At 41.0% G+C, this 207,658-nt stretch overlaps 1 protein-coding gene across 2 annotated transcripts; it reads right to left on the bottom strand.

The window, feature by feature from the left end:
* Positions 1–15,902: 15,902 nt before the first annotated feature.
* On the bottom strand, positions 15,903–193,584 carry TSPAN5 (tetraspanin 5). Of its 2 annotated transcripts, XM_081303200.1 has the most exons (8): positions 192,676–193,566; positions 51,558–51,608; positions 33,622–33,768; positions 29,255–29,425; positions 26,854–26,979; positions 24,809–24,856; positions 24,584–24,700; positions 15,903–18,140 (listed from the first exon to the last, which is right to left on the bottom strand). In XM_081303200.1, the coding sequence occupies exons 1-8, from the start codon at positions 192,754–192,756 to the stop codon at positions 18,075–18,077; spliced, it is 807 nt and encodes a 268-aa protein (XP_081159326.1). In that variant the 5' UTR covers positions 192,757–193,566; the 3' UTR covers positions 15,903–18,074. The 2 variants fall into 2 exon arrangements, with proteins under 2 accessions (XP_081159326.1, XP_081159325.1); XM_081303199.1 differs by having other exon boundaries at positions 24,584–24,856; positions 192,676–193,584.
* Between the last annotated feature and the right edge of the window lie 14,074 nt (positions 193,585–207,658).

Below are 207,658 nucleotides of genomic sequence, written 5' to 3'. Positions count from 1 at the left end.
CACAACAAAGCTTGTCCTGTCATCTTGTGACAGGTCTAGAGCACAGATGAAAAGCAGAACAGCCAAGAATCCCAGCATAGAAGATGCCTGAATGCAATGCACTAGAATGGTCCACCTTTCCCTCTGCCCCAATAGCAATTTGGAATCTTGCTAATCATCTACCCAGATTGTAATTAGCTCAACAGTTGATCAAACGCTAGTTCAGAGTCCAGCGGTTCCCTTGATAAAACAATTTGAGCATGCTATAAGAATGGAGATGTGAAACAAAAGTTTTTCAGTTCTAAAGTAGTTTCCTCTCAAATGGAACAGACTGTAATTCTGGATGCAAACATTAGTGTGGAGTGGTCTGAGAAATACTGCATGTGAAGAATTCAGAAAGATGCTCCTCGGTGCCATTAGAAGGCTCATCTAATTCCATTGAACATACAAAGTGAAGATGTCTGAATGTTAAGACATTTACTTAGGGTGAGCATTACCCTTTTGTGTCCAGCTGTTAACAGAATCAGTAAGTTTAAAAGCCCCTCAGCTCCACACAAATTCTAATATAAAAACACTTGGAAGAATGCACACTACCTGTCCCACTTCCTAAGCAAACCAGAGGATCAGGCTGGTGTTATGAGCAGTGCCATCTCCTCACAGGTAGCTCAGATAGTTACTCTGCTCCCCAGTATTACCAGTGCAGCTTTTAAGGAGTAAAAATGGAACAAGTTGGATACTAAGTCATTAAAGTTAGGGCTTAGGTAGAATTGAAGTTTATACCCATGACCACCCCAAAGCCAAATTTGCTTTTTCTTTTATGTCTAACCTCTCATCACATACTTGGAACTTAACTATGACCCAGAAATACATGGTTTTCCTGGTAAACGTGTGTACAATCTTTCTTTAACATGCTTAGCCACACAGTTAAAACCTCATTCAGTATGTGCAAGAACTTCATGGTATTTGTCACAAAGGGCATACATATAGAGAGAGAAAGAGGCAAATTTTTTTCTGTTTTGGGATTCAGTTAAAATAGCTAGTAGTAGTTGTTTTATTTATTTTAAGGAAGTATAAAGCCTAATTCTATCATTATTTGAAGTCCTTTCGTTTCAAGTTTGGGATTTTTAAATGCTATAATTTTGAAGGTTTTATTGTTCTTTGTTTTAGTTTTGCTTTTCATCACTGTGATCAAAATACCCAATAAAAACACCTTAGAGGAGGAGAAATTTATTGGGGGCTCATAGTTTCAGAGGTCTCAAGCCACAGGCAGCTAGTTCCACTGCTCTGTATCCAAGGTGAGGCAGAACATCATAGGGGAAGGGCCCAGTGGAGGTAAGCTTAAACTGCTCAGCTCATGGTAGGGTCAGGAAGCAGAGAGAACTCCACTTACCAGGGACAAAATACAAACCCCAGTGACCTACTTCCTCTAGCCACACCCTACCAGCCTACAGTTACCCCCCAGTTAATTCATATTGGGGGATTAATATGCTGATGAGCTTAACCATTTTATCACTGAACGTTCTTGCATCATCTCACATGTGAGCCTTTGGGGGGACATCTCATATCTAAACCATAATATCTTAAAGTAGAAACTTTTAAAGCCTTATCCAGGCTTCCAGTATATATACTTTAACAGTATATCTTTTTTTAAAAAACATAATTTATTTTCAAGTATAATTGTGAGACATTACTATTAGTCCACTAGTTACTGTGTCATTTACTGATTTCCAGGAAGGAATCCTTATGAAGAAAAGAGAATCTAGTTTACCATCAGCTTACTGACAAAAATTAACTCCTACATGTGTGTTTATTTTGCATTTATAACCACATCCACTTTAACATGGACCTCACTTCTGGCCAGATGTCTTTATTTTTCCCTTTGGAAAGGGAGTGCCCTATAAAGAATAGAGCCAAGCCTAGTGGGAATGGAAAGAGGCCAAAACTGTCTACTGGTGAGTGGGTACACCCCTCCCTGCAGGGTGTCCATGTATTCACATGAAAAACCTCCTTAAGGGACTTTCACAGTATTTGTCCTGTTACCATCCTCCCATCACCAGAGGTCAGGGCCTCTGTCCTTGACTTCTTCAGGGAGATTCAGATTCTCTGCTTTCCTCTGTGTCAAGTATAGGAACATCAGACAAACACTAAACTCACTTAGAATAACTGAATGAGGAAGGTTAAACAGTATTCTAAGATAATAGAAAGGCTTGGAGATCACAACCCAAAACAGAAAAAAGATGCAATATCAGGTGAAGAATGAGAAAGAAATATTTGAACCAGAGTAACCCTAACTTCAGGCTCATCTTTACAGGAACCCAAAATAACTAATTTGAACTGCAGCCAACCATCAGACAACTCCCTTTACCCCACCCCCCCCCTTTTTTTTTTTTAAGTTTCCAGAACGCAATCCAGGCTACCACACCTCTCCTATAGTGACGTGTAGGGGAGGAGTCCTGAGTGAATCATGTTCTATTCTTTTACCCTCACAATCTCATCTTCTAGTGCCCACCAAAGTTAGAGAAAGGGACACAGCAGAGTGACCACTTCATAATATATTAAGGTAATCACTATTAAATCTCTGCTTCCCCCTCTCCCACCTCTTGCCCTCTTATTTCCCTTTCAGATAACAGAAATACAGGGACTTCCTCTGAAGCACAGGAAGTGAGAGCAAGATATGCACTGACCTAAGAAGAGCATCTGATGAAAATTCATTTTCTTTCTATACAAGGAGGGACTAACCATGTGTTTGGATATTTTATAATCAAATTGGAGAGTCAGTCTATGAAAAGCATGCTTTGTCATACCTGTGGCTACCATCAGACACAAAGTTCCAGAATGATATTCTGGCATTCTTCACCACAGCAACTGCCCAGTGGGAGAATTTTAAGAGCATTTTCTGAACTAAAAACTACTTTCTGCCCCCTATCCTAAATCAATAATAGCACCATTTCTTTCTTCCTCAAGGATCCTTATCCATTTCTCAATGTGGAAGAGTTTCCTCAGCCTCTTGTCATCCTTCCTGGATACTCTGCTCCTTTTGTGGACCTCCAGGCACTTTTGTCACCTCCTGGACACTGTTCTGGCCAAGCCCTCCCACTCTCCTGAGGGTCCAAGACAGTGCCATCCTCTGGGGCAGCCAGGCGTTGTATCACTTATACCCCGTCATTTATCGCCACCTCCACTCCTCCCAAATATCACATGGGTCCCCAAAAAGAGAGGGGCAACACCTCACATCTCTAAACACCCTTGCAGCTGGTGTTCAGCTGCCTAATTGGAGTCTGCCTCTCAGCACTGTCATCAATAGCTCCCAGCACTTTTGCACCTCGTACCAAGCCTGTGAACCAACTGCTCTGATTTGTTCCAAGCAGATAAACACTCTGCAGGCACTGCTCACATGGAGAGGGGCCAGAAGAGGGTGGAGAGCCTCTTCTTCATAAGAATCAGCAGGTATCAAACACTCCATGATTCTCTGCCCTGGCCAAACTGTTTCTTTCCCTATAAACGGAGATAGCATGTGTTTTATATGGTCTGTATCTTTTTTTTTTTTTTCCGAAAAAGGAAAAGGAAAGGGTGAAATGGGTAGCATTAAACATTTAAAATATAAATCATTTTGCATAAAAGTCTAGCTTCTGATTTGTCTTTAAAAATAGGAAGATCTAGGAGCTGAATCTCAGTGGAAAAGCCCGTGCTTAGGCATATAGCTCAGTGTAGAGCATGTGCTTAGTGTTTGTGAAGCCCTGGGTTCAGTTCTCTGCAACATCAACAACTAGTAAAGTCTAGCAATCAGGGACTCAATGTTGCCTGAAGGAACATTTGGCTGTGGCCCATGCTGGACAAGGCATACCTCTCCAGTCCCCACCTGGTCCACATCCTGCGTTCACCTTAACTCCATAGCCCTGGAAACCCATGCAAATGTAACTCTGTGAAGACCTCAGGTGCAAGGTCATCTGCTCCCAGAGCAGGAGCAAGGTGAACAGACTTTTTTGATGGTGGGGGGGAGTTCTTGAGCAAAATAAAAAATCCACCATTCTGGGGAAAATCCATGTGTAAAAGAGGTCCAAATATTTGACCCAAGGGCATTTCTATGACCTATGCAAAAATGCATTTTTTTAATCCTCTCAGAGAGAAGACTTGACATTCTGAAGGCCAGTGACAGCTGCAGTCTGACTGGCAAGTGGCAGGAACATGGGAACAGACAGCTGCAAGCTGTGCCCAACCCTGTGCCCACCCTATCCTGCTAAAAGGAGAGAGCCAGTGTTGACCTTGCCATCCCATAGCAGGGATGGCAGCATCCTATGGTGACTGCAGGAATTTAGAAAGTCCCTTCTTAGCCCAGTTAGGAATGCAGCCCTTCTTCTGAGGCCAAAGACTTCCAGATGATCGTCTTTATCCCATGAGCCAGGACTCCTTAAGCAATGCAACACCCTGCTAACCCATGCTCACTGGCCTCTGTGAGGCCTTTTTTTTTTTTTGGAGAATTCAAAGACTGCACCTGCCAACCTCCCAGGATAACCCAAACAACCACAATTGCCTCTTCATAGCCAACACCACAGAAATAAGTCTCCGCATTTAAAAAAGCTCACACAAATGGAAGTGTGGCTCCATTCCCAGCCAAGACCCCAGTGAAGAGGCACAAGCTGGTGCTAAATTTTTCAGTGACATCATGTACCAGAGGATGCTCAGGGAAAGCCAGGTAATTTTCCATGCCTTGGGCCACCAAGGATTGCCTCAAGAGGGAATGAAAATAAAGCCGTAGCACAAGAGCAGTTCCCAACCTTGCTTCCTCTAAAGATGGTCAACACAGGACCCCCAAAATGCCAGAACTCATCTCCCTGCCATATATGAAAAGGAATTCAGTGTCGATAAGAGAACTGAAACTGGTTTTGTGGCAGATATTGAAAGTTACTTTTTCAATATCCTGTCCCTCTATCTTCCTTATTAACTAAACCCCAATGTGACAAGCTTCAAAGATCTAATTTCCCAAATTTCCAAGCTTGTGCCACAGCTTCATAGAAATCTCTAGAAGGTCTTCACGGGTGCAAAGAACTTAGATCCTCAGTAGCATTAATGATCTGGGGCCCAGCTCAGCACTGAGGACCCTCCCACTGACGAGGTGAGACACACTGCTGCCTGTGGAAACCCTGAGAGCTGCATTTTCTGTTATTTAGCAGATTGAAATCTTGACCCACAAGGCTAGTCATCAAAGCATCAAGATCTACCCAGGACAACATGTTCTGCTCAGAGGCCATGGCCACAGAACTCATGAGAACAAAGCCCAAAGGATTAAAACAACTAGAGCTGCCAGTTTTAACTCCAAGTTAAAAAAAAAAACCCTAACAGCCTGACCTTCTGACCCAATAGCTTTTCTTCCTCACAACACGGAAATTAACTGGACATTTACTGAATACATCAGGTACTATGTTGGGGGAAGATGAGAAATTTATGACTATTAAGCAAATAAGGGCTTTAACTTAGATGTAAACAGAGTTCTAGGGTTCTGTAGAGAGATGATTTGGGGCTCTCTGGGCATCCCAGGCCAGAGAGTGCACATGAAAGAAGGGTAGAAGTGAAAGATATGGTTGGAAAAAACAGTGGATTAGATGGGGAGAGGAGCTTAGATATTTTAGTATTTTGTTATATAACAGAAGCAACACAGATTTTAAAGCAGCAGATTGGTATATTTGCTTTATGTTTGGTTCTAGGACAAAAACTATTACCAATGGCAGTGTATGTGGGGGTACAGTAGACCAAGAGAGAAAGACACGCACATCCTATCAGCAGGGAGACAAATAGGTAATTGGGATTAATAGGCATACCTAACAATTCTCTCTGGGTATCTCCTGTTTCTTCACATCTGTGAAAACACAGCTTTTATCTGAAACACTTAAAATATTTATACAACCAACAGCCTGTGTGAGAGACAGGGTGTCCCTCTGGGGAAGAGAGGTGATTTTTGTTTTGTTTGTGTGTTTTTACTGCACAGGAGAATAAGGATAATGTCTCCCATGGGGAAAAAGCTTGGCCAGGATTGATTGCTGATGTCTTCATAATATTGGGTTTCTGAAGCTCGTAGTTCCTCAGGGCACAAACCCATTGTGTGTGTAGTATTCATCAGGGCCACTGTTCCCCATGGAACTTGGGGGTCAAGAAAAACTGCTACAAACGTGAAACTCATGCTACTTGCAATGCTTTGAGCAACAGAGTCCTTTGTTTTTAATCCAAGAGTCTCATGCCTTCTCTCTGAATCTCTGAAACTGTGGTAGTCCAACTACCAAAGTTAGCTGCAAATAGGGTAAAACTCTCAGATGCTTCACAATTTTTTAATTAATTAATTAAATTTAATTTTTAAACATATTTTTAGTTGTATATGGACACAGTATCTTTATTTTTATTTATTTATTTTTATGTGGTGCTAAGAATCGAACCCAGGGCTTCATGTGTATGAGGCAAGCACTCTACCACTGAAAGGTACTGGGGTTTGAACCCAGGGGCCACTGAACTACATCCCCAGTCTTTATTTATTTAGGTAGGATCTCACTAAGTTTCTGAGGCTGGCCTTGAACTTGTCATCCTCCTGCTTTGGCCTTCTGTGGACTGGGATTACAGGCATGCGCCACCACACCCAGCTACTTATTAATTAATTTATTTTGCAATGCTGGGGATTGAACCTAGGGCCTTAAAGCTTAAGCTAGGACTGGTAAAGTTCTGGGATACACTTATAAAGTAACGACTGGAACCAAAGATGACTATGAGGTTTCTGAGTTGGATGACTGGGCAGAAGAGAGTAATACCACCCAGGAGGAGGAACACAGGAAGGAAAGAGGTTCCTGAGGAAAGATGGTAGCTGGTTTTAAACACTTGAGCTGTGCAGAGAGTCTTGAAGAGGAGCTGTCCAGCAGAACCCTGACTACAGGGGATGCTCTATAAACAAATTGAACCTCTCAGCAGCTCCTTATACTTCCTAAATTCACACACCTCTGTGCTACATTACAGTCCTCTAGAAGATGTCAACAACAGCTGCCCCTTAGGGGGGAAAAAAGTAGCTGGGCATGGGAGGCTGAGGCAGGAGGCTCTCAAGTTCAAAGCCAGCCTCAGCAACTTAGTGAGGCCCTAAACAACTCAGTGAGACCCTGTTTCTAAATAAAATATTTTTAAAGGCTGAAAATGTGGCTCAGTGGTTAAGTACCCCTGGGTTCAATCCCCAGTACCCCCCCAAATTTTTAAAAACAACAACAACAACAACAAGGTGTGCTTTGTCTAACACTCAGGGAGTCAAATCCCTGAAGGTGAGCCTAGGTGTCTGAATTTTTCTTTTAAAGCTCTGAAGGTGATTTCAATCTACAGGGAGTGGAAAAGTAGTAGCCTATTAGAACCAAAGGCAATCACACTTTCCTTGAGAGCCTAAGAGCCTGACCTGGCAGCAAAAGGGCCATCTTATTTGGACAGGCAGGTGACCTCTTACTACATCAGTACATCAGGACTATTATCCAACCTCTTTCCTTTTTAGGGTCCCCAAGTTTTCACTTAAGGACCAATAATCATTTACCAAGGAAACCACTGCACATAAGAATGAGCAGACTTATGAACCTCCAGCTCCAGATGTTGGACTAAGTAGATGTTATCTCTCAGAATAGTTCAGAGATCTTTTTGCCCCCATAAACTACCTTCCAGTGAAATCATCTGGACACCTTATTCTAATCTTACCAGGCACAGTCCAGACACAACCATCATCCTCATGCAAAGCCAACTTCACTCAGACATCAGAAGCCCTGGAGGATCATGTGGGGTATGTCCCTTAACTCAGTGTTCCTCTATTAGCTTTCCATGTGGGCCTCACAGCCTTTCCAAGGGTCTTGAAAAGTTCAGTCTCCCCTTACCCTTGGGACACCTACAGGGTAGCTGTGTAGTATAGCACATATATTTTTACTATTGTTTGAGCCTCAGTTCTATCTGATGATGCCACAAGAAATTTCTCAGCTTAGCCCCAAATTCATCTCCTTAAACAAAATTTTCTAAAAAGTGGTTTACTGAGAAATCCTTCAAGACTAGGAGGAACTCACAATTTATTAGCAAAGTAATTTCTTTAAAGGCTGAATCCCATCCATATTAACCTTTCCTGTTGGATGCTTAAACAGGATTAGTCGGGTGGAGGAATACAGAGGCACCCTGGGATGGTTAGAGACTTGAGGTACTCAAGACAAAGGCCTGGGCTCATCCAGGGTTGACTAACATTTCCAAGATCAGTTCATCTTTGGGAAAAAAAAAAAAAAAACAAAGCAAAAGTAAAACCCAACACTTCCAGGAAGTATAGGTAGCTCTGTTTTTCAGAATGAAAGTCCATGCTTTAGGAGAGAATGTGCTGTCCATCCACAAACAAGTCACTCTTATCCACTGCACCATGCTCAAAGAAATAGTCTAACTGCAGTTATTAGAGCAAATTACCATAGACTGGTGACTTTATAAGTAACAGATTTCTTTTTCATCATTCTCTTCAAGAGGCCCCTGATCCTGGTTATGTCCTTCCTTGGTGGGTTCATGGAGAGAGAGACAGAGAAGAAGAACGGACATCTTAACTCTCTTTTTTTATAAGGGCATTATTGCTATCATGGGGGCTTCAACCTCATGACTCATTTAAACCTAGTTACCTAAATGTCCCATCTCCAAATACCACAGCATTTGAGATTCAGGTTTCCATGTGTAAACTGGGGATGGGGGCACAAATACTAACTTTGTCATACTAGAGCACATCTTATGCTAGAAACATCAAGATTAGCAACACAGGCCAATTCTATTAAGCATGTATGCCTTTAGAAAAGACACGATTCACACCTGTTCAAGTAAGATAAATCCTTCAAAAGAGGAAGCTGCAGAATTCCATCTTGGTGTGTGTAAAGGGGCTAACTCACTGAGACAGGTCTTCTTTGGGAAATCCATTTCACATGAGGTCTGAGGCATGGATAAGATTAAGGAGGAAAGAGCATTTGAACTCTTCATCCCATAAGGTACTATAGGTACAGCTTATTAAGGAAGAGCACTGAGAAGGGGTGAGAGAAAATAATAGATCTAAGACTACAAGCTATAGCCTGTGTGGCACATGGATAGTCAGAGACACCACGCATAAGTTTCCTTTTTTCTTCAAAGTAAACCAAAGAGTTTTCTCACTGTGTCAAGGTTATACAATATACTGCAGGGGTGGTGAGTGAATGCACTCTAAGAATCGTTCTGGAGCCTCACTATAGCACACCTTCAAATGTAATTCATTGGTTCTCTTTCCATGACAGATTTGATAATGGAATCAACATCTTTAAGACTTTTCTCTGTCCCATAGGAGTAAGCCCCATCTTATTCTTGTTTTAATGCTTTCCTGACCCTACATTCCTCCCTAGAACTTAGCAGAATGTCTTATATACCTGAGGCTCAAAACACTATGTTGAGACTCAAAATTTCAAAATATTCAATCAAGGAAGCAGAGTAATGAAAACATTAACAGAAATTAATTGAGAAGGCTAAGGTTGTAGCTCAGTGGTAGAGCACTTGCCTAGCATGTGTGAGGCACTGGGTTCAACTTTCAGCATCACATATAAAAAAATGAATAAAATAAAGGTTCGTCAACAACTCAAAATATATACATTTTAAAAAAGAAATTAATTGAGGACTAAATAGGTGTGAAATACTCTTGAGAGTCATTTTCTTATACTCTAACCAAGGGACTAGGGAGGGGAGCATTGAGGGGGCACTTCTCTGCACTCTTATCTCTCAGTGGTGATTAAATCCAGCTAGCCTTCCATATCTAGGGATTCCTCATCTTTGGATTTCACTAATTATAGATTGGAAATTGCATATCAATAGATAGTCTGTAGTGATCATTACAGACTTTTTTCTTGTCATTATTCCCTAAGCAGTGAAGTATAACTATTTACATTGTATTAGTTATGATAAGTTTTCTAGAGATGGTATTTAAATATATAGGAGGATGTATGTAAGATATACGCAAAAACTGTACTACTTCATATAAGAGACTTGCTTATTGATTTTGGCATCTACAGTGGTACCAGAGTTAATCCCTTATGGATACTGAAGGGCAACCATACCTCTCTCATAATAGATTTCAGTTTCTTGTATAGCTGGTATCCTAATATTTTATTAGTTAACAGAAATGCTATTCTAGGGCTGGGTGGGCTGTAGCTAAGTAATAGAGCATTTGTTTTACGTGCACAAGACCCTGGGTTCCAATCCCAACTCTGGAGGAAAAAAAAAAAGTAAAAGCAAATAAAGGAGGAGCCGAGAAATGGTATGATATTAGTAAGGCTCCCTCCTCCCTAGCGATTTGCTTTTTGCACATAACTCTAGTTATAATGTAAAGTGTAAGAAACATAAGAAACCCCACTACAACTGCATTTAATTGGGAAAGGCCTATAATTCTAGTAGAGATGGATTGGCTAGTTGAACTATGGTTTATCTGTACTAGTAGTTCTCAAACTTTTTGGATTCAAGACCCCTTTATGTTTTTAAAAATGGCTGCAGGCCCTGAGGAGCTTCTGCTTATGTGATTTATTTTGATGTCTATTTACCATATAAGAATTAAAAGAGAAATACATAAGTACAGATTGCTTTTGCCACATCATGTAGTTTGAGGAACCCCAGGACACCCATAATGAGGACCAAATGTCTAAGCATTATGAAATAGTTTCGGCCTGTGAGCCTTTGGCCTCTGAGGAACTGCAAGAAGTCCATGGACCAAATTTGAGGACCCTTGATCTCTATAATAGAATACCATGTGACAAAAGTATTTTTATTGTATAAAATATTCACTGACATTGAAAGTATTTTAAAGAAAACCAACCACAAAATAGTATGGACATTATTGTACAATTTGAAGCATATAAAAAGTTAATATTCTAATATATTGCAAGTATAGATCTTTAGATGATGAAAATACAAGTTTTTCTTTTTTTTTTGTTTTGTTTTCTGCATTGAGTTTTTAAAATGTAACCAGATGTACACACATTTAGCAAACATATACATATTGATTATTGGTAGTCACCTATATTGGTCCTTCCCAGACCACAAAATTTCAGCTTAGCATTTTTAGGAAAGATATCACCAAAACAAATTACCAATGATAAAGTATTAGTATTTTTCTTTATTTCTTGGTGGTGGGGATGGAACCCAGGGATTTTGCCCACTGCATTCTACCATTGAGCTACTCTCCCAGCCACAATAAGGTACTGGTTCTGCACAGCTTTAAGCGTCCTTGCCTCCCAGAGACAATAGAAGTACCCCTAGGGAGCTTGCTAGAACCATGGACTCCCCAGTCCCACTCAAGACCTCCTTAATCAGAGCCTGCCTTGAGACCAGGTGATTTGTGTGCATAGCAGGTTTGAGAAACCCTGGCAGCACATTAGAATGACCTGGGAATTTTTTTAAAAAATGTGGGAGGGGAGGAGGCATTGAGAAGGCTGCATTTTCTTTTATTACTTTCAGGTGATTCTTATCTGCATTTAGGACTGAGAAATGCTGCTCTAACACCAGGGCCTGGCTTCAACCTTGAAAAAAGAGCAAGGCTGTCACCTCCAAACTCTACCCTGCTTTGATGCAGTGCCCCCACCCTCCACCTCTGCAACATGTGGGGACCTCCTACCCAAGTTCCAGATCCCAGAAATTTCACAGGGACAGATGAACTGAATGGAGGAAAACAGCTGCCATCTTAGTCCATTCAAACAAAATAGCACAGACCACGTAATTTATAAACCGAAATACATGGCTCACGATTCTGAAGTCTGGGAAGTCCATGATCAAGGCACCTGCAGTTTGGGTGTCTGGTGAGGGCCTGTTCTTCAGGAAGAGAGCCTTCCATGAGACTTCCTCCTCCCTTGGTGGAAGGGGCAAACAAAGTCTCTTATACCCATACTTATCCCACCCTCAAGAAGGCTCCGCCCTTATGACCTCATCACTGCCCCAGAAGCCCCGCCTCTTAATACTATCACATTGAGGATTCAACCTATGTCAAATTCTAAAAAAGCAAGTCTCCAGTGCCTTCAAAATCAAGTTTGCAAATTCTTAGCTCAAAGGAAACTCTTATTGACCAACATTGGTGTTTTTAGAGGAATATGTTACGTTCCATTTGGTGTTTGAGGAGAGGCTTATGCTGAGGACTGAGATACGAATCAGGACTCCGGGGTCTTGGTTAACAGACCCTTTCTTTCCAGTGGAGCAGGTGTGACCCAGGAGGGGTGTGCAAACTGCTGTGCTAACACACTGACAGGTGACTTGAGGACACAGTGCCCCCTGTCTGGCAGATGAGCAGCTTTAGGCCATCACCACTGACTTCTAGAAACTGCATTTGAGTCTTGGGTCTTGGGGGGGGGGGGGTAAGGCCCAGCTTCCACCTGAACTGCATACACTTGCTGTGATGCCCCTGATGAAATTCCAGCAGCAAGATTAGAATGTCATTATTAATGAGAGCAAACTGCTCTGTCCCTTAATGTTCCAAACCAAGCCATGCTGTTTTCGGGAATGTGAAAAGTGGCAAAACACCCACCTGTCCTAAGCTACAGACTCTTAAATTTCTCCAAAGTGCACACACCTCTGGAGACTTGCTGTCCTGTTTTCTTTTTTTTTTAATTTCTTTCATATTCTTTTTTTTTATTGGTTGTTCACAACATTACAAAGCTCTTGACATATCATATTTCATACATTAGATTGAAGTGGGTTATGAACTCCCAATTTTACTCCAAATGCAGATTGCAGAATCACGTCGGTTACACATCCACAATTTTACATAATGCCCTATTAGTAATTGTTGTATTCTGCTACCTTTCCTATCCCCTACTATCCCCCCTCCCCTCCCCTCCCATCTTCTCTCTCTACCCCATCTACTGTAATTCATTTCTCTCCTTGTTTATTTTCCCATTCCCCTCACAACCTCTTATATGTAATTTTGTATAGCAATGAGGGTCTCCCTTCATTTCCATGCAAATAGGCTGGGGATGTAGCTCAGTTGGTAAAGTGCTTGCGTTGCATGCACAAGGCCCTGGGTTTGATTCCCAGCAAAAAGAAAAAAAAAGTTGTCTGCTGTCCTGTTTTCATCCCTAAGCAATCTCTCTTCCAACTCCAGCCAGGTGCAGTTTTACATGGTCGACACTAGAGGGCGAGCCACCAAAACATTTCTGTTCCAATCCGTTGCTCTGCCAAAACAAAAAAGTTCACTCTAGATTTAAAAGACAGCTTTCTCCCTGGCTTTGCCCAAGTCTAATGCCAGCAGCATTCATTGAAAAGCAACAGCGAAGCACTTTTTTTTTCCTTTTTGGCATCTTGGGGATTGAACCCACACCACTTGCAAGCTAGGCAAGTGCTCTGCCACTGAGCTAGGTCCCTGGCCATTTAGTTGCCATCTTGTTTACACACTACCATTTCTTTTCCAAATCCATTTAACACAGTGTAAAGCCATGAGCTAGCCTGCTCCTCCTTTAGATCTATGTTAGTTGGTGTCTTAGATGTGGGGGAATAAATTGCACTGACCCCTGTCAATCATAAGGGGTATACTAAGAGGGGCCTAATCAGGTGTCCTCTCATTGGTAGCAAGTTTACAAGAGATTCACTCAACTTGAACACTGCGGAGAAAACTGGAGTTAGTTCCTCAAACCAAAAACACCCTAAAAACTGTAGTTTTTATAAACTCCACCCTTGTAGCAAACTGTTCCAAGAAAAGAGAAAACCTGGGGAGTGTAAAGATGTTCAGAGTTTGGCTTCTCTCTTCCCTACTGCCCAACACAGGAACATCTGACTGCCTGATCCGTTGTCATACATTTTCCATAGTTTTACTGTGTCATCCTGATAAAGCCAATACTGGTTATTTCCTGGCAAATGTTGCGTCTCCTCCCTGCTCAAACATTGGGCTCCCCCTTGCTGAGAGGTGGCACCTAGAAACAGCCCCATGGCCACAGTAGAGTGTGCTGGCCACCAAATTCTGTTGGCCAGGGTTTATGGAGAGCTTCCAGCTCTTCCTTGGAGGTCTGAACAGTATTTCCCTAGAGAAGGAGGGCTTCGCAGAATAAATGACAAAGATTGCCCGGGAGGGCCTGCCAGGTCACTGGGCTCCAGTTCCTCATTGTTCAGCCCACCGGCTTCCCAGGGCTCTTGTCCAAGTGAGCCGGAAACAGACACAAGAAGCCCCACAAAACTGCAAAATTATTCCATTCCTGCCCACACAAACACGGGGGCACCAGTGAGTATACATTCTGCATAATAAGAAAATGCCAAGAGACACTTTTAAGAACCCCCTTGAGTGAAGAATGCCTGGGACCTTTGGCAGGACAAAGTTGAAAGTTGAGGTCTCTTCCCTCGGAGAAGAGTTTTTCAAGTACTTTGTGATGCAAAGTTCTAGTTTTAAATTCCTCAATCTCTTTTTTCAAAACCTAATCTTTTTATTTTACAGAAGCAGTAATGTTTGTCATAACCCAAAAATAGCAAAGAGAAATTTAGTAATCTTCCTGAAGTCTACCATCTACACACTGAAGAAATTTCCTACCAGTTTTTGATTTTTGTAGACAAAGCATCCTTTGACTTCTGAGCCATAATCCTTCTCTTTTGTTGGCCAGTTTGCAAGGAGCGAGGGCCATGGCCTCACATAGATGATCAGCAATGTCAAGGAACAGGGAGGGTCTTCTCCAGTCACCACTGAGAAGTTTCATTAAAATCAAAACACTTGTTTCAAATGTCTGGGGAAGTGAGACAAAATGTTTCTCGAACAAGTCTTGGAACCTACCGTCAGGATCTGAGAGTAAGATAAGAACCTTACAATTTTATTCCCATTTGATTTTTGAAAGTCAGCAGGGGAAAACAGTATTTCAATGTTATACCTGCCCTTTTTTTTTTTTTTTTTTTTTTGTTTAACAAGAAATTTCTTGAATTGGAAAGCATCTTATACTTCCATTTAAAAATAAAAAGTAATTACAATGACTTGGCCATTATACATTTTCATATGTAGACTGATGGCAACAATAGTTTAAAATCAAGCACTTAGTTTAACAAAAAAAAATGTACAACAGTTTTAAAAACAAGTTTTGCCAATGTTACTGGCAGACATGAAGAATGTATTTTTTTTCTTATTATGATAAAGTACTGCAGAGTAAACTTTGTTTTGTAACAACAACAAGAACGTCTTTCAAGGGTCTTAAAAACCCAGTGTTCTCTTGCCGTGATAATTTATAATGAAAAGAGAAGTTGATGTTTCTCAAATGGGTCAAGATTCCTGTTTCAAGGGGCTGTGAGCAATTATTTTCTTACAAAAAGATTAAAAATTTATCAGGTCCCTAAATGCTAAGTTCTACTGTGCATTAAATGTTCACGGGAACTTTTAAAAACACACACACATATTCCAGAACCGCTAAGGGCAAGGCCTGGGGATCTGTGTTTTACATGGTCCCCAGGAGACAACCTCAGGGACGGGAGAGCTCTCCTATTTACTGGGCTCTGCATCTGTCTCACATCAGATTGCATTTAGCAGCATGAAGGGACAGTTCCCTCCACAACCACAAAATTATTCCTCTCCCCTTCCCATCTAGAGACTGGCTCTGAGCAGAGCTTCTCAAAATCAAAGTGTGGTTCCCAGATAATAGCATCACTTGGGAAATTGTCAGAAATGCAAATACTAGAGTCCCATCCTGGGCCTACTATAAAAGAAAATTTGGGGAAGAGGTGAACACAGTCCTCTGTAGGTTTTTTGGTTTGGGGGGGGGGGGATGGACCCCGGGCCTTATGCCTGTGAGCTGCACCCTGAGCTCCACCCACAGCCCAGTCCTCTGTTTTGGTGAACCCTTCTGTTATTTTTGCTGCAAAGCAGAATCTGTGAACCCCTGGATTAGAGAATTTCACAGTTTTAAGAAAGAAATAATGAAGACATAATTCTACGTCAGGTAGAACCAAGTTTATTAATGACAGCCTTTATTACAATCACTCTCAAGTGTAAAAAATAAAGGGTGATTAATTAAAATTTAAAACTCACTTGGACTTGCTGTTTGGCCTTTCACTGGCTGTGCCAAAAGGGTGGGGATCTTGCCTGATTCTGAATAACTGGTCAGATGGAGTTCACTGGAGAATGAGGTAATAAAAAAGACAAAAGTGCCAATTGGAGAGCTCAAGTCTTCTCCATGTTGGAAGGACATTACAAAATGACAACCGTGGGATGGGCGAGAATGAAATAAGATACTCTTACATCCAGAATACGGACTGAACATCTCTACCTATACAGAGACACAGACACACACACATGCAGAGTCATACACACATCCAAATTGTGGAGACAAGATTTTAGAAGAATCTGTCCTTTCTCTAAGCAGACTGACACATTCATCAGCCACCACAATGCCACATGGGGCTCAAGTGGAAAACTGTGCTAAATTTCCACAAAGTATGCTAGCTGGCAGCCCATCTATGAGCTGACAAATGTGTCGCCATGGTAAAATAGGCTTGTGGTTTTCCCAGTGCTCCAACAGACCAAAGAACAACATCCGGGGGACACCAGCTGGATTAAAATCTGGGGGAGCAAAACTTGCCCTCCCATCTGAAGTGGAGGGTAGGGGTGGCAGCACCTGGAAGTGGTTTTCCTCTTTGTATCAAAGAACACTTGCCCTCTTCAATGCACTCCCCCTCCAAAGTATTTTTGTGCTTTTGTTACCATTTTGATGGTGAGAAAGCAAAAAGGACAGAGGAGCTCTGGCCATGCACTAACTTTTTAATCAAACTAAACTGCAAGGAGGAAGAAGGAAAAAAAAACCATTAGAAGCTTTTTGATTGTGACAACACTGTTTTGGAATTGGGTTTAATTCCACTCAGAGAGAAAGAAGCAGAAAGGTGCAGAGGATGGGGCACCAAAATTGGCAATGGAAGAGATGGTGGAGTCCATGAGCTTTGTGATGGCACAGCCCATCTCTTCCCAGTCGGGCTGGGACAACATGCCATGATCTCCCAACGCAGGGAACCTATGGCCTATTCTGAAATAAATGTGACCAATATTTTAAAAGGTCAGTAGGAAAGATGGCAGGAACAGGAGATGGATTTAGAATCACAGGTCATGCAGGTTAAGATCATACAAACAAAATTAATATTTGAGCCAAGTTAAAAAAAAACCACTTTAAAATTTAAGAGGGACTATATCATAGCCTTCACCTTTGGGAGACCAAGAAAAAAAAAAACAAGAATAATAACAAAAATCAAAACAAAACAACATAACCCAGAATATTCCAGAGTTTCCAAAGAATCCAACCACTAATTTGGTAGGGTGGGGTGAGGGAGTGTTTAATTAACACCTCTCATTAACCTCATTTTCTCCTTGGATGTCACTGATAAATAAAGCTCAGGCCTACTTAGAAAAAAGAGTGGTCCTGCTAAAATACGGCATTATGAAGTCTCCAAGGCTTGCTCGGTGCACACGGAATATACAACTTTCTTTATAAGAGATGCTCCAGGACGGACCACGAGTACCACCCACATTACCTGCTCAACTCGATCACAAACCCTCAACCCAAAGGCAAGCTGTCTTCCTCTTCAGACGACAGTGGCAACAGTTCCCTGAAATGTACACGGAGGGATGCCAAAACACCACTGCCCTCCAGGTAAGAAAGAGGCTGAGTTTGAGCAAAGATGTACTTCATTAGGCCATGGAACACAAGGCAGTCTCTCCAAGGTGGGACGAAAAGCAAGACTCTCTCTCTCAGTCCTCCAGTGACTGAAGTGGAGGACAGGGCTGTGTTCTCCACCGATTCATGTACCTCTGGGTACCCCACCCTGCCTTGATTTCCTTTTTGGTAAGCATCCATCCATCCATAAATTCATGGCTACAGTAGAGATTCACGGCGCAATGACTTTCGTTCTGGCTATCTTATAAAAAAAAAAAAATTTTTTTTTCTGTCAGTGAGCAGCATTATCCAGTTTTACACCCCCAACAAAAGAAACAAGTTCTTGGCAGCTCCATTAGGTGGGATTGCAGGATGCCTGTGTGACGAAGTGCACACAGCTTGCATATCAGTTCGGCACGCGGGAGGGTGATGAAGGCTGGGTCAGTCCAGTGTCTTGCAGCAGCTGTTGCAGGGGCTCTACCAGCTAGCCCTGACAGCTTCAATATCACTAACCAAATTCTGGGCCAGGCATATCCCAAAAATCTGAGGGAAAAAAAAAAAGCAAGTCAAACAGTGAAATTCTTAAATTCATTAAGCATTTCCTTGGCCCTGTGTTCATTTTTTCTTTTCTTTTTTCTTTTTTTTTTTTTTTTTTTTTTGTAATCTGATTGTTAAAAATTGATGCAAGGATGGTTCAATATACAGAAATCAATAAATGTTATCCACCACATCAACAGACTTAAAGATAAGAACCATATGATCATCTCAATAGACGCAGAAAAAGCATTCGACAAAGTACAGCATCCCTTTATGTTCAAAACATTAGAAAAACTAGGGATAACAGGAACTTACCTCAACATTGTAAAAGCTATCTATGCTAAGCCTCAGGCTAGCATCATTCTGAATGGAGAAAAATTGAAGGCATTCCCTCTAAAATCTGGAACAAGACAGGGATGCCCCCTATCACCACTTCTATTCAATATAGTTCTCGAAACACTGGCCAGAGCAATTAGACAGACGAAAGAAATTAAAGGCATAAAAATTGGAAAAGAAGAACTTAAATTATCACTATTTGCGGATGATATGATAATATATCTAACAGACTACAAAGGTCTAACAGGTATATCTAACAGGTCTACAAAGAAACTACTAGAACTAATAAATGAATTCAGCAAAGTGGCAGGATATAAAATCAACATGCATAAATCAAAGGCATTTCTGTATATCAGCGACAAAACTTCTGAAATGGAAATGAGGAAAAACACTCCATTCACAATATCCTCAAAAAAAAAAAAATAAAATACTTGGGAATCAACCTAACAAAAGAGGTGAAAGATTTATACAATGAAAACTACAGAACCCTAAAGAGAGAAGTAGAAGAAGATCTTAGAAGATGGAAAAATATACCTTGTTCATGGATAGGCAGAACTAACATCATCAAAATGGCGATATTACCAAAAGTTCTCTATAGGTTTAATGCAATGCCAATCAAAATCCCAATGGCACTTCTTGTAGAAATAGATAAAGCAATTATGAAATTCATATGGAAAAATAAAAGACCCAGAATAGCAAAAGCAATTCTAAGCAGGAAGTGTGAATCAGGCGGTATTGCGATACCAGACTTCAAACTATATTACAGAGCAATAGTAACAAAAACAGCATGGTACTGGTACCAAAACAGGCGGGTGGACCAATGGTATAGAATAGAGGACACAGAGACTAATCCACAAAGTTACAACTATCTTATATTTGATAAAGGGGCTAAAAGCATGCAATGGAGGAAGGATAGCATCTTCAACAAATGGTGCTGGGAAAACTGGAAATCCATATGCAATAAAACGAAACTAAATCCTCTCCTCTCACCATGCACAAAAGTTAACTCAAAATGGATCAAAGACCTTGATATCAAATCAGAGACTCTGCGTCTGATAGAAGAAAAAGTTGGCCCCGATCTACATATTGTAGGGTCGGGCTCCAAATTCCTTAATAGGACACCCATAGCTCAAGAGTTAATAACAAGAATCAACAATTGGGACTTACTTAAACTAAAAAGTTTTTTCACAGCAAGAGGAACAATAAGAGAGGTAAATAGGGAGCCTACATCCTGGGAACAAATTTTTACTCCTCACACTTCAGATAGAGCCCTAATATCCAGAATGTACAAAGAACTCAAAAAATTAGACAACAAGATAACAAATAACCCAATCAACAAATGGGCCAAGGACCTAAACAGACACTTCTCAGAGGAGGACATACAATCAATCAACAAGTACATGAAAAAATGCTCACCATCTCTAGCAGTCAGAGAAATGCAAATCAAAACCACCCTAAGATACCATCTCACTCCAGTAAGATTGGCAGCCATTATGAAGTCAAACAACAACAAATGCTGGAGAGGATGTGGGGAAAAGGGTACTCTTGTACATTGCTGGTGGGACTGCAAATTGGTTCGGCCACTTTGGAAAGCAGTATGGAGATTCCTGGGAAAGCTGGGAATGGATCCACAATTTGACCTAGCTATTGCCCTTCTCGGACTATTCCCTGAAGACCTTAAAAGAGCGTACTACAGGGATACTGCCACATCGATGTTCACAGCAGCACAATTCACAATAGCTAGACTGTGGAACCAACCCAGATGCCCTTCAATGGATGAATGGATTAAAAAAATGTGGCATCTATACACCATGGAGTATTACACAGCACTAAAAAATGACAAAATCATGGAATTCGCAGGGAAATGGATGGCACTAGAGCAGATTATGCTTAGTGAAGCTAGCCAATCCCTAAAAAACAAATACCAAATGTCTTCTTTGATATAATGAGAGCAACTAAGAATAGAGCAGGGAGGAAGAGCAGGAAGAAAAGATTAACATTAAACAGAGACATGAAGGGGGAGGGAAAGGGAGAGAAAAGGGGAATTGCATGGAAATGGAGGGAGACCCTCATTGTTATACAAAATTACATATAAGAGGCTGTGAGGGGAATGGGAAAATAAACAAGGAGAGAAATGAATTACAGTAGATGGGGTAGAGAGAGAAGATGGGAGGGGAGGGGAGGGGGATAGTATAGGATAGGAAAGGTAGCAGAATACAAGAGTTACTAGTATGGCATTATGTAAAAATGTGGATGTGTAACTGATATGATTTTGCAATCTGTGTTTGGGGCAAAAATGGGAGTTCATAACTCACTTGAAGCTTATGTATGAAATATGATATGTCAAGAGCTTTGTAATGTTTTGAACAACCAATAAAAAAATAAAAGAAAGAGGAAATCCAGGTACAATAAAAAAAAGAAATTCAATTAATGTACTGTAAAATGCATCCATTTAATGATAATAATTCAGTAGGTTTTAGTTTATTCACTAAGTTATGCAACTGTCACCACTATCTAATTATAGACATTCTTATTACCCCTTGAATAAGCCTTCTTTGCCTAAGCAGTCATTTCTATTCCTCTTCCCATATAGCCCTGGCTGTATTTCTATGTATTAATGAATTTCTATAGATTAGATATTCTGGACATTTCACATACATGGAATCATATAATATGTAGTGTGTCTTTTTACATGTAGCAAAATATTCTCAAGTTTTATCCTCATGTACCAATAGTTCATTGTTTTGTTTTTGTTTTTTGGAGGGGGTGTACTGTTTGGGGGGAAAGGTAATAAATTTATTTGAAGAAATGGTACAATGGTACAAATTAAAAAACTTAAGTTTTGGGTTGTTTTTTTTTTTTTTTTTTTGGTACTGGGGATTGAACTCAGGGGCACTTTACCATTTAGCTCTATCCTCAGCCCTTTTTGTTTTTTACTTTGAGACAAAGCCTTGCTAAGTTACTAGGGTAGGCCTTGAATTTGTGATCCTCCTACCTGAGCCTTCTGAGTCACTGGGATTATAAGGGTGTGCCACCATTCCTGGTTTTAAGGGAATGTTTTGGTACAACTGACAGAGAAGGTAACTCTCTTGCATTACCTTTGAGACCAGGGAAGTCACCCCATGGCCATGGGAAAGTCAGCCTAAGGCTTATCACTTATCACTGTGTGCTGGTCAAAGAGGTCTTCTGCCATGACAGATTCAGGGGCTCCTATCCTGCAGAAGTTGATTACATGGTCACCCAGTTCTCTAAGGAATTTTGCCTGGTCATTCAGGTAATGAGTCTCAATATTAAAGTTACACAGATAGGGTCATTTTGTCAGTAGCCAGTTGCATGTGGCCTGCTCCCCTGTCAAGGTCTGGTTTCTTGATATCCTGCAGGAAGACAGAGCTACCTCATTAGTTCTGGAGTTTCATCAGTTTCCAAGCATGTTCCCTGTCCTTGTGAGATTGGTGAGATTTGGCAAAGTACTTCAAAGTCACATCATCCTGGTCAAAGCAGTAGAAAGATGGGCAGGCAGACAGGGGGAGGTAGAGCTCCAGTTTGACCTGGCTGAGAGGCAGAGGTGGGGACGGCAAAGATCCTGGGGTACCTGAGGGCATGGTGGAGAGGTGGAGAAGGACTGGCTCTGGGGGCCAGTACAGGTGGTGGACAAATGACAGGTTCTTTCCAAATACTGTTGAAGCAGGAAATCACACTGACTCTTACAAAGAATTCTTGGCCAAGCATTCTGGTTGCTGAATGATATTCTATCATATGTCTATACCACATTTTGTTTATCCACTCATCAATTAATGAATATCTGAATTGTTCTTTTATTTGGTAATTATGAATAAAGCTGCTATGAACATTTATGCACAATTTTTTTGGTGAATATATTTTTCAATCCTTTTGGGTACATTCCTAGGACTGAAATTACTGGGCCATATGATACCTTTATTTTTAATTTTCTGAGAGCTGCCAAGTTGTTCTCCAAATAGGCTGCACCCTTTCATGCCTTCCAGCAGCATGTGAGGGTTCCAGTTTCTCCATATCCTCACCAACACTTATTATTGTCTTGTCTTTTTTTATTCCGCCATCCCGCTAAGTGTGAAATGGTATCTCATACCAGTTTTTATTTGCACTTTCTAAAGACTAATGACGTTGGCATCTTTTCCTGTGCATATCAGCCATTTTTTATCTTCTTTGGAGAAATGTCTACTGAGATCCTTTGCTCATCTTAAAACTGGGTCTTTTTATTGTTGGACTGTAAACATTTTTTTCTATATTCTTGATAGACTTTTTTAAAGTCATAAAGTCATTCTTTTTTTTTGTTCTTATTTTTTATAAGTTTATTTTATTTGTTTGTTTTTTATGTGGTGCTGAGGATTGAACCCAGTGCCTCACACATGCTAGGCAAGTGCTCCATCACTGAGCCACAACTCCAGCCCTTGAAAGACCTTTTTAAGACAATTATTTGAAAATATTTTCTCCAACTTTGTGGGTTAACTTTTTATTTTTTCAACAATACCATTTTCAGCATAGAATTTTTAAAATTTTTATGGAGTTCATTTATTTACATTTTCTTGGGTTGCTTGTTGCTGTCATATCTAAGGCAACATTGCTTAATCCAGAAATCACAAATATTTGCATCTGTATTCTTCTAGAGTGTCACAGTTTAGCTCTTATTTGGCTCTCTTTCTTATTTTCCTTTTCATTCTTTTCTTTTTCATTTCTTGGGTCTCTCTACGTTGCCCAAGTTGGTCTCAAACTTCTGCACTTGAGCAATCCTCCTACCTCAGCCCCTTTAGTAGCTGAGACTGCAGGCATGCACCACCATGCCTGGATATATTTAGGTCTTTGATCTATTTTAAGTTAATATTTACATATTATACGAAATAATGGTCTAATATCACTTTTTGGTACACAGATATCCAATATTCCCAGCACTCCTTGTTGAAAAGAGGGTTTATCCCCATTGAATGGTTTTGTTCCCTTGTCAAAAATAAACTGACCATAGACATATGAGGTTATTTCTAGACTTCCAATTCTATTCCTCTGCTCTACAATGGCTAGCCTTATTTGAGTACACACTATCTTGATTAATGATGTGGCTTTGTAGTTGGTTTTGTATTGATAAGTGTGAATTCTGCAAATTTGTTCTTTTTCTAGTTCATTTAGACTATTCTGTATTCCTTACATTCATTTAGACTATTCTGTGTTCCGTATGAATTTTGGGATCAGCTTTTTCATTATGGACACAAAGGCAGTTGGAATTGTGATAAGGACTGCAATGAAGTTGTAAGTCAATTTGAGGAGCAACGACACTTGAAAATATGAAGTCTTGCAATCTGTGAACACAGGATGTCTTTCCATTTATTTGGGTCTTCTCTAACTTCTTTCAACCATGTGCCCTGTTTGTGAATCTCCAAAGAAAATATCATATCAACAACATAAAGAGTCTAGCTCTTGAGACCATTTAGGAGGAAAAGCGGGTGCTCCTTCCCTCACTGTCACTGTGGCAAGCTGGTCCAGACAGCAAAAAGGGACACAGCATCTCTGAAGCTCCCCAACACTCTAATCTCGTAACTGAGATCTATTCTGACTATTCAAGTCTGCCCCAGCTATCGCAATGCAGTATGACTGAGCTCATGGAAACAAGAGAACACTATCAGGCAACTAGTGATCTACTTAATTTCTCCATCTTGAAAATGAAAATATAAATAAGATTTCCTACAGTATTTCAGGATCTAAAATCAGATCTTAAAAAAAAAATTCAAATGGAATAGTTCAGTCTGTTTGCAGCCCTCCAATGTGTTTTTTTTTTTTAAAGAGAGAGTGAGAGAGGAGAGAGAGTGAGAGAGAGAGAGAGAGAGAGAGAGAGAGAGAGAATTTTTTAATATTTATTTTTTAGTTCTCGGCGGACACAACATCTTTGTTGGTATGTGGTGCTGAGGATCGAACCCGGGCCGCACGCATGCCAGGCGAGCGCGCTACCGCTTGAGCCACATCCCCAGCCCATCCAGTGTGTTTTAACAACAATGACACTCAGGTGATTGTGCAAAGCTTCTGTCCTGGTGAGGGCTCTCCTGGGCACTATTTCCCTGTGTTATCCATAAAGGACCTTGTCTTACCTGCAGTAATGCAATGCCTATGAAAATACCAGCCACGATGGTTAAATTGTCCTGCAGCCACTTCTCAAACTGGGGTACACAGCCTTTTGTGTAGATTACAATCTGCTGGTCAACTTCCTTCACAAGGGAAGAGGAGAGCAGAATGTCACAGATACAGCACTGTGCATATGCAAAAGCGCCTCCAAACACCCTGCGTGCTAAGCAGCAAGATGAGATTCCACTTACTGGTTTTTGCCTGGCATCGTAGCCACACTGAGTATTGATGACATCTTCCTGGTAAAGAAAGAAAAAGAAAAGTGAAATTCACTCTTATTAAACAGAAAATCCATCTAGAAATGGGCAGAAGCCCCCCATCAAGTGTCAGTAATAAATGTCTACAGGGGTATACAGATGGTAGAACTATGTTAAACACTTTAGCTATGCTATCCCGTGTAATCATGATAACAATTTTCAGAAATAGGTATGAAAATATGCCCTATTTTATACACGAGGAAAACGGAGGCTAGGGGAGTCTCGAACAGGACAAATCCATTATGTAGGAAGCTCAAGATTCAAAGTGCTGCCGACCCTAAGGAGCTTAAGGGGTGCAGAGAATGGAGGAAGTAGATTAAAACAAAACCTAAAGGACACAGTAAGTACCTTAATTTTTTTTGGTGAGGAGGGAGGTCTCTTATATTTTTGTGTGTGTATATGGGGAGGGGTGCATGTTAAGCACAAACCCAGGGCCTGTGTGTGCCAAGCACATACTCATACATTTTTATCTACAAACTTCTGTATTGTTTAGATGGGTTTTCAACAAGAATGCATTACTTTAATAATTAAAAACAAAACACAATCCTGACTACCTATTACACGGGCAGCCTGACATCTCCCGGGACCTGATCAGAAACTTGGGTTCCACTTTTTTGAGTTAGTTTATTCTTCCCCTCTGTGGAGTATTAGGTAGATTTTCTTAGCTTAGATCTCATAGAATAAAACAGTTTTACTGAAAATCTCTGTAGTTGAAAGGAGAAGCCTAGTGACTCCCAAGAATCTTCTGAATTCTTACGATGGACTATTAATGTTAGACGGGACCTGGAGACAGGGAGCACACAATTCAGGATCTGCTGGCCAGTGGCAAGGCCACCAGAGTGGGCACTTCAAGCCCAGAGATGGGCATTCTCTGCCATAGGAGAGGGATAAACGAGCCAGCAGGAAAGGAATCAGGACCAGAATTGGACAGTTGTTAGTAATTCTCAGTCTCCTTCAGACCAAGAGACACAGCCCAGGCTGAACCCCGAGCTGGTGGAGAAGGCCTGCCCACTGCAACACCAAGACCACAGCCTCTCTTAAAGAGGCCCGTGGCCTCTACCTTACAGGTGAGCAACCCTTGGAACTCATCTATGCTCGACTGGCTCCACTCACTGGGGGCAAGAACAGGCCAGGGGGAGGACACCTGGGGACTGAAGGACTAAGAGAGACACTGGAGTCCAGGAAGGCATGTAGCTTAGGAGCATGCAGGGATGAATGTGGGACAACCTCTCATTTCTAACACCCAATTCTGGCTTTTCATGTATAACAAGGAATTGCATTTTCAGTCATTCTGTTTACCAGGCTGAATCCTTTGACCCCAAGATATAATCAAACCTGTGATATAAGGGAATGGCTTATAAATAGGGTTTTTTAATGGTTTCTTTTTAAAAATTATATGCAAACAGCAATTACTGTAGTTATTATGATACCCAAGAGCCTGGGAGGCTATGGTCTTGCTAAGAAGTAGTGTTTCAAACTGTACCTCTGCTCCTAATACCTTCCTTAGGAACTTGGCTGGGAAGAAGAGGGTTATGAGCCCCCAACTAATGGAGAGCTCTCGTGTGAGCCCAACCTTCTCATAAAGAAGGAATGACAAGCGATATGGGCAGGCTGCTTGTGCCTGGTGCTTGGTTCCATCACTGGCAGAAGAGTGAGCCTGAGAAAGTGACTGACACTCCATGTGCCTTGGTTTCTTCACCTGAAAAGGCAGGGTAATGGTGGCATCTGCTGGTAGAAATGTTCTGAACTTAAATGAGCCAATGCGCATTAACACCTTGGCCTGGGAACCAGCATAGACTGCTACATTAATGCCAGGGATGATTGCTCCTACCAGAATATCACAGCACTCTACCCCCTACAGGAGTTCCAATTAGACAAAGGCAGGTAAGAAGAGGTTTCATGACAAAATCGCTCTACCATCCCTCACACCCTCGCTGTGGCGCACAGAGCAGGCCAACAGTTTGCTGGCAGTCACTCACCGCCGGGTCTTTAGTACAGCAGGAGAACGGCACGCCGCAGCGCTCTCGACTTGCATTGGAATCTGTGCAATTGAAGTAAATATTTAGGTTCCAATCATCAGCTCCAAAAGCCCCACAGCACTGCCACTAGAGCAAACAGGAGACAATTAGAACATCTTGACTTGGAGGCGATCAGGCGCCTACACTCACACCCGCCAGAATGACACCCAGCCTCTGCCAGCTCTAACCTCTTTAAATTTTCCAGCCAAACAGAACCTAAATGGCCCCTGTAAAAGCTTCCAGAGTAATTAAGGCTGAAGGTTTACAAAGATGTGTTGGCATGTGATTTAAATGATCAATGAAACCCATGGTGTTGGTAGATATGAGTGTTGTACAGCAAGAGCTCACTAAGAACAGGATCAGTTTGGCTTCGAAATCTTCTAGAAGGATCTGTAAGAATATTCTAGAAGGATCATTAATAAGATGGCAGCATCTGAAGGAGGCAACTGGCCTGTAGGTGGGCTTAAAGTTTTGATCTCCATATTTTAATGGTTTTTACTGACATACAGTAAACTGCACATTTTGTAATAATATACCAACTATATAATTTGGTGTGACATAGCATTGTGAAACTATCACCATAATCAAAATAGTGAACATCAGGGGACATAACTTAGTGGTAGAGTGCTTGTCTAGCATGCCCAAGGCCCTATAAGTCCAGAAAAAAAAATGTTAGTGAACATATTCATATCCTAAAAGTCATACAGGGTTGCTTTCATTACACTTGTTTCTGTTCTGAATTTTTAAAAACAAGAATATACATTTACATTTTCAACTTTAAAAAGTCCGTTACCTAATTAAAATATAATATACTGAATATGTCTTAAGTGGAGCTATATTCAAGGGCTATTCCATAAGACCCCTACTAACCCTCTGTGCTAGACTATCTCTACTTCTTTGAATTAAATTAATACAAAGTTTTGACCACTGTAAGGCTTTCAGGACCAACAGCTACTTCAAAATACTAAACTACATGATATAAAAATAAAATCACATGAAACAATAGTATTTCCAAACAAAGCAGACAGCACTTCAGGACACTGTGTGCACACATGTTCTTCAAGCTCAGCTGGGCCTCCGAGGGCTTGGGCTGTGCATCTCAAGGTCTGTCCCAAAGCTTCATCAGGTTTGTCATGCAAACTAGTCATGAAAAGTACTGGGGGAGTGTGAGCTCACATCCACTATGACCTAACAGAACATGAAGTCTGCCGAGGAGATGAAATGGGGCTCGGTTACACACCCCACCTATAGCTTGCTCTGGACAACTGCTGGTGCGCCATTAGAAACACACAGCTCACAGCCTAGGGCTGATGCCCAGTGAGGAAGGGTGGTTTCTCTCACAACCAGTGCCCGTGCAGTCGTGTCCTCTCTTTATCCACAATGACCCTGGCTTGTTCTGGAAAATGTTCCAACCTGCATCAGGCCACTGGCCCACTGGGCTTCCGTCTGCCCTCCAGTCCTGCCATATTCATTAATGCCAGGGATGCTGCTGTCTGAGCTTACCCAATCTTTCACTGCAGGCATATAAAGACCTGCTAGTCTGTAGGATACAAACACCTCAGGCTGAATATAAAACCATGTATATCTCATTAGAATCATAATGGCACTGTAAGTTAGATAGTAGTTATTAATATTTATATTTTTTTCTATTAAGGAAATAGGGCAAGATTTTGTTAGTCCAGGTCCCTGAGACCTTGTGTTTCTGGGCCCTTCTTTTGCACCATTTTGATTGAAAAGAGGCTTCTTTACATGCATTGAGTTAGCTGTCACACAGTCAAGTTCACACACCTGAGGGATGGGTGGGACTCTTGTGTACAGATTCCCCACTGGCTGGAAGGCTATGGAGCAGGAGAACTCCTAGGGTTAGGAGCTTCTAAATTTTTAGTTTTAACTGCTGCACATGCTATAATAATATACGAATAGGCATATTTTAGGAACTTTGCTGACAATATTCTATGAAGTACATCATGACAAATTGGAAAGTAGGGAGGGTTACCAAAAAGGGGGTCAAGGAACAAGAAAGAATCCATATTTAATAACCAAATAAAACTTTAAACCCATAGGAGAACAATGTTCTTCAAAGGCTGATAGGGAAGGACCACTATGATTATAACCTTTTTGCTCAAGTTTTCTTCTTTATTCCTCTGAAATTGACACAAGTGAAAATAGAACATTTCCATTTTAGACTTAAATCCTATAAGTCATAGAGTGAAAAAATAATATACAAGCGGACAAAGAAAAAAATATGCAGAAAAGTCAGAGACGTTTCTGGCTGGCAGAGATGCAGAAACTAGAAGAGTATTGTGGGGGTCATCCTTTTGAGAAGACTTTCAACTTTAAAATAAACCAAATTTGAACTTACATATTCCTGGGTGAAGTCTATAAGGTTTTGCAAATCAATGTCATCCCTGTACGCTCTGATGTTGTTGTTTATAAAGAAATACAGCTGGTCTTTGATCCAGTCTTTGAAAACAAATGCCAAAACCCCAGCAGTGAGCTCCAGGAAGAAAATAATTCCCAGGAACACAGAAAACTAGACGAAAGACACATACACAGAACACAGTTAAAAGGGCTGTCTTGATCTGATGTAGTTAAATAGTTACTCTCTGAAAAGGTTTGTAATTACAGTTGATTGTTACACATCTCCAAACCACATAATCTTCAGTTTCTTAAGATTTAGTAATAGAATATTACACTCCAAGAAAGAATTTTTAAAAATTAAAAATCAATTCCTAATCACATTTTAGAGTCTCTGGAGTTCCACTTGATAATTAACCAACAAAGCCCATAAGCAAACATGAGTCACAGGAATTTCTCATTAGACCCACATTAATGCCTAATGAATTTCTCGTGATTAATGTACTGCCAGACATCTGAACAATGACCCGCCTCTACCTCTAGTCAGCTTTTTTCTAACTTTAAAGATAGATGATCCCAATATTTTACAATCATCTGTCATTCGTACGGTGGCCTTGATTCTTTATGCAATATATCCTTTTTATGGATTCGGACACAGTTTTAATTCCTCTTTGCACCTGCTGTACAGCATGAAATAACAGATTGGTTCATCTTGGACAAAGAAGTCAAAGAGGAAGTGGGGGGAGGTGTGAATGTGACATGAAAATAATTTCCAATTGTCAAAACAGAATGAGCCCCTGGGTTAAGGGCTTTCTGGAGAATGCTAGCTGTACTTGGCTTCCTCTGGGAAGCACCAAGCTCAGGAAACGTTTTAAATAACATCAAAATGCAGCCAAAGGGAGACTTGTGGCTCATGTAGATAAGAAGAGTTTAGGGCTAGAGACCATAAAGCAATGTGGAAATTGCTCTTAACTCTGGAGAAATCTCCCTTCCTTCTAGAATCCTCAGAAGAGCCTTCACTTATTCATTTACTGACTCTTGTTCACACCCACCGTTCTTTCCACCTCAATCACTCCCACATCCTTACCCTTCTCAATTTTTTTTAAACTAAAATAGATTATGAGAAATGGGGCTATGAAGGAGCAGAGGGCACATTATAGACAAACTCTTGGGTGAGAACAGCAGAGGGTGACACTGGGACCACACCTGCTGGGCAGATGTCCTCCAGGCTGCAGAACAGTGAGTAGCTAAGGAGGCACTGGAGACTCAGTGGTCTGTGGTTTCTATCTTCAACAAGCAGACACCAAGCTGCCAGCCAAGAGAGAATGTGTAGAGGGAGGAGTTCAAAAACATTTATTCACTCAGCAACCGTCAACTGAATGACCATAATGCCCCTGTGGTAAGGCATGATCTGCAGAAGCAAAGGATGAGTAAGACCATAAACCTGTCTTCAAAGTAATCTGGGGGTAGAGAATGGGGTGGGAAAGGGCAGTGGGAAGGAGTCTCACATCACTATAGCTGAGTGCTTATCTAGAGTGCCAGGTGTGGCTCTGTGAGGAAGGATGTGGCCGGAGGGCTAGAAGGAGGAAATCAAGTATCTGCCAAAATCTAGGACCCCAAGGTTTAGACCCCAATTCTAGACCCTCCAACTCAGTTCTTCAGGTTCCCAGAGAATTCCTGGTTATCGTTCCTTGATGACTTCACTGGAAATAAAATTTAAACAGTTCTTAAATTATCATCAATGATTTCAAATTAAGCTCCCTTAATCTGGAAAAAAGAAAAAAAATCATACCACTTTTGCTCAGTGCCTACCTCCTTTCCTTAACTGAGTACCACCTCAAACATGTAAATGCGATAGTTCTATGCTACAGAGATGATAAAATCATAACTAGCATGCCCGTTGTGCACACACACAAAACAGCAAGACAGAAGTCACGCAAAGATTTTAATGAGATTTTTGGTTCTCATCTCTGTAAAGGTTAGGGAGGCTCATTTTCCAGTTCCCCTGATACATTTTCTCAGGTTACATAATATACATATCAAATATCAAGTCCAAGTTTAATTGATTTCAAATATTTGGAAACCTACATGCCCCAGGCCTTGTGAGCTAACTTCTCCTATTTCCAGAAGGGCAGAAACGAACTCACAGGCTTCATCCTAGGGCCTCAGTCAACCAGGAAGCTCCACATTTACTTCACAATCCCTTCACTGTAGGATTTTCCCTCAGCAACGGTCCTGGTCTTAAGACATCTAAGTCTGTGTAAAGGCATGCTGACATTTATTTCCTACTTATCTTGTAGCTCCTTCCTGATAAACATTCTCAGCCAATTTTCATAGTTTGGACTGAAGAGAGAGGCCCTTAAAAATATTCTCCAAGAATTAAAAAAAAAAGCCAAAAATTAACACAATATTTTTTATTTTCTACATGGGGTTTTATAAACTGACTACTATTTTTAATGAAACTATATTTAAGTAAATCACATTAATGGGGATCTTGTATTTGGGGACATGGAGGCTTAAATGGATAAAACAGTGACAACAGGTAAGAATGATAGGGTCTAAACAGACTATGGAAAGGTTGAGCAAGCTGAGCATTCAGAGTGCCTTGTGCCCAGAAGGCTGGTGGACTGGCAGGTCAGGGTCGGGGCAAACCTCTCCTGGAGGCTCCACAGGTCTGGCAAGGCAAGAATGAACCCTATGTGTGTGCAAAGTTGAATCTGTAAGATAAAGCAGTTAGAGTCTTGGGAAACTAGCTACTCCTACTATAGCCCCATATATAGAGAACCAGCTGCTCATTAAACTGTACCTGCAACCAAATACTTCTGAGTTTTCTGATAGCATAAGTCACATGAACTTTCAGGATAACAGCCTCCTTCTCACAGTCAGAGCTGCCTAAATTCAAAATGGATCAGGCTGGGTGGGGTGCAGTAAATGCCTTCTTAGTCATGTTGGAGAAAAGTTGTCAGAAATGTTGGGGAAGAGAACCGCAGGCCACACGGCTGTTGGGACGGGTTCTAGGATAAGCTCTAGTTTTAAATGAAAATGATCCTACATGATGTCATGTCAACAAAGATTGGAAAGGATTTTAGTTATGCAAACATGGTTCTCTGAAGCTGGGCATGGTGGCGCATGCTTATAATCCCAGCTACTCGGGAAGTTGAGGCAAGAGGATGGTGAGTTCAAGGCCAGCCTTAGCACCTTAGCAAAGCTTAAGATTAAAAAAAAAAAGAGCTGGGGATGTGATTAGTGGTTAAGCATCCCTAGGTTCAGCACCCCTAGGTTCAGTCCCCAGTAACAAAGAAAAAAAAAAAAAAGGTTCTTTGGAAATCCCTACCATCTTCCCCTGCCATAAAAGGGATCATCATTTAATCACTTCCCTGTTCCTGGAGAGGGGAATAGATGCTTTGTAACAGGACCCACCAGAATGCCAAGTTCCACATCCACAGGCACACTGGCTACCTTTACCAATTCTATTTCAGATACAAATATACAGCATATGCCATTTGTACTTCTTTACATACAATCTCCAAAGAGAAGGCTTCACTTTTCATTCTTTACTTTTCCTTTTAATCCTGGTAAAAGCTCTCCTCTGCAAATATTCATGCTAATAGCAATCACACAAACACTCTGTAAAGGAACTAAAAATTATGCTGGTCATACCAAGGAGAACTTTGTACTGGCCAAGCACAAAGGAGATCTACCTTTTTACTGTTTCTCTATGTTTACTAAAACCAGATTTAACCTGACAGGCCACTGTCACTGTGGTTAAGCCTAGTTCCTACAGCCCAATACACAGCTTTCTATTTACCATTTGCATAAAAAATGGAGGAAATCACTTAAAAGAAGAAATATATATATACTCATCTTTGTCCTAAATCTACTTTAGGGATTAGACTACATTTGTGATACACATGTATAAAATCTCTAAGGATAGCCGGGTGTGCACACCTGTAATTCCAGCAGCTTAGGAGGCTGAGGCAGGAAGATTTCGAGTTCAAGCCAGCCTCAGCAATGGTGAGGTGCTAAGCAACTCAGGGAGACCCTGTCTCTAAATAAAATACAAAAAAAAAAGGTTGGGGATGTGGCTCAGTGGTTGAGTGCCCTGAATTCAATCCCTGTTAGCCCCCTGCCCCCCAAAAAATTCTTTAAGGATAGCATGGTGGATGAAATTTACATTATTCAGGAGGGATGACCAGAGTAGGGGTTGAGGTTTCTTACAGGCTAGAAACCACTCCTGAAAGACAAACAGCACCTGGGCCATGTTTTTTATCATTGTCTTTGGTATAGCTCACCATCTTGCCTGAAACCAGGGTGACCTCTTGATATACGAGTTTGGCTTTGAAATCTGCAAGCAGAAAGTGTGATACTTACAAATTTGAGAAGGAAAGTGTTTTCCCTTAGTGCTCCTATGCACCCTGCAAATCCCAAAATGAACATCACTCCTCCGACCACAAGGAAGAGCCACACTGGGTCAAAGCCACCAAGATCGGTGATGGACGAGATGTTGGACAGAACTCCCTGGGGTGGAAAAGAACACAAAAGGTACCAGGATGTGAGGCTAGTTTGTTCACATGTGAGGGTTCCAGCACTTGTCCCCACCCTCACCCTCCAGAGCAACCCTTCAGAGGTCAGCTGAATTCTCAGGCATGGTTAGTATTCCAGAGACACTGCCAAGAAAGCAAAGAAGGGTGCATAGGGAAGGGGTAAAGGGAAAGGGGAAGGGATGGAGGGAGGAGAAAAGCAGAAAAAAGAAGAGGAAAAGAATCTGCTTTTTTTTTGAGATCCAAATTTACTTAAGTTTTTGGCAAAAAAAAAAAAAAAACAGCAAAAAAATTAAAGCAAGAAACCAAAATGACTGTCGTCAGAGTCTACAAGGAGAAAACATATTACGGTGGCTTCTGTGTCCCCAGATAAAAGTGGTAATGAGTCCCCAAAACAGTGTAAGAAAAACACATTCTCTGATACCCTAAAAGGAATGGGGGTCATCTTAAAGTCCCCTGGGCCTGGAGATGTTAGACAATGGCCTACTTCAAAGCCCCTGTTATTTCTCAGGAGACAGGGTGAAAGCTAGAAGCTAAAAATGAACACAGCATCCAGTTCTGACCACAAGTTCCTATAAAGTTTCTCAGGGAAAAACTGCATGTCAGGATCCACCCTGAGCTTCATGGAGACCCTTTCAGGCTCAGAGCCCCAGAGCGCTCTTATGCGGTTTGTGCTGACGGATGTTCTGTTTGGTAGTTAAAAGAAGGTATTAATACCTTCTTTTAAGAGCTGGGATTAAAAAAAAAATATATCAAAGACTCCATCACTTTCAACCCTTTGATTCGCCTATCCCAAGACTAACCCAGAGTGGTTTTATTTCTCCACAAACAATGTCACTTCTTTCTGAAATCCTCTCTCTTGAGTATGAGACCACATCAAATACCACTCAGAACCTATGTTAGAAATTATGAGATTTTTTTTCTCCAAAATGTAATGTCATACTTACTGTTCATCTAAAGACCAGAGACTATTGTTTTGAAACTGTGAGTCTTAAACATCCAACATCACCAATACTTTATTTTATTATTGTTTTGAACTCCAAAGTCAAAATACCTCCAGAGTATTAGGGCTATGGTTTGCTGTGTGGTTTGCTGTAAAGTCCTAATATTAAATATTTTTATTTTCAAAGCACTTATAACAACCTAGAACAGGAAGAATTCATCTGTTTTTATATGTGAGGAAAATGGAAACCAGAGCAGTTTGGGAATGGGCTTAAATCATACAATGATTTTTGGGAATCAAAACAGACTATCTCAGTACTGGTTCCCTATCATGTTGGTTGCAGTCATGTACTCGATTCCCAGTATGTTCTAATCAACACCTGAGTTCAGGAGTTTTAAGCTTCAAGCCTTTTTAAGTTTTCAGAAACATGTAGAGAAGAGGACTTGTTAGGTTTTTCTTTTTAGAGTGGTGTCAATCTAAGAACCCCAATAGTATATTAGTAACAGAAAATATGAGGAATAGCCATAAGGCTTAACCGAAGCAGAAAAGGTCAGGGGTTTAAGTGAAGTTTCAGACAAGGGCTGGGAGATCAGAGAAGCTTTGGGAATAAAGGGTGTATCCACCACCTTCAGCAGTGACATCATAGGAGGCAGCCACACCCTTCTCCAGAAGACAACTTGTTTCTTAGGTTTCCAAGGTCTGAACTAGAATAGTCAGTCCAGGAGGAGAATGGGTGAAAGAAAAACACAAAAATACTGAAAACAATTCTCCACCTATACAAATGATGCCAAGAAAAAACTTGCCAGAAAAGTCGGACAATATCCAGGAACCAGTGTTAAGGGTCCAGAGTGGGAAGGAAACCAATCTCTCCTCCTTACACAGGTGTTAAAAGGCTGAATGTTCTGCACCTGTTCAGCCATGGGAAGAAAGGGCTTTGTGGGTACATACTATTCTTAAAATATAAAAAGCTAAAACTTCATTATGGGAGAAGACTTAGACTTTATTAATTTGGCACCTGAAAGAGGAGGTAGCTGAGATGGAAATGACAAAGGCATTGGCTCCATCTTAAGGAGGCATTTCAAAAACCACCGGGACTCTAGCAATGAAGAGTGAAGGTTGCCCTTAGGGTTACAGGTTTCCCTCCATGGGCAGCTGAGGCTGGGGACCTCTCAACTGTGTTCTAGGAAGGATTCGTAGAGTGGACCGGAAGTTGGGACTTAATGACCTTTAGGCTCCTTCCAACTTAAGACTGTGCTATTATTTCATCCATTTTTTAATGGGCTTTTTGTGACTCACACTCAAGTCTGAGCAAAGATCAGATTGTTCCCAAACACTCTTCCATGATTCTGGGTTGTACACAAAGAGCTCTGTGGACAACAGAGACAATTATCTGGGCGGTTTTGCAAAGCAAGCAAACAAACATCCATGTGCCCTAAAATATCAAGAAAAAAATTCCTCCCCAAAAGGCAAAAAATTATGATCCCAACGATCAGTAGATTCCTAGATCATTTGTCCTCTGGGGGTTTAATTTGGAGGATGAGAATTTGGCTTCTCAGACAAACTCATTTTAATAACTTACTCTCTCTAGCCTGCAGGGGCAATTTTAATTGAGAGGCCTTCAACTGTTTCCATGGTAACGACAATCATTTGGGGGCCTAGCTGGACTGCGGATTCTACTCATTTAATTCTAAATTCCAGCAAAAGATGGGGCTGGAGACAGATACTATGAAGAGCTTGGGGAACTATAATTCTGAGAAGCATAAGATAGACTACCAAGAACTTTATTTTTATTGGATTCAGGATATACCCAGGTAGATATCAGTTGTAAACTAATTAAAATCTTTTTTTTTGATGGAAAGAAGATATATTTTATTTATTTAAAACATTTTAATTGACAAGCAAAATTTTATGTACTTACCCTGCAAAATGTTTTAAAGTCTGTATGTGCACACACACACACACACACACACACACACACACACACACAGTAGAATGACTAAATCTAGCTAACATGCATTTCCTCACAGTTATCGTTTTTGTGGTAAGAATCCATTACATCCACTCTCAGCATTTTGCAAGAATTCGGTATATAATTAACTCAAGTCTTGAAGCACATAGTGTCGAAGTTGATGCCCAATGACAGTTTTCTCTCCCTTGGAATTGGGCTTACTACCTAAATGAAGAGGGAGAGAAGACCAGCTCTTTCATCTGTGCAAAGTGTCCAAAGCCTCACTGCGGAGCAGCAGATTACACAGAGATTCAGGTGAGCCGAACATCATCTAACAGCAATGACTCTGGATTACGAAAATGATGGGGAGAAGACAGGTCCGCCTTCCGTGTCTTCAAGAGGGGTCTCTCAATGTACATTGTAATTTTGTTAAGCTCAATTTGACAAATGAGAAAGAAGTGCTCGTACATGCTTGTGGAAGAATAATTATAATTAAAGCTTGTAGTTGACAAGAAGCTGGAAGAAAAAAAAATCTAAGATTACAGTTGAGTCTGCCAAGTGATTTAAAATAGGCCGTTGGATTTGTGGTAAATCCTCAGGAATGTGCAAGAACAACACCGGCAGACACCTAGTCTTGGGGAAACCTGCAACACCTCCTCCTCCTCCTCCTGGAAGGATGTCTTCCCCCTCAATCCACTCCACAGCCCCCTCGGAGATGTCCTTCCTCACATGAGCCCACTGCCCCCATGAGAGCTGAGAAGCCTTGAGTCCCCTTATTGGGATGCCAGGATTTACAAGAGGCTGAAACTGTAAAATGCCAAACTCTGGAGCCATGTGCAGAATGTCATGTTTTTTTTACCACTTGGAGAAAGTTAGCCTACAGTGAGAAACAGAAAGCCAGAGCTTAGGAATGAACAAAGAAAGAGTAGGGAGGGAAAATTCCTGATGGCAGAATAAATCCCAGCCAGGGCCTAGAGGTTGGAGGCCTGTCCTAGAGTCCTGAGTGTCACTCTGGGAACCCTCAGAAGACACCCCTTGATTGCTTAAGAGGGTTCTATGTGGGTCTTCCGTTTGCATCTGAGTTCTACCCAACACAATAGCTTTGAACAAACCATGCTTCAGCAAACGTGCATGTGTGGGGCAGGGAAACATCAGGGGAGTAGCACACACACAAATGGCCCTAACCAGAGACCACAGGGAAGAGAAGTGCTCTGGGGGCCAGGAGCACACAATGGTGGAAGGAAGTGCTGGATTTAGAATGGTCAATTTACCCAGCTGGCTGATATGTCAAGTCAACACAGCAACTAAACCAGCATTAATAGTCTTCGTTCATGTTAACTCCCTCTCAGTCTAGTATCATCAGTGAAATTAGCAGTTCAGGTACTTTGTTACTGACGTAATATGTACTTCCTTTAACTATTTGTTTTCATTGACACAGAAGTGGGGTTCTGAACAGGAACAGCAGAGACAGAATAAGAGCCAGAGATCAAGACTGCAGATTACAAGAAAAATATGTTCAAAGGAGTACAGATTCGTAATATAGGAGGAATTACTAAATATATAATAAAGATATTAATAAGGAATGAAAGAAATGAACATATTCATAAGCACTCTTGATATTCAAACGGTATGTTTGAATATCACTGCTCTTAGTTCCCTTGGTCTTCTCTCCCACCTGTAGCCTACAGCTGTTGGTACAACAGGCAGCACAGGTAAAAACAAACTGACCAGAACCTATGGCACCGCTATAAAGAAGAAATGAACAGCAGTCAGTTTAAAAGTTGAAAGAAACGAATATACTCAACATCTTGGCCATTCCACAAATTGGCTTTATCAACTTACAGCCCTAAAGAAATGATGCCCCAGTGAAAACAGGAGATTCCCACTATCCATGAGGTATTCAACAGTATCCCTCAGCAGAGACCAATATGTGTCTAAACAGAAATAAGACATATTAATGGAACATGGCGGAGGCAATCATCATTATAACAGAAGTAAAGCAGCCAGCAAACAAAAAGGTATCCATCTGTGTCCATTATGGAACAAGGGAGACTGATATTTCATTCATTTAGACAGGCTGCTTCAGAGTGGGGCAAAGAGCATTCCAGAGTCTTCAACCTGCACAAATCATCCTGTACAGCACTCCAGCTCCTGGGGCTCTTTTGCAGTTTCCTCCAAGATTCTAAATGTAGCAAGCAGGGTAGCTCAGACAAGGTTAAGAGTGGCGCAGACCAACAGGACACTACAATAGTGACTATATTGTCTTTTTTCAAGTTTACATTTAAAAATGAAAACACAAAGACATAAAAACTGCACGTACTTATGAGGTAGCATGACATGTTTTGATATGAGTATATACTGTACAATGTTAAATCAAGGTAAACATCTACTCAAACATTTCTTTGTGGTGTCCACACTCAAAATCTTCTTTTTAAAACATGCAGTGCATTATCATTACCTATAGTCACCCTGTTGTGCAAAAGCACATCAGAGATGCTTATTCCTATCTAACTGTAACTGGATGCCCAACCTTTCCTCGCCCCACTTTCACCCCTACTCTCCCTGGCCCCCAGATACCACACTCTACTCTCTGCTTCTGTGAGTTTGCTTTTTTTAGATTCCACATATAAGTGAGACCATGTAGAATTTGTTTTTCTGTGCCTGGCTCATTTTGCAACATAATGTCATATAAATGATGGAATTTTTTTAAAAGGCTAAACAGTATTCTTTATGTATACATACCACATTTTCTTTACCCAATCATCCAGTGATGGGTGCTTAGGTTGTTTCTGTTTCTTGGCTATTTTGAACAGCCACTGCAATGAATCTGGGACTGTGGAACTCTCTTCAGTATATTGACTTCATTTCCTTTGGGTATATACCCAGAAGTGGGATAGCTGGATTACATGGTAGCTCTCTTTTTAGTTTTTTGAAGAACCTCATGCTGCCAGGGGGCTGTTCTCCATAATGGCTGCACTAATTTTTACATTTCCACCAACACTGTGCAAGGGTCCCCTTTACTCCACATCCAAGCAGGCACTTTTTATCTGACTACCTTAGTTTGAATCCCCATTCCTCCTCTTATTATCTATGTGATCTTGGACACATTACCTCATCTGCCTAAGTCTCATTTTCCACATAAGTAAAATGGTACCCTATGTCATAAGACTATTATAAGGATGAAGTAAATACTCCAAGTAAATCCAAACATCAAATTCTTAGCACATGGTAAGAACTCAATAAAAATTTATCACTATTTTATTAGAACAGGAGGAAGTCATTGGGTGCTACAAAGGCATCCAAGACAAATTTTAATCCAACTGTGTTGAAGAATCTATTTTGATGTGAGCACTTCTTCTCTCTGAGTCCCTTCTAAGGAAAGGCACAGCTATATCTGATGATCATTCCTAATGGAGGTGACAGTGACTAGGGAATGCTCATCAGATTTTTGGGAGAGGAACTGGGAATAATCTAAGACATGCAGAGAAAGGCAGAAGGAGGAAGCCACGAATAAGCAAAATCCAGGAGCAGGCAGAAGCCACAAGACAGTGGAAGCTAAGAGCACATAGACGTTGTGTTGCAGAGAAGAAAGAGAAGTCAGTGTCTGCAGTAGGCAGGTGGGTACAGTCAACAAGCAGGTACTGTGGTAGTGCATAGAACCAGGAGCAAGGACACCTCTGCTGCCAGGGGGCTGGCTGGACATACTAGGTGTTGGAGTCACTACTCTTGAATGATTCAGCTGCTGAACCACATCCTGTGCCCTGTGAGATCTGGCTGTCCCATGGTTTGATGAACATAGTATGCCTTAGAAAGAATGTGAAAAATCATCCAACCTCGCCATTTATGTCCATCTCCTCATCAGTACTTTAATCATTCAGCAAGGAATTTAAGCAGCTTCTCCCTATGGTTCTGCAATAAAGGAATATGTTCTCAGTAACGATTTCTTCTTGACAGAGGTTTCTAGGCATGGGCATAAATGGAAAAGGCAAACAAAACTCCAGAGGGTTCCAAACCAATAAACTTCAGGAGTGTCTGTGTTTTTTGTTTTTTTTTTTCACCACCAGCACAGAGTAGCCTCTGTGTGCCACCTGGCAAGTTTCAGCTTCTTCTCTGTCAACCCACACAGAAAAGAAATACAAAAATAGCACTAATACACCCTGAGGTCTGGGACTCTTCTGCTTTTGCATATACAAGCACATTCCTTTCAACTGCTGGATGAGAAACAGAGAGGCAGGCATATGAAATGTGTATGCAAAGTCAGGCCAGATGGACCCCTTGGAGATTTATGAGACAGGGTCCTGATTCACACAGCCCTCCATAAATCAGGCCTTCCTGGGGTGGCACTGACAACACTTTCCCCAGAATAAGAGGGAGATAAGCATTTTCTTCTTAAGAAAGGGAGACTAGGTCTGGCATTTCAAAGAAAATGCAGTGACTCAGGGGTGGTCCTGGAGAACTGGAATTGTGGTTTCAAACAATGTCCACACAAAGACCAAGTAGGGGCCAGAGGACCAGAGAGAAGCCTTCCCCTACAGAAATTTATCAAACACCCTCAAAGAAAGTTACTTGGCCAAGCCACTCTGCAAAACCCCAAACCTTTACCTATCTAAGAAACTGATGCAGAGGCCACAGGAAGGACTAGGGATGAGAAGAAAGCTTGTTAGACCTGAAGAGTCCTAGACATCAGGGAACAAGAGCAGCTTGGCTCATGGCCTGACAAAGAGGCAAGTCTTCAGGAAGACTGGCATCTTCAAAGGCATGTGGTTCCTTCTCAGTTTATCTTATCAAGGAAGGTGATTGTGGTGATTGCTGAATGTGGTGACGCATGCTTGTAATCCCAGCTTCTTGGGAGGCTGAGGAGGGAGGAGCATAAATTGGAGCCACAAAGAGCCTATCTCAAAAAAAAAAATTCTATTTTTAAATAAAAAAGGTAAGAAAAAGAAAAACAAAAAGGTTATCAGTGAGACTCAGTAATCTTTTCTTGCAGATAAGAATGGCCATGACCTGCCTTTCAGAAGGAATGATGATAATCTTTTTAGGTGATCTACATAAAATCCCACAACCAAGTAGCTGCTCCAGAGGCAGCTGCACCAAGTCCCATCAGCTGGTTGTCCACAGGCAGGGAAACCTCTCTCCCAGCATGCACTGGTGTGACTACTGTACAAACACGGGAATAGTCACATGCCAAAGTGCCACCTTTCAGAAGTTCTGCATGGTTTTCTAGCCATTCCTCAGAATGTTCATGTGCACATTCTGAAAAGGGAAGATGTACCTAGGAACATTCCAGGCTAGCATAAAGTTTAAACTGAATAATAATAGAGACTGCTATTATTATTCAAATTCATAGGTTAAAGCCCTAACCCTTAGTGTGATAGTAGATGGGGCCTCTGGTAGGTGATTAGCTTTGGGAGGCTCTTGAGGATGGGAACCCCATGATGAGTTAAGTGTCTTTAAAAGAAGAGGAAGAGACAGAACCCACCCTCTCTTGCTCTGCCACATGAGCATCCATTTGCCAACCAAGAGAGCCCTCCCCAGGAACTGAACTGGTCAACACCTTAATCTTGGACTTAAAGACTCTGGAACTGTGAGAAAGACATGCCTGTGGTGAAAGCTCCCCAGTCTATTGTATTTTTGTCACAAGAGCCTGAGCAGACTAAGACAGGCTTTGATCCTGGTGCTCCAAAACTAAAGTAGAAAAAAAAAAAAAAAAGCAAGGTCTAGTCTAGTGGCCGTGATCATCTATTCTGAAGCCATAGAGGTGTACAACTCATTTGATTGCTGAGTTCACACTCCAATAGGATCGCCTTTGGGGGCCAGGTGTTGTGTTAATCACGGGCACTTAGAGTAAATGACACAGTGACTCCCTAGGGGAGCTGGGTCTAGAGGGGAGAAACCGAAACAGAGTGTGCTGCACAGAGGACCTGGCACCGTGTGTCATGGGGGGCAGATGGAGGGGCAGGTTGTATCAGCAAGTATAAAGACAAGGTGACAGGTGTTGGCCCAACATGGTATCTATGTGTGAGTGTGACAAGTGGCGAGAGGAAAAGAGGCTGGCAGGGTGAGGCTGGATTTGCATCTACCGTATTTTGAGGAGAGAAAGGCCCAACCACTTGCACATGTAGAAAGTGCCCAGGCAGCAGTTAGGGGACATGCAAGCACCTAAGGGGCTGTGGCAATCCAGGTGAAAGCTGCTGGGAGCCCGAGCCAAAGCAGTGACCAAAGAGTCACACTGCTGAGCACTGACTCAGCCGGACGCAGAGCTCTCTGCTTTGCTTCACCATCACAACAAACCCCACAGCTGGGCACAGGCATCCCCATGAGGAAACACACAAGCTCACCCAGGCAAGAGAGTGGCAGAGCAAGAATTTTTTTTAAGAGAGAGAGAAAGAGAGAATTTTAATATTTATTTTTTAGTTTTCGGCGGACACAACATCTTTGTTTGTATGTGGTGCTGAGGATCGAACCCGGGCCGCACGCATGCCAGGCGAGCGCGCTACCACTTGAGCCACATCCTCAGCCCAGAGCAAGAATTTGAGCCCAAGCCACCTGACCTCTGAACAGTGTGCTATAACCACCCACTATGCTCTACTGCGTGAAAACAGCGGGCAGCAGTGGGGAAGGAGAGTCTTATCTCCAACCTAATAGCATGTATCTGTTTCCAAGATTTTAAGAAAAGTACATCAGATTTCACTGATCACCAGGAAGATCAAAGTGAGTAGGAGCTAATAAGCCGTCCCGCCTTCCACACTCTACCTCTACTCCTTTCTCTCACAGACCCCAGTGAAATCAGGCAAACACAAGTGTGAGGGGATGAGACTTCTCTGGAGAAAGCAGCTGCTGTGCTGAGTGATACCACTCTCAGGGGTGAGGGCAGGGTGGGGACACCTTCCTTCTGACTCTAACTCTAGTGAGGATATTCAAGGGGACCCTTGGAGCTCTGAATTGGGAGTCTGCAGTTGGGACACATGAAAATTAGGGTCTGACTGCCTGGGAAGGGCCCTGGGGTGTGTGGGCTGGCTCTTGCCCTGGGAATCCAGGGAGAGGAGCTGGCTGATGCTCTGGCGTCGGGCAGAGGTGCATGTGGAGGGGTACAGGTGGGGTGGGATGACCTCATTCACAGATGGTTGTGTCCAAGAGGAAACATGAGGGCAACATAGAAGAGGCAGCTTGGGGTTGTCCTGATGCTCCTGTCAGACAGGGCTGCCCACAGGGTAAGAAGAGACCTCTGAAGGCAGAGCTCAGAGGTGCACTGGCTGAGGAAGAGACCAGGTCTGAGAGGAGGCTGCCAGGTGGCCAACCACCCAGACACTACCAAGCTCAGAGGAACCACCAGGCAGAGGAACTCAGCAGGGAAGTTTCAAAAAGACCAAGACATCACCCCCACTTTAACATCTGCCAGGCCCAGAAAGCAAACCCCCATCCCAGTCTGCCAGGGCAGGAAATGGGCAGGAGACTCTGGTGAGTCGGGGAGAGGAGAGGGGGAAGAGGGCCCAAGGCCCACATCCCCTCCCCTCCTCCAGGCCAAAGGCAGATGGGCCTGGGCCTGGGCCTGGGCCAGGGAGGACGTTGCTATGCAAAGTGAGGTTGGGCATTTTGATTGTTACCCAGTCCTGTGTAATAACTGAGCCTGGATCTGTGCCTCAAAGTGAGAGGAGGACAGTGACAGATATCTGAGAATAAACCACAAAATCATTGAAATTTGGACCAACCTGAATTTTCTTAGGGAAGTTTCTTTGAATAAAGTTTAAAGGGAGGTACAAAGAGAGAAAAAAAAACTATTTTTTGTGACATGTCATGCACTGTTGACATGCTGATTACAGCAGGTCAGAACACAGGGTAATTTTCCAGGCACTGACCAAGAGCTGTTTGCCATCCAGCTCTTCAGATGCAACAGGGAATGAACTTGAGAGGATTATGTGGATAACTGAGAAGGAAAGATAGAGGCAGACGAACATACTATGCTTCCGTCAATAAAATGAAATCTTTGCAGAAGTCTTTTCAGTATGTCCGAGATATCTCCCCACCACGCCTTGAAAGCGGAGGAGTCCGCTCCCACCCGCTACCTACTCCAGACAAGAACTTGAACTCCTTAAAGCACTGAATCTCACTGTCCCTAATGTCCTTTCCTGGAAAGATGGGAAAGGATTCTCAGGGTGATTCTACTGTGGGACCATGATAGGAAGCAAAGGGAGGGTTCTAGAATGAGACTTACAGTCCCAGGCCGGGGGCTGGAAAAAGCCTCCAGGAGAAAGAGTCTTTCCTATTTGCAGGAAAGCCATGGAGAATAGCAACCGGGGGCTAAGTTCCCATTCTTTTAATTTCTCCCTCCCGAAAGGAGCTCTGAGCACCAGATCTTTCCTTCCCATTCTGCCCTAGGGAACCCAACCAAGGGAGCACAAGGGTGGGCAGGAAGCACTGAAAGAGAACTGGAAGGAAAGATGGCCAGCTTAACATCTCCAGGCCTCCAGTTTCTTCACCTTTGAAACAGAATGTCATCCTTCCCTTTCAGAAGTGAAAATGAAACCCCTTTAGACTGAGCTATTTTTTCCTGTGTAGCATTTTCCAATGTATAAAGCTCTTTTGCATGTTCTCATTCATTTGGTCACAAACATCCTCTGGGTGATCACCGTAAGGCCTAGTGCTAGAGAAAAGGAGACAGGCAGCCAGGCCTGGTTATCCCCTCTGCCCAGTGGCCAGGGCTATGTTCAAGATTGCAGGATGAGCAACGGGAACCCCATCCTCACTAAAGGTCAGGGAAGGCAATTTTCCTATTCCAAAAAGCTCGATTCTCCCCTTCCCTCAACAACTTGACTGGCCCTGTCCTCTCTTGGACCCGATAGTCATGTATGGCTGGCTCTCCCTCCCAGCCCATCCAAGAGCTAAGTCATAGTTGGGCAAAATGGAAAAGAAAAGGCACCTTAGCTTTCTCATGAAGTGAGGGAACCACATTCAGATTTCCACTTCTGTGACAGAAACAAATGGCTATTTTCTTTTCTGATAACTAGAATTTATGAATTTTCCATTTCTTTTTTTAATATATTTTTTTTATTAGTAGATGGACTCACAGGAGTGCTGTCTCAGATGTGTGTTTCAGAAGCCCTTGGGACACTGACGTAGAGACCTCAGGTGTGCCCCTGGGTATGAATCTGAAATTCAGATGAGGTTGGGACCAAAAGTGTAAACTTGGAAGTCAGGCATGATGCCTAGTGTGCAGGCCCCAAGCCTAGCTGGGATCTCTGGAAGAAAGGGAAGACAGAGCAGTGGTCTCAGGCTACAGCCTGGGGCAACTACAGTTTAGAGGTGAGGGAGGTGAGGGAGGTGAGGGCGGTGAGGTAGAAGCAGCAAGGCTGTGTGGGAAGGCACTGCCTGCAGTTGGGAGCAGCAGGAGGAAGCCAAGTGAGGAAAGTGTTTCTAGAAGAGAGTAACAAGGTACCCTGCCTTCATCTCTGCTCTGCTGATAAGGGACCCATGTATCTGGGTGAGTACATGATATGCTCCAGGATCTAGGGTAGACTCGGTGAGACACTGCCAAGTGTCACTAAGTCCTGAGGTTGGTTACTCAGAAAAAGGGAAGGATACCGTCTATCTACAAAGACAGGGTACAGAAAAATAGTCTGATGCAATGGCAAATAGATGGCTTGATTGCCAGGCATGGTGGCACACACCCGTAATCCCAGTGACTCAGGAGATTGAGGCATGTGAATGGCAAGTTTGAGGCTAGCCTCAGCACTTTAGTGAGGCCCTAAGCAACTTGGCAAGACCCTGTCTCAAAATAAGAAATAAAAAGAGTTGGGGATGTGGCTCAGTGGTTAAGTACCCTGGTTATAAGCCCCAATATATATATATATATACACACACATATATATAAAAAAAATAGCTTGACTAATGACACCCAAGAGCAAACCTAAGTGAGTGAATGTCACCTCTGGAGAAAATCCCAGTGACATGTTGTCAGCTATGTCCTTGGCCTGCTCAATATATCAGTGGTTTTTATCAGTGAAAACTAGAGGCTTGTCCCAGGGTCCCCCCCAGACTTATTGAACTGGAATTTCCAGGTGGCATGGGGGCCAGGAACAGGCTACAGGAAGGCCTCATGCAGAAGGAGGAATTAAGGGAGGATGTTGACCACCTTGTGCAGCTGAAGCCAAGCAGAGCGGAAAGGTGACCTGCTGGAGGACTTTCAGGCTTCAGAGCCATCTCAGCAAGTGCAGAGAGTTAGGCTGACATATCAGTGTGTAAACGAGCAATCTTGCATTTGACTTTGAAAACCAGCCAGACACAAGGTGGTAAGGCAGCCAGATCTGTGACCAGCCTGGGACTGTCAGCAAGCTGTGGATTCTGTGATCAACAACAGTGGGTGTCAAGCTTCAAAGACATCTCATGATGTGAGAGGGGGTGTGATGCAGCCTTATTCTCTATGTCCCAAAAGCATCCTGTCCAGAGTACAGACACACTCAGGGAGGCCAGAGGAGCATGACCAAGACGGAAAAGGGACTCCAGCCCAGGCCTGTGAGGATCCCCCAGAGAAGCTGTTTAGTCTGGAAATTCCAAAGGAACCAGACCTCCACCCTGAATTGCCTCAAGGACTAACATGTGGAAGGACTTTTGCTGTAGGATCCAACCGGTAGATCCAGAACCAATGAGTGACATGAGACTAATTTGATGGAAGGAAGCTCTTTCCAATAGTAGGAGCAACCCAAAGAGTCAGAAATGGTGGGTAGTTTGCTGTGAGAATTATTAAATGTATGTATACTCCTAACTAGCATTTATGGTAATGTCTTGTTTTGTGCACATGTATGCATTGTATGCATACACACACACACACACACACACACACCCTTCCTACAATTGGGTAAATTCTCTGAGGACTGAAAACATATTATCTTCATATTCCTAGATCCAGAATAGCCCTGTCACATCTATGTGCTAAATAATCTTATTTGAATGAATGAGTTCATTATGGCTGGATGTTGCCAGAGTGTTGTTATAAAGGTGATTCATGCTGCGCAACTATAATGTTCTTCCAAACAGCAGGTCCTATGATCACTGAAAAATTCCACATAAACCTGCTTTCCCTGGAGACAGGCATCCTTTGCCTATTCACAGACAATTTGGAATTTAGATAAAATGAATTATCTAATAATTATGTCTAATATTCACTCTAGGTTTAAAACTCTGATGATCTTAAAAATTAAGTATGAGTGGTAATAATTTTTGTCACCAAAGTTTCTGTACTCCATGTTAATATGTTTAAAGCCCCATCTAAGCTGAGTGTGGTGGTACACACCTGAAATCCCAGCTACTAAGGAGACTGAGGCAGGAGGATCAAAGTTTAAGGCCAACCTGGACAATTTAGCAGACCCTGTATCAAAATGAAAACTAAAAGGACTGGGGATGTAGCTCAGTGGTACAGTGTCCCTGGGTTCCACCCCTACTACTGCTAAATAAATAAATTAAATTAAATATAAAGCTCCATCTGTTTAGGAAATCTGATCCTTGCAGTGGAAATTGGATCCTTCCATCTGTGACCCAGTTTAACAGCTTTCGCTCCAGGCTACCTTTAAATATCACCACATCTTGGTCTGGGGCATTTACTGTTTCACCCACTGATATTATCAGATTAGCAGGGGCACACTTGCCTGCTGCCCTCAAACTGGTTGAGATTCTCCTCAAAACATCCCAGTGTGGAGGTTAACCCAAAGGAGTTCAAGTTCAATGGTGTGGCCTTTGTAGTTACTAAGGTCATCTATGCACATCACATCCTCCTTAAGAGAACCCCAAATAAATCCAGTCCTCTCTGTTGCATGGGTCTGAGCTTGGAGCTCCTCTAAAATTTGAGGTAGCTTTAGAAACCATCCTCTGCTATTGCCTCCATGCAGGAGCCAACGTGCTGTAGTCAAGCTTCCAAAGGAAAGGGCCATGTCTCCAGGGAGCCTGAACCTGTGCTCACAAGGAGCTTATCGGGTGAGATAAGTGGTCCTATTGCACAAACAAGGAAAGGGCATCTCAGAGAAGTAAACCCAGTTGCCCAAAAGTCACCTGGAGGAGATGGTGAATGGAGGAGCCAGAATTTAAACTCACGTCTATTCAGGCTGCTACAATCAACATCACAGACAGGTGGCTTAAATAACACTATTATTTCTCACAGTTCTGGGGACTAGGAAATCCAAGATGAAGATGCTAACAGCCTTGGTGCGTAGTGATGGTTGATTCCTGGTTATGTACTCTCCTGGCAGTTGTGGGTGGGGATGGAGAGACCCTTCTACCATCTCCTCTGATAAGGACATAATCCTATTCATGAGAGTTCTACCATCAGGATCTATTTGCACTCCACAGTCTCATAACATTGGGGATGAGGGCCTTGACATTTAAATTATATAGGTCACCAACATTCAGTCTGTAGCCAACCCCAAAGCTTGGTTCTTTTCCCACATAGCAACCAAGAGTTAGATGGGGATCCTCCCTTACCAAAATGCCCTGGTGGCTCCTCTCATTCCTAAAATACACCCAAACTGGTCTCTGCCTACCTCTCCAGTCATAGCCCCTATTTCCTGTCCTTGCTCCTTCCTGTCACTCAGTGGAATCACCCAGGCCCTGCCCCAGGACCACTGCACTTGCTATCCCTCTTCTGGAATGCTCTTATCCCATTACTCTGCACAGTTCTCTTACTTTCTCTGGTCTCTGCTCCAATGCCACTTTCTCAGGGAGGCTGTTGCCAAGGACTCCATCTAGAAGAGACTCCAAAAGTAGCCCTCACCCTATACTTAATGTTTCTGAGCCCACAATCCAATTCCAAGCACTCACTGGTACCTAGGTGCATGTTCTTGGCCAATTACCTGCTTCCGGTCAATGTCCCACTAGAATGAAAGCTCATTCCCTGTTGCATCCCCCACGCCCAGGTCACAGACATGCAGCCAGTGCTCACAAAACTGGGTTTTTGTGTGGCTGGACCCCTTCTTTATTCTCTGCTACTCTGATCTGGTCCTTGCTCATGAAGTTCTGCTACACAGTAGCTAGGTGACTTGGCAGGTAACTCCAGACTTCAAGAGAAACACTGTGTCACCCCTTGCTCTGGATTTGTGAGACTAGAAGTTTGTGATTTTATCAGAAAAGAGACATTTAAAAGGCAACAAATGAAATAAAAGATAATTATATTTCATAAAAAACCCTATAAAATGATCAACTGTTTATTGCTAGAATAGGCAATTAGTTCATTTAATACCTCCCAGCAGTTTTTCAAAGCAGACAGAAATGGACACTTATTAAAGGAGTTATAAAAAGCTGTGTTATCTGGCATTTAACGAACCAGAGGGCTTTTAGAAGGGAAATTTCTGTGATTCCACCAATACAAATCCCTAAGCTTAACTGGGATGAGGTGGAAGCTAATCATAATCCAAGAGAAGATTAGTATTCAATGGAAAAGTTTCTGGAGATAAAATTATCTGTTTGGGGAACTTAATTTGTCTTACTTCAGGTATAATCACAGTCCTGCCTCAGAAGCATGCAGGGCAGGTTCACTTTCCAAAAAACGTTTTATATACTACAATGGCATTTTGTAAATAAACCTCTCTCTCTTTTTTGCGGGGGGGAGGGAGGTACCAGGGATAGAACCCAGGGCCTTGCACACACTGTGTAAGTGCTCTCTAGCTCTGAGCTGCACCCCCGCCAATAGCACATTTTCAAAATTCAGTATTTGAGTTTTGTTTTAGGAGGTCTATCTGAAGGTGTATCTGCATGTTGTTTTAGTTGTGGAGATTCCCACTGGCATCTGAAGGTCTTTTGTTTGCTGGAACTTCTGAGTGTTTCTCTCATTTTTATCTACTGATAATGGTCCTTAATACATCTATCACTTCAAAAGAACTTTTGGCTTCAGGCCTGATCAGGCTCCAGGGTGAATACCCAAGAGATGAAGCAATGGTCTTCTGGGAAAAGTTCAGCTCACTCCTTAGTTTACAAGAACTTTTAACTAACCAAACACCCTTGCTCTCTCACCAGGTGGATGACAGCGAGGCTTGACTGTAGCAAATACCAGGACAGATCAAGGCTGCCGGCGCTTTCACTTCCAAACAAGGAAGATTAAAAGGGTTCACATTCATTTTTGAATTCTAGTGGTGGCCTTAGTAGGGGAAGTTGTACAGAAAAATTAAAAGATGCAATGGAAAGTTTAGTGGAGGTGTTAACATGGGTCATCATCCTCACAAGTATGCTGCTTGGAACAGAAACAGGCCCCAGCACGGCACCAGCCCTCTGTAATGCAGAACACACTACTCTGAATTTCCAGATTCCTCCCTTTACTATACTGTACTTGGCAATTGACTTTGAACATTTCTTAATACTTAGAATCAGCGTCCACCTATTTGCATTTTTTAGCATCAATGATGAGTTTATCTGATCTTCAAACATGAATTTTTATCTGGCTTATTTCATAACTCATGCTAATAATTTATCATACAACACACTAAAAAAACATATTTTATGGCTTGAGTCATCTTCTAAAGGGTTTTTAAAAAGTAAAGACAGAGTTGGGAGGATACAGGTTGTTTAGTGATATTTTCAAGCATTACTAAAATTTTTGTGCCTGAGTAAAAAATACTCTACGGGAACATGGATCTCTGGCCAACTGATTAAATTCCAACCACATTCTCTGTTGCACATGAATATTGTTACTTTTGTAATTATTTTGATGCAGTAATCATTTTAGGGTCCATCCCTATAGAGTCTTGGCAAATGTAACATTTATCTTTCAAGAATTCATTCTTTCATCAAAGAGCCATAATTCTTCATACTCTGCGACCGTCGAAGACAAAAAAAAAAAAAAGACATGTCACATACAGACTCTAACCAAAATGTGAGCATTTTCATGATTTCAACTTACTTTTTCATTCCACGCCCACAGTCCAATTCCAAGAAATGCTATTCCCAAAAACTGAAAGAAAGAAAGAAAGCAAGCAATGTCAGTATGAGGGTGAACACTGTAAGTTTGCTAATACAGATAAGACTTCAATCAATTCTTCTGTCACTTCTCCTGATTGGAAAATGGCTTGCTCTAAATCACCTTTACCAGGAAAAGAAATTCCTTAATCTCTCTGCCTAAAATTATTACAACATTAAGAAGGATGCTTAGAAGTCATTCAATGTAAATAATAATACTTAGGTAGAAAGGTAAACCCCTACCCCATACTGGGGATTAAACCCAGCAGCACTTAACCACTGAGCCACATCCCCAGCCCTGTTTATTTTTTTTATTTTGAGACAGAGTCTCACTAAATTGCTTAGGGCCTCACTAAGTTGCAAAGTTTGGCCTCTAACTTGCGATCCTCCTGTCTCAGCCTCCTGAGTCACCAGAATTCCAGGCATACACCCTCACAACATGGCCTCACAACAGGCATTAGGTAGAATCTTGAATGAAATCAGTTATCAACAATGCAGAATGCTACTTCTGGGGATAGGAGAGAAAACAGTGGTATTCCCATGAATCTAAGCCTGACATTCACTGGAAAACAGACAAGCAGCACCTGAAATCAGAGGAGCCACAATCCTCTGCTCTCCATCATAAACGGCAAAGGCATCCAGTTCCCCTGACAATTCTTTATCACTCCTTCAAAGGCAACAAGAATCTGATCAAGTTCAATTCCTATATTCTTTTATTTTTCAGAAACTTAAATTACTTAAATTGTAGGTCAGACAGCTTCCATGCCTCTTCTTGGTCTAAACTCAGTCCTCCAACTCCACGCATCACTTGACGCATCCAGCCCAGCAGAGGCACAGCTCGTACACACCACACATCTCACAGTTCTGCCAATTAGCTGCACTGAGGATAGGAAAGCGGTGACAGGAGGGCAGCAGCTGATAACTGGGAAGACTTTCCACTTTCATTAATTCTCACTGTATCCCATCAGCTCTAAGATGCACATTTGCCTCCCTAAATCTTAACAACTCTGAAACTGGAATATGTCTTAAAGTTGATGGTATCTTAAAGCTTGGTCCCCCCCTCCCCAGGATAGTACATAAAATAATGGGGTGTCTTATCATCGGGATGCCACGGATTGGGTGGTGCACCACTCAGGGCTGCTCACCCACTGGGGCCCTGATTGGAGCTGGTGTAAGTGGCTGTGAGGGAAGATTCACCTCCCTCCTCACCTTCACTGTCAATGGTGACTCTGGATTTCCTTTCCAAACACTTAAGTGAACAGAGAGTGGGAAGGTGACAAGCAGGAGAAGTCTGATGGAGGCAGCACACACTGTTTTATTAACATCTTGATTAAGTTAAATGTCAGGCCAGCTGTCCAAGGAGAGGGTTTTCAGAGAACATGAGAGTGAGAGTGGTTATTCTTTACGGTTTCAGGGAAATCCGAGAACTGTCCACCTGGAGGGGACTTTGCTGCTCACAGCAGAGAGTTACTGACATTTTGGAGGTAATGGCTAATAAATCCAAACCCGGGTGGGAAAATAGCAGGAGTAGAGGAAAGAGGGGACTGAAAGAAGACAATTAACTACTCTGAAATGTGGCCATGTTTTTAAAAGTAGAACTTCCCAAAGCTCCCAACAATTATCTGACAATAAATAAGAGTGTAGGCAATACATACATAAACCCCTATACAGAAAAGCTTCAGCATGTCCTTGATCTGTAAAACCCGAAGACCCTGTTCTTCCAACCTTTGCTCTTATAGAATGTTTAGAAATAATTCTTGTTTTCATCACCCTGGCAGAAAAAACTGTGGTCAGAATGCTATTTCATGTGTCATTTCAGATCCCAAACAGCAAATGTACCCAAATAAAACAACTCAGGATGTTATAGTCATACTCATAGTGTTTTATGGACATACTTATCATGCAAATAGAGGATACACCGACAAGTGAATACACAGCACTCCAAAGGACCTAAACAGCACCTGCGTGCACAGCTGAAGCTCTGACTTCACTCACAATGACATCAAACTCATCCCAATGACATGGCGACTTTTTAATGTGAAAGCTCTTCATGGACAGTTGTTTGGTTATCTGCCCTGATGCAACATATAGTCCCTGCAAGCAATGGGTGGGATCTGGTGGCAAAAGGCATAGTGGTCAATTGTTCCTCTTGATGCTGAAGAGGGCAGAAGGTTACTGGTGAGGGCCCTTATCTAATTGCCAACATTTGTTTGTGTTTCTTAGTTGCCAGGAGCTGTGTTTAGTGTCTTGTTGGCAATACTTCAGAACAATTTCATTTTGAAATAGACACTATTTTTACCCTCTGTTGTAGGAGAGAGGAAAATGAGGCTTAGAGAGTTTGCGTAACTTGTTTAGAGGTACAGAGCCTCTAAGTGGAGGGGCAGGCGTTGATTAAGATGGGCACGGGTACTCACCACTCGTGAGAAGTGCCCATTCCCCCCACATAAAAGTTGCAGCATTTAGGCTAAAATTACATGGGATATGATCAGTACATCATAAATTCCTCCCCCAGCAAGCAGAAGAGGCATTAAAAAGGTAAAAAAGAGGCAAAAAGTCTTGCCTTCACCTAAGAACTGATTGTAGATCAGAAATTCTCTATATTGGTGCCAGCCAAGGAGGGAAGGAGAAGGACAGAGAATTCACTGGGGGATTCGACTCCCTCCCCTTTAAGTAAAATTCTCTTTTCTCTTGGCACTTTGAAAAACAACTTTTTTTCTTTTATGAATCATATAAATAGCGAAGGACCCAATGGTTTTCTACCAAAAGGAGAGAGAAAAAAAATTCAGATTTAAAGAAGACCCACAATTTCCTTTACAATCTTGCTCCAATATTTCCTGCTTTGACTGTGACTTTCCAAACAAGTGTTTAAGAATTTGGAAAAAGAGTACAATCTTGAAGTAAGGGAAAACGCTGGATACCTAAGCAAGCAAGTGGGGCCTCAACTTGATACATACCTTTGGTGCTACATCACTAGCAAACGCCCTCCCAATTACTCTCAGCCCATATGTTTTGTTTTAAAATCAAGTTGTTCCAGCTCCAAATAATTAAACAGAGAAGAGCCAAAAAACCAGAGACAGGCAGGCAGCACTCGAAGCACATGCAGTTTCCCCTTCCCCACCTCCCAAAGAAAAGGCAACCATAAACTACCAAACTGACCTCATTCTGAAACCTAGAGAGGCTGACTTACAGGGAACAGCTGGGAACTCTTCAAGGCAACTCTTTATTCCCTTCAAATGGAATCAGAAATAATTCTGAGACATCTTCTCATTTGGCAATACATGCAAGTGTGCATTATGAATGTTTGTCCACCCAATTTTTGATGTTTCAAAATGAATAACAATAATTTTGCCAACATTGGTTGAATGTTAGTATGAGCTAAAGTACGTGCGGGTAAATGTTGCATGTACGCCAGATTTGAAGCTATAATATGAATAAAAAGAATGTGAAATATCTCATTAGTAGTTGTTTTATTATTGATTACATGATGAAATGATAATATTTTGGATCTCTTGGGTTAAATTAAACATACTATAATTTATCCTGTTTCATATTCGCACTGAGAAATGTAAATGTCATCTGTGGCTTGTGTTATATTTCTATAGAATAGGACAGCACAATAACCCCATGCAGTAGGTACTGTCACCCCATTTTACAGATTACAAAATAAGCTTAGGAATACTAAGTATTTTCCCCAAGATCACACAAGTTGGTGCCTGAGCAGGGTGGCTCGAAAAATCTGACTCCTCCACACTAGCTCAAAACTATCAGAGTCCAGATGAGTATTCCTTATTCAAAATGCTTGGGACCACAACTGTTTCAGATTTCAGAAGTTTGTGTTTTTTGTTTTTTGTTTTGATTTGGGGACATCTGCCTGGACTTTACTGGTAGAATATCCCTATTAGAAAAAATTCTGAATCTTTTGAGCATGATATCATGTTGGTGCTGGGGATGCTCAAGCTGTACTTCCCTAATGTGCATAAAGTATCTAGAGAATAAGCTCAGGGATGGAGAAGTGTAATGACTCTCATGCCCTAAGACCCTAAGTAGCTCCTTTAATGTCCAGGGATCAATGTCCAGAAAGGAGTGAGAATGGCCCTTGGTGAAAACAGAATGGCTTGCTGATGAAAGCCCACCAGGCTTGGCAGACAAGATCCAGCAGGGTTGATCTTTGGAAAAAGCTGGAGAGGAAAACAGGGACAGGATGAGCACATCGGCTCACCTTTCTCTGAGCCTACAAATGGAAGATCTCTTCTCTATCTGTTTTTATCCTGTCAGACCTCCAACATCTTGGATTCCATTTTTGTGCTACATTCCAAGTAGCACAAAAATGAATACTTCAAAAAGCCACTCATCCATCCATCCACAAAAAAACAAGTCCCTACTTTTTCTTTTCTCCCCACCCCCCGCCCCCGCAGTACTCCAATTGAACCCAGAGCACTATACCACTGAATTCGGTCTCCAGTCCTTTTGGTATTTTGAGACAGGATCTTGCTGAATTGCCCTAGATGGCCTCAAACTTGCAGTCCTCCTGCCTCAATCTCCCAAGTCACTGGGATTACAGGTGTTCCTCACCACATATGGTTTCGCTTCCTAATTTGTACTAGATGCTACTTTTCTCTTGAAATAAACAGAGAGAAGAAAACAGATTCAAGCCAGGTATGGTGGCACATGCCAGGTTCAGCAACTTAGTGAGACCACGTCACTGGGGATGTGGCTTAGTGGTTAAATGCCCCTGGGTTCAATCCTTGGTACCAAAAAAAAAAAAAAGAAGAAGAAGAATTAGAAAGAAAACAGATATAGTTCCCACCTACAATGAGCTTACAATCCAGTGAGAGAGAATAATTAAATAATCAAACAGTAAAAGGTAAAATTGTCCATGATGATGCTACAAAGGAGAAGCATTATTTAAGGTCAAGGAAGATTCTTAAGAGGCGAGTAGACCCAGTGAGTGGTCTAGGAAGAGTTCTTGAATGAGGGGTGCACAGACTGGAATCTGAAAGATGAGAACAAGTAAAACAAGGAGGGGAGAGTGTATTTCAGGCAGCAGGAAGAGAATGTGGTAGGCTGGGGGGAGGAGGAGGAGGGGGAGTGCATGCCTATAATTCCAGCAACTCTGAAGGCTGAGGCAGGAGGATTACAAGTTTAAGGCCAGCCTAGGTAACTTTGTGAGACCCTGTCTCAAAACAAAACAAAACAAAAAATCGGTGTAGCTCAATGATAGAGCACTCCTGGCTTCTATCTCCAATATCACCAAAATCCATGTGTTAAGAAAAGCATCACAAATAAACAGATCTGTACAAGGATTAGTGTGACTGGAGCCCAGAGAAAGAGGTGGGGATGGGGGTGACAGGAAATTATGGCAGATTTATAATTAGAGATGTGAGCACAGGCCAGCTCACAGCTATAAAAGGAATCCAGCCATCACCCCAGGAAGGGTAGGAAGCTACTTAAGGGCTGTCTGCGTATGCTGGGCAGGGTAAGCTGAGAAGGTTTAGGCTTTGGAAAAACCCTGATGTGGGGTTGAAGAATAGATTAGCACCCAGAGCAGATCCATGGGAACCAAAAGGAGCTGGTTTTGGAAATGTAGGTAAGACCTGGTCCTATCCAGGAGTGGCAGAGAAGCGACGGAATGGGGAGCTACTGAAAAAAGTAAAACTAAAATCTTCTGTGGTGACTGGAGATGGTGGAGGTATAATACCTATGTTTCTGGCACCTTCCACACGGAGATTATGGCTGTTCTAATTCCAAACTCTATATCCTCTTGAACAAAATAACTCTCAGACAATTAAGCTTGATATAGTGGCACTTCTGGAGGGCAATTTTCTTTTATGGGAATTTTGGCTGCTATTGGGATTCTCTTTGAAGTAAATTTTAGCCTATGTACTTTTTTAAAAAAATTTTCTATTTTTTTATATATATATTTTTTAAAGAGAGAGAGAGAATTTTTAATATTTATTTCTTAGTTTTCGGCGGACACAACATCTTTGTTGGTATGTGGTGCTGAGGATCGAACCCGGGCCACACACCTGCCAGGCGAGCGCGCTACCACTTGAGCCACATCCCCAGCCCAAGAATATGTACTTTGAAAACCTAAATTATTTAAAAATTTCTATACATTTCCACCCCCACTCTTTGTATCCATAAAAAAAAGCAACTATACGTATGGTGCTCATCAAAGTTCATAGGAAGCTCCTAAATGGACACTTTCAATCCTCTTTGCTTAAAAAATAGCAGTTACGTCCATGGCATCTGTCCAGCATCCTGTGAACAGACTCAAAATAACAATGTACAAGGTGAACACTGTCGAGGGAAATCAAAATCAGGTCAATCTTCTCACCTAAACGGGAGCCTCAAAAACATTATCTCAAATAACTAAGGAAGGAAAAAACTAGTTTTCTGTCGAATTTCTAAAGAAAATTTTCATCTGTGCCTGAATAAACAGAAGAGATACCTATGACTGAGGAAGGAAAGAAAGAGAAAATACACCTCTGCTAGAGCTGTAGCACAGGTACGTTTTATTAGATATTTTCGGACACTTTAGTCCGAATGATACCCCAGTTCTGGCAGGTGGGTAGCGAAGACCACACAAGTGTGCTAATAAATACTTAGGCTAACAAAATATATGTCTTTACAGAGCAGGGACTTATTTCAGGAATAAAAAGCCTCTGGGCATCACCCTTGCCATGTCAAAGAAGTCCACGTGGGCTCGTGGAAAATTCAATACACAAAAAGTCAATCCTAGTTTTGCCACTGGGTCCTGATGCCCCAATTCATATGTTCAAACTGTCTGGAATCCTCATGAGAAGATGGCATGATGCATAAGTTCAAATCTGTAAACAGGACATTCCTCATTGGGCTGGAGTCAGTGCCCTAACAACGGCCTTCTCAGCAGGGCCTAAGCCTACCCTGCTTAACTCTGACTCTAGTGCTTCGTACTTCTCTGACCTCTAGAATGGCTCTTCATCCATGGGGAAAATATTTATTGAGCATCTACTATGAGCACAGCAGTCATGCGTGGACCTTGGATAAATCAGGAAATTCAGCAGTGCCATGCTAGTTGGGGTGTGCAGGGAGAGAAAGGCAATAAAAAAGAAACATAGAAGAGTGGACTGCCTAGGATCTGGGAAGATGAGAAGCACTACAGACAGCAGCATAAGGATCTGGGGGTGTGGCAGAAGGCAGAGAGAGCTGTTACCATATGAAAATAGCACACATAAGGTGGGCCTCCATGAAGAAAGTAGTTTCATGTAAGAAAAAAACCTGAAGGAGTCAAGGAGCTGACTGATGGATACAATAGAGCAGTATCCCAGGCGGTGGGCAGTCTGGGCCAAGGCCCATGGCACAGGCATGTGGCTGGGCCAAGAGGCTGGAACACACAGGACAGTGGGCAACAGAAGCCAGGCTGTGCTGGGCCCCCCAGGCCATGGTGAGGACTGTGGTGTCTCTTGAGACAAAAAGAATTCTTGACGGTTTCTTGACGTCCAAAGCCCTGATGTCCTTATCTGTCAAGTGGAGACAACTAATGGCACCTGAAGAACTGCACAAGGCAACTATGGGATCAATGTGATCACATTCAAGAGCCCATCACAGTGCCTGGCATAGTTAGCATTCTGTAAATAGTAGTCCCCTGTTCTTTCCCTTTCCTCATATTTCTGACCTGTCGATCCCTACCATCCACAACTGGTCACTGGGAAATCTAGCTGCCTCTGCCAACATGAGAAAACGGTTGGTGTATGTGATCCCTCTCTTCTGAACTTCTGGCCAGGTGTGCCCTTATTTGACAGATCACACGTATGTGCACAAGCATGCATACACACAGGACTATAAAGGAGCGACATTACCTGGTGCCAGATAGCAGCAATGACAGGGACTGTGTTAACCAGAGAGCATGTTCCCAAATAAAGTGGCAGCAGCAACACCTGACCTTCACTTACTTCTCTTATTCCCACCAGAGTAAAAATTGCTTCAGAATGGAAATTGCTTTTCTCTTTTTTTTTTTTTGAACTGGGGATTGAACCCAAGTATACTTTACCACGGAGTTACATCCCCAGTCCTTTATATATTTTATATTTTGAGGCAGGGGTCTGGTGAGGTGTATGAGAGTCTCACTAAGCCGCGGAGGCTGGCCTTGAACTTGTGATCCTTCTTCTCAACCTTCCAAGTCACTGGGATTACAGGTGTGCAGCCATAGCTGCAAGGTCCTTCCAAGAACACAGTATATGTGTGCATTTAAAAGAAATGAACAAATCTAGTTTGAAATTGTCTCTATTTCCTTTCATAGCAACCTGGTTCATGAATTCTGGGAGAATGGCTACAAAGTCTTAGAAAATCCACTAATTTCAAAATCCCACATTAAAAAAAGATTCTCCCCACCAAAGTTTCTTGGTGACTCTTCCCTCTTTCTAAATTTATCACTCCTTATTTGTGTAGGATAGCCTATGTTAATGGGTTGTTTCATTATACCCCCCCCCTTTTTGTGTGTATGTTGCTGGGGATTGATCCCAGGGCCTTGTGCATGTGAGGCAAGCACTCTACCAACTGAGCTATATCCTCAGCCCACACCCCTTCTTTAGTAGAATCTTTTTGGAAGAATGTGGGATATCAATTATAATCAATACTGTTTCAGATCGTTTCTCATTCTTCATCCTCCTAGGCGGCCCAGGAGGTCAGCAGCTCCCCACTATCCCATCTCCAGACAATGACTCAAAATAGGTCCAACACATGACTGGAAAAGAGCCATTGAGTTCTAGGTTGAGGCACAGTCTCCCTTTCCCACAGGTCTGGTATTGCATGTAGAGATTTCTGGTGGCCTTAGACTCCTTATGCTAGAAGAGACTGCAGGGAGTTTGCTGTGTGCTATCAAGAAAGCATGCAGATGTAGAAAATAAGGAGGAAAAAACGGGTCTTGTGTTCCTGGCTGCCTCTGGCTCCTTATCCCTGGGACTATTGCTGCACATCCTCACGCTGGGCTCTATTCAGAACCCCTGGACTCTGAAAGCTTTCCGTTTCTTTCAACCAATGACATAAATAAGAAACCAGATTAATTTCCTCCATGCTTTGCTCCTATGAAAGCTTGCTGTGAAGGACAAAACATGCAAAGCAGGCCTGAGGTTGTTCTGGGACTCATAATGCTCTGGCAGAGGGTGTTGATTCTTGCCAAATAACTGAGTGGAAACATGAGTTGTTCTGAACTGCTGGACTGTTCCTGCTCCTTGGTGTGTGAGGGAATACATAATTCAGCCACACGTCCACCTGAAGGAAAGAGCTGCCCTGCGCTTGTTGTTAAATTATGGAAGGAGAAAGCTACAGCTCGAATTCAAGGAATGGATCCCAAAGCAATACTTGCAGCAGATCCTGGGGATAGGATGAGGAAGAAGAAGGGAGGGGGCCTCTTTGGGGGTCTCCAAGCAGTGTGGACCTGGGTTCTCTCTTCCATTTTCCCAGACAGGATAAAGGGTTCTTTGCTTTTGAACTTGAGCTCAGCCAGGAGAAGGCGAGAAAGGTCTTGTAGGGAAACTCCTTTGTTAGAGCTTGGAACTTGACATTTTGGCAAGAACAAGTAATCTGAGATGTGAAGGGTGAATAAAGGGAGGGCTATGCAAGCAATAAAACTAGAATTCTTGGGAATTACCCAGGCAAAGCAGGCACATGTAAAAAGAAACATGAGGGATTAGCTATCCACTTTTGGATGGAAACGTAGAGAATGCAAGTTTACAGCCCACTAATCTTTGCTTGTTCCCCGTAAAAGAAGGCGTACCCTGCCTGGACTCTTCCATCTGAACACCCTGATTAGATAAAGCCAAGGCAGAAAACAAAGCAGAGCCATGTTCTAAAGGCTCAGAAGGACTGAGGGATAACTCGAGGATTTCAAGCTACAGATATGAGAAGTAAGTTATCTGTAGGCAAACATCAGCCTTTATAGGAATAAGCTCCTGCTGTTTGCCTTAAACAGCAGAGAGGTGTGGTGCTTACTAATGGCAGCTTTGAAAGTTTAGCATTCTCAGACACACAGCTTTTGTGTTGCAATAATTTGATGTTAAAACAAAACAAAACCACCTTAGGCATGATTTAAGGGTTAATACACATCAAAAATAAGAATGGAATGACTTTTTTTTGAAGCCGCAAGAAGGATTATATCATTCAATTTATTGAGTATCTTTAATACATATCAGGCATCATAGTAGGTGCCAGAAATAGAAAGATGAATAATGTGATCTTTTAAAGAGCTAATTCTTTTGGGGGGGGATGCATAAATAAAACTGTAACTCAAGTACAGGAAAAGGAGCCTTCCTGAGACACAGATGGGTTGCCATAGAAACATACAGGCCAAAGGATCACTGCAGAGGTCAGAGGAAGCTTCCTAGGAAGAGACACTTCAACTGTATTTTAAAGGGAAGGAGAGGAAGACCCTCTCCTGCAGAGGCAACAGCTTACGCAAAAGGATCAAAGCCCCCAACAGCAGTCCCTTCAAGAAACTGCAAGTGGTCTACAAGGCTCCTCACAATGCAGCTCCTGCACCAGAGGCAGAGACACCAGAGAACTTGTTAGAAATGCAAATTCTCAGGCAGCCCCAGGCCTCCTGCTTCAGAAACTCTCTGCAGGGCCCAGCAAGTTCTGTTTTATTCACATGCCCTCCAGGTAACTGTGATCTGTGGTAAAGCTTGAGAGCTTCTGGGCCAGGGGGCTGAGCAGGGGCCCTGATCAGCATACTGTGTATGTTATGGATATCAAGGGATCCCCAAGCCATAGAAAGCCAAGTGAGGATTTTATGCAAAACAGCGACAGGGATCAGCTCTGCATTTTAGCAAATTTATTCCAGTATAGTACAGAAAATGAACAGAGGTGGGGGGGGAGGGAGGGTCAGGCTGCAGCAGTGGGACAAATTGGGAGGCCTCTGCAGCAATCCTGGTGACAATAATGCCAGCTGAAGAAGAGGCAGTGGAAGCAGGATGAAGACAGATTAGAGGAGGAGAGACTCTATGGGCCTTGGTGACTGGAAACCGAAGAGTGTAGGGTTAAAGTTCAAGACCATACTCTTGAATCAGCATATCTGGGTTGGAATCCCAAATACAAGAGCTTTGGCAAGTCACCTGACCTCCCTATTTTTCAGTTTCCAAATCTATGAAATGGGGATATAAATTTCTACAAAAACATAAGCGCCATGGAATCAGGGATTTTTGCCTCTAATTCCTTCTGTATCTCCCAAACAGCAATGCATGTGGCTCATAATAACTCCTAAATACACATTTGTTGAGGGAATGAATATCTCGTGGGCAATGAGGAAAAGGGGAATCTAAGAAAATCCCCCAGGTTTTCAGCTTCAGCAACATGGTAGGTTACTGGTGTTATATAGAAAGACAGGAACACTGGAAGTAGACATTATTTTAGGAGAAAGATTTGTTTTGTTTTAGATATCAGTTTTAGACACATTACCACCAAAATGGATGTCAGACACTGATGTGGCATTGGTCTGGGACATATGTGTGGTGACTAGGAGCTGAACACAAAGGTGGCTCCCCTGTCAAACTTACTTCAAAATCCAGGGTTTGTTTTTTTTTTTTGGAATTTTTTTAATATTTATTTTTCAGTTTTCAGTGGACACAACATCTTTTTTTTATTGTTGGTTGTTCAAAACATTACATAGTTCTTGATATATCATATTTCACAGTTTGATTCAAGTGGGTTATGAACTCCCATTTTTACCCCATATACAGATTGCTGAATCACATCATTTACACTTCCATTGATTTACACATTGCCATTCTAGTGTCTGTTGTACTCTGCTGCCTTTCCTATCCTCTACTATCCCCCCTCCCCTCCCCTCCACTCCCCTCTTCTCTCTCTAACCCCTCTACTGTAAATCTTTTCTTCCACTTGTATTATTCTTCCCTTACCCCTCACTTCCTCTTGTATGTAATTTTGTATAACCCTCAGGATCACCTTCCATTTCCATGCAATTTCCCTTCTCACTCCCTTTCCTTCCCACCTCTCATCCCTGTTTAATGTTAATCTTCTTCTCATGCTCTTCGTCCCTACTCTGTCCTTAGTTACTCCCCTTATATCAGAGAAGACATTTGGCATTTGTTTTTTAGGGATTGGCTAGCTTCACTTAGCATAATCTGCTCTAATGCCATCCATTTCCCTCCAAATTCTATGATTTTGTCATTTTTTAATGCAGAGTAATACTCCATTGTGTATAAATGCCACATTTTTTTTATCCATTCATCTATTGAACGGCATCTAGGTTGGTTCCACAATCTTGCTATCGTGAATTGTGCTGCTATGAACATCGATGTAGCAGTGTCCCTGTAGCATGCTCTTATTAGGTCTTCAGGGAATAGACCAAAAAGGAGAATAGCTGGGTCAAATGGTGGTTCCATTCCCATCTTTCCAAGAAATCTCCATACTGCTTTCCAAATTGGCTGCACCAATTTGGAGTCCCACCAGCAATGTACAAGAGTACCCTTTTCCCCACATCCTCGCCAGCACTTGTTGTTGTTTGACTTCATAATGGCTGCCAATCTTACTGGAGTGAGATGGTGTCTTAGGGTGGTTTTGATTTGCATTTCTCTGACTGCTAGTGATGGTGAGCATTTTTTCATGTACTTATTGATTGATTGTATGTCCTCCTCTGAGAAGTGTCTGTTCAGGTCCTTGGCCCATTTGTTGATTGGGTTATTTGTTATCTTATTGTCTAATATTTTGAGTTCTTTGTATATTCTGGATATTAGGGCTCTATCTGAAGTGTGAGGAGTAAGATTTGTTCCCAGGATGTAGGCTCCCTATTTACCTCTCTTATTGTTTCTTTTGCTGAGAAAAAACTTTTTAGTTTGAGTAAGTCCCATTTGTTGATTCTAGTTATTAACTCTTGTGCTATGGGTGTCCTATTGAGGAATTTGGAGCCCACCCCCACAGTATGTAGATCATAGCCAACTTTTTCTTCTATCAGACGCTGTGTCTCTGATTTGATATCAAGCTCCTTGATCCATTTTGAGTTAACTTTTGTGCATGGCGAGAGAAAGGGATTCAGTTTCATTTTGATGCAAATGGATTTCCAGTTTTCCCAGCACCATTTGTTGAAGATGCTATCCTTCCTCCATTGCATGCTTTTAGCCCCTTTATCAAATATAAGATAGTTGTAGTTTTGTGGATTGGTTTCTGTGTACTCTATTCTGTACCATTGGTCCACCCGCCTGTTTTGGTACCAGTACCATGCTGTTTTTGTTACTATTGCTCTGTAGTATAGTTTGAAGTCTGGTATCGCTATACCGCCTGATTCACACTTCCTGCTTAGCATTGTTTTTGCTATTCTGGGTCTTTTATTTTTCCATATGAATTTCATGATTGCTTTATCTATTTCTACAAGAAATGCCATTGGGATTTTGATTGGCATTGCATTGAACTCATAGAGAACTTTTGGTAATATCGCCATTTTGATGATGTTAGTTCTGCCTATCCATGAACAGGGTATATTATTCCATCTTCTAAGATCTTCTTCTACATCTCTCTTTAGGGTTCTGTAGTTTTCATTGTATAAGTCTTTCACCTTTTTTGTTAGGTTGATTCCCAAGTATTTTATTTTTTTTGAGGATATTGTGAATGGAGTAGTTGTCCTCATTTCCATTTCAGAGGATTTGTCGCTGATATACAGGAATGCCTTTGATTTATGCGTGTTGATTTTATATCCTGCCACTTTGCTGAATTCATTTATTAGCTCTAATAGTTTCTTTGTAGACCCTTTTGGGTCTGCTAGGTATAGAATCATGTCATCTGCAAATAGTGATAATTTAAGTTCTTCTTTTCCTATTTTTATGCCTTTAATTTCTTTCGTCTAATTGCTCTGGCCAGTGTTTCGAGGACTATGTTGAACAAAAGTGGTGAGAGAGGGCATCCCTGTCTTGTTCCAGATTTTAGAGGGAATGCCTTCAATTTTTCTCCATTCAGAATGATGCTAGCCTGTGGCTTAGCATAGATTGCTTTTACAATGTTGAGGTATGATCCTGTTATCCCTAATTTTTCTAGAGTTTTGAACATATAGGGATGCTGTACTTTGTCAAATGCTTTTTCTGCATCTATCGAGATGATCATATGGTTCTTATCTTTAACTCTATTGATGTGGTGAATAACATTTATTGATTTTCGTATATTGAACCAGCCTTGCATCCCAGGGATGAATCCTACTTGATCATGATGTACAATTTTTTTGATATGTTTTTGAATCCGATTCACCAGAATTTTATTGAGGATTTTTGCATCTAGGTTCATTAGAGATATTGGTCTGTATTTTTCTTTCTTTGAAGTGTCTTTGTCTGGTTTAGGCATCAGGGTGATGTTGGCCTCATAGAATGAATTTGGAAGTTCTCCCTCGTTTTCTATTTCCTGAAATAGCTTGTAAAGTATTGGTATTAGTTCCTCTTTAAAGGTTTTGTAAAACTCCGCTGTATACCCATCCGGTCCTGGGCTTTTCTTAGTTGGTAGTCTTTTGATGGTTTCTTCTATTTCCTCAATTGTTATTGGTCTGTTTAGGTTGTCTATATCCTCCTGACTCAATCTGGGCAGATCATATGACTTAAGAAATTTATCGATGCCTTCACTATCTTCTATTTTATTGGAGTATAAGGATTCAAAATAATTTCTGATTATCTTCTGTATTTCTGAAGTGTCTGTTGTGATATTGCCTTTTTCATCCCATATGCTAGTAATTTGGGTTCTCTCTCTTCTTCTCTTCGTTAGCATGGCTAAGGGTCTGTCGATTTTATTTATTTTTTCAAAGAACCAACTTTTAGTTTTGTCAATTTTTTCAATTGTTTCTTTTGTTTTGATTTCATTAATTTCAGCTCTGATTTTAATTATTTCTTGCCTTCTACTTCTTTTGCTGTTGTTTTGCTCTTCTTTTTCTAGGATTTTGAGATGAAGTATGAGATCATTTATTTGTTGGTTTTTTCTTTTTTTAAGGAATGAGCTCCAAGCAATGAATTTTCCTCTTAGAACTGCTTTCAATGTGTCCCATAGATTCCGATATGTTGTGTCTGTGTTTTCATTTAACTCTAAGAATTTTTTAATTTCCTCCTTGATGTCTTCTATGACCCATTGATCATTAAGTAACCTATTGTTCATTCTCCAAGTGATGCATGATTTTTCCTTCCTTCTTTTATCATTCATTTTCAGTTTCATTCCATTATGATCAGATAAGATGCATGGTATTATCTCTACTCCTTTATATTGTCTAAGAGTTGCCCTGTGACATAATATATGATCTATTTTTGAGAAGGATCCATGTGCTGCTGAGAAAAAAGTGTAACTACTTGATGTTGGGTGGTATATTCTATATATGTCAATTAAGTCTAGGTTGTTAATTGTGTTATTGAGTTCTATAGTTTCCTTATTTAACTTTGGTTTGGAAGATTTGTCCAGTGGTGAGAGAGGTGTGTTGAAGTCTCCCATGATTATTGTATGGTGGTCTATTAGACTCTTGAACTTGAGAAGAGTTTGCTTGATGAACATAGCTGCACCATTGTTTGGGGCATATATATTTATGATTGTTATGTCTTGTTGGTGTATGGTTCCCTTGAGCAGTATGTAGTGTCTCTCTTTATCCCTTTTGATTAACTTTGGCTTGAAATCTATTTTATTAGATATGAGTATGGACACTCCTGCTTGTTTCCGCAGTCCATATGAGTGGTATGATTTTTCCCAACCTTTCACCTTCAGTCTATGTATATCTTTTCCTATCAAATGCATCTCCTGTAGGCAGCATATTGTTGGGTCTTGTTTTGTGATCCATTCTACTAGCCTGTGTCTCTTAATTGGTGAGTTTAAGCCATTAACATTTAGGGTTATTATTGAGATATGGTTTGTTCTTCCAGCCATATTTGTTTATTAATGTTACTAAACCTGATTTGTTTTCCTCTTTGATTTCTTTCCCCTCTTTACTGTCCTACCTCCCACTGTTGGTTTTCAATGTTATTTTCCATTTCCTCTTCCTGTAATGTTTTGCCAAGTATTTTTTGAAGAGATGGTTTTCTAGTTGCGAATTCTTTTAACTTTTGTTTATCGTGGAAGGTTTTAATTTCATCTTCCATCCTGAAGTTTAATTTCGTCGAATACACGATTCTTGGTTGGAACCCATTTTCTTTCAGTGTTTGAAATATATTATTCCAGGATCTTCTAGCTTTCAGAGTCTGTGTTGAGAGATCAGCTGTTATCCTGATTGGTTTACCCCTAAATGTAATCTGCTTCCTTTCTCTTGTAGCTTTTAAAATTCTCTCCTTATTCTGTATGTTAGACATCTTCATTATGATGTGTCTAGGTGTGGATCTCTTATGATTTTGCACATTCGGCATCCTGTAGGCTTCTAGGATTTGGGATTCTGTTTCATTCTTCAAGTCTGGGAAGTTTTCTCGTATTATTTCATTGAATAGATTGTTTATTCCTTTGGTTTGGAGCTCTGTGCCTTCCTGTATCCCAATGACTTTTAAGTTTGGTCTTTTAATGTTATCCCATATTTCTTGGATGTTCTGCTCATGGTTTCTTAGCAGACTTGCTGAGCTATGTTCTTTTCAAGTTGAAATACTTTGTCTTCATTGTCTCATGTTCTATCTTCTAAGTGATATACTCTGCTGGTAGTATTCTCAATTGAGTTTTTAAGTTGATTTATTGCTTCCTGCATTTCTAGGATTTCTATTTGTTTGTTTTTTATTACCTCTATCTCCCTGTGAAATTGATCTTTTACTTCCTGGATTTGTTTATGTAGTTCCTTGTCAAAGTGATCTTTCATTGTCTGATTTTGCTGTCTCATGTCTTCCTTGAGACTCCATATCATCTGAAGCATGTATATCCTGAACTCTTTATCTGACATTCCATCTGTTGCAGCTATTACCTCTTCTAAAGTTGAGTTGACCTGCATTGCTTGTGGTCCTTTCTTTCCTTGTCTTTTCATACTGCTCACGTTTCTTTCTGCTTGGTGAAACTGTTGTGTTTTTGAAATTTTCCCCCTATTTATTTATATTGCTCTTGTATAGTTGAAAAATCTCCCTTGCAGGGCGGGTAGTGGCTGTGCTCCTCCTCCAATTGGGGTGATCTGTTTACCTCGCTGGCGGGCCGCTAGGCCTGCTCTGCCGGTCGGTTGCAGGTCTGCCCACCCTGCGGGCGCGGGTAGCGGCTCTGCTCTGCCTCCACTCCAATTGTGGTGACGTGACTACCACGCCCTCGGGTCGTTGGGCCTGATCCGGATGCGGGCGGTGGCTCTGCTCGGCCCCTACTCCAATTGGTGTGACGTGTCTACCACGCTGGCAGGCCTCTGGGCCTATTCCGCCAGTGGGTCGCAGGTCTGCCTACCTTGCGGGCTCGGGCGGCAGCTCTGCTCGGCCCCCACTCCAAATGGGGCTACCTGACTGCCACTCCGGCGGGTCGCTGGGCCTTTTCCGAACACGGGCTGCGGCTCTGCTCCGCCCCCACTCCAACCAGTGTGATGTGTCTGCCTCGCCGGCCGGCCGCTAAGCCCATTCCGCCGGTGGGCTGCCGATCTGCCTACCTTGCAAGCTCGGGCGGCGGCTCTGCTCGTCCCCCACTCCAAATGGGGTGACTTGACTGCCACGCCGGTGAGTCGCTGGACCTTTCCCAGGCACAGGCAGTGGCCCCGCTCAGCCCCCACTCCAATCGGCGCGACATGTCCACCACGCTGGCAGGCCACCGGGCCTGTCCCGCTGGTGGGTCGCAGGTCTGCCTACCTTGCAGGCTCGGGCGGCGGCTCTGCTCGGCCCCTACTCCAAATGGGGTGACTTGACTACCACGCCATCGGGTCGCTGGTCCTATTCCAGACGTGGGCGGCTGCTCTCTTCGGCCCCAGCTGCAGTTGGGGTGACGTGATACCTCGCCAGCGGGTCGCTTGGCCTGTTCCGGGCGCAGGCGGCAGCTCCACTCTGCCCCTCTGGCCCCCACAGCACCCAGCAGGACCCGGACCGAGAACCAGTTTCCGCGGGTTCCCCAGCCCTGGGCCAAAGCAGCTCCGGGAGCCTGAACCCGGCCGCTCCGAGCTCGGTGCACGCTCTGCTAGGAGCCGGCTCCAAGAAGCAGTCTCCACGGGTTCCCCAGTCCTGGGCCTAAGCAGCTCCGGGATCCAGAACCCGGCCGCTCCGAGCTCAGTGCACGCTCTGCTAGGAGCAGGCTCCGAGAATCAGTCTCCGCGGGTTCCCCAGCCCTGGGCCAAAGCAGCTCCGGGAGCCAGAACCCGGCCGCTCCGAGCCCGGTGCACGCTCCGCTAGGAGCAGGCTCCAAGAAGCAGTCTCCTCGGGTTCCCCAGCCCTGGGCCAAAACAGTTCCAGGAGTCAGCACACGGCCGCTCCGAGCTCGGTGCACGGTCCGCTAGGAGCAGGCTCCAAGAAGCAGTCTCCGCGGGTTCCCCAGCCCTGGGCCAAAACAGTTCCGGGAGTCAGCACACGGCCGCTCCGAGCTCGGTGCACAGTCCGCTAGGAGCAGGCTCCAAGAAGCAGTCTCCGCGGGTTCCCCAGCCCTGGGCGAAAGCAGCTCTGGGAGCCAGAACCCGGCCGCTCAGAGCTCGGTGCACAGTCCGCTAGGAGCAAGCTCCAAGAAGCAGTCTCCGCGGGTTCTCTAGCCCTGAGCCTGAGCAATCTGTCTGCGAGACGCAGGCAAATAACAGCCTGAATTCACCTGTTCCGTAGCTGAATGAGCTGAGATCAGTAGAAAACAGGGATGATTACGTCAGCTCTTCAAGATGGCGGCCGCTGGCCTCCTCCGTGGTCCGACCGGTGTGGAGAACCGAACTGGACCGCTCCTCTCCTCTGTCTCAAACCCAGAATTCAGCACTGAGCACAGCCATTGCACCGCTGGCAGGAGCCCACAGAATCCGCAGCGCTGTACCTCCTTGCCGCCACCTCGACGCTTCCCAGCACGCGCCGCAGACTCCAGCCGCGGGGTGATCAGCCGAACAAGCAGTGCGACCCTCCGTGCGGAGAAATCGCCCGCGACCGAGCCCCCGCAGCCAATCCTCGTGCGATGAAAATCCCTCCACTAGATTCTAGAGCACCTCAATTTCGCTGGAAATTCCCAACAAGACAGCCCTCAGCTGTTTTAACTCGTCATTCTCCCGCACAGTGACGCGGCACACGGGGGTGATGCACTCCCTTCGCCGCCATCTTCTTCTCCCAAAATTCAGGTTTTACCACTTATCAGCTGTGTGATCTTGGACAAGTAATTTAACCTGTTAGTTCTCTATTTCTTATAAAGTGTGGAGAACAGTGGTATCTATTTTATAGGTTCTGCTACGGTTTGAATATGGGAGGAATCACCCAAAACTCTCTGTGTTAAAAGTTTAGTCCCCAAGGTGGTACTCTTGGGTGGTGTGGTGGGTAGGTGAACCTTTAGGAGGGCTTAATGGCGAGTTTTTTTTTTTTTTAAAGAGAGAGTGAGAGAGGGGAGAGAGAGAGAGAGAGAATTTTTAATATTTATTTATTTTTTTTTTTTAGTTCTCGGCGGACACAACATCTTTGTTGGTATGTGGTGCTGAGGATCGAACCCCGGCAGCACGCATGCCAGGCGAGCGCGCTACCGCTTGAGCCACATCCCCAGCCCCTTAATGGCAAGTTTTTAGGAAACTTGAAAGGGATTATGGGACACTGCCAATTCTTTGCTCTCTTCTTTCTGGTAGATGCGATGGGTAGTTTTGTCCTGTCCTGAAGTGCTGCCCTCATCAGAGGCCCAAAACAATAGAATCATTTGATCTTAAACTGGAACCTCCAAAACCATGAGCCAAAATAACCTTTTTCTCTTTAAAAGTTAATTGCCTCAGGTTTTCCATTGTAGTAATAGAAAGCTGACTAATACAGGGTCATTCAGAAGACTAGATAAGATAACACATACAGTACGCTCGGAAAGGGCCCGGCATATGGAATATACTCAATAAATAATTGCTTTGCGGTGACTGTAAAACCCACATATGGAATCTGTATTGAAGAAGACCAGAGCATCATTCTGGAGAACACTAGAATTAATGGGAAAGTACACAGAGGGAACTGTAAGGGAGACTGGGAAAAAGTAGAATGGGGCAGCAGGAACCCAGAAAGGAAAGTGCCCAGAAAATGACACATGAAGTTCAGGAGACAGAGGGCTAGCTCTGATATGAAAGAGGTTGAAACAGGGGAGAATGCTTGCATCTGATTAAATTGAAATTAAAACACAGAGTGATAAGAATACACTAAAGAAAGTAACTTCCCTTAGTTAGAATTAGTTCCTGATTCCAGCAGGAACTGGCCAAGATCTGAGATTAGTTGAGAGATGACAACTTCAAAAAGGAACACAGCACTGGACTGGGTCACCTCTATAATGGCTGAGACCAAAGGGAGACAGGGTTATACAGTGTGTTTCTAAGACCAACAGACGGCCTAACAGGAAACCCCAGGTGCTGTGCCAATCTGTACATTAACTGGCCATGTGACTTTAAGTCATTGAGTGAGTGTCCTCATGTGTAAATGGTTAATCACAGCACCTACCCCAACTACAAAGCACTGTGATTATAAAATACAAGGGAAATATTTTGAAAAGGATGTGCTAGTGGGTGTGGTGGCACATACTTGTCATGCCTGCTGCTCAAGAGGCTGAGACAGCAGGATTGGAAAGTTTGATGCCAGCTTCAGCAACTTAGCAAAACCCAATCTCAAAATAAAATTTAAAAAGGGCTGGGGATGCAGCTTAGTGGCACGGTACCCCTGGACTCAAAACCCAGTACCTCCCCCACAATAAAAAAAAAAAGGAAAACAGAAAAGAAAATGCAATATAGATACATGACAGTTAAAATATCACATTTTATCTATCTGTTCAAGTAATAAAAGATATATAGCTACCAGCTATGTCATCTGATATATGTTGCCCTTTCCTTTCTTTCTTTCTTTCTTTTTTTTTTTTTTTTTTGGTACCATGGATTGAACTCAGGGCACTGGACCGACCACTAAGCCACATCCCCAGCCCTATTTTGTATTTTTTATTTAGAGACAGGATCTCACTGAACTGCTTATCACCTCAATTTTGCTGAGCTGGCTTTGAACTTGTGATCCTCCAGCCTCAGCCTCTGGAGTCACTGGGATTATACGTGTGCGGCACTGCGCCTGACAACATGTTGCCCTTTAAAAAATCGGTGCAGATCAGTAGTTCAAAGAATTGTGCTCATTTGGGATCTGTTTCCAGAGTACACAAAGTGGGAGACAATTCTCTCACATTTCTATAGTTCTTTTGAGCATGGCGCCGGTCTGAACTATGAGTGAGTCTTTTGTTGTGGATGTCTTTCAAGGATATTTGTACAGCGGATAGCCTTGGAAGACACAGTGTTTCCTTGTGGGGCAAAGGATCAGGCAGGCTTGCTTCCCATCATAAAAGAATTGAGCTCTCGAAGCTCAGAATTGCTTTGCCATAACACAAACCGCTATGCATAAAGGAGTCACCTGGTCCTCTCTGCATCACCCTGTAAGAATTAGGACCCAGGGAAAATGCACCAAAACACTGATGTTCTGGGAATAATGAAGTCTATGTATCTGACCTAGGGGTTTGTTGTTTCCTGCACTGTCCATGTGTCAGGGTAACCTGTTAGTTGGCATGTAGGGTAAAATCTCAGACCCTTCTAGTTTTTGACACTTACCATTATTGTTTTATAGGAGGGGGTTGGTGTTTTCCTCCCACCCAATAGGAACAAGGGATTGTTCTCCAGTAGACATGGCTTGCTCTTGTTTGTTCTAGTGGAAGCCAGCTAGCTAGCTCAGTCAGAGCTTAGAGAGCTGAAGAGATACTAATGTCTGGTACTTTCTAAAAAGAAACCTAATGCAAATGCTCTCTGTACTTATACATCTGTTTTTAATTTTTGTTTTGTATTTTCTTTTGGTTTGTTTTGCCAATGAAATTTTCTTCTCTCTCTCTCTCTCTCTGTCTCTGTGCAGGGCATCAATTCCAGGGCTCTGTACATGCTAGGTCAGCTCTCTATCACTGAACTGCACATGTAGCACCTTTCTTTTCTAAAAAAACATAAAACATTTGCACACTTACGGGGGGAAAATGACTCTATTACTAAACAGATTGTAAAATTGATTCTTTCATTCAAAAATGTTCTCACTTTATTAATTGGGCATGGCGGCACATACCTATAATCCTAGCAACCCATAAGGCTGAGGCAGGAAGATTGCAAGTTTGAAGCCAGTCTCAGTGATTTAGCAAGATTATACCTCAAAATAAACAATAAAAAGGGTTGAAGATATACAGTTCAGTGGTAGTGTACCCCTGGGTTCAATCACTGTACCCAGAAAAAAGTTCTCATTTTAAGTATTAATAACTCCTGAGAAATAACTGCATGTTTCTGGTAAATTCAAAGAGAACATAATTTCAATTCTTCAGACTATATAGAATAATAAGCTAAATGGCCTAACCTATGGGCCCCCCTGGCCCCTTTTCTGTTAGACACACTCCAACACATACATGCACACATGTGTACCCCACAAAGCTATTACAGAAAAATATATTCAGAATACTTGGATTTTTAGTTAGAATTCAGAATACTCTTTAAAATGAACTCTGATAACATTAGTAATAAGGCACCAAGAACTCATCTTTAAGAACCTCAAGTTCATATTAAAATGGGAAGTGAATTTTCTCCCAGTGGGCCTTTTGAAATGCTAAATCTTAGAAAAACATGCTGCTTCCTAGAAATGCCACTAACCTTTTTAATAGTTATCACAACTTATCATTCTGATCAAATTAAACAATCACACACAAAAAAAGAATCATGGCAGGTGCTTTCATTCCAAGCTCTTTTATACGTTTCTTTACTCACATTTAAAAATCCCCTTAATATTCTATCAGATTGACGTCATTTTTCTGATCCTTTATATATTCAATCAAAACCTAAAACATCTTGAGAGTTGAATGAAGTATACATGGAGCACACCCAGGAGATCAAATTCATTGATTATCATGTGAAAGAAGGCCCAGAAGCAATTAGTTCTTTGTTGTGGATGACAAACAACCTCCACAAAAAAATACTCCATCCACTGAGGCATCTTTGATCCATATAACTGGCTCAGTGACTCACAAAGGAGGGGGGAGGAGGGGATATCTGCACAAAAAAAGGGCAGCCTGATGGCACGGTTTAGTTATTTATTCTGTATGTTCAGCTCAGTTTTTCCTCTTTCCAAGTTTTTGTGGCACTATAAAAAGAAATGGAATGGATTCTTTCCAGCCAAGAACATCAGCCCTGCATACTAAGAAGAAAAGTATGGCTTCACCCAGAACCCACAGAAGCCACCAAATACCAACCTGCTCTCTACTTAGGTATGGGGAGATGAGTTTTGACAAATCAGTCTTCCATGTTCTTTTTTTTTTTTTTTTTTACAGGGTTGGGGTACTGGGGATTGATTCTCAGGGGCACTCAACCACTGAGCCACACCCCCAGCCCTATTTTGTGTTTTGTTTAGAGACAGGGTCTCACTGAGTTGCTTAGTACCTTCCCATTGCTGAGGCTGGCTTTGAACTTGTGATCTTCCTGTGTCAGCCTCCCAAGCCGCTGGGATTACAGGCGAGTGCCATGGTGCTGGGCATTCTACATGTTCTTTTACATAAAAATTTATTGCAGGCACTTGGAAATTGATTTGCATAAAGGACAAACTGTAGTCATACCATTTGCAGCTTTAAGATGGAAGCCCGAGTTCTCCACCGGCACCCCCTTGGAAACCGTCCATGTGTTCACATTCTAGAATTTCTTCCCTATTGGAATTGTTTGGAAGACCAGCATGAGGGAGATGAACAAGCTGCATTTATTTCCTCTGGTTCAAAGATGTCTATAACTTTTTGTTCTCTGAATAAAAGCAGCATGATATTAAAGCGATCTGAAGATATACGACAATGTGCTAGGGATCAACATGCTTCTAAAAATGACTTTTAATTCAGATCAATGTAAAAAAAAAAAGTGGAAACAGGATAATATCATTAAAAAATAAGACCACTGAACATTTCCTCAAGATAAAAGGGAAAGTAAAAAGAGGCTGTATGAGTTATAAATAGCAACAACAGCCAAATAAGCATAACCTTGAGTGACAAACCTTGGTTCAAATCTAGACCCAGCATTTACTAGCTGTGTGACCCTGAGCAAATTGACAGACTCATTTTCTCACCTGTAAATGTAGGCAGTAATAGCATTCACATAAGGCTGATACGAGAACGGCTGGGTTAAGGTATATGTTTTATGTATAGCAGGCACTTAATAAACACACTATTATTGCAATTAAAATGTGATAGAAAAAGTCTCTAAAGCATAACATAAGGTCACTTTTCAGATAACAGAAAGAAACTATCTTGTCATCTATGTCTTCTTCAATTAATCTAGAAGAGTTTTATCAGAACCCAAAGAGTATGCACTGTGGGGAAAAAAGATTACAAAGAGGATTTTAAATCTTTCTTTTCTCCTTTTGCAAAAAAACTTCTTTTCATTCTCAATATAAGATTTCATTTAAAGATGTTTAACCAGAGTGGGTCGCCATGGGAAAGTAAACCGCTGACAGAATATATTAGGTTCACATTAATTTATGGCGGTAGCATAATGCTTATGAAAAATAAGCTGGCTGGAAGCCCACGGTTTGCCCTTGAGCCTCAGCCAGCAGGGAAGGTTCCTGCAATGTGATTAGTGAATGGGGAGACCCTGGGTGATTAATTAGTGCTCTGTGTCAATCCTATCAGATGGGCTTTCTGCCAGTAACGTAAATAAGCCACCTGATTTTAACTTCCTCATCTCAAAACTGGCTTCCCTGTGAACATGACTTTGTCAAGCACTTTAAATATTGAAGGAAGATTTTCTCCAAATCTCCTTTAAGACAAATCCTGCTCTCTTTGACACATATTTTAGCTCTGGTAAATGGCAGGCCGGATGGGAAAGAATCTAAATAAGGAAGCTTGTCTGCAAATTCTCCAAATACTGAATTAAACTAAACTCATTTCAAAGTCCCTATCAGTGTTTGATGCTCAGAAGAGAAAAATTTGCCTACGGATGAACAGCTTTACTGTATAAACCTAGAGGTCCATCAGTCTTTAAAATCATCTAAAAAAACTGCACCAGTATCTTCTCCCAGATTTTACTATCCAGTTTTCAGTGTATGTTTTTAATCCTTTAACTGTTTGCTCCAGTAAATGTTTGGTAATCTATAATTTCTAGATATTTCTAGCATGTATTTTATCCAGGTATTGTCCCAAGATAGATGCTGCTATGGTTAGATTTGTCAGTTTATACAGCTTAAACGGGCAGTTTTCTGGTATCTATTACAATTTCAGTCAAGCTTCTTAAATTTGATTAAAAAGGGAAAGAAAAACCTTTCCTAAATTAAATCAGTTCCTTTAAATGAGGTCGACCTTTGGGTAGATAATTTGTGTAAGCATAAAATGGGTCCTGCTCTTCTCTAAATCACCTCATTAGTCAGGATCTCAAAACTAGGCTCCAAGGGTGAGAAACAGTGTATAATTAAGATATAAATATTTTATTCCTGTCCACATATTATTTTCATTGTAGATGAAAGCCTCCATATGAATTAGTAAAACACTGTATACACATATGCTTTCCCACAGAGGACCTCTGGATCGTGGTGTCCACCACAGAAATAGATCTAAAAGACCTATAAAATGCAGGCTTCATAGCCTAAAGCCATTATCTGTTACAGGCTGCAAAGGTCCAGGGTTTAAAGAGATGGGGCTGGGCTGAATCAGAGAGGAGGCTGGTTTATACTCAGACACTGCCAAAGTAGAAAGGAGCCTCTGAGACCTAGCAAAGCCATGTCAGGGAACAGGAAATTGAGAATCTCCATTTAGAAGCTAGAATCCCAGTCCCAACCTAATATCGGTCTTTTTCAGATACATAAGGAATCCAAGGCAGCCCAACAGATGAAAATGTGTAATCTAGGCAGCAGTTATGGCAAGAAGCAACCTGCTCCCAGAGGTATAGACACACACTCTAATTTTCTGGCTTTCAAATGTCAGCACAAAGGTAGGGAAGCATCCAGGACACGGTGCAATTTCTTAACAAATATCTCTGAGGGCAGGTGGGCAGGATGCCCTGCTGTGCACATAGGCTGATAAAGGAGGGCACCTCAGAGTTCATGCCCTTATGGTACTTACCAACTTGCTAAAGAGATGTTATAAATCAATAATTAACATCAGTGCCAATTTGCAGTAAACACCATAAATGAGATTGAGAAAAAGTGGTAAGTTCAGAGAAGACCATGAGAAGACCAGGATGAAGGAAAATTTTATGGAGGAGTATGGGTCTCAAAGGAGGGGTAGAATATCAAGAAACAGGGAAGGAGGGTCTTCTAGACCACTGTTTTTCAAATAGCACACCACAACCTGCTTGACACCAGTTTAATGGGTCAGGAACAGCATTTTCTCCCTCAATGAAATGGAACAGCATTGCACATGGCAAGATGAAGTACTTTCAAGAAGCTTTTGTTTTAGCTGTAAAATGATTTTCATCCTGAAAGTCTTGACCAAAAAGTTTCATCTTTTTTTAAAGAAGATGAATAATGAAATTATCAATTCGACTAGAAAACAAGAACTCAGTTAGGAGGTCACTCTAGACCATGATCTAGAAAATAGCATCAATTCATATTTGACACTGTAGCAACAAAGAGGTCATTTTAAGTTTTTAATCGTTTACCTTTTTAAGTTTTATTGACCTCTGCTGTGCTTAGCCTCTTATACACAATTAATTGCTGCAACAACCCTTTGTGGTGGGCACCACACTCTCCACTATGAAGAAGCAAAGTGAACAGTCAGACTATATACGACCAGCCCAGGAAAAGAATCCAAAGCTCATAACTACTAAAAAGATGCAAAAAAAAATTATGAAATGATCAGAGCTGGCCTTTCAAAATATTAATCTTGTACCTTCAAAGTGCTAAAATGAATAGACATTAGACAACTATATCATTAGAGGGGTTTCTTTTGATCACTACAGTTTCAGAATATATGGCCAATTTTAATACACTTCCAGATCCCAGGCAAAAATTACATCAAAAAAGTAAGAATTAAAACTGTTTTTTTTAAACGACCCAAAAAAGATTCGAACCAAGGTTCTTATTTCTTATTAGCTACATTAGTATATCCCCTTACTTCATTTGGCAGCAATGGCGTTAATGACTGTTATCACTTGAAAATGCTTTGAAGAAAATACGAAAATAGGTCCAAATGCAGAAGCCTGCCTAAAGCAGCAATGCTAACATGAAAGAGTAGCCCACTGCTTTTCCCAGAATCACTAAAGCCTTCCATTCTCACCCCCAGATGCCCTGTCCCATCCTACCTACCTGTGGAATGTCTGTGAGAACTAATACTATAAAGTGTACACAGCACAGAGCTCCATGGAAAAGAAAGTCTGTAGAAAACTCATATATTGCTGCTAGAGATGGCTGAGAATATACCAACAGTCTACATCCTGATATTAAAACATAAGAGAAAAATTACAGTAAATAGAATAATGGTGTATCTAATTTAAAGGGGAAAATAAGAACTGGGAAGTAGCTATGTCTAATGAATAGAATATGTCAGGTTCGGATATTGAGCAATGAAAGAGAATAGTCTTCCCTTTTCGGCTAAAAACACCCCGGTAAGAATGAATCAAAGCAACTCTTCCATGTACATAACAATGGTTTCCAGAATAACCTGATTGTCCAATGGGCAGAGAAACCAGAAGGGTAAAGTGTTCCTCTGTACAATGTAGAAGCAGCAAGAGATGTGCACTGGGCCCCCAGCAAATCAGAAAAACCAGAGTGCAGAGGTTCTGCTCTTCTCTACAGACACTCTGAGTGATCCATTCAGGGGTTCTTGACTAACATATGGCCCTTCATTAAACAAAGAGTCACTACCCTCAATGTTGACTTTAAATTATTTTATTAAATATGCAAAACAGAAACTGGCAAAAAAAATCCCATGTGAATTCAGAAATCAACTACAAAAAACACAATCAAATCGATAGGACTCAAACCAATACCAAGAATTAAAAGCAACAGATGATATTTTTTTTCTTTTCTGTCACTAAAACATTGATGTGGCATCCAGCCTGGTTCTCCGTTTAATCTGTTTTGGTATTTTGACTTTCCCAAATGTTTACATAGAGAACACCTGTTTACATAAGTATGTTGAACAAAACAGCAGAAAACCCCAGAAGCCAGATTGGGATAATAAGACCTTATATTGAACCCAAATCCAGTCAATTATGATGAGGTGTCATAGGATAACTCTCTTATTTGTTGGAACAGAACACTGCAGAGTTACTGAAATCGAACCCATTGCATGGGTGTCTAATCCAATCACTGCTAAAATGAGAAACAGACTTTTTCCCCCCATATATTTACCGGGGACGCTGACTACTAATGAACTATTCTGCAAGGTACCCGTACAAGGGAGGGACTGCCACTATTCTTCTGGAAATGAAAGTATGGTACTGATTTTGTATGCACATATTGCAAATCACTTTCCAGTTATCTCATTCAGGCTTCAAAATTACCCGGGGGAGTGGCAGGAGGTGGAGAGGTATGTTAGTATCCATATTTAATAGATGAGGAAACAGCTGGGCTGTTTAGCCTGCCTAAAGCAGCAATGCTAACATGAAAGAGTAACCCCCTGCTTTTCCAGAATCATTAAAGCCTTCCATTCTCACCCCTAGATGCCCTGTCCCATCCTACCTACCTGGGGAATGTCTGTGAGAACTAATACTAACAATAAAGGACTCACCCAAAGTCACACAGATTGCTAGTGGTAAAGCCAGGATGCAAGACCCAGAAGCCTGCTACAGATCCCAAGCTCTAAACCACAAATGACCCTTGACTGCTCTCGCAGTATGCCGTGATGTCACGTGGTCCCTGTCCACACACCGAGAACACACAAAGGAGCAGCAGTGCCCTCCACCCACACATTCACTCAGTGTGGCTGAACACAAGAGCATTTGCACCTGCCTTCTAGAAATCTCCATTTGGCTTTTCCTCATTCCACTAACAGAGGTGCTCTCAAAGACCAAAGAAATTGGAGACTTTCTCTTCCAACTGGAAGGTCTGATTTAGGATATAAACATGAATATATTTCTTTTTTTTTAAGAGAGAGAGAGAATTTTTTAATATTTATTTTTTAGTTTTCGGTGGACACAACATCTTTATTTTATTTTATGTGGTGCTGAGGATCGAATGCAGCATCCTGTGCATGCCAGGCAAGCTCGCTACTGCTTGAGCCACATCCCCAGCCCCAATGAATATATTTCTTAAGGGTAAAATCTGCCAGAAGTGGTTAGTGAGCTTTAAAAAAATTACATAATTGCTTTAAATAAGAACAGAAGCTAACATTCATTGAGTCCTTACAATGAACCTGTACTAGTTAAGCATTTGAATTGTACTGTCTCATTAAAGTCTCAAAACCACCCTCTAAGGTGAACACCTTACCACCACTTGCCAATTGTGAACATTAGGTTTCAAAAACCTTAAGTGTCCTGCATAAGAGCTGCCACCTAGCTATTGAGTAGGGGAGACCAGATCTACCCCCACCTGAGTCCACCCCTCTATGGTAAGGGTAGGAGAAGATCCATGGGGTATCCTTACCTCTTCTCAGAACTGGGGACCTCTGTCTCCTAAGATTTCTGTAACCAGTTTGATCTTAATTGACTAGTCCTATTTGGTTGGACCAGAGATATTACCCTGCCACAAAATAAGAAGAGTTTGAATAACTCAAACTACTGTGATCTTAAGAAGAATTTCTTACTAAAGACCATTAAAATTTTGAGCATGTCAAGCAAAAAGATCTATGCTTGCCTTGAAGCACAAACCCCAATTTTGGTCAGAAAGCTGGACCACAGTTTCTGTTCCCTCCACCCTAGATTCCAAGGTCCTTTATGCAGGCATCAAATCTTGCACCTGGTATCAGGCAGGAAAAGTATAGCTGAGTGACTATGAGCCTCAGGCAGATGCCCACCCTGCTGCTGTCCACCCAGCCATTCCTAACTAGGAAGGCAGATGTGATAGATGCATGCTGCCGGGAGCTAACAAGGTAACTGAGATCAGAGTGGAAGACACACAGAATAGACAGGGATTCATAAGCACATCATCTGAGATGGCCACAGATGCTCAGGGATGCACAGTCGGCATCACACTGAGAGACAATGATCACAGTTAACCTTTGGTTGCTCACCAGCCTGTGCCAGGAGCTACAGGTGCCTTCTATATATGACTAATTCTTATTACCCTGCAAAGTAGACAATGACATCCCCATGATGTAGATGAGGAAACTGAGGCAACACAGCTCTGGGAAGTGGTCAAGCCACTTCAATCAAGCTGAGCCCAGCGGAGCTTCCTAAAGGCACAGCTATTTCCACTTTCCCAGATACACACTCCACCGCATCTGCACTCCCGCTACAGGGGTTGAGACAGGAGACTGTGGGTATTGGACCAGGGAAAGGTGGGAGGCAGGGGAGAATGCAAGCTAAGCTGAGGTGGAGATATTTAGAACAGAACAAACAAAGACCTTAGAGGTCATCTACTCTAATCTTTTCATGTGCAGAGTAAACTAGAGAGGTTATTAGATTTACATGGGATCACACAGCTTTTGTATCTTTACTAAAATTACTGAACCCTTACTACGTGCCAGAAATTGTGCTAGTATCTCTAAACACTAATTCTCATGACAACCCCATCGGGCAGGCACTGGATTTTAAAGATGAGGAATCCAAGGTGTAAGATTCTAAGGCATCATGAGCTCAACCCATTATATTCCATCGTCCCACTTATGGAACATCCAAAACACTTCAATTGAGCAACAAATATACCATTTGTGATTAATTTTGTAATAAATATTTGTTTGGGGAGTTCTATTCTTTTGAGAAAAGTAACAGATAAATGATTACTGATGTATTCATTGATAGTATTAATGATATCATTAATATTAATGATACTAAATTATATAACAAGCCCCCAATTTCCAACCTATTTTAATGCACCTGTGTCAATTTCATTGAAATACTTGCAGAATTGAAAATGGACTTAATGGGGCGAGTAATGTACTGAAGATCTTTCTGCTGCCAAATCCTGTGCTCTTGACATACACCTTGCCACTCTCCCTGCAAGCTGCTCTACAAATTGGTGCTCAGGCCTCCAGTTCTGTCTTTCCCTACTAGCGGGTGACAAGAACTTGGCACAGAGGTCTGTGACAAGCAGTCAAGTGGTGGCTTCTGTCCATACTCCTCTGCACCTAAATGCATTCATTCTACAATGAAAGGCTGCAGGGTCACCCTGGTTTGGGTCTACTTTATTTGTGCTACTGTCTTGCGAGGTGCTGCTTCCCAAAGACAGGTGGGTCTATCTTTTCCTGTGTTCTTAGCAAGGTGGGCCAGACACCAGCTGAAGGCAAGAGTGACCACCTATGATGAGCTCTGCCCAATGCCCCAAGATCAGGGCCTGGGACCCCCAATGCCTAGAATGCTGGATGGTATCGCCACATGGCACAGCTTTCCCTAGATCAGCAGCAGCATTAGGGGAAAACATGCTCCAGGGAAGGCTCAGGTTCCTCACACTAACACTAGGGGACCAGCATCTGGATCCACCATAGCAAACAGACTATTCCCAGGCCTCAGAGCTCAAGACCTCAAAGGGAGGGTTTGTAAAGGACTGTGGAGGTCAACTGTTGCTTATGAAGTTGTTCCATGGCCAAAGCAAACAAGCAGCTCTGGACACTTCACCTTTCAGGATGCAACCAAGAAGCAAGTGTGGTTCTTTTGTAGGTATGCTCTCATCCTTGGCCATCAATAGATCTGGCCTGGGATGGAGAAATTTGTGGGTCTCCTCTGGCTGCAGGAGAGAGGACCAGGAGGCCAGCAACCATCTGGACACTAGTTCATTGTGTCGACTCCTTAGTCTGCTGGAGGATCCACCCGACAGGCAGACAGGCAGGGGCAAAGGCAGAGGCCGAGGGTTGCTGCCTATGTGGGGTCTAGCCTAGTACAATGACATTTAGAATTTGCATCCATGGGACAACTGCAACCTGCAGGTCAGCCAGTAGAGACATGGTTATAAATATTAGATTGAAGTCACCTTGTGAAAATTCAGGTCTTTTCCCCTGTGGCATGGTACATATATACTATTTGATGAAATATTAGCTTTTATTGAATACATGATATAGAAATTCCTTCAAAATTAATATTTCATATTATACTTTGTATCCCAGTTTATGCTGAAATATTTATCAACATACTGAATGCCTGTGCAGGAATTTATTCAAATTTATTCCATTTTCCTATTCATTTTGTGCTGATTTTTGCTGACAAATTTCCTTTGGCTGTGTGTCCTATAAAAAAAATTCATTCAAATTTATTTGATATTACAATTTGATTTTGTATTATCATTATTCACCAAAATACATGTTTTGGGTTTTTTTTTAAGTTTCTGTGATGAATAAACTATCTTCTATCTATAAATTTGTTACGTTATCTACTGTTTACCCCTAAGTTTCCTGTTATCTGTATGACTTGAGAGTACAAGCTGTAGATTACTTTTATCCAGATGTCATAATTTCCTACTGAATCTCAGTAGAACATATTTACATAAGCAAAAATGCTTCCCCCACCAAAAAAAAACACTTTTAAGTCACTTTTAATACATTTATGTTTGCAGTACTTAAATCTTTTCCCTCAGATAATTATTTGTACAAATAAAGATAAATTTTATAAGTCTCTCCCAGGTTTCAGCCTCAACTGGATCCTCAACTCCTTACACCATCATAGAGGTAGGGACGTTGTGTTTCTCAAAGCACAAATGAGGCCAGGACCAGGGGTTATCCAGATCCTTCTTTTCACTCTATTGCAATGACTGTCTCCCCCACAAACTACACACAACTAAGCACAGAAAGACAACTGCCACAAATCAGTAAGCTCCTCTAGTATGAGAAAGCAAAAACCAGGTTGTTGAGCTCTTCTTTGTTCAACACTGCATCCTCTTCAGTTTCTTTTTATTTTTTTTAATTTGTTTTAATCAGTTACACATGACAGTACAATGATCTTGACATATCATACATTTGAATCTGATGGGGTATAAATTCTCATTTTTCTGAGTGTACAGGTTGCACTCACATTGGTCATGCAGTCACTCATATACTCACAGCAATAATAATGTCTATTTTATTCTGTTGTCCTTCCATTCCCCCCTTCCTCTCCCCTCCTCTCCCATCACTTCTCTCTACCCAATCTAATGTGACCCACTTCTTTTTTTTTCTTTTCCTCATTTAATCATACCTGTATTCTGTATAACGATGAGGGTCTCCTTCCATCTTCCGTGCAATTCCCCTTCTCCCTCCCTTTCCCTCCCACCTCTCTTCCCTATCTAGACGTAATCTTCTTCTCATGCTCTTCCTCCCTACCCCATTTTGAGTCTTCAGTTTTTCTTGATGGTCTTTCATATCTTATAATCTTTAGGGGGGAAAAGGAGAACTGTGGGGGAAAACCAATGTATTTATGCTAAAAATAATCATAATTTAATCTGTGGTAAGCAACCTTCAAGAGGGCCTTCAATGAGCCCCACATCCTCAAATTAATACCCTGTTTTCACCATAATAGATGGCCACCTCCTTCTGTCTGAAGTCTCTTAATTCCTGTGCTGAAAAACCATCCAGCACAGGTTCGATGGGGATGCTCCAGGGTAGATGTGCACATGGATGATGGTGAACTGAACAAAATTCTTCCTCTTAGGTAACACCCACACACTGCCAATCTGCACCCCTTTTTGGCACTCAAACAGGTTGATCTGTTGACTGAGGAATGCAAAAGCATATGTACTTGAATTCAAAAGCCATTTGGGATGCAATTCAGAAAGAACTTCTAGCTAAGGAGACTGTTCATAAACAACCATATAGATGAGCAATTATTGTGGCACAAAGACTACAGACCTCAACTTTAGCAAGACTAGGTTCGTGTCTTAGTTCCACTCCTTTCTTCCTGTGTGATTTTGGATAAATCCCTTTACCTTTCTGAAGCTCAGTTTCCTTACCTGTAAAATAGTGATAATATTGCACCCTCGTTGGTGCTCTGTGGGCTTATTCCCACTTCTCTCTGACAGAGATGGACAAAACGACATCACCAGGTCCTTTCCATGCCTGAGATTTCTCTGGTCCAAGCTTCACTCCAGCTCAAGGAGAAAGATGTTGATTTAATAACAGTGTGTCCTTATCTACCAATCTTCCTATTTTCTTGGCAAACTCTCAGAAATTCTCATTTCCTGAATGTTTCTTTATATTACATATACTGGTGTGCATCATTTTCTTCTAGGGGAAAATGTGGAGTAAATCAGGAAGCGAGGCCCCAAGAAAAATATGCCAATTACTATGTGGGCGCCTAGAAAGCAAATCATTTCACTCCTGTGGGACACAGTTATCCCATCAGAACATGGAGAGGATATGGAGGGGTCATTTTTGTGTCTTAAAGCATGATTTTAGGGAAATACGGAGGAGGAGGTTTCTGAAGTCTTTCATGTCCTGATAGGGCTTTTAAGGGATAGCTATCTCTACAGTGGGTCTGCCTTTTTCTCTTGCTTTTAATTCCCCTCCATGTAATACACTCCCATTCTCCTTGCAAAACACACTGACCAAGGCACAGCAGGCTGCATGGAGGCAGCTGGCCAACCACTTTTAGGCAATCCAAGCTCTGTACATCATTTTCCTCATCCAGGGTCCCATGAAGATTAAATGTGTCAGTGTGCACATCAGTCAGAACACACAGAAAGTCCCCTGTAAGTGTCATAATGTCCACACACCAGCTCACATCTGATTCTACCAACAAAGGAGTGTGTTTAAGCCAGGAGAGCTTTTTGTGCATTTATACTCTCCAAGCATTATAAAAAAGTAATTAAATGTGAATGTCAAAAAATAGTTATTTCTGTAAAAACTAAGCTAAATGCCCTGTAAAGATTTAGTGAAAGACTAGAGATCATTATTTTAAGTGAAGTAAGCCAAGCACAGAAAGACAAGTGCCACAAGATCTCAGTTGTATGGAATCTAAAGAAGTTGCTTTCATAGAATTTGAGAATAGAATAATGGTTACCAGAGGCCAGGGACAGTGGTTGCAAGGTGGGGGTTGGGGTGGAAAGAGGTTAATTAATAGGTAATAAATAACAGTTATACAAGAGCAAGAAGTTCTGGTGTGCTACTGCCAGCTGGGTGACTATAGACAACAATAATGTATTGTACATTTCAAAAAGCTAGAAGAAGAGAGTTTGAAAGTTTTCACCATCAATTATCAATGTTAGAAGAGATAAATGTTTAAACTCATTTCAATGTTATTTAAGGTATACATGTATCAAAACATTACATGGTACTTCATTATTACGTACAATTTTTATGCTTTTATGTATCAGTTAAAAATAAATGTTAAGGGCTGGGATTGTGACTCAGTGGTAGAGTGCTTGCCTAGCATGTCTGAGGCACTGGGTTTGATTCTCAGCACCACATTAAAAAAAATAAATAAATAAAATAAAGATATTTCGTTTATTATAACCAAAAACATTTAATAAATAAATAAATAAATAAATAAATTTTAAGCTGAAAGAGACGGTACACACCTATAATCCCAGTAACTCAGATGGCTGGCTGAGGCAAGAGGATTGAAAGTTCATGACCAGCCTCAGCAACTTAGTGAGGCTCTAAGCAAATTAGTGAGACTCTCAAAATAAAAAGTTAAAAGGCTGGGCATGTGGCTCAGTGGTCAAATGCTTCTAGATTTAATACCTACTACCAATATGTAAATAAGCCAAGAAGGAATCCCATGAATAGTTCACTGCTGAATTAGGTGTGGGAGAGATGGCTAAAAGACTGGGAAAAATCTAGAAACATCTCAATTCAGATTCCTTTGCAAGTATCACTAAGTTCCAGATCCAACTTAATGCAATGTAAATGAAAGTTGTGGCTGATAAATTATGGCTAAAGTTTATCCAAGAAAGACACTCCAGTCCTCTGACATTGATTCAAGGAAAAAGCCTGGGCCTACATCAAAACATTCATGATATTCAAAATTTTACAGTAAGTGCCAAACCTTTAGGAGAAAAATATCTGAGTCTCTGGGTACACAGCACTAGCAGGGAAAAAACAAAATGCCAATCAACCTAGTGATTTAAAATTATATTGTTATTTAAAATAAAATACAGCATGCATCATTTCACATGCAATCCTCATCATTTTAATTGACTCTGAGTTAACTGAAAAATTTCCTGTTGCACTGTGTGTGACAACTAGGCTTCAACTTTGTGTAGAATGAACCTACAGGATGCAAATGTCCTTACATATAACAAAGCTCATCACGTCTGCACCTTACCCAGCATTTATTAATACACCCGTGTAACATGTATGTACACACATAAAACATGTACACATAAGAATTTTGAAACTTTAGAAATTTTAATGTCCTTAAAGAACTTTTTTATCCCCCAAATACATATTTTGAGGCTGCCTGAGTCCATACCTTTTTGTATATGTGAACATCACATTTTATTTATCCATCCTATTCAATTATAAAATATTAGAGTGCAAAATTGGGCTTAAAAAGAAAGGCATGCTTACCTTGTTCCTAATTTAATTAGCAGGCCAAAGGCATTCTGTTCATGACAGATAAAAGGCTGTGGTGTGTGCCCTTAACTTCGCTGGCTGCAGATCCACAATTCCCTGAAACTCCCTGGCAGAGACACTCCACCATCTGGAGTCCCTACTAAAACTACAGTGTCTATTGTCTACTGCCCATCTGTGTGTGTGTGTGTGTGTGTGTGTGTGTGTGTGTGTGTGTGTACAGGAGAAGCCATGAGCTCTCTAAAGCTGAGAGACCCAACTTCATGTAGTCTGGTAACTCAGTGATCCTCGTGCACAGCCAGAGGATAAAAGGACAGCTGCATAATGTGGTTCTGACCTTTGGGTTGGCTAGACCACAAAATGAAAAGCAGAGACTACTGAGGAGGTGGGGCATCGCATCTCTGTGTCTTGTTCATAATGAAAGCAACAAGTACTACAAGCTTGGGAAACCCGAGGGAGGCATGAAATAGGAAAGGATGAATGACTTCTAAGTTGCAACTTCTAAGTTGCAACACAAAGATGTGGTGGCTGGAAAAGAGCCTTTTCAGCAGTGATCAGAAAAGAAGGGCTGACTCGTCTTCCAACATAGCTGCACTATACATTAGGAATGGGAATGACCTGTGGCTTGAAGTAAGAAGTATTAACACCACCTTCAGTCCAAAACAAACACTTACATAACATCCTATGTTCAGAGAAGGGATGGTGCAGGTGTGCAGTAAATGTTTGTTGGGATCCTCCATCTTCCCTTCTGACTGTGTGGATTGATTGTCACTGAGCCCACAGAATGGCTACATGACCCAGGACAACTAGTGCCTCCCTTGGCTCAATGACTAAGGAGGCAGATGGTCAGGAAGGGTGACCTCAGTCAAACTCATCAGAATCCAGGTTCATCAGTTGCAGGACTAAGCTGAAGCAACCAAGGAAAAGGCTTTTTCTTTCTGCGGGGGGACATAAAGCTAGAGCAGCTGGTGGCTGTTTCTTCCTGCTTGGAGCAAGTCTGCCTGGAAATGAAGCCAACAGAAAACAGCAGAGCAAGACATGAAGATAGAGATTTCGGATATCATTGAAGTGGCTGGCTATGGCCAATGCCAAAAGCAATACCCACAGACTTTTCCATTATGGGAATCACAAATTCCTGTTTTTGCATAAGCCGGTTTGGTTAGGGTTTTCTGTTGTTGTAACTGAAAATGTTTTTACTAATTCAAGGTGTAAATGTATGGTTGCAGTATCTTCTTTTGATTTAACCACACTTCCTAGACTCAGTGCTTTGGGACATAGGGTTTATTGCTATACATTAGCTACCTGCTCTTAGGGGGCTCTTGCAGATGCATGTAAATATTAAGATCCAGAATTAATAATTTTAATAGCATACGTTTGCTAAACTTAATAAAGGCACATAGTAATATTTAATCAAAGTTTGATATCAGTATTCTTAATACTATATTTATGTGTTATACATTAATATATTAGTATTGGATTTATATACTGAATCCACATATTAAAATAGAAGTCATAAGAACATTTATCTTAAAACACATAAGAACACCTCCATTTTAAATAAGGGAAAATTTAGCAAGGTTAAGAAACCTTCTCAGTATCAGAGCAGGTGGTGGGATAACAGAGCCAGGACTGAATGAAGTACTCTCACTAGAACATTCACTCTCAGACACGACACTCCTTCAAGAATGTCCCAGGAACTACTGAAAGTGCACAAACTCAATTCCACTGTGCCACATAAAGAGGCTCAGTCACCATGTGGTGCACAGAGCCAACCCTTGCCACAGTGATATGAAAGACCACGTCCCACAGAGCATCCCTGAGGGTTGGTTTTCCCACTATAGGTTGCAAACCAGGAGTGGATCACGAAACTGATTTAATGAATGGAGATCAGCAGAAAATTCCTGTACCAAATAGAAATGATCAGAATATGGTGTATCCTAATTAAGAAAGTAAATATTTCTTTGTGAAACCTTTTTAGTTCTATCTATATACACATGTTTATGTAAATATTAGGTCATGATATATATTTTACTATATCGATCACTTCTCAAAAAATGGCTTAAGGCCTCAGGGGCAGAGAGAAAGGCTATTCGAATGCTGGTGTCAGGTCACCTACACCCTGTGGGTCAGGCAGGAGAGGGGGTAAGTGAAAGCTGAATGGCCTCAGAGGCGAGGGAAATTAGAACTGACCCATACTGTAATACATTTTCATGAGGAAACCCTTTAAGCTAATCCATTTGATTCCCTAAAAGGATCTTTTCCTCAACTAAATATAAGAGACAAAGAACCCTTTCATTAAACCCTCATGTAATAATTCAAAACTGCAAAAGAGTAATGCCAGCAACACAGAGACACAACATGCTAGACACCTAGTGAGGGCCACGTGGCAGACAGCACATGCTAGACAGCTAGTGAGGGCCACATGGCAGACAGCAGCTGAGCCACAGCTCCAGGCCACAGCCCAGGCACAATGAAGTCATGACACAGGGACAATTTGAATGTGGGGGAAGAGGGTCAAAATGCATAAGTGTAACAGTCGCCTCCACTGAGTTAAACAAACACCAGGCTCACTCTCCAGGCTCTTCTTCTGTGGTTACCAGAGTATAGGAAGGCACAGGAGACACTGAGAGGCTTAACATGCAACACCAAACTTAATTCCCACTGAGGCTTCGGGGCTCCCTCTTCTCCGAATAAAAGGATGCTTCTAAAATTTTTATTAAACTGTTGTCATAAATTGCTTATGAAAGTCAAGTAACATTTTATCACTTTCCCTTTCCTTCCAAATGGCAAGGGGTGGCCTGTGCCTGCTGCAAAGCATTGAGCCAAAATCAGCTGGCAGCAGGTTTCCAGTCATTAACTGTGGAGCTGGCAAGGCTGGGGAGGCCCATTTTATTACAGGCTCATCCATAATCTATTTTGCTTGAACCCTGTATGGACTGAATTCATTAACATAAGTTTTAACAATTCATCCTCAAACTCAGGTTCCTTTGTGCTTCTCCTAAGAGGCACTGCTCTTTTAGCCTTTCCCACACACACTAAGTTATTTAACCTCCTCAAGTCAGGAACGTCCCTGTCAGCCCAAGATACTTTTCTATGTGGTTCTGAACCTTTCCTGGGTTAAGGATCCCCCTTTGAGCATCTAATGAAATCCATGGATCCTGTCTCCAGAAAAATGAATACAGGAGTGCAAATGTGTGTGCGTGCACACACACACACAGAACTTCAAGAGGCACATGCATACCCAGAAACCCTTCCATGGTCTCTCAGAAAGTATATGAACCCCCAGTTAAGAGCCAATTCTAGTCCATATCACATTTCATCATGTTAGACATATTTATGGCAAAAATAAAATTTGTCTACTTATGATTTAAGTATTTTCTCTCAAACATACAAAAACAACCAAAACTAGCCAACAAACAAAACAATGATGTGAATATTTCCTGTTGCTCTCTATTATCCTTCAGAAATTGTATTTTTTTATTTTGTTCTTTTTAGTTTTACATGACATTAGAATGAATCTTGGCATATTATACATACATGGAATATAACTTATTCTAATTAGGATCTTATTCTTGGGGTTGTATATGATGGGGCATTACCCTGGGTGTGTATTCAAATACAAGCATAGGAAACTTATGTCTAATTAATCCTACTGTTCTTCCTATTCCCCTCCTCCCTCCCTTCCCTTCATTTCCCTTTGTCTAATCCAATGGACTTCTATTCTTCCCCTCCTCACCTTCCCTTGTTGTGAGTGAACATCCACGTACCAGAGAAAACATCTGGCCTTTAGATTTTGGGGATTGGTTTATTTCACTTATATTCTCCAGTTCCATCCATTTTCTTGCAAACGCCATCATTTCATTCTTCTTTTTGGATGAGTAACATTCCATTGTATATATATATATATAACACATTTTCTTTATCCATTCATTTATTGAAGGATACCTAGGTTGGTTCCACAGCTTAGCTATTGTGAATTGAGCTGCTATAAACATTGATGTGGTTGCATCACTACAGTATGATGATTTTAAGTCCTTTGGGTATATGCCGAGGAGTGGGGCAGCTGGGTCAAATGGTGATGCCATTCCAAGTTTTCTAAGCAATCTCCATACTGCTTTCCAGAGTGGTTGCACCAATTTGCAGTCCCACCAGGAATGTATGAGAGTACCTTTCTCCCCACATTCTCACTGACATTTACTGTTACTTGTATTCTTAATATCGCCATTCTGACTGGAGTGAGATGAAATCTCAGTGTAGTTTTGATTTGCATTCCCTCTAATTGCTAGAGATGTTGAATATTTCTCATACATTTGTTGACCAATCTTATTTCTTCTTCTGTGAAGCGCCTGTTCAGTTCCTTAGCCCATATACTGAATGGGTTATTTGCTGTGTGGGGGGGTTACATTTCTGGAGTTCTTTTATATCCTGAAGATTAATGCTATATCTAGATGCAGGTGGCAAAGATTTTCTCCCATTCTGTAGGCTCTCTGTTCATGTTCTTGATTGTATCCTTTGCTGTGAAGAAAAGTTTGTTACCAACCCATTTTTTGATTCTTGATTGTAATTCTTGAGTTTCAGGAGTCTTATTGAGTAATTCAGTTCCTAAGCTGGCATTATGTAGGGTTGGGCTTACTTTTTCTTCTAGTCAGCCTAGGGTCTCTGGTCCTTGATCCACTTTAAATTGAGTTTTGCACAGGGTGAGATATAGGGGTTCAGTTTCATTTACTACATATGGATTTCCAGTTTTCCCAGCACCATTTGTTAAAGAGGCTGTCTTTTCTCCAATGTATGTTTATGGCGCCTTTGTCTAGTGTGAGGTAACAGTATTTACCTAGGTGTGTCTCTGTGTCTTCTATTCTGTTTCAGTGGTCTTCGTGTCTGTTTTCATGCCAATATAATGCTGTTTTTGTTACTGTGGCATCGTTTAAGGTCTGGTATTGTGATGCTTCTTTCATCACTTTTCTCACTAAGGATTGCTTTGCCTATTCTGAACCTCCTATTTTTCCAAATGAACAAAAACGGTAAGTATTAAGGGTCTGATTATTTAGGATTATGTGCAGTGCTGACATGGATATAAAAGTCCCAATCTTCTACCATAACAAAACTGATGGAATGAAGTAGCAATAGTGGAGGAGAAAAATCAATACACAGTTAGATGCTCAATTATATGGTGTATGGTATAACAGGAATGCAGACTTCATTCTTCACTGATATTGTCACTGGACACCAGGGGTTTTTCTGGGCGCTTTGAGTCTGTTGCCCTACTTTCTCACACTTTGGTATTTCTTTGGGCAGTATACTGCTGCTCCAGGTAAGACTGCAGGGACAGGACCCAGTCCTGGCACCCATGACATTCCACCTACCCTGCCACAGCAATTTAATAGCAAGCAATCAAAGCTTGTCTAATCCCCAAACTTCTATTCAAGTATTTGGAAACAAAAACTCTCATTTGTTAAAGTTATTAAACTATAAGGAAAGATGCCAAGAGCTGCTAGTGGACCCCTCAAAGTCACATGGGAATACCCGGAGAAAGCAAAGCCAAGTAATGAACAGATTGCTGTGACACAGCTTTATCATTGGAAATGGTGTGTTCAAGTACATGAGCCAGTGACCTCAACCTCCCAGCATGCATGGACCACCACGCCAAGTTCAGGCTCTGTACATCTCTGCCTGTTCTCTCTAACTAGTTCACCTCAATAGGAGCATCTGGAACTTATGAAGTTGTCACATAAAGTTAAAGATTTAAAATAATGAACGGCCCATTTACTTTTACTTTCCTTGATGCCACTACAACGCTACTCAATAAACAATAGTCTTTATTTAAGAACACATTTGCTATATTTTATTCAGTAAGTATTTAAGTTAAAGGCTGTTTTGTGAACTAACATCTTAAAATGGAACATCAAGCAAAATATATTGCTAGAATAACACCACCAGTAAAAAATAGTACCTAATTTGCTATCTAAAAGTATTAAAGCAAATTAAATGAAAGCTGAAACAATGATAGCATTTTAGCATCATCCTAAATCTCCAAGAAGGAAAAAAAAATAGAGTCTGAGGCCAAAACCATAAAATGCAACTTTAAAGAAAGTGAAAATAATATATTAAATACTAGATGGTTTAGAAATTATTATCTCTAGGTGGCAGTATTACAGAAAATTAGAACCAAAAAATACATACATACCCCAAATTATTCATCTAAATCTTATTATCTTGATCATTGAAAACAATTGAGCTTTTAGAAACAAAGTCAAAGTGATGACACAGACTGAAAACAATTATATGCTTTCCCTTTCAAACATTTTAAGAATGGACTCACTCCATAAAAAGAATTCATATACTTCTACTGAGAGAAACTTCAAATGGTGAAACAGGAATTTACATGTCTTAAGATTGTTTCCAGAATGTTTCTTAGGATCACAAGATCAGAAGGTCACACCAAACCAAATCAGAATTTAGCTAGTTCTCCAGAAATCTACCAAAGAAAATGTCAAAAGCATTCCTGGTGGTATGTTAAAGCCTAACATAATCTTGTGATCAACAATTTTTTTCTCAAACTGTAACTTCAATTCCATTTTATACTTGATCTTTTCAAAATAAAATTTTCCTTGCAGTGTAAAAAGAAACATCTTGTCTCAACTCCCCAAAAGGATATAGAATGTCTAGTTATACAACTGTCTTTTGTTAAGTTTTTAGCACTGTTATTAAAAATTTGAAACTCATCTTGACTTGAAACATGAGTCTACTGATTCCAAAACTCTGCTGTGGTTCAGTGAACCTCAGGGCCTCATACTTTGTTGATAGTGTGAACCATTATAGAGAAAGCTTATTTTAAAAGTTCTCATTTGACACTACTAATCCACGATCTAACATACTAATCATACTCATTTAGTTGCTGTTCATCCATAAATGCCATTGTACACAATAATCATCATTAAGATTCACTATGGAATAATAACTTAAAAAATCTCATCTTGAACACAAAGCTATTTGGAATTATGATATCAGCTCTAACTTATTTCTAGTTTAAATTTGGTTAGATGGCCCTGAGGGCATCTAAATGAATAAATGAGGCAACAAAGTCTGAAGTATTCTATAATCACAGAAAAATATAAAGTTTGGTAAAATATGCATAAATTCTGAATGAAAACAAAAGTTTCAGCTTAGACCCAAAGCTCAGATCCACAAATATTCTGAGAAAGAACTCTCTGAAAGGACAGGTCTTGCTTTCTGAAGAATAGAATGTGTATCAAACAAATGGGGAAAACAAATTTATATATGTCTTATTTGCCAAATAATTCCAGGTACACGTTGAGCTGAGGGTTGGAGGGAAGAAGCGGCATTATTTTGAAATTCTAAGAAAAATACCCTGTATTCATCTTTCCCCGTAGCAAGACCCTGAAATGGAGTGGATCATAGACACCAGGGACTGACAGTGGGGTGACTGTTCCTCAACCTCCCACCCTGCCAGGGTACTAGAGATGTTCAGTTTCATGACCCAGGGGCTGGCTATATGGGAACATTCAGTTTGTGAAACTGTCAATGTTTAGTTTTCTGGGGCACAGAACACCCTCTGGGTCTCTGTGCTGTCCTTCTAAAAAGACTGGAAAAATCACTCTCCAATTTCATGTTGGCTCACTCTGTCCAGTCCTCCGGGCCTCAGTTTCCATTCCTTGACCACCCCAAGCCATTTCCTATCCCCAACCTTCCTGCTAAATGAATTAGGATAGGTTATTCTTTTGCCTCGGGGCTCATTTCAGAGGATATCTCAGAGCAATGTATTCTGGTCATCTTTGCTAGTTTATTCCCCCTTACTATCACTTGCTACTTTCTGAAATTATCCCTTTTAATTATACTTGTAATTGTTTCTCAGCTAACTTCCCCAGGAGGCTGTATGTTTGATAAGAATGGAGACCATGTCCACCTTATCCAGCTATGTTTTCCCAGCATAGGGCCTTGTACATAGGTGTTGGGGGAGAAGGAGGGACGGGGAAGCTAAATGAATGACACTGCAAACCCAAATATAAATAAATAAATATATTATATTATAGATAAATTACAGACTGCTATTCCATACCTTTCTTCCATCACCCCGCCACCCACCAGCAACATCACAGTGTTAGATGACAAGCAATAAATAGTTGGGTGCAACAGCACAGGCCTGTTGTCCCAGCTACCTCCAAGCTGAGGTGGACCACCAGAGCCTGTGAGTTTGAGATCAGCTTGGGCAAAAGAGAGTTGCCTATATCAAACAAAACAAAACCGAAAAACCCCAACAAACTAACAGCCTCTTGGAAATCTGGCCCACTTTCTTAAATAGAAAAGTCCTACCATGCTGTTAGGATGCTATTAGAAAAAGGCAGGTCTATCTTTCCATTCTTTTCTTCCTCTTATAAAAAAAATGGAAAGTCACTCCAGGAGTGTGCACTCATGCACACCCTGGGAAGAAGGGTTCTCCAGCGCCAGCCTGACAGCTCCACCTACAACTCAACCCACTGGAGACTTCAGGATCCTGAGACACAGTCTTGGCCGGAGCTGCAGAGAAATTTTATGCCAAATTTGTGGGTGGGAAAGTCAATTCTATCCTTCCTGTAGAAGGATAGAGAGATGATGATTACATAGCTTTAGGATGGCCCACTTCTTCCTGTCTCAGGAAGCTCCCAGAGGCTCCCTAATTGCATCTTACTTATCCATGCAAAGGGTTTCCAACGGTGCTCGGATGATGGAGCACCTGGAGGCAGTGCAACCCATTGAGGAAAAACACAAAACACTACTTTGTTTCTTCTTATGCTAACAGGAACATTTTTTCATGGAGAAATGGCAATATCTGAATGTCATGCAAAACCACAATCTAAACTCCTTTGTTCTCAGCAAAATAATAGAGTTACTCAACTAACTGGCTGCCTCTGAATTTTTCTACTAATATTCTTTGGCTACTTATTCATTCATTGTCTAATACTCACCAATAAGCATGCAGTAGCCAATGCCAAAGGCTTAAGGAAAGTTGACAACAAAAAAAACCTTGAAACTGCAAAAACTATTTCTATTAACCCATTTGTTTCTTTTTCTTTGGTGCTGAAATAGGTCATTATACATTTTCAGCAGTGAGTCAGAGTTGCTTCTATAAAATAATGCTGTAAGGGAAGTCTGCTGACATCCACTCACTATCATTTTTTGCTCAAGATTCTTTGGGAAGTACATACATGCAACCTCTGGTTTGGAAAAATTCTAATTTTCACCAATTAGGTATTCATCAAAAAAAAAAAGTGAGAATGGTTATTTTAAAATAATAAATTAGTTTAAAATTATGCCAAATTTTGAGGGAACCCAAAAAACCAAACAACCCCTATAACCGCACTGTCCTATCATAAGCATAATGTTAAATATAAAGTAATTGTAAAGTTTACACACAAAAAAATCTTCAATTATATATTCTTATCAAGATTGTCTTAAAATCAAAACCAATTCATAGATACAAAAAGATGTCTTTGATAGTATTGCCCTTAAAATACTCACAGAAGTGAAAATAGTATTTTTATCATACTAGTATTTTCCCAAATGGGTTCCATGCTCCTTAGTAATATATACAGTACAAATAGGCCCGTGGTCTCCACAAATGGCACTAAACCCATGGAAGCAGATGAAAATACACAAACAGTATCAAATCTTGACACAAAAAGAGAGGGCAGCATCTGGCACTGCTGGCACGCTGCAAAGAACAAACCCTGGCAGAGTCACAGATTTGACAGTCTCTGATCAAGCCTAGGGTGGCTATAATTGGAGAAGCTGTTTTTCTCCTCAGTTGGAATAAAATGTCCGTCAGACCAAGTTTGCAAGTAACTATAATGAATCTGACAGTTACCATTCTACCATCCAAGTGGTCTCTCAGGTCACACGCTTAGAATACAACTGAGCATCTCCAACAGTTTACACAGATTCCCTGCCTGGCAATGGGAGGGGGGAAAAACCCCTCTCCTTAAGTGTGGGTGTGCACAGTGATTTCCTTCCAGAGTGCCGTGTAAAAAGGAGGGAGGAAGAGAAAAAAGGGGATTTACAGTGGGAAAACCTAGCAGACCTTCTCTCAGCCAGGTGGTCAAGATCACATTCACATGATCACATGGACAGGATGGACCCTTGACAGGACAAAAATGGTATTCTATAACTGAGGTCTTCCTCTGGCCCAATGGTGAAAAATAGATCAGACAAATCCCGAGAGACATGTTGAGTGTTGTAAAGACATTCCACAAAATACCTCAATGGGGTTCTTCAAAACCACTCACCAAACACAAAGTCTGAGAAACTATCCCAGCCAAAAGCAGCCTAAGAAGTTGTGACAATTAAGTGCAATGACGCATTTTGGATAAGATCCTGGAACAGAAACGGATATTAGGTAAAAACAGGAAATCCAGGGCTGAAGGTATAGAGAGGCAGAGCCCCTGCATAGCATGCAAGGTCCTGGGTTCTACCTGCAGCACCCTACAACATGCTCTCCCACAAAACCATTAAGAATTCTGGATCAAGTATGGGCTTTAGTTAATTGTAATGTATCAATACTGGTTCATTAATTGTAACAAACATACACTATTCACATGTAAGGTGTTAATAACTGGGGGCAAAGTAAATGGGAATTCTGTTATCTTTTCAATTTTTCTGTAAATGTAAAATTTCTTAAAAAAAGTTTATTTAACAAGAAATGACTGGGTTTGATGTTTCAGTTTCCATATTCACAGACAAGGTACAAATATATCAACAAAAGCTCTGCCCATCTTCAAAATGTGTTTTCATAGTTGTATAGATGGTGACTATTCTAGACTGAATTAAAATAAAAAAGGTATCTTAACAAAACAAACCAAAAAGGAACTAAGATGAACTCATTCATCTCTCCTCTTCCCATAGGGACCAACAGCACTTCTTATACTATAAAATATGACCAGCACCTCCTTATTTCCTATACACTCTAGATCCGGAGCCCTCAGAAACTCCTGACTGTCTTGTGTCGACAGAAAGGAGTCAGAGTGCTGATGCATGCTGCGAGCAAGTTCTATGGTCACAATCTCAGGTCAAGTTTTGTAAAGTCAAGGTAAAATGAGTTCCTTTCCTGAATATGGAAACTTCTCCAGACCTTTCATGCAAATGTACTCAGTGAAGAGGATATTTTGCATCATTCCTTAAACTTCTTTGACACAATTTTTTTTTTTTTTTTTTTTTGGTCAAGGGGCAAGCAGAGACCTCTACAAGGTTGAGGCTTCAAAGTAGTAACATCCAGAGGCAGGGGAGGTGCCAGCCCCCTACAGCCCATCACTGGCAACCTGCGTGCCCTACCGCACCAGGGCCACGCAGGGCCATCAGCCTCTGTGCCTACATGACTATCAGCACCACAGAGACAATCAGTCTCCACTACGCACTATCTATATCTATTGATGCACAATGCAGATGGACCTCTATCTCCGTTGTCCACTCATCTAACAGTGCACAGTTAAAAAGGTGGTGGGGGTTGTTATAATTGATATTGTCATCTGGAAGAACCAAAGGCTCACAGAAAACATTTTCTCACTGCCATGCCCCACCTGCAGCTGTGATTGTGGACTTGAATTTGTAAGAAAGAGCTATCATACTTTGGGGCTATTTCCTCAGGAATTGCGGATCCTGACAGTCAGAGCAGCTAATAGAAATCCTCAGCAAACTCTCAGGAACCACAGTTCCTTTCTGCTGATCCCCTGGGGATTGGATCAGGACAGCTAAAGAGGTATCAACAAGCACATGCTGAAAACTAAATGTTTCTACTTAAATTTTTTCATTCTTCTTTACTTCATTTCTTTAAAAGAATGACTTTGAATACTCAAATAAGCATGTGCCCAGTTGCAAGGTGTGCACAGGAATCATACCTTCCCTGGCATTCTAGTTATAAAGTTTTCTTAACACTGTAAAATGTCAATCATCAGATGTGGTCCAAGAAGGAGGGTTTTATTTAACAAAAACTTTTCAGCTAACTAAATCCCCAAATAAGGCACAGGGACCTACCTTAGAATCCTCTTGATTAGACTATTTTGTTAATTATTCAAATACCTATTTTTAAACACAACAGTTTAAAAGAAGGCTAACAAAAATAGAAGTATGCTAGTCTCAGAGAATTGAGCATTACAAATCTAAATGAATGAATATAATTTTTTTCCTATGTCAGGCATGGTGGTACAAATCTATAATCACAGCTGCACAGGATGCTGAGGCAGGAGGACAAGAAGCTTAGGGCCAGCCCGTGCAACTTAGGGAGAACTTGTCTCAAAATAAAATTTAAAGAAAGTCGGGGTGGGGCTGGGATGTAGCTGAGTAACCGAGCGCTTAGTAGCTAGCATGCACAAGACCCTGGGTTCAATCCTCAATATATCAAAAATGTCTTTTCTCTCTAAAATATTATAATCTTTAACAAGTCATTGAAAAAAGCATTTCAAATATTTCTAGAACGTAAGGCTAGAAAATGAGAGAGCTTAGAAAAATATGAGGTTGGAAAAGGTAATGTTTAAAGAAATTAGTGATTAAAACCCAAGTCTTACATTGTCCCTGGATCTCAGATGATGAACGACCTCAGAACAGAGAGTATCAGGCAGAGAGTCTGGAAAGTTGCTGAGAAGTGAGGGTAGATGGCTTGCACACCACAGTCTGCTAACACCCATGGTGCCCACAGGGGATTCTGAGGATGTGGACCTTTACAGATATGTGTGCCACATTTGAGCTGCTTTTGAGGCTCTGTATTAACATATACAGGGTGCCAAAGAGCCTTTGAAGCTTGCTTTCTTCCTGCATCTCCATATCCAGAATGCAGTCTCTGCATTCTAATACTCTGTCTGGGCTTCCGGGCCCCTCCTCCAGCCTTCCACATGGGTGCTACCTATACACAGGAAGCCTCCAAGCACAGTGCAGGTGCTTGAAAGTGTGTGGGTAAGGGGATCCCACAGTGAGCAGGGCAGAATCTAACCCAGACAGCCAGATTTCTTAGACTGCCACTCAGACAACAAATTGAAAATGTTAATTTCTTTTCTGTAGCAGCAGGGCATAACCTAGGCCAGGCCTCACTGTGTTTTCTCATTGGATCCCTCAGCACCCTATGGTGTAGGTACTATAAATATTCCCACTTAACTAACAAAAGTACAGGATAAGCAAGGAGAAAGGACCCCTCAAACTGGCACAGCAGAATCCTAACCTGCCTGTGCCCCAAACCTGCAATCTTTCCAGCATACACGTTCCCTTCCTTGAATATGATGGGGACAGTACAGATGGCAACATGACCTTCAAGAATACAAACAGCTCAGCTGGGTGTGGTGGAGTATGCCTCTAATCCCAGTGGTGCAGGAGGCTGAGGCAGGAGGATTGGAAGTTGAAGGCCAGCCTCAGCAACTTAGAGAAGCCTTAAGCAACTCAGGAAGACCCTACCTCTAAACAAAATATTAAAAAGTGCTTGCAGTGTGGCTCAGTGGTTAAGTTTCCCTAGATTCAATCCCCAGTACCAAAAAAAAAAAAAAAAAAAAAAAAAAATCTGAACTGAAAAGCCTAAGATATGTCCCTCTTATAACTACAGCAAATTGGCAGTGATAAGGCTAAGCCATTAGCCTTTCCAACCTTTCATATCTGAAAACCAGAAAGGCAGATATTCAAAATGAATGTTACTGGCATTTGCAGTCTAGTGAGGTGATGTTATGATGAGGGGAAAAATTAATACCTGGCCTTATTTATCTCTGTCTTACATAGAAAGGAAAGGAAGTTTATAAACATAAGTAAAACGTAGGGCCATAAATTGGTGAGTAGGAGTTCACAAGAGGATTTAATCCTTCATGTATGCTACAATATTATATATACACTCTATTTTTTGAACACTAATTTAAGGTAGCTTTTTTACTATCATTTTGCTTGAATTACTTTAATAACCACTAGTTGGACATACCTCACAACATGATAAAGTAGACTCCAAAAGCTTTCATGCATTTGCAAGAACTGTAAACACCAACAAGCCATTGCTAATAAAGGAGAGAGCTTGTCTACCTTCAGACAGAAATTGAGCATTCATGTTCTCCTCAAATTAGGAATTTGACTCAACCAACCATTACAGCCCACAGAAAACCAACGAACAGTTTCCGTTGTTTTTTCTTACATGTTGCAGGAACCGACTAACCCTGCTGAGTTGCTTTTGTGTTTCCCCCTCTTGAGATGTCACTTCTCTGAAGAATTTCTACCAACATACAACCAATCCTTTCAAAAAAACAAGCATTCCCTTAGAACTAATTTTTATCATTTTTCTATCCCCAACATCTTAAAATAGAAAATGTAATTTTTCTAAGCAGAAGCACATTTCCATTTATCCCCAAGTAGATTCTAATCAGATTGAGTCCAAATGCCATTTAATGACTACGTGTTCCACCCAGATAACAAGACAAGCTGTTAACTTACCATTTGGTGACAAATGACTCTTTCTTCATGTTTTCCCCCCACTGGTGTTATTATTAGCAATGAAGAGACTGCCTTTAAGCAGACTTTCTCAAAGGCTAAAGCAAAACAGGGTAGATTTTATTTCCTCAAGTTTTTCCTATGATCTGTGTAATTTCACTTAGATTATCATGATTTTCCAAAACTGAATAGTGTATTCACTGCAGGAAGATCTTCTAAGTGTGCTATTAATTCTTTCACATCACAAACATGTAGCACAAGAGAAATAATGTTGAATGAGTTTTGAATAGATTGTTGTTCAATCTAGAGGGCACGGGGCCTAGCTCAGCCACCCTGCTCAGCTTATGTCCCAAGGCTCTGCTTGGCAAGTACTTACTAAAACATGAATGACAAAGCTCTATCCTTAAGAAGCCCATCATCCTTGAGGACAAGTGCCCAGCATTATTATAGGCCCTACAGATACAGCAGCAAGCAAGGCAAATCTTGCATCCTTGTGATAACATATTCTAGTGAATAGAGGAAGGGAGGGGAGGGAAAAGCTAAAACTCTGTGTGTGTGTGTGTGTGTGTGTGTGTGTGTGTGTAATATAATGTATGTTATAGAAACATTAAAGAAAAAAAGAGGAGGAAAAAAGGCTGTGTAAGGAGGTGGGGAGTTTGGAAGAACTTTCAAAAGAGCCAAGATTTAAACCAAGTGGGGGCAGGTAAGTCTTACAAATTATTTTATGTGAAAGTGTTCTATGCAAAAGTACTAATTAATATATAAGCAACTTAACAGGGTTTCATGGTACATGCCTGTAATCCTAGCTACTCAGGAGGCTGAGGCAGGAGAATTGCAAGTTCCAGGCCAGCCTGGGCAACTTAGCAAGACCTTGCCTCAAATGAAAAATAAAATGGGCTGGGGATGTAGTTCAGTAGTAGAGCACTTACCTAGCATGCTTGAGGTCCTGGGTTAGATCCCTGGTACTGCAAAATTACATATACACATACATGTTATAGTTTGGATTTGAAGTGTCCCCCTAAAACTCCTATTAATGTAGGATGAAGTGGGCATCGAAGCATGAGCACAATGCTCTCCCCTATTAGCTACCAGATCCTTGAGACCAAGGGTCTTTTCCACTGTCATATCTCTAGAATCTTGTGCAACTTCTGGCAAATGGCAGATACTCAGCATTTATTGAATATACTAAACTAGTGACAAAAGTAATTAGATCTGTCAAAAAGAATTCAAGGAAAGGAAGAGATCAGCTGGGAGTCATGATAGGGACTTTTTTTTTTAAGTTAATGGTCTTAAGAAAATACTAGCATTTACAGCTTGGAATGGATGTAAATTGCAATTTCTTTAACAGTGATATTGATGGTTGTGCTGAAGTCCATAGCCACAGCCTACTCTGCCAGCTCCAAGTCATGGTTCACAAGGCTGGAAAAACAGAGTCCCAAGTTGCTCCCTTGGTAAAGGTTTCTTATTAAAAATCTATGTGAACAGTGACAGGCTGCTACCCCTTTAACTCTGAACAATGCAGATAATGCTAAACCAACATGTGGCAGCAGGCCACCATGGTATGCCATCGTTACCACAGGTCAGGGCACACAGAAGTTCAAAAGGACTATTCTACTAGGGGGGGCCATGTCTTAATAGTTTGTCCTGTTCTCACTTTCTGCACACCACCTTAAGGTAAACCAGTGTTAAGTGCTTGTTTTTAGGACACCAGCTCATGAGTTTATACTAACAAATGGAACTAGAACCCATTTGAATAGGTTTTGAATTTGTTTTTTCACTACTAATGTAAATGACTGACTGTGCTCCGTTGTCAAGCTGCATGTACTTAAAAAAAAAAAAAACAGGACAGATGATAGGCTTCATTTTAGAAATGAGCTATAAAAAAATCTTAACATCACTCCATTTAAGATCAACAATTTTATTGATCTCTTTTAAATTTTGTTTTAATTAATTAATTTATGAACACAGGCCTCTCACTATGTGACCTGGACTGGACTCAAACTCACAATCCTCCTGCCTCAGCCTCCTGAATAGCTACAATTGTACACCACGGTGCCTGGCTTCAACAATTTTATTAGCCCCTAAAACTTCTGTGGTTTCAAAAGACTCTGTTAATACAGGAAATAGCAAGCGTTCACTGAAAAAAGAGCTCCCCTACTCTCTATGGAGACCCAATGTTCCTTTGGCTCACAGACTCAAGGGCTCCATTTTCCTTGTTAGGTGACGATGATGGTGATGATGATGATGGTGGTAATGGTGAAGACACCCCACACATTCATACTCATAGTACACAGTAAGCACTTCTTCTCTGGCTTTCCAAGAACTTGTACATAATAAGAATAGAATAAAAATAACTTCAGGGCATCTTTTATTAGCTTTACTAAAACTAGAAATAAACATAAGCAACGGACTGCCTAAAGGGGCTCAGAATGCTGCTGAGCCACTCTGTGAGACACACTGCATCAAACCAGTGGTTCTAAACAGTATGGTTCTGCTCCTCCCCCAGGGGATGTTCAACAAAATCTAGAACATTTCTGGTTATCCCAAATGGGGTTTGGGGTGCTCCTGGCATCCAGTGGGCAGATGCTAGGGATGTCACAATATCCCAAGTGCACAAGACAGTCCCCCATAGAGTGGCCTGGCCCACAACATCAGGCGTGCCCAGGTTGAAAAAATCAGGGTTAAACTATAAGCTCCTTGAGGACTAGAACCAACAAGCACTTCCCAGCACAAAACATACACACACACACACACACACACACACACACACACACACACACATCTGGTAAGGCAAAATAAAATGGGAGATAACTATCATCTATTATTGAAGAAATGGTCAACAATTCAGCCAGTATATTTCTCCTTCTTCTATCACTATCTTTGTGTGTGTCACTTCCAATTTGAATTACATAAAAGTCATTTCAGAGACCCCAATGATTTATAGTTTAAGTGCTTTTCTATGAAGCAAATCCTGTCATTTCTATTGAATTCTTGCCCTAAACAAACAAAATCTTTGAAAAGAATAAACGCCTCTCCATGTGCACTCTTTTCCACAAATCACATAACAAGGGTCTAGGGTCTACACTGAAATACAAACAGAACTGCTTTGGTCACTGTTCCCTGCCATATTAATATGTGCAGTTCTGACAGTTAATTTAAATTAATGAAGAAATTCAACAGAATGAAATAAAATCAGAAGCCAAAAAAAAAGGTGATCTAAGTTACTCTCACTGAATCCTTTTATCTTATTATCAATTACTGCTTCCCATATCTAACCTCCTTAGTCAGTCATTCATGCATAGTCCCATAATTTAAATGAGGGTAAATAACATTCACACATTTTTTAATGAGTCATCTGATTTAACTTCCACCGTTTGCTCGGGTCCTGACACTAAAATTAATTGTGTCCCTAATTTTTAGGGTTCTACTGTAATTTCTATTGTCACTACACTAAAAACAAGAACTTTCTTTCACAACTCTGGACAATCATGTTCTCACCCTCACTGTTAAAGGAGACAGGATCTCACTATCCCTCAGCAGCACCTTGCGGAACTGAAGCCCTTTTGTCCTCACCCTGAATGTGAAGACAATGGCTCCCTTAAGCATCAGATGCCCTGGAAGTAGGACAATGCTGAATGGATTTTCATGGGACATAAATCACTTTCCCACTACCTGCCACTTAGAAACCTGCTTCTCATGGGCCTTGTATCCTGCACAATATGGCTCAGCACGTCCTTTGTGACAATTATGAACAAGGAGGCTGTTTGCATTTTCCCTTTTCATACAGATTGTTTTCTTCCCTTAGGCTGTGAAATTTATTTCATCCCAATCATAGGCACATCCAATTCCCACGTGCCGGTTCAATTTTAAAATACTTACATATTTGCATGCATTATATAACATGTAATTCCTGCTTCATATCTCCATATGAATCAGATTCCTGCTCTTATGACTTCATGGGAATCTTAAGCCACTCTTCATTCTATTTAGGGGATTTTGAAAAATTGAGGAGGAAATAGATACACAGTAGACCATATTTTACTCCTTGAGATTTTTTTTTTCATAAGTGGATCTCAACTTAATTCCCTTGAAACCAGATTATGAAAAGAACAATGATTAAAGATACTCTTGTTGATGTGACACCATTCATAATACCTAATCCCGCTGCGGTATTAAATTCGTATGCTTTAAAGTAGGAATTTCATATACTTTTTACAGAGACTGCAAAGTTGTAGCCCTTGTCACAAGCAGCTGAAGACCCCAGGGGCCATGTGGACATGGTACAAGCCTGTGCTGAGTGAGCTGCAGCGCCTGGGTACCTGGATTCCCCCTTTCCCACTGGCCCAGAGTGTGCCTCACCTATATGACAGAAGCAGACACTACTACAGTGAAGTGACCCAATCACAAAACAACACTTCTCTGTGAGCCACACACCAAACGCTCTCCAGGCACGAATCACGAAGCAATTTAATATGGGCTTGGAGAAAAAGCCAAGAGAGCCACTTAGGAGCCAAAAGGAAACACCAGGGGAAGTTCTTAAGTTTTAGTGAGAAGAGAGAGACACAGGCAGAGTGCAACTCAAAGGGAGAGGCTACAGAGGCAGCGGCTGTCTGCTAGGGCTGTTTCAGGGAAATGGTGACAAAGACTTTGCCTCACTCCAGTTCCTGAAATTATAAATCCTTATAATCCTTGCTGAGAATTCTAAACTCTTTCTAGAGTCAGGAGAAGCAAGTGACATTTCACACAACCAAAGCTGAACAAGAGCTATGTGTGCTGATTGGGCTAAACACAAAGTGGAGCCCCAGAATTTTTCTGAAAGTGGCTGGAAATCAGTCTCTGACTTGGCTTGTAAAAGCCTTGGGGGAGGGGAGGGTCAGCCTGAACAAGTCTCACGGGAGGGGGGGATCCATTAATGAACAGACCTTTGCATCAGAAAAGGATGGCAGTGGGCTGTAGCCACAACCTTGAGAATAATGCCAAAGGCTGAGACCAGAACATGTGATTCCAGTGCCAGGCCAGAGCCCAGCTGGAGCAGCCCTGGGAAAGAAAGATGCCATACAGAGGAGAAGCAGAGGGCCAGAGCCCAGTGAAGTGGGTGACAAATTGGTGCTAAGGCACCACAAGCAGCAGGCTTGTTTTCTCCCGGGAGCCTGACGATGTAAGAGGCTTTACACTGGGAGTCTGCATGCTGGGGCAGGCGGGTGGCACATACACAGCAGCACCTTACTCTGAGGCTGTGATATCAGTCCAGCAAGGACAACAGGAACAGAGATGCTGGCCTCTGGAACACGTAGGTAAGTGGCCCTGGGCAGAGGCAGCCCACATAGGACAAGAGATTCAAATTCCAACAAAGTACATTCCCTGCGGGCCAACTAACGTGCCTTGGCCTCAAGCGGAGGAATCAAATACTGTAGTTGATTGTTGCAGAAACAGCTGTGCCGCAGCCCACAGCCAAGTGCAGGAGACACAGCAGCCCCATCTTCAAGAGGCTGCAGGCTACAGAGCTCCCAGAAGCAAAGCTGCCCTCCAAGACAGCCTGGCCAACTCCTGCAAAGAGGTACTCAATAAATGACTTTTAATTGAAATAAGTTTCTCTATCCTGCCAACCCCCAGACGAAAATCAAACAGCAAGAACCCAATGGGCTTCTCTACCTGTTAGGCTTGTGAAGATGCAGAATTGGGAAATATACTCCCTGATCTCAAAGTTGTCCAGACCAGATAGTTTATTCTAAACCCTGGATACCTCTCACAATGGAGAGTAACATCAATTAAAAGGGTCAAAATTGGCCTTATTTTTAAGACACACCAAGAATCAAAGGTAATGTTCTTATGACACTTCCAACTCATGGGGTGTGCTCACCACCACCAAGTCATGAGGTTAAATATATCTAGTCATGTATTACATAACAATGCTTTGGTCAATGGGCCAAATACCCAACAGTGGTGCCATAAGATTCTATTGCCTAGTGGCATTGTAGCCACCTTAGTTTTTGCAAATTCACCCCACAATGTTCACACAATGACATCATTAATGACACATTTTAAAAAATATTCCTGTTGTTAAGTGATGCATGACTATATTCTAGTTACTGTGGGACTAAAAATAAGTTTGAAAGTGACTTCTATTGAAGAAGGCAGGCACATCTAACCATTTACAAAGAACTTCCACACAGTTTTATGGAATTATATAGAAACCCATGAGGCAGTGTCATTATTATGCCCATTTTTTTTTCAGAGATTCAGAGAATGTAGCCAAATTTTTCAAAGCAACACAGCATGTCACCTATGCAGAATCCTGTACTGATAAAACTAGGATGTCATCATAAACAGGCCTATCTCACGTATTCCTCCAGTACCATCGGATTTCAGAGATGATGGTGAGCAAAGAGAGTAGGAGAAGAAGTGAGAGAGAAGGTACAATCTGAAAGGAGCTGGGAAAGGCAGGTAGGACTTGGCTGGGACACAGGTGCACAGTGCAGAAAAAGGCAGGGCTAATTGGGGAGTTGTAGAAGAGTTCAATCTGATGTAGCAGAGGGCACTGAAATTCAGAGAAGACTCAGGAGTTAGACAAACCCAGGTAGTTCCTATCAGTCCTGAGACTTTAGGCACAAAACCTGACCTCTGAGCTTCACTTTATCTGTAAAGCAGGGATAACACTGTAGTCAAAACAAATATCCAAAACACTTGGGACTGGAGCATTCTGGAATTTTTTTAGATTTTGGATCATTTGCACAGACTTCACTGATGATAGCATCCTTTATCTGAAAATCCAGAGCCCCTCAGATTTCACTGATGAGGGATGTTAAACCTACAGTACCTCTTCAAAGAGCACTAAATGAAATAATCATATATGTGAGATGCCATGCTAAAAAAAGAAGTTACGTCGCCTATGCAGAATCCTGCACTGATAAATAAAATGAACATATGTCCCTCTCTTCAACCCTACATCAATCTTGGAGATAGTCAAGATGAGTTTTTAGAACTCAGGAAACTCCAGCAGAGAGACAAAGTGACGCCCTAGGGACTCTGACCCCAGATACTTTATTTACAGGGAGAAGACCAGAAAGTAAGACTGGCTAGCTCAGTGAGGCTGGCCAAGGACCTTGAGATGAAGAACGGAGACTGCCACCAACAAGAGTCGGGCTTAAACAGTTTTCAGGAAAGGACATGGGTCTGGGAGTGTGGAAGAAAGTTAGGGAGGCTTTGAAATGAGGGAAATAATTCCTCTCTCACAGCTAAACTTCAAAAGCCAGGACATGCCAACTCATCGTAGAGAAACAGCTCCAAGGCCTCTAACACTGAGAGTATTAAATCCAGGGGCCAGAACATCAATCAGAAAGGGCGTGGTCAGACTTGAAAGTGAAGAAAAGCAGATATTCAGAGAACAGCAATAGCCTTGTCACTCTGAGCGACTGGATTATGGAGAAACGGCCGTGGGCACCTCCTCGGGGATCGGAGGCTTTGGGTCCTGCTGGCAAAGTCAGCCCCACTGTGGAGAAGTGCAGGAAGGGCAGCCAGCTCTTTTTGGTCTTCCCACTGGCAAGCCTCTGACCATGAAATGGACACCTTAGACTTAACCTGATGCCATGTGACACTTAACTTCTCTTTGGTTTTATTCCATTTGGGCCAACTAATCATTTGATGATGATTAGGCTTCCCACGCAGGCCTGGCTACAGGAAGAAAATGTGTACCGGTTGTTCCCACACCAAGAATCCCAGGCCACGAAATGAAAATAGAAACAGTTCTATTCTCATTTTAAGTCAGTAAGCTGCAATCTGGTTTTATATATCTACTTCCTGAACTGGGTTAGCACGATGGAGAGATTAGCTCTTTTTATGCTCACAAAATGAGTTTCTGAGCCTGTGGGGCTGAGGGTCATCAAGGGAACTAGGATGTGCCTTGGAACACAATGCCCTGCAAAACTTCTTAGGGAAATCTACTCTGACCATCTACAGCACGCCCTAATGGAAAGGATGTTGGGAACAGCTGAGTCTGGCTGCAGCAGAGCACAGGCTGGCAGGGGAGCTCACATCGGCAAGCGAGCTTGATGGCCACAGAGGTAAGGTGACCCAAAGTGAACCCTAGAGTAGAGGCAGTAGGAATGGAGATAGAAAGAGGAAGATATAGGAGAAACTGAAGGAGTCAAAAGAGACACAAAGATGGTGTTGAGAGTTTCCATCTCAGGGACTCACAGCGGAGCTCCCCACTCCTATAAGACAGGCAGTAAGATTCATTGAACTTGGATTTGGTTTGAGACATTATCTTCTGAGATGTCACTATAGTAACTGTGGCCAACCCAATGATTGGTTGGAACCATACAGGTGTTCACGAAGTTGGTGGTCACTCCACTCATGCCACAAACATTTGCTGAGAGTTTATGACCTGGCAGACATTTCTCACCCATCAGTAGGGATCCCTGCCCTCACAGAACTTCCAGTCCCAGGGCGTTAACAGGTTGATTTACTATTTTAGCAAATATCATCTGATGGGAGCATGCACAGAGTACCGTGGGAATATCTAAAACAAAGAACGCCACGAGGGAGAGAACCAAACTTGTTCAACCAAAAAAGAAAACTCCTTTCTAAGGAGAAGAATATTTTTTCACCCCTTTGAATCTTTGTATCCACGGAAATGTTGATTTTTACATCAGACATCAAACCATACTTCACTTCCTTTTACTCTATGCTTGGTGGAAAAGAGGAGTGGAAAAAGCAAGAGGACTGGAAAATATGATCTTACCTAAAAGACTGCAGGAACATGTGTAGAAACTCCCAATAATAAAATACAGGTGCATGCCAGATCTGCACGGCACATGAAAAGGCCAACACCTAGCACATGGGCCAAAACCCAAACCCACAGGGCACTGCCGACATAAAGACCCACACATGCATTCAGTTTCATCATCTGACACAAAATTTCCAAACTGCAGCTCATGTTAACAATTTAATGCCCCATTCAGTGAAAAGTTATCACAAAATCTCAGAGATTATAAGAAAGGCAAAATGATGACAAAAGCAAGACAATTTCAGTCTATGGTTATCTTGCAATCCAACTGATTTTTCCAAGAGTAAGGTCAGGTTTACAAACCAAAGAAAATAAGCTAGGGCAACCAAAAATTGAGAATTCTGGAAATACATAGAATCTTCCTCAATCATCATGGCAGGACAAACAGCAAGAAAATACATAGCTGAGAGCACTGGGGAGCAGACATTTAAAAAATGCAGAGACAAATGTATCAAAATGTAGGAACATGAGGTTTTTTTGTTTTGTTTTGTTTTTGTTTTTGTTTTTGTTTTTGTACCAGGGATTGAGCCCAGCAGTACTTAACCACTAAGTCATATCCCCAGCTTTTTTTGTATTTTATTTAGAGTCGGGTCTTGCTGAGTTGCTTAGGGCCTCGATAAGTTGCTGAGGCTGGCTTTGAACTTGCAATCCTCCAGCCTCAACCTCCCAAATCGCTGGGATTACAGGTGTGTGCCACCTCCTCCCAGAGCAGGAACACAGTTATTTTTTTAAAAAAATTTTTAGTTGTAGATGACCACAATACCTTTATTTTATTCATTTTTATGTGGTGTTGAGGATCAAACCTAGTACCTTATACGTGTGAGGCAAGCACTCCACCACTGAGCCACATCCCCAGCCTAGGAACACAGTCTTGATGAGAGCTCATTCATTTTTTTTTCTCCCTCATCCTCATCCTCTACCCCAGTCTTGGTATAATTTACCTGCTCTGTAGGCATAAGACTTGAAAATTTGGGAACAAAATTTCCACTGTGCATTGTATAGTACTATATATACCTTCAAAACCTCTTTGCCTCCAGCAGACTCCTCTGATGAGATGCAATCTTTGATTGTCCCATTGGCCAACACTGAGGGATATTATAGGAATCTGCCCTAAGTATTTCTTATTATATTTATATGGGATTTTGCCAAAGATGGTTCTCATTATCATGTAGTATCCATTTTACAAGGCCCCTATGACTTCTCTTAGCTGGATCATGTATTTTGTAACATGAAACTGACCAGACCCTTTTTTCATTGGCTAAAAAAAAAAACCTCAGAAAACCATTTGCAGCACCCTTTCAGCAATTTCAAATGCATTCTATTTACCCCTTACCTTCTCTTACAAATTTACCTAAAAACAATGAATCATCCCCAAGTTCTAATAGTTAATAATAAATACTTACTGTGCTTGTTATTAGACATTGTAACTCAGTATCCTATCTTCATAACCCTACTTATGACTTTTCTTTTTTCTGATGCTGAGGATGCAAACCAGGGATTTGCATATATTAAGCACAGGCTCTCCCACTGAGCTACACTCCCAGCTCTATTATAACTTCTTAAACCATATATATATATATATATATATATATACACACACACACACACACACACACACATACATATCTCCACATATAAAAATATAAATTTTTAAAAATACAGTTATGCCTTTATGGGGATTAGTTCCAGGACACCCTCAACCTCCACCCATTCCCCATGGATACCAAAATATGCTGATGCTCAAGATAAGACTAGGAAGGACTTGGTACATCCTGAGTCATGGATTAGAGACTCTTGCATTAACAGCAGTTGAAAAGGCTGTGATTTGTGCAAAAAAAAAAATAGCAAAACAAAAACTACCACTTCCCTCTAGTAGAAAGGATACAATTGCCATTTCATCTTATTTGTACTCCAAATTTGCCTCAACAATAGGACATATATAAATGTTAGCTGCAAATTTTAGCTATTAGGGTCAAGGGAAGAAAGGAAAAATGAATACAACACAATGTCCAAATAGCTGGGAGCCAGAAAGGCTAAGAGAGGAACACAGAGGGGGAGGACTCAGGGAAGGATCAAAATGAAGCTGACTTTGCCCTTTGGTGCTCCCTGTGCCCTTGACCAGGTCAAGCCTCTCTTATTGTGCCATCTCTGTGCTTTCATTCACTCCCAACCCCTTTCGGTCCACACCCCACCTCCTACTATCTGAATCAAAATGCCTTGTAAGCAATGGGTGCTGGGCCTCACCTGACACAGGTGTCCTGAGAAGGTCCAAGAACCGGGACTCTCATGGCCTGCAGCCAAACACAGCATAACAAATCCATGTGATGTAAGTTCCTGCAGCTCACTCAGAGCCCACCTGTTCATTTTCCTCGCTCTAGCAAGTTCTAGCAGGCTTGACAATTGCCTTCAAACCCCAAGCTTATTACAAAGTGGTAAATTATAAAGGGCTGGCCAGGAGCTACCCACAAAAGCAAAAATGGGCAGCCAGGGAGGAGACATAACATCATATAAAGGGTAATGCAAAAAAACTGAGCTTGGGGCTGGGGATGTGACTCAAGCGGTAGGTGCTCGTCTGGCGTGCGTGCAGCCCGGGTTCGATCCTCAGCACCACATACCAACAAAGATGTTGTGTCTGCCGAAAACTGAAAAATAAATATTGAAATTCTCTCTCTCTCTCTTAAAAAAAAAAAAACTAAGCTGATCAGAAGTCTGTAGCCACTCATGGAGGGCCAGCTGCACAGGGGCGCACAGGTGGCTGCAGGGAGAGCCACAGAGGGGTGTGGGGTTGGGGGGCTGGTAAGCACTATCACATACAAGAGGGTCTCCCACATATTGTGCTGGTTATTTTTTGAAGGTAGAACATTAGCAAAATGAATAAAAATACTAATTTAAAGTACCAGTAAACTTACAATAGCATTTTTATATACAGTTTCTCAATCAGCTAAATAAGAACTGCATGAAAAATGGGGTCTTTGTCTGTGAAAAGTTAGGAACTCCTGATATAGCAGAAGAAAGGTCCTGACATCTGGCAAACCTGGCTTCAGATCACAGGTACTTCTCTCAGCTAAGCATATGAAGTGGACAAAACCACCTACCTCACACTCAGCTGTAAAGGAACACCCAGGGCAGTGACCACTTTCTTTGGCGAAACAGTTTGTTCCTACAGTCAATAAGCCAGTACTAATCAATAGGTCAAACTGGGATGGAGATGCAGCAGGCAAGGTAGAACCCTTGGCCAACACCTGTGAGGCCCCGGTTCCATTCCTCAACACCACAAAAAAGAAGAAAAAAAGAAGTGTTGCTAGGTATTATAGACATAACAATGAACCTCCAACATTTCTACTTCCGAGGACAGGATGGACCAGTGGGGGAGACAGACAAGAAAAGGCAATTACAATACAGCAGAACACACATTGAAACCATAAGCACGGGAACAATGCACAATGGGACATGTGACACCTTCACAAAGGAGACAGGACAAAGCCTGTGTTGTAGCACCATGGGGAAGATTAGAGGAGTTTTATTGAATCCCTTCTGTACTTCAACAGACATTAACGCTGCCATATGCCAGCTCTGTTCCAAAGGCTGGAGTCACAGCAGAGGTTAGACTGAGAACCTGCCCTGTGAAGCTCAGATCTGGGGAAAGAAACAGCAAAATAATAAACAAATGTTTATTCATAAAAAAGAAAATGCCAAACGGTTGAAAAATGTGGTTAGGAAAACTTAAGCGGGGGAGAAGGAATGCCAGGAAGGGGATGCTACTCTCAAGGGATGCGACAGTCATACTGAACCATGAACACGCTGGGCACAAGCACCCCAGGCAGGGTGAGAAGCAAGGGCCAAAGCTGCGCGCACCCTCAGTCTGCCATGTGCCTACATTCTATTCTCAGAGGTCGAGGGAGACTTCAGGAAGAGGTCCACTCAAAGTCATTAAGAGAAAAATGTTGATATATAATGGGCAAAACCCACAGCTCTGCAGAAAGTTAGCTGTCCAAAAATAATGCAGTCCTACCATGAGCTGAGGGGTTGTGTTTGTTTGCAAGGCTGGGGATGGAACCCGTGGCCTCATGAATGCCAGGCAAACCCTACCGCTGGGCTACACCCCCCAGCCCCAAGCTGAGGTTTCACTTATTCCCTCTTTTAACTGCCTGAATTCCTTTTTCCTTTTAGCCACTAGATCAATATGCAGATGAAAAGATGTAAATATACTCCCTCGTGTAGCACCTTTTTCCCATTCGCCTGGAACATGTTTACCTGGTGTGACAATAAACAGTCCAGATTGTCTAACTCATGAGAAGGAGCCATGTCACAAGCACCGTGATTTGTTTGAAGAATTTTGCCCACTGCATAATTAGCCTATAGGTCGCCATCTGCCTCTCAGTCCTCATAAAACTAACCATATGTTGTTTTCATCAGCGGCTGAAGCAGAGTCACATACCCTTTTCCAAGGAAAATGCTACATTTTTCCTCTGGGGCAGGAGGGTATTGGGGGATACACTTCTCAGTGACTACCAGATTTCTTCTTTGTTTAGAAAATTTTTCTTTTATTTTTTTTCCATGCCTTGGCCACGGCTACCAACCCAAGCAACACTAACAATTACTGGAAATTTCTGGAGGGCACTTACAGGAGGCATTGGGTATACAAGCTTCAAAGCACCAGAATTTTATTTTTCCTTTGTGGTGGGACCTAGCAATATGAAGAAAAACACACAAGCAAATGTGTTTCATAAACAGTTCTTCCTAACTATTGTCTACTGCATTTTAAAACACCGTCATGAAATATCAACTTTCAAGTCAGAGTAACTCCACTCTAAAATAGATAACAACTACAAATGAGTTTAAACCATCACTTGAAACTGTATGAAAGTGTCATCTAATACTACCTCAATTTATGAGAGCAAGAATTCTCAACTGTGAAATACTGATCTTCTTATATCACCAATCGGGGATTAAATAATGTTAATAAGAAGCAATAGTACAGAGGATTCTGGATTTTAGTTTGTTTTTGAAGCAAAATACGAATAAAACTCATCCCTCAAATGTGCCTACAATTTAAAATTATAGGGCAGGGAACACGAAAGCATTTAAGTAACTTAATAACATTAGACTCTCACAGTAGAAGTGGGCCATTAACACAGCCACCGTGATGCAGAAAGACCAGCTCTTCATCAGCTGGGTCCCTAGGGGCATTGCTAAATTAATCTGACCTATGGTCTACAGATTCAAGCCATAAATTATATTTACAAAATTGGCCACAATGTCATCATTTTTAAAAGGCCGAGAGTTTCCAACAAGGGTAATGGTTCCATTTGGCCTGGGAAAGTATTTGCTGAACTGAATTGAATGGTGCAGAGGCTTTAACATTCCAGATTTCTTTATTGTTAATCCTTAAGTTAACCCTTGTCACCAAAAATAGCTGACCTCTCACACCTTTGAAGGTTTAGCACCTCATATTTCACCAACTCATTGAACCTGAACTGCATTTCTTTTCTTTTTTTCTTTCCCCTTAAACTTATCCATAGTTAGTGATAGGCAGGTTCCTCCTCATGGATCAGAGTTTGATTAAAGACTCTTTTCCCCTCTGTACAAAGAGTTCTAACCTTTCTCACACACATGATGAATGTAAGACTCATTCTTGGGGGATTTGGAACAGTTAATCCCTCAGAGCATCTTGAACTTTCTCCCAGAGACCTCTTTAACTTAAGGCATTTTCAAACCAGGTCTTAAAAATCAATACTCCAGTCCAGCAAGGCCTTTGATAGTCTTGAGTACAAGCTGTGGTGGTTCATGCAAGTGCCCCATCAAGGTACCTCCCCTTCCCCATGGCAGTGTCTCAGTAAGTCACAATCAGAAAAAAACAGTGCAGGCCTGGCTTCCAACACGGACTCATATCTCACTTTCAATCCTGGTTTCACATTTTGAAAATGTGAAAAAAAATGGGAATGCTCTCTCCTTGCCCTTATTCTGGGTAACTGCTACACAAAACCATGAAGAGAGGTTACCAAGGGACTCATAGTAAACAACATTACCAAAGAAGTTAAGAGATTGTTCTCTGTCCATCAGAGTCCACATTTTATAATCCAGTTAAAATAGTCTTTGCCCACTTCCCAAAGCACTTAAATCTATCCAAATAAAAAAAAAAGGATGCCTTGAAAATTAAGAGCTAGCCAGGTAAACAGGGTGGGAACTGGAATGTTCCAGACCAGAGGAACGGAACAGAGAGCACAGCCACTGAGATGTGGGAACAGGGCAGATGCTGCAGCACAGAGCAGAGAGAGTAAGACAAACAGGGCTGACAGGATGACAGAGATGGGAAGCCTTAGTGTCAAGCATTTCATGACACTGGGGAAAAGCTCACCATGTAAAAACACAATACAAACTAAATCTGAAAAGATATGGACACACAGATGCTAATACTTGCAAATTAAAAAAAAATGGAAAATTAGTTTGAAATATATAAGTCACCAAGAGACTCACTATTTCTCACATACTTAAATAAAGGCTTTCCAATTTTTCATGAAAGAATTGAGCACGGAGTGAATCTACGGTGGGGTGAGGAGCTTGTATTTAAAGAGGAAAGGGCCCATCCTGTCAGCATTCTTCCCAATGAGACAATATAAATGCTAATCCTTCAGATTTAAGCTCTTCTAGCCACATAGTTACCCTAAGCCATTTGTGAGCTCCTAGTGAATGTTCTTCTCAAGTCTTTCTGCTGATTCTCCTTCTGCTAACTGGTGTCTGAGATTACTTCCTGGGAGATTTTATTAGCCAGAGCCATCAGGGTTTATCCAAGAGTTGATTCTCCTAAGATTCGAAAGGAGTACCAAAACAGTATCTCAGCTCTTTTTCATCTTAATTAACAATAACAAAAACCTCCTTTTGATTTTTTAAGAGTTTTCTTTAAGTAACCAATATCTCACTCAACATTCACACATTATTCTGGTAGCTTTTTCTCTTTTACCAGAAACTATAAAAGTGTTCATTGGTAGAACGCTTACCTAGCATGCATGAGGCCCTGAGTTTGTTCTCCAAAGGGGGTGGGGGGTACTCTCTGTTTTGTTCCTCTAGTCTGGAACATTCCAGTTCTTACCCTGTTCACCGGGCTAGCTCTTAATTTTCATGGCATCTATTATTATTATTATTATTATTATTATTATTATTATTATAGACTTAAGGGCTTTGGGAAGTGGGCAAAGACCATTTTAACTGGATTATAAAATGTGGACTCCATAATATTGTATCCAATTCTGTCTATCTGCCCTAAAAGAAAGAAAACAGGAAAAAGAAAAAGAAAAGCTAATTTTATTTCCTTTCTCTGCTTCTGAAGGCCTAGAATATTTTATTGCCTTCTGAATAGTCACATTATTTACAAAGAGATAAAAAAAAAAGAAATACCAAATGGTATTAATTTTTCTTTCTCCCATAATTTAAATATATAATCCACTTTTCCAATGTTATTAAATAACTTCAAATTTTTCAATTAACTCAAAATCAACCTGCAATGCTACAAAACTTAAGTCCACAATATCCACAAATTCTGCCTTTTTCAAAAAGGGAAAAATGAAAATAATATAGTTGTACCTTAACCAAATAAGACCATATGAGTATGCTGGATTATCTAATCTACACCCTGTGATTCAAAAACTGCCATGACTAACTTTTTAAAACATAAATCTATTTGTTACTTTTTTATTGAGTCTTCTACCCAGTATTCATAAATATAGAAAACAACTGTCTTATATTCTGCTTAAAAATAAAACCCAAACTGCGCACGGTGGTGTATGCCTGTAATCACAGAAATTTGGGAGGCTGAGGCAGTAGGATTACAAGTTCAAAGTGAGCCTCAGCATCTTAGTGAGGCCCTAAGCAACTTACAGAGACCCTGTCTCAAAATAAAAAATTAAAAAGTGGGCTAGGGATGTGGCTCAGTGGTTAAGTGCCTCTGGGTTCAATCCCTGGTACCAAAATATAAAAAACATAAAAATAAAATCTAAAATCCAATTGGAAAAAAAGAAAACAAAACATCTTAATTCCTCTGTAATTTCCTACTTCTGTTATACAGGACTCAGAAGCAGGATCATCCCCACTTTTAATGCCATTGCTCATGCATCATATTTAAGTCTTATGAAGTACCTGGCACCTCTAATCGGGAGTTACTGATATGCTGATTTCAATGTTTGCTGACCTTACAATTTGCCAAGGAGTCTTGCCAACCGGAATCCTTCATGTTTTTTCTTGAAATTCCAAGTCCCCTCACCACATGACTTCTTATAGATGGCAAGAAGTAGGCTCGTATAACATACATAAAAACGAGCACTGGTCCTCATGGGCTAAAATGAAGAATAGAATCCTGATACTGCAACAAGGGCCAACTGCCAACACCCTCATCGATAATTAACCTGGATTCTGCATCTGGAACCTTTCCCTGTATAACATACACACTTTCCTTCATACTCTTGGTGTAAAATTGACTCCCAAGGCACTACGGACCATGGACCGTCACTACACAAGAGATATGATACATCAAAAACTTCTTTCACTTGTGTTACACATTGGGGGTCCATTTATTTGGGATCTGTACCACACCTACTCAAGCTGTTCATCGCATATGAGTTCACCATAGACAGCAGAAATAATTAAGCACTCAGTACAACTGGAACACCCTTGAGAAAGAAAGAGACCTGGCTTATAGGAGAACTGCCTCCAGAGTCTCTCTCCTGCAGCTCAAATCCAGTTCTACTATTTACTGGCTGTGTCTGCTTCCCTGAGTGACCTCACTGAGTGACCTCCCTGACTGACTTCACTGAAAACTGCAATGTAGTGCCAATGCTCAGGGTGGAATGAAGAAGAGATGATCAAAGGGGTAACTGGAGCAGCCGTCAGCACGGTGCTTGGCACATAGGAAATGCAGTCAGTGGGAGTAACTTTCAGAGATCTGTTTACCAGTTCAGAAACTAAAAATGCCCCCTCAGAGATTCAAGATCATTAATTATACTTTTTTAAAGAGCTGGCCATATCACCACATCTGATCACAAGATCACATCCTGGGGTTTTTTTTTTTTTTTTTTTGGCACTTATTAATTCTGGAAAGTTAATTAGAAAGTGAAATTTATTTTAGGAAAGGAACACAAACAGCTATGCAGAGTTAATCAATTATGCAAAGCTGTGTGGTCAGAAGGCTGCCCCCAGTCTCACAGAACCTGCCCCTGAGACATGAACTTGCATCATGAGCTGCAAACCCCATCACCTTTATGGCTGCAGAGCCAACACAGTGGTGAAGAAGTTCATTCATGTACCCCCAACGACTTACACTTAAAGAGAAAATAATCTGGGGATGATATTCAGTTTATTTATTCAAAGGCAAATCCCCCTCTTAGCTCTTCTCCAAAACATCACCTGTTTTCCTTCCTTCAACCCATATTTACAGTATTCATTATTTGCAAGACCCTATGCTAGGCTTTGGTGATAGGATGAAAAAAACGCTGCCACATTTCTTCTCTATTTTTTAAAAATTTTAAAAATTGGTTCTTATTAGTTATACATGACAGTAGAATGCATTCTGACATATCATACACAGAGTATAACTTCTCATTCCTCTGGTTGTATATGATGTAGGAGCACACTGGTTGTGTAGTCATAGAGGCACACAGGATATTAATGTTCTATTTATTCTACTATCCTTCCTACCCCCATACCTGTCCCTTTCCTTCATTCCCCTCTGCCTAATCCAAAATACCTCTGTTCTTCCCTAGCCCCTAACCCCACACACACCCCTTATTGTGGAATAGCATCTGCTATAAGGGAAAACATTCAGCCATTGTTTTGGGGGGATTGGCTTATTTTACTTAGCATGATATTCTCCAGTTCCATACATTTACCAGCAAATGCCATAATTTCATTCTTCTTTTAAGGCTGAGTAATAGTCCATTGTGTTTATATACCACATTTTCTTTATCCATTCATCTGTTGAAGGGCACTTGACTGGTTCCATGGTTTAGCTATTGTGAGTTGAGTTTCTATAAACATTGACATGGCTGTGTCCCCATAGTATGCTGATTTTAAGTCCTTTGGGTGTAAACTAAGAAGTGGGATAGCTGAGTCAAATGGTGGTTCCATTCCAAGTTTTCTATCCCTCTCCATTTTTGAAAGCTAAAAATAGCTTTCAAAAAAAAGTAGCTTTTAGAAAGCCCCCAAAACCCACTATATTTGAGATTTTAAAAATTCTCTGCAGACTAATGGGAGTAGAGAAGACTAGTGAGCTACAGCAATGACAGGGGCATCGACAAAGGAAGCCTCAAAACATACGGCACCCATAGGAATAAACGACGTTATACAACCACCCATACCTGCACATTCTTCCCAGTTTTTTGCTTTGAGTCAGAGAATGTTTCCTTTGTTAAGCACCCACCATCTGATCATAGAAGAAATAGCAAATCGTCTCCAGTACCGTTTTCTTAGGTGCATGGAACCACCCATCTCCCAGATCCAAAGGAAGTGCCCACCTCCTGCCCAGTGACCTCTCAGGAATCCTACTCTCCTCTAAGCTGCACATGGTACTTTGCTGATGCACACCTGTCCCTGTGCACACCAGCTGACAACTTCCAGAGGTCAACAATGGTCTACCAGAGTCTATTTCTCACCTGGATCTGCCCCACAACATTGAGAGCATTGTCCTCAGTTCTTTAATACACAAATAAAATCCCTGATGTAGTTACTGATGCCAAGGAAATAAAGAGATATAAACAGGATGGAAGGAGGAGGGACAGCTCTCCTCACAAAGCTGCTAAAGCAGAGCATCCACTGCCCACAGGTTCTTGGAAAGGGCCTTGTCAAACTGCAGCACAACGCCCACAATTGTCCTCCATTCCCAGGGAGCCCAAGCAGGCCAGGACACTTCCCAGCTTCACCCTGGCATTCTCTAGCATCCTCAAATGTGCTCTTCTTCACCTATAACCACCACCAGAAACACCACTACAGAAGAAAAACAATTCTTAGCCTCCACAAAACTGCCCAGGTGCAACATTTTTCACACATGAGCCTACAATAAGTTAAATTTCAAGAACCCTGAGCCACTGCCTAAGCTAAGCGAGTGTTAATAATGGTGCAACTCTACAGAGAGCATTCATGGTTGTTTTTAAAGAAGCAAGAGAAGGAGAACAGAGTAAATGAATATTTAACCAAGAGGACAGGGCTTCATTTTCTGTTCAATTTGATTATTTTTTAACTACTTCTTTGAAATAACATTGTTATTAGTTTTCCCACTACAACTGTAAGATAACAAAGCAGACAAGAAAATTGCATCATAAGAATGCACTTCAACATTAAGACTTTCACACTCAGCAGTCGCTCCCTATTACCTGTCTTGGTTTTCAAGGGCCTCTCTAATCCTAGCCATCTCACACAGCATTGGGATGGCATTCAGGCATATCCAGAGATATGGTTTTTCAAGTTGGATCTTCATAAACAACATGCAGAGCAGACATTTCAAAACAACAAGTAATTTAGTCTCAATTATTATGAGACTTTATGTGAAAATTACATGAATTTTTTTTTGCATGTTTGTATTAAAGGCTAAGCGAAGTTTTTAAAAAGCTCAATCCAAAGGGATGTTTCAATCATTCTTTAAAAGAACTAACATATGTATATATGTCTAGGATAGTGTCTGCTTTGTAACATTTTAACAATACACAACAGCATTTTCTTCCATTAGTGATTCATCTCCCTTTCTTCCATTAGCGATTCATCTAGGAAAAAATTTTCAGACCTGTTTGTCTAGAAAAAATAGAAATGTTAGTTGAAACCAAAATTTCCATTACCCTTTTTAAGAAAAATAATCATGCCTGTCTCACCCTGTAGAGATAGCCCACATTCTCCCTTAATGCACATTCCTTGCTTTCCTGCAAAGGTGTCTCTCTTGAGATGGCCTCCATTCTCCCTTGAATATGAACCTACTTTCCTAAATAAACCTCTATGGCTTTTTTTTTTTTTTTTTTTTTTTTGGTAGGGGCAGGGGGAGCTCTTGTTCATCCCAATCATAAACAAGCATGTGTTTCTATGTAGAGTTGACTCATTCAGGTCTCTGATGAATTATTACAGGAGGGGGCCACCACTATTATTAGGCTGGCGCAGATGGGGGCTGATGATGCAGATCGCACTGTCAAGTCCATCTGGCTCCAAGGAAAGAGTTTGTGGAAATGTCCTCTAACCCGGACCGCCTGATATCAGAGAGGCTCAGCTCTCCAGCTGACCTCTTTTACTCTGGTGCAAACTGGGGAAAGATGATGAGGGTAAAATTACTCTGGGCTCAGACTTCCTGGGCAGGCTGGAGGTCTCACCTACACTTGCGTCAATCAGCCCTCACTAGGAAGTGGGGGATCGTGTAACACCCACCCTGGAGAAGGCCACTGGGAGTGAGGCAAGGAGGGGAGAAAAGACACCAGAACACTAAAGAAGGGTCAGAAGGACCCTCATGAAGCACTGGAGGACACGAGATTAAAACACAGCTAGAAACTGTGTCTATTAACAAATAGTTCTTTGATTTTAAAACCAAACAATAGACTTTTTAGTACAATTTTTAATAACTTTTGGGTTTTTTTAATTCCAAAATAAGAAGCCTACCACTTCAAAATATTTACAATGTCAGCCAGGTCTAGGAAGCCCAGTGTAGGAAGAAGTTCCCCTCTGCTGCCTGGGCAGAGTCCATGAAGGACAGGGACACCTAACCAGATTCCCGTCTTAATTTCTCTGGAAAATAAAAGATTCCAGCGAGCTCTCTACCTTCTGCTCACTACTGTCTCTTCTCAAATCCCTCACGTTTTGGCCCAAGTGAATGACTTCAATCTGCAAGCACAGGCTGACCACTAGAAACCCCAGGGCCAATAAAAAGGGCAAGAAAAATTATTCAGAACAATTTGTCATTCCTGAGAGGCCCCAAGCTCCAATGCAAAAAAAAAAAACAAGACCTCTTTGTGGAGGACTCCCTTCTTATACCTTGCATGTTCTAAGATTTACATAGCCTCAATGATGATCAAAAGATCTTCTAATAACAGATAACAAACATAAGTAAATTCTGGAAATGGGAAGGCTGCTTCTGAGCACAGAGTGAAGCAGCAGCTCTGAGCGCCTGGTGGTTTGGCCGGCAACCCGAGAAAAAGCCGAGCCGTCTGGGATCACCAGCACTTCTGATCCATGTTACCTGAACAACCCAGTTGATTAGCATTCGTTGATACGAAATTTATAATCAGTCAGGAAATTCTATGCCTCAGAGCTTTCTCAACTCCCCTGTCTTCCCAGCAGCTCTGTTCTTTTCTCCTTGTACTTTTATCTCACTCTTGACGGCTAATCCCTCTGTAGGGTATTAATTACTCTGTCACAATTACATTACTCCACAAACAAGAACAACACAATATAATAAAAGTCCAAAATGGATTAACTTTTTATTTATTGCATTAACAACTTAATATTCTGTAATGGCATCAGTGCATATTTTGCTGCACATTACAAAGAAAAAGGTAATTCCTTCCTTTGTCTTCAGCTCAACTTTCTGACTTTTTTTTAAGAACTAGGAATATTTCAAAGCCATCTGTACAGCCAGTAATTTACCTATAAATGTATTTTTTGTTGTTGTTCAAGGGAGCCACTTACATGAAATCAAATGAAACAATTTTGCACAAGATTGACAAGAGGTTGTGGGCACTTGGGGGCCCAGAATAGAGCAGCTTAGGTGCTAACCAAGATGTCTAACCCTAAGCACTAGCATCTGGTTCAACCACAATGCTTGCTAAGACTAAGTCATACAAAAACTCAAAGAAAACAAATGCTCCTGACATGTGCACTAAAGAGAGATGGGAAAGCACAGAGAAGAGAATGGCTCTCCATCCTGAGAGTCAGTGTAAGAAGGCGTTTGCCACACAGTGACCTGCCACAGATCTGAACTCAAGCCTCATACATGGACAAGAGGCTCGCTGTGACCTCTACACGAAGCTTAAAATCACAAGCCTCCTGGCAAATCGCTCCGCAAAACGGTTTTTCAAGTTCCTTCAAGCTGCTTGTAAAAGGAAGTCCAAAATATCTTTCCACTAACTCATTTTCAACATCACTGAAATTCTGAGACGGATGCACACTATATTCTTCATGGATGTTCCCCACCCCACACTAATTCCACCATATTGCAATCACGCGCTCCTTGTTAAATGGCAAACTCACAAAGGCAGTGATTATGTCAATTTTATCTTCTTAAAGCACTAGCCACCAGAATAAAGAAAAGGGTGCATGGTATCATGGTGTCCAAAAAAGATGTACAATAGCCACCATTAGCTGTGAATTCCCTGTGTGAGATGGGGGAAAAAAAAAACAAACCCAAACACTGTCCTTGGTACGACACAAAAAGGAGAGAGGGCCCCACGCCTGTAATTCCAGCTACTTGGAAGGTTGAAGCAGGAAAAATGCAAGTTTGAAGCCAGCCTGGGCAATTTAGTGAGATACTATCTCAAAATAAAAAATAAAAAGGGCTGGGGGTATAGGTCAGTGTGTAGAACACTTGCCTGGCATGCATAAAGGCCGGGGTTCAATCCCCAACACATTAAAAGCCCAGAATACCATACTTATCCAGAAATCACTAACCCCCTACCCTGTTCCACAATCCAACTTCAATTTGTCTACCGAAAAAAGTAAGGCCCAGTAGATTGGAAATCAAGGTTATATATGTAATTCTGTGTAACTCTTTTATTTTCTATTTCATTTTGCCAGTTTAGTCCTAGATTTTCACTTTCATTCTTAACACTTCAATATAATTATCCTGCATTTTCTCTCCCTTTCACACCCACTTACCCAAAGCCTTCCATACATCAATCTCTAAATGGCAAAACAGAGATTCCATTTTAATGGCTGAAAGGAGGGAGATGATTAGCTCTGTAATCCTGACCAATTTTCAGCCTGATAAGAGAGAAGGGAGTATGAAGGTAGGAGCTGGTGGGCTCAGACAGCAGAAAGACCCAGGATTTCATCCCTGCCCATCACTTAGCTAAATGACCTTGTCCAGCACCAATATCTTCATCAATGGAACTTGGGAACATGCAACTAGAAACCCACCTCCAACTGTCACAAGGTATGAAGAGGAATGAATGAGAGAATATATGCCAAGTACCTCACAAGGAGGTTTGGTTTATGCACCTACTATTGCTATTACTGATTAACTCTCAACTCCATCTTCCCTTCTGGTCTCCACTACACAGTCAGTACTGGATTTTGTGGTATTCCAACACATACACAAAGTCTAGAATTCTGCCACACTTGCCCTGGCTCTCCTTCTCACTGTCCAATCTCAAGTAAATCTCTGTGCCAAAGTCCATAGGACCCTACTATGCCTTCTGGCACCAGAGATTATTTTGAGACCTTATAGAGACCTCCTAAACTATTCTTACTATAAGGATACTTGAACCAATGCCATCTTGTGGGAAAATTATTCAATCATTCCCATGTAAGTAGTCAAAAGGCTCATCTCTTTATTTAAAAATATCCAGCTACTGAATAAACATTGATGCCTAAATACTAAAGAGGCCAGAGATCATTTATAATATTCAACTTGGCCTCCCAGGCACCTTTGTCATACATTGTACTCAACAGAAGAGTCTCGTTAACTGTGGAATGAGGGAACAAATAAATGTACCATCAGTGCTTGAGCTCCCCAGTAGGTAAGAAATCATGTTTACAAAGGAGAAATGAATACACAAAAGTACTTGCAAAGATATTATAGACTAGTTCCTACTAGTACACGTAAAGTTTCCAGCTCAAAGCCATAACCAGAATCCTGTACTGTATTTTAAAAACTATTTCCTTGCTAAAAGTCTCTTTTCAAAGATTCTGTGATTGCCTCAGGCTAACTTGTCCCTAGCCACATTTTTAAGAAGAAAAAGCCTAGAAGACATTTTATTTCCTCTTGTTATAGGTCTAACGCCACTGTGAAGCATGGTAAAAGAAAATCCAAAAGATGGAGCTACTAGGATAACTGAGTGCTCCTTGAATGACAAGGCACATTTTTACTATGTATCTGTCCTCAGAGCATCCAAGGCTCCAGACTCAATCGAATTTCTTCTATTAATGACAAATGCCAATAAAAAGGGATTAAAATCTGAAGTCACACCTCCTTCTTCTGCAGTTTCCCAAACCAATGACTAGTGTTTGACTTTTAGAAATAGTATTCTTCTCATACTCTTTACCCAAATTTACCTCTGACAGAACTCAGAGCAAGTGGTTTACTGAACCAGGACCGATGTGGAAAAAACACTAGACTTGGAATCAGGAAACCTGATTCCTACTCTAGATCTGGGCATGGGATTTATTTCATCCTTCCAGGTGTCAATCTCAACTGTGAAATTAGATGTTACAGAAGATGGATAATGTTCCTTCCTCCACCAGGGCGTGGAGGCTACATGTTTGGGTTAGATGATGGGCCAGTTGCTATCGGGCTGCTGACTAAGCCTATTTAAAATCTTGCTTCTTAGTCTCCTGAAAAGTTGGCCTGAGAAAATAAGGCCTCTGCCAATCTGGAAGAACCAGGACTATTAAACAAAGCAGTGTCAAGATCCCCTGGTGGTGGGTCTAGAATTCAGTGTCAGCTGGAAGCTGCTTCTTCCTACACCAGCACTTCCAAACGCATCTGCAAAATCCTCCTTTAAGAGCAGTCTAAAGTTATAAGAGGCCATACTGGGTGCTTTTTTAAAGTCTAGGTAAAACCACTTTCAATTAATTTAAAAGTAGTGTTTTGAAAATGTTACCAGAAGAATACATCTCTATCACTTTTTCCTTCCCCCGTCTCTTCTGCTAACCTCTTAAAGATATTTTGGAAAAACCCAACCTTTCTCCATTAACTGCCTTTTTAGTGTGAAGAAACCAGATTGTAGATTTGCTGCAGGCCTTGTGCGATTTCTGAGCTCGGGCACTGTTTCCAAGGTAACAAGTTTAAAAAAAAAGGCACAGATAGGCCTAGTACATTTAATATGTAGATGAACTAGGTCACTCCTTATTTTGCTAATAGGCAAGGAGATAGATTAAACCCTCCTATTCTTTCTTCATTTACACTGGGAGAAATTTATTTGGGGCTTTTACAACAGACACGATGATTTTCCCTTTTGCAGAGCCGTTTCCAAAATACAAAACTCCAGACAGAGTTTGTGACAGTTAATCAAGCGAAAAGCAGCTTCTGTCGAAAAAGTCTAAATAGAGAAAGGAAAGGGGTCCTGCAGCACTGAATCTAATCCAGACACTTGTTTCTGCAGCTCCCTTACAGACACGAACAATGGCACAGCAGATGCACCCTTGCCAACTCTCCATACAACGAGCAGTTACAATCCTCATTCTGATCTTCCCACCAAGCCAGTGGTATGCACAAGAAACTCACAGTTCCTGTGTCGGAGGAGTGACTTTGGCTCCCAAAAGGAAGAGGGGAGCCAAGGAGGTGGTACCCTGTCCTGTCCCTTGGACAAAGGCAGGGAATTGAATGCACTGGCAATTGGGAGGCAGTGGGGCCAAAGCCAAGGACGAGGGGCTGCGGGAAAGTAGCTTTTCCTGTGGCGGATATCCTCCAATGGCCAGCATGCTGTGCAGCCATCATGTGTGCCAACGGCTGCATCCCAAGCTTCCTTCAGCCACAGTGGAGGAAGCCAAAGAATGGAAGGGTTGGTCAATTCATACCACTGCAGAAACAAAAACAAATAGATGCTTCAGGGGACGTGAGCAGGAATGATGAAGAAACTGTGTGAACCAGCCATCCAATTAGAGAGCCCTGGCTGGCACAGGCAAGCCACGGGCTCCTGCAGCTAGGAGCACTGGGGCACCCGGACCCAGGATTTCTAGTGTTCCAGGTTGCAAACAAAGGCCCATTGTGTTTTCTTGGACAGCCATGCTGCCAATTTGTCTCACACCTTCTAAAGAAGCCTAATTATTAGTCTCTTCCTAGGCTGTCTGTCTTTTTCCTCAACTCCATGAAGAGCAAACATATACCACACTATTCTAAGAAGGTGGTGAAGAGTGAGGAAGACAGGAGCAAGAACAGGAACTCTTTCCACCCAGGCTCCAGAGAAGGAAGGGACAACAGTCTCCATAAAGATCACAGTGCTTGGGCCTAGGGCCATGAACCTGCCCATTTCCAAGCTTTCTAATAATAATTGGTCTCCTTGGCATTTCCCTGAAGATGTTTCTTTTGCTTCTCACTTTGTCCTTTCACTTTGAATGTTGTTTTGTTTTGTTTCCATTCTAGGATGAACCCAGGAAGGACCTTGCCTATGCTAAGCCAGAGCTGGACCAAAGCCACACCCCCAGCCTTCACTGAGAGTTCTTCAGCCATCACCAGCAGTCCTCCCATCCCTCCAGCTCAGGCTCACACTGTCTTCTCTGCAAACTGGATATTCTGTACCATACTTTCGAGAGCCCTTTCATCGTCCCGTTTTGTAAAAGCAGTATGTCTCAGAAAGTTAAAAAGGGATTAACTTCATTGTGGCCTGCAAGATAAAAAAATATATAAATAAAAATAACAATAAAAAGGCATTGGGGCTGAGGTTGTGGCTCAGTGGTAGGGCATTTGCCTAGCATGTGAGAGGCACAGGGTTCGATTCTCAGCACCACATATAAATAAAGATCCAATGACAACTAAAAACAAATATTAAAAATAAAAAGGCACTAAGTTTCTAAGACATCCCTGAGTCTTTTTAAAGAGATAGTGTGCCAACTGTGCCAATGTCACAAGAATGGGGTGATGGATAGTGGGGACTGCAGAGCACCACAGAAATCTGTTTTGACCATATGTCTCACCAAGTAAAAAAAGGGCAGTGTTGGGTGCTAGCTTCAATTTAAAAAAAAAAAAAAAAATTACAACCCCTTCTCTGTTGCCGAGTCTGTCACTTCTTTTTTTTTTTTTTTAATTTTATTTTTTACAGTGCAAGGGTTTTTTTTTATTCGTTGTTCACAACATTACAAAGCTCTTGACATATCATATTTCATACATTAGATTGAAGTGGGTTATGAACTCCCAATTTTACCCCAAATGCAGATTGCAGAATCACGTCGGTTACACATCCACAATTTAGTCTGTCACTTCTGAAACAAGAAATTTCAAGTTACCATCTCAATTTCTTTTAAAACTTTCTTCTCCCATCTCTTGCCTTGGATACATTCAATATAATTTCTCTCTTCCCACAGGTCCTTCATTTATTTCTACTTATTGTTCTAAAAACCTTCCAGTTTCCCCATCTTTCCCAGTGAATGGAAATAAAGCACAAAAGTAATATGATTAAACAACAGGAAAAGGAAGCCAAAGAAAATCCAGTTATGATATTTGAAGAGATAAGTTTGCCCTGAGGTATATTTATCTGTCCTAGAAGGACTTTGCCAAAGGGAGATTTAGGCTGTACAATAACTTGTGTGCTCCTGGAAGACTTCAAATATAGTTTTTTCTAATGGGAACATTGTGAAATAATGTCATTGAGTTTACATTTAATAACATCTTACGCTTGTAGAGTGCTTTGTTTTTTAAGGTGTCTTCATTTATGTCATTGCATCCTTTTGACAAAAGGATAGATTAAAACCCCTAGGAAGTCACCAAGAAATTTAACTGTAATTATGACATTCAACCCATGAGAAAACTGAGGCCCAGAAGAAGTGAAGGGCCTGGAAAGTAATATATAACTAGTAGTCAGCAGCAGTGAACTAGAATCCACACCTCTACCTCTAATTCAGAGCTTGTTCTTAATAGCAGAGCCTGCTGCAAACCAGAACGAAGGTATCTGCACTGCCAGACATTGTATACCACCACATTGTGAATTCCTGCACAGCAAGCACTCGTCAGCTAATTAGGGTAATCATATTTTTGCATGATGATATTTCTTATGGGTCAGCTAATCTCCTAGAACTAAGACCAATCCTGGTTTGGAAGCACCACTGGAACCCGAAAGGTATGTGCTTAAGCTGGATCCCTGGACCCACTCAGAAGAAGCCAGAAATACCCCCCAGGGCTTTAACTCAAGGTCTCAGATGATGGCTCTAACAAACAAAGGAAAGAGAGAAGGCAATTACCAGGGAATTTAATTCCCTATAAACACCAATTTGGAGTAATTGACGAGGGGGAGAAGGGTGCCTTTCTTTCCTCCTTAGCAGGATTTCTTTACATTAGCTGGTTAATTGCTTCCGTTCTCCAATTGCCTAGACCCACAACTGGGGACTAGCACGCCAGCCTCATACAGATGATGAGAAATAGGTTTTAAAAATAATATAATCAAGCTTTTTACAAATAGTATAGCACGGCACAAAAATTTCATTACTTTGTTCTAAATGTATTTTCTCTGACCAAAGACTACAATGTGGGACCAAAATAAACTGAACTTTCCATCTGGTGTTGCAGAGTCAGTAGAAGAAGATTATGGGGCATCGTTGTGGAAGGTGGGGTGTTCCCCCAACCCTTCTTTTCCTTTTTCTTTTAAGAATCGGCTGAGTTATTTCAATAGCATACCAAGCTCCATTTATGCAGTCACATCTCTTTCTTGTGCTGCAATCACAGGTAATGAGCCTCCGATGATAGGATTTACTCTTGCCATCTCAGCCTGCTGCGTGCAATTGCAGTCACATCACTACATAATGTGAAGGCAAGGTGCAAACACAGACCAGGAAATGAAGGTGCACCATCTCCACTTCAAAGGTACCATCCTAACAAAAATCCAGCACATGGTCTCAAACTCTTCTTGCCTCATTGTTATCTTTCAAGAAATCTGTAAAATGAATACAGTGCCTTGAGACATACAGTTACTGGTAATCTGGATCAGAGCCAGGAAGCTGCCCCAAATGGTAGGGAACAAACTCAGGTATACCAAATATCTACTATGTGCAGGGCACAAGTTCTATCACTGTCACTTATTTCACCTCATATAATTTCCTAGAAAACCCTGTTAAATGGCTATTCCTGTCTTACGTGTCAGAAAACAAAGTCTGAGAGATGAGCTACTTGCCCAAAGTCAAGGCGCCGATCAGCATCATGATCTGAACATAATCAGTGGAACTCCTGAGTTTAGTGCAGTTGCTAATCATTACCTCACTATAACTCATAGTACGTGCCCCCAATAGACAAGATATTTACATCTTCAGATACTTGATTTCCTTTAATTTGAGGTTTTATCAAATTTAGATTTACCTTCACAAATGATAGCTGTGATATTTGGAGATCTTAGACCATGAGTTCTTCACATACCGACTCTCCAAATGACCACCCACCCATGCAGCGTCCTGGGGCTCCAAGCAGGAGCACCATGTGGGGAGTTCAGTGACCTCAAATCTGTGTAGACCCCAAGCAGGAACCAGCCTCCCTTCCTCTTTGTCCTCAGTCACAGCCCATTAGAAACGAGCAACTTTGCTCTACCAGGCTTCTCCAAGACTTTGTGTGTTTTCTCTTCATTTCAGAAGAGCATGGAAAGTCCATTTTTCTAAGTTTAAAGGAACAAGCAGCAGGAACTCAGAGTGATTTAACATAAAAGAAGAGGACAAGAGGAAAATATGACAGATAATAATTCTATTCTGTTGTTATTTATCCTCCTTAACAATAAAAGTGCAAAGGGTGCCAAAGATTTACAGGAAAATCCTGAAAAACATATACTTTAAATAGTGTCAAAAAGCTTTCTGAAAATAACACATAATCCAGAAGGCTGTTTAGAAAGAGCCAAGTGGACAAATAACATGAAAGTATAAATAATCCCCAATTTCATACAGATTATTGTCTAAAAGACCATTTTTAATGATTTTTGAAAACTTGGAATTGTTTCTATTTATAGAAACAAAGTCATAATTAGTAGCAAATTTACAAGTAATGCCATTAATGTCTTACTTATTAACAGAAACCTTTTTTAAAAAAATCAACTTTGAGATATAATTTACTTAAAATACACTCATTTTGCATGGACAGTGAAATGTGTTTTGACAAATGTGTATATCCACGTAACCATCCCCACAATCAAGACAGAGACTATTACCACCACCACCCAAAATTTACTCCATTAAATATCCTCTTGCCAGACCCCAGACAGCCACCAATATGCTTTCTGCTCTGGAACATCATACAAATGAATTCAGAGAGTATACGTTCTTTCATGTCACATCTTTGACTCCATGCAGTGTTTCTGAATTCCATGCATGTTGTTGTGTCTGTAAACATGTTCCTTTTTGTTGCTGAGTGATGTTCCATTTATGGATGTACCATCAGGTGTTTAAGCATTCACCAGGTGATGGATACTTGGGTTGCTTCCAGTTTGGAGGTACTATGTACATTACTACTAAGAATATTCACATATGTCTTTTTTGTGGACATATGTTTTAACTGATCTTGGATAATTCCTAAATGGTTTTCCAAAATGATTATACTATTTTACACTGTGATTAATGGTAAAAAGTAAAAGCCGACTTACAAATGTCTTTTTAATCTGTAGCATGTCTGATACTATCACCACTGGTCTGATAAGAAGGGAGTCTGTAGTACACAGATATTGAGCTTCCTCTTCATATTTTGGCAAAAGTAGAAATACTTTTGCCCATTTCAAAATTTATGCACCATTTATGCACCTGTTACTCCCTTTGCCACTGATGCTGAGATACTCACAGGGTTCATACTAACCCTGCTCTACACCCCTAATGAAGCTACAAAGTGTGGTCTACTTCAAAGTACCCCATTTCCAAAGCTACACACTTCTTCTTTCCTTTCTGTCCCCTAAAAATCAAAACATTTGCCCCTCTGCTGAATTGTCCAAGTGTAGGAACTAGAAAGCAGATTCATGGACCTTGTACAAAGGACAACCTTCTAAATAAAGATGTTCAAAAGTTCAGGAAGACTGTCTCTATGATTCCATAATGCTGCTCTTGTTCCAAATGAGTTCCTAACATGTAGGACATACAGCGACACAATAAAGTAACATGAAATCATTCAAAGTAGGGATATGAAATGCAGCAGGGGAAGACTTACTGTATCATTATGGGGTAGGAAGTTCACTGTGCTTATAAGCCAGGCCTGCCTGGTCATATGCTCTGTTCCCCTACATTATTTCCAGTTTTCACAGTTTCTTTACACCTTGGAACCACAAATTCTCAAGCAGTCTCGGGTTCTTTTTGCATGAGATTCCATAGTAATGGCAGCTCAGAGGCAGCAAAGGGAAGCCATTTGTAAGCTGTACAACGAGACCTTTAACTTCCAGTTCTCTAAACTTCACCCTACCAGGCTCTTTGTAATACAGTATTCTTAATCCCAGGAACAAACACACACATTTTGCTGAAGAACCTCCCTCCCTACAGCCATATTATTAATATCACATGTTTTCATGATGTTGCTAAAGGACATTTACCCTAGGCCTTTTATAAAAAAATCAGATTTCAGAAGCCCAAGTAAAGAAGCAATTTTGCTATCAAAGCCAATCTGCTGTTAATAGATTTGAGCCTAAAACGATTATTAGTTATCTAGCTCACACGGCATTGGAACAGAAACAAAATCAGTGCCTTTGATCCACCCATGCCACTGTGGCTTCTGTCTTCTGCTATCTCAACCCTCAGGAATAAAGTTACTTGGAGAGCTTAGATATCAGGCAGGAAACAGAACAAAACACTTCTGCCTTATGCCACTGTCTCAGAGAGTTAGTGGATCAGAACTACTTCAATTAAACAACATAAAGTTCACGTACCACAAAGTACAATTTAATTTGGTGAGCTGACCCTGCAGCAGGTTGCAGACAATTGCTCTCCTTCACAGTGGGAAAGAGTGCTGGTGTCCACTTGGGTTTCTCTGCATTTCTTATCCCACTGCCCCAGCTACTGTCTCTGCAGCTTGAAACCAGCTCCAGCCACCAGAGCACAGAAAAGCCACAAAACCTCTCTAATGACTTCCGAGTTGTGCAGACTCTAAGTCAGCCCAATCCTAATAGGCACTTGAGAAACAATTACTTTCTTGAATTTCTGGAATTACTTTGGTCATTTTGAACTACCACTCTATTTGCCTGCCATTTCCTGTTCCCTGTCTGATGCTCACTTAGCCTTTGGAGTGGTATGAAAATAGGCTGAGCCAGGATGAAAAAAAAAAAAAAAAAGATTATATTAGTCGTTTCAATCATCCAGCATTGCACTGTGGTCTCGGAGCAATCCAAGTAAAGCCATGATCGCCACTCAGGGGACTGAGGCGCACAGAATAACTCTCCCCATCCCCAATCACCAGGGCTTCAACTACATGCTATTCTTGATACCAAACAACAAGAGGTTATTTTAGTCAATTCCTGGGCTTCATGAAGATTGTGTTCCAGAAAAATAAAAATGCTTTGTAATGCTAAGCAGATTCCTACACTGAACGCTGTTCTAACATTGCCTCATCAAAATGACAGAGCCACCGATTCTCTGACACCAGTTCTGGAACTTAACAGCTGAGATGAATCAGCAACGAACCATCTTATGAAACAGCGAACATGGCATGAAATGTATTAATGGTAACAAGGCATGAAACACTCTCTCTACCATCATGAAGGCAGTGGTGGCACTTACACCTGACCATGTGTACTCTGAGATTACAATTTCCGAGATACATGGACAAACTGGATGAGCCCAGGTGGGCTTGCATTAAGAGAAAGATGTGTTCCCCAAAGTATGAAGAAGTTGTCCAACTATCTGCAAACCCCCAAAGACAGGAAATGGAAAAAAGAATACTTATAGAGCACACACTATGTTCTTAGCACTCTAATTATATGACTCTTCGTTTAATCTTTAACACAACACTACAGAGCAGGTCTCATGCTATTTGTCAGGTGTGGAAACCAAAGCTGAAAGGTGTTAAGCAGCTTGCTCAGCAACACCTGCTTGGGATTCCTCAACCTCTCTCCCACTCAGTTTGACTCCTAGGATACCCAACTTCTACCAGGCACCTTAAACATGATACGTCCAAAATTGAATTCAATTCCATTTGCTCTACATTAAATACAAGATGACTATTTTAAATAAATGTTTCCATGAAAGAAGACAGTTCACAAAGACTTAACAATAGTAGTAGGTTATTAGTAGGTTATTACTTCTGCTTCCTCCTGTCTGTGTCCCCTTCCCCCTCATCAGCTAAAACAAAGAACTATTTCAGAAAGTCTGGTGGTCTACTGACATCATCATAAATTCTAGATTTGAAAAAGTTGAAGAAATAGTTTAATATAACCTTGAAGCGATAACTGAATTATCAACATGTCGGTAGAAAAATGCCAATTATCAACCAACAACTTGGCTTAAGTTCAGTTGTGGGGGCGCTAATTAACTCCCTGAAAATAATGTTGCATCATCCCTCAGAGTTGGTGCCAGGATTACCCTGTGGACACTACCACCAACACACAACCAGAGAAGGTAAGAAGTTCTCTCCCCATCCCACCTTCTAACCCAGCAGCTAACACACCATGACTTTCTGCATGAATCACTTAGGCCTAGACTGAAAGAGTATCCAAAAGATGATAAGCACAGAATGTTTAAGAAAAACATTCTACAGGATATTGCAGTTCATTTATAAGGCTAATTGAAAATACACTGCTTATACAGCCTTTTTAAAAAATCTTTTTATTTGTTTTAATTAGTTATATATGACAGTAGAATGCATTTATGTACTTTGATATATCATTACATAAATGGGGTATAATTTCTCATTTTTCAAATTGTACATGTTGTATAATCACATCAGTCATCTACTCATATATATACAGAAGGTAATAATGTTTGTTTCATTTTACTATCTTTCCTATCCCCATATCCCTTCTACTCCTTTTACTCCCCTCTACCGAATCCAAAGTAACTCTATTATTACCTAGCACACCCTAGGTAATAACTCCATTTTATCCCCCATCCCCTGCTTTATTGTGAATCAGCATCTACATACCAGAGAAAACATTAAGTCTTTGGTTTTGGGGGATTGACTTACTTCGCTTACCATGATATTTTCTAGTTCCATCCATTTACCAGCAAGTATCATAATTTCATTCTCCTTTAAAGCTGAGTAATATTCCATCATATATATGACATTTTCTTTATCCATTCATCTATTGAAGGGCACCTGGGTTGGTTCCATAGTTTAGCTATTGTTAATTGAACTGCTATAAACATTGATGTGCCTGTGTCACTATAGCATATTGATTTTAAGTCCTTTGTGTATAAACTCAGAAGTGGGATAGCTGGGTCAAATGGTGGTTCCATTACAAGTTTTCTGAGGAATCTCCATATTGCTTTCCATAGTGGTTGCACCAATTTGCAGTCCCACCAGCAATGCATGAGTAGACTTTTTTCTCCACATCCTCGCCAACATTTATTGTTGCCTTACACAGACTTTTTAAAGACACTTCAGCCCAAAGATGTTAGTGAATACAGGTAGAACATCCCTTATCCAAACATGCTTGGGACCAGAAGTATTTCAGACTTTGGAGTTTTTCAAATTTGGGCATATTTGCAAAGACTTTACTAGTTGAGTACCAATAATCCAAAGCTCTGAAAATGGAAATGCTCCAAGAAAAGTTTCAGATTTGGGATTGTTTCTGAGTTTGGAATAACCACAGGAAGAACCAACTTGGTATTATTTCTAAACAGTCTAAAAATGGAGATATATAGGTAGTTATTAAAAGTCCCCCACTTATAGTTAATATGTACTTTCTATACCGTATCCTGGCTGTCTGTGCAGCATTGCTCAGGAAAAGCACAGACCACTATGAAATAAACACTTCCCTCCATCTGTTCTCTGTTGTGTGGTCTTCATGGAGTTTCCCTCCTAAGAAGCAGCCCAACTTCTGCCTGTGGAGTCCAATCTTTGTCCTGGTTACCTGGGCTGAGGCCATGTTGAAATTCCTGTTGTCACTGTCCATGGCATCTTTATGCACATGCCACATTTCTCCCAGAGGACAGCTGAACACATTCTTGTCCAGCAATTTCAGTACCTATCGACGTCAGAACCACCTAAAACTATGCACATCACAAAGATGACATTTTAAATCAGGCTACCCTAAACAAACTTGCCAAATCAAGTAAAAAAATCTGCCTAGCTATTTTCATGTGATGCAGCAACCAAACTAGAGAAGCTTGGTTTCTGAAGCTTACCTTTGCCTTTGTAACCATCTTTACTACACAAAGCAACTCCTCAAGTTCAATTCTACCCCATTCCAAAAGGTTCATGCTCAGATTTGCACTTTCTAAAAGAAAGTAGACCAAACACTATAATACCTTCCAAAGCATTATTAGTTTCTCCTCATGAACTACTCCAGGATGATAAGGAAATATCTTTTGGTGTCTCCTACATAATTCTGCATAAAATGATAATGGTTGTACATACAGATAGACAATTTTGAAACACAAACTGTGCGTCTACATATATCTGACCCTTCATCTCTCTCTCGCCCTTCACTTCTTACCCCAGATCAACACTATGATTAAGAAATATATTTGAAGTATTTATATATAAAGATACTTGCTTTCAGTTTTACAAAATAATAAAAAAGCTATTATTAGTGACAGCTTCAGTGAGAAAGCTTATATAATTACTGAACACATGCAGAAGGAAATGAGGAATGGAATACAAATGATTTTTTATTCCTTTTTTGTGGCTGTTTTTTAAGGAGGAAAAGGAACAGAAGAAAAGAAAGCTCTTCAGTTTGGTAAAGAAATGTAATTTGAAGGGCTGGGGTTGTGGCTCGTGGTACAGTGCTCGTCTAGCACATGCAAGGAGCTGGATTTGATCCTCAGCCCCACATAAAACAATAAATACATTAAATAAAGGTCTTGTGTCCAACTACAATTAAAATATATACATATATGTATATTTTTTTAAAAAAAGGAAATATAATTTGATTCTAAAAGCCCTTACTGTGATTCTCATTCCAAACTTTAAAATTCAACAGCTTTATGAGGCATTTCAAAATAATCACAGAGCAAATGTGATTTGAAAGAAGGTGAAAGACACAGCACTTCATCAAGTGGCAAAGTGAAAACTGATAGCAGCAAAGGATGTTCCCCAGCTCCACAGCCTTCAGTAGGAAGGCCCTCAATCCCAGCAATGCTCTGCTCAGGATCCTCAACATCCTTGGTGAAAAAACATCACTGTGCGGTCATGGCCTGATAAAACACACTACCTCCCTCCTTACTACCTCACTATTCAACTAGGTGGGGACAGTTCCAGAGTATCATCTTGTCCTGTCCCCTACTCCCAATCCCTGGTAGCTAACACAACTAAGTGTGCAGAACAACGGGAATCAATGAGAACAATGTGGCTAATCCAAGAGCCATATGCTGGGATCTCCTCTGGCTAGTACTTCTACTAAAAATCAACTGTTAAAGTAGAAAACAGTCACAATAAAGTATCTCTGGATGTTGGTAGAAGTGCCAGGGATGATGACACCTACATGGAAGGAGTGGTGCTATAAAATCTTAGATATTAACCTCAGGACCAGTGTCTCACCTAATGATACGACTTGCTTTCTTTTCTTTTCTTTCTTTTTTTTTTTCTCTCTCTCCCTCCCTCTCTCCCTCCCTCCCTCCCTCCCCCCCCCTCTCTCTTTGGAACAGGGATTGAACCCAGAGGTGCTTAACCACTGAGCCACATTCCCAGCCCTTTTTATTTTTTTATTTTGAAACAGGCTCTCACTGAATTGCTTAAGACCTTGCTAAGCTGCTGAAGCTGTCTTTGAACCTGCCATCCTCCTGCCTCAGCCTCTCAAGCCATTGCAATCACAGGTGTGCGCTACCACATCCACCTAGTATGACTTGCTTTCTTTAGAAAAGCATTCTAATGCCTACCTGTGTCCTTTTTATCTTGGTTTCCAGAAAAGCTCCTATATAAACCGAATTCCCACTTGCAATGACTTAATTAGCCCAAAGTATTTGGAATAATTATTTTCCCTTCTTGTATGTGGCTTTTATCATTTATTTATATTTTATTGGTCCTATTATTTACATATATATTTAGTTACAATCTTCCCTAAATACTTTTTGCCTGTACTTAGAGTACATGTTTTTTTGAAAAAAAAAGAAATCATTTGTGATGTCTTAGGTGAGACTCATATACACTGTACCTATTCATAAAGTGGCACTTTATCTTGAGGATTTCACCAAAAAAAATAATTTTAACTTTGGAACCCTATTCATTATAGCATAACATGCTAGACAAGCTGCTAGAGTGTGAATGAACAAGAAATCTGTTTGAATTCACAGGAATCTAGACTATATGAGGCAGACACCCCTTCCCAACCACAGACAAAGAGACACCTATGGCAGGAATCCTTCAATTCCATTTTTTAGTCACCTGAATCCCTTTAGGATTTAGATTTTTAAAAGCCCCAGAACTTCTCTCCTAGAAAACCTTGCATACTCACACACAAAATTTCACATATAATTTCTGGGTGTTTATGGACCCCAGCTCCAGCAAGGTTTTGTCTTGCTGTGGAAATGGCAGGTGAGGGAAGTTTCCACAGGAGTCTTCCCGTGCCCAATACACTCATCTCTGCGATTCAACGGGGGGGGGGGGGGGGGGGGGGGCACAGGTTTCTAGCCATCTCCAGGGATAATCTCCATCTCTAGTGATAATCACCACAGGGAGAAGCAGTCTTCTGTGACAATCCCAGCACTGGAAAGTGACAATGGCTGAATGAGACCCAGATCTCCTGACCCCAAGGAGGACTCTAGTGATTTTCACCATGGGTAAGGTAAGCAGGAGCATGAATCTCCAGGGAGGAAATAATATATAACATTTTACCTTGTTACAAAGAAAACAGATTACATAGATGCAAACCACAAATTCACAATGCCTCCTTCATCAGTCTCTCTCCTTAATGTTACTCTCTGGTTTCAATTTTTATTTTTTTTTAAATTGCAGATGGACACAATTCCTTCCTTCTTTCTTTCCTCCCTCCCTCCCTCCCTCCCTCCCTTCCTTCCTTCCTTCCTTCCTTCCTTCCTTCCTTCCTTCCTTCCTTCCTCCCTCCCTTCCTTCCTGGTGCTGAGGATCAAACCCAGGGTCTCACACCTGTGAGGCAAGTGCTGTACCACTGAGCTAAAGCCCCAGTGCTCTCTGGTTTGAATTTTGAGGATTTTTTCCACTAAATCTAAAACCTTAGTATTCACCCTCAAAGATCTGTTAATTTCTTCTTTTTCTCATTCCTCCCTTTTGAAGTGTTTTCTTTGCTCCCCTAGAAACAAACAATGCAGTTATTAATGAATAGTATTTATTTCTGTTTACTGAGCAAAGCATCTCACCATAAACCAAAGTTTATATCATTTCCTTGTACAAGATTTAAATTTAGAGGGTTCTATGTAGCAAATTAGGATTAGACTAAGAAATCAGAGTGGTCTAGAGGGTAATAATAGGAATGAATGGGGGGAGGAAAACAACATCAACCAACACTATGCACTGAGATTTTTAACCCCAGCTGTTTTATCAAACTCAACTAAAAAAAAAAAAAAAATACTGCTGCCCAAGTCCTACCTATGCCTGACTTAAGTCAGATGTGCTTGGAAAGGGACATGAGCATTAGACTCATTAAAGCTCCCCATGTTACTCCACTGTGCAGCCAGAGAACACCCAACCCAGACCATGGGTACAGGAGACAGGACCAGGGCAGAGCAAGAGGTGGTGGTTGCAATGCTGGAAATGCTGAGGGGTGGGAAATGGAATGCAGTCTCTCTCTCTTTTGCTGGTCCTCACGGGTAGACACAATCACCCAATCAGGTGTTCACAAAGACTATTATCTGAGCAACATGGTGACCACCAGGAGCCCTGTAGCCTAGTGAAGGAAGCTCCTCATGAATACTATCTCCAATCCCATCTCCATCCCCTGGGGTCTAGGACTCTGGGTGCAGGTCTACTCCATGCAGACTCTCCACTGACCCAGAATTGAGTTCATGGACAATGTTTTCACAGCTTGCTCATTATCATCTCCAATACCTCTTAATTCAGAGGGCTCCTAATGCCCCCAAGTTCCCCTTCCCTGGATGATTGAGGCATAATCTGTCCCTTACTCTGTGGAGACAGGAGGATCCCTGAAATACCTTCTGGGAGAGGCCAGGGAGGAAATGCTGATCTTGAGGGAAACGGCAAGAAAACAGCACCAGCGCAAGAATCCTCAGTGGAAGGGGATCACAAGGTGGGTCAGAGGCTACGTTACCAACTTCTTTGGCTTCCTGAGCACCTAGCCTGTGCAGATGCAGTGCAAGTGCCCTTCATCTAACCCAAGCTGATTTGTAGTCATAATCCAGCTACAGCAAGGGAAGATCCCGGTGCTGTCCAGCTCCACCTGAGCTCCATTAGGTTCTCAGCAGAAGGAAATATTTTCCATTAAGGCTTGGTGATACCACCTTCTTTCTTGTTGGGGGTTCAAAATTAGCTATAATTTTGTTTCATCATGAGCAAGGCTGGTCCTGGCCATCTTACTGGCACCATTGATGACTGGATCACACAGCACTCAGCACATATTTATTGAGTGAATGAACTAGACCCAAGAAGCACATTTGAGCATATGTACAAAGTGCAACTGATATTTAGAACTACAGTACACACATGAAATATTGTTTTGTAGTAGCTCTTCATCTGTTAACTAATTACTCACCCAGGGTCATTCACCCACCCTCATGGTGGGTCAGGGAGGAACCAGGACTAATGCAGTTAGACAGTGCCCTGGCATTGTCCCTTATCTCTAGACTGCTGAGCATGGTGACATTCATCTATAACCCCAACTACTTGGGAGGCAAAGGCAAAAGGATCACTTGAGCCTAGGAGTTCAAGATCAGCATAGAAAAAACAGCAAGACCAGTTCAAAAAAAGAATTAATCTTAAAAGCTCCCATAGGGTTAGCCAGGCACGTGGCCCTCGGGTAGAAACCACCATTCCCAGCCTCCCTAGAAGTTAGGCTTACTCCTACGACTGTAATCAATGTAATATGACTTGATGTGATGTGTCCCTCTGCAGGGTTACCTTCTTAAAGATACAACCACTGTTGACCAACACATGGTAACAAATGGAGCCACCTGGGCCACTAGGGATGGAGGAAGTCAAGGCCACCCCTGTAGCCCTGATTGCTCACCTCTGGACTATGATCGAGGATTGACTGTTCTCAGGGATGTCCTTGTCACGGGAGATTAAATCCATGCTCTAACAAATTCCAGAAGGAAGCAGAGAACCTGTTTTCTAGCCTTGACTCCAAGCTCTAATTTGTCTGGGGCAAGCCAGTTAGCCTCCCCTTTCTGCAGTTTCTTCCTTTATAAATTGGAAAGAAAAGTACCTGCTGTGTCTTATTAATACTGAAAATCAAATAAAACATTAAAGTACAAGTGCTTTGAAGTTACAGGAGGCATCCTTTGTACATGAGTGCAGGTGGAACCACAACTAGCCAGTACACACTTCGGACAGTACTGCCCAGGAAGGAATTGAGTGCACCTGCTAAACCACAAATACCACTTTTTTTTATAAGAAGTTAAAATGTGAGTTTAGTATGGTAACAAAAGCATTTAAAATATGTTAATATGTTAAATATTCATAAATATGGTTGGTATGCACTTATTACACAACTATGTCCATTAAAACTAGTAATAGGGCAGAAAAATGAAGCAGCCTCTTATCTTACCAGGTAAGAACAGAGCCTTCCAGCAAGAATTCCACTAAATTTTGTGAGACCCTGTCTCAAAATTGGGGGATGGCGGGGCATGCGCGGGAGGGAAGGACTGGAAATGTAGCTCAGTGTCCCTAGGTTCAATTCCCAGTACCAAAAAGAAGAAGAACAGGGCCTTCCTGGGCAAGTGGGAGGGGCCTAGAGCTCACTGAGGGGTCTCTCAAACAGAGACAGAGCCAACTCTTACGGTCCCTCTTGAGGAGGTTAGAAAATGGGATGGACTAGACTTGATAAGTGGTCTTCATGAGAAATAGAAAAGAAAAAAAGACACACACACACCCCTCCACTGGGCTGACCCAACTTTATGCCTTGGTGGGTGGAGATAGGGCTGCATTTCACTGTATTCTGCCCTTACTTGTCCTCAGTCAGGAGCACTTGGGCAGAGAACCACCTCACTGCACATGGGACTCTGTGCCATATTTTAAATGGATACGGCATTTTTATCAATAATGTAGTTGAACCTAATGTTTCCTGGGGATCCTAATTCTAAAGAGAAACTACCACCCACCAGTAAATCCATCAGAATTCCTTCACTAGCAGCTGAGGTACATTCATTTTAAAGAGCAACTAGTGAACTCTCTTTCCTATGGGGAAGGGGAGGAAAGAGGAAGCAAGCTCTAAGCTCTGCTCTACAAAAAGCCAGGTTGGGGGTGAAGGCTTACAGCCCAGTGCTCCTAGCAGCTGACAGGGAACAAGGACTGAAAAGGCTGCAAGACAATGGCCGAACACCAAGGGATGCGAAAGAACAATGATGCAGCCTTCAATTAAATTCTTTTGCTTAAACTAATCTTTCAGTTCTTGTAATTTTTCAAGCAAAGTCCATTGACAACTCCCAAAACAAAGCCAACAGCCACCCTAGAACTTGCTTAGCAGAACTAAACAGTGACAAGGCTCTATAACTGGCAAGGTTACCCTTCTTCCTTTAAAGGGACATTTAAGCAAGTCATTTTGCAACCACAGGACTAAGGAACCATAGAACAGGGGTCAAAGAATGTCCATCTGTCACCTCTCCCAGTCGCGCAGTCCTCTCTCACTCCCCATTCTGGGGCCACCAGTGTCTACCTCACATCTTCAAACCCACCTGCCATTCCTAGGTCAGGCCTCCCACCATGTTGCCCCTCTGCCTGCAAATTCTTGCCCTCTCTTCTCAGGGTTAATTCCTCTCTACCAATCACATTTTCAGCTGCAAGATTTCCTCCTCAGAAAGGTCTTCCCTCCCATCCAAAGTGAGCTTCCCATTACTCTCTTGCACTGCCCCCTGTGTTCTAGTATTTTCCCCATAGCACTTATTGCAGTTTATAATTATGGGGATTTTTTTCTACCAGTATTCATGTATTTATTATCTGATTCTTGCTCATACAGATAAATAGCAAGAGGTCTTCAATAATCATTTCTTTTTTCTTCACCATTTCAGACCCAGCTCAGTATGTATTACCTGAAAGAATGAAGGTGGTAAGAAGAGACATGAGAATTAAAAGTACAGTGTCCAGGCCCAGGACTGGAGATTAAGTCAGATCTAGAGTGAGTACAAAGTCTGTTTTGTTTGTTTTCTTGAAAGTCCCACAGGTAATTCAGATGTACAATGCCCTTTTGAGAGGACTAACTTGACATTTTCCTGGCAAAATAATATACTGAAATACCAAGCGAATCACTCCATATGAAAAAGTCTGAAGAAAAATTTGCAATAATGCTACAATTTCTGATAAGCATCATCATTCCATTAAAGGAACAGGCTTATAAATGGTGCCAATACTCTACCCACTTATGGTATTTCTAGATATGTTGAATGCACCATAAATGATCATCATAAATCTACCCAAGATATTATGGATTCAACAAGTACAGAGAGAAGATATTTTGTGAATGAACAAAAATCCATATATACTAGGCTACTTTAGTAGTTATACACATTTTACCCATAATCCTCTGCTCTCTAATCATGCAAATGTGGACTCCGCAAAACACCCAGGTCCAAAATCCCTTCCCTCATAACACAATGTGGTCCCAGACTATTTACTCCATCACTTGCTAATATGCCATAAAATTTTCTGGTCCCAACTGTAGACAACAAAACTTTGGACAAAAAACATCAAAACTGGTGACTGCCTAGTCCTGCCTAAAATATCTCTTGGTGGGGATTATAGCATAAATTATTACAGATTCATAAAGAGAAATTGGGGGAGAGGGAGGGTTAGAGATGCTGGTTTGTGAATTTAAAAATGCATGGACTCTGTTACTACCAAATATCAATTTTTTATTTCAAAGTCCCCCAAATGGCTTGAGCTGCATTTTTACATTGCTTTCCAATTTTAACCCTCCCTAAGCACAACCAATTATCACTTTCAGCCTTCGTGTAGCTGACTGAATGCCCCCTTGCATCTCTTTATCTTCTACTTATTTTTGGAACTGTTTTTCTCATAGAGCCATTCAGTCTGAAATTTTTCCAAAACCACCACCAACTGCTTAAGCAATTATTTCATTTTAAAGAAAGTAGTTTAGCAGTAGTTTGATATCTCAAAGCAGAAATGAATTTTACTGTCTTCCCAGTTTTTAAAAGTCATTCGGTGTCACTGATCTGTAGTTCATAAGCATAGAGGCTGAAAATGCACTGAGCTTCTTAAAACTTTAGGAATCTCAGGACTAAATCAGAATTCTGCTTAGGGCTCTACTCCTTAGTCTTATTAGCCAGACTCCTATGTTCCGCATCTTCAACTCAGTTATGGGCCTCCCACACCTACAGCACTTTCTGAGGGAAGAGGCCATAACTGGTCTAGGTCCCAGGAGCAAAGATTTCTGTACCCAGTGAGTCCCCTCATCCCAGCTGATTGGACCAGAGTGAGCATGTGATCCAGACAGCCAGTGCAAAGCCAGGTGAACGGGGCCTTTCCCTTCCCGAGGTCAGGAGAGGTGTAGCCACTCTTCTCATTTGAAGCTCGCAGTGATGTTAAAAATAAAGAAGTGACAAAACATTTTAATGCCTACATTGAACAAATTAACATTTCTAACACCCAAACACTTATGACTAATTATGCTCTTCATAAGACAGTTACAAGATTTATAAAACATATTAATTCATAGTGCACTACAGGCAGAATGTCTGTTAATGAGAAACAAATGTAAATTTGGATGATGAATGCCGTCTTCTTTCAATCCTGCCAGTCTGTCTCTATGACTGAATGTATGAGTTCATGCAGAGACAACATGAAAGAAATGAATTTGAGGCCCTTTATAAATGTAAGGACAGAGCTAAATGGCCTTGCAGCCAACCACCTCCACCATCATCCACCCACTCACTCCTGGGTGCACACACATACACACACACACACACACTCACACACACTGCCCTGCTAGCTACAGCATATACCAATGCATTTAATTAAAAGCTCTTCTTAGCCAGACGTGGTAGCACAGGTATATGTTCCCAGCAGCTCAGGAGGCTGAGGCTGGAGGATGATGAGTTCAAAGCCAGCCTCAGCAAAAGCAAGATGCTAAGCAACTCAGTGAGACCCTGTCTCTAAATAAAATGCAAAACAGGGCTGGGGATATGACTCAGTGGCCAAGTGCCCCTGAGTTCAATCTCCAGTACCCAAAAAATAAATAAATAAAAATAAAAAGCTCTACTCAAACACAGATGATAGTAATTAGCTGGCTCATCACAGTCATCCCAGCAGAAGAAAATAGTAGTCACAAACTCCTGCTGGTGACATCCCTAACACTGCCTTGGACCTAGAACAACCTGTGAGCCCAGTATCTGTGAGCCCAGGCCAAGGGCCACAGTTTACATCTTCAGATATTCTAAGGATTCCCATTTCTTTTGCCACATGCAACCTGTGAAGATAAACTCTGCTAGAGAGTTTCTGTGCCCTGGGACCAGCCTCATGGCTTTGCTGAGAATCCTCAAGAGGCTGCCTTCCTGCAAAGTTTATATGAGCCTGAAAACCTCAGGGACAAAGAAAATAGAATCGTCCCTTGGTGGCCACAAGGAACTGGTTTCAGGACCCTTACGGACACTAAAATCTGTGGATGCTCAAGTCCCTTATAAAATATGTTTGAATGCATTCTCCTGTATACTTTAAATCAACTCCAGGTTACTTACCACATTTAATACTATGTAAATACTATGTAAATAATTGTTATACTGTGCAGTTTAGGGAACCATGACAAGGAAAAATGTCTATACACATTTAGTACAGCTTTTATTTAATTTTTTTTGGGGGGGTACCGAGATTGAACTCAAGAATGCTCAACCAGTGAGCCACATCGCCTGTCCTTTTTATTTTTTTATTTTGAGACAGAGTTTCACCAAGTTGTCCAGACTGGCCTCAAATTTTCCATTCTCCTGCCTCAGCCTCCCAAGTTTCTGTGATTACTGACATGTACCCCTATAGCCCCACAACCAAATTTAAAACAAAAAACAAAACATTAAATCTGCAGTTAGTTAACTCCATGAATGTGGAACCCAATTGTACAATACTTTCCAGCTTCACTTAGCAAATTGTTCCCACCTTTATGGTTGACATTGCCCTCTCTTTCCAATAATTTCTCTTGTTTCTGCAGCTTGTCTCTTCATGAAAAACAACAACAATAACAACAAAAATCCAGTGTTGGGCTAGAAATGTGGCTCAGTGATAGAGCACCTGCCAAGCATGGGTTTAATCCCTGACACCAAAATAAAAAACAAAAGAAGTCCAAATTCTCAGGTGCAGTGATTTTCTGTTTTTAGGGAAAAGAAAAATACTACATTAAATATGTACACTGATTCTTGGATTCATTGGAATTTCAGGGATGTTTTGAAAAGTTAATGTCTTACCATGAAGAAAATAAGGTATGAGTGTCACATTTACCATGTGGGAGAACAGGTGGAATTAAAGAAAAACTGGGCAAGTCTGCTGGCAGCAAAGTCCTTGGAACTGTTATAAAGCCATTTGGCAGCTATGGCAAAGTAAAAGGGAGAGCAAGTGAGAGTCAAAAGAAAACAAAACAGAGATGCTAAAAGTCACTTTAGACAATGCTCATAAACCTCTCCAGATTGTTTCCAGCTTCCCAGAGCTCTACAGGAGAGCCTCATCCAAACCTGGGCAGATGGACAAGGCCCTTCTGGCTGCCTCTCCCCACACTCTGGTCTCTTAGTTCCATATTAACTCAACCCACTCGGCCCCTTACTTCCTCATATTCCATAGAATCTGCGCCACACCTCGGAATTGTACCTCTGTTTCCCTCTTTTAAGTTAAAAACTCAGACAAAAGGAATTGTGGGCGAGGAGGCAAGAAGTGAACACTTGCGAAGATAACTTCAGGGGCCCAAGCCCAACTCCTGAGACACAGCCCAGGCTGCAGAGGAAACCCAAGGCTCCTGGGGTTTGTCATCATAAAATGATGCTTCAGAAGAGGGGTGACTTGGTAGCCAACATCTCTAAGGTGGAGGAGAATTAATGTCTGAGACTTATGGAGGGTTACATACCAAGGCTGTTCAAACAAACAAACAAACAAAAAATGGCTGGTTTTGCAGCTCAGGGGATGCGGGGATGTCAAGGTAAACAAAACACAGTCTCAGCCCTCTAGGAGCCCAGGCTGCACCACCTCAGATTCATCAGGAAACCTTGCTGGGCCTCAATCTCTCTTAGCACAAAGGGTTGACCAGATGGTCTCCACTGTCCTGGTAATAATGTCTTTATATAATTCTATGCCAGGCTCTCTGAACTTTTCCTCCCCAAAAGCAATTGTGACCAGACTGTCCCAACAATAAAAGGGACAAGATCAGTTAAAGGATGCAAAGAGAGAAAGTTTGGATCCTTCTCTCCATAAAATAATGATAGACTCTGATTTCTGAACTCTTGAATACCAGATACAGGGAAGTACCACCTAAATCTTTTAAGAAAAAAATTAAGGGCAAAAGAAAGTGTGCTAAGTGTTACTGTACGTGGAAGTGAAATTTGTGGGACTCATTCCAAGAAGCAAATACCAAAACAGAGATATCATAAAATTATTTAATCAGATTCAGACATTAGAGATCATCATCTCATCTGGGTCTTCATTTTTTAGATAAAGAAAGCTAGGCACAGCAAGAGTAAGCAATTTGCCCAAGGACACTCAGCTAACGAGAGGCAAATGAATATTAGAACCCAGCAAGGATGATTTAACTATTCCAAAAGGACTATCAGAGGATATTAGCAATGTCTGTGATAAACCCCTCCACCTTGGAGGCCAACATCAAAGAGGACAGCCACACCTTTCTACAAACATCGCTTACAGCTCCATACAATCAAGAACTCTGGCTAACTGGTGTAAGATGTGTATATCTTTGGCACCCACATTCACACATTTCCATCCATGCCAAAGGAGGTACAAATCCTATAGGACACCGTGGCTGATACCCCTTCTAAAATGCCAACTGCTCCAATGTGGTTTTGACCTCTTCAGATCCCAGGCCCAGTTTCCCACCTCACTGTTGTTACTGCACCACATACAATCACCTCACCAACCCTGGGAAGCCAGTGCTGAGGGTGCCAGCCCACCAGCTGCCCCCAAAGACATCACCCCAGGACCCTGCTTCCTGTTCTGGCAACCATGCCTGTATCTGTGCCAGTACAGGGCCTGGCCCATCATTTTCAAAGCTCAGAGCTGGACAGGCCCCAGATATCCAAGAAACCATCTGTTAGGAAACCCTCCCTCCTCCAACTTCACTTCACGACAGGCCACAGCATCTGCCACCTTCCCTGGTCTTGTGAACAGAGGGAATGGGGCTCTCATCCACAACCTTGGGAAGAGCCAGGCTCACTCGGAACCTGTGTGGAAACAGAGGAGCCAGCTTTAAATCAAAGGTCCTGGAACAAGCAAGACCCTGCATTCTATCTGGCAGCATGAACTACCAAAGAGCTTAAAAAACCAAAGAAAAATCACATTTGATTTTCTAAACTCCTAGAATTTGGAACCATTTCTCAATTTCAGTTAGATTCATCTTTAATAGACACTTTTCGAAGCAAAGGCCCCAAGTATGAAACAAAGACAAGGTAGGAATGATCAGTCTAATGATATATTAATACCCAAGACCTACAGCAGCATATACTTACTTTGCAATTAGAAGCAAAACCAGAATAAGATTAATGTTCTTTAAAAGCCATTTAAATAATACTATATAACTTACAAGTGGACCCCAAGAAATGACACCTATATAACTGTTGTAATAGTCACTACTGACTTACCACATGACAGACTGTACTAGGATCTACTTTTTTTCTCCTAGCACTGGGAATTGAATCCACGGGCACTCTACCACTGAGCTACATACCCAGCCCTTTCAATTTTATTTTGAGACAGAATCTTGCTAAATTGCTGAGATTGGCTTCAAACTTGCAATCTTCCTGCCTCAGTCTCTCCAGTCAATGGGATTATAGTGGCAGCATACACAGAATACTAGGATCTTCGTATGAGCTCACTAAATCTTTCTAACATCTCTATTACCCCTACTCTCATCCTTTTGTTAAGTGAGGGAAGCATATGGATGGTAATTACTTTGCCAAAGATTATGTCATTAAAAGGTGACAGGCCAAGGGTCAAACCTAGGTCCACTGCAAAGCCATAGGGCCTTGGGGTCTTTGGTGTGTAGGAGGAAAAACCAGAACTACATATTAATTTATTGAACTATATCACCCTGCCTTTTAAGAGGTCTGTGTAAATGAGTGCCTTGAGATTTTACAGGCAAAGAGGGAAGCCAACACTCATCTAACATGTCTGTGGCACAGCTGTTGAACAGCTGGGCAAAAGCTGGGGGAACAAGTGAATCCTGTGCCTGACAAGGTTGTCTGTGCGCTTAGACTTGAAGTTTTTAAAGGAAATAAGAATCTAGGGAGATGGGAGGGGAAAACACATTCTAAATTCTACATGAAGTATTAAATAAACATAATTAGCCCTGTGGAGCTGTAACAAAGTCAGTCTGTTAAAAACAACAAATAAATAAATAAATATAAATAAATGAATAAACTATCAGTCACTACCTTCCTTTCTTCCTCCAAGAAGAATAGAAATCCATAAGTACACATAGAAGCCTATTAGTACCAGCCTATTTAAACCTTAAATTTTTAATTCTGTTTATTCTCTTTTGAGGAATCCATTTGGCAAACATTTGGCTTCACTTATATTTATGTTGCTATTTTATTGCAGGTGTCAATATGACTTTCTCTTGGGTGGCAGCTCCTGTAGTATCCTAGTCACAAGGCAGCCTAGGATTTACTGCTGAACTGAGATCCGGAGATGAAACAATAAAGCCACAAGCCACTGGGCCCATTTACTGTTGATCACGCTTGGATGTGCTGCACACGCTTGTGATATTTATGATACAGTGAATGGATTTCCTTACACCACTTTTTAAAAATCTTCACAGTCAACTTTCATTTCATTGTCTTACCAAGCACCTACTGTATGCTAGCTACCATGCTAGATGCTGGGAGTATTGTGGTGGGCAAAATAAGCTTATTGCCTATCTAGAAAGGCAGAAATCAATCAAATAATAGCACAAAAGAAGGTGATTTACAGGAGAGCGTTGTGAAAGAACTCAGATTGATGAGCATCAGTCTATTTGGGCTGCTATAATGAAAATACCATTAACTGGGTAACTTGTAAACCACATTTATTTCTCACAGCTCTGGAGGTTAGAAAGTCCAAGATCAAGGCACCAGTAGATTTAGGGCCTGGTAAGGGTCAGCTCTCTGCTCCATACCTGGTACCTTTACATTGTGTCCTTACATGATAGAAGGGGCAAAAAGACTCCCTCAGGTCTTTTACAGGAGCAGTAATCCCATTTTATCTTTAAGACCCAATCACCTCCTAAAGGGCCCACCTGTTAGTGTTATCAACTGGGGACAAAGTTTCAGCATGAATGGGGGGGGGGGGGCTTAAACATTCAGATAAGATCACTAAGTATGTTGGCAGATTTTAAAACATGGATTCAAATTCTGATATGTGTCCCCCTGTGGCCCCTCTTTGTGGATCTAGGCAAGTTCATGACAGTTTCCATAGAAAGAATATGAAAGAACTGAGGCTATGTGACTTCAAAGCCACTCAAAAGAGGCCAGGCGGCTTCTTGCATTTTTTTTTTTTTTTTAATGGCTGGAACACTCACTCCTGGCATCCTGAAAAACCCTGTGAGAAGCCTGACTACCTTGAGGCCATCCTGCTGCGAGGAGGTCTAAGCCACATGAAGGAAAACAGTGGGCAGAAGCTCTGGTCCCGGGTCCCAGCTGAGCCTTGCCTTGGAGTCAAGCCAGTGCAGACAGAGTGGAGAGGCTCCCCAGTGACTCTAGCCTCCAGCTGTTCACCTCTTCCCAGCTGAGGTTCCAGCTGACATGGAGGAGAGAGGAGCCACCCTCGCTGTGTCCTGTCTGGATTCCTGACCCACAGGATCCAGGAGTGTCACAGAACCACTGCTGTTCAACCCCATGGTGATTTAGTGTGGAGGACATGGCAGTGGAGGACCAAAACAAAGAAGCTGTAGTCATGAAGAGCTGCCTTGTTCTGGGAAGTCATGTGATCTGTCTCCATGAATGTAGCACAGGCTAAGATGGAAGGGTGATTCGAATCCCGTCAAATGGAAGGGACAGAGAGGCAGTGGCAGGCCCAGGCCTGGCAGGCAGGGAGAGCACCAAGGCAGCAGCAGTAGCAGCACAGATGAGGATAAAAAGGCCCTCTAGCTGGGCAGAGGCCAGCCAGGCAGCCAGGTGACTGGTGGGCAGGGGTCAGCCATGTTCAGGGCTTGGTCTCTTACTGAAGAGCAGTTAGAAGTCCCTTGAGACACTGTTTTTATTTTATTTTATTTTATTGTGTGTATATGTGACTTTAATCTTTTTTTTTCTTTTTTCCATTCTTTATTTTATTCATTTTAATCAATGTAAACTTCATATGAAAGTCAGTGTTATAGATTACACAGCATGTCACAAAAATTCATATGTTGAAGTTTATAACCAGTACCACAAAATGTGACTTTATTTGGAAATATAGTCATTGTAGGTATAATTAGTTAGAACGAGGTCATCGGGGGTGGACCCTAATCCATTTTTGACCGTGTCCTGATAAAATGAGGAAATTTGGACCCAGAAATGGACAAGGGGATAACAGCATGTGAAGATGAAGGCAGAGATTGGGGTGATCGGTCTATATGTCAAGAAATGTCAAAAACTGCCCATAAACCACCACCATTTCTGTGGATTTGCCTATTCTGGACACTTATGTAAGTGGACCCTGTGACATGAGATCTTTGTGTATGGCTTCTGTCATTTAGCAGAATGTTTCCAAGTACATCCACATTATAACATGTATTGCCACCTCATTCCCTTTTACTTCGCTGTATGGAGAGACCAGTTTATTTACACAGTCATCAGTGATGGACATCTGTGAGGTTTCTGCTTTGGGGCTGTTATATATAAGCTACCACTGAACATTTGAAAACCTGTTTTCAATACTCTTAAACTTACATACCTAGGAGTGGAACTGCTAGGTCATATGGTTATTCTCTGCTGAATCTTTCAAAGATTCACTAAAATGCTTATCCACAGCAGTTATGCTGTTTTCATTCTCACTAGCAGTGTCTGAGGGTTCTCTGGAGAGCTTATAGCAAATGGGGTGAACAATGAACTGTGCTTCGAAAAAAAAAAAGTCAGAGGAACCAGCTTTCATGAAAGAGCATGAGTTCAGTTTTGGATGGATGGCTTTGACATGCCTTCTAAAACATTCAAGTGGGCATGTCAGGTAGGACAGTTGGTCTGGAGCTTAGAAGTCAGTTGGGTGTGGAGTTAAAATTTGAGACTCAGCAACCATGTGCATGGAAGAGATGCCTAAACAGAAAGCACAAGTCTATAAAAAGAAAGGCTTCAACTGATTTTTTAGGAATTCCAAGTACAAATAATAGAGTGGAAGAAAATGAGTCTACAAAAAGAAGCATGATAAACAGAACTTAACAAAGTGATGAAATTGGTGGGTAAAGAAAGGAGACTTAGCAGATTCACAAACCGTAATAAGAAAGATCTGAAAAGGTTCTAAATTCTGACACTTGAACAAAAATAGATATGCACTATTTTACTTCTTTCTATATTTTCCCTTTTCTTCCCTTCCTTTTTTGGGAGGAGGGTTGGTGGCAGCACATAAGAATGGTTTTAGTTCCCTCGGTCTGATGTGTAAGAGGTTAAACTACTTGACCTCTTATCAGAACCGGTGCATAAATGCTTTTCAGTCCAGACATCAAACCTATCCAGCTTAAAATAGTCCTCTCTGAGGGGAACCGTGTGGAAAGAAATCTGGTTATGTACTTAACAAGTTTCTATTGTTTCTTCAAAGCATCTAAAAGCTGGAGAAGACAGTTGGACACCACTTCAAAGAATCACTAAGAAATCAACAGCGACTAAAGCAGGAGAATATTATCGTTCATCTACACCCTCCTCCCTGCTGACAAGAAGGTATTTAATTACAGAGTCAAATCAAAAGATGAGAATCCAAAGAATAAACCTATAATAATATTCTCTGTCCCATTGCAAAATTACAGTTTATTTTGTTTCTCAAAAGCTATAGTTCCAGAGATTATAAAATTCTTCTTACATACCAAGAGATAGGCTAATTCTTTCAGGCCTATAATGGGAGGAATTGAATTTTAACTTTTAATTATGTGCACAAAGGACTCCTGAGATTAACACTACCTTTAGAAGAGTACCAGAACCAGTCTGGGCCTAGGCCACTGGTCCTCATGGGATCTAGACCCATCTCCTTGGTGGAATCAGATCCACCTCTTACTCCTTTGGTGGCTCACAGAAAACATACAATATTAGAAATTGTAAAATAGAATTACACTAAATCACTTTATTTGAATAAAATACACACATATATGCACAAATTCCATATTGACTTTATACTGACATCCTTTGAAAAATTTAATCTTGTCCATTGACAGAATAGGTTTCCTCCCCAAGTTTAGAAATCAGTTTAAAGATAAGTCTATATTAGGCAGAATCCAATTGATATTACAACTAAATGATATCTTCTATTGCTTTATATGAAAATTAGGAAATCAGTTCTAGTTATATTACCAAATAAAATCATATTGAAAAAAGTAATAAAATCATTGTATTCGGTATAATCAGCCACATTTGATATTTAACATATATTCTTCCAAATCCTTTCAACAACCTGATACAGTAAGCAGGCATTATTACATCTGTTTTATTGACAAAAGTCTCAGGAACAGAAGATCCAAATATTGCCTCTAATGACACAAACTGAAATATAAACTTGAAAAAATAAAAACACAATGCTAGGACTATCTCTACCACACTACATTATCTGTTATAAGAATTTTTAGAATGTTTTTGCTAGATACAGATGTAAGTACAGCATAAAGAAGACCAAATGTCAAAAAGTAACATTTTATTACTAAGAGCCCTGAAAACAAGTTCTTTAAGTTTTTTGGTTTCTTTAAGTTTTTTTCCTGGTTTTGGATACGTGGAATGATGTTCACATCATTAAAGCAACAGTAAAGAGGTTTCTTTTTTTTTTTTTTTTTTTTGTAGTTGTGGATGGACAGCGCACCTTTACTTCATTCATTTCATTTTTATGTGGCGCTAAGGATTGAACCCAGTGCCCCACACATGCTAGGCAAGTACTCTGCCACGAAGCCCCAACCCCAGCCCAACAACGAAGCTTTTATAAAGCAGTTTCCCATAATGCATTAAAAAAGTCTTTTTAATCAATGCCCCGACTTCAGAAAACCAGTTTGATGATAGTACTTGGAGAGACTATAAGTGTACTATCTACTGCTAATTAGTAATTAATGGAGTAGAGCCACAAACATTAACTTATTCATTAATTTTTACCACATGTTCCTGAAGCAAGTAGGAACATCCCTCTTTGATAGAGGGAAAGAAAGTCCATGTTATAATGATAGCGACCTACTTCAAGAAAGTGTTGATCACAAATACAAAGCATTAACACCACACAAAAGACTTGGATTTTCTCTTTTCCAGAGGCATTAATGAGCACATTTTCAGACATGACCAATAACTATCCCCAAAAAAACAATCACTGAAAATTTGCTGTGTTCCAGAACAAAATATGATTTGAAAGCACTAAAACATAATAATGATGATGATAATAATAACAGCAGGGGAGGAAGAGAAAAAGCTCATAATCATTGAGTAATGCCATTGTAATTCCTTATAGGCATTAACTCTATTCTCACCATGGTCTCAGAAAACAGGTATTATTGTTCCTCCTCCAAAGAAATCAAGGTGATACGACTGGCCCATAATCACACTGACACATCAGAACAGGATGTGGAGCTATTCTGGTTCCGAGGCCCATGAATTTGACCACGACATCACCCAGTTAAACAAGGATGCCCTCTTTTCAAATGTGACCCAAGATCACCCAGGCAAGACTGAAATTAACATCATCAAGGAGAAAAAAACTAAAGTCCCTTATTGCTTTGCCTGTAACAGCATTTTTAAGGCTAGAGGGCCAAACCCTTTCCTTCCCCGGAAGCTCTGGTGCAATGCAAGGCCAAGGCAGATGTGGTCCACTTGGCTCTCAATTACTCACTTGCTATTATCTATCTTTAGTGGCGTCATCCAACCTATTCCCTGAATCCAATTTCCTCTTGAAACATTTAATAGCTCTTTTGTGAATGAACCCTATTAGTAGCATTTATTCATTCCTCTGAAAACCGTGTATTTAGAGGCAGGAAAATAGAATGTCAGACTATTATGTTTACTTCATAAAATTAACATCTTCTCTTGAAAAACAATAGCTAGGCCTAGTTCCATCTTCCTGTGTCAGATTAAGTTTTGAGAGAAACTTCATACTATCGTATTTTTTAAGTTGTCCACAAGAAATAAAGAGAAATAAGGCAATAAAAGTAGAAACACTTCATATTTAAGTATCTCTAAATGATTTTCCATAACCCAATTATTCACTCATTCCAGAATCACTTGTTTTTGTATTTACTAACACGTGCTTCAAGGACCATCCACATGAGAATCACCTGGAGGTGGTTTCTGACAACATAGGTGAGACCTAACAAGTTCTAATTTCTTTGTAGAGCAATCAGCATCATTCAGCAATAGCTCAGGAAATTCTGCCCCATTCATAAGTCTGAGAATCATGGAGTCCCTTTGATGTGACAGAGAACAAACAGTTGTACAAAATGCTTATCCTAGCCTCCCTTAATTGTTCTCTCTGCTTCTACCCTTTATTCCTACCGGGCTTATCTGCTATTCTCTATACAACAAAGGGATCCATTTTAAGGTGTAAGTCAGATCACAGAGCTTCTGGGTTCAAAACTCTCTGAGAGAATACAACAATTACTAATAGGGCATTATGTAAAATTGTGGATGTGTAACTGACATGATTCTGCAATCTGCATTTGGGGTAAAATTGGGGGTTCATAACCCACTTCAATCTAATGTATGAAATATGATATGTCAAGAGCTTTGTAATGTTGTGAACAACCAATAAAAAAAAAAAGAAAAAGAAAAAAAAAAAAACTCTCTGAGAGTTTCTCTCCCTTTCAATGGCCACAAGCCTGGAATAACCTTCCAGCATCACCTCTCTGTTTCCTCCCACTCTCAGCTACAGCCTCCAGGCTGCCTTCTCTCTGGACCTGGGCAGCCAGCCTCCCAACCAACCTTCACACCCCTTTGGTTCCCTCTGCTGCACCACCCCACAGATATCTGCATAGCCTGTTCCTCCACTTCCTAGCGGTTCCTGTTCCACAATCACCTTCATGGGATGTTCATCAAAAACTCACCCCATCCTATTTTCTGCCTGAGTGAACACTCTTTAGCATTTTTCACCAGCTAACATATTTACTTTTTTACTAATTTATCTTACACACACACACACACATACACACACACACACACAATGTTAGCCTCATGAGTGCAGGATTTTTTCCTTAAATGGTTTTGTTCTGAAATGTACCCACCTGGCACACAGTAGAAGTTAAAAGTACAGTTGTTCCTCAGAATCCAGAGAGGACTTGTTCTAGGATCCCTAAGGACACCAAAATCCTCATATGTTCAAGTCCCTCAGATAAAGTGGTGTAGTATTTGCATATAACCCACACACATCCTCCCACATACTTCAGATCATTTCTAATCCCTAACACAATACAAATACCTAATACGGTGTATATGCTACAAAAAAAATAGCAACACTGGAATGTTTAGGAAATAACTGCATGAAAAAAAGAGTCTACACAGTTAGTACAGAACCAGTTTTCCCCCAAATATTTTCCATCTGTTGTTAGTTGAATCCACAAATGCAAAACTGATGGATTGTGGGTTCTGTATTTATGGGTTGTATCAGTGAATGAATATCATATAAATGCTCAAGTAAAGAATATTTGATTAACGAAGCATTATAGGAAACTGGAGGAGAGAAAAAACAGGTCCTCACTGAAGGTAGCAGGAATTGGACTTTCAAGCAGAATAAAGTACATCCTCTAAGTAAAGGAAGGCAATTGTACATGCCATTGGCCCACAATCTTCAAAACTGTCACCATCATAAAAGACAAGGAAAGAATGAAGAAATCCTTCAGAGACAGAGGGAGCCTAGAGAGACTGCGAGTGAGGTACGGCGCTGAGCTGGATCCTTCTACTGGTAAGGTCATCGCTGAGACAACTGGGCAGCCCAAGGGAGTCTCGCTGTGCAGGCAGCAGGAGCTCTTCTTTTAGCATTCCTGCAACTTTAATTCTGAAACTGCTTCAAAAGGTAGGGAGAGGGGGATAGAAAACACAAAAGAAACCAGAATAACATGAGCAAATGCCACACATCAGACAGTTTGTGAATGAAATGCCAGTGAATAAAACAGGGGAAAACAAGAACTATTTCTTCCAAATGTTTCTATTCCCTTTGCTCCTCCAATCCGCCAAGAAAAACTTTGGGCCTATATCATCTTGGCTTAGAATCAGCCCAAATATGGTCATTTTTCTTTAAGTGTAAATGTAAACAAACCCCCTAGATTACAGTGGAAACAGCACGCAGCAGAACATTGGTCTGTATAAACTCTGCTGTAAATGACATCCCTCTTCTCCCTACAGAGCAGAAGCTTGATCTCCATGAATTGCTGTAACTCAAAACATACTTTTTACATAAAAATAATGATGGGGCTGGAAATAGCAAAAGTAATTCTTTGGACTGGACTGCTATTGTGAGTCACAGAGAATGATTAAATATAAAACAAGAGGGAAAAAAGCAATAGTACTAGGTTATAGAGGAACAGATTGACATAGATTTTTCTTGAAACTGGGAGTTTCAGGCAACATGCCTAGAATTTAGATACCAGTATTAAGGACTGAACACTCGTCCAAACATCTACAGCTCCCCTGACAGGTCAAACCTCATTACAACAAACTCTGCAGCAAGAAGAATTTCCACGTAACCCCAAGTATGCCTAGTTCATGACCTCCTTAATTCAACAATGTGCACGAACAGTGTTCCCCATTTGAACATGGAAGTATACATACACAGAACAAATATAACAAGTGGCTATTCACTGTTCAAAAGGACACATCAGAAGTCTTCCAATCTCCCATAATAAGATACAGCCTACTGTAAAAACACAGGGACAAACAAACACACAAAAGCCCAAATTAACCTACATGCAACTTTTTGAAGGCCACCACTACATACAATATAATCCAAACATCAACAGGCAACTGAAAGGGGGTACGGGCTCAATGTGCCAACAGGGAAATCTACAGATTAACATAGTGACCTCTCAAGTCATCTACTTCCCTCTGTATGCGGTGTCTACTTATGCTGCCTGATATTGGTTTGTATGAATTTTCTTCCAAAGTCATAAAGTTGAGAAATTCTCATTTTAAACATGCGGCATTAGAATGTTGCTGCTGGGAAATGGTTAGACTTGGCAACACAGGTGCCTGCTCCCTGGTCAACCACCTGCCTGGAAGAAAGCAGCTCTCCTGACGAAGGGCAGAAGAATGGCCAACCCTCGTCCCACACTCCCCAGCACACTCCCAGCATGGACCCTCTCTGGCTTGTTTTCCGCCTAATCCTTCTAAACATAGCAATCTGCAACCTAGCTTTTTAAAAAGCAACAAAACCCACCCCACTTGCTAAGATATCAATATTGAGCTTTATTATAAACATTCTGTCCCAACAAGACTTCAATGTGAAAGCACGCATAAACTAGTATTATTGTGTATAAATTTTAGGATTTCTCTAAATGGCATTTTCACAAGTATCAGTGGCAAAGGCAAAGTTGATCATCTTTGAAATCACTTTGCTTTGGAAATTATAACTCTTTGAATATCTCTTAGCTTATCAAAAGGTGAAGTCATTTGTTTTTACATAGGTTAAAAATGAAGCATCATAGCTGTATATGTTTTGCCAAAGTTAAATTAAAAAAACTAAACAATCATAAGCACACATATATATTATCCTGTGAAAAAAATCAGTAAGTACAATTGCCCTAAATGGGCAAAAGACTAAATATCACAATTTGTTTCTGAACTATTGTACAATCTTTTGAGTCATAATCTCCACTATGTACCTAATCAGAACATCTTTGGTCCCGCAGGGATTATTTCTGAGCCCTTGGCCATGGCCATGGACAAGCCTCACAACCTCTCTACCTCAGTAGCCTCCTCTGTACAATGTAAAGAATAAACGTGCAGACACCTCACAGGGTCACTGGAAGGATCAAGTGAACTAGCAACATAGCAGCAGCATTCTGACAGTGCTCACCACTTCTTAAGCAACACCTAAGAATTAAAAAGAAAAAAGAAACACTTATTGCCAGCTTTGTGTCATTTTGATACACTTGCCTAAACTGAGAATATTATATTCATCCTTATCCCTGCCCTGCTTTCAAACACTGTCTCATGATCACCTTCTGCTCAAAGCACATTCCATTTTTATCAATTTCAGTTGCTGCTAAATCTCCGAAGTCATTAATAAAACGTGGTAATTTCTCAAATGGTTTATGGTCAGCCACTCTAAAAGGTACTTATTAGAAAAGAATTAGCTCTAAGCTAGTGTCCAAGTGATAAAGATTTATCAAAATAATTATCAAGTTTAAAGAAAATCCCTAGTGCAGTAAAAATGCAAGATTAAAAAATATCAATGAAGAAAAAGACTGTTATGCTCAATGGTAGAGCCTGGTAGTGAAATAAATGAAAGAATGAATGGATCAACATGTGCTGCTCACCACAAACTTGTGCTTTCCTTAAAAAAAAAAAAAAGAAAGAAAACATTTTTAAAAGATCATATAACCTGCTTATATTTAAGTCACTGTTGAACTGTCTTGTCATATTTTTATAACCAGGTATTACTGGTCGATAAAAATACTCAACTAACCACTGCAAATCATCTGCACTAACTGCATTTGACATGGATGTAGTTGGCCCCTGTTCTCAATGAGTTTACTATCTAGGTAGAGAACAAAACCAACAGAGATGAAGTAAATGGTAGTCTCCGTGCAGCTACTCAACAGCACAAGAGTTTCAAGAGAGGCACACTCAGGGTAGCCTTCAAGGGGTCTCAAAGGGAATGAGAACAAGATAAAGACCAAGGACCCTGGTCTCTTAGACCTCTTTGACTTGGAGCTAATGTTATAGGCAGTAGGTCAGACGGAAAAAATATGGCCTGTGTTCTGCTCAGCCAATCCCTAACAGGATCTCTGAAGCGTTCCTTGACTGCTCCACCCTTTCACCTACACACCACTTCCCTTTTAGGTACTTATTTTATATCTTTCCTCCATTGGCCTTAGAGCTTACAAATCATTCTAAATCATCTCCTACGGCAGCCCAGCCAAGCAAATTCTATAACATCCCTGGACTGAATGAGGAAAAGGGAAGATCCCTCAGCCAGGGGAAGGATTCTCTCCACCCCCCAAACTGAGACTGTACCCAGGACAGGAACAGGTGATGTCCACAGATGGCCTCCCAGCCCACCGGTGCTTCCCAGCAGAAGGGGCACCCCCATCCTCAAGAAATTTAGAGTCCACTCAGAGCACAAAGAGTTCTCTGGATTTGGATAGGGTCTATTTAGATGGCCTTTTATTAATGAGAAGTTGAAGCCTTTTTCCCATTGAAAGGAGGCCGGGTGGACTGCAGGGCTAAGAACCTCAGGGCGACACAGCACTGGTGCTAAACACGATTAGCAAACAAGAGTTCACTGGGTCACATCAAGGAGGGGAATTAACCTCCCTCATGAATCTCAAACGCTCTCTTCTGCTCACTGGCTGAGAAACTGCCATCTGGAAGGCTTAGCAGATGAAAGGCATTACCACGGTTCTGCTGGAATATTTCTGGCTGGCAGAGAACACAAGATGCCAGAACTTGGAAAAAAATCATATAATTATGATTACCTCGTTTCACCTTTCTTTTCAGCCAATCCAAATTCAGCCTGTTGTAGATATTTAAGGATTAGAGAAACCTTGCAAATACTTTGCTGAATCATTAGGCTGGCGAATCGTTGGAGGCCTGTGCATCTCCCACATCCTAACACTCTGGAGGCTCTGTGTTGCACAGGAAGCACAGCATACCCCTCGTACAGAACGTGGAGAAAAGCAAGAAAGAGGACATTTCACCAGGCCCACCAACCACCTCTCTCATTTACCCACCCTAATATCTCGGAAGCACTCCCTGTGCATCCTCCATGCCTGGCCCTGGGGAAGGGAGAGGCTGCCCACAGCTATGCAATGAACACACCTGCGCAAGGGCAAAGGCAGCTTCTCCCATGATTTTGCTGTTCTTTTGTTTTCTAGCAACTCTTCTTGATTGCATGGGCCTCTGTGAGCCTTCCTTGGATGCCTAGCCCTGCAGGGCCAACATGAAGGAATCGACCACTTCAAGGGCTGGTTCAACTGTTGTGGACAAGTCAGGCCTGAAAGAGGCTTTTTGCTGTTGTTATGTTTTTTTTTTTTTTAATTATTTTATTGTTGGTTGTTCAGAACATTACATAGTTCTTATTATACCATATTTCACAGATTGATTCAAGTGGGTTATGAACTCAGGCTATGAAATCTGATAAAAATTGTCGTCAGACCCTTGTCACAAAAAGCCCTTTTCCCCCTGAAGGGACCCAGCAATTTGAAAATGCCTTGCAAAGCACGTTCTCACTCCATTCTTCATCGCCCTCCTGGAGGCAGGTGAGCATTGGCTCCAAGTCAAAGAGGTCTAAGAGACTAGGGTCTTGTGCCACCTTTTAGGTTTTATTTCTTTTTAGCTCAACAAGTTCACTGCGGCACTGTCTACATCGCCTTCTTTGTGTGGAGGAATGAACAGAGAAGGGGAAGCCTCTCCCCACAGCCCACTATATGTATGGTCTGGAGAGCAGCTGCCCTGGAATAAGAACAGCTCCCCAAACACAAACAAAAGCATCCTCAACTCCTTCTGTCAAGTCTGTCGGCCTCTGGCCTCTGGCTTGCAGAAGTACTTACCTCTGCCACTCTGTGTTTATTTTCCATTTATGTAACAGTCTCCATGCCTCCCACTATCACATTCTAAAACCCAGGTGCACAGAGAATGTTCTTATCTCTTCAAAATAATAAAAACATGCAGACTTGTATCTGCTGCCAGAGTTTCTAGCATAAAAATTATCTTCAGCCAGAATCAGAGTTAAGCAACAGCAACCCCAAACCCAGTTCTCCTGCTCTAGGAGCTTGATAATGCGACCCTTTACCTGAATGTTTTCACATCCTTGGGCTTTCCAAGTTCAGCTTATGGACTATCACCCAACAATGAGTAACTCTGAAAGTGAAAGAGGAACTATAGGTGTAAACCAACACTGTCATGGAAAATAAAGTCCTCTGGAGCGCTTAAAACTGACTGCCTAGCGCAGGATACAATCAAATGACCACCCAAATACGTACTAATGATCTAGCCTAATAACCACAGGTGTTTTGAAGGAAAGGTCTTGGGTGGTATGACAGAATATTCCAAGGGTTAACCTCAGTGGGGAGAAAGAGGGGGACTCCAAAGAGAGAGAGAGAGGAGAAAGAGGGGATCAGGCCTCCAAGTGGGTCCTGGAGGGGGAAGAGCAGACCAGGAGGGACTTAGGCTACACCAGGGGTAGCAAGAAGCTCAGAGGTCACTTGTAAGATGGGAGTGTCATGATCAGATAGAAAGGGAACAGGATCATTCTGGCACAGGGCAAAGCATGGACCACAGGGAAGAAAGCAGGATGCAGACAGACATCAGGAGACCAGCACAGTTTGGAGGAGGATGGAGGTTTGGCCCAGGGTCATGTCTGTGTGATTTGACTAAAGAGGACAGAGAGAGAGACTGCGAGGTAAAATCCAAAAACCCTGGTGATGAGTGAGGTTTCTGAGATTCTGGGTCAGCTAGAAAAAAGGGCCTGAACCTAAGACAGCAAAGCAGGTTCCTTATAGAACCTTAAATTGCCTTAGGGTGGCCTTATAATCTTGTTTTACAGTCTCCAAAATCCCTGCTGATGATGTTAAAATGAAATGCAAATGTTAAAACTAACCTACCAAGGGTTTCCACACCCACAAATCAATGATCCTTCCAGCAATCCAAACCAGACAGATTCACCTAAACAACTCAAAAATTCTCAGTATTTGCAGTGACCTGTTCAGTATGCCATCTAACGATAAAACTGAAGATGAGGTTATCAGAGTTCTCCTTGATACAAGAAGTTGGGTTCCATCTTCAGAGATGCCATTCAAATCTCAAATCCTTCTGAGGACTGAAAATCACAGCTGTTCCCTATTTATTTCATCACTTTGAGAAACAAATTTTTGTTTGTAAACAGAACTGAAAATGATTGGCATTCACCCTTTGAGAGAATCTGATAAATACACACAAAGGAATGGTATACACAAAGGAGGTACTGGCTGCACCACCCTGAACCACTGAAGACTGAAATTTCATGAAACACATCACACATAGGAAAAGGGACACTGTCCAGCTCCTTCTGCATATAAAACTAAGAACTCCAATGCATTTCAAGACGATCAAACACAGTAAAAATTACTAACAGCTTAGATTTGTATCAAACTCCACCTTTCACAAAGCAATGACATTTTAAGTGACCCTGACAGCACAAACACACCCAGCAGTTCGGAGAGCTATCACAAGGGCTGGAGGGGGCAGGGAGGGAGGACCACAGCGCTTCTAGGAGGTAGCTCTATAGCAAATGGGTCCAAGGGCCTCTTGCCCTGCCCGACATAAACCACCAAAGGAAAACTACCTATGACTCAAGTATGAATTACAGCATATAATTTTCCTGATATTGCCATATCCCAGATTTTCTAGGAAAATTTCCATTTCAAATATTCAAATACTGACAACTGACATGCACAAAAAAGTCCTTTTCCCTCGTTTTTGAGTAATAATATTATTTGTAATAAAACCCGTTCATTAAATGTGGTTTACTTCACATGTGCTATTACAAAATGTTTGCTATAAAATGGAGGGAAAATCCTATGTTAAATTCTCTGTCCTGAACTGAATTTCTAAAAATACAGTCACCACCTCCTTATCTTACTAGATATATCCCAACTCCATTAAGGGTTCCAGAAAGTATCCAAAAAACACAAAGAAAAGATCTGTAGCTCTGGGAGAAAAGATATTCTGGATATTCAGCACAGAATATTCTGGACATGTCAAATCCAGATAAATCTCTACAGATGAAGACCGGCACAGAGGTGGGGAAAATTAGGTGAAGATGATTAAAAGATTAAAGGGATTATAAACCCATGTGAAGGGGGTGGGGGAAGAGACTAAAGAAGTCCATTCTTTGGAAAGTCCTTTAGGTTTGAACTAAAAAGGATCACAAGTGTCGGACCATCTGCTGCTCAGGACTTGCTTCTACGCCAGGCCTGCCATGCTTTCAGGGAGAGGCAAGAAAGGACAGAAGCACAAGGAAATCTCGAGAAAGCCAAGGGTCCTTCCCCCAATCTCCACCATCAGCTCCCTGCTCCTGCAGCAGCACATCTTTCCACATCACGGATTCGAGGAAAAATTAGTGCACATTTGGTGAACACTTTACGGTTAACTAAGCACCCTCATCTTTTCTTGCTTAGTCACTCATGCATTCAAAACAATTTATGGAATGCCTTCCAGAAGCCAGGCCCGGCCAACACCTAGGACAAAACCCAGTCATCCGGGTCCTGTCCCAAAGGGACCTGCAAGGACAGTGGGAAGCCGGCCCCTAAAGGAATCACACCAACAAGGGTCATCATGACAAGACACCTGTGGAAGTGCAGTCCCACCAATGAACTCCCTACACGACGGAGGGATTCACTGACTGGGGCTTTTATCTTTTCCCTTGTGTTTAAAACAGTTCCAGTGCTGGGACCTAGCTGTACAGAACAGACCCCGTATGATTTGGCAGCTTGTAAAAACTCACAGTTTAATGGTCAACTTGATTTTAACCATTTACAGGCACCTTTGATTTTCCCTTTGTTAGAAAGCAAACAATTTGCTGTGAATCAAAGACCATCAGGTGGAAAATAAGGTGCATAAGTGCTCGGGGGTGGGGGGAGGTATTATAAAACATATTGGCCAGAACCACTCAAATCAAAAAAGGTATTGTGTACCAGACTGGCACTTTTAACAGAATGCACTCCATGGCTTCCTCTCTATACACACCATCCAACAATCAGAAGAAAAATATATAAGCTCCATCTTTTCAGTTTTACACCAGATTTAGGTGTGTGTGCTTGCTTGTAGCTTGTTGTTGTTTTGGTGCTAGGAAATGAAGCCAGGGCATGTTAGGTGCATGTTCCACCACTGAGCCACACCCCTAGCCTTAGGCATACTTTTTATGGTTTTAAAAATATTCCTTCTGGAAATAGCTACAAGAAATACACACTAAAGGACTGAACAGCTAAAATGAGGTCTCCCTAAATCATGGAGCGGGGTAGGGTGAGGGGTAGAGGAAGTTTAAGGAAAGCAGGTGAAGGGTGTAATTCTAGAACCAACTCTTACAAAAATGGCAGTAGCAGCAGCTATTCAAGCTCGGAAGTACTTTGCACTCATGACCTAATTCTTGACAAAATTTTTAATGATGGATAGATATCATACATTTGATAGAAGATAGACAAAAATATCATTGAAATCAGAGATAAATGCAGTTACAGGAGACATAAATAAGTCCACAGTTCCCAATCCTTACTTTTCCATGGGAAAAAGATCAAGTGACACCTGCATAAACAGTGGACTGCAACATGGCAGAGGACCCTAGAGTACTTAAATACCCCTTTGCTCCTTCCAGATAAGGCAAAGGAACAGGATACCAATGTGAAAATGAGATAGGTGAGAAACAGGCAAGATCTCTATAATGGTGTTTGGCCTTAGTCCTGTCCAAATGAAGAACTATTTTAGTTTTTAAAGCAGGGGAGTGTGACACAATCAGTTTTGCCACTGGAGAAATCTCCCTGCAGCAGAGTAGAAAGAAGGGAGTTTTGGGGAAGGAAGGGAGGTACAGCAATAAGGCAAGTTAGGAACAGGTAATAGGAGAATTAGAAAGCACAATGATCAAGTTAACATTGACAAAGTATTATTACTTACAGTATGTTATGGTTCGGATGTGAGGTGTCCCCCGAAAAGCTCACATGTGAGACAATGCAAGAAGGTTCAGAGGAGAAATGATTAGGTTGTGAGAGTCTTAACCCAATCAGTGAATTAATCCCATGATGGGATTTAACTGAGTGGTAACTGAAGTGGTAGGGTAGAGGAGATGAAAATTGGGGACATGGCTTTGGGGTATAATTTGTATCTTTGGCAAGTATAGATCTCTCTGTCCCTCTGCTTTCTGATCATCATATAAGCTGAACTCTTCTGCCATGATGTTTAGCCTTACCTCCAGCCCTGAGGAATGAAGCCTGCTGTCTATGGATTGAGACTTCTGAAACCATGAGTCCCTAAATAAACCTTTCCTCCTCTATGGTTGTTCTGGTCAGGTCGTTTCATCACAGTGGCAAAAAAGCTGACTAAAACACAGTACCATGCAAGGGCTCAGTTTTAGCTTTTAGTTTTTAAAGCAGGGGAGTGTGACACACTATGTAGGTGCTAGTGAGTAAGACTAACAATTTCATGCATGCTGGCAGAAGACATGAAACTCTTGATTTGGAAACAAAGAACAATTTATTATTCACAGCACAGCAGTAGCCACAGTATCAGCATTTGCACCAGGTCCCCAAGTTCCAATTCCCACATGACAATACAAATAGCACTCACAGTGAAATGTACTACAAGGGAGGCTCCAGAACATAGGGAAACCAAATATTTTTTAATGGGCATCTCTCGTCCATGGCTTTTTCCTATACAAATTTCCTTGAGAAGACACTTTGAAATTTATGGATTGAATTGTTTTCAAGCAGTTAAACAGTGCACTGGAAAATGACACTGAGATCAGCCCCCAAACTGGTTTGGGCAATTTCAAGAAAGAAGCATTTATAATTAACAGTTGTACAACTGATAAGAGCCAGAATCATTACCTCAGCTCAAAAAGATTTGTAGAACCATGAGAGACCTATGGAGAATTATCTCCCAACATAGCCACTTTACCTAGTACTACAGACTTTCTTGATGGTTGTCTGACCTAAGGACAAAAAAGGCACATACCAGGGGCTGGTAACTCTGCCCAGCTATAAAGATAATAGAAATTCCTCATAGTCTATTTGTCTCAAAAATCAACAGGTAAAACAAAACTAGGCTCTTGTAAAAAGAACAGTGGTATATCTTTAATGTGAGGCAGGGAAGAGTTCTACTCCAAGTATCTTATTTGTCCTTTCCAAATACTTGCAAAATTTTAAGGTTTCTATGAGAATGCATTTAGAATGTTGATTAAAAGTGTATTTTAAGGGGGGATAGTAGGGGATAGGAAAGGTAGCAGAATACAACAATTACTAATAGGGCATTATGTAAAATTGTGGATGTGTAACCGACGTGATTCTGCAATCTGCATTTGGGGTAAAATTGGGGGTTCATAACCCACTTCAATCTAATGTATGAAATATGATATGTCAAGAGCTTTGTAATGTTGTGAACAACCAATAAAAAAAAAGAAGAGTGAAAAAAAAAGTGTATTTTAATACTCAGTCTTTATTTCCTAAAATTATGCACAGGGCTATGCAATAGAAAATAGCTTTGCATATTAAAAACAATTTCTATTAACCTGTGCATTTAAACTAGCTAACACCTCACATATATAATTACAAGAAAAGAAAAACTATCAAAAATTTTGGGGCTGGGGATGTGGCTCAAGCGGTAGCGTGCTCGCCTGGCATGCGTGCGGCCTGGGTTCCATCCTCAGCACCACATACCAACAAAGATGTTGTGTCCGCCGAGAACTAAAAAATAAATATTAAAAATTCTCTCTCTCTCTCTCTCTCTCTCTCTCTCTCTCTCTCTCTCTCTCTCACTCTCTCTCCTCTCTCACTCTCTTTTAAAAAAAAAATTTTGGTTGGTAGCCTCTTCATTTTGAGTATAACAAATATACTAGAGTCAAATTAGTCAAACCTAATTATGGACAAACTATTAATTCACAAACAATAGTAAATAATATATATTTTATACATGTACACATATAATTTTATGCATCAAGCCCTACCACTAACACCACATTTCTTTTTAAAAAGTGAGAGGAACAGATGGAAATTATGGCACTACCAGAAATATCTGAAGCCTTTCAACTTAAAAGGATCATCCAGCTTCTATGCCACTTAAGCCTCTGAACGACTGCCCTTGCTCCACTCTCAGTGCATAGTCTGCACAGCACTGCCACACTACACAACTCCAGGGAGCATCACACACATCCTGTTTACGTGGTGGCTGTCAGGGATGGGGGGGGTGTCACTGAGCCACGATATTTCCATAATTTTTTTTAAAATCCATGAATTTTTTTAATTCAGTCCCTAAATCCCTAGATTCCAACAGTCATTGTGGATTCAATAAATAGCTGTGGGTACTTAATAATCAAGTTAACTAAACATCATTAAATGAATGAAAATATTATTTAGAATTTGGTTATGAGTAAATGCCAGTAACATTCACTTTGAAAACCAGATGAGTGAGGTTTCAATATCTTATTTCCTATATTTGAGCCATGAGAGTCCTCTTTCCATCTAGAATTTTAATTTCAGGCCTAATTACTATAAAACATATTACTTTTGATGGTGCAAGGAGCAAAAAACCTACTGTAGATAATAAGTAAATATACTTTGTTAAGTAAATTACAAAGAAAATACACACACACACAAAAAAAACTTGTTTTGAACAAGTGTTCTTACTTGGCTCTTATCAGTTGTACAACTGTTAATTATAAATGCTTCTTTCTCTAAATTGCTTAAACCAGTTTGGGGATGATCTCAGTGTCATTCTCCAGTGCACTATTTAACTGCTTGAAAACAATTCATTCCATAAATTCCAAAAGAAAAAAAAAAACTTAGACATTATCTTCCACAGCCCATTTCCCACAGAACCAGGTTGTTCCTGAGACTTGGTCTTCAAGTCCCTTCTTAGTTCTGCTCCGCTGCCTTAGCCTGGGCTTTCCCATCCCATCTCTCCTATTTCAAGGTGTGTCTGACAAAGGCTGCCTCTTGCCCCTGCCTGGCTACAGTCTGCATGGTCTGTACTCCTGGGGTTGCCCAGGCTCCTAACATCATGTTTTCTCTTCCCACTGTGACCAATAAAACTGGACTCTGCTGCTCTGCACTCTCAAGTGTCCACTTTAATCTTGCCTAACTCAGGATATAATTCTTTTGTCAAGTTGCCTTGGTCTCCCACAGTTCTCTGAAGACACAATGGCCAGTGGCACAAATGGGAAGTGTTTGAGAAGCCCTCATCAGGTCTAAGAAACCTGAGAAGCCCTGAGGAGCCACCTACCATCTGCTTCCTAACCATGCTTTTTGCAGGGGAGGCCCAGGAGATTATTTCCTAAATGGGATACATCTGAACACATTTAACTAGCTATGTATTCAACATATACATAACACACCTGTATCGGGTCTTTTGGGGGGGAACCAGGGGGCAGTATCAGGGATTGAACCCAGGGCCTCACACAAGCTAGGAAAGCACTCTACATTGAGCTACATCCCTAGCTGTATTAGGGCTTGGTTTTTATTTCACCCTACTTAGAAGGCAATAAATTAGTTTTCATTAAAGCTGGCAGAAGACATGAGACTCCCAGGTCAGAGACAAAGAACTTCACCTTTCATAGCACAGTAGGCAGCATGAGCATTGTTTGCATCCATTCCCTTTGCCTTTGAGGTCCAAGAAGGATGGTGTTGAGGGGCCCATATGGAAACTGCACATGCAGTGAGTGGTCATCACAGCTGGGACAACAGTGTGTGAGGATCCTACTGCTTTACAGTAAGCAGTAGGTGAGACTGCTCTTTGTCCTAGAGAGAGACTTTGTGTCATCACTGAAAGATGCTCACTGCAAACACAACCCTAAGAAATGGCCTATGGAAAGGCATTCATGGAATACCCAGTAAGATATGCAGGAGCAAAGGAGTATCTCTAAGTGTCTCTTCCAATATTTAGATGACTATCCCAATGAAGTTTATGATCCCAGCAACTACTCCACATAAACCCTTCACATCACTGATTATAAAGCAACAGCTGATGCCTCTTGTTGGAAAGGGTTTTGAAAGCCCCACAATGTAACTGTTTACTCCAGTGGTAGGATCAGAGTTCCCTGAAGCATATTCTTCCCTCAATATGGTGACCCAGCCCAGGCTTCTCTTCCTCCTTTCTGTTTCACCTTCTTGACCTTTAGAAATTATCTAAGCTAGAAATGCACCAAAAATCAAGAAATAAATGAACAGTAGAATGTCAAGACAGAAACTATTCCCAATCTGGATAAAACTCCAGTTCCAGAAATCTTCCTGGATATCATGGAAGGAAGAGAAATCATGTATGATAGCTCAGAAAATGAAAAATGATCACACAAAATTCCACTTGGCAAATGCTCCCACTCTGAACGACATCGACTTCAGGGAGGGAGGCAGCTTTCCTTTTCTACAGCACCAATGTTTTTTGGGTTTTTTTTTGTTTTGTTTTTAAATCAGAATTTTACTTCTCAGACAATGAAAATCCATTTAAAATACCAGACTCCTTAAAGTTCAGCAACTCATAAACACCATTCATTTCAAAAAAAAAAAAAAACCATAAGCATGCAAATATAAATTCAACTAGAGAATTTGTAAATTATCATCAGAATAAATGATATATTCATAAATTAAGCAATTTCACAAACATACCTATTTATGAACAGCAAAGTTTTTACAGTGGGGCCCAGATGGATGCTAATTTTGTTCCTAGGAAAATTACTTTAGAAAAACTAACTTATTTCAATTAGCTATTAGGTACTTAATGTATTTTTAGGTAGTTTTCTGCATGTTATTTTATTGAAACTATAATGTTCTGAATATATTACTATTAAAAAAACAAATAAACCCAGGTATGTCTGTGTCCTCCAAATGACCCTCCAGGTAATACGCAAGAAATGCTGGCATTATAATACAGGAACAGAGGGCCGGACAGGGAGGGACATGGTGGACAGCTGCAGCTAAACATGGGAGGAAATGCAGGTCCCACAGAGAGGGGAATGTGGCAGCTGCACGGCTACAAAACCCTCAGAGCCAGTTGCCAGAGGAAAGGATGGGGATCCGCTCTCCTCCCATGGGTGAAGGACAACAGGAAGCAAAGCCTGGAAGTTCTATCACAGAGTGAACTTCCCTACCAAGGAACACAGAGGCTCCTGGACACAGACTACTCCCTTCTCTGATGACAAGGAACAAAAAGCCTGCAACTACACTGCGTAGTCATCATTGGCACTTGGTTACCAGGTCAGCCTCAACCCAGCTCTCTGCCTTCTCAGGCACTGGCTCAGAGTTGTGTGGACAGCACTGCTCTATCCTCTGCTCTGCAATGATCCTGGACAGGTTACCCACTTTTCAGCAGTTCAGAGTAGTGAAGTAACTATTCATGATCAACAGCTTGCAGGTGTCAAGGCCCATGTTCCAACCCAGGCAACCTCATTCATCCACTAGCTCAAACATTTCAATATCCTCTGCCTCGCCTAGCAGGGGGATGACAGAAATAAAAAGTAAAGGTCCTTTTGTTATAAATACATATCATCCCATATTCTCTTGAGCTCATCAGTGCAAAACAAACAACAATATAAATCCCATGGATATCTGCATTCAGTAATAAAAAAAAAACCACATAGGACATGTTTATCACCACTGAATCTTCAAACACCTCATAGCTTGCTTAAATGAAGGATGAATGATTCTAGAGATGACAAAGAATTTCAAATAATGCCTATGCCCTCAAGCTTAATCTATTCAGTATGCAATTTTATGTGCAAATTAATTGGAAGCCTTTGTGTTTCTGCTTAACTTAAAAGCCACATATGGAATCCATATGAGGTGAGGTTTTTGAGTCTGTTCATTCCAAAGTACAAGAGTAATACATAATAAATAACCTGAATGGTTACTTAACATAAGCAAGGTTGATGTTAATCAAAACGACTGAGCCAAAACTGTTTAGTAGAACCAAATGGAGGCAAAGTGCTGGGACTTGGCAACATGGGCAATTCATCGTGCACACAGCCTACGAACAGCCAGGCCAAATGCCAACTGCACCCTAGTTCACTGTGTAAATGGAAAACAGATGCCTCCTCCACTGACCTCAGCTAAAACTCGACCATGGGTAAAATCAGCAAGGAGTCCCACTGTCCCCTCTGTACACTGTCTCCACCAAGTGAGGCTGAGACCACCTGAGGCCCTTCAGATGCTCAGTTCCCAGGAGAGCAGCTCTCAAAGTAGGGGCATGCCTGACAGTTTGGTTGGATGAAAAAGCAAAATTTTTTTTAACTAAAAAAGCAGATTCTACTATTAAAAGGGAAGAAAAAGTGAGCAATAAAAAATAGAGGCCTTAAACACACACACACACACACACACACACACACACACACACAGGGGTGGGGGGAGAAAGAGAGAGAGATTTTGAACTCAAGAGTGCTTTACCACTAAGCTACACCCCAGCCTTTTTTTTAATTTTTTATTTTGAGACAGGGTTTCACTAAGTTGCTTAGGGCTTCACTAAATTGCTGAGGCTGGCCTTGAACTTGCAATCCTCCTACCTCAGCTTCCAGTTACTGGGACTACAGGCATGCACCATCACACTTGGCTAAGGCCTAAAAAGATTTTTCGTGTCTTATTCAATATACTAAGTCCTAAGGTTATATAATCAGGACTGCAAAAGACCAATTAAAGCATATTCCAATACTTGGGCTCTGAGAAGACCAGCAAAGAACAATGAATTAAACATTTGCACAGCCATTCCTGTTAGAAAGAATTCCAACCCTCTGTTCCCTCATGAGCAAGTCAGCCTTTTTAAAGACTGAGAAAGATTTAGCATCCCTAAAAGAAAACGTTCTATCTTCTCAATTCTGGAATTAAAAATCACAGAAAGAAAGAAAGGGCAGGGGAAAGAAAGAAAACTCAACATAAAGGACCTTTAAAATTAAAAATTGCATTTTGAAAGGTTCTCAGCAATAATTAACGATCTGTTAGTTGTTTCCAGTTAAGATGTAATAATATAGTTCAAAGAGTTTATTTTCTAATTCCTTCTAAGAATCAAAAATTCAATAGTAATTTTGATTCTGCTTATGTCTTAGATACTTAACTGATATCTAGTTTTTATTTTTTAACTTTAAAAACTTCACTTAAGAGCTAGGGATATGGATCTGTGATAGAGTGCCTGAATAGCATGCATGAGGCCCTGGGTTTAATCCTCAGCGCCGCAAAATAAATAAATATAAATTTTTAAAGTTTCATTTAGTTTACGTATTTATAAAATATTATGATAAGGAATCTTTACTCTCAAATCATGAATTAAAATGTTTAGGGGTCATATGGTAATTCAGGTAGTTGCTCTTTTTTCTCCAAAGAAAATGAATATCTAGATTAAAAAAAAAAAAAGTGAGACCCATAATCCCAGTGGCTCAGAGGCTGAGGCAGAAGGATCACAAATTCAAAGCCAGCCTCAGCAACTTAGCGAGGCTCTAAAGTGACTTAGAGAGACTCTGTCTCTAAAATGAAATATAAAAAAAGGACTGGGGATGTGGCTCAGTGGTTAAGGGCCCTGGATACACCCCCCAAAAAAGGACCCAGGGATATTGATCAGTATTTAATAGCCATAAAGGATCTATAGTGATAACATATGTTTTTAAACCCAAGGATAGATATCAATTTTTAAACTGAACATATGTGTGCACGTATACATGTATCTCCAAAATATAAAAGATATTTCAGCACTTTGTTTGGCGGCCCCTATCCCTTTATTCCTAAAATATTGACTCTGCATCTTAAGAAAAGGTAAGTAAAATCACTATTTTCAAACTCTCATTCAATTGTTTCAAATCCTCATTGGACAGCAATTTTGAAACCTCAAAGCACGCAATGAGAACACTGGGATCATTACATCTTACTAACTCAAAAGAAAAAAATGAAAATGCCACATACAGTTATATCATCTAGACATCTGTTCATTCAATTTACTCTTCCAAAAACCGACAAGCTACCTCAAAGAAACACTATTTTCCTTAGGATTCCAGTTATGAGATTAAAAAATAATACTACTACTGTGCAGGTTTTCTCCACGAGTTGCCATGTGGGCAGTCATTGACCGTCATTGGATAAGTAGGGCAGCAACAAGGAAACCCACACTCAGGAAGGTCCCAGTTACATTCTTCTGTGTGCAGAAAGTCATGGGAAAAAAAAAAAAAAAAACATTTAAAACCAAGCCTTGTTCTTAAGTTTTTGTTTTCCACTTACTTAACATTTGTAACTCCTTCCTTTAAAAGTACAGGGTTTTGCAAATGCCTACAGGAGATTTATTGATTTTACTTTTTTCCCCCTGGTGGTGTGAAATGGATGTTTATTCACAAGGTATTTGCTCTGTGTGTTGAAAACACTTATTCTAAATGTTATCCTGAGAAAGGAGTCGCCAGTAAGGTCAGAACAAATGCTTAAAAGGTAGTGATGTAGCAGCACGGTTTTCCTTTATAAAGTGAGGGAACTGTGATTTGCTAAATTCAAATCCTCATAGGTGAACTACAAGTGAAACTCTAAAATGCTTTATTTTTTTCATTTTGGGGTATTGGTTTGCTGCTCTCAGAACACTTGAGGAGGAGTTTCCAATTTAATGTAGTTGAACCAAAACAAAGTATTATTGGGATTGTGGTGAATTTCTTTTCCTTAACAAAAGGTATATTGGAGGCTGGGAGGTAGCTCAGTGTTAGCATCCATGAGGCTCTGGGCTCAACCCCCAGCACCACCTACACACAGAAAAAGTTATATTAATGTTATTGTATTGTTTTTTTACAATAGAAAAAGATAAGGAAAGTGCCCTATTCTTAAAAACTACATCAAAGAAAAGGATTCATTCCAAGGTTGAACAGAAGCAACAGTAAATTGCAGGAGAAGGAAGAGGCCCACTGAGATACAGTTCCTGGGCATTTAAAGTTAACTTCCTGTTAGCCTAAGATAAAATGCTTTTTATACCTAAAATTGAACTAAAGGTGGGCCTGGTATTTCCACCTTTTCAGAAATGGAGGATGCCACTCCTCCACCCACTCCATAGGAACAGAACACAAAGTAGGCAAACATTTCAACACATCCCCCAAACATTCTATCTCTAGAATAGCATGCATCTCACTAATAAATTTCAACTTATAAATGCATGCCTTCTGCAAATTACTTAAATGCAATTTGCCAAAGTAAGATTCCTAGTGATCTGGGATGCCAGATCAGCATTAAATAAACTTGGACACCAAAGTCATTTCCTATCAACCCTCTTTTAATCCTTTGGTCTAGTCAAGGAGAAAGTGTGCATTTGAAGCCAGAATATCAACTGCTCAGAAAGCTTGCTAACCTCCACTAAAGGAAGCAGGTTCCTGACTTGGCCTGCCAAGAGGTACCTGTAGCTACCCAGAAGTTAACAGGCCAAGTGACTGTCATTGTATGCATTTGAAAATGATGTTTTAAAAGTTTCCCTTTTAAGTAGTATATTTAAGATTTTAATAATGGAGTCTATTTAAAAGAGTAAGTTTGAAATAGACTGGATCTTTGTGACTCAAAGTATACTCAGTGGACCAGAACCATGGGCATCAGCTGGGTCCGTCTCCTATCTTGCAGACTGAATCAAATGTTTGGAGCTCCACATGACTTGTATGCACATTAAAATCTGAGAAACTCTGTCATGGCACAAGAGTTTGTCCAAAACCATACAGGTGACTTGCAAATGACTGCCCTTGGGGACTCACTGCTTTGGATCATAGGATGGCACTGCATCCTCCAGGCATTGGCCAAAATCAGCGATCAGATGCCAGGAGGACAAGGAGGTAATGTGGCTTAAGTTTTCCCAAGAGGATGTGGCAAGAATCTAAGCCAGCAGCTAAAGGGGTTTTGGGCAAGCTAAAAATTATTATGAATATGCTTCTATAAAATCCTTGTGTACATACATCATTCCTTCTTTAACAATCCCATCTAACTCTCCCTCTTTGTTCCTCCTCTTCCTTCTGAGGCCTGGCGTTTTCAGCATACCTTCTACATGGGAATGAGTGACAAGAGTCTCCACACCTACTAATTTAGCATGCCCTAGCCTTTTCTCTCAGAGCTGAGCTCAGTTAGAGGGAAGACTGCCCAGAAATGTGACAGCATGTATCTTCTATGTCAGATGACAGTACTGGGGCAAAGAAGCACAGCGCTCAGTGCATCCCATTTACACACTGGGGGGAGGCCACTCACCAAGTCACTCATTCACCAAAATAGGTGGCCCATTTAGTCAGTGACCCAGCTAGTTCAGGCCAAAATCCTAGCTCTGCATCAACTAGAAGAACAGACAAAGGGAAAACCCGAGCTGTCTCTCTCAATGACTTGATTTTCACCTTGATAACCTAAAGAATGTGCCTGAAATACAAAAAGTAAACAATGATCAAAACATGCAGGATTTATGATACCATAAAAAGCTAAAAATATACAGTTACAGCCATACAGGGAGCTCCAGAATACCCAGATTTAATGCATGTTAAAAAAAAAAAAAGTCTCTATCCCACCCCAGCCCTTCTCAGGTGTCAGGCCTAACACCAGAATGGACAGCTAAAACTCAACTTCAGGGTACAAAATACTAATATGAGATGGCTTGGTTTTGCAAAGAAAATGAAGAGTGAATGTTAACTGGGTTTTAAATGAGAAAATTAACAACAAACAATAGTGATGAATTCATGGTCTGGTCTCCATGATAAGAATTACATGCCATTCACAGATACTGAATAGAACATTGTGAACATTTGTTAGATCTTTTTCTCCTTTAGTTATTTTGAGAATGCACTTATGTAGGCAGAACATTACAGAGAATGAAAAATATATGTTACAATGAAAGATTATTTTAATAGTTCTGAAGTAAGTTAAGGAAAAACAACCCAAAGATATGGTGGGTGTTAAGGAAAATGGACTAATAATTGCTAATATCTATGGAACATTCCAAGCAAGGTACACACATTATTAATAGTAAAATTAAGACTACTAAGTTAGGCTGGGAGTGTAGCTCAGTCGTAGAGCCCTGGGTTAATATGCATGAGGCCCTTGGTTCGATCCCCAGCACCCAAAAATAATATTAATACTTACACTAAAACATGTCATTTTGCAGATGAGGAAAAGACTTAACTAGAGTCGGAAAGCAACCTGTCTAAGGCCATCAGTCTGGAAATGCAGCAGGGTAAAAAGCAGACCAACTGAAGCCCAGACTCCTTCACAGCAGACTCTTCCACCTGCCTACTCCCCAGATCACTAGAAGGCCCAGGCTGTGATGGCTCTCATGTCACGCTTTAATATTGTGCCTTATAAAGAATTCTCCTCAAGGTCAATGACCTGAGGTCTTCATCAGTGAAAGGGTTGGGCTACATGAACACAACTACAGCTCAAAACAGGAGAACTAACTTTGGGCACAAACTGCATCACTCATAAGCAGAACTACTTACTTGGCAGGAAAAAGTTTTAACACTGCTTGGGGGGGAAATATTAACATCGGGGGAAATTTTTGTTGGAAGCAAAACATTACACTTTGAGAAATGCTTAAGTCAAGTGTTCCTCCTTTATTAGGACTACTTAATTGAGTACAAAGCATTAAAATAGCCGGCCTGAATATTTATTAGAGCACCAGCTGTTCCCTCCAGATTTTTAGAAATTCAAGCGTTAGTGCCAAGTGTAATTTAGAAAAAGAAATTTCGACAAGTAAAAGAGCCCCATGTCTTATAACACATATCTAAATAGTAAATAGTAGCTGGAAGAGGTATAGAACATCACTACGCCACTTCAATGAGGGGAGCCAAAATATTTTGCCATCCATTTCCAAACACTATTTTGTTATTAAGCTTAGTGATAATATTCCTTAAAAATCATACCTTGTAATTCATAATTAACAATCCTTTATGTACATTCGGATAATACCAGGGATAACCACAGGGCATATATGCCATGCTGGTTTGGTTTTATTGTTGTTGTTGGTTTGGTTGGGTTGGGTTCAGTTTGGTTTTTTAGGAATGGTGCTAGCCTCAGCAAACGTCTCAAACATTTTTACATACCCCGCTATGCTCAAAAAATATAGATTTTTTTTATTCCAATTTTTGTTTCCTTCAAAGGATTTTCACTGTAGGAATCCAGACCTAATTTTTTTAAAGGTGATGGAGGGAAGGAAAAAGGAAGGAGAAAGGGAAGGAAAGGAAGAAAGAGAAGAAGAAAATAATGGGGAAATTCATTTTGCCTACCTTGGATGTTATACACTGACATGGCGGCTGGAGTTGTGGCTCAGTGGTAAAGCACTCACCTAGCATGCATAAAGCATTGGGTTCGATCCTCAGCACCACACAAATATAAAATAAATACATTGTGTCCACCTAAAACTAAAGTTAATATTTAAAATTTTTTAAAAGTAAACTAACAAGAAATAGAGTTGTGGCTCAGTGGTAGAGCACTTGTCTGACACTGACATGTGTGAGGTCCTGTGTTTGATTCTCAGCACGGCATATAAATAAGTGAATAAAACAAATGTCCATCAACATCTAAAAATAAATAAAATTTAAAAAGTAAACTGACAAATGTTAGTGTTTGCTTTATGGGCACCTGTCTTGGTGCTGAAAATTGAGACCTGAGAAAAGAAGTGTTCCATCCACAGCATTAGAGCTGAGTCAACTCCACGAAACTGCCATGCACAGCTAACCACACCTGTCCCCCGCAGAGAGTGTCCAGCCAGAGCTGGAGGTCAGGGAGGAAAACCAGGGAAACTGAGGCTGAAAGGAAAGTCAGCAGGAACAGGGAGGACGATGTTTTGAAGTTAAGGATGGTTTGCTGAACCAATGAATTCAGTATTAGCCAGGCATGGTGGTGCATGCCTATAATTCCAGCTACTCAGGAAGATGAGGCAGAAGATTCACAAGTTCAAGACCAGACCGAGCAACTTAGCAAGATCCTGTCTCAAAATAAAAAGGATTTGGGATGTAGCTTAGTGATAGAGCCCTTGCCTAGCATGTACAAGGCCTAGATTCAATCCTGAGCACCGCAAAAAAATAAAAAAAAATAAAGCCCACCATGCTGACATATGCAAAGCAGTATGACCAGGGAAAAGGAACAAAAAGTCTTGTTCTTCATTATGTCTATCAAAGGAATGACTAGTTTCTATTCCTACGTGTGCTAATTATTAGTATATTAATTGTAACATAATAAGTTCTCTTTAAAGAGATTTTTTTTTCATTTTTATTTTAGGGATTTGGGGTTTAAAAGTAAACTGGCACTTTAAGATTAATAAAAGAATTCCATCAGGGATTAAATAGGCCACTTTTTTTTTTTTTTTTCCATGTAAGCAAAGAGCAGCAGCAGCATGTTCTGGTAAAATCAGTCACCCTTTAGTCACGCTCTACAACACCCATGTGTCCCCTCCAGAGAGCAACAGGAAGCAAAAGCCACATATTCCCATGAAAAAACAAACCAGAGTTTCTCAGCCTTGACTGGGTATCACAATTACCTACAGGACTTAAACACATTAAAAAAAAAAAAAAAAAAAAAACTAGTTTCACTAATTCCACCCTGGATGAACCACTGAATCTGAAATGGTGGAAAAACTGTCTTCTAACCTACTAATATATCTGTAAACGGATAAAATAACAACTAGTCTGGGCTGGGGATGTGGCTCAGCAGTAGCGCGCTCGTCTGGCATGCGTGCGGCCCGGGTTCGATCCTCAGCACCACATACCAACAAAGATGTTGTGTCCGCCGAGAACTAAAAAATAAATATTAAAAATTCTCTCTCTCTCCTTCCTCTCTCACTCTCTCTTTAAAAAAAAAAAAAAAAAAAAAAAAATAACAACTAGTCCTATGGAGACCACCCCTAGTTAGTGAGAGGGACTTCCCATGCATGAAGAGAGATAAAAACCCACATAAGCAGTAAATTGTTTTTAACATACCTTAGCTATCTAGACTAACAAATATTCTTTTTAAATTTAAGAAGGACCTTTTGCTGTGCTTTGAAAGTGTTTCGTAAAGCCCACGTATTACAGGTTTGGTCACTAGCCTGTGATTCTGTTGGAAGATAATGAAAACTTTAAGAGGTGGGACTCCTTGGAGGAAGCTGGGTCATTGGGGGTAGGGGATGAACTCTTGAAGAGGTTATTGGGACTCTAGTCACTTTTGCTCTCTTTTTACTTTCTAACCACCATGAGGTGAAGACTCCTTCTCCACCATGTACTCCCACAATGATGTAGTGTGCCACCACAGCCCCAAAGCAACAGGGCTTAATGACTATAGATAGAAACTTCTGAAACCATGAACCAAAATAAACCTTTCCTCGTTTAAAGTTAATTATTTCAGGTATTTTGTCACAGTCACAGAAAGCTGACTAACATACCCTTTTCCCAAGAAAGATCCTTCATGGTATCTCAAAATACCAAAACAAATGGCTAAGCTTCTCCAGAGGAAAAAGGTCAGAGACATCTATTCAGCCTTTCCCTGCACACAAAATAACGCCACCCCCCCACCCCCACCCCTAGACACACACACACACACACACACACACACACACACACACACACACTCGTAGAGTACCTGGAAACACAGTTTAAAAACCACTGAGCAAAACTAAAACATTTAAATAGGAAACTTATACAGTATTCAATCCAAATTCAAATTATTAACTTAATATCAGAGCTTCTGATTAGCACTTAATCTAGAGTGATGGTTTAATAGAGATTCACTTGAAAAAGAAGTGAGGGTTTTATTTCACTAGAAATTCAACCAGACCAAGCATGGTGGGGCATATCCCATAATCCCAGTTACTTGAGAGGCTGAGGCAGGAGGATCAAAAGTTCAAAGCCAGCCTCAGCAACTTAGTGAGACCCTGTCTCAAAATAAAAAATAGAGGGGCTGGGATTGTGGCTCAGAGGTACAGCGCTCACCTAGCACGCATGAGGCACTGGATTCAATCCTCAGCACCACATAAAAATAAAATAAAGATATGTGTCCACCTATAACTGAAAAATAAATATTAAAAAAATAAAAATAAACAATAAATAGAATGAGAATGTAGCTCAGTGATAAAGCACCCCTGAGTTCAATTCCCAACAGAAGAAGGAAGGAAGGAAGGAAGGAAGGAAGGAAGGAAGGAAGAAAGGAAGGAAGGAAGGAAGGAAGGAAGGAAGGAAGGAAGGACAGACTTCAACCAGAGTCAACAATGTTCTGGCTACCAGGAAAAGCATATGCAGTTTAGCCTGGGTTAATCACTAATATTTGCATTGAGAGATTTATCTTTTACAAAGTACTTTTATAAGTATGATCTCATTTAATGCTGGAAAATCATTCTGCAGAAAATTATTTCCCCAGTTTTTTGGATAAACAACTGAGAGGGGGTCTCTATTCTGAGAGTAACTTACTCATAGTCAAATCCCAGCCATGGCAGAGGCTTCTGTCTCCAGGTCCAGCTCTGCCTAGAGAATAAAGGAAGAGTTCAAGAGTAATAGCCCACTTCTCTCTGGATGGTTGGAACAACTCATGAAAAATGTGTTCCATTCTGGTTGCTACGTTAATGGAGGTGCATCCAAATGGGACCACAGGCAGAGTTCCATGACCTGGGCAAACCACAATCTGGAAATGTTATATGAAACATATGGAAGAACTAGCTTTTAAAGAAGGAAAACAGAAGGTTTAACAATGACATAATGGTTATTTTTAAAATTATAAAGTACAACAGGAAAGAGACATAAGTCTTTTGGTGAGACCAAGTGACACAGATAGGGGAAGGATACTAAGGAAGCCCAGAACAGCAGATCAGAATAAGAAAGGTGTCCACGTGATGGGTGTAGGGATTGTGGCATGGAATGCTGGAAGTACTGGCAGGTAAGAAGGTCAACTATGTGAAGAGGAGAAGGGCAGTAGCTGAAGACTGGTAACATATGGGGAGGTTTATCAAATAACTATATCAAGAATAACAGCAGCCAGGAATCTCACTGTCAAAGGCAGCAGATATAAATGTGGAGAGCAAAATAATTAGATTAAACCCTCTGATATCAGATAGGAATTTAAGCTATTACCATGAAATCAGGTTTTTTAAAAAATAGAGAGAGAGAGAGAGAGAGAGAGAGATATTAAATAAACACAAGTGTAAATATGTGTAAATATTCCACCGTTCTGTCCACTAAGAGAACCCAGGATTGCTGATGCCCTAATAGCAATGAGCACACCAAGTGACTGAACCTTGGCTTCTAACTACCATCTTAATGGAAAGGAACCAAAGCTCCTTGAAGGAATGGCTGATAGGAAAGATACAGGCAAATTATAAGATGTGCTGGAAACATCTTGTTTCTGCCAGAAAGCAAGGAAGTACTCAGATTGATGGGACTAAAAAGAGTACTGTCGGGCCTGGGGTTGTGGCTCAGTGGCAGAGCGCTCACCTAGGATGTGCAAGGCACTGGGTTTGATCCTCAACACCACATAAAAATAAATAAATAAAATAAAGGTATTGTGTCCATCTATAGCTAAAAATAAAATAAAAAAACAAAAGAGGGGGCTGGGATTGTGGCTCAGCGGTAGAGTGCTCGCCTAGCATGAGCGGGACCCAGGTTCAATTCTCAGCACCATATAAAAATAAAGGCATTGTGTTATATCCATCTACACCTAAAAATAAAAAAATAAATATTTTTTTTAAAAAGGTACTGTTGCCAATGTGAAAGGACTGCCAATGGCTAAGGATGGGACCAGTTTAAATATCAAAGTAAATAATGAGAGTAACAGATGAAAACAGGAGGCTATAGGTTCTTACTGATATAAATAAATGAACTGGAAATTTGATGATGAGCTATTTACATAGTTTCAAAGTAACTTATCACAAAATATTTATAAATTACAAAATGAACTATATGGTAGAGAAGCTTGGCAAATGACACCTTAATCGAGTGACCATCATCAGCAATGGGACAAACAGAAATTTGCCACCTGATGGAATGCAGTGAGAACACAGTGTCACTTCGGTGCTATTCCTGCCAAAGGCACACAATCTGGATACAAGCTTGAGGAAATGGCAGACAAACCCAAATTGAAAGACATGCTGCACAATAACTGGCTTATAATCTTCAAGAGTAGCAATTTCATGACAGTGAAGAACTGAAAGGGATTAAAAAGATATAACTAAATATGATGTGTGGTTCTGTCCTGGATCCCTTGGCTTTAGAAGACATTAGTGGAATAATTAGGAAAACTAAATGAGGTCTGAAGATTGGATGGGGGGGGGGGTCTGGGGTTGTGGCTCAGTGGTAGAGCACTTGCCTCACTCTTGTGAGACCCTGGGTTCGATCCTCAGCACCACATAAACATAAATAAGTGAAATAAAGTTATTGTGTCCAACTACAATTAAAAATAAAAATATTTTTTTTAAAAAAAAAGATTGGATAGGGGTAATATATCAGTGTAACTTCCTGGTTCTGATGGTGGCACTGTGGTTACTAGGAGAATATCCTAGTTTATAGAGCCATCATACTGGCAACTCTGCCTCAAATGATTCAAGATAAAAACAAGTTCTTTGGACCACTTGCAATTTTTCTATAGGTTTGAAATGTTTTAAAGTTAAAAAAAAATTAAAGTCAACAACAATAAGTTAGGATGGAAATTGCAGAGGCTGATTAGACCTAGTTTGAAGACAAAATGCTCTAATGATTAAAGTGATTTAAAACAGATTCATTCTTAGAAGGCTGGAAGGATATTACAGAGGAAAATGCTTCCCTGATTAGGAAGTTAGAGATGACTCCTATGTACTTTCCAATGACTCTCTAATTCATTCATGCAACAAACACATATTTTAATACCTACTATATAACAGACAGTGTGTGACACACTGTACTTAAGTAATGACTGAGAGACAATCCCCACACATGACCATTATAATCCAATGGAGTATGATTCAGAAGTCTGAAGTTAGAAATTTTAAGATAGTCAGTTCCCAGTATCAAAAAAAAAAAAAAGACAGTCATGAGTGTTATGTGTAGAAACACGTGACTCTAGAATATTATCTTTAATACTCTAATTTCATTTATAAATTCTCAATAAACTAGATATAATTCATTAATCTATCATATTTTTTATAACTTTTTCAACTTACCTTTTTTGTGCTCATGGGTGGTATTAATTGTGACATATGCAAAAACTTTATTGCTTTTCAATTATGAACTGATGTAAATGACTTACTTGATGTTTTATTTTAGAATAACAAGCATCTTCTAAAATAAGTTTCAAACTGAGAAGCTGAGACTATAGTTATGGAAGAGACTTAACACTCCAAAAATGAACCCTGACAGGTTTTTCCACACCACAAAAGTCACCCCATATCACTTCACATCTCTGTGCTCTGATTTTTTTGTCAGTCACAAAGACATCATAATATGCTTGTAAGATCCTTAGAAGAAAGACATAATTGTAAAGCTCTGTTAAAAATGCACATCACAGGTAAATGGACGGAGTTAAGAGAAGATAACACTAAGTGAAGTTAGCCAATCCCCAAAAAACAAATGCCGAATGTTTTCTTTGATATAAGGAGGCTGATTCATAGTGTGTAGGGAAGGGGAGCATCGGAGGAACAGACGGACTCTAGATAGGGCAGAGGGATTGGAGGGGAAGGGAGGGAGCATGAGGTTAGAAATGATGGTGGAATGTGATGATCATTACTATCCAAAGTACAGTTATGAAGACACGAATTGGTGTGAATATACTTTGTATGCAACCAGAGATATGAAAAATTGTGCTCTATATGTGTAATAAGAATTGTAATGCATTCTGCTGTCATATATAAATTTTTAAAAAAATGCACATCACACCAGGTGTAGTGGTGCATGCCTATAGTCCCAACTACTTAAGAGGCTGAGGCAGGAACATCGCTTTAGCCCAAGAGTTCAAGACAAGTTTGGGCAACATAGTGAAACCCTATCTCCAAAAAGAAAGAAAAGAAATGGGAACAGGGGAGTAAAGAAAAGAAAAACAACACATTGCTTTAACCTTTACCAGGGACTACCTATTACTATGGCTTTTAAGACAGAGGGATCCATCTAAATGAGCTCACCTTGGCAGTTTTATGGTGGGCAGAATATGACTTGGTTTTCCAACTTTTCCCTTTGGCTTCCTTCAAGTATATCATCAAGTGAGAATGCTCCAGCACCTCAGACTGAGTGAGTGGCCAGAACAAGCAAGTCAATGTTCAATTACTTTCCCCACTGAGGTCTGCATACCTTTCTTATGCTTTTCCCACATGACACTTCCATAACCGTATTTAGCTTTCTTTCTACCATCTCCCTGTAATTCAAAAGGCAATTTAGACTCCCATATGGTTGCCATCGAAGCTAACAGATGTCTAGCAAATTAAAACAAAAATTATGACTTATAAACTGCTGATGTATCATCATTCCAGAACATCTTGCAATTTACACTGAATCATAAGATAAGGCTTCCTACTTGATACCCCCCACCAAGGTTCCCTAAATCTCCCTCCTCTCTGAATTTAAGCCCTGTGGAAGCAAATTAGATGCAACATTCTGCCATCAACTCCAGATAAACCACCACGTGTAACACAATGTAATATTTGAAAGCACACCAAAAAAGAAATTTGGCCTCAAGTATCCAAGGCTGTTCTATCCTTGTACCACAGAGAAGAGAAAAATGACTTGATTCTCGTAAGTTGTTCAGGGCTTCCACTGATCTATGGGGTCTTTTCTAATAAATCATGATAAAAATCTATCGAACCCACTTGCCTTATATCCTTGGCAGATCTTAAGAGTATTATCATCACCTAGTAGTAATGAGGCCAAAGTACTAGGCAAAGACATTGGAGAAGTTCTTTAGTCCAGGATAGAACTGGTATGGTATCCGAACACAATAATGAACTTCACCATTTCTTAAATACTGAGACTTTGTGCTAATTCGTATATTATTTTAGTGAATCCTTGAAAAACTATGATGCCATTAGACAAATATTATCTTTATAAATAAAAAAATTAAAGCTCAGAAAAGCAGACTGTATTTTCCCAAGATGGCTGCAACTCATACAACCTTCTGCAATGTTACCTTGACACTCCCCCATCAAAAGGAATAATTTATTTCTTCACCTCCCTGCAACTGAGCAAGCTCTGTAAATCCTTTAACCAATGGAACAGATGAAAGTGACACTGTTGCACTTCCAGATACAGTTAAACTGACTGGAGGCTGCTTCTTCCAGTCTCAGAGACAGGAAGAAGCCACCTACAGGTGCTCTGAGGGTCAACAGCTCTGGCTGAGTCTTCAAGAAGCATCAACTACCAGTCATGAGAGAGCATAATCTTAGATATTCCACCTCAGGGAGGCTTCAACTAACTGCAGCCCCAGGCACATTTCACTGCAAGTGCACCAGAGACCCCCAGTGAGAACTGCCCAGATGAACCTGGCCAAATTACAGAACTATGAGCTATAATAATTAAGTTTTGTTTTAGATCACTAAATTTGGGGGATGTTATGTAGCAATAAATAACCAGAATATCGACATTAATTTACTTGCTCAGAAACAGTTATGTATCTGAATCAAGATCCAGAGCAAAATATGTATTAAAGATGGATAATACGATATAGGGATTCAGTACCTAAAATGACTGACTTTAAAACAAAACCCTCAGGCTGGGGATATTGCTCAGTTGGTAGAATGTTTGCCTTGCCTGCACAAGGCCCTGGGTTCAATTCCCCAGCACTACAAAAAATGAAATATAAAACAAAACCCTCTTTCTCTTCCTTCCCCAAAGATATCTTAGGGTTTTCTGAGAAATGTCATAGTTTGGTGACACCCTCAAGAAAATCAATCCTCTTTGTCTTGGGTTGTTCCAATATATAATAGGGAAAACCTTGTTTTGCCTACCACCCAGTGATAACTAATGAGAAAGGAATCTGTACAAGATGTTAACTTTGTTACTCAGAATATCATTACAACTGTTATATAAAATGATTCAGATTTAACACATGAAACTGTAATTCTAATAATAAAAATATATTTAATGACTCACAGGACTACTTTTGAGATTCACAGTGGGTAAAGGGAAGCATGAATACCATACCAATAACTAAACAGACCACAAAGAAATAAGCAAAAGTATTTTTTTAATTGAAAGGATCTTTGAGAAAGAAATGAAAGTAATAAAACTGGTCTCCAGCAAAGTCTTAGGAAAAAAAAAAAAAGTCTATTAACTTAACAAGTGTCCCCGTATATGCTATATATATTAGTGCCCATCTCTTATATTTTTCTTTGCCCACATATTAGAACTCGATAGCTTCATTCTTTGTCATACCAGGAAGAACTTTACTACTCAACAATCCTGTCATTTTAACAGCTGAGAAACTGAGGCACATGGCAATTTACTGGCTAACTGCTGATTAGTAAAAGGAGCAAACTGTGTACTAGTGCCACAATATTTTCCATTTTATTTTACCAGATCTGTATCTCTACATATCTTCAATGTGTTTCGAATTTATTCTAGCATGTCAGTGTGAAAATGAAAGAGCAGGAAACCATGCTGTCTGTTAGCAGTTTCTTCTTCATAGTTGTACAGAGCTGCATTGAGTCAGCTGTTTCTGGCCCTCACACACAGGTTGATGACGGTAAAGATCAGAACTGAGCAACTTTTTGAAACACGCTGCCTGTACTACTAACACCAGTTCTTCAGCCACTAACATTGTAGTCTGAATTACTTTAATCAAATAACACAGATGCCTTCCTGTTGAGCAGGACTAAAGAAGGTGGCTCTGATAAACTGAGAAATTTAAATATAGGGTGATTTTGGAACAGTGAGCTAGACAGGAAAGGTTTGAGGGGACAGATGAGAAAAAAAGCTTTACACAGAGAGGTGGGGGAGGGCATGTAGGCAGCAGGGAAGAGGAGGGCCCTCTTAAGTAGGCACCTACTTAGCAATTCTGCCTGGGCTGCTGGTTTAGAAACAGCCTCAGTCTGCTTTCAGGCTTCCTACAGAACTCCCTCCCACCCACATGAAGACCTTCAAAAACAGACAAGATGTGGATTTATTCTGGAACTCTCCATGCAAGCACTCGGTAATTCTTTGAAGCTCTGCATAATTCCAGGGGTTCTGTTGCAACCTAATCCAGAGAAAAGGCTAAATTTGCCTCTGTGCACTCTACAAAATTACACTAAACTGTCAGGGAACAGGCCCAAATCCTTTTATTTCCTTTTCACTCCCTGCTATGAAACTGCAGAGAAAGCCCCTGGGTGCTTTTTGTTGCCTGGTAGCTGAAATGTGCAACTTTTGGAAGTGTTCAAGCAGAATGGAGAGGCCTGGACTCACTGTCCCTCCAAGGGCCAGCTCAATTCCACTGGTCCTTGCCTCTCAAAGTCAAGAAGAAAGTTCTGATAAAATCAAAATAGTTTACTCAGTAATAGGCCAACCTACCACTTAAACATTTCCAGAAAGGATTAGAGAGAGAAGCAAAGAAAGAAAATAATTTATTCTCACTATTTTTGCAACAATGTTTGGGGGGGAGGGGCAGCGTGCTTATAGGAACCATGTAGCTAACTGACAAAAACCTGCCCATAAACCTATTCACATGTCCCCCAATTAATTTGTATCAGTCCTGAGAACAGATGACAAAGTGGTCTCTTCCATTTCCTTCACAAAACATACATAACCAAAGCAAGATGCTCCTATAGAAAATAGAAAATAAAATAACCTAGTAAAAGTGTGGTAGGGAAAAAAGAATATAAAGAGCTGCACTGACAACTATTCTTACAGATGTTTACATTTATAGCAAATAGCCAAATTAAAAGAGATCCAAATAAATACATCCTATGTTCAGATGGCTGTAGACTATTATTGATCCTGCAGTTAGATCACTGTTTACCTCACACTGAACAGCAACTTAGAGAACACCCCCCAGATGGCCACCATCTTTACTTTTCAAGGGGAAGGGATTTCCCAGTGAGAAAGAGGATGGGATGGGATGAGATGGGGAGAAAACCCAGTGTTTTCCCCTTGTCCTGGAGAACTCTTTGTCTGGTTGCAGAACACATTTACAAGATCCTGGAACAAAAAATCAAAACAAAAGAGTAGGGTCCCAGCCCAATTACAATAGATGCCCAGCACACAGTAGTACCACGCAGAGAGCATGGTTTGAATCTTGTCTTCAAGCATCTGCTCTCTGGGTTCTCCAGTAAAACACATCTCACACACCTTCTCCCTTGCATTTCTCCAAGGGTTACCAAAACCCATCCAGCTCTGTGTCGCTCCTTAAAAAAGGAGGACGTGAGGCACGAGCATACTGAAACATATGTTGATGGTGACTTATTATTATCCTGACAATGATATATATAGAAATAAATCCGTCCACCCCGCACGCCCACTTGGCCAGTCTATTATGCAAAAGGAGCGCTTTCCAGCTGAAAGGGGTAAAAGCGTGCAGGAAGCGTTATTTACGTTCACATTACAGAACCATATACCACAGCATCTGCATCCTACACAAAGCCCGAGATGGTGCAAAGAGATACACGCTAAGCACGGCACAGACCAGCCGCGGCAACACGGAGCTGAGCCCTCGTCCAATCAGATCCTTGTTAGAAGGTGGACCTCAGGGTCGGCTCTGCCCGGATTAGCCTGCCCTATTATGACACCACGCTCTGCCCAACATCCATATCCCACGGGGAGCAAATCTAATTCGTGTGGTTGCTCGTTTCTCAAACTGCCGAGCCCTTTCTTTTATCTGTATCCCTACTATTCGTCCCTTAAAAAGCCACCCCAAGGCCTGGGTGCCCCCTTTCCAGCTCGGTTTTTCTTTTTACCCCTCTCATTCCTAGAAAGGATTTCAATGTTTCTCTCTTCAACGTGCAAGCTGGAAAGACGGAAGGCAAATGCCTCTCCAGGCTTCTGCAAGCGCCCGAGGGGCTGCGAAAAGTAAAAGCAGCCAACGACGCGGGGGAAAATTGTCGAGAATCAATCGGCCACAATAGTTAAGATCCCTGGAGCGCTCCAACTTACCCAGAATATGACATTGAAGCCAAAAATGAAGTATTTGATGCAACAACTGACTTCAGGACCCTTGTAGTGCTTCCCGGACATCCTCTGGGTTCATGAAGACACTTGCCCCGGCAGCCCGAGTTTGGAGCCCCGGAGCACCGTTGCTCGGAGCAAGCCCGGCAAGGAGCTGAGCTCGGGGCCGCGGCGCGGGCGGCCCGGGCTCAGCCGCGCGGGGACCGACCAGCGGAAAGCGGCTCCCGCACCTCCAGCCCCTCGCGAGCCGAGGCCGCCGGAGCGGGTGTCCGCGAGCGGGCGAGAAGCAGCACGCTGCAAACCCGAGCCTAGCCGAAGCTGGCCCTGAGCACAAAGCGGGCGCCTGCGTCCGTGCGCCAGGCGGCCAGTCCGGCGATCGGTCCCCGGGCTTCGGGCAAACGCGGCAGCGGCAGATGCTGGCGGAGACGCAGCTCGCCCGCCTGCTCGCGCGCTCCCTCCCACCCTTCGCTCCTCCCGCCGCTCGCTCCGCCCGCCTGGTCCGCGGCTCCACCGCCCGCGCCTCCTGCAGCTCCGCCCACCGCCGAGCCCCGCGGAGCGCGCGCGTGCACGGGCTCGAGCGCTCCCGAGTGGCAGTGACACCACTTAGCCGCCGCCGCCGCCGCCTCCCTCCAAGGCTCTCTTCCCTTCCTGCTCTCTTTCTCTCCACGGGTTCTTTAGCCAGCCCCAAAACCCTCGCGCTGTCGCGGAATAAATGGGGAGGACAGTAGACGGAAGGGAATAAGGGCGCCCCGGGAGCGCGCCGGTTGGGAACAGCGTGGCAGAGTGACAGGGATGGAGGATCCGCGGGTCCCTCTCTGCCACCAACAGCAGCCCGCAGTTCTGGAGGGAAGTGGGAGAGAGGTTTGCTCCCCGGAGAGAGGACTGGGTGTGGGGAATCTACCCCTCCCGGAACAACCCCCCTTCCGAGCGCAACCACACTCACGCCCCCTCCTCCTCCACCGTATTTTGTGGCAAAAGAAGAACGCTGTGCCACTAAGCAGGAGAGGAAATTGGTCATGGACTTAGCTGAGGGTGACCACGAGTAGTTAGGGTGTTGGGAAAGAGAGAGAAAAGCGGGTTGGAGACGATGCAAAGAAAAGTCTCCTGAGTCCCTGGCGACTGTAATCCGACCTCCCCACCTGCAGGAGAAATTATTTTCATCTTAGAAATGGGTACGAGGAAGGAAAGATGGCCCCAAGGAGGTCTGACCATGCTCGTCTTCGACCCCGCCGCCAGCAGAATAGTGCTAAAGGAACGTGCCAGGTTTCCAACTCCAGGAAGCAATCCAGAAAGGGTTCCAGAACGGTCCTTTGGGGAATCCGAATTTGGCTTACAGATTTATTAAGCTCTTGATCCTTGGGGATGGATAGAACGCGAGGCCGAAAATTGTTTTAGAACCCTACCTGAGCAGTGTGTGCCCATTAGCAACATACCCTTCCTCTGGAGCACTTTTTTAAGTGCCGGCAAAGCATGTAATAGAGTTTCATGGAAAGAGAAGGGAAAAATGCTCAGAATTGTGTGGAAATATCTATGGGAATTTTCTTAGGGCTCAGACAGAAAAAGTGATGCGATCTGGAAAACTTGCCAGCAACATCCTGTGCAACCCAGTATGCTTCCAGAAATTGCGTGTTTAATAAGCTCCCAGGTGATACTTAAGTAGGCTTGAGTTGGAGAGCCTCCGACATAGGACTTCCCTAGATAACCACCTTTCAGTTTTCTCAAAAACTGGCTAGCTAGTTAACAACCTGTAAACAAGCTTTGGCGAGGCAAGAAGTTTCTTTTTCCTTTAACAAACCGCATTTGGAGATGGGTCTGGCCTTCAGCTAGAGGCTATATTGAAGTCATAGTTGTAAGCCAGATTACCCACAAAAATGGGAGGACTAGGAGATCCTACTCATTTAATACCATCGAGGCTATAACAATGGCTAAGGATAACTTATCCCTTTGGATGAAAACAACTGTCTCCCTCAAAAGTGCCCTCCACCCACCCAAAATATAGGCCACACTACCCACAAATCTGGCTTCAAAAGATGTTCTTTCAGTAGTGGATTTCCCTATTAACAAGAAAGCACCATAGGCTTTACCTAAGCCTATTTGCAGCTATGTTGTAATTAGATATATAAATAGAAACTTGCTGCAAGGATACTAGATAATCAAAGGAATGGTCTGTCTTAAGCCAATGTGAGGTATATCAGAAAAGAGCTAGACATTAGTTCCAAGTGATAACTTGTTGATTCCTAAATGTGATTTATCTTTGAAAAAAAGTAACAGAGATATAGAGATACGGTATACCACTGCCCCCACACATGCATAGCCTCCTCCTCAATATCCCCGGCCAGAGGGAGGGAATATTTGCTTCATTTGAGGAACCTGCACTGAGACAGCATTATTACCCAAGTCCATAGTTTATATTAGGGTTTGCTCTTGGTATTGAACGTTCCATGGGATTGGACAGATGTATAATGACATGTATGCACTTTTATAGTATCATATGGAGTATTTTTCCTGCCTTAAAGGCCCTTTGTTCTCTGCCTATTCATTCCTCTCTTCCCCCTAGTCCATTGCAACCTCTGATATTTAATATCTCCATAATTTTGCCTTTTCCAGAAGGTCACATAGTATGACATTCAGTATATAGTATGGATCATACAATAGATACTCTTATTGTCCATATCTGTGAACCTGAAACTGCTCTAAAAAATAAAGTATTAAAAATAAAAATCAAGCTGGGCATGGTGGCACACCCCTGCAGCAGTTTGGGAAGCTGAGGCAGGAGGATCTCAAGTTCAAAGCCAGCCTCAGCAATAGCAAGGTGCTAAGCAACTAGGTGAAACCCTGTCTCTAAAGTAAAAATACAAAATAGGGCTGGGGATGTGGCTCAGTGGTTTAATGCCACTGAGTTCAATCCCTGGAACACCCAGCCAAAAAAAAAAAAAAGAAAGAAAGAAAGAAAGAAAAGAAAAATCAATGAAGAAGGAAAAGTGCAGATAATTCCCGGAAATTTGGAAAAGGGGGAGAGAATCTAGTTGAATTTTCATATCATCCCATATGTCCAAAGTAAGTTCTAGGAGGATTAATGAGTTAAATATATATTTTTTAAGCAAAACAGAAGAAAATAGAAGACTCGTTAAATTTCTGAATAGAAGTATAATTCAACTTAGAAGCAATAGAAGGAAAAAAATCAATGAACGTGACTGGGTATACTTTTAAAAACTACATGTGTCAAATTTTTTTTCTGTAACCTAACCAAGAAAAAAAAATTGGCAGCAAACATGAAAAAGAAGTCCGAATATCTGTATTGTAAGCAGTGCTTATTGCAGCTAAGATGAAATATAGAATCTCATAATTGTATGTAAACAAAAAACAACCCACACAAGAAGAAATCAAAATAGCAACAGATATATGGGAAAATTTAACCTTCTAATAAAGAAATATACATTAAAACAAATTAATGATAAAGTCACGAAAATAATGAACATTGGTTTGCTAATATATTGCTGGTATCCTTATGAAAAAATATGGTCCATTTGGAAAGCATTTTGATTACATGTAGCAGGTCAGAGTGCTCCTACATTTTGACTCAGCAGTCCCATTTGGCTGGGAATCTAGCCAAAGAAATACTTCAAAATATGGAAAAAGTTATAAACTATATGTTGTATATCACAACATTATTTATATTGAAAACTGACCGCAAGTTAAAAATCAAAAATTGGAGGTTATACCCGTCTCGTGCTCACCAGGACCACACCTGGTCTCTGTCTGGGATACTCCTTTGCCTTGTTTGTGAGCCCATTGCTCTTGCGTATCTTCGACACTTTTGTTCAGCTTCTTGGAGGCTCCTTTCTTTGTTCTCTCAACACCTACTTTATTCCATTTTGACTCTTAGAGACTGCCTGTAATTATTTGTTTACTTGCTTGTCTCCTCCACATCATTGGGACTCCCTCAAGGGTGTGGTCCATCTTGTTTTAATCTTAGAATCTTCATTGCTCTGCAGATACGGCAGATGCTTGGTAAATATTTATAAAGGGAATGAATGAATCATTTGCTCAAACTTTTTATGGCTATTAAGGATGATGATTTTTATAAAGAGTACGTGGCAATGTGTGAATAAGTTATGTTACATTTTAAAGAAACTATATATGGAATCATCTCCAAGTAATATAAACTTTAAAAATGTAGGTGCATAACAGTATACACAGTAGGCTACCATGTTGTAAAAAAATCAAGTGTGTTGGCAAAATAATATGTGTACATATATTTCCCTGTTAACAGATAGTCTAACTAAGGAAGAAATAAAAGATATTAGTAGGAAGGAGACCTCCTTTATTTTTGAATTTGCCATTTTGCTTGTTTTTGAAATTTATACCATATATATGTTATGCCTGTTTTGAAAAATAAAGCACTCTACCAATGTGTATGAAAAATCATATGAAAAAAATGTAAGGCGTTAATTCTTGCAAAATATTCATAATTGTTAGGTTATGGGATTTTTAGGTTGTGGGATTTTAGGTGATTTTGTTTTCATGTTCCTGGTTTCCAATTTTTTAAAGTGTGATTATATCGTTTTTACTATTAAGAAGATAACTAAGTCATCATTATATTTATTTCACACAACTTCTTCATGACTCAATAAATCCTAGTCTATTTTACAGAGAAAAGGAAAGCAATCTTCTGCCTGGAGTCTGCTACAGCCATCTCCTTTATAATTCTGAAGTTGAAAAATGGTTAATAAGTTTAATTACTGAAAAGTTAATGAGTTTTTCAAATGGCAATGAAAACAGGTAAAGCATGTTCTTCCAACGTTGCCTGGGTGTGCAACAAGATATGACAACAGCATTTTAACCTCAGACACCACATAATGAGCTTGTCTGTCTCTGTCTCCATCTTGTTTTGCTCTTTCCGCCCACTTTCCTGCCTCCCTCCTCTGCCTCTTTTCACTATCTGCCTCTGCTCTTCTAGTTTTACATCTTTTCTTTCCCTCTCTGTAGCAAGCACTTCTGGTTGTCTACCTGTCCCCACTGCTTCCTTCCGCTGAGAACTCTCATGATGTCCCAGTGTCCTCTTAACACAGCCACAAGCCTTATGAAGGCTGACCTCACGCCAGGCCTGATGGTCTCATTCCTCTCACCAAGGATCCGTTCAGGGATGGACTAGGGACTCAACTCTAGTCAATAAAACATGAGGAAAATCTGCTGAGGTTCTCTTTGTATCTAAGAAATGATCTCCTGTTGCCCTTGGACTTTATTGTGATGAATGTGACACCAGCATCCCTGACCATGAAGACCTTACCAAGAATGGCAAAGAGGAAAGATTCGAAGATCTTGGGCCTTCACACCACAGCTGAATGGCTGACTTAACCAACCTTGAAGGTCACCCCACCTCAGGACTTCCTGTCCCAGGAGACTACTTCCTTGGTTGAAGTAGTTTTTTTTGACGGAGACTTTCCATTCCCATACCTGAAAGCACTTTGACTTGAATGCTCCCCTTTTGAGGTTTTCCCCCACCCTTTATTTAAAGATTTTCTCTTCTGGAACCATTACTAATGCTTTCACATTTCTGTCACAATCACCCTTTTCCCTATTCCTTCCTGTCTTTGAGATCTCTTGCCCAACAGCTTCTGTTCCCCTAAACCTACAGGGGAAACTTTCAGTGTGTCAGACAGCTCACACCCACCATTTTCTCTCAGCCTTTCTCAACCACAAGTGCTCCCCCACCTCCAGCCACATAAGCATTTCACAGCTGGGGCCTGGGTGGATGCAGGCTGGGCCACCCTGAGAGTCTGTCTCTTTTAAATTGGGATTCAGTAACAAAAGGATCCCCGCACGTGGCTCGGATGAAGGCTATGTTTGTACAAGAGCTGGGGGACCTATGTTTCCAGAAGGAAGCTGAGGCTCCCCCATCTCCCTCTACAGAAAGAGGAAGGAAACCTAAATTTGGAGAGTAACAGTGCACAGCACTGTCTCTAACAGCATGGGTGGCCGCAAATGGTGATGCATTTTGTGCTCTGAAAGGCTTCTGCCTCTGCAAAGGATTTCCACTTCTGGATTTCTTCAAGAGGCCCTGTCCTTGAGATTTATGGAATTTTTAGATGGGATTATTTCATCGCATTCCATTTTGCCTTCAGCTCCTTTGAAGTGGGAATCTCAAATTTGGAAATCAAAGAAGCTTCCTGGAAACATGGGGTCATCCTATTCAAATCCTTTGTGAAATGAGGCTAACTTAAAGCCATGAAATAAAATTAAGCAACGTTTTTGTTATATTTAATGAATTTAATATTCTGCTTTCTGTTCTTCAGTTGAAAAGTGAGGAATTAAATGGTGTATTTCTCTAAAATATAGTTAACCGATTCCCCAAGATTGCCCTACCCCTGTGGCCCTCTGTTCTTATGTCCACACATAACTACTAAAGAAGATCAATTTTCAGGGCCCCAGAAGAACATAAAAAGAGGGAAACATGAATGAACAAGTATCTGTAAAACACAATGGTTGCACTTTTAAAATTAATTATAATTAATTAAGATTAATTTCACAATAAATCCTATCTTTCACAAAAGGTTACAGAGAAGTCATTGATTTTTTTTTTAAATTCTGCCATTCCAATTGGTTTTGTTACAGCACCTCAACTTCTTCCCACTGTGGACATAGCTAAACCTGTGGGTATGAGGGAACCCTGTCTTCACCAAACTGCAGTGGGGGAGTGAGGGCGGTATTAGGCAAGTCATGGAAAGCTCCCTTTCTGATACCCAGTAGCATGAGGCAAGATCAGGACCCACCTGGAGTTCATTTCTAGCAGTCCATGGACAAGCCCAGGGCTGCCCTTTGGTATCTTTGGGATCCTCCCAGTCTTCTGCCCTCCCTCTGATCACATAAGTGAGCCCATTTCTTTCCAGTGAATTTCCTTTCTGATTGATATAGTTAAAGCCACTTTCTGTGGCTTAAACCAAAACATCCTAATCAATACAATATGAACTTTAAAAACTTCACCTTTCAGAGAAAAATATTCTTTCTGATTTCAAAAGTAAGACATTCTCATACAATATTTAGAAAATACAGAAAACATTTTTTTTTAGAGAGAGAGAGAATTTTAATATTTATTTTTTTAGTTTTTGGTGGACACAACATCTTTGTTTCTATGTGATACTGAGGATCGAACCCGGGCCGCACGCATGCCAGGCGAGCGCGCTACCACTTGAGCCACATCCCCAGCCCCAGAAAATATTTTTAAACATCACTTTTGACAACATTTCAAACTATTGTCAATATTTTGGATCTTTTGTTTATCAATAAATATTTTTATATGTTTGATCTCATCTGCAGGAAAAAAAACCCTTAAATTTATTACATTTGCCAGGCTCCAAATATTTTATTGATTTATTTATTTGTTCTTTCTAATTATCTAGAAAGAACACATGGCAGTCCAGTGTATTTTGACATATTATACATACATAGAATAAGTATAACTTGTTCCAGTTAGAATCCCATTATTGTGATTATACATGATGTGGAGTTACATTGGTTGTGTATTCATATATAAGGATAGGAAAGTTATGTTTGATTCATTCTATGGTCTCTCTTATTCTCTTCTCCCCTCCCTTTGCTTCATTCAGGGTCCAAAATTAATGCAGAGAAATCCCCCAGCATAACAGAAGCAACTTCCACCTCCATTCCTAAGCTGTGATTTTCAGTCAAGAATCTCCATTCTTTGCCTATATGCCCTTGTGCATCTTCCTGTTCTATCACATAACAGTCTTTGTTTCATTCTTATTAGGCAAAAGTGATGCGTGCTCCCTCACAGTTCTACCTCCATCCCACCTCCAAACAATTTCAAAGTGATATTCCCAGGGCTGGGGATATGGCTCAAGCTGTAGCCCGCTCGCCTGGCATGCACAGGGCGCTGGGTTCGATCCTCAGCACCATGTAAAAATTTAAAAAATAAAGATATTGTGTCCACCGAAAACTAAAAAAATAAATACTAAAAAATTATCTCTCTCTGTCTCTTTTAAAAAAAATGACATTCCCACTCTGCAAACTTCACCCTTTCATCCACCACCAAATCAAATTATTCTATCAAGTTAAGCATAATTCAACCCATTCCAAAATCTGTCCTATTTATCTCTGGGCATGCTAATCATATCCAGTAATTTCCTTTAAGGCCAGTTGGGATCTTTTATCTTCAGAAACTTTTCTTCTGTTATATGTCACTTCCCAGTGGAACTCTAATTGCTGGAATATTGAACTTCATGTCTAGAAACAGAAATAGACATTAGCAGATTTATCAGATATCTGTTTAGGTTTCATTATACACAATCAATTGATTCTATAAAAATTTTCACTGAGGGCTGGGGATGTGGCTCAAGCGGTAGCGTGCTCGCCTGGCATGCGTGTGGCCCGGGGTTCGATCCTCAGCACCATGTACAAACAAAGATGTTGTGTCCCCCGAGAACTAAAAAATAAATATTAAAAAAACTCTCTCTCTCTCTCTCTCTCTCTCTCTCTCTCTCTCTCTCTCTCTCTCTCTTTCTCTCTCTCTCTCTTAAAAAAAAAAAATTTTTCACTGAGCACATTGATTAATGCATCAAGTCCATGGATCCTGCCCTACCCCCGTTAACTGGAAGAAATAAACAAAGAGATAAGAACTTGGGTCAGAATGGATTAAATGCTATGATTTCAACAAAATGCAGTATACATACAGTGAATGTGCAGTATGGAATTGTGCAGGGGGGAATCCTCTTCAAGTCTGTCTTCCTTCCTTCCTCCATTATCCTTTTTCTCTCCTCTAATAGTAGCATTTACTGAGTTTAACTACTACGAACAAAAATGACTATCTCATATCTGAGTCACTTATTGAATGAGGTCAAGACTCTGAAAGAATAAATTTTAAATTTTACACTTACCCACAATAGGGCAGCCACTATGGAAACCAGTTTGGTGGTTCATCAAAATGTTAAAGATAGAATGACCATATGAGCCAGCAATTCCATTCCTAGGCATATATGCCAAAGAATTGAGAACAGAAGCTCAATGAATACTGTACATCAATGTTCATAGCAGCACAACAGTCAAAAGGTGCAAACAATCCAGTGGCCACCAACAGATGAATATATAAAATGTGGTGTGTGTGTGCACATGTGTGTGGTATGTATACACATATACCACAGGATATTATTCAGCCTTATAAAGGAATAAAATTTTGATAGTGGTTACATGGATGAAGTTTGAAAACATGATGCTAAGTGAAATAAGGCAGACACAAAAGGACAAATAATGTTATGAATCCACTCATATGAGATTCCTAGGATGTCAAATTCATAGAGACAAAAGTAGAATAGAGGTTACCAGGGGCTGAGAAAAGGGCAAAAGGGGAATGATTGTTAAATAAATAGAGTTTCTGTTTGAAGAGTTAAAGTTCTGGAAATGGATATTGGTGATAATGTCAAGACATTGTGAATGTACCTAATGCTACTGAAATATATACTTTAATATTTTAAATGATAAATTTCATGTTATATATATTTCAATATACTGAAAATGTCTACACTTGGTACTGGAGTAATAGCTCAGCGGTAGAGCACTTGCCTCGCACATGTGGGACACTGGGTTTGATCCTCAGCACCACATAAAAATAAATAAAATAAATAAAGATTTTTTAAAAAGCTACACTTGTCAATGATTGACAAACTGAGGAATAGTTCAAAATAGAGAAATCATTGCTCTAACAAGTGGAAATGGGATGAAATTTAAATGTCCACCGTAAGCATTCTAGGGCTATCTGTTGTGTGTATCCTCACCATAGGAAATAGAATTGTGAAAATAAATTAAGAGGTGATTGTATTTGAAAAGATTTATTTTACCAGGGGTTTATTTAAGCATTCTTTAGGACAGGGAGATGCTTCCCTAGAAAATGTAATCATTAGCAATTGATCATTTAGAACCATAAAGGTTTTTGAGAGCAAAACATTCTTTGGAAGGAGACATCAAGGAGGATCCAAAGCAGCAGCTGAAGAAGCTAGGGATTCCTCTGGAACTGCACAGTCCCATAGTAGAGTCTAGCCCATTTTCAACCCTTTTATCCTACAGTGCACTGGCCCCTTCCAATCCTCACTCAAGAATCCAACATAGGGCTGGGGCTATAGCTCAGTGATAGAGTGCCTGCCTTGAATGTGTGAGGCACTGGGTTTGATTCTCAGCACCACATAAAAATAAATAAAGATCTTTAAAACAAAACAAAACTTCTTTTTTTAAAAAAAAGAATCCAACACACCAGAGGTGAGTTGGAAGGTGGTGTTGAAAGCATGGCTACACTTCCACAGTGATGATCTCAGTTTTCATTTCAACTGTTTAGCTCCTTTTTTGGTGGACTGTGAATTCGGCATAACCCACTTGAATCAAATGTATGAAATATGATATGTCAAGAACTATGTAATGTTTTGAACAACTAATAATAAAATTTTTTTAAAAAAGGATAGAGATCAGGCTTTTTTAATTTGCTGCCCTACAAATATTCCACACATGCTGGGTGCACAATATTATTTACCAAATACGTAAATCAATCAATGGATTAATAACTTTAATAAAAAATGGCAAGGGAAGGTCTAACAAAAATGATTATGGAGCAGCTCTGAAATTGTAATATATAGGAAGTCTACTTAAATCATAAGAGTTTGAATGACACATGATTGAGAGAAATATTCCTCAAAGTGCAAAGTGAGAAATATCTGTGTTTAAGTTTATCCTATCTTCTTCTACAAAAGGGACATATTTTCTATTGCATTTGTTACTGCCTTGTACCCAAATGTACCACATTCACCAGATTCACAATTAATAGTGTTGACAGAATGAATGACAAGGCAAAAAATAGCTCACAGTACTTTTCATTTTTTGCAAGTATGGAAAGCATATTAAACCGTCTGCTGATTAAAAATATGCATGTTTTGACTTGCATATGAATCAAATTAACATACCTAAATCTAACATCTTCACATCATTAGATTCACGGCTATAGTCAATGTAATTTTCCATGTTTTTCCAAATTCACCAATTTTGGAGTGACATAATGAAATTATTAGAAATAGAAACTCACAGAAATGATTTATAACTAAAAACTAACTTCTAGTTTTTCAATTCATTGATGGTGTATCCTCTAAAAAAATAAGAATGCATAAGGTCATTGAAAAATCTAAATTTTTATATTTAAATCTGTTCGAGAAGTACTTACTATAACTGAGGAAAATTAAAATTTGAGGTAAAGGATAAGAATTGCCATCCCCCAGTGTGTTGAATTGGTATTAAGGAAAATACTAGCTGTTGAATTCTAGTAGCTCACTGCCTTATAGAACCTAAAAAGGAGCAAGCACCCAAGTCACAGCTTCTGTAACCACCCCCCATTCTACCTGCATTTGTGCCCTGGCAGATCCCTCACTATCTTCTCTTCTCCATGACTTCCCTTCCAGGCAGGAAAGATTCTCTGTGAACTAGAGAAATACTCCATACAATTACACTAATGGGCCAAAATGTCATCCTAGGAGAAAAAAATGTTCAAACAGCAGATATAGGAAAGACTACCCCAGGTCTGGGGTAAGACAATAGAGGAGTCCAATTACTATTAGAAAGAGACACCCTGTTCCTGCTCTTAACTCCCCAATCCTTCAGGATTCAGCAACCCTGCAGCATCTCTTTGGGACCAAGAATGTAGCTGAGAAGAATCTCTAGCACCCAGCTCCCCACTATTGATATGTCTCTGGCACCCCATAAATGCCTAGCTTTTAGGTCTTCCTAGAGCAGCATTTTCTTTCTCTCCCATTTTCCCCCCTTTGGTAGTACCCAGGACTCACACATGCTAGGCAAGTGCTCTACCTCTGAGTTATAGCCACAGCTCTTAAAGCAGTGTTTTCTAATCTTGTCTGGTGACGAGAATTCTCTAGCGCCATTGACATAAACACAGATTCCTAGGCTCTTTCCCTATACGTTCATATTTATGGATTATTTGGGATCCAGGAATCTGAATTTTAGAAATATCTAGGCAATGGTCTTCACCAGGGAAAATTTTGGAAAATACCAAGCCCAAACATGTTGTCATCATCATGATCATAAATCATGAACCACAAGCACTGGGATAATATGTCCCACCTAGGCGAGCCTCTCCTCAATGCCCAGGGCCAAGCGACCCATCACAGTATCTGAGATTCAAGAGGGTAGAGGAGGACAAGGAGTGGCCAAAGGCAGAGGAGAGGGGGAGGCAGAGGAGCAGATGCCAGAGTCTGAAAGTGAATGCATATGTATTTCAATCCACAGCTGCTTTGGCTCCTGATATAAATCAAAGGAAGAAGGAGGGAGTCACGGGGAGAAAATGTAAACAGCTGGGTAAATTCAATCCTCTGTTAAATATGAATTTTCAGATATTCAAGACTGAAAATGTTACTTGAATTATTCATTTACTGAACTTCCAATTTTATTTTTAGTACTATGATGTGAATGAATCTGAACTGGGCTCTGAGACATGGCGAGGTACTAAGATAAGCACCTGTGTGACAGGTTGCCGCCCAAAGTGAGGTACTTGTAAGTGTTACTCATCTACATGAGGATAGAGCTGGGGAGAGATTTCTATCCTGGCAGGTTTGCTGCTGACTTGCCATAAATTAAAGATGGTTGTAGTTAGAAGATGGTTTCCCCCATAGACACAAAGACCTGGCCCTTCCCTACAATATTGATGAAGAAAATTTGCAATGATGCCTACAGGGTGCTGCATGATAATTTAGAGATAAAGACCACTCGCTTTGAGACGCGAACAAGAAGTTGTGGATTCAATAGAAGCCTGCAGAATCACCCAGCATAAAGAACAGGAAAGCCTTGTTCCAGTTCTCCTTAAAAAGAAGATGGATTCAGTTTTTTTTTTTTTTTTTGTAATTGAATATGTTCCTCATGGTAGTAGGATATGAACTGGCCTTTTACCATCCCATTTAGACCTGTGATTATGCAACCAAATATTAGCAACTCAGTTCAGGCAAGAAAATAGCATGAATTAAAAAAAAAAAAAAGTAAAATCTCCTAGATGCAATTGTTTGAAAATTCCTTCCAGTTTCTGAATAAATTTTAAAAGGTAGAGAAATTCAAAGTTAACTCTCTTCATGTCAGAAATTTATCTTAGCCACTTTAAGAAACCATGGTTCCTTCTGAAGCCAGAATTAGACAGGCAGTCAGTATAGATAGGTAAATCGCGCCAGATAAAATCAAGGAGGCCAACTTCAGTGTGAGAAGTTGAAGACTGTCCTCTGAGGGATTGAAATGCCTTCAGAGCCCTTCCTCCACCCTTATCCAGATAACCTGCCCCTGCTCCAACCTGTTGCTAAGGTAACCTATCCCAGAGATTGTCCCTCCCTACAGGGAGTGGTTAATTGCACCTCCTTTCTGTCCAGATCACTCCAACCTGCCCCCCCACCCAGCCCATCTGCTTCTCACCTTTTGGGCATTCCATGAGCATCTTGCACATAGGCGGGAAGGAGAGAGATAAGGGGAAGAGCGCAGGAGAACAAAGGAAGCCTGGAACATATAAAAAACGCAGAACACCCTAACGTTTTGGGATAGCAGCTATGATCCCTTCTGCCTCCCAGAAAACTCTATGTTACCCCCTTTTTAAATAAACCCTGCTTTATATACTTGCCTCGATGTGATTATCTAATGTTATACTTCAACATGTAAAGAAGCAGGATTCACAGGGACAAGAGGTGGGAGGGAATGGGAGAGAGAAGGGGAATTGCATGGAAGATGGTAGGAGACCCTCATTGTTATGCAAAATTACATATAAGATGGTATGAGGGGGAAGGGAAAAAAGAGAGAGAGAAATGTGTCACAGTAGATGGGGTAGAGAGAGGTGATGGGAGGGGAGGGAAGGAGGGGACAGGAAGGGTAGCAGAATACAACAGACACTAGTATGGCTGTATGTATAAACGTGGCTGTATAACCAATGTGATCCTGCAATCTGTACACGTGGAAAAATAAGAATTCATACCCCATTTGAATCAAATGTATGATATGTCAAGATCATTGTAACGTTTTGAGCAACTAATAAAAATATTTAAAAAACAGTAATAAATACTGGAAAGGATGTGGAGAAAAAGAAACATTTACAGTGTTGTTAGGATTGCAAATTAGTGCAACCACTATGGAAATCAGTATGGAGATTCCTCAAAAGACTAGGCATAGAACCACCATATGACCCAGCTATATTATTCCCCAATATTTATCCTAAAATCATCATATTATAGTAGTACATGTGTGCCTATGTTTATAGCAGCACAATTCACAATAGCCAAACTATGGAAACAGTCTAGGTGTCCATCAACCGATGAATGGATAAAGAACGTGATATGTATACACAATGGAGTTTTATTCAGTCATTAAGAAAAATAAAATTTATGTCATTTGTAGGAAAATGGATGAAACTTGAAACCATTATGTTAAGCAAAAGAAATCAAACTTAGAAAGTCAAGGGTCATATGTTTTATTTCAGAAGTGGAACTAGAGAGAAAAAAAGGAAAAGAAAGGTAAACAGGGAGAAGAGATGGGGCGTAGGATTTCATGAAAATCAAAGAGAGATTAGTAGAATAGAGAAAAAAGGACTAGGAGGTAGGAGGAGGGTACAGAGTGGGGAAATGCTGGGGAGTGATATTGGCCAAATTATATTGTTATATTGTGTGCATGTATGAAAATGTAATAACAAATCCTACCATTATTTATAATTACAATGCATCAATAAAAAATGTAGGAAAAAAAAAAGAAGCAGGATTCATCACTGCTATCACTATTATTGTGACAAACATTCCCAAGGAGTGGAACTGCAGCCAGGAGATGACTTTGGGATAATTAGGAAGTATTTATGAGATTACAAAAATCTGTTAGGTGGCACATGAGCCTCAAAACAGCCTCCTTCCGTAGCTACATAAGCTATGCAAAAGTTACTTAACAATTCTAATTT

The sequence above is a fragment of the Spermophilus citellus genome, assembly GCF_964194105.1.
Source record: "Spermophilus citellus genome assembly, chromosome: 8".
Classification (NCBI taxonomy): domain Eukaryota; kingdom Metazoa; phylum Chordata; class Mammalia; order Rodentia; family Sciuridae; genus Spermophilus; species Spermophilus citellus.
The sequence above is the reverse complement of the archived record's forward strand: the minus strand, read 5'-3'. Positions and strand labels throughout refer to the sequence as shown.

Coding starts and splice junctions, on each gene's coding strand:
- TSPAN5 (XM_081303199.1), bottom strand. CDS start 192,756: ATGTCCGGGAAGCACTACAAGGGTCCTGAAGTCAGTTGTTGCATCAAA. Junction 33,769..51,557: donor TGTGGGCGTGGAATGAAAAA/GTAAGTTGAAAT, acceptor TTTCCACCCCAG/GGAGTTCTGTCCAACATCTC. Junction 29,426..33,621: donor ACACTTTCCTTCTCAAATTT/GTAAGTATCACA, acceptor TCTTTCGTCTAG/TTTTCTGTGTTCCTGGGAAT.